At 40.7% G+C, this 273,400-nt stretch overlaps 3 protein-coding genes and 1 pseudogene across 13 annotated transcripts; 1 reads left to right on the plus strand and 3 right to left on the minus strand.

The window, feature by feature from the left end:
• Nucleotides 1-30,615: 30,615 nt before the first annotated feature.
• On the plus strand, nucleotides 30,616-92,810 carry MAP3K19 (mitogen-activated protein kinase kinase kinase 19; the record flags this gene model as incomplete). The annotated part of the gene is made up of 13 exons (XM_080668268.1): nucleotides 30,616-30,789; nucleotides 46,237-46,425; nucleotides 48,427-48,581; nucleotides 51,195-51,310; nucleotides 53,605-53,717; nucleotides 70,147-70,243; nucleotides 77,359-77,437; nucleotides 78,572-78,828; nucleotides 83,223-83,266; nucleotides 84,804-87,251; nucleotides 89,508-89,648; nucleotides 91,026-91,723; nucleotides 92,744-92,810. 13 exons carry the CDS (start codon nucleotides 30,616-30,618, stop codon nucleotides 92,808-92,810), a joined length of 4,578 nt encoding a protein of 1,525 aa, XP_080524394.1.
• A 7,314-nt stretch (nucleotides 92,811-100,124) lies between these two features.
• Nucleotides 100,125-141,332, minus strand: CCNT2 (cyclin T2). Of its 9 annotated transcripts, XM_080670334.1 has the most exons (10): nucleotides 141,104-141,328; nucleotides 140,369-140,450; nucleotides 115,858-115,986; nucleotides 113,688-113,748; nucleotides 111,231-111,293; nucleotides 108,281-108,326; nucleotides 106,486-106,649; nucleotides 104,346-104,416; nucleotides 102,758-103,910; nucleotides 100,125-102,656 (listed from the first exon to the last, which is right to left on the minus strand). In XM_080670334.1, exons 1-10 carry the CDS (start codon nucleotides 141,259-141,261, stop codon nucleotides 102,589-102,591), a joined length of 1,995 nt encoding a protein of 664 aa, XP_080526460.1. In that variant the 5' UTR covers nucleotides 141,262-141,328; the 3' UTR covers nucleotides 100,125-102,588. The 9 variants fall into 9 exon arrangements, 6 of the variants coding, with proteins under 6 accessions (XP_080526460.1, XP_080526457.1, XP_080526461.1 ...); XR_013960698.1 differs by lacking the exon at nucleotides 104,346-104,416; XM_080670331.1 differs by having other exon boundaries at nucleotides 100,125-103,910; nucleotides 141,104-141,332.
• A 15,146-nt stretch (nucleotides 141,333-156,478) lies between these two features.
• ACMSD (aminocarboxymuconate semialdehyde decarboxylase) lies at nucleotides 156,479-206,733 on the minus strand. 2 transcript variants are annotated; one of them, XM_080670337.1, is made up of 10 exons: nucleotides 206,566-206,733; nucleotides 198,985-199,029; nucleotides 193,974-194,070; nucleotides 189,893-189,942; nucleotides 188,040-188,276; nucleotides 184,674-184,767; nucleotides 180,987-181,082; nucleotides 179,468-179,640; nucleotides 160,140-160,238; nucleotides 156,479-156,650 (listed from the first exon to the last, which is right to left on the minus strand). In XM_080670337.1, exons 1-10 carry the CDS (start codon nucleotides 206,620-206,622, stop codon nucleotides 156,588-156,590), a joined length of 1,011 nt encoding a protein of 336 aa, XP_080526463.1. In that variant the 5' UTR covers nucleotides 206,623-206,733; the 3' UTR covers nucleotides 156,479-156,587. The 2 variants fall into 2 exon arrangements, with proteins under 2 accessions (XP_080526463.1, XP_080526464.1); XM_080670338.1 differs by having other exon boundaries at nucleotides 156,538-156,650; nucleotides 160,140-160,198.
• Nucleotides 206,734-228,105: 21,372 nt separating this feature from the next.
• On the minus strand, nucleotides 228,106-230,298 carry LOC308248245 (heat shock protein HSP 90-alpha-like; annotated as a pseudogene). Its single transcript has one exon. The product of its transcript is annotated as a heat shock protein HSP 90-alpha-like (transcript).
• Nucleotides 230,299-273,400: the final 43,102 nt, after the last annotated feature.

Consider the following 273,400-nt stretch of genomic DNA (forward strand, 5'->3'; position numbering starts at 1 on the left):
AATGTGGAAAGTGGAAATTTGCTGCATGAACAGAAAGAAGAGGTGTTACATGTGTCAGCATCACTATTAGCAATGTGGAGGTCAATGGTAACCTTGACAAGAATTTTAGAGAAGAACTGAAGGATAAGATGGGGGCAGCCTGGTTGGGGTGGGGAAGGCTTCTAAGCAGAAGAAATAACACATCCAGAGGCTGAAAGGTAGACAACTCTGATCTGTATAACAGACCATAGAAGGACACCTTGAATGCAGCAGTGTTTGTGGTGAAGTTGGAGAAGTTGGTATGGGCCAGACCATCGAGCCTTTCAGACTAGGGTTGAAGCACAGTGGAAGTCACTAAAATGTTTTAAGCAAGAGAGCGATGTGATCCAACTTACATTTTGTAATAGCCTGGATGTTATATGAATAGATTGGAGGGTGGCACAAAAGAAGTAGGAACAGTAGCTAGTCACGAAAGCATCCAGTGAGAGATGCTTTGGAGACTTTGACTAGGGTGGTCAGTAGACTGGGTGAACTTATTTGATATTATTTTGAATATGTGATAGGTAGGACTTGATGATGAATTACATGCAGCGATAAGAGAAAGGAAGGAATTGAAGACAATTTTCTGGTTTCTGGTGTAAGCAACTGTGGGAGGCTAATGCCATGTCCTGAGATGAGAAAGATGGGAAGGAACAAGGAAACTAGTGTTTTAGTTGGCAAGTCTAACAGGCTTGTAAAACATTCCAAGGGAGTTGTCAAGGAGAAAACTGAGTATAATAATAGGACTCAGAGGCAAGACCTGGGGTGAAAATATAAATTTGGGAGTATTTTAAATCACAAGAATAGATGAGGTAATTTAAGAAGAGAATATAGAAAGAGAAGAAAAGGAGCCTCCCAACAAGGCCTAAAGAAATTTCATATTTAGGGATGGATAGGAAAAAAGTGTCTAGTGAAAGAGGAAATAGTGGCTAGAGAATTAGGAACATAAGGAAAGAGAGATGGCACATTTCAAGATGGTAAATATTGACTGCTGCTATAAAATTAAACAAGAGAGGAATATTGGGTAAAGAGTGATTGATTGTTGTTGTTTCTTGGGGTTTTTTGTTTGTCTTTAAGGCAAGTACAGAGAATAGTACAGTTGACTCTTGACCAGCATGGGTTTGAATTTCCCGGGACAACTTAAACTCAGATTTCTTTCAACAGAGTCAGTCCTCTGTATCTGGGGATTTTGCACAGCATTCAGCAGAAAGAAAACAGTATTTTTGTATTCCCAAACACAGATTCCCACCTGTGGATGCAAAATACTGTTTTCCATCCACAGTTGGTTAAATCTGTGGATATGAAAAGCCAACTGTAGAGTCAAAAGTTATCCTGGCCCTAGCTGGTTTGACTCAGTGGATAGAGCATCAGCTTGCAGACTGAAGGGTCCCAGGTTTGATTCAGGTCAAGGGCACATGCCTGGGTTGTGGGCTTGATCCCCAGTAGGGGGCATGTAGGAGCAGCCAATCAATGATCCTCATCATTGATGTTTCTACTCCCTCTCCTTTCCTCTCTGAAATCAATAAAAAAATATATTTTTAAAAAGTTATCCTGGATTTCTGACTGTGAAGGGGAATACCTAATCCCATGTTCTCCAAAGGTTAATTGTAAGTGTGTTTGTATGCTGATGATAATAATCTAAGAGAGAGAGATTGGTGATGAAGAGGAGATGGAGCTCTTGATAAGGTGAGAGGGGAGGAAATCCACAGAGCTGCTGGTCACAAACTCGAGACTTGCAATCTGAAGTCTTACTTCATGAGGGGCCACCCACAGAGATCTCCTTGTGAATAGCCTTCCTGGAGTTGTGCAGCAAGGTGGTGCCAGGAACTCAGAGCACATGTAGCAGGAGGGTGGGAGGGAATAAAGAATATGTGAGGAGGTTGGCTTTTTTTGAGAAGGAAAGAAAAAGATGGATACAAACATAAGCATCAGGAGATTTGTACATATAAAAGGAAAAGAGTAACTTGTTCATTTAACCTTTTAAGATTCTCACCAAGTGAAATAAATCTGTAGGTTTGAAGGTTAGATGAATCCAGGTTTAGCCATTTACTAACTGTATGACTTGGAGCAAGTTACTTAATTCCTGTAAACCTCAGTTTCTTCATTAGTAAAATGGGGCTTGTAATATTTCTTCATAGAATTATAGCAAAGATTAAGTTCCATGTAGTACATATGTAAAATGGTTAGCATATGTCCTAGGATATAGTAGGTGATGGATTATGGTCATAGCATTTATAATGAATGTACTACGAAAACCATAAAATGCTACTCACATGTAACGCATTACATTCCTCTCTTAGCCTTGAAGAAGTTTCTGCTCATATCAAAATCATAAACTAAAATATCACAAAGACTTGGCTGCAAGAATTTTAGAAACTGTACGAAACAGCCTTATCAGGTTGCTAGGTAAAGTTTTTTTCCAAGATATTTTTGGCTCCTTGTCTTCTCCCTGGAGAAACTTTTAAAATAAGTTATTTGTTAAAGTGAAGCATGAAGCCAGTTGCTAATGATGTAAAATACCCAGGGGAGACACACTTTTATTAGTTTTTCACTGGTTCATGAGGCAGAAAAGATTTTTGTTTCTTCGTATCAGGAGCTATTTTGCTACACGTACAAAGGCAAGGGCCTTTCCATGCAAATGTGTTTTCTCTCCAGCATAATTTTCAGTTACTTCAAGGTGTTACCAATAATGAGGATGGGGAGAATTTTGAGGCATAGGCAATTTAAGAGATTAGAAACCTGGAAAAACCACCCTTGGTTTAGTCCTCAGAGGAATGTGGGGACATAGCGGATTAATTAGATTTTCGTGAGAGAGTAAACATTGTGGGAAGTGCAACAACAATGAGACGACACTGTGCTCATCAACCTTGATGGCCTGGAGCAGGGAGAATCAGGAATTTTCTATGATGCTGCCAAGAGAACTGCATCAGAAGGTACAGCTGGAAGAGGAAGACATGCTATGGGAACAAGAAACTCCTTAGAGAGAAATTCTCTAACTCAAAATGATCAGACAGCATTTATTCATTCATTCAGTAATATTTATTCAGTATCTACTGTCATGACAGTGTGGTCAATTCTGTGGAGGGATTCAAAGAATAATCTTGGCCCTCAAAAAGTGCTCAGTCTGAGATAAGACGTAAAGAACTATAATGGGGTTTAGAAAGGGATGCATCCTGGTTATCCAACTTCTCAAAACGCTTTGTGAAATCAGTGGTAGGAAAGTATTCAAGTGACCTTTTAGAACACACACACTTACCTTCTAAATAAGTAGTTCATTATTTCTTGAACTAGAAAGAGGTATAGTCAACAAGTCAAGGAATCTCCAGAAATTTTCAAGAGAAGTAATGTAGCTTTCATACACTCTTCATTCAGTCAGTCAGTCATTTTTTCATTCAATAAACTTTTGTTAAAACCAGCTGCTACATGCCTGGCACTGTTCTAGAAACTGGGAAATAAAAACATAAAAACAAAGTGTAGTCCAACCAGCGTGGCTCAGTGGTTGAGCGTAGACCTATGAACCAGGAGGTCACGATTTGATTCTGGTCAAGGCATATGCCCCGGTTGCAGTGTGGGGCATGCAGGAGACAGCCAATCGATGATTCTCTCTCATCATTGATGTTTTTCTCTCTCCCTCTTCCTTCCTCTCTGAAATCAATACAAAATATATTTTAAAAAATAAAAACAAAGTGCTTGCCCTCAAGAAGTTTCAAGTATCAGGTAATTGAAAAGTCCTCCTAGATAATAATGTCAAGAGCATCTAGTTCCAATTTTTAAGTTTGTAACTTATTGTCTGGTAGATTCAGAAAGGACAAATACTTGCTGGCAGGCTGATTTAGTTTGCTCAAGTTTATGTGTTTCTATATTTTTAGTATTTTAATGGTTCTCGAGCTCTGAATCTAGGAAACAAAAGAATTAATTGAAGAGTCATCAAATTTGTGTACAAGTTTACAGAATAAGCATGTTCTTCTAGCCTATTTGTGTGTATGTACAATTGATCACTATATTTTATCTAAGCATATTCTTATTTAATGGCCAATCTTTCCTTGTTAGGGAGAGTGAACTATTTCAGCCACAGATGATTAATAAATGCATAATCTTAAACCTAATCCTGGCCTTATTTTGTATTGTACTATTCTAAGTCCCACCAACTACTTTTACATGAATAATAGTTCCAAATGCTTGCTGATCTGCTTCTCAGATCTCTTTTAACATTTATGTCTAACTTCTAATTAGATTAGAAGGACAGAATTCTCTCTCAACTGCTTCTACTATATTGCTGCAGTTCATCTTCTATCTTCCAGTCATCTCTGTTCTTCCATTTGCCCATTTATGTACAGCAATACACTGCCTGGAGGGAGATACTTAAAACACTATCACCAGAGATAGAGCCTGTGGATCGTATTTTAAATGTTCAAGTACTATATAAGTAATAGAAATTTCTTCTCCTCACAAAAGGTTCAAATCGTATGCATAAAATAAATGGCCTCCTTGACTGTCTTTTCAATTCCCGTACCCCTAAGATAAAATTGCTAATATCAGTTAAATGTGAATCCTTTCAGACCCTTTCCTATGCTTTTACATTATATATATATATATATATATATATATATATATATATATATATATATAGTTTGTACTCATTTTTAAAAATTTCATATATTTTTATTGATTTCAGAGAGGGAGAGGGAGAGATAGAAACATCAATGATGAGAGAGAATCATTGCATTGATCAGCTGCCTCCTGCATACCCCACACTGGGGATTGAGCCTGCAACCCAGGCATGTGCCCTGACCAGGAATTGAACCTTGACCTCATGGTTCATAGGTTGATGCTCAACCACTGAGCCACACTGGTGGGCTAGATATGCTACTTTTTATTTAATTGTCTCCTATGGGTTGACATCTAGATACTTTACTATTTAAAGCTATTAATAACATTCTTAGATGGGTGATAAGTATATAGAGGTTCATTACTTTATACTGTTTACTTCTCATGTTTGAAATTCTTCATGATAAAAGTTTTCTTAAGAAAACCACTAGGGTAAAAATTTATTATATCAGCATTTTTGTGAGAATTACTATAAGGTGAATACTGGAAAATGGAAATACTGGGTTGAATAGTATGTGCATTTTAAAATGTACTGTAATAAATAGCACCACACTGCAATGTTCACAAACAGGATTACTATTTACACATCCACTAATCTATAATAATAAAAGCGTCATATGCTAATTAGACTGGACATCCTTCCAGATAACCTTCTGGACAAAGCTGGGGCTGCGAGGGAAGCCTGGGTCCCGAGTGCCAGAGGAAAGCCAGTGCTGGCAAACGGGGGAAGGAAGGCCTACTCTTGCATGAATTCCGTGCATCGGGCCTCTAGTACTATATAAAGGTAGCCACTTCCCCACAAATTTAATATTATCAAGCTTTTACATTTTTGCCAATATGCTGAACAAATAATGATTTAATTTGCATTTCCCTGATATTTGGTGAAGTTAGACAATTTTATGTGTATTTGTCGGCCACTCATATTTCTCTCCTATAAAGAGTGTTTTCAAATGTTTCACTTGTTTTTCTGTGAGGTTGCAAGATTCTGTTGTTTTTATAAAATCTCTCCAAAAGAGCTGACGTCAACCATGTTTGCGTGCCAAGGCTTTAAGGATTGTCACTTTTGGCTCTATTCATAGCATTGGCAATGTTCCTGCTCACATTCTCTTTGGGGTTGCAGAGCACCTATTTAATGAAACTGGTAGCCCCTGCCCCTTTCAGAGTCACAGAAATCCTTGCCTCTCTCTAGGCTACTAAGCCTCTTGGACCGCAATGATCTTTGTCTCTTCTCTCAGTCCACTAAAATGCCCAATTTATCATCCTTCCTTTCCTTCATCGCCCCTCTCCCTCCTTTACCTTCTAAGTGGAAAAGATTGGGAGCAATCTTTTTCTTGAAGATTTACCCTAGAGGTTTTTTTAAGTTCCTAGGAAGACTGTGTTCCTTAAAAGCAACCGGTCCTTTCATGATCTTTCTGGAAAAGCCTCCACCTTTTCCCTCAACTGGGCTGCAAGAGACAAACAGGTTGAGCTTAGCATGCAGGGGAGGCAGCTCACATTTCAACCACTGCTGCCTCAGCAGAAAAGCTTTTTTTTTTAGGATGTTAAAATCCTTTAATCCTGCCCTGCTCAAGACATTCGGGCTGCCCAGGCATTCCAAAATTATTCTTAGTGTATTCTGACAGCTAACATTGGATTTAAAACTTTAATTGTTGTTCCTTTCAAGCTCCTCTGTGGCATCTCATTTGCTACTATTGTTTTCTTTAACTATTTCTCCTCCTCTCTACCCAGCCAGTGTGTAGTGAAAACATAGCTCCACTGAAAACCTGAGCTTTTCCTAGAGTAAGCAAAAATGCCACTGCATAAAATTCTCCACTGTTTTTGAGCTTTCCGGGGCATATATTCAGTTCTAGAAACATTCACTGAGAACCTTCTATATGTAAAATACATAAACAGCATCAGGGAAACAAAGATAATTAAAATGCATCCCTTGTCCTCCAGAAATTAGAACCTAATGGAGAGATAAAATAACTCTACAATGAGCCTGATTCTGTTAAATGTCATAATAGAAGTATTATGGGAATAGAGGGTATGAGGGGAATATATTCCACCAGAGAGCACAGTGAAGCCTGGGGTACTGACGCCCTCAGGAGCGGCTGAATAAGGGCAAGCTTTTGAGCGTGGTGACCACCAGAGGGAGGACTTGATCACTGTTATTTCTCATTTCTTAGTTTTTCTTGCGTACTAGTACACAAAATTGTTTTTCTTACTTACTGTTGTGGAATTCATATTTAACTAAGAACAGAGTGAGAGGGAGATGGAAACGTTAGAATTTGGGTTCTGGAGCATCTTTAGTCATAATCTGTGAAAATGCTATCCCAAATCAGTTTCTTTGGGCCAAATGAGTAATGGAAACCACAGGCAAGCAGTCATATTTCAAGGCCTTTTATTTCACTATGCCTTGGTTTCCACAAAATGTTCTCATAAGAATGTCCTTCAAACAAGAGCATTCGTGCAGCCATTTATCTAATTGTTTTTTGCCTTTAAAGCTTTCCCTTATTGGTAGGTACTTATGGCAAACCAAGTACCAATTGCTTTTATATTCACCTCTGACTTCCACTGTTGCATCCTACAGTCTTTTCTCTAAAGAACCATTGATATGTCCTTTTAAAAAAAAAATCAACCCTGCTACTCCCTTGAGTAAAATGCTCTAATGGTTTCATATTGCACTTGGAATAAAATCTAACTTCTTACCATGCCTATGAGCATGCCTTCAAGATCTGGCCCCTGCATGCTTCTCCATCCTTAATTCTAACACCTTCCCCAAGCTCCTTTCTTCTGTAACTTAAACATGTTATGTTTATACTAGAGGCCCAGTGCATGAAATTCGTGCAGGGGGGGAGGGTGTCCCTCAGCCTGGCCTGCACCCTCTCCAATCCAGGACATTCCTCTCGCAATCCGGGACTGCTGGCTCCTAACCACTCGCCTGCCTGACTGCCTGATGCCCTAACTGCTCCCCTACCTGCCTGATTGCCCCTAACCACCTCTGCCTGTGGCCTGATTGCCCCTAACTGCCTCTGCCTGCCGGCCTGATCACCCCCTAACTGCTCTCCCTGCCGGCCTGATCTCCACTAACTGCCTCTGCCTCAGCTCCTGCCACCATGGCTTTGTCCAGAAGGACGCCCGAAAGATGTCTGGTCTAATTAGCATATTACTCTTTTATTAGTATAGATAGACCTGAAGATATATATACCAGCTGTCCCTACTGCCCAGAACTCTCTGCCTCCAACTGGCTACTTCTTTTCATTCAAGTAATAGGTCAAATGTTACCTATGAGGAAGATCTTATGAGAGCATACAACCTAATACAGTTCCCTCTTACCCTCAACTGTCGGTCTCTATCACTTCAATTTTCTCCATAGCCTTTATAACCATTTGATATTACTTTGATTATTTAGTTGTTATCTATCTATCTTGTTTATCTGATATTTTTTCCAGTGCTTAGAATAATGCTTTGCACAAAATAAAGATTTTCAAGATATGACGTTGAATGAATGCAGGGCGAACCACCTTTTTCCCTTCAGGTACACTTTTGTGTAATCTAACCTTATATCCATACATAGATGACCTAAAATATTTGGAACTCATATGACACACTTACAAGAAACCCAGAGATCAAAAAAGAAATCATCAGAGAAATTTGAAAATATTTTTAAGTAAATTACAATAAAAATATTGCTTCTGCTGGAGTGGCTCAGTTGGTTGGAGCATCATCCTGTGCAGCCAAGGGTTGTCAGTTCTGTTCCTCGTCAGGGAACATGCCTGGGTTGCAGAATTATCCCCAGTCAGGGCTTGTGTGGAGAGTGGTCAATCGATGTTTCTCTCTCTTTCTCTTCCTTCTTCTCTCTAAGCATGTCCTCAGGTGAGGATTAAAAAATACACACAACATATCAAAATTTGTGGTATACAGCAAAAGAGGCACCTAGAGGGAAATATATAACCTTATATTAGAAAAGAAAAAAGGGCCCAAACTATTGACCTTTAAAGGTGACCTAATGTCATCCATATATATAGATGGCCCTTGATTTTTTTTATCTCCCACCCAAAGAGCACCCCGTGAACCACAGACTTCTATATCCAGCTGCCCTTTTAGAAGACTAACAAGCATCTCAAATGTATGTCCAAAACATAACTCTTGCTTTTTTTGCCCCAAAATGTTCCTTTCCTACTATCTGCATCTCAATAAATGACACCTTCATCTTTACATTTGCTTAGGTCCCAAATTTAAATCTTCCTTGATCCTTTCCTATCTCTCACCTTCTAATTTCAATTTTCTCAGCATATTCTCTTAATTCTATATCTAAAATATGTTTCAAATTGTGCAATTTAGAATTGGAACTGACACAACCACTTACAAAGCAAACTGTTCCCTGACTCAGAAAACAGATAAATTATAGCAGACCATGATGTGCAAACCAAGTGGTGTAAGCTTAATTTATAGCCATATGTTCCAAAACAAGTGTACAGTTGTAGTAGTTTTACACAGATTCACATATTCTAAGGATAAAGCCATTGACTGTTCTAGCAAGCCACCTAGTTTGCAAATTCCCTGCCTAAACCACCCTATGCCTACTGTATCTCCTGTGGAATTTATGATTGTTATGACTTTTGATAATTAACTCCTTTATCACTATGAAACATTTCTCTTTATCTGTGGTAAAACTCTTTGTCTTAAAGTCTATTTTATCTGAGAGTAATGTAGTCACTCTGACTTTTAAAAATAGATTATTGTATGGTATATCTTTGCCATCTGTTAACTTACAACCTATCTATGTCTTTATATTTATTTATTGAATTTGTTGGGGACATTAGTTTACAAAGCCATACAGTTTTCAAGTGTACAACTTAATAAAACATCATCTGCACGCTGCATTGGGTGCCCATTGCTCAAGCAAAGTCTCTTTCTGTCCCAATTTTCTCCACCTTTGCCCACCTCCACTCAACCCACTGCCCTTTCCCTCTGGCTATCACCACACTGTTGTCTGTCTATGTGTTATGTATACCTGGTATATGTTTTTTGGTTAATCCCTTCACCTTCTTTCATCCAGTCTGACCTTTCCCCTCCTCTCTGACAGCTGTCAGTCTGTTGCATGTATCCATTCCTCTGTTTCTATTGTTTTTCAGTTTATTTTGTTCATTAAATTACACATATAAGTGAGATTATAAGGTATTAGTCTTCCTTTGACTGGCTGATTTCACTTAGCATAATAATTTCCAGTTCCATCCAGGCTATTGCAAAAGCCTTTTTTATTCCATTGTGTAAATATACCACAGCTTTTTTATTCACTCGTCTACTAATGGGTACTTGGGCTGTTGCCAGATCTTAGCCACTGTAAATAACGCTGCAATGAACATAGGGGTACATACATTCTTTCAAATGAGCATTTCTGGATTCATAGGATATAATCCCAGAATTGGTATCATTGGGTCAAAAGGCAGTGCCATTTTTACTTTTTTGAGAAAACTCCATATTGTTTTCTACAGTAGCTGTACCAGTTACATTCTCACCAATAGTGCATGAGGGTTCCCTTTTCTCCACATCCTCACCATCACTTGTTGTTTGTTGATTTACTGATGATAGGCATTCTGGCAGGTGTGAGATGATATCTCATTGTAGTTTTAATTTGCATCTTTCTGATGATTAGTGACGTTGAGCATTTTTTCATATGTCTCTTGCCATCTGTATGTCCTCTTTGGAGAACTGTCTATTCGGGTCCTTTGCCCATTTCTTAATTGGATTGTTTGTCTTCCTGCTGTTGAGTTTTATAAGCTCTTTTTAACTCCTTATCAGATGTATTATTGGCAAATATGTTCTATACAGTGGGTTTCCTTTTCATTTTGTTGATGGTTTATTTTGCTGTGCAAAAGCTTTTAGTTTGATGTAGTCCCATTTTTACTTTTTCCTTTCTTTCTTTTGACCTAGGAGATATGTTGGCAAAAATATTGCCAAAAAAGATGTCTGAGATTTTACTGCCTATATTTTCTTCTTGGATTTTTATAGTTTTGTGACTTACATTTAAGTCTTTTATCCATTTTGAGTTTATTCTTGTGATTTAAAGCATGTCTTTTATATACAGTAGATATTTTGTCTTCTTTTTTAAAAAAATTTTAAAATATATTTTTATCGATTTCAGAGAGGAAGGGAGAAGGAGAGAGCGAGAAACATCAATGATGAGAAAGAACCATTGCTCGGCTGCCTCCTGCACACCCTCTACTGGGGATCAAGCCCACAACCCAGGCATGTGCCCTTGACTGGAATCAAACCTGGGACCCTTCAATCCGCAGGCCAACGCTCTATCCACTGAGCCAAACCAGCCAGGGCTGTCTTCTTTTTAAATCCATTCTAACAACTTATACCTTTTAGCTATAGTTAATGTAATTACTTATATGATTGAATATACAGTATGTCTACCATCTTGTACTGCCACGTTATTTTGTTCCTTTTTACCTCTTTATCTTTTGGATTAAAAAATTAAAACGATCTCTTGGCTTTTTAGTTATACACCTGCATTATTAGAGGTTTACTAATTAGAGGTTTTTTAGTAGTAACTCCAGGAATGAAAATATTCATCCTTAATTTTTTACAGTTTACTTATGGCTAATATGCTGTATCACTTTTCATTAAATATTAGAGCCTTCCAACTTACATGTTCATTTACCTTGCCAGTTTCTTTTTTTATTTTACTGAGGTGTAATTGACACATAACCCCTTTAAAAAATCTTTACTCATATATTTACTGTTTCTGGTGCTCTTCACTCCTTCCTACATGTCCAATTTTCTATCTGGCATCATTTTGCTTCACACTGAAGAACGTCCTTTAGCACATTTTGTAGTGCCAGTCTGATGGTGACAAATCCTTTCTGTTTCTATTTATGTAAATATGTCTTCCATTTAATGTCCTTTAATTTAAAAACTTTATTTTTTGAGCAGGTTTAGGTTTAAGGAAAAATTGATTGAAAAATGCAGAGTTCCCACAGATGTCCCATCCCACCCAACACATACACACAGTTTCCCCTATTATTTACACTTGTATTGGTGCAGTGCATTTATTACAACTGGTGAACCAATATTAATATGTTATGAAGCCCATAATTTACATCAGGCTCCACTCTTTGTGTTGTGTAGTCCATGAGTTTTGACAAATGTACCTACCATTATGTATCATACAAACTGGTTTTACTGCCCTAAAATTTCACTGTGCTCCATTACAGTATGAAATATTTTCAGATTGACTTATTTCACATAATATTATTATGCATTTAAGGTTCCTCTAAGTGTTTTTGTGGCCTGATTTGGATTGTCAATGTTTTGGATTTTAGCTAGGTCTCAGCTTGTTTGTCTCTTCTGTAATAGTAAGAAAATTAATAAAAAGCTTTTGTTTTGTTTTACTCTTTCATAAATCAAACATTCACATATCAACCAGGTGAAATAGAACTAGAGCATTGCCAGCATTCTTATGCCCCCAACCAATTATAATCCCTCCTCAGCACAAGGTAAGTACTACCCTGACTTTTATGCAGATATTCTTGCTAACCTTTATAGTTTTACTATAACATAGTTTTACCTGTAATAAAATTCTATCCCTAAACAATATAGTTTAGTGTTGCCTGCCTTACATAGAATCATATTATATCTTTTGTGTGTATCTTATTTTATTCAACACTTGAGGCCTGGTGCACGAATTCGTGCATGGGTGGGGTCCAGCTGGCCCACCCCGATGGGGGCCAATCTGGCCGGGCTGGCAGAAGGGAGGGGCCACAGGTGGTTGGCCACCGGCCCTGCCCCCAATTGGGGTGGGGGGGCGATCAGGTGCCAGGCCGGCTGGGGGAGGGGCCATGGGAGATTGGCCAGCCAGCACCGCCCCTGATCTAGCCATGGCAGCCAGGGGGAGGGCCGCCCCCTGATCGGATCGGTTGGTGGGCCTCAGTGCATGTCATAGTGACCGGTCATTCTGGTGTTCTGGTTGCTTGGCTTTTATATATATAGACTGTGCTTGTGAGATTCCTCCATGCTACTATGTATAGTAGTAATTCATTTATTTTATTTCTATATGATGTTCCATCAGATGAATATGACATAATTCATTTATCCATTCTACTACTGATGGACATTTAGATTGTTTTCAGGTTAGGGGGGATAATGCTGCTGTAAATATTCCTGTACTTGTGTCCTGGTATATATTTGTGAAGATGGTAGGAGTGGATTTTCTACGTCATGGAATATGAGTGTCATCCATATTACTGGATAATGTTAGTGCTTCAAAGTGGTTTATCAAATTATACTTGAAATAAGTTTTTTGAGGAAAAGGATTGCAATTTGAGAGATGCAGGTTCAGATAGCAAACCAAAATGAGCTCTGGGGAGAAGAAAGAAAGGAAGGGTTTATAAAGGTAAAAACCACAAAATGCAATTCTTTTCATGCACATGAAGGATTGTGGGTTAGGTTAACAGGGATTGCAAATGAGGAAGCAAAAACTACAAGGGTGAGGTCAAGTCCATATGTGTCCATACAGGATGTTAATGGCTGGACCTTTAGCTGAGTTTAGCAACAGGTTTAGTAACTTAATAGCAGCTCTGAAAGCTAAGGCACAAAATGTGCACAGGCTGCCTAGGCCCCACTTCCTTCATAGTCTCCTTACTATTTTAAATATATATTTTATTGGTATTTTACAGAGAGGAAGGGAGAAGGATAGAGAGTTAGAAACATTGATGAGAGAGAAACATCAATCAGCTGCCTCCTGCACACCTCCTACTGGGGATGTGCCTGCAACCAAGGTACATGCCCTTGACCGGAATTGAACCTGGGACCTTTCAGTCCACAGGCCAACGCTCTATCCACTGAGCCAAACCAGTCAGGCCTCCTTACTATTTTAAATAACTCTCTTAGTAATGCTTGTTTTGCTTTATTTATTTATCTTTATTATCAACACCAACACTTGGAATTTTCAGACTTAAAAAAATAACAAGTGTCCGACCCTGGCCGGGTGTCTCAATGGTTGGGGTGTCATCGTGGGTACCAAAAAGTTGCAGGTCTGATTCCTGGTCAAGGCACACACCTAGGTTTTGGGTTCTATCCCCGGTCAGGGCATATAGGGAAGGCAACTGATCGATGTTTCTCTCTCACATCAATGTTTCTCTTTCTCTCCTCCTTCCTCTCTCTCAAAAATCAATTTAAAAACAACAATAAAAAAGTGTACATGTGTTTATGGGTGTGTTTATGGGCTCTCACTGTTATTCCATTCTAATACAGTTGTCCCCCGTTATATGTATTTTCACTTTCCATAGTTTCTGACTATAGTTAATTGCAGTTTGAAAAATATTACATGAAAATTCCAGAAATAATTGATTCATAAGTTTTAAAATGCACACCATTGTGTGTAACATGAAATATATACTCTTCTTGCCCATTAGTCACTTAGTAGCCCCTCGGTTATCAAATCTACTGTCTTAGTATCACAGAGCTTGTGTTCAAGTAACCCTTACTTTACTTAATACTGTCACCACGGCACAAAAGTAGTGATGCTGGAATTTGCATATGTCAAAGAGAAACCATGAAATGCTTCCTTTAAGTTAAAAGATGAAAGCTCTGACTTGTGGGGGGAAAAGGTGTATGCTGAGGTTGCTAAGATCTATGGTAAGAATGAACCTTTTAGCCATGAAAATTGTGAAGAAAAGATAAGAAATTTATGTTTGTTTTGCTTTCATACTTCAACTGCAAAAGTTACTACCACAGTGTGTGGTAAGTGCTTAGCTATGATGGAAAAGGCATTATACTTATGGGTGGAAGATATGAACAGAAAATGTGTTCCGACTGATGGCAACATGTTGCAGTAGAAAGCATTGAGCCTTTACAAAGACTTCAGCAAGGGATCCCCTGACACTAGTGACACCAAACCATTAACTGTAAGTAAGGGATGATTACACAGATTCAGGAATAGTTTTGAACTGAAAAATATAAAAAAATTACTGAAAAGAGACCACATTTACATAAGTTCTATTACAGTATATTCTTATAATTGTTCTATTGTATTATTAGTATTGTCAATCTCTTACTGTGCCTAATTTATAAATAAATTTTATCACAAGTATGTATATACAGTATAAGAAGAAACAGCATATATAGGGTTCAGTACTCCCATAGTTTCAGACATCCATTGGGTGTATTGAAATATATCTCCTGTGAGTAAAGGAGTACTACTATAGCAGTAAAATCTTCTCACCTTATTTTTAAGAGTATCTTCATTATTTTGGGACCTTTAAATTTTTATAAAAATTTAAATGTTAACTTGTTATTGTCTCTAAAATAACTTCTATGATTTTGATTGTGATACTTTAAAAGAATTTACATCTTTACAATATTAAGACTTCTAATCCATGAACATGGTATAACTTTCTATTCATATCTTTAGTAAGTCTATAAATAAAAATTTTAGTTTTGTCCATAAAAGCCTTGGACATATTTCATTAGATTTATTCCTAGATATGTTATATTTGTTGATAAAATTGTAAATGGTACCTTCTCAGAAATTTTATTTTCTAACTTTTTCTTGGCCAGCATATAGAAATAGAGTGTATCTTGATTTTCTATGTAATTATTTTATTATTCTTATAATTGTTTTGCATTTTCAAAACGTATTTGTATTAAACATAAATTATGTCAATTTTGTTTTTTCCTTACCAATCTTTGAATTTCTGTGTATTATTTTTTGTTTCTTTTCTTTTTCTTTGGCCTTAATGTACTTACAAAAATCTCTCACAATTTTGAAAACAAGTGGTGGTAGCAGTCATTCTTAGACAATATGGGTTCTTGTTTTCATCTACACTTTGGCCTGGTAATTATTATTATTATTATTATTATTATTATTATTATTAATCCTCACCCAAGGATATACATTTTTCCCCATTGATTTTGTTGTAGTTGTTAATCCTCACCAAGGATGTTTTTCCTATTGATTTTTAGAGAGAGTGGAAGGGAAGGAGGGAGGTGGAGAGAGAGAGAGAAACATCAATGTGTCTCAGTTGCCTCCCACATGGGCCCCAATAGGGCCCTGGGGTTGAACCTACAACCCAGGTACGTGCCCTTGACTAGGAATTGAACCCATATCCCTTAGGTGCTTGGGAAGATGCTCTAACTACTGAGCACACCAGCCAGGGTATGGCCTGGTAATTTTTTATTATCTTGTTACTTTTTCTTTACTGTTAAGAAAATCCTAAGATATTTTATCCAGCATTTTTATTTGTTATTTGTAAAGGTATTGGTCTAAATAACATGGCCTACCATGTTCCTGAAAAACCTAAAATCTTGACTCAACTCCTTCCATTTATCTTTGCTGTTGTTGATTTAAGTTGTCACTGCTATTTTTTTAACTAACCCATTATAATAATCTTCTACCTTTTCTGTCTGTCTCTCTTCTTCAATTAATTTTCTTTTTTAAAAAATATGTTTTTATTAATTTCAGAGAGAGGAAGGGAGAGAGAGAGAGAGATAGAAACATTGAGGAGATTGAGCCCGCAACCCAGGCACGTGCCCTGACTGGGAATCAAACCAGCAACCTCCTGGTGCCTGGGTCAATGCTCAATCAACTGAGCCACTGGCTGGGTTCCATTAATTTTCTTTTATTTTTTAATCTTTATTGTTGAAAGTATTACAAATGTCCCCCCTTTTCCCCCATTGACTCCTTCTAGCCTGCACCCACTCCCCACCCCAGGCCTTCACCACATTATTGTCTGTGTCCAGGGATTATCTATATATGCATACAAGTTCTTTGGTTACACTTTCCACTCACCCATTCCCGCTTTCCCTCTGAGATTCAACAGTCTATTCCATGTTTCTATGTCTCTGGATCTATCTCAAATAATTTTCAATCCTGCTGTCAGGAGGTTCTTTCTAAAATAGAGATTTAATCATGTGTCTCCTTGAATATTTCCGATATTTTGTCCTTTTATCTTTTCTCTGGAGATGCTGTTGTTTAGTCTTCCTGCAATGTCCTCTGTCTGTGGTTTACCTGTTGAGTTGTTTGTCTTTCAAGTTTCAGCTCAGATAATTGTCTTTTCTGAAGACTTCCTATGTCCTTCTTTTATGGGCTGAACTGTGTTCCTCCAAGATTCATATGTTGAAGCCCTAATCCCTAGTCCCTCAGACTGTGACTGTATTTGGAGGTACCACCTTTAAAGAGGAGATTAAGTTAAAATGGGGCCTTTAGAGTGGCCCTAATCCAATATGACTGGAATCCTTATTAGAAAAGGAGACTAGGACATGTGGAGAGACACGGGGTCTGCAAAAAAACAGAGGAGACCATGTGAGGACTCAGTGAGAAACAGCTATCTGCCAGCCCAGGAGAGAGGCCTCAGGAAATACCCAATGTGGACTTTATCTTGGACTTCATGCCTCAGAACTGTGTCAAAATGACTTTCTGTTGTTTAAGTCACTCAGTCTGTGGTATTTTGTAATGGGAGCCCTAGAAAACTAATATACACCACTCCTTCCAACCCGGAAAGTTAGACACTCCTCTTCCATGCTTCCGTGAGGCCTTTTATACTAGTACAGCTCCATAGTGGCCTTATCACCTAATATTGTTTGTTTTTGCATGCTTGACTCACCACTGTTTCTGAAAACTGGAGTTTTCTTGAAAAAAAAAACGTGATTTGAATGAATGATCAGTCCTCAAAATGAGAGACAAGAGGAGGATTACCCTGTAGGAAACCAATAGAAATATTAATGGATTGCAGATCAGCCAGAAACCAAGGGTGACCCTGCAGAGATCCTCAACATCAGAAGCCACAGTACATATAACTTTCTCTTGGCAAAAATGTTAAGAGAGTACTATTCCTGCTGGGAGGAGAAAAAAGGTAGGGTTCAGGAAGTAAAACAGAGAATGGCAGTGCTTGGATGATGTCAGACTACTTCCTACTGAATTGGGTGACGAAATAGTTACATAAACCTAGCAATCTCTGAGTGGTTTTTACCCTGAAGTCTTCACTCACTCGAGAAGTATGTGAGTTGTGCGTTAGCATAGTAAAAGTAGCAAATAGTTCAACATTGTGGTCAGACCCATTAGGTTCAATCCCTTAGCTCTACCAATAACTAGCTTAAAATTTCTAAGCCTCAATGTCCTCATCTGTAACATGGGAATGACGGTGCTTAGAGTGTTTACTCTACAGAGTTGTTTTGAGGGTTAAATGACATTATTCATGTGAAGGACTAACCTTGTAAGCATTTCATGAATATTAGCTGTTGCCAGCCAGCGTGGCTTGGTGGTTGGATGTCGAACTGTGAACCAGGAGGTCGTGGTTTGATTCTTGGTCGGGGCATGTGCCTGGGTTGTAGGCTTGATCCCTGGTGGGGGATGTGTGGGAGGCAGCAGGTCGATGATTTTCTCTCATCATTGATGTTTCTAGCTCTCTCTCCCTTCCTCTCTGAAATCAATAAAAATATATTTAATAAATAAGTAAACATTATCTATTGTTATGATAAAATGTTAGCACTCTATTCAGTTGAGTATCTATAACGTTAAGTATATCTTTAGAGGAGAACCTCTAGCGTCCTTCAGTAAGTGGCAGGAAAAACGTTAGCAGCACACAAATGCCAGGTGGCCTTACATTTAAAATGTCCTGAGTATACTTCTGCCTGAGTATGTTTTTACAGAATTTAAAGTCATATACAGATGAGTTTATCACTACTACGACTCACAAAAAATGCAGCCCATTTACAGAAGCTTGTTCTTTGAAATAACACAAGAGTAGACAAGAATTATGTTCTAGAGAGAAACCAAGATGGCGGCATAGGTAAGCACCTAAACTGCTGCCTCGCACAACAATTTCAAAACTACAACTAAAAGACAGAACGGACACCATCCAGAACCACAGGAAAGCTGGCTGAGTGAAAATTCTACAACTAGAAGGAAAGAGAAAAGCTCACAGAGAATTGGAGGTACGGCAAAGGGTCTTTGTGCGCGCAGAGGGAAGGGCGGCTGAGAGCCTGGCTGACTTTCTCTGGCGGAAGGGGGAAAGAAGCCCCCGACCGCACTGAACCCCAGTTCTGACTGCACTGAACCCCAGTCCCGGGTGAAACCCCATGGACCCAGGCTCATACAGGGGAAGTCTGGACTGTCAGGTAGAGAGAAAGGCACCCGGAGACTCGGAGACCCGGGGGAGACCTGGGGGAGCCCCAGCAGGCAGGGTTCTGGAGGCGCGCGCGCCAGTGTGCACAAAGGCTGCGGAGGTTGCCACAGGCTTTCCCTAGCAGAAGGGAGTCCAAAGCTCCTGACTGCACTGAACCCCAATTCTGACTGCACTGAACCCCAGTTCCAGGCGAGCCCCTGGGGACCCGTGCTCTTACGGGGGCAAGGGGGGGGAATCTGGACTCTCGGGCAGAGACTTGGGAGCCGGGGAAGGCAGAGGTCTGCAGGCGTGCGCATGCCAGTGCGCACAGAGGCTGCGGAAGTTGCCACAGGCTTTCCCTAGTGGAAGGGAGTCAGAAGCTCCTGACTGCACTGAACCCCAGTTCCAGGAGAGCCCCTGGGGACCCACGCTCTTGTGGGGGGAATCTGGACTCTCAGGCGGAGACACGGGAGCCGGGGAAGGCAGAGGTCTGCAGGCGCGCACACGCACAAGGGCAAGGCTGACTGGAAGCCAAGACTGTCTGCTCCGCCCTGAGACTCCACCCATCCAAGCTGAGCACAGAGGCTATTGCAATTTGGCAAGTCTAATCCTATAAGGCTGTCTCCAACACCGAACTTCTCCCAGCGTAGACACAGCTGATCCTTACAGCCAACTGGCCTGGAGGTCAATTCCTCCCAGTGATACCAACAACAATAAAGACTTAACTACAACAAGGCTGCACACACAGTCCACAAAGGGGTGCACCAAGAGTGTCCACCTCAGGTTAACTGGGGAGGCTGACCCACTGGGCCATATAGGAAACCTAGCACACAAATCTACCCTACCAACTCAGGGAAGCAGTGAAAATGCGGCGTCAAAGAAACAAATCACAAACGAAAGAAATGGAGGAAAACAAACGACTGGATATAGAATTCAAAACCACAGTTATAAGGCTTTTCAAGAATATCCTAGAAAAGGCCAATAAATATAACGAGACCCTCGAAGATATGAAAAAGGACCAACTAGAAATTAAACATACACTGACTGAAATAAAAAATATTATACAGAGACCCAACAACAGACTAGAGGAACACAAGAATCAAGTCAAAGAATTGAAATACAGCCCTAACCGGTTTGGCTCAGTGGATAGAGCGTTGGCCTGGCGACTCAAGGGTCCCAGGTTCGATTCCGATCAAGGGCATGTACCTTGGTTGCGGGCACATCCCCAGTGGGAGGCGTGCAGGAGGCAGCTGATCGATGTTTCTCTCTCATCGATGTTTCTGGCTCTCTCTCCCTCTCCCTTCCTCTCTGCAAAAAATCAATAAAATATATTAAAAAAAAAAAAAGAATTGAAATACAAAGAAGCAAAACACACTCAACCGAAAAAGCAAAAAGCAAAAAAAAAATCCAAAAAGTTGAAGATAGTGTAAGAAGACTCTGGGACAACTTCAAGCGTATCAACATCAGAATTATGGGGGTGCCAGAAGAATAGAGAGAGCAAGATACTGAAAACCTATTTGAAGAAATAATGACCGAAAACTTCCCCCACCTGGTGAAAGAAATAGACTTACAAGTCCAGGAAGCGCACAGAACCCCAAACAAAAGGAATCCAAAGAGGACCACACCAAGACACATCATAATTAAAATGCCAAGAGCAAAAGACAAAGAGAGAATATTAAAAGCAGCAAGAGAAAAACAGTTAGTTACCTACAAGGGAGTACCCATACGATTGTCAGCTGATTTCTCAACAGAAACTATGCAGGCCAGATGGGAGTGGCAAGAAATTTTCAAAGTGATGAATAGCAAGAACCTACAACCAAGATTACTCTACCCAGAAAAGCTATCATTCAGAATGGAAAGTCAGATAAAGAGTTTCACAGATAAGAAAAAGCTAAAGGCGTTCATCACCACCAAAGCAGTATTATATGAAATGCTGAAAGGTATTCTTTAAGAAGAGGAAGAAGAAAAAAGTAAAGATAAAACTTATGAACAACAAATACAAATCTATCAACAAGTAAACCTAAAAATCAAGTGAATTAAAAACCTGAGGAACAGAATAATCTGGTGAATATAATAGAATCAGGGGCATAGAAAGGGAGTGGACTGATAATTCTCAGGGGGAAAGGGGTATGGGGGGGGTTCAGGAAGAGACTGGACAAAAATCATACACCCATGGATGAGGACAATGTGGGGGAGGTAAGGGCAGAAGGTGGGGTGGGAACCAGGTGGAGGGGAGCTATGGGGGGAAAAAGGAGAAACAATTGTAATAATCTGAATAAAGATTTATTTGAAAAAAAAAGAATTATGTTCTAATGTAAGAATTTCCATTCACTGGTACTTTCTCAAGCATGACTCCAAAAATACAATCACTTTGGGGGTCATCTCACGCTTTAAGATTCACATTTGGAAAGGAGACCCTCTGGCATGTTACAGCAATTACAATGGCTTTCCTGGATAAAAATCTCTGTGGGTTGGTGCCAATCATGGAAGTGCACAGGAATCCAACTCTTTGAAGCACTTAAACAGCAACTTTGGGGAGTGTGCAATATTTGTTTTCCGTCCTGGGTGAGATTGTCCTGCTTTCAATTCTCCAAGCTAAATGCACAGTGGATGGTTACCTGGGTGACAGCTCGTAAACTAAGCAGTTGCTTTGCAGCTAGCTGAAGGATTTGTGTACTCAGAACCAACTTTAAATATATTGTAAAGGTACTTTGAGCTGTTCAACACCGGAAAATAAGCAAAGAAAACAATCTAAATCTGTGCTGCTTTTAAATGGATTCCTTGTTGAAGTGTAGTTGACAGTTATCCCAGAAATCAGTGCCACCATGAATTAGGATGATGTTGACTGCTGTTTGGCTTGATGTTTCTTCAGCTGTGTACCAACTCCCTCGGCAAAACACATCATAGGTAAGCCAAATCTCCATTTTTCATCATGTTTCAGATAACACCATATTTGTAACTTTTTTTTCTCTTCAAAGGATGTCTCAGAGGAGGAATATCAGATAAGTGGATAGAGAAAACTCAAATAATTATATCCTTAGAGTTGTTGTAATAAACTTTTCCAATGAGACAATTCCTTGAAATCTTTCATACAAATGCCTCTAATAGACCATAGGCTAAACTGATAAGAACAAGAAAAGTATATAAAATTGCTTCTACTGAATTATACCCAGGCACAATCTTTTCTTTTAATCACCAAAATATGTGTTAAATTTACATAGTATAAACCTCCTTGTAACCACTCAGTATATATAATATATGTTCTTGGCCAAATTTTCTCAAAATGAAAGAGGATTCTCATTGCTTTCAGTCTTAATTTCTTAAGATTCCAAATCAAATATACAGTGTAATAAAAAGATGTTGTTTTACAATTGGATTAACCATAAAAGAGACTGGGCTTCAATAGATGCTAAACCAGAAATCCCTGTACAATGAAATATTGCTTAAAAATCATTGTTCAAAACAACCCTAAAGGGGGAAATTGAGAAAATTTTTCTTATGAAAAAACTTAAAATGGAAATGTACAGACAGAAGATCACAGTGGAAATGGAGCTCACTAATAAAAGCAATGTGGGTCCATCCATGTTAATTGAAAGAGCAAACTATATATAGGGATACTGCTTCTTGTCTTCTTCCGGTTGCTACTGAGTGTGTGAGGTGATGGATGACCATATAATGACCACATTGTCCACTATTGTAGTGATTAGATTTAACAACTTTTGGGTTGTGGTTTGGTTGAAATTTTAATTTTTTACTTAGATGGCAGATATTACTTGTAAAATACTGTAATAAAAGTTACATTAAAAATTAAAGCACATAAAGTCCAGCATAGGGAATATGGTCAATAATATTGTAATAACTATGTATGGTGTCAGGTGGGTACTAGACTTATCAGGGTGACCACTTTGTAAGTTATATAAATGTCTAATCACTATGTTGTACACCTAAAACTAATATTGTATGTAAAATGTAATTGAGAAGTAAAAAAAAAAATTTTTTTTTAAGAATTAAGCCACATACATTGTCTTTTCATTGCTAGGGGTAATAACCTTGGAAAAAATACCTTTGGGGTCTTATTTCCAATTTATGAATAAACTGGTAATACAAATGTGTCTTTCTTGCCCAGTTGTTATTTGAATACCTGATTTTCAGCTTTATTGAAGAACAGGTTTCCATTATCCTTTATTTCTGAAAGTGTTTCTTTTACCTAAAAAGATATTGCAAATACTGTTGCATTTTCAAAAATAAGTATACAAATCCTAGTTGCAAAGCAATTTGTGGGGACAGATATGTATCCTAGTGTTTAAATTTTCTGTGGCCTGATTTTGAATGTATCATCTCTCCTTTTAGCTTTTAGTAAAGTACACGGTGCATTTAATGCTAATGACTAGGATAATGATGATGAAGGGACAGCAATCAACCAAATGTCTGCTTCCCTGACAAGAGCTTAGAGAAAGCAGTCGGGCATAATTCTGGAGAACCCGCCAGCAGTATTTGGTGAAATTAAATACACTCGGCCCATTCACCTCTGAGAAACTTGGGCATGATGTGAAACAAGGCCTGAACAAGGATATTTATCACAGTGTAGTTTGTGGAGTGGGAAGCTGGAGGCCCCTTTGCTGTCCATCTCCAAGGGAAGGGATAATAAAATAGTATGGTGTTGAACATGATACAGCCATCAGAAGCAGACAACCAGTGGTACACATGAGTACAGGCTAAAGCTTAAGAACAGTGGTAACTTAATAATAAGCAACCAGACCTGGCCAGTGTTGCTGAGTAGAGTGTCGGCCTACACACTGAAGGGTCTCAGGTTTAATTCTCTGTCAAGGGACTCTCCCTACTTTTTGTTTTAATTAAAAAAAAAAAAAGACTTCTAAAGTAGACTTTATTTTCTAGAACAGTTTTAGGTACACAACAAAATTGAGTGGAAAACACAGAGTTCCCATATATTGTCTGAGCCCTCCAAACACAGCCTCCCCACCATCGACATCCAGCACCAGAGTTGTACATTTGGTACAATTAATGAACATACATTGACACATCATTATTATCCAAAGTTCAGAATTTACATTAGCCTTCACTCTTGATGTTGCACGTTCTAAGGGTCTGGACAAATGTAGAACATGTACCCACCATTATTGTATTACACAAAGTAGTTTCACTGCCCTGGAATCCTCTGTGCTCCACCTATTCAACACCCCTCCCCCACCCTGGGCAACCACTGACCTTTTTATTGTCTCTAGGATGCACCTTCCATCCCCCATCTCCTCTATAACCCCTCCCCCTGCCTTTCCCTCTTAAGCATTCGGGTGATTTCTGTCATTAGACAACTTCTGGGAACACTTAATGATTAGAATCCAATCCATAATCTTTCTTGCAATTCATGTCATTTTCTTTTTTTTAAAATAAATCTTTATTCAGATTATTACAATTGTTTCTCCTTTTTCCCCCCATAGCTCCCCTCCACCTGGTTCCCACCCCACCTTCTGCCTTTACCTCCCCCACACTGTCCTCATCCATGGGTGTATGATTTTTGTCCAGTCTCTTCCTGAACCCCCCCATACCCCTTTCCCCCTGAGAATTATCAGTCCACTCCCTTTCTATGCCCCTGATTCTATTATATTCACCAGATTATTCTGTTCCTCAGGTTTTTAATTCACTTGATTTTTAGATTCACTTGTTGATAGATATGTATTTGTTGTTCATAATTTTTATCTTTACTTTTTTCTTCTTCCTCTTCTTTAAGAATACCTTTCAGCATTTCATATAATACTGGTTTGGTGGTGATGAACTCCTTTAGCTTTTTCTTATCTGTGAAGCTCTTTATCTGACCTTCCATTCTGAATGATAGCTTTTCTGGGTAGAGTAATCTTGGTTGTAGGTTCTTGCTATTCATCACTTTGAAAATTTCTTGCCACTCCCATCTGGCCTGCATAGTTTCTGTTGAGAAATCAGCTGACAATCGTATGGGTACTCCCTTGTAGGTAACTAACTGTTTTTCTCTTGCTGCTTTTAATATTCTCTCTTTGTCTTTTGCTCTTGGCATTTTAATTATGATGTGTCTTGGTGTGGTCCTCTTTGGATTCCTTTTGTTTGGGGTTCTGTGCGCTTCCTGGACTTGTAAGTCTATTTCTTTCACCAGGTGGGGGAAGTTTTCGGTCATTATTTCTTCAAATAGGTTTTCAGTATCTTGCTCTCTCTCTTCTTCTGGCACCCCCATAATTCTGATGTTGGTACGCTTGAAGTTGTCCCAGAGTCTTCTTACACTATCTTCAACTTTTTGGATTTTTTTTTTGCTTTTTGCTTTTTCGGTTGAGTGTGTTTTGCTTCTTTGTATTTCAATTCTTTTTTTTTTTATAATATATTTTATTGATTTTTTGCAGAGAGGAAGGGAGAGGGAGAGAGAGCCAGAAACATCGATGAGAGAGAAACATCGATCAGCTGCCTCCTGCACGCCTCCCACTGGGGATGTGCCCGCAACCAAGGTACATGCCCTTGATTGGAATCGAACCTGGGACCCTTGAGTCGCCAGGCCAACGCTCTATCCACTGAGCCAAACCGGTTAGGGCTGTATTTCAATTCTTTGACTTGATTCTTGTGTTCCTCTAGTCTGTTGTTGGGTCTCTGTATAATATTTTTTATTTCAGTCAGTGTATGTTTAATTTCTAGTTGGTCCTTTTTCATATCTTCGAGGGTCTCGTTATATTTATTGGCCTTTTCTAGGATATTCTTGAAAAGCCTTATAACTGTGGTTTTGAATTCTATATCCAGTCGTTTGTTTTCCTCCATTTCTTTCGTTTGTGATTTGTTTCTTTGACGCCGCATTTTCACTGCTTCCCTGAGTTGGTAGGGTAGATTTGTGTGCTAGGTTTCCTATATGGCCCAGTGGGTCAGCCTCCCCAGTTAACCTGAGGTGGACACTCTTGGTGCACCCCTTTGTGGACTGTGTGTGCAGCCTTGTTGTAGTTAAGTCTTTATTGTTGTTGGTATCACTGGGAGGAATTGACCTCCAGGCCAGTTGGCTGTAAGGATCAGCTGTGTCTACGCTGGGAGAAGTTCGGTGTTGGAGACAGCCTTATAGGATTAGACTTGCCAAATTGCAATAGCCTCTGTGCTCAGCTTGGATGGGTGGAGTCTCAGGGCGGAGCAGACAGTCTTGGCTTCCAGTCAGCCTTGCCCTTGTGCGCGTGCGTGCCTGCAGACCTCTGCCTTCCCTGGCTTCTGACTCCCTTCCACTAGGGAAAGCCTATGTGCACACTGGCATGCGCGCGCCTGCAGACCACTGCCTTCCCCGGCTCCCGAGTCTCAGCCTGAGAGTCCAAATTCCCCCCTGTAAGAGCGCAGGTCCCCAGGGGCTCACCTGGAACTGGGGTTCAGTGCAGTCAGAATTGGGGTTCAGTGCAGTCAGGAGCTTCGGACTCCCTTCTGCTAGGGAAAGCCTGTGGCAACCTCCGCAGCCTTTGTGCACACTGGCGCGTGCGCCTCCAGAACCCTGCCTGCTGGGGCTCTCCCGGGTCTCCCCCGGGTCTCCGAGTCTCCGGGTGCCTTTCTCTCTACCTGACAGTCCAGACTTCCCCTGTATGAGCCTGGGTCCATGGGGTTTCGCCCGGGACTGGGGTTCAGTGCAGTCAGAACTGGGGTTCAGTGCGGTCGGGGGCTTCCTTCCCCCTTCCGCCAGAGAAAGTCAGCCAGGCTCTCAGCCGCCCTTCCCTCTGCGCGCACAAAGACCCTTTGCCGTACCTCCAATTCTCTGTGAGCTTTTCTCTTTCCTTCTAGTTGTAGAATTTTCACTCAGCCAGCTTTCCTGTGGTTCTGTATGCTGTCCGTTCTGTCTTTTAGTTGTAGTTTTGAAATTGTTGTGCGAGGCAGCAGTTTAGGTGCTTACCTATGCCGCCATCTTGGTTTCTCCTCTCATGTCATTTTCTAATTGACATTTATCATTACTGCTTATTCCTTTTAAGTTTCCTAGGCTAAATACTAGTGTTCCCTCCGAATTTCTAATGGAGAATAAATTGAAATAGAGAATCAATTCCTCAAGTCTTTTCTTACTTTTGCTCAAAGTGATGTTACATAATAATAATAATAATCCTATCTAATAAAAGAGTAATATGCAGATTGACCATCACTCCAACACACAAGATGGCTGCCCCCATGTGGTCAAAGATCCTGCCCCTATGTGGACACAAGATGGCCAGCAGGGAAGGGGAGTTGGGAGGGACCAGGCCTGCAAGGGAGGGAAGTTGGGGGTGATCAAGCCTGCAGGGGAGGGCAATTAGGGGTGACCAAGCTGGCAGAGAAGGGAAGTTGGGGGCAACCAAGCCTGCAGGGAAAGGCAGTTGGGGGGGACCCAGGCCTGTAGGGGAGAGCAGTTGTGGGGGACCAGGCCTGCAGGGGAGGGCAGTTAGGGATGACCAGGCCTTCAGGGGAGGGCAGTTAGGGGTGACCAGGCCTGCAGGGGAGGGAAGTTATGGGAAAACAGGCTGGCAGGGGAGCAGTTAGGCATCAATCAGGCTGGCAGGGGAGTGGTTAGGGGGTAATCAGGAAGGCAGGCAGGCGAGCAGTTGGGAGCCAGCAGTCCTGGATTGTGAGAGGGATGTCTGACTGTCCCCACTGGCCGGTGGGATCGGGCCTAAACAGGCAGTCAGACATCCCTCAAGGGATCCCAGATTGGAGAGGGTGCAGACTGGGCTGATGGACAACCCCCCCCCCCCATGCACGAATTTCGTGCTCTGGGCCTCTAGTACTATAATAATAATAACAGCAATAATATCCAACATTGATTACATGTTTACTATGTGCCATTCACTATTCTAAAGGCTTTACACATATTTTGTGTAATTCCGAACAACACCATTAGAACATTAGTATTAGTATCTGCACTTTACAGATGAAAAAAATGAGGCACTGGCGAGGCAGGATAGTGAGAAGTTAGGAAAATCCCTGGGCAAGAGAATGGGGAAACTGAGACAAGAAAATTAAACAAGGCCAAACAATTAGAACTTTTTATAGCCACCTGGTGAATTGAAAGACCTATCTCCCTTAACCAAGGACACTCCCTAACCAGAGAATACATAGCTTAAATCATGCTGGTCAGGGAGATAGAGAACAGAGATCCTAATAATGCCATTTGTGCCAGCTAACACAAGGACAGATGAAGTCTGAGGAACACATAACAACAAAAAACACACACGAAACCATTAGAGCCAAACACACCCAAGGTAAAGTAAAACAATAAAGCAGGCCAAATAATGAATCAGCATACTAAAAATTGCACCTGGAAAGCTGATGAATATTCTGCTGAAACCTCCCCTAAAATTCTCACCTCCAGAGAGATAAAACCCCCAAACAAAAGATATCAGCCAGGTCTTGCCCTTGAGCACGCCCATGCCCCTTCCTGGGCATGAACTTTAATTTCTTCCTAAATTCTAAAGGTATCCACGAGGAGGAGGAACAACCAGAGGAGCAGTGGACAGTGGCAGCTCGATCACGCTCACCCCCTGACCCTGTCTCCAAGACCCCTTTTTTCTCTGACTTCCCAGTGAGCTCAGGCAGCCCTGCCTTGGCTCACTTCTGTCACTGTGACCTTCACTTCCCTGTGAGCTAACAGCAGCCCCACCTTGGCTCAATCATTTCCTATCACATTTCTAGGGAGCCAAAGCAGAGCCCTGCCCAGACTCTCGCCCATTGCTTCTTCAACCCTAATTGCTTCTTTGTTTCACGGTCCCCAGCATTAACAAACATGCTCTCAAACCCACCTGGACTTGTGTTGTGAAGTCTTTCCTACAGGAAGTTGAGAACCCACACACTACTTATATGCTGACTCTGTTGCTGACCTCATTCCGAAAAAGCAAATGCCTGCTTCCTCCTGCATCACATCCTTCCAGCTGCCCAATACCATCCTCTTGTCCTCATCTTTCATTATCTATGGCCAATGTGTCACAGACCCTCTTAAGCTTTATTTTCAATTGTTTTGTTTCTACCTTTCTATTCTCTATGATAATAATCTTCCTAAAGTACCAGTGTTCCTAAAAGGCAATACTCAGAACTCCCCCTGGCCTTCCCAACCTATTCAGAATTGTAAATTCCCACCCGTTCCACCCTCTCCTCATTGACCCTGGGTATTGGCCTTTGTTCATGCTCTTCCCCCAGTCAAAACTGCCCTTTCTCCTTCATTCTGAGTCTCCAGATATTATTGATACCTTTCTTTTTTATTTTATAATTTATTGATTTTTTTACAGAGAGGAAGGAAGAGGGATAGAGAGTTAGAAACATCGATGAGAGAGAAACATTGATCAGCTGCCTCCTGCACACTCCCTACTGGGTATGTGCCCGCAACCAAGGTACATGCCCTTGACCGGAATCGAACCTGGGACCCTTGAGTCTGCAGGCCGACACTCTATCCACTGAGCCAAAACAGTTAGGGCTATTGATACCTTTCTTATCATGGAGTGCTCCAGCCCACGTGGCCATCGCATTTCTCTGACATCTATAAGATTCAATATCTATTGTTTGCTTTGATAATTATGTACTTTCTTTCTTGTATTTTGTCTTAACTATTTTATATTATGTTCTATGTGACAGGTCTATGCAAGATGCTGAAGGACAATAGCATCCTCTTAAACTAATGGATGAATTTATCAAATAGTACTAACTCTGGGGTGAAGTACATGTTCTCTTTGAGAAAAAAAAGTTTTATGTAGTCTAGCCCATGAATTCTGAAGGCATTTGTGTATTTAGAAGATTAAAAGACCAATTCTAGATCTTTTCTTTTTTTTTTCTTTAGCTTTTCCCCCACGAAGTTGTACTATGAAATGGGCCTTTTGCTTTTCTGCTTTCAACCAAATGCCAGCTCACTGCAAATAAATTGCCCATTCAATGAAATAACATGGTGACTATGGTGCCAGAAGCTGGAATTGGAATATAGAATCTGACAAAGGAGTTTGTGCTTTTCCAACAGCAAGAGGATCCATAGGACAGGTGGTTTCAGAAAATGCAATTTAAGAAATATTTCAATGATTTGGAATACGGAGCTGGGATGTTTAAAATTAGGACTTCCCTGAAAAATCTAGAATGGTGGTGCCACCATGCTCATCAATGACTCACCCTGAGTTGCATTATGGAGGTTACAACAGCAGAAGGCATAGAATGTCCCTGCTATTGAGGAGTTTACAGTATTGTTGGGAAGATTGGACTTTCAAAAAGAAAATAATTATAAGGATTTTAAAAACAACGCTAAAGAAAATGAAATCCTACAAGAACTTGCACCAATAGAACAAGCCAATACTTTGTATATTGTGTCTCAGATCCTCACCAACCATTTGAAAAGGGGAATATCATTTCCATTTTCAAGTTGAGGGAATAAAGTTCAGAGAAGCTGATTGACGTGCTCACGGTTACACAGTTGATAATCTGTGGATGAAGGATTTGAGTTTGGGTCTGTCAAGCTCTAAAACTTGTGCTCTTTCCATTCTCATGTTGATCATCCTTTCTTATCCTGTACCACAGCAGATCTTGAAAAGTGATAGTAAAATTATTATTATTCCCAATTTAAAATACATGGTGGGGCAAAAGTAGGTTTACAGTTATTCATGTGGAAAATAATACAATAATTAATAAATAAAAATGCAAAAATAAACTGTTTCACGTACTCACAACTGTAAACCTACTTTTACTCCACCCAGTATGTGTGCAAAGAACCAAGATTGGTGGGATTATGGGGTTTTCTCCTTTTTAAAAATTGTCTTTAAAAACTGTTATAGTATTTTATACATAAAAGAAAGAAATGAGACCTAAAGATAGACTTTGTTACATTTGAATTACCCACTGCTTTGTTATCTCTCGTGTAATTAAATTGTTTATTTTCTCTTAAAGGCAATTATATGGAATGAACAAGATGAATAAAAATAAATTGATTCATGATTTGCTGGAAGTAGTTTCAAGAGGTGATGTGGAACTCATCTGTGACCATATTACTCAAGTCCATTCCATTCTTGGAAACCTTGATTTTCAGCATCCAAAGACTGGGAATACACCTCTCATTACTGCAGCAGAAGAAAATCTAACAGAGGTAACATGTGGTGTCCGGGGCCCATGGATACTTTTCTAACTAAGGATTCCAAGAGGAGATGTTTGGGAATAGCATTACCACCCAACTCCATAAAAGAATGTCTGAAGGCAGAAAGCAGGGGGTGGGGGATGGAGGTGGGGAAGAAGAGTGAGGGACAACTGGAAGGAGAACTGGGAGAACCTAAATAATCTAGACAGTTACCATCTTTATTTATTCCCCTACTCAGTCAACAGAATACTGGAGTTCATGTTGGATACCAAGTTGAATCAAATGCAGATGTCACCTTTGAAGAGCTTATGGTCTAGTGGGACCACGTAATGGGCCTGAGTTTTTTTCCTCCTTTCCACTCCCCACCCTCAGCTTCATCAGACCCAGAAAAGTGTACCCTATTCTAACAAATGCATATAATCCTGAAAGTAGGGAGGAAGGAGTAAATAAATAATAGTAAGATGGACAAAGACACAAGATTGTCCTCTTTATTCTAGTTATATATCCATCTAGAGTGCCTCACACATCTAGGTGCTTAATAAATGTCTATTAAATAGATAAACTAATGATTAAATAATTCATTTGGGTCTTATTGATCATTTATACCGTGTGTGGGAACTTATAAGATTCTTTTTAAGAATGCAGGTGAGGGTGAGGGCATGTGCTCGGGGGTGCGGGCAGCCGGGGAGAGGTCAATGGGGGGAAAAGTAGACTTATGTAATACTTTAAACAAGAATGAATTTAAGTTAAAAAAAAAAAAAAAAAGAATGCCGGTGAGCCCTGTCAGGGTGGCTTAGTTGGTTAAAACGTTATCCCATACACCAAAAGGTTTAGGGTTCAATCCCAGCTAGGGCACATACCTAGGTTTTGTGTTCGATCCCTGATTGAGAAGCAACCAACTGATGTTTCTTCTCTCTCTCTCTCTCTCTCAAAATTAATAAAAACATATCCTCAGATAAGGCTTAAAAAAAAAAAAAGAATGCTGGTGACAGTGAGAACAATATGAGCACTTGGAATTGGAGATGGTCAGCAAGAAGGGAGCTATAAGGAGACTTGAAAAGGGCTTAGAATGGGAAAACTACAGTGAAAAAGACAAATTTCACTTAACTGCACAGGATGGTACCTCTACAAGTTCTTGGGAATCTAAATGCAAGTAGTCCTTAACCCTGCTGGCCACTTCAATTAGCTTCTCTCTTGACTAATTCTTAGCTTTTTTTCCTCTTTTGATTCTTTTCTATTAACACCTTTTAAAAAAATTCTAAAATGTTATGTATGCTTTTTAAAAAGAAGTATGTGTGCACAACTTAAAGAAAAATGAGACTAGTGTCCATATACCCACCAGCCAAGCCAAAAATCAGACATAGCCATGCGTCAAAAGCCCTCTATCTGCTTCTCCTAAATTGCATCCCCCATACTTCATAATCATTATCTTGAATTTTGGGTTAATCATTTCCTTAGTTTTGCTACTTTTGCACATAATCCTAAATAATTCACTGTTTACTTTTCCTGTTTTTGAACTTTATAAGAACAAACTTGCACTGCATGTGAGTCTCTGTAACTTACTTCTGTTCATTATTATGTTTTTGGGATTCCCCCACTTTAACACATGTAGCTGTGGTTTTTCATTTTTACTGCTATTTAGTATTCCATTTATGCACAACTTGTCTGTCTATCTTACTTTGATGGACAGGTGGGCAGTTTCTATATTTCTATTATTGCAAACAGTGATGCTATTTCCCATTAGCATTTAATATACTGAGATAATCTCCCTTCTGATGACACATAAATTAACAAACACCTTCACTGAGCCCACATCCTCCTCCGACCACTTTCATTCCTCTTTCAGGCCTCTTCAAGTTAGCCTGATGCAATTTATTGGATTCTTGGCATAATAAACAACACAGGGTCAGAAACAATAGCATTTGCCAGAGTATTATGAGTTTTATGTCAGTTACCCAATTCCCACAGGATGATAGAAAGGGGACCAGGTAACCTCTGCTCAAACAGTGGATTGGATTGCAGGAGAGGAGCCCTAAATTTATGGAAGCCGTATCTTTTATAATGAGCATTCAGCAAACCTACTCTTTGCTCCAGAAGGAGATACTATCTTTAGCCAAGGTTATTCACTATACAAACACTACACGAATAAGCTTGAAAAGAGAGTCTGGGGGAAAGGCAGTAAGTCCTTCTGTTCATTAGGCTTGTAGGAATGTAAGAGACCCAGGGAAACTTCTCTCCTTCATTTCTACATTGTCTTGGTTTCTAGTGAATTTTCCATGAGTACACTACTCTGCTGGTCACTCTGTCTAATCTACCAACAGAGACTGGGCCCAAATCCAGCAATTTGTCTCATACAACATCTAAGTAAAGCTACTACATAGGATTCCAAGCAGCAGAATGAGGCCATACTGTAGGCTAGCCTCAACCATGCTAGTTAGGATCCTGGACTCTTCCAGATGAACAAATCCCATAAATCATCGGGATATGCCACAGAAAACCAGGTGGCTTTCTTCTTAAGTTTCTCTATTGATTGTCCCATTCAGTCTAAGGCATCAATCCAGATACAGTAGCATGTATTAGCCATGACTTCACCTTGGCCTGCAAGTAGGAAGTCTAGGGCAATTCTAACATCTATAACAACCCCTGGCCAGTGACTTGAATGCTGATCTGAAAGTCTTTCAGGGATGAGGTAGTGCTATTGGTAACTTCAACTTAGGAACAAATTTTGTCCTACTTTGTCTAATTGTATGACTTCTATCTTAGGAATACTTATCCACAGGGGGCACAAATGACAAGTCAACTATCCCTCTGGAAGCTCCCCCAAATAACCAATAGTAGCTTTATTTTAGGGAGAGCTCTGAAGTCATCTGAGGCTACATCATCTACTGATAGTATTTCCTTAAAGATCTGAGGCTCTCTTATGACCACCCCTAAAGCATAAGTCACTATGTTTTCAGGAGGAATACAAATTAATGTCAGGTTTTCACACAGTAAGTGTATTTCCTTGGGGGCAAAGGGAGGAGGTGGTGTTTACCATTCTTGGCCCCCCAAGTGGGAACTACATTAGTCAGGGGGCACAGGTTGATAGTGCCTCCATGTGGCCTCTCAGCTGGCTGGTAAGCCTGAAGATTCCCAATTCAGTCTGAATAATTGATCCTGGTCCTTGATTTGGAAGGATTATCAGTTTGTCCGTGCCAGTAGCCTAGTAGCATTCATTTGCCTCACAGAATGAGTGAGTGATGGCTACAGGAATGTGAGTGAAGTGCTGTTAAGTGTTTTACATGGAAGGTGCAAGATCTGGGGCTGTTGGCCACTGTTGTTAATAAACTTCTTGGTAAGGCTAAGGTAATTGGCAATTAAAGTTGGACTATCTGGCCGACCCAGCAGTCAGTTAAATTTGAGGTGTTTGTTACAGTTTTGGAGAGCCAGGATATTTTCTTTCATGAGGGTGTTTTGATAAGAGCCACTAGCAAGCTGATATCCACTTTTCAAAAGTGATGTACCTTTTGGACATGTCAGGGAGGCTCCCCAAGGGACACCTGTGGGTGAAAACTTCCTCCCTTTGCCAAAGGCTCCCCAATTGGCAAAATTATCAGTTACAGAGAGACTCAAAAGGGCCAGGGATTCCAAAGATACTTGTACTTCTCTACATAGTAACTCATCGTGGTTAAAAGAATCCTCCCTGACACTTAATGGGATTGGGAAGTTATACACTTATAATACATTAATTCCTATTACAGATTCAGATATAGAAGCTGCAACCATAGTTCACTGAATTGACCAAAGGGCACCACCCACAGAGCCACATTAGATTTCCTTCCCCACTGCAAACCATGCCCAAACCCCATTAGCTGAATTCATACACTCACTTGCCCCAAGGATCTGGGCAGCAAGCAATGTGACTTCAAGGGAGCCATAAAGGTCTGAGTCTCTCCCATCCCCAAAGTTCACCAACATACTCCCATAGGTGGCCATGATCTTCAGTCCCCTTTGAAGATAGGGTTCCATGCCCCACTTCTAATGCTTTTTTTCCTTAAAGCAGATGAGGTTGAGGTACAGGAGGCTGTGGAGGGGTTAGGAATGTGGAGAAAGAGTGGTTACAGGCCAATAGGCAAGGTACATTTACTTTTGGTTTCCAGAAACATGGAGGCTTCTTGTTGCTCAACTAAATGAACTCCTGATGTTTTCAGCCCACCTGAAGCCCTATATCAGGTGGCAAAGTAATTATTACTGGTGCCATCTATTTTAGCTTCATGCAAGGGCTCATTGGCAATGGCCCCATTGCTTTCTGACTGGAGCTTCAGGGTTTGAAGCCTTTGGTTGACTCAGGCTTAACTTTCACAGCAGGCCTTTTAAAATTTTTATAAGGATTCTACATTAATATAAATCATTTGCTGACTCATTTTCATGATAATATCTCTTAAAATTTCACCTGATTTTGAAATAAGGTCTAGGGGAGTGTTCCAGGGCAGTGAGGCTAATCATAAGAATTTGTCTAGAGAGGGGAAACCAAGATGGCGGAATAAGGTATACACCTGTACGTGTTGCCTCTCACAACCACACCAAAACTACAACTAAAAGACAAAACGTCTATCACCCAGAACCACGGGAAAGCTGGATGAGTAGAAGTTCTACAACTAGAAGGAAAGAGAAAAGAGCATAGAGACGTGCACAAGTGCGTAAAAGCTGAGGTACGGAGGTGTGCAAATCGGACTAGTGGCTGGCGACTGGGTGTGCTGTTTTTTCAACCCGAAGGGAGACACAAGCTCCCAATTACTCTGAACTCCAGTTTCCGGCAAGACTCTGAGGACCCAGACTCCTAGGGGGAGAAGCTGGACTGTCTGCCATCGGGTCGGAAAGTGAGGGTAGCTTTCTTGCAGAGGTGCGCACAGGAATCATTGTTTACTGCACTGGGGCATGGGACGCAGGGATGCAGAAACTTGGAGACACAGAGACGGCTGACTGGCAGCCATCACTGTTTGCCACGCCCTAGCATAGTGATTCCCTGAGACCCCGCCCCGCACAATTTACAAAACCACCCAAGCTCTGCGCAGCGGCTTTTGCATATAAAGGGCCTGCCCTATCGCAGCTTAACCTAACAAATTGCAGCTGGGTCAAACAGTTCCAAAACCTCCAAAACCCAAGCAAAGAGGAGAAATCTGCAGATCCTGCTGTAGCTCCTGCTAGGTGGCCTCAGACAGTAGCTGACCTGCACCCCATTGGAGATCCAGAAGCCAGTGTACCTAGTGGTCAGTGTGAGATGACACCAGATTTCAACTCCTCACATCCATAAGTGACACATTCAAGAGGCAGATTCAGTGAGCACCAAAGCCCCACTGAAACAAGTCCTGCTCCATAAGGATGTCTCCAGCACAGCAGTTCTTCCATTATAGACACAGCGGTTCCTCACAGCCAATTGGCCTGGAGGTCAATTCCTCCCAGTGTACCAACAGCAATCAAGGTGTAACTACAACAAGACTTAGCACTCAGCCCACAAAGGGGTGCACCAAGAGTGTCCACCTCAGGTGATAGGGCAGGCTGAACCACTGGGCCCTATAGGTCACCTACCTCAGAAAACCACCCCATCAACACAGGGAAGCAGCCAAAATGAGGAGAAAAAGAAACATGTCAAGAATGAAAGAAATGGAGGAAAGCAAACTACTAGACATAGAGTTCAAAACCACACTTATAAGGTTACTCAAGAATCTTCTACAAACCACTGAGAAACTTGATGAGACCTCTGAGGAGCTTAGTGAGACATTCAAGGACCTTAATGAGAATGCCAAAAAAAAAATGAAAAAGGACCAGTCAGAAATTAAGCATACACTGTCTGAAATAAAGAATATACAGAAATTCAACTGTAGATCAAAGGACCCCAAGAATCAAACCAAAGATCTGAATTATGAGGAAACAAAAAACACCCAACCAGAAAAACAAAAAGAAAAAAGAATCCAAAAATATGAAGATAGTGTAAGGAGCCTCTGGGACAACTTTAAGCGTACCAACATCCGAATTATTGGGGTGCCAGAAAAAGACAAAGAGCAAAATATTGAAAACCTATTAGAAGAAATAATAACAGAAAACTTTCCCTACCTGGTGAAAGAAATAGACTTATAAGTCCAGGAAGCACACAGAACCCCAAACAAGAGGAATCCAAAGAGGACCACACCAAGACACATCATAATTAAAATGCCAAGGGCAAAAGACAAAGAGAGAATCTTGAAATCAGCAAGAGAAAAACAGTTAGTTACCTACAAGGAAGTACCCATATGACTGTCAGCTGATTTCTCAACAGAAACTATGCAGGCCAGAAGGGAATGTCAAAAAATATTCAAAGTGATGAATAGCAAGAACCTACAACCAAGATTACTCTACCCAGCAAAGCTATCATTTAGAATTGAAGGTCAGATAAAGAGCTTCACAGACAAGAAAAAGCTAAAGGAGTTCATCACCACCAAATCAGTATTATATGAAATGTTGAAGGGTATTCTTTAAGAAGAGGAAGAAGAAGGAAAAGGTAAAGATAAAAATTATGGACAACAAAATGACAACAAATACATGCCTATCAAGAAGTGAATCTAAAAATCAAATGAATGAAAAATCTGATGAACAGAATAAACTATGAGTATAATAGAATCAGGGGCATAGAAAGGGAGTGGACTGACAATTCTCAGGGGGGAAGGGGTGTGAGGGGTGCGGGAAGAGATTGGACAGAAATCTTACACCTATGGATGAAGACAGTGGCGGGGGGTAAGGGCATGGAGTGGGGTGGGGAATCAGGTGGATGGGAGCTATGGGGAGAAAAAGAGGAACACCTATAATAATCTGAACAATAAAGATTTATTTTAAAAAAAAGAATTTGTCTAGATTTATTTGTGTCCATTTCTCTTTCTCCAGTGAGTCACCTTCATCAGCATTGTAACCCAATCCAGGCCAGTGAAAACCTGAACACTAGTTAATGCCTCAGCTGTAGTTTATCATGGGAATTTTTCTGTCTCAGGGAAATCCCCAAGAGAGCCATTGCTCCCTTAAAGTAGTAAACCAACTGCAAAAAATAAAAATAAAAAAATCCAAGGCTTTACCTTCATCATTAAATGGATCTAAGGTTGTCAGCAGGAAGAACCAAGCTGCAAGATAGCTATTATCATTCCTCCTTAATAAGCATCATGCATCTTACCACCCATATTCTAAGTGAACCAGCCATAGTTCAAAGTTGGTGTGTGTGTGTGTGTGTGTGTGTGTGTGTGTGTTTACCATTTTTTAAAAAATATGTTTTGTTGATTTTTTACAGAGAGGAAAGGAGAGGTATAGAGAGTTAGAAACATTGATGAGAGAGAAACATCGATTCAGCTGCATCTTGCACACTCCCTACTGGGGATGTGCCTGCAACCAAGGCACATGCCCTTGACCAGAATCGAACCTGGGACCCTTCAGTCCGCAGGCCGACGCTCTATCCACTGAGCCAAACCGGTTGGGGCTGTGTTTACAATTTTAATCATGAATTTTCCTACTTCCATCCTCAGTGAAGATATGCATCTCTGTAACTATTGTCTGAAAGGGAGTAGAATTTTCCATCTACCCAGAACAAATCTTGGCATTATTTGCTACAATGGCATGAACCTGAGGCTGACTGGCAAATTGGTGAGGAAGATACAACCCACAGAAGAATTATCCAAAATCAGGAAATAGCTGTTTTGAACTTATTTCCTGATACACAGCCTTATAACTACCTTCCTGTTTAGTTCCTTAAACAGTCATATGTTGTCAATAAAGTGGAGGATCCTTTAGTGTCCAATTTACCATACAAATTGGTTAACATATTTGCTACCATGAACTTTCCTCATTCTTCCTCTGCCATGCCTTTCTCTCTAATCATCTCACTTTTGCAAAAGTTATCAACTGTGAAGCATCTGAGATTTTCTCCTTATATGCAAGCTATAATTTCGCCTGCCACAGTTTCAGAGTCTGGAAGAAGACACAAGACTCCTGGGTCAGAGAAAAATCACAGTTTATTATTCATAACTAGAGGCCTGATGCACAAAATTCATGCAAGGGGCTTGGCCCCCAAGCCCTTGGCCTCCTCCACCCCGGCAGCTGCCTCTGCCTCGGCCCCCACCTCTGCGGCTTTGTCGAGGACATCCAGAAGGACATCTTGTCTAAATAGCATATTACGCTTTTATTATTATAGATAGTAATATCTAGCATTTGCTTCAGTTCCCTGAGCCCCAATTTCCACAGGGCAACATAGAGAGGTGATACCTACACATACAGTGGATTGGATTATAAGAGAGGAACCCTGAACTTGGGAAACCTGAGTCTTTTATAATAGCCAATAAGTAAGTCTTCCCAGTGCTCCAGCGGGAGACACTCCAGTATGTCTGTTTTCCAAGGTTGCTCACTGTACAACTATCTTTAAAAACATAGTCTAAAACAAAGGAGGTCAATGCCTCTGCCATTTCCCTTGTTCCTCACCATCATATCTCCATGATCTCATTGATCTCCCAACTTCCGCTCTTCCCCACATCAATCCATTTCAGCAGCCAGAGTGATTTTGAAAAGTACTTATCTGATCATGTTATTTCTCTGCTCAAAATTTTGACTGGCTCCTCATTTCCCTGAAGATTATAACATTAATTGCCAAAAAGGGGTTGGTAAGGCCTTTCAATTTAGCTACTGATAACTTCATCACATCTCCTACTCCTGCTTCTCCATTCTTGAGCTCCAGCCATACATTCTTCCTTCCAGAGCTTTGAATGTTCTTTGTCTTCTTGTTCACTGTGTTAGTTTGGGATCCCATAACAAACATAACATAGTCTTGGGGACTCAAACAACAGAAATGTATTGCCTCATAGTTCTGAAAGCTGGGAAGTCCAAGATCAAGGTTCTGGCTGATTCACTTTCTGATGGGAACTCTCTTCTTGGCTTTGCAGAGGAAGACAGAGAGAGAGGGAGAGGAAAGTAGTGGGAGGGAGAGGAAGAGACAAGCAAAGAGAGAGAGATGATGTCTCTTCTTACAAGGACACTAATCCTATCAGATCAGGATCCTATTCTTATAATCTTATTTAACCTTAATTACTTCTTAGAGGCCCTCTCTCCAAATACAATCACATTGCTTGTTAGGGTTTCAACATATGGATTTTTAGGAGATAATTCTGTCCATATCATTCACAGTACTTTGTTCATACTATATCCTTTGCTTGAAACAATCTTTCCCAGCAGTCTTTGCCTAGTTAACTGAGTCTGATTCCACAGTTCTCAACTTAGACATCACTTTCTCGAGAAAGTCTTCCCAGCCCTTCTAAGACAGCTGAATAGGTTTTTTCTATGTGCCCCCTCAGCTGTCTGTATTTATCCTATCATTGCATATATCACACTGTGTTGCAATTGCCTTTTTATCTGTCTCTGTTCCTCACTAGATTGTAAATGCCTTAAAGGCTGGTCATCTGTCTTGTTCATTGTTGGGGTCTCAGCACCAAGAACAGCTCTTTACACACACACTAGTCACTCAGACCATATTTGTTGAATAAATTAAGCCTCCATCATTCTATTTTATTTTTATTTTTTTATTGTTTAAACTATTACATATATTAATACATATATTTCCTTTTATTCCCCATTGACCTTCCCCCAGACTCCCCTACCCCTGTTGCGTGCCCTCATCCCACCCCCACTCCGGCCCCCCAAGTGTCTTGTGTCCATTGGTGCTTATATGCATGCATACAAGTCCTTTGGTTAATCTCTTTCCCCCCATCCCCAACACTCCCCTGACTCCCGCTGTAATTTGACACTCTGTTGGGTGCTTTACTATCTCTGTATCTATCTTTTGGTTCATCAGGTTATAATGTTCTTTATTTTCCAAAAATGAGTGAGATCATGTGGTATTTTTCTTTCATTGCCTGGCTTATTTCACTTAACACAATGCTCTCCAGGTCCATCCATGCTGCTGCAAATGGTAAGAATTACTTCTTTTTTATAGCAGCGTAGTATTCCATTGTGTAGATGAACCATCGTTTACTAATCCACTCATCTGCTGATGGGCATTTGGGCTGTTTCCAAATCTTAGCTATGGTGAATTGAGCTGCTATGAACATAAGGGTCATATATCCTTTCTGATTGGTATTTCTAGTTTCTTGGGATATATTCCTAGAAGTGGGATCACTGGGTCAAATGGGAGTTCCATTTTTAGTTTTTTGAGGAAACTCCATACTGTTCTCCACAGTGGCTGCACAAGTCTGCATTCCCACCAGCAGTGCACGAGGGTTCCTTTTTCTCCACATCCTCTCCAGCACTTGTCATTTGTTGATTTGTTGATGATTGCCATTCTTACAGGCGTGAGAAGGTACCGCATTGTCATTTTGATTTGCACCTCTGGGATAATTAGTGACTTTGAGCATGTTTTCATATGTCTCTTGTCCTTCCTTCTGTCTTCTTTTGAAAAGATTCTATTTAGGTCCGTTGCCCATTTTTTATTGGATCATTTATCTTCCTTTTATTAAATTGTATAAGTTCCCTGTAGATGTTGGAGATTAAACCTTTATCAGTGATAACATTTGCAAATACGTTCTCCCATGCAGTGGGCTTTCTTGTTGTTTTGTTGATGGTCTCTTTTGCTGTACAAAAGCTTTTTATTTTGATGTAGTTCCATTTGTTTATTTTCTCTTTAGTTTCCATTGCCCTAGGAGCGGTATCGGTGAAGAAATTGCTTCGGCATATGTCAGAGATTTCTCTGCCTGTGGATTCCTCTAGTATTTTTATGGTTTCCCATCTTATGTTTAAGTCCTTTATCCATTTTGAGTTTATTTTTGTGTATGGTGTAAGTTGGTGGTCTAGTTTCATTTTTTGGATGTATCTGTCCAATTTTCCCAACACCATTTATTGAAGAGACTGTCTTGATTCCACTGTATGTTCATGCCTCCTTTGTCAAATATTAATTGTGTATAGTGGTTTGGGTCAATATCTGGATTCTCTATTCTATTCCATTGGCCTATATGTCTGTTCTTGTGCCAGTACCAGGCTGTTTTGAGAACAGTGGCTTTGTAATACAGCTTGAAATCTGGTATTGAGATCCCACCTACTTTGTTCTTCTTTCTCAGGATTGCTGTAGCTATTCAGGGTCTTTTTTTATTCCAGATGAATTTTTGAAGAGTTCTTTCTAGGTCTGTGAAATATGCTGCTGGTATTTTAATGGGGAGTGTGTTGAATCTATAAATTGCTTTGGGTAGTATGGACATTTTAATGATGTTGATTCTCCCAATCCATGAACATGGTATATTCTTCCATCTGTTTATGTCTTCCTCTATCTCTTTTTTCAGTGTCCTGTAGTTTTCCGCGTATAGGTCTTTTACCTCCTTAGTTAAGTTTATTCCTAAGTATCTTAACTTTTTGGTGTGATGGTAAATGGGATTGCTTTTTTAGTCTCTCTTTCTGTAAGTTCACTATTGGTGTATAGAAATGCCATAGATTTCTTGGCATTAATTTTGTATCCTGCTACATTGCAGAATTCATTTATTAAGTCTATTAGTTTTTTGATGGAGTCTTTTGGGTTTTTTATGTACAATATCATGTCATCTGCAAATAAGGACAGCTTTACTTCTTCTTTTTCAAGTTGGATGCCTTTTATTTCTTCTTCTTGTATAATTGCAATGGCTAATACTTCCAGTACTATGTCGAACAGGAGTGGTGAGAGTGGGCATCCCTGTCTTGTTCCTGTTCTTAGGGGAAATGGTTTTAGTTTTTGTCCATTGAGTATGATGTTGGCTGTGGGTTTGTCATATATGGCTTTTATTATGTTGAGGTATGATCCTTCTATTCCCACCTTGTTGAGAGTTTTTATCAAAAATGGGTTTTGGATTTTGTCGAATGCATTTTCTGCATCAATTGATAGGACTATGTGATTTTTTATCTCTCAATTTGTTTATGTGATGTATCACACTTATTGATTTGCAGATATTGTACCATCCTTGCATTCCTGGGATAAATCCTACTTGGTCATGATGTATGATCTTTCTGATGTAGTGCTGGATCCGATTTGCTAGAATTTTGTTGAGGATTTTGGCATCTCTGTTCATGAGAAATAGTGGCCTGTAATTCTCGTTCATTGTGTTGTCATTATCTGGTTTTGGCATTAGGGTGATGCTGGCTTCATAGAATGAGCTTGGAAGTGTGCCTTCCTCTTGAATTTTTTGGAATAGTCCAAGGAGGATAGGCTTTAGTTCTTCCTTGAATGTTTGGTAAAACTCCCCTGGGAAGCCGTATGGCACCGGGCTTTTGTTTGCAGGAAGCTTTTTGATGACTGCTTCAATTTCTTCCATAGTTATTGGCCTATTGAGATGTTTAGATTCTTCCTGATTGAGTTTTGGAAGGTTGTATTTTTCTAGGAATATGTCCATTTCCTCCAGGTTGTCCAGTTTGTTGGAATAGAGTTGTTTATAGTATTTTTTAACAATCAATTGTATTTTGGTGGGGTCTGTTGTTATTTTTCCTCTTTCATTTCTGATTTTGTTTATTTGGGTCATCTCTCTTTGCTTCTTGGTGAGCCTGGCTAGAGGTTCATCAATCTTGTTTATCCTTTCAAAGAACCAGCTCTTGGTTTTGTTGATCTTTTGTATTGTTTTTTTGGTCTCAATGTCGTTTATCTCTGCCCTGATCTTTATTATTTCCTTCCTTCTGCTTACACTGGGATTTTCTTGTTGCTCTCTTTCTAGCTCTTTGAGTTGTAGGGTTAGGTAATTTATTACCATTGTTTCTTGTTTTTTTGCGGTAGGCTTGTAGAGCTATGAACTTCCCTCTCAAGACTGCTTTCACTGTGTCCCATAGATTTTAGATTGTTGTGTTTTCATTGTCATTTGTTGCCATGATGTTTTTTATTTCTTCCTTGATCTCTCTGGTAACCCAGTCATTGTTAAATAGCATGCTGTTTAGTCTCCATGTGTTTGATTTTTCTGAATTGTTTTTATTGTAGTTGATTTCCAGTTTTATGTCACTGTGATCTGAGAAGATGCTTGATATGATTTCTATCTTCTTGAATTTGAAGAGACTTTGCCTGTGACCCAATATATGGTCTATCTTTGAAAATGACCCATGTGCACTTGAGAAGAATGTATATTCTGTGGCTTTGGAGTGAAATGTTCTGAAGATGTCAATTAATTTCATCTGGTCTAGTGAGTCATTTAGGCTTGATGTTTCTTTGCTGATTTTTTGTTTAGAGGATTTGTCCAATGGTGATAGTGGGGTATTAAAGTCTGCTACTATGATTGTATTGCTGACAATCTCTCCTTTGATATCCTCCAGTGTGTTTATTTTTTTATTTTTATGTATTTGGGTGCTCCTGTATTGGGTGCGTATATGTTTACCAGAGTTATTTCTTCTTGTTGGATTGCTCCCTTTAGTATTATGAAGTGGCCTTCCTTATCTCTTGTTATGTCCTTCACTTTGAGATCTAATTTGTCAGATGTAAGTATTGCTACCCCAGCTTTTTTTTTATTTCCATTCTCCTGAAAAACCTTTTTCCATCCCTTCACCCTCAATCTGTGTGCGTCTTTTTTTCTGAGGTGGGTTTCTTGTAGACAGCAGATATATGGGTCATGTTTTCTTATCCAATCCGTTATCCTATGTCTTTTGATTGAGGCATTTAATCCATTTACATTTTAAGTTATTATTGATAGGTACTTGTTTGTTGCCATTTTTATTCTTTACCTCTGTGTTCCTTCTTCACTTCCTATTTCTTTTTTCTTTTTTTTCTTTTTTTCTCTTTTTAACAGCAGACTCTTTAGCATTTCTTGCATAGTTGGTTTGGTGGTAATAAACTCCTTTAGTCCTTTTTTTTCTGTTAAGTTCCGTATTTCACCTTCAATTTTGATTCATAGCCTTGCTGGGTACAGTATTCTTGTATTCAGACCCTTCCTTTGCATGACTTTGTATATTTCATTCCATTCCCTTCTGGCCTGATGTGTTTCTGTTGATAAATCAGTTGCTAGTCTGATGGGGGTTCCTTTGTAGGTAACTTTCTGTCTCTGGCCACTTTTAAGATTCTTACTTTGTCATTGGTGTTTGTCAATTTAATTATATTGTGCCTTGGCGTCGGTCTTTTGGGGTTCATTTTGCTTGGGACTCTGTGAGCTTCTTGGATTTGTGTGGGCTTTTTCTTCCCTATATCAGGGAAGTTTTCTGTCATTATTTTTCTTCAGTCAGGTTTTCTATTCCTCGCTCAGTTTCCTTTCCTTCTGGAACCCCTATTATGTGGATGTTGTTTTGTTTCATGTTGTCCCAAAGTTCCCTTAGGCTCTCCTCCTGCTTTTTAATTTTTTTTTCTAGAAGCTGCTCTGCCTAGGTATTTTTCCTACCTTGTCTTCTAGCTCACTGATGCGGTCCTCTGCTTCTTCTAGTCTACTCTTGATGCTTTCTATTGAGTTCTTTACAGCAGCGATGACATTTTTCATTTCTTCTTGGTTCTTCTTCATTTCCTCTTGGTTCTTACTCATTATTTCGAATTTGTCTTCCAGTCTTTTCAGCCACTCTATGACCATTTCTCTGAATTCTTTCTCTGACAGGTTGCTTGCCTCCATTTCATTTACTTTCTTTTCTGGTGATGCCTGCTTTTCTTTCATATGCGGGCTGTTTCTTTGTCTCTTCATGATCTCTCTTCTCTGGGTGTCTGGTTATGTAGTTCTTTCTCTCCTTTCTGTGAGGGAGTGTAGAGCTCCTCTGAATCCGGGTGCTTGCACCAATTGGGGACCGGTGTTCTCGGGTTTGCAGCTGCTTGGCGGGTGCCGTAGTTGTAGATTCCCTGGGCTTTTCAGGCTTCCAATAACTTCTACTTTCCTCTTCAAGATGGCGCAGTTTACGCGTCCGAGCTGGTTGCTCTGGGAGTGAACCCAGCAGCAGTGGGGGCTGCCTGGTTGGGGGAGACCCATCCAGCAGTCCCCCACAGTCTCCTGGAGTATAACTGTTCCTCAACTCACCAACAAACACTCCCCATGTGACCACACACTCTCCCTTTATTTTTCACTCACACACTATCTTGCAGTCTGCCCTCCTGTCGGCAGCCATCTTCTCTGCAGTCCTGAGTCAAGCCTCCATCATTTTAAACAGTTCATTCTTTCCCTAGAAATACTTGTAACATTCAATAATCTATAAGCCTGAGTTTTGGGGTTTGATATTCTAAACTACAGATTATACTAATAGGACTTGAATGTATTATGTGAATTTAACATGAAATACTCACAGACCACCAGTTTGAAAAAACTATAGTATCCCCAAACCGTCCACATCATGGAGATTTTTTAAAAAGGCAAATAGCAATCACCTGCTTCCAAGTCAATTCTACATTCTTATGCCCCTTTTATTCTTCTTTCCTATATCATGAATCAAAGCCATGTATATCTAAGTAAGTTTTCCACTCAGCCCTGAAAACACCATTGGTACTCAAAAATGCGAAATAAAAATGTTGTGGTATTGCAGGTTGTTGAGTTTCTTCTGGAAAAGGGAGCAGATATCACCCTTTGCAATTATGACAATCGAACTGCGGTCCATGTGGCTAATTGTGATGTCCAAAGACAGCTCTTGGCCACCAATGGAATCCAGGCTTCCCAAATGCAACTTCTACGGAGTTCATGGCAAGGTGATCTTGAACAACTTCAGCAATTGTTGGTCAGTCAAATCAATGTTAACTTCTACCTTTGGGTAGGTGGGTGGATGGGTGGTAAGAAGGGCACAGACTACATATGACTCCTTTTAAAGAAAAATAACTTCTTTTCAAACATAGTCCCAGGAAAATTCAGGCAGGAAATATGAGAAAGAAACAGAATCAAACAGGACACTGAGGTGAAAAACAAGATAATAAAAGAAAAAAGCAGCAGCCTTTTTTCCTTCCTGCAGCTGGAAGCTAGAAGTCAGCAGTGCCCCTGGGAAATGATGCACTCCCAGGGTGCCCCTGGAGAGCCACTGTCAACTTGCTCAGAGGTGTTCCCTTGACATCGGTGCCATTTGTACAGCTGCTGTTTAGATCCCTCTGGACTAGTTGCAGTTATTAGCTTTACCTTGAAAAGGGAACCAGAGAGCCTGTGCTTTGCATAATATTTAGCTGTGACTAAAGGAGTTAAGAGTATACATTCTTTAAGTGCTTTCTTCTTAGGGTATTGATCTTTTTGTTAGGTTTTCTACCCATTGATATTCTTTCCCAATCAAACTTGCAAAACCATATGCATAACCAAGGACACTAATTATTGGTGGCCATTGCTTACTCTTGGCATTTACCCTCAGAGATACTGTCAGATCACATGACCTTCTCACTGAAAGAAAATCAATGGCTGCTAGGAAACCAGTTTCCTCCATTCCCTTATGGTAGAGACACAAATAGATAAAGGAAAAGTGAACAATATTATCATCACCTAGAGTTCAAGAAAATATACAACAATATCCAAAGGACTCTACATTTTTTGTTGTATTACATGATCATCTAAAATTGCCATATGTCATGAATTCTGGCTTAGAATTTTTTTTGAAAGACAGTAAATTTTATTTTATTGGTATTTGCAACATACCCATAGTTGTAATCCAATGTCTGTTTTCTTGACCACATTTTTCACCCCTAAAGATTGGCAGCCGAGTTTTAAGAAACTAATGTCTATAACTGGACCCCAGAGCCTAATCCACAGATGCTGAATTAATGTGTGTTGTAAGACTACAAAATTAATGTACTGTTTTAAGGTTCAAAATGTTCGTGTTGGTTCTAACTAATAATAAACATTGATATAAGAGGTGGTTTCTCTTCAGAGACCAAAAAAAAAAAAAGTTAACTAATTAATTCCCAGAACACCACTCTGAGGTAATATCATTATCTCTAGTTTGTCCCTAGAGAAACTGAGGTAGAGACACTGACTATGTTCATATGGCATAAAGTGAAATGAAGGTGAAAGTTAGTGAGTTACTTTGGTCTATGAAATAAACAATTTTGATAATTTGGCCTTCCAGTAGCTTTTCAGTTTTGAGTTATCCAAATTAAAATTTTAATTAATTCAAAATATTAAAACAACAAATAACTTCTATATAGCCACCATTTGATTATATAAGTACAGTTAAATGAGTGGCCTTACTATTGTAACTCAGTCATCATTACACAAACATTTATTGAGCATGTGTCTGATGCTCTGCTCTCCGATCACCAAAACAACACTGCAGGGAACACACTGTTATTCCTGCATTATAGCTGAGGACTGTGAAGGCCAGTGAGGAGGGTTGCCAGGTTTTGCAAATAAAAATACAGGACATTCAGTTAAATTTGAATTTTCAATAAATATCACCCTTTTTTTTTTGGGTATAATTACATCCCAAATGAAAAGTATTCATTGTGTAACTGGTGGCATCCCTTATTTTATCAGGGTGACTTAATCAGCTTTTAACAGAGTGTCCTTAATATAACCCTATCAGGGAGGTTAAATAACCAACTTAAAAAGCTAAAATTCACTTCCCAGGTCTGTCTGCCTCTCAGGCCTGTGTTCTTTCAATTCATCAGCTCCCTCCCAATATACATATTGAGAAAGAAGGTATTGAAGTCCAAATAAGAATTTGGCCAAGCAATGAAAATACAAAGATTCATATAAATAGACATTCAGAAAAACATAACATAAATAAAGCTTCACATTTTTAAAGGCATCTGAAGAGTTCCTGGATGTAAATTTCCCAAACCAGCATGGCCTGACCCCTCTGATGCTGGCTGTGAGAGATGTGGATCTGTTTGAGAGTCTTGAAATGTCAACAGTCTACAGACCCGAGGAGGTTCTGGCTGAGCTTCTCAGGCACCATGCGTGAGTATGAGTGGTCAGTCAGCACCAGTGCAAGGGCATATATGCCATTCTTATTTACAGGAGTCATTTCGATGTTTGAATTATATACACTGAGTGGCCAGATTATTATGATCTCTGAATGCATAGTAATCTGGCCACTCAGTGTATATCCTATATAATAAAAGGCTAATATGCAAATTGTCCCCTCGACCATGTCCCCTCCTCCTGGCCAGGCTGGCCGGACCCCACCCATGCATGAATTCATGCACTGGGCCTCTAATATATATATATATATATATACACACACTGAGTGGCCAGATTATTATGTGTTCAGAGATCATAATAATATGGCCACTCAGTGTATACTAAATGCACATGCATGTTCACAAAGGGGACTTCATAGTTGCAAAGTGATGCACAGATGCTAGATGTTGCTATCTATTATTCTTATTACATTGGTCCTTTGTTTTGTTTATAAATATTCTTTTTTTGTCTACCTTCAGGATACCCAACTAACAGGTCATTAGGGCATCCTGAGGAGGTACATTTTGATGCTTTTATAAGGAAGCTTTTAAAGCATAGGACACATTTTTTTGAACACCCACAGCTAGTTAGAATAATTAGTTTAACTAACCAAAATAACAAAAGTTTTTTGGCACCAATTGGGATTACAGAGTTGGAAAGGAAAAATACAACAATATGCAATTTGGACTGCTGATTGCATTATACGTTGCTATTTGTTAAACCCTGGTTTAAAATACTTACTCTTTTGGTAGTTACTGGGAATGTCAGATAATTCTGTAGTATGTAGCTCCCTACCCTCAAGATGTTACCAATTATTTTGGAAAGCATTGTCCATTGTCTAAAGCAATTTATAGTAGTCATTTCCAGTTACCTAGAAATTACTACATGCCAACATGTTCTTTTAGGAGGGGGCAAAGAAAAAAGTCAGAGGTTAACAAACAGTCTCTCATGTTAGAATTGGTTTCCTAATGCTGTTTGTTACCTAGATATCTTGTCATCAAATAAGAACAGATGGCCCAAGCTTTTTCATATGGATTTTGTTTTGGAAAAAGTAAAGGAAAACGGGCCTTCAAAAAGAAAAGTATACTTTAGAATGTGAGCTATTTTAAAAGTATTAGTTAGTATTAGAGGTTGAAGATGGAAGTTTGACACTACCTCAGAATTTAGTGTTGAGAAACATCTGAGGAGATTGTTAAAAATGGAGGTTACCAGATACCACCCCAGAGAGGGTGTTCAATAGTCTTGAAGTGGGTCCAGAATACAGGAGATCAAAGGAGAAACACTATCAAGATAGATGAACAAACTGAGGTCCCTAGAAGTTAAGTGACTTGCTTGAGGCCATTTATCAAGGTAGTGACAGTCTCCTGACCCTTGATCTTATGCTATTTCTTTTGAATCATGACCTTGGTGGAGAAAAGGCCATAACAAAATATTGTTGTGGATCATAAAACATTACCCAGTCCCATAACAATAGATTCAAATTCAAAGGTGTTAGATCAGAGACCATGATCAACTCTCTTCTTGTCCCAGAACATGACTAATGAAGTTTTATCATTGTTTCCCTCACTATGACATGTTGATAGGGTTCTCATCATTTACCCTCTGGATCCCTCTGAGCTGATGTTAGGATTCAGTACAGCATAGAGAGGATATTAGTACTGTTTCAAGAAGCCCTAAGATCAACCAATTGGGCTTAAAAACCACAGAGCAAAGAAAGAAAAAGGAAATGACCACAAAGAGAGGGATTTTATGACAAGATCATTCCACTCAACCAAGAGCATATCAGCTTAATTTTAAAGAGAGATTATGTCATTCTACTATTTTGAATGATAAAAGGATTAGGTGTTAGCATTAGAAAAAAGAGATATCAAGAAGGTAACCAGTTAGCTAAAACATTGGAAGGAAAAAGAATCAAGTCAACTATTTGGAATGATAAGACAATGGTTTATCAATATGTTTTTATCTTTACTGAATTTATGCATCACTAAAGAATTATGAAAGTTTATGTTCAAAAATTTTCTGCAAATATTATAATGTTTTATAAAAAACTAGAGGCCCGGTGCATGAAATTCGTGCACAAGGACGGGGGGTGTCCCTTAGCCCAGCCTGCACCCTCTCCAATCTGGGACGCCTCGAGGGATGTCCGATTGCCCGTGATGGCAGCGGGGATCGGCGAGTGGGGGTGTGAGTGTCTCCCAGACGCACACCCAGTGCTGCCTCCGATGGCGGCAGGGATCGGTGCCTCGGGGCCTGGGGCCTCCCAGCCGCACACCCCATGCTGCCTCAGATCGAGGTGGGGATCGGCGGCCATGGGGGATGAGTGCCTCCCAGTCAGACTGTGGGCCTCCAGCAGGGCTGAGAACACTGGGCGCCGCCATCTTGTGGCTATGGGCGCTGCCATTTTGTAGCGGAGTGACGGCTAATTTGCATATTACTCTTTTATTAGATAGGATTATCACTATCTCATACATTTTGAAGTAATTATTTTTATCCCCAAACTATGTAAGATTGCCTTCATTTATTTGATGTCAATATTTTCCCTTCCATATTCATTTTCTTTTTTGAACAGATTTAACTAATAACCTTTGATGCTGATTCTATTTCTCCTAGAGATCCTAAGCTCTGTGATTTTAGTGGAAAATCAGCAATACATTATGTGTCACAAATAAAGAGTTTTAAGAAACAGCAGTTATTGGACATGTTGATGAATTCTATGCCAAAACCAGGTAAATATTCCTATTTCACTTTCAAATTTCCCCAAATATAAGGGCCCTACTAGAAATCTTTCTTTTTCTACATGTATTTGATGGATCCATTTTAAGAAATCTATCTGACAACTATTTATTGAGCAGTGACTGAAAGCCCATGACTAGGTTCTCTGAGGGATGCAAAGAAGTCTAAGATATGGTCCAAACTTTTGTAAGTGCTCAGTATGGTCAGGGACATATCACATAAGTCAGAGGAGAAAGAACTTATTGGGAACTTGAAAGGGGAAGGGACTTATGATGGTTCTTGGATGCTGGATGAGATATGGTAGGAAGAAAAAAAGAGGTTAGATATAGATGGGGAAAGATAGTCTGAGCAAAGACATGGTGACAGCCACAGCAAAAGGCATAATGGGGGAAAAATGCCACTGAGCAATACATGATTTTGTGTAACCTGCTTGACTTTATTGTTTAATTGACTTTTTGTTTGAAGCTTCTGGTATACCCAAAACAATGGTATACCTAAGAGGGTCTCGTGGAAGAGGTGAGACTCAGTCTGGTCCTTGAAAAATGATGGGATTTGATTTTGTGGAGCAGAGGCACCATGCTGTAAGGAAGCAGGGTTATCTCAGGGCCAAGCAGGAGTCCAGACTGAAAGTTCATGTCAGGGAAAATGAACACATAATGTCAGATGCATAAAGAAAGTGTGTCCATTGAGGACCCATTAAATGTAAAGCTAATGATATCCCTTTTTCCCCTAATAAAATAGAATCACTAAAGAATTTTGAACCAGAGAATGATGAAAGCCATGTTTTAGGAAAATTAACCTATTCTTATTGTGTAGGATGGATTCAAAGGAAGAGACTCATGGCAGGGAACTCTATTAAGAAAGTATGTGGTGGCTCTGACTGGTTTGGCTCAGTGGGTAGAGCGTCAGCCTGCGGACTGAAGGGTCCCAGGTTCAATTCCGGTCAAGGGCGTGTACCATGGTTGCGGGCACATCCCCGGTAGGGGGTGTGCAGGAGGCAGCTGATGGATGTTTTTAACTCTCTATCCCTCTCCATTCCTTTCTGTAAAAAATCAATAAAATACATTTTTTTTTTTAAAAAAAGAAAGTATATGGTGGAAAGAACTAGGAAAAGAGTCCTTGGCCAAGGTGTTATAGTGGTCTGTTAATGTGGTGCATTTAATAGATATTGTGAAAGAAGAATTCACAGAACTTTGTGATGTAAAGTTGATAGTGAAGACACAAAGACAAAAGTTGAGAAAGAGTTGAGTCAAAGATGATTTCGAAGGTTCAGCCCTGGGATGTGGGGAGATGGGAATACAATCAACAAACTAGAAGAACACTGGTTTTGTGGGGATACTGAAGGTAAAGTGTTCTAAAAAAAATTGTTCTGATCAACCTGGGCACTTTCAAGTAGCATTTTTCTGCAGGATAGGGCTTCTGGGAAAGGGTGGGTTTATACATTAGTCCTGGAGTTCTCTACACAACAGAGATCATAAGGACCTGAGAGTGGACAAGATCACTGAAGGATTGATGATGGGGAGAAAATTGCAGGGTACTGAGCTGCGGTGCACCCACAGTTAGAGAGTGGTGTGCACATAGGAGAATTGGGAGAGAGTTGCAAGAGGAATAAATGGAAACAATATCAAATTAGAAAAGAGCTTACAAAGCAGATATGGGAGGAAGTGGGAACTTTCAATGACAGGATAGAGGCAGAAGATAGATTGCAAAGAGTAAAGAAGGAAAATATGATGAAGAAATAGAGGGTCTGAGTGTAGATCACTTGTTCAATCTTGTTTCAGTTACAAGATAAATAAATGGAAGAGCCATTGGAAGAGGAAGACGTTGTCATCCAAGAGCCCATGCTTATTTGGAGAAGGCAGGCTGGCAGGAGGGGGATGAAAATGAGAACTGTGCCCCTCAGGAGCTAACAGGGAGTTCACTGATGGGTGTCTGAACCTTGTTAATTTAACGTGGCTTCAGTGCTAGACAGGATGTGTCCTCACAGTAGCTAAATGTTTTTCTCTTTGGCAACTATAAAGCAAATGTAATTTCCAGCCCATTGTTAGCGGTTTCACTTGGCAACTTTGCCTATTTTTTAAAAAACAACAACAAACAAAACCTCATTTATTCTGTGGATTCATGTTGTCCTCACATCTCTTCCTGTGAAAATTATTCCCTGAAACTTCCCAGATCACTGTCTTAGAAAAATCTTTGACAAAATGGAACTGATGTTAGAACCAAGAGCTAAATCTTCCTGTGAAATTGAGATGAGTCTTATCAAAACACATTATGTTTCTTTTGGCAGACAGACATGCTGAATCATTGCTTGACATTTGTCATGATACAAACTCTTCTCCAACCAATATGACAGTTACCCAAAACCAAAATGTACTCTTGCAAAGTGTCAGCAGCAGTGAGGTAAGATGCTCTCCGTAAAAAAAACAGCCAATGAAGAATGGATACTTCATCTACTGCTTCATTTGTGTTGCTTGAATATCTTATAACAATTACTACAATTATATTTTAATGTAATCATAGAGAAATTTAAAGCACAGTAAATAAGACAGTGTTCTTGGAGTTTAATCTCAGAGCAGTAATTAGCTAGTCAACTCTTAGTCTCATGCATTGAGTGTGTATATGTGTGTATCTAATACCACAAAATATTGTGGCATCCACACTAAATAATAAAGTGTGGCTTGTCTTTATGGATGTTAATGTGGAAAAGAAGAAGATCATGAATCTGATCGTGTCAAATTCATCACAGGGTACCACAAAGGAGATGCCTCCTCTTGTCTCTAGCTGTCACCCACTGCCTGTGATGAATGACTCCACCAAAAGTTCCTATTACTATAGTAACAGTACAAGTAGCACACATGGTGATCCATAGGAAACTGGGGAATGGTACCCAAGATTTACAACAAATTAGTAACAGTGGTTGTCTATGGGGAGAGAATTATAGATGTACTTTACACGGTATCCTTATTTGTACCTTTTGAGTTTTTATAAAAATTAACATAACCCAAAGAGTTAAAAATATTACTACTCAGTATTTTATTGATCAGAAAAAACATGTCTACAAAATTGTTTATTTTTAAAAGTTAATGAGGTATCAGAAAAAAAATGGTAGCGGAATAGACAGACGTGTCCCTAGCCTTGTGCCGGAGCAGATAGAAAGAACAGCTGAGGGTCGCACAGGGAGTGTCTGTTGGTGAGTTAAGAAGCCCTATACTCCAGGAGAAGGTGGGGGACTGCTGGACGGGGCTCCCCTGACCGGGCAGCCCCCACTGCTGCTGGGTTCCCTCCCAGAGCCACCGGCTCGGATGCGGAGACTGCGCCATCTGGAAGGGGAAAGTGGATGTTATTGGAAGCTTGAAAATCTACAACTGTGGCACCCACTGAACAGCTGCGAACCCCAGAGTACCGGTCCCCAATTGGTGCAAACACGCGGATTCGGGGGAGCTCTACACTCCACCACGGAAAGGTCAGATTTCGCCTGGGATAAGGTGAGGTGTCTGGTCCTGGCAGGACAGAGAAACGCACGCACTGTGGGAGCTGGAGGACCGGGGGAAGTCTGCGCCTAGAAAAATCCATGGCTGTTGGGGCTGGCGTGATCCGTGAATGTGGAAGGGGGTCCTCAGAGCTGCTAATAGAGGGGATCTCTAAAAAGCAACCCATTTTGATATGATGCAGAAGGACAGCCTAAAAATTTTAAAAGTGTGCCGGCTGCTTGGACATGGGGGTGCCGGGGGGGAGGGGGAAAGAAGGACTGTGCAGACTTGCACGCAGCCCTGGAGTTCGCACACTTGCGCTTTCTCCTCTTTAAATCCTTGCTTCTGATTGCTGAGCCCAGTGCATGGGATTACCCAGTTGGGGACACCCTAGGAGACTGCAGGGGAAAGTTGTTTTTCTGGAACCTGAGGATTGGAGCTGGGAGTGACGGTCGGAGAACCAGCTCTGGGGCAGCCCACTCCCACAAACCGGTATTGAGTGCCACAGGGAAAGCAGGATCTAAGCACAGGCTAGAGAAGACCTATAGACCCAGAGGTCAATCCAGAAACACTGCCACCCAGGGGTTGAATCACAAATTGACTCTTGTGTAATCACAAATAAAGGAATACAGGAAAGTAAGACACACTGCCTGCTTAAAAATCAGGACTGGCTTACAACACTGAGGACCAGTGGAATGCAGGGAACTGCAATACTCTCCTGACTGGGAAACAGCTGTGCCAAACAGAACAATAGAGGAAGTAAATGACCTTCACTACTGCACATTTTATTTTTATTTTTTTTATTTTTTTATTTTTTTCATCTTTTACTTAAGAAACTAATTTTTTTTCTTTTTTCCTCACTTGATTTTACCTTTTTAATTATTACATTTTTATTTTCAATCAGTATTATTGCTATAACTGTTTTACCTTTTTTTAAAAAAAGTGTCATTTTATTTTCTCTTTATTTGACTTTGAGATTAGTGTTCTACATTCTATTTTCATCTTTCCTTTAGCATCATTCTACTCTATCTCAACTCTACCTTTATGCCATCACTCTCTTCCTAACTTTTCCCCTTTTGTTGTCCTGTTTCTCTTACCCTTCTCCTGCTTTAGATTTTCCCTATTCTTTCTTTTTACCCCCTGTTAAAATTTCACCCTACTTATATAATTTCCAATCCCCTGCTCTGAGTTCATACACACCTCTCTCTTCTCTGTCTTCACTGTCCAAAAAATTGTTTTTCTCTCTGTCCTTTTGTTGTTGTTTGCTTGAATGTTGATTATATCGATTTTTTATGCTTGTTTGTGAGATTGGTTTGCTTATGTTTTTGTTTTGTTTGTTTTTTGCTTTGTTTTTGTTTGTTTTTTGCTTCTGTTTTTCCTCACCTTGCTTGATATTAGTGGTTGTTTGTAGTTTGTATTCATCTCCAGGTACTTGTTGCTGGCATTTGCTGGGATTAGTGGCTGTTCTATTGGAATTTTCTCCCCATATATATAGTTTGTTCCCCTTTTCTTTCTTATTCTCTTTCTTTTCTCTCTTACTTTTTTTTTTCCTTTTCCCAATTTTATTATGGCACTCCTTTCTTTTTTTTTCTTTCTCTTCTTCTTTCTCTCGTATCCCCTAACTAGCCTTTCTCTGGTGGTCAACTTTATTTGAGGTTATTAATATCGTGAATACATTTCTGTTCAGTGCCTTGTGTGTTGTACCTGGTTGTGTTGTATTTAGTGCCTTTAAATCAATGCATGAGAGAGAGAACTACATAACCAGACACCCAGAGAAGAGAGACCATGGGGAGACAAAGAAACAGCCCGCATATGAAAGAAAAGTAGGCATCACCAGAAAAGGAAGTAAACGAAATGGAGGCAAGCAACCTAGAAAAAAAAATTAAAAAGCAGGAGGAGAGCCTAAGGGAACTTTGGGACAACATGAAACAAAACAACTTCCACATAATAGGGGTTCCAGAAGGAGAGGAAACTGAGCGAGGAATAGAAAACCTGACTGAAGAAAAATAATGACAGAAAACTTCTCTGATAGAGCGAAGAAAAAACCCACACAAATCCAAGAAGCTCACAGAGTCCCAAGCAAAATGAACCCCAAAAGACTGACACCAAGGCACATTATAATTAAATTGGCAAACACCAACGACAAAGTAAGAATCTTAAAAGTGGCCAGAGAGAGACAGAAAGTTACCTACAAAGGAAACCCCATCAGACTAGCGACTGATTTCTCAATAGAAACACATCAGGCCAGAAGGGAACGGAATGAAATATACAAAGTCATGCAAAGGAAGGGTCTGAATCCAAGAATACTGTACCCAGCAAGGCTATCAATCAAAATTGAAGGTGAAATCAGGAGCTTCACAGACAAAAAAGAACTAAGGGAATTTACTACCACCAAACCTGCAATGCAAGAAATGCTAAAGGGTCTGCTGTTAAAAAGAAAAAAAAAAAAAAGAAATAGGATGTGAAGAAGGAACACAGGGGTAAAGAATAAAAATGGCGACAAATAAGTACCTATCTATACATATAAAAGCCTAAGCGACTGTTCAATCTGTAGCTATGACATGCACTGACCACCAGGGGGCAGACGCTCAATGCACAGGCATGGAAACATGGAACAGACTGATGAATCTCAGAGGGAAGGGGGGAAGAGATTAACCAAAGATCTTATATGCATACTAGAGGCCTGGTGCATGGATTTGTACTCTAGTGGGATCGCTCGGCCTTGCCTGCACGGATCAGGCTGAAACTGGCAGTCTGACATCTCCCAGATGGCGAGAGGGCACAGGCCAGCCTGAGGGACCCCACCAGTGCACAAATCCGTGTACCGGGCCTCTAGTCAATAATAACTTTAAATGTAAATGGATTAAATGCCCCAATCAAAAGACATAGGGTAACGGATTGGATAAGAAAACACAACCCATATATCTGCTGTCTACAAGAAACCCACCTCAGAAAAAAAGACGCACACAGATTGAGGGTGAAGGGATGGAAAAAGGTTTTTCAGGAGAATGGAAATAAAAAAAAAGCTGGGGTAGCAATACTTACATCTGACAAATTAGATCTCAAAGTGAAGGACATAACAAGAGATAAGGAAGGCCACTTCATAATACTAAAGGGAGCAATACAACAAGAAGAAATAACTCTGGTAAACATATATGCACCCAATACAGGAGCACCCAAATACATAAAAAAACTACTGGAGGATATCAAAGGAGAGATTGATAGCAATACAATCATGGTAGGAGACTTTAATACCCCACTATCACCATTGGACAAAACCTCTAAACAAAAATTCAGCAAAGAAACATCAATCCTAAATGACTCACTAGACCAGATGGAATTAATTGACATCTTCAGAACATTTCACTCCAAAGCCATAGAATGTACATTCTTCTCAAGTGCACATGGGTCATTTTCAAAGATAGACCATATGTTGGGTCACAGGCAAAGTCTCTTCAAATTCAAGAAGATAGAAATCATATCAAGCATCTTCTCAGATCACAGTGGCATAAAACTAGAAATCAACTACAATGAAAACAATACAAAAAAATCAAACACATAGAGACTAAACAGCATGCTATTAAACAATGAATGGGTTACCAGAGAGATCAAGGAAGAAATGAAAAACATCATGGCAACAAATGACAATGAAAACACAACAATCTAAAATCTATGGGACAAAGCGAAAGCAATCTTGAGAGGAACGCTCATAACTCTACAAGCCAACTGCAAAAAAACAAGAAACAATGGTAATAAATTACCTAATCCTACAACTCAAAGAGCTAGAAAGAGAGCAACAAGAAAATCCCAGTGTAAGCAGAAGGAAGGAAATAATAAAGATCAGGGCAGAGATAAACAACATTGAGACCAAAAAAACAATACAAAAGATCAACAAAACCAAGAGCTAGTTCTTTGAAAGGATAAACAAGATTGATGAACCTCTAGCCAGGCTCACTAAGAAGCAAAGAGAGATGACCCAAATAAACAAAATCAGAAATGAAAGAGGAGAAATAACAACAGACCCCACCAAAATACAAATGATTGTTAAAAAAATACTATAAACAACTCTATTCCAACAAACTGGACAACCTGGAGGAAATGGACATATTCCTAGAAAAATACAACCTTCCAAAACTCAATCAGGAAGAATCTAAACATCTCAATAGGCCAATAACTATGGAAGAAATTGAAGCAGTCATCAAAAAGCTTCCTGCAAACAAAAGCCCAGGGCCAGACAGCTTCACAGGGGAGTTTTACCAAACATTCAAGGAAGAACTAAAACCTATCCTCCTCAGACTATTCCAAAAAATTCAAGAGGAAGGAACGCTTCCAAGCTCATTCTATGAAGCCAGCATCACCCTAATACCAAAACCAGATAAAGACAACACAATGAAAGAGAATTACAGGCCACTATCCCTCATGAACATAGATGCCAAAATCCTCAACAAAATTCTAGCAAATCGGATCCAGCACTACATCAGAAAGATCATACACCATGACCAAGTAGGATTTATCCCAGGAATGCAAGGATGGTACAATATCCATAAATCAATAAATGTGATACATCACATAAACAAATTGAGAGATAAAAATCACATAGTCCTATCAATTGATGCAGAAAATGCATTCAACAAAATCCAAAACCCATTTTTGATAAAAACTCTCAACAAGGTGGGAATAGAAGGATCATACCTCAACATAATAAAAGCTATGTATGATAAACCCACAGCTAACATCATACTCAATGGGCAAAACCTAAAACCATTTCCCCTAAGAACAGGAACAAGACAGGGATGCCCACTCTCACCACTCCTGTTCGACATAGTACTGGAAGTATTAGCCATTGCAATTATACAAGAAGAAGAAATAAAAGGCATCCAACTTGGAAAAGAAGAAGTAAAGCTGTCCTTATTTGCAGATGACATGATATTGTACATAAAAAACCCAAAAGACTCCATCAAAAAAACTAATAGACTTAATAAATGAATTTGGCAATGTAGCAGGATACAAAATTAATGCCAAGAAATCTATGGCATTTCTATACACCAATAGTGAACTTACAGAAAGAGAGACTAAAAAAGCAATCCCATTTACCATCGCACCAAAAAAATTAAGATACCTAGGATTCAACTTAACTAAGGAGGTAAAAGACCTATACGCAGAAAACTACAGGACACTGAAAAAAGAGATAGAGGAAGATGTAAACAGATGGAAGAATATACCATGTTCATGGATTGGGAGAATCAACATCATTAGAATGTCCATACTACCCAAAGCAATCTATAGATTCAACACACTCCCCATTAAAATACCAGCAGCATATTTCACAGACCTAGAAAGAACTCTTCAAAAATTCATCTGGAATAAAAAAAGACCCCAAATAGCTACAGCAATCCTGAGAAAGAAGAACAAAGTAGGTGGGATCTCAATACCAGATTTCAAGCTGTATTACAAAGCCACTGTTCTCAAAACTGCTTGGTACTGGCACAAGAACAGACATATAGATCAATGGAATAGAATAGAGAACCCAGAAATCGACCCAAATCACTATGTTCAATTAATATTTGACAAAGGAGGCATGAACATACAGTGGAGTCATGACAGTCTCTTCAATAATGGTATTGGGGAAATTGGACAGATACATCCAAAAAATGAAACTAGACCACCAACTTACACCATACACAAAAAGAAACTAAAAATGGATCAAGGACTTAAACATATGACGAGAAACCATAAAAATACTAGAGGAATCCACAGCTAGAAAAATCTGTGGCATGCCGTACCAATTTCTTCACTGATACTGCTCCTACGGCAATGGAAACTAAAGAGAAAATAAACAAATGGGACTACATCAAAATTAAAAGCTTTTGCACAGCAAAGGAGACCATCAATAAAACAACAAGAAAGCCCACTGCCTGGGAGAACATATTTGCCAATGATATCAACGATAAGGGTTTAATCTCCAACATTTACAGGGAACTATGCAGCTTAACAAAAAGAAGATAAACAACCCTATAAAAAAATGGGGAACTGATCTAAGTAGACACTTTTCGAAAGAAGACAGAAGGAAGGCCAAGAGACATATGAAAACATACTCAAAGTCACTAATTATACGAGAGATGTAAATCAAAACGACAATGCGTTACCCTCTCACACCTGTCAGAATGGCTATTATCAACAAATCAACAAACGACAAGTGTTGGCGAGGATGCGGAGAAAAAGGAACCCTCGTGCACGGCTGGTGGGAATGCAGACTGGTGCAGCCACTCTGGAGAACAGTATGGAGTTTCCTCAAAAAACTAAAAATGGAACTCCCATTTGACCCAGTGATCCCACTTCTAGGAATATATCCCAAGAAACTAGAAACACGAATCAGAAAGGTTATGTGCACCCCTATGTTCATAGCAGCACAATTCACCATAGCTAAGATTTGGAAACAGCCCAAATGCCCATCAACAGATGAGTGGATTAAAAAACTGTGGTACATCTACACAATGGAATACTACGCTGCGGTAAAAAAGGAGTTCTTACCATTTGCAACAACATGGATGGAGATGGAGAGCATTATGCAAGTGAAATAAACCAGGCAGAGAAAGATAAATATCACATGATCTCACTCATTTGTGGAATATAATGAACAACATAAACGGATGAACAAAAATAGATCCAGAGACAGAGAAACATCAATCAGAACGTCAAACCTCAGGGAAGGTAGGGGAGGGTGGGGGTAAGGGGGAGAGATCAACCAAAGGACTTATATGTATTCATATAAGCCTAATCAATGGACACAGACAACAGGGGGGTGGGGCATGAACGGGAGGTGGTGGGTAATGGAGGAATAAGGACACTATGTAATACCTTAATCAATAAAAAAATTTTTAAAAAAGTTAATGAGGTATGGACTATATTATTTAAAAATAATAATGAGTTTTGGAGTTGCTGGAGTAAACACATTTCAGTTCCTTTCTCCTTTCAAAAATCATCCCCAAACAACAAAGAAAATGAAAAACAGAAAAAAATTTTTAACCTTTTATTTTGAAATAATTATAGATTCACAAGAACTTATACATAGTGGTCTTTCATGTCCTTCACCAACTTCCCCTAGTGAAAACTATTGTTATAACTTTAGTACATTGTCAAAACTAGGAAAATGACACTGACACAATGCAATAAACTAGATACAGACCTTACTTGGATTTCACTGGTCTTTGCATGCATGCCTTTCTCTTTTTTTCTGTTTGTGTATATCTGTGTGCAGTGTTCTATGACATTTTATCACCACAGTCAAAATATAAAACTGTTTTGTCACCATAATTAATTCCCTCTACTACCCTCTTTATAACCACACACACACATACACACACACACACACACACACACACACACACACACACCCCTCTTCTGTAACTCCTGGCAACCACTGATCTGTTCTCCATATCTATAATTTTTTTTTCATTTCAGAAATGTCATATCAATGGAATTATCATATATGTAAACTTTTGAGATTGGATTTTTCTATTCAGCTTAATGAATATATGCTGATAGATACAAGCTGTGTGTGTCAATAGCTTCTTTGGATGACTAAGTAATATTCTGTGATACAGATGTCCCCCAGTTTATTTAGTCATTTGCCCATTGAAAGATATTTGGGTTGTTTCTAGTTTGGGGCTATTACGAATAAAGCTACTATGAACATTAGTGTACAGATTTTTGTACACACATATGTTTTCATTTCTCTAAAAGTGCCCAGGAGTCCAATTATTAGATCATATATATGTAATGTATGTTTAACTTAAAAAAAAAGCCAAACAGTTTTCCAGAGTGACTCTCCTATTTTATCTTCCCACCAGCAATAAATGAGAGATCCAGTTTCTTTACACCTTTGTCAACATTTGGTACTGTCAGTGTTTTTTATTTTAACCATTCTCATAACTGTGTCTCATTGTAGTTTTAATTTGTATTTCCCTAATGACCAATGCTGAACATTTTTTCATGTGTTTCTTTGCCATCAGCATGAATCATCTAAGTCTTCTGTCCATTTTCTAATTGGATTGTTCTTTTTCTTATTTTTGGGTTTAAAGAATTCTTTATATATTCTGGATATATGATTCACAGATATTTTTCTGCTAGTTGAAAAACTTGGCTTACTTTTTCCATCCTTTTTTTTTAATATATATCCTCACCTGAGGATCTATTTTTATTGATTTTTAGAGAGTGAGGAAGGGAAAGAGGGAGAGAGAGAGAAACACTGATATGAAAGAGAAACATTGATCAGTTGCACCCCTGAGCAGGGATGGAACCTGAAATGTAGGTATGTACCTGACTGGGAATTGAACTCGCAGCCTTTTGGTATATGAGCCTATTCTCCAACCAACTGAGCCACCGGCCAGGGCACATTTTCACCATTTAAAAATTTTTTTAATTTTTCAATTAGAGTTGACGTACAATATTGTATTCGTTTCAGGTGTACAACCCAGTGATTAGACATTATATAACTTATGGAGTGATCACCCTGATAAATCTCACACTTATCTGGCACCATACAGAATTATTACAATATTACTGACTATTTCCTATATTGTACTTTACATCCCTGTGACTTTTTATAACTGGCAATTTGTATCTCTTAATCTCCTCCTCTTTTTACCCATCCCCCACAACCATCAAAATATTCTGTTTCAGGTCTGCTTGTTTGTTTATTGTTTTTTAGATTCCAATGTAAGTGAAATCAGATGGTATTTGTCTTTCTCTGTTTGACATATTTTGCTCAGCACATACACTCTAGGTCCATCCATGTTGTTGCAGATGGCAAGATTTCATTTCTTTTTATGGCTGAATCATATTTCATTGTACATATGTATCACTTCTTTAGCCATTCATCTATTGATTGACACTTAGGTTGCTTCTATATCTTGGTTTTTGTAAATAATGCTGCAGTAAACATGGAGATTCATATGTCTTTTTCATTTAGTGTTTTGCGTTTTTTTGAAAAAATACCCAGAAGTGGAATTGCTGAGTTCTTTGTTACAGCCTTTGTTTTAAAGTCTCTTTTGTCTGGTGTAAGTATTGCTACCCTAGCTACTTCTTTTTCATAAAACATGTTTTCCCACCCCTTTACTTTCAGTCTGTGTGTGTCTTTTGACCTGAAGTGAGTCTCTGTAGACAGCATATGTAAGGGTCTTGTTTTGTAATTTATTCAGCCATCATAGGTCTTTTGATTGGAGCATTTAATCCATTTGCATTTAAAGTAATTGCTGATAGATATGTATTTATTCCATTTTATTATGCATATTTTTATTGTCAACTCTGATAACAAGTCAGTAGATAATATCTCATTTTGCTTTCTCAAGAGATAGCAAAGTAATGCCAAAACCAGTTTGGCTCAGTGTATAGAGCGTCAGCCTGCGGACTGAAAGGTCCCAGGTTCGATTCCAGTCAAGGGCATGTAACTTGGTTGCGGGCTCATCCCCAGTAGGAGGTGTGCAAGAGGCAGCTGATGGATGTTTCTCTCTCATCGATGTTTCTGACTATCTATCCCTCTTCCTTCCTCTCTGTAAAAAATCAATAAAATATATTTTAAAAAAAAAAGAGATAGCAAAGTAAATGTTTTCTAGAAATATGGAAGAAAGTACCAAAAGAAAAGGTTAAAGGGCTGGGAAGGGTGGGTAAGCAAACTGATGACCTTTTTGTTATAAGTCTCTTACCATTACCTGACTTTTTAATAATGTCAACCATAAAAAAAACCCATGTCAAGCTTGATAAAAATTAAAATAAACGAAGAAAAACCCACTATGGTATATCCATATGACAGAAAACTTTGCCTTGGTTAAATTTATGTACAGAGTGTGATACCATTTGCATCAAAAAGAAAACCCCAGGCCCTGGCCAGTTTGGCTCAGTGGATAGAGCGTCGGCCTGCGGACTGAAGGGTCCTACCTTCGATTCCAGTCTAGGCCACATGCCTGGGTTGCGGGCTGGATCCCCAGTGGTGGGCGTGCAGGAGGCAGCTGATCGATGATTTTCTCTCATCATTAATGTTTCTATCTCTCCCTCTCCCTTCTTCTCTCTGAAATCAAGAAAAATATATTTTTAAAAAACACCCATAACAATGCCATGTGTTGTGTATGGGGATGTTGTTATGTAAGAAAATGCACAGGAATTTGTATGACTTAGCAAACAGACTGCTAACTGAGGCAGGGCTGGAAGGACAGGTAGGGTGGAGGCACGTAGTAGGGTGATGGTTAAAGGCTTGTAAAAGCACAGATTTCTTAGAAGAGAATGTAAAACTTGATGAAAATTAGAAGGATGAGATTAATTTGTTTGCACTGATTAAAAATTAAAATACAGAAATGGTTAAATAAGGATTTCTCTGTGACATGGGATGGGATGAGGTAAAATAGAAATTTTTAATACTACATGAATATTTTACCTTTGTTCATTTATAACTTTTCTAAACAGGTTAGAGCCGTGGTCGGCAAACTGCGGCTCGCGAGCCACATGCGGCTCTTTGGCCCCTTGAGTGTGGCTCTTCCACAAAATACCACGGCCTGGGCGAGTCTATTTTGAAGAAGTGGCGTAAGAAGAAGTTTAAGTTTAAAAAATTTGGCTCTCAAAAGAAATTTCAATCGTTGTACTGTTGCTATTTGGCTCTGTTGACTAATGAGTTTGCCGACCACTGGGTTAGAGTATTTCTTTTTAAAGTTCCTTCAGTACAGTGGTTCTCAAGAGGGAGTGATTTGTCTCCCAGGGGGCACTGGGCAATGTTTGGAGACATTTTTGATGTCACAACTGGGGTGGAGGGGCTACTGGCATCTTGTGGGTAGAGGCCAGGGATGTTGCTAAATATCTACCACGCACAGGGCAGGTCCCATGCAAGGAGCTAACCAGCCACAAATGTCAATAGCACTGAGGCTGAGAAAACCTGCTATGTGGTGGATTTTGTCACAGAACTGAAGGTTGCATTGGTTTTGGTTACTAATATAACATAGTACTTGAAATAAAATGTTAGGGTCACCCAAGGAGGAACGCTCAAGGCCAAAGTGGTAAGAGATTATGAATTTATTAGGTCATCTGGATACCCAGATGGGCTGAGCCCCCAAGTGGCGCCAGTCCCCAAAGGTGGGGAGTCAGAGGTTTTGAAAGGACTCTAGGTGGGCTTTTTCTGGGAGGAGAATTCTCTGTGCAGATCTGGATTCTGGGAAAGTCCAGAGGGGAGAGATAATGGCCATAGCAAGTGGAATGTGGTCTAAGCAAGTGGAATGCCCATTGTGAAGTGGCCTAAAGGTCAGTTCCTGGGGAGTGGTACCAATTCAATTATTTGATCAGACCTAATATAAAATACCTAGAGACCAATCTTGAAAGTGTTATGGATTAGCAATTGATAAACAAAACAGATTTACTTTTAATTTTTTAAAAAATATTTTTATTGATTTTAGAGAAGAAAGGAGAGGGAGAGAGAGATAGAAACATCAATGATGAGAGAGAATCTTTGATTAGCTGCCCCCTGCATACCCCCTACTGGGGACCCAGCCTGCAACCTAGGCATTTGCCCTGACGGGGAATTGGACCATGACCTCTTGGTTCCTAGGTTGACACTCAACTACTGAGCCACGCTGGCTGGGCTACTTTTAATTTTTTATGGTATATTTAAGCAATTTTCTTTTTGAAAAGGCCAAAAAATCCCTTCATGCTATTACCTTTTTTTGTGTGCAACTTTAAAACTTTTTGAACTTTCCTTCTATATTTTTTCTTATTATGATTAAAATAACTCTGAACTCATTTCTGAGAAACAGACTCTTTCACTGTTGAACTTGCCTTTTCTTTTCTAGCGCTTTCTCTAGAGTTTCAATTGCAAAACCAAAGGTCATCCTTCCCTTCTTTTCTTTGAGTGAAAGCTCTCTTTTCTGTTTGGCTGTCTGCCGAGGTTTTTATAGTTGACAAATAGAAGCAGCTGCCTTGCTTGTAGGATCACTCCTAGAGGCTCTTTATAGACTCTCCCAATCTTTTTTCATCTAAGAAGAATCTTCTTTCCAAATTTAATTATGTATGATTTCTATGCCTTTTTCTCTTCTGTGTGTTTAGCATTCTGCTGTTTGTAGATGAGAATGCTGTCCTATTTCTAGCCTATTGTCACCTCCTGCATTGTTGTCAATGGCTTATGAAATCCATTTGTGTCTGGGATGTGCTAGTCTAACATTTTCTCTCCTCACCTCACAATTGAATGACATTATTTCAGTTCTCTTCCTTGTGGCACCTGAGCACATCCTAAAGTCTTTCAGATTTAGCATTTTGAAAGGAATCAGAAAATTCTGAGCTCTTTCTGCAGGAGTCTTCACTTCCATGAAAGCCTTCAAAATAGGTATCATTCTCCACATCCTTTTTGTTTGCGATGCTTATGGTTTCTCAGTTTATTTTAAAAAGACATTTTTATCAGGCACTTGTAGGTAACACATCTTTTATTCTTTCCTGTGCAAAACTTATAAATTAGGTTTGAGTATCCTTTTAAAAAATTTTTGCTCACTGTTACTTTTATCTTCTTTCTGGTTTTTGTTGAGATTCTTTGTTTTGAACTTTTCATGGTAGCAAGAAAGCAGAGTTGTTAAGAGGTCTGGAACCAGACTTCTGAGTCTGGGTGTGATTCCTGGCAATACCACTGGCTAGCTATGTGACCTGGGATAAGTAACTTAACTTCTCTGGGTCTCATTTAGAAAGAAGACAATAGTTCCTGCCTTTAGAGTTGTTGTGAGGATTAAATTAGTTCATATGTGTAGGTGCATAGAACAGTGTCTGGCACTACATATGTAAATGCTAGTCATTGTTACAGATTTCGTAAGTAGGTGTTCCCACACTCTGCATCTTCCAGCTTTTCCTAAAGGACCAACTACTGATGAACTGAGCAGTTGAGGCTGATCACAGCCCATTAATTAATACAGAAACCTGGTGTGAGAACCAGGTGTATTTTTAACACTTTCAAATGTTAAAAATGTGCTATTTTCCAAAGTTTAGCACAAAAATTTCATTGAATCATTGTCATTATGTGAAATGGTAGAAAAATATTTTGAGGTCTCATAGCGTTGTAGAGTAAGGATCTGAACAAAGATTATATATACTAAAACAATTCAGTGGTCAATAAGCATCTGAAACTAACTCCAACTTTTCTACTAATCAAAGTATGCACATTCAAACAATACTAAGATAACCGATTCTACATATTGCATCACTACAAATGAAAAGTGATGATAATTGATAAGGAAGAAGATGGAATGCAACACACTCATGCACAGCTGGTGAAGTGTAAACTTTACTTTTAAAACTGTGTGTGTAAAAAAAATCTTAAAATTTTTCATACTCTTTGAATCAATAATTTCATATCTAGGAATCTACTCTAAAGAAATAATGCAAAATTAGGGTATTAATTGCACAGGTGTTCCCAGTACTTTATGTAATAAAAAGAATTAAAAACTGCCTACTGCCAAAACCGGTTTGGCTCAGTGGATAGAGCGTCGGCCTGCGGACTGAGGGGTCCCAGGTTCGATTCCAGTCAAGGGCATGTACCTTGGTTGTGGGCACATCCCCAGTGGGAGGTGTGCAGGAGGCAGCTGATCGATGTTTCTCTCTCATCGATGTTTCTAGCTCTCTATCCCTCTCCCTTCCTCTCTGTAAAATATCAATAAAATATATTAAAAAAATAAAAAATAAAAAATAAATAAAAACTGCCTACTAAGCATATAGTGCTAGTGTTATAAGACTCATGGGCTGTTATGACCCCCTGGTAGGTATTTTTTTTTGAGGGAAAGAAATTTTCAATTCCATTAAAATAACATTTGCTTAGTAAATTGCTGTGTAATTCATGCTCATCTTAAGATATAAAATTATAGGATGCAACTGTATATTTAAATTCTTAGGAAAAAAACAAAGGAAATATAATTAAATTAATGTTTTAAAATGTCAATAACAGTTGTTAACAACATTTGCTTTTTATTTGTAGGATTATAGGTGATTTTTCTTCTGCTTTTTAAAAAAGACTATTGTGTATTTCCATATATTTTACAAAGAGGATCTCCTCCCCACTTTGTAATTGGATGGGAGGAAGAAGAAATTTGCCAGATAGTGGTAGAATTTTTGAAATGCAGAGAAGCGTGAGCAGTGAAATTGACAATGGTCTAGGATCAGGGTGAGCCAGTCCAGGTCTCCCACCTGCCATTGGCAACCAGGGCGGTCTGAGTGGGGTACCTAACCTTTGCCAGAAAGTAGAAAATACTTTTAAAAGCATGACTTGCTGCATAAAAGTAAGGTATGGCAACTAAATTATTATGGTTGAATATCTAAAATATTGTTAGTGGCAGTATAAATAAGGGTTTTACTTTTATTTTTTTCTATGATAATGAAAATGAGCAAAGTGAGAAAATAAAAAGGCTCCCTTGGCAAGTAATGAATGACAGAGCTTTGCGATACTCTGCCAGCCTGTCCAACAGGCACCTGCATGCATGGCAAAGCCTTTTCATCCAACAGTCTTCTTAAATAGCTGGTCACCCAGATCAGAGAAGCCAGGGAGCTCATGATCATATCCAGCTTGTGATGGGATATTGTAACCACTACTTGCATCTGTCACTGTTCTAGGCTTTCAAAAGGGCAAAATCACCAGCAACAACTTCTATGAGGGAACCTACCCATATCAGTGAATTCCAACAAGAAAGCATTTCTTCTTTAGAGAGTTTGGAGAACTTTTTATAAGTCAAGTTGGTTCTCAGACATGTTTTTCAGCATAATGATTATGTCCTAGAGGGTAAAACGGAGACGTGCCATGATTGGATCAGAAAGCTGGCAGAGTGAAACTTGAATCAGCTTTGCTGCCTCCTTTCAGTCTAGGGTCCTTTGGGCAGCTTCCATATGGGGCAGGGATTTCCACCCTCCGCATTTGTAAACGATGCCCCAAGGAGGCAGATGGAAAAGATCATGTTCCTTTGGGGTTGCTCACTGTGACTGCGGCCAAAGGACTCTTTCCAGTTACCCACCCAGAGGGAATTTGTAGCAGCGTAGAAACCTGGATAAAATATTGAGTTTCTATGTGTCTCTGTGATTTCAGCTTTGATCTTCATTTTTGATTATGTAATTCATCACAACCATGTCTGTCTGAGCCTGGTGCTCTTGGGGCAGACACTTTCCCATTATTTTGGTCCTAAATACTTTATATAAAAGGAATCCGCAGTGTGAAACTTTAGCCTAGAAAAGTCAACATTCACTCTGCCAAAAAAAAGAAAGAAAGAAAGAAAGAAAGAAAGGAAGGAAGGAAGGAAGGAAGAAAGAGAGAAAGAAAGGAGCACACTGAATAACTGAGTTCCTATTTTATGATATTTCAGGAGTTTGACCAAGATGATGACTGCAGCCATTCCATATTGGTTAAAGAAGGAGGAGATCCGAGTGGTGATGGACGAGATTGGCAACCCAGGACGGAAGGTATCTTGGCTTCTGTCCTTGAAGTGTTTACAAAGAGAATGTGGATTATTTAGCTTTCTCCCTAATTTCAGAAGTGTTCAGTGCAGAACTTCGGAAACACAGAAAAGCACAAAGGGAATGAAAAACCACTCATAAGTCTATCCTTTGCCCACATCTGAATTAGTGAGTCTTGTCAACTTGCTCTGCCAAAACAGGTATCCCTCTGCACCCCTCTGTGTCCCTTTTCTTTATTCTACCCCACTTCATCTCAGCCAGCCATTCTCTGGCCCTTTCCTTTTTTTTTTTTTTTAATATTATCTCTCCAGACCTCCCACCCCCAGCCTCACCGCTGTGACCTTGGCAGCGGGGTTCAGGATCTGAAGGAGGGGCTGACACACAAATGAAAATGCTATACAAGAAATATGAATTTAGAAGGCATTTGGGGGCCAGGTGGAGACCTCTTCCTTAAAGAAGCACACTAATTTCTCGCCTGGTCCCCTTTTTATTTACTTGAATACACATTTGCCCTTTAGCAATGCATACAGGCAGATCAAAGGTAAAGTTTGGTAAACAATATAAGGATTATCAGGTTAGGAAATTGCCTTGAGCCATTGAGCCCACAGCAGGGCAGTATTTTGCTGATTTTCAGCCCTGCTGAATATCAGAGTCCATTGGCCTTCCAATGTTTTCTTTTTGCATTAATATGCTAACTGCTTTAGCTCCAGCACCCCACCCCCCACCCCATTTCTTTCCTCACAGAATCTTCCATCAGCAACAGGGATCTGTTCCCTTTCAGATCTAAACGTTTGTCCATCTGCTGCTGACCCAGAGCTCCTGCCTTGAGGGGAAGTTGGAGGGCTGAACAAGGCACTAAAGCTCTAAGTCCCAGTCTTTTATTCTATGAGGCCATAAGTCTGGAATTTTCCAAAACAATGACCCATTCCACATATGGTATCCTGTCATATCTATAAGAGCCCTTGCATTGAACAGACCACAAGGTATTTGCAAATTTTTGCGTCAGAAATTAGTCACCATAGCATCACATTTGTCTATCATATTCCACCTATAAACTTCTTAAATTAAATGTTTATTCAAACGGCTGCCATTTCTCTCCGCAGTTTTCTGACTTCCATGTTTAACACTACCGGGAAGCTCCCCTGTGGTTGTCCTGTTCCTCTCGTCCCTGGCAACCTTCCCTGGGTGAGGCGGTGTTAGCCATGCTGTGGTTCCTCCTGCCCCTTGTGCAATGCTGTCCTCTGCTGGCAGCCTTCTCAAGCTCACTCAGAATCTCTTCCCCAGGATGAGGGCGGAGAATAATTCAGTAACATTTGAAATGATTCACACCATGAACCCTGAAAGACCTAATTAACATAAACAAATCCTGGCCCCTTCCAAGCAGTCCGTGAAGTTGGCCTTTGATTCCCAACGAGTCAAAGCCAAGTTCTCAGATGCCCGGTTGTGTCCCAAGCACCTCCCAGGAGGTTAAATAATACATTTACTCGGCTCAGTTTGGAAATGACTTGCCACTTGAGATGCTAGTAATTCTTTTAAAATCGATCTGTAGTATTTTAGGTTTTCATATAGGAGCCATGATCCTTATGCAGCATCTCCAGGAAGCTCTTGTGGCCTTAAGCTTTTGTTACTTGGATTATAAATTTAAAAGAAACATGTATGTTTTTAACTTTTCTTCTCATAGTTGATACAGTCTTCAGTTGAGCTAGTTAGTTACTCTCTTGAGTCACAAAGTCTAAAATAAAAATGTTTGGAGCATTACTGTGCATTGCTTCCATCTTAAATATCAATATATTGCTTTAAATCCTATTTACATGTTGTTTCTAACATATGCCAAGTGGTTAATGTTGAAAGCGTTTGCATAGTTTATGAAGATCTTACGCATTTACCATAGGACTATTTATTCTGTTGTAGATATACACATGTAATCATTTGTTTTATATCTGTTTGCTCATTGTAGCCTATTTAAGAGGGAGCATCACTAAAATATATCTCTATATAATCTCCATGTTTGGATCACTCCCATAGATTTTAACAAATAAGTATTCCTGCACTATGCATTTGCTTTATTACAAACTTTTACAGATGGTAATGTGTAAAATACAATTTATAGACTCCAAAAAAGATCCCTCATCTTTTTCCCTAGTATAAAAACCTTGCATTCCTCAATCAGCTATTTTTCTAGAACATAACAGATACAAACCTTGTAGACTGGAAATAAAGCATGCACAATTGTTCTTTTCATCAGTGAATTAGAACTCATTTCCTGAAAATTACTGGACTTAAACTTTTAAAAAGAATTTTTGTTGATTTTTAGAGAGAGAGAAAGGGAGAGGGGGAGAGAGAAACACTGACACATCCATCTGCATGCCCCCTACTGAGTGTACCAGCAACCTTTTGATGCATGGATGATGCCCAACCACACCAGCCACAGCTTAATTTTTATTTATTTATTTATTTATTTATTTATTTATTTATTTATTATTTATTTATGTTACTACAGTGTATATCCATCAAGATTCTTAGTTGCAGATAACAGAATCTACTCTAGTTGGGTTAAAAAGGAAGTTTTAAAAGGTATTAGAAAGTTCATAGACCATTGAAAAGCCAAAGGAGGAGAACAGACTGTAGGTTGTATCATCAGAAAGAATTCTCATAACTACATCTCAAAACCGGCTGCTACTGACCCCCAACCAGGCTGCCTCTGCCACCAGCAGGGAGCTGCCTCCTATCAACCTAAGATTCTCTCTGCTGCACCCACATCAGCAAAAGAGATGCCCGCACCTCATCCTTTTTCATGTAACTCAAGTGAACCTGTCTCTAGTGGCAGAGGAGGCTGTAAAGTGAAGTTTTTGAAAATTCTTTGTTGAGACTTATGATTTAGGAAATTATCAAAACATGGAGTGGTTATAAAAATATTTTGAACCTAGCCCTGGTCAGTATGTTCAGTGGTTAGAGTGTCAGCCTGTGCACCCAAGAGTCGTGGGTTCAATTCCCAGTAAAGGGCATGTATCTGGGTTGCAGGTATAACCCCTGTCCCCAGTTGGGGTGCAGGTGGGAGGCAACCAATCAATGTGTCTCTCTCACATCGCTGCTTCTTTCTCTCTTTCCCTCGCTCCCCTGCTGTCCACTCTATCTGAGAAAAAAAAATCAATGGGAAAAATATCCTCACTCCTTGAGTGAGGATTTAAAAAATATTTTGAACCTTTGATACCCATCAATTTAAACAGAACAAGCAGAAAACAAAGGAAAGTGAGACTTTTCAGGAGAAAATAATTTTTGTTTATTGAATGACTTAGGGCCTAAGTCTTAGGCTAAGCCAATTTTAAGTTTTCATTTTAATAATGGCTTTAACATTACAAATAACAATCCTTTTCAGGCTTTCTGAATGTCATTTTTACCATTTTTGTGAGGAAAGTATGTTTCTGCCTATGTTTAAATGCTGCCTTTTAGTTTTTCTACTGTAACATTTTCTGGTGGGGTTAATTTACATCTTATGTGGAAAGATGCACTCAGACAAGAGCAAGTGCTTTGTTTTTATATATGACAATGCATCATCTTTCCTGGTCCACCGGGCAGGTTCAGAGGCTCCCAAACCACTCACAGCGTTCAGGAGACAAAACAGAGAACACATTTGTATGTTCCCAGCTGATTTCAGAGTCAGCACATTTTATAATTTCTTTTCCCACTTAGGGCCAACAATTTAGGATGGGCCCATTATACACACACACACACACACAAACACACACACACACACACACACACACACACTAGAGGGCCGGTGCACAAAATTCGTGCACACGGGTGGGGGGTGGGTCCCTCAGCCTGGCCTGCTCCCTCTCACAGTTCGGGAACCCTTGGGGGATGTCCGACTGACGGCTTAGGCCCGCTCCTGGGGAGCGGGCCTAAGCCGACAGCCGGACATCCTTAGTGCTGCCACGGAGGCAGGAGAGGCTCCCGCCACCACCACTGCACTCACCAGCCATGAACCCGGCTTCTGGTTGAGCGGTGCTCCCCCTGTGGGAGCACACTGACCACCAGGGGGCAGCTTCTGCATTGAGCGTCTGCCCCCTGGTGGTCAGTGCATGTCATAGTGACTAGTCATTCTGCCATCAGGCCGAAACCGGCTCTCCGACATCCCCCAAGGGGTTCTGGATTGCGAGAGGGTGCAGGCCAGGCCGAGGGACCCCACCAATGCATGATTGGAGCCGGGGAGGGACGCGGAGGTTGGCCAGCTGGAGAGGGACCGCAGGAGGGCTCCAGGGCATGTTCGGCCTGTCTCGCTCAGTCCTGATTGGCTGGACCCCAGCAGCAAGCTAACCTACTGGTTGGAGCATCTGCCCCCTGGTGGTCAGTGCACTTCATAGCAACTGGTTGATCAGTTGACTGTCTGCCCCCTGGTGGTCAGTGCACGTCATAGTGAGCGGTTGAGTGGCCTTAGCATATCATTAGCATATTATGCTTTGATTGGTGGCACAGATGACTGGACAACCAAACAGCATATTAGGCTTTTATTTAATAGGATAATTGGATAAATTTTTAATTGTTGATTATAGATTTTGATTGAGTGTTGCCAGGGCTGACCAGCAGACCCTGAGCGATGGATGAATGATTACTCTGACACACGATTGCTGTGAAAGAGAGGGCTGAGGGACTGCCTGGCTATAGAAACCAATCAGCCTCGTTCGCCTGCCTCTTCAGACTTTTATTGTACCAGCAGTTTGAGGTGGGAGGACACATGTGTCTGCAGTGTCCTTTAAGCAAGGACACCTAAAGATTAAGCATAAAGAGTCTGGTAAACACCTGAGGGTCCGCACGTGCACAGGTCAGGGAACAATTAGGAGTGGCCGCCTTCAGCCAAACTCCCCTAAGTCAGAATTCCGATAAACAAGGAGGGCCGCTTTTAGCCCACTCCTTTTTTCAGAATTTTCCTCCTTACAACCTTTCCAACCAAGTCTCCCATGCTCCCCCACCGAGTATAGATTGATTATAGATTTTTAATTATTGATTAGAGATATTTTAAATTATTGATTATAGGAAGAGAGAGAGAGACATCGATTAGTTGTTCCGCTTATTTATGCATTCATTGGTTGATTCTTGTATGTGCCCAGACTGGGTATGGAACCCAAAACCTTGGCACATTGGGATGATGCTCTAACCAACTGAGCTACCTGGCCAAGGCTGGGCCCTTTGCTTTTAACAGTTTCTTAAAAAGCGAGTATTTCTTATACTTGATTATTGTATCTTTGTTCTTTGGTATGAAAAAGAAATCAACCAATTAACAGACTTTAAAAACATTAAATTTACTTAAAAACATCTGGTTTTCTTAGTCCTCAATCATTGTAAAGATACAGTCATTCTCAAGAACATTCTTGTGAATACACTGCACAGTTTTCTAACTTCCATACAAAGTACGAACTGCACCTTGCTTTGTGCAGAACATCCTTTTCACTGACATTTAGTTATTAGGAATGTTTGCTGCATGTTTTTCTGTCTCTAATATGTCAGCTCGGTGTTTTCCCTCCAGGATGATTACAAAATGTTATGAAAGATATCCATCTTCCTTTCAGGTCCAAGAGTGGCCCCGGACACGTCCCACAGCCTCATGGGTATCTGTTGCTCCATTTCTAAAATGAAGGGTTCGGATTAGGTGACCTCTAAGCTCCGTCCAGCTCTACACAGCAATTCCAAGCCTCTCATTTTGTGCTTACAGAGTGTGGTGACAGGATCTTTGAAAAATTTTTTTAAAAATCAACCATCCCCCAAAAAACTTCATTTTTAGTGACATGTCCTTTGCTCTCATATAATATTAGAAAACTTGCAATCAAGTTGTTTTATTTGAGAAACATCAAGAAAACCAAAGCTAGGTACATTTTCATGGTACCACATAATATAATATTGAATAACAAAGCTAGTAAATACTATTATCATTGTAAACAAAACTTTTCCTTTTAGAAATATTTACTGGTTTTTAATGCTAGTCTCATAAATAACACGGGCACAAAAACTGAACAGTAAAAATGCTTTTGTTATGGTGGTTCTTGTATGTAAGACAAATTATCCAAAATCCTTTAAAAATAATAAAAACATGATTGTGTAACCACTGTGCTGTACACCTGAAACTAATATAAAATAATAATGAATATAAACTGTTAAAATAAAATTTTAAGTTATTTTTAAAAAACACCTCAATTGAGATAATGTTGATAATGCTAGCTATTAAGTAACTTTCCCAAGGTCACCAAAGAAGTGGAGGAGGGATGTAGACCCAGATTCGTGCCCTGCTCTTGTCTTCCCTGCGATACACACTCCTTCCGTAGCAATCGACCAATGGACCTGATTTAAACTGTGGCTCTTCCGGGCATATGCAAACTGAATCAATGCTCTGACAAATCTATGGATAGGGCAGGCACTGTGTCCTCCTTATCACAATGCTTCTCTTTGCTTCTCTATTTATCATCTCGGTGAGGGCCACAGCTGCACCTTGTTTATTTCTATATCTTCAGCACAAAGCCTTGGGCTTGGCATACACACTTCATACAATTTTGTTGAATAGGAGAAAAATGAATAGACAGACAAGCCTTAAAGTACAGGCTATTTTGACGTGGCTCACAGTAGTGTTTTAGGTATGTTTAACATGGTATGTGGTAAGCAAGCATCGATTCTACAAATTGGAACTTTCTATTTTAAGGGTTATACTGGGAATCGTTCCATGGAATCAGACAGGAGCTGACCAAATTTACAAATACGAGCAAGCTCCTGAGGTAATATATAAATTTTCTCGTTTAATTCTCACAGCAGTCCTCTGAAGTAGGTGTCATTGGTTACACTTTGTAGAAGGTAACTTTGTTTTTCCTATACTAGGGACAACACTTACTTGCCATAAAACTTTATTTTACATCTAGAAAGTTTTGCCATACGATTTTTGCTCTCTGAGAAAGCATTTATTTAAGACCTATCATAAAAGACAGAAAAGATACAAAGATGGCTACCTCCTGGTTAATTCCATTCTGTAATTGTGAAGAACAGATTAGCCAAGTAACCGAAAATAAAATACTTCTCTCAGTTACCACTGGACTTCATTCCTTTCTTCTTCTTTCTACTATTGTCACATGTTTCTATAGGTGTCGAGATTATTGTTACTTTTCCAAGAGACGTCCATCACGTCCATGAGATGAGCCAAGAAGATTTAAAAGAAAGCAAGTAAGGAATATTCTTTGAAGTATTAGAACGAAATTTAAATATGAAATGATAGTTGCATGGCAACCTACATTTTTAGAAATTCCACTAAAAAGAACAAAAAAAAAAATCACCTGAAATCGGGAATCATAATAAATATTACTGTGGCAGGGCCCAGGTAAATATGTGTGGGCCCTATGGTTCCTGTTGCAATGATTCATCTCTGCATTGTATCTTGACCGCAGCCAGAGACTATTTGAAAACAACTGGATGTAGCTGTGATCTAATAAAACTAGGAAAACAGATGGAAGGCCATGGTTTGCTTTCCCTGTAGCAGAGCTGCTTGAACTGTGGTCTGTGGTCCTTCTGTTACCAGTCCACAATGAAGTCAGTATAAACTAGAAAATTTAAACACTTAAAAAGTTGTATAGCAATTTCACAAAGTAATGTTATGTTCATGGATCTGATAATGAAAAAAAGGGGGGCTTTTAAAAATTTTTTTCATTTCTTTTTTATAGTAATGCACTTTTTTTGTTGTTGTTAATTCTCACCTGAGGATATTTTTTTCATTGATTTTTAGAGAGAGTGGAAGGGAAGGAGGGAAGAAGGGAGAAAAAGAGAGAGAGATTGATGTGAGAGAGACACATTGATTGGTTGCTGAGGATTGAACCTGCAACCCAGGTCCATGCCCTTGACCAGGAATCAAACCTGAGATCCTTTGGTGCACAGGCCAATGCTCTAACCACTGAGAACACCGGCCAAGGCTGTAGAAATTCACTTTTATTACATTTTACAAAAGTGTCAGTCCACAATAGGCTGGAAAGTTTAAGCACTGTTCCTTCACCAAAGACGGATTGAGAAGCACTGGCTGGTTAATGCCTTTGGAGAAGTAAAAGGGTGCCCTTGGCCATTCTGATTTCTCTGCTCAAAATAGGGACTGGGAAAACTCAAGTGTGGGGAGCAGAGGGCTGGCGGGGTGGGGAGCAAGATGAAGGGTGGAGAGGTCTTGTCCTTTCAGGAACACAGCCATCCTACTCAGCAGCACCATCTAGAAATGGTTCTCCAGAGTTTCTAGTGATGTCAGGCTGGACTGAGAACCGGAGATCCGGAAGACATGGGGAACGAGTTTTAAATCAAGCCATTTCCTCCCCCTTTTAGTCAGATAACCTCAGAGCATCAAGAATGGGCACAAGCACCTTCTGTTCCTCTTCCAAATGAAATCGAGATGATGGACTTCAGAACAAAGATGCCAACTACACAGCCTTTACTCCTGAAGACAGAAGAAAGCTCCAAGGAGCTCTGCGATGAGAACTTGATCTTCTTGTTACCAAGACCTTGCTTAGAACCCAACATCTCCAAGTCTGTAGTCAGAGATGTGCCTCCCTTTCTGAAAGGCCAGCAGAGAAAATCTGAAGGTGAGTCCATTTAAATGCACAGTGATTCCTTTATCCTTCATTTAACAAATGTCTATTTATCTTTTTCTTGAGTGTTTGAAGATCTTTCCCGTGAACTCTTGTTTGCATGATGTTTATCTGTGGGAACCTTGGGGTCCACACTGAGGATGCTTTCCTGCAGGAGCTGAGTTTGCCACTCTCTCCAGCTCAAGACCATGACTGAGATAGAGGCACGGAGGCCAGTGTTTCCCCTTAGGGCAATGCTGTCTGCTATTTGCTTTCTACTGTCTTGAGACAATCGGCCAAGAGGAGTCACCATTCCTTTCTACTCCCATAGGATCCTGGCCTGATCTGCAACACAACACTCATGGTGTTGAGTTGTCACCATTTGTTTATATGTCTGTCTTCACCAGATCACAAAGGCAAAAAACACCACACCTGGCACCAAGCCTGGTGCATAACTATTAAAAAATGTGTATTGAATCAATAACAACAATAACCATTGATTGTCTGCTATTGCAAGGCACAGATACGCACTGATGTAGGGAATATCGCATACATGTTTTAGAAATGAGGAAACTGAGCCCCAGAAGCCTAAGAGTGGGCCCAGGTCACACAGCTAGTGAATTACAAAGGCTGGGCTCCAACCTGGACCACCTGTCTCTGAAGCCAATGTGCTCAAGCGCCTTTCCATCTGTGTTCAGGCTCATCCCTTCCATCTGAGTCCCTCTTCAGTGACGAGTAAAGGAAAGGATAGACATAGTTAGTCTTGTAGTGGAGAAGGTTTAGGGAAAAGGAGGGCCAGTGAGTTGGTGCAGGTACAGACTGGCAGAGTGTGGATGGAGAGACTGAATTGGCCATCATGGACACACCCTCTTCTCCCAGCCACACCACAGGGAACCTTGAAGGTGTAACAGAAGTAACTCTACACACTAGACAAGCACACACGAGGTTAGGTCAGTATCTTAGCAGAAGCTGCTTATCTGAAAATGTCAGCTGCGGTTCCCCAGGTCAGTCCTCACCTTCAGTCTTTTTAAAATTTGTTTAAATGCAATTTAAAAAATGAGGCAATCAATATATATTGATTAAGAAAAAGGCAGGAAAGGCAGATGAGCAAATATAAACTAAAAAGCACAAATAGTATTCCAAGACTATTTCTCCTAGAATATACTTCCATACTTCAAGATAACATGTTTATCATGATACTACTTAATTGTTCCGTTTAGACCTTAGCTATTAGAATTGAACACTTTCACATTACTGTTCTCACACATGGGCAATCCTCAATCTTCTCAACCTTTGTATTGAAAAGAAATCAGCACTCGGTGTGTCCATTGTTGTGACTGGGGAAATATTGTTTACAGCTGAGCTCATTCGTGTGCTGTGATGGCGATTTCCTCCTGCTGAGACATGGAGTTTATTACAGTGTTGATGAATGCCTCCTTTCAGTATTCTCTTACTCTCTGTATACCCGTGCCTAATCCCTCCTGAGGCTGGCTGATGGACTGTTAAAATGCACCTCACTTCAGGCACCTGCGTGGCAGGTCACCGGCTGGTTGGTGTTTTTGAAGACATTGCCCCTGGAACCCTCTGCCCTCCTGTTTCATTCTGTGTTGCTTGGTCTTTGGACCCACGGACCAGCTCTTTTCCTGGGGTTCCCTCACCACCAGCCTTGGCCTCCTTGGACGCCTGAGTGCTGGATACTCAGCGTCCTCCTCCTGGGTTACTCCCTCCTTTCAGGGGGCTCATTTCCAGTAGCTCCCTGAGGACAGTGCAGTAATAATAGTTTTCATTGCCCCTGTTCCTCTGAACTCTTTACTTTCTTTCCGTCTGTTTTATGCTCTGTATTTTCACGTTAGAGGCGTTCTTCGCAAAGCCGTTGACAAGGCCGGGCGGATGGGGTGGGGGTTCCAGTGTCAGCACGCACAGGGCTCCTCCCGGTGAGTTTCCCTGGAGAGGGATTGTCCAGGCTCCTGCCCAGAGTTGTGAGGCTGCTTCACCTGTCAGTGGGCGGCTTTCATCCCATCCTCTGATTCTCACCCGAGCACCCACGTCTGCTCTCAGCTGCTCCTCGCTCCTTGGCGTCTTTGTGTCATGCTCCCACCGCCAGCCAGGCTGGAGGAGCAGCTGCTGATGGTGGGCAGGGCAGGGAGTCTGGAACCGCTTCCTACTCAGACTTACATGCAATCCCTTGTTTCAGCCTCAGCTCTCCTCACCTTGGGAGGTGCCAGTGTCTTCAGGGCCTGCTCTTTGTTCTTATTTCTCTCCCAGTTCTCCCCTCTGCAGGCAGTGAGCAGATAGAGAAAGCTGGCAAGTCATTGATTATTATTCACCCATATGGTTTTCACTGTCCGAAATTTTGTTGATGTTGCTCACCTGCTGTTTTGTCCTCAGGGTTTTTGTTGTTCTTATTCACGCCTTTTAAAATGTCTTCACTGTCGTTTTAGTGAAGTTTGTGAGGACTGTGGGGAGAAGTTTGTATGTTCAACCTTTTCACTGGAATTCTATATACATTTTTAAAAATAGATTTTTTTACAGAGAGGAAGGGAAAGGGGTAGAGAGTTAGAAACACTGATGAGAGAGAAACACCAATCAGCTGCCCCCGGCACGCCCCCTACTGGGGATCAAGCCCGCAACCAAGGTACATGCCCTTGACTGAAATTGACCCCGGGACCCTTCAGTCTGCAGGCCATTGCTCTATCCACTGAGCCAAACCGGTCAGGGCTGGAATTCTATATACATTTTAAAAGGTTTTCAAATTACCTACCAGAAAGGTCTTATGTCTGCATTCTCACCTGAGTGTTTGAGTGCCTTTCTACTTTATGCCATTCCTTACCAACACTGGATACTATTTATCTAAATATTTATAATAATACCTGAAAGGTTTTTTAATGCAGGAAGTTTTATACATATGAACCCACTATAAATTATATTCAGTTGTATTTCTGGTATTAAGTTGTAGAATCTTTTCAGTAGAAAATCTCAACCTCTAGAATATGTCCTCTATGAGAACAAGAAATTTGTCTTCGTTGTTCACAGCTATGTTGCCATCTTCTGGGACAGTGTTGTTCACTCAGTAGGCACTCGATATTTGTTGAATTAGTGCATAAAGAATTGGGGGAGGTGCCTTGGCCAACTGTGGCAAAGGGGAGTGCCTGTGCCCCTCCAATTGGGATCCTCATCTTAAGTGACCATTTTTCACCTGAGAATGGCTTCTTGACCTGCCTTACATCTTAAAGAGGTCTGTTTCTAAGTGAAATTTCAAGTGGTAGCTGTGGCTAAAAGGACCCAGAGACCTTCAAAGCATTAAAAAAAAGGGGGGGGGGCATAGGAGATGGAGATTTCACATAAAGTCTCCAGCTTTCTTGACAATGGAGATCTCGCAGAGATGGATTCCCCATCTGGCATGGACAGCATCAACTAGGACTTGGTAATGGGTGGCCCTTGAGCTGGGGCAGGCATGTGACTTCAGCCTACCACTGTCCCCACCTGTCGCACTTCACTCAGGTGAGTGAGCTGCTGTGACTCTGGACTCACTGGCACTTTCGGCTTTAGCATCAAGCTATGGCAGTGGGTGGGGTTTGGGGGACCAAGCCTAGAAGACAACAACTAGGCTTCACACTACCTAGTCCAGTGGTCGGCAAACTGCGGCTCGCGAGCCACATGTAGCTCTTTGGCCCCTTGAGTGTGGCTCTTCCACAAAATACCAGGGCCTGGGAGAGTCTATTTTGAAGAAGCGGCGTTAGAAGAAGTTTAAGTTTAAAAAATTTGGCTCTCAAAAGAAATTTCAATCGTTATACTGTTGATATTTGGCTCTGTTGACTAATGAGTTTGCGGACTACTGTTCTAGGGCAATAAAGCCCAGAGACTACATTCCCGCTTTCTCCTGGAGACAGTTGCTTACATTTCTCAGGAGGAAAAAATGAGTCGAAGTGCCAAACACTGTATATAAAATCTGAGCCGCGATTTCTGTGTTCATTCCGGTGGTGCAATGTACAGGTAAACACCTGGCTCTCAGTGCGTGGCCCTGTTGGAACTGGTGCTGTGATGCCCTGTGGGTAATAAATGCTCTGTTCTCTGATCCAGAGAGCTCATGTTTCCTGCCAGGATGTAAATATAAACATATATCAACATACATATATACAAATGTTATATATAAGACATATATATAACATGCATGTATGAGAAACAATATTATATATAAAACAACAACCCCCTCTAGTGGAAGTAGCCTAAGGTTTTGTGTAATCAAACCATACCCCCTTCCATATGGATTACAGCTGGAATAACTCTCAATTTTGACTTTTTCAAACCTCAGCACCAAGATGACTCCATACCCAAACTCTGGTGTGAGGCTGACTGTGTTCACTCTACTACTAAGAATACCTAACTTTTATTAAATTTTCTTGTTGTAGAGTTTTCTGCCTCTGATATGAAGTACAGCAGCCGAAGAATTGAGGTAAGATTAGATTTAGTGTTACTGACTTAAGGATTAACACCAAAGAACTTTAGTTGTTGGAGAAAAACTCTATCAAAGAACTCAAAACCAAAATTCTCAACAGTTATTTCTTGGAAAAACAACAATTCACATGTAGTTTATAGAGTAGCAAATAATTTCTGGGTAAATTATACCTTGCCTTGTATATTCTTTTTCTAGGGTGTTTCCTGTTCTCTAGATAATGATGCGAGGAGCTCTCATATTTAAATTTGTCTTCTTAAAACATATCTAAAAATTAGGTCATTCTTACTTCCAGTGGCAGAAAGATTTTCCTAGTTATCTAACATATCAATGAAGCATTTGGAAAGATCCTTGCAATTCTCTCAACTAACTCTTCTGTATCCAGGAGCCTTTGAGAAAATGCCTCGGTACTGCTCATTGTTGTAAAAGGGATTTATTGACACACACACACACACACAAAAAATGGCTGCTCTTAGGGAGATGTTTAAGCACTGGGAGAATCTGTCTTTATTTCCTGTTATTTTTTAGAGATGGGAGAAAATCATCAATAAAACTAGGAGATTATACTGCATCCCGCCTGGTTCTAAAGCTTAATTAAATTTGTAGTGTCAGGGTCCTTTCCTTTTCCTTTCCTCTTAAACACAGGTGGCAACAGAATGAAAATGAAACATACAGCTCTCAATTCCCACGCAATATCCAGCCCATAAATATTCTGATGTAATTAGGTATTAAATCTGTATACACAAGAGAAGGACTCAATGAAAAGAAGCATGGAGTTTAAAGAGTTTATAGCTTAATGACCTGAACGCTGAACATTATATATTGGGTTACACTGACCTCTAGAGGTTGATAATAACAAACACTAGCTTATTTTGAAACTACTTGTAGGACAAAGGAGAATTAGAAACCATCAGGGTTGCTAACTTTCAAGTATATAGTGTGGCCCATTTAAAGCCACCCTCAACAAAACAGTTCAGCAAAAACAATGAGGAGTAGGTGTGTTCTGGATACAAATTCTGAGTTAGCCTGTAATTCATTGTTAAAGTGTTAACAACAATTTTAAGCTATTCTAAGTGGAAATTAAAAAAAAAAATCTTAGATCAATTCTTTGGAAAATAAAGAGAAGGTAGGAGAGAAATAAAATGTCTCATCTTATATTTTAATGCTTACATTACAGGGCCCTTCTTTTAAGTATAGAACCATGAATCTTTATGATAACCTTGGTTTTCAGAGTATTATTTTACCTTGGTTCTAAAAAAAAAAAAAGCCCCCCCCCAAAAAAAAAACCTGGAATGAGCTTTTAGTGTTGTTGTTGTTTGTTTGTTTTTTTAACTTGGAGGAAAATAGCTAATTCTTATGTTTAATTTTTTTGTGTGATTAGCTTTTAAAGTTATTATCTCAATGATAGCTTTGTACTTCCTAAATACAAGGCCTCCCTAAAGAGAACCTTAGAATCTCTGAGGGATACTTTAAACCAGTTAGTGTGATATGCCTATATGTTTCTGCATTCATTAGCTTTTTCTCTCTTTCCTTTTAGTTCCCTCTGCCACCATTGTCATTCTTGCCCATGAGACCTGGTCTTCTTACTATCCCCCCAAATCACAAGTATCAAAAAGAGAGAGAGAGAAACATTCCAAGTCTTGCATCTTTCGTACCTAAGCTCTCAGAGCCTGTTAGTCGATCTGATGAGTTAAGACCACCAAACAAGCAACTGGAAGCCTCATTCAAGGTGTTTGTGGATCAGACTCTCAGGTCCTCCAATAGCTCTATTTGGTCCAGAAACATGTGCTCTTTTTGGAAGGCTAACCATCACAGACAACACCTGGAGATGGAGGAGAATAGGAAATTGAAGGAAACAGAACGATGTGACAAAATTCAAATCTCTCACTTTGAAAGAGGGCAGTCTTTGGTATCCTTTGAGAATTTTAAGGAAGGCAACTTTCCTGCAGACAGGGAAGTGGATATGGACTGCCTTGGCAGTGAAATGAGAAAAGCAGAAGAAGAGAACTCTCAATGTCTTCCATCAGAGAAGACAGAGGGTTCCGTAGCCAGAAACTATGAACAAAGTTCAGACGTTGGATGTACCATGCCAATCAAGTCCCAAGAAGCCCAGCATTCAGAAATAACTCTAAGCAAGGATAAAGAGACTAGAAATGATAAAGATGATTCAAAAAGTACTTCAGTGCATAAAGGTGAACTAATTGAGCCAAACCATGTTTTAGAAGAATTTACTGTACTTAAAAGTTTGTACAATGTAATTCCTGACAGCCCCATTGAAAGGCTACTGGAAGATCATAACAACATGGAGACAAATACAAAAATATCAATAGCAGAGGCAAGCAAATCAGAAATGAATGGGATAGTGCCTCTTATCCACATCACTTTCCCTGGAGATGAGACTCCCAAGGAACCAGCAGTAGCCAAGCCAAGCCTCCAAAAAAGAAAGGGCCCCCTTCATAACAATAGCTTCAACATCCATGCACACCAAGAAAATGACAGGCATATGATGAAAACCCATAGAAATAAGTTCGATCCAAAAACCAAGACCAGTAACAGGACACCTCAGAATTTCATGATTTCCATCGATGGTTCCATTAAGCCTACCAAGCATAAAACCAGCATAAAAACTCAAGTTTTCCCTTCTTTGGGGCTTGTTGAGCCCAGACCTCGGCAATCACCCAAGTTTCAAAGGAGAATGCTTCAGACAGAAAAGAAGCAATCAACTTACTGGGCTCTGAAACCTAAAAAGCAAACATTTCCTTGCATCTGTAAAAATCCAGGAATAAAAAAGTCTTTAGTTCCTATCCCTGTTCAACCAATAGAGCCAAGACTACATTACCTAGATCTTAAGTATAGTGATATGTTCAAAGAAATCAATTCAACTGCTAATGGACCTGGAATCTATGAAATGTTTGGGACCCCAGTTTATTGTCACATGAGAGAGGCTGAACGGCATGAAAACAAATATTACCAAGAGATATGCTCAGCTCCATCAGGCAGATGTATCAACGGTAAATGTCGATCTTCACACGGTGAGAGGAGCAGCAATAGCAGAACAAGGCTTTCTCAGAAAAGACCACATGTTAAACCCCCAAAGGCTTTGCTTGGAATTAAACACAGGCACAAAAGTTTAATTTCCAAAGAAAAGGGTTGCAAGGCTGTAGGTAGCAAACTACAAGACGCTGAAAATGGTGGGATTTCAGAACCTGAGTGGCAGATGAAGTCTTTGGGAAATGACTGTCTGTCTTCCAAAGACGAAGTTCAGCCCATGAACTTTGCTCAGACTCATGAACAGTCCACTGAACAGAACAAATTCCTTCCTGTCTTAGATTTGTCCATTGTTGAAGAAGTCTCTATGGAAGAGTCCACCGATGAAGGAGACATTTCTAACAATCAAATTCTTCCCACGAGCCTTCGAGATCTGCATGAACTTGAAGAGCTACATCACCAGACCCCCTTTTTCCTTTCAGAATACAGCAGGGCAGTGCCCAGTGAGAAGAGTTTCAACACACATGTACCACAAGAAAAGCAGAATATAGCATCTCTTGGTAAAATAATTGCCAACCAAATCTTAACGAATGATGTAGAGTTTGACAGTTTGATAGCTACATCTAAAACACTTACGAATCTCTCTTTCCAAGACACACAAGGAAGTGCATCTTCTCAAACATATCAACATAGGGCACATTCTTTGGATCATGATAGTTTAGCTAATAAGTCAATTACACACCAAACATTTGAAAAAACTTTAAATGATGCAAATTCAATTTCCCAAGAAATTCTCGACTCTATAAAGAATGAAGAATTGACAGATGAACTATTAGGTTGTCTAGCTGCAAAACTATTAGCTCTTGATGAGAAAGAAAACAACGCTCGTCAGATAGTGGCAAATGAAACAGATCCTGAAAATATAAATCTCATCTTCAGTAGGAGAGGAAATACCATGCAAGAGTTGGGTGGAGAGACAACAAATGTCAAAATACAGGTTGGTATAATTAGAATCAATGATTTAATTGGGGAGGGAAAGGACCCTAGAGATAATCTGGTTCAAACTCCTTATTTTCAAATGAGGAATCAGAAAGCGTAAACAATTAAATAGTTTTGTCCAGGTCTCATTGTTGCAAGTTTAGCATCCAGGTCCTCTAACTCTTGGGCTAAATTTTTTTTATTATGCTGCTTTACTTCTGGAATTTTGATAGCCCACACTACAATGGAAAATTGTTGGGAATGTTAATACTATAACAAAACTACTTATTTAAATAGTTCAATGTTTTTATACAATGATTAAGTTTTCAATCAACAAATATCAGCAGTGAGATAATTATGGGTAAAGCATCGCTCTCAGTAGTGTGTGAGTAGAAAGAAATTAATATGGTGTGCTGAAGGCCTGGGGCAGGAGCAGGTGTGGGCTAAAGGGGTCAATGGAGGAAAAAAAGGGGACATCTGTAATACTTTCAACAATAAAGATAAATTTTTTTAATTAATAAAAAACATTAAAAAAATAAATTAACATGGGCCCTGAAGGGGCTAGTTCACACTATATCAGGATCAAGAATAAATATTTTAAATAGGTGATCAGAATACTAGGTAAATAATTATACTATAACTAGTTATTGAGAACTTACCAAGTATGAGCAAGAGGCATCATATTGTCTCCTTTATATGCTTCGTAACAGCGCTATGAGATAAATACTAAAGATACTAGCAAGTCCCCATGTTGCAGATGAGGAAACTGAAGTTTATTACTCAGTCAGCCAGTGGTGGGGCCAGACATTCTGATTCCAGCCTCCCACGTTAAATTACTTAATCGCTGTGGAGATATTCCTTGTCCTGAAAGGCCAGCTCTGCCTTCATGGTGATCTTGGTCTCTGCTGGGAGGTAGATTGTGATTCAGAGAGGCCTTCAAGCTGGAGTAGGAAATGGGAGTATGTGGTGCCGGTGTGTCTGAGAGGGGTCTACCGCTCTGCCATTTCAAACTGAAAAAAAGGCTAAAAAGCTAATAAATATAATCATCCAGAGCCCCACCTGACAGTCCTAGAGTAAAACACTGACTTTTTGTGACCTTTTCTTTTTTCACAAAGCCCTTTGCTTTCAATCTGGATAGAGAAATGTGAAAGGAAGGGAAGGAGGAACCCAAAGGACATTTTGGGGCATGCATGCTCATTTGGGAGGAAGGTGACCCTGCAGGTTGTCTTGTTCGTAAAGGGCCTTCACCATGCCTCTGCATCACCATCATCATTTACTTCTAAGGACTGGTAAAAGAGATCAAAACAAAGCATTTAGTCAGGATCAACCAATTGGAAAACATGATCTGAATTCTACAAAGAGATACTTGTTTCCTCCCTTCCAGGGCAGGGCCTCTCACAGTTTACTGTGAATGCAAATCTCGTGGGGATCATGTTAAAATGCAGACACTGATTCAGTATGTCTGGGGCCTGAGATTCTGCCTAACAAGCACTCAGGTGATGTTGATACAGCTGTCTGCAGATTCTCCCTTGCGTATCAAGGGTCTACAGGGCCGTGGATCTTCAGTGTGTTGCACCTCGTCTTGACTACTACATTTGCTTGTTATGGTTGTGGGTGTGTGCATGAGAGAGGATCTTATCTGTATGTATGTTTGTGTGTAAATGTAAATATGTGTATATAAGTATATGCTTATGTAAATATGTTTGTATTTGAGTGTGTATGTGTTGTGGAAGTAAGTGAAGAACAAAGGCATTTATTCAGAGCTCACTATAGCAAAGGAGTCGGCCACCATCACTTGCATTTGGCAACAAGTCAAAAGTAGGCAGAGGAGTGGGAAAGTTTCATAGTGGAAAAAGGGAAGGCTTCAGGTATGACCTGATCGGAGGCTGTTGGCATGGGTTAACCAGGCGTCCTCAAACTACAGCCCGCGGGCCACATGCGGCCCGCCGAGGACATTTATCCGGCCTGCCGGGTGCCACTGCCTGTCCTGCTTAGCAGCCGACTCGTCCCGGACCCGCAGTGCACATAGGAATTTGTTCATAGTTGTTTTTTTAAACTATAGTTTGGCCCTCCAACGGTCTGAGGGACAGTGAACTGGCCCCCTGTTTAAAAAGTTTGAGGACCCCTGGAAGCAGAAGGGGCATCCAATGTAATTAGTTACGGGTGCATATTTGCCTTTTCCTAGTTAGCTGATCCTAAGTTAGAAGGAAGGAAGCCACCTCTTCTCTTCTCTTAGAGTTTAATGGTGAATTTTTTTTTTATCTCGTTCTCCCAGAGACATAGTAATGGGTTCGGAATATATGACGAAGAGAAATTTCTCGATGAAAAGAAGATATTTTCTGAAAATAGTTTAAAGTATGAAGAAGCCATCCTGTGGACCAAGGGTGAGATCCTTGGGAAGGGAGCCTACGGCACCGTAAGTTAAATGGGAAACAAGATGAAACCCCAAACCCCCACCCCTCCTTGACCCCTCCCTCTTCTTTAGTACTCTGAGTGAGCCCTCCCCTCCCCACCCCACCTCATACTCATTATTTAGAACTATTTCAGTTGGGAGTAACAGGAAACCCAAACAAACTGGCTTAGGGAAAAGGCGGTTCACTGCTTTATGTAACTAAAGGATCTCAAGTAGGTCTGGCTCCGGGCACAGGTGTTTCAGGGGTGAAACAATGTCATCAGGATCTGGCCTCTCTAATCGCCTTCCAGCTCTCATTCTCAGGTTCCTTGTGCTTGTACAATGGCCATCACATTTCTAGCCTCTCCTTCTCCTAAGTTCAAGTCCAGTGGGAAAGAAATCTCTTTGTTCAGCAGCTCAGAGTATGTTACCAGAAGTGGGGAGAATCATTGCTGAATGGAAGAAACAAAAGATGTTCCTTACATTTTGTGAATTGGAAAAAAGATCACTTGAAGTCCTAGCAGTATTGATAGTATTTACATAGATTGGTAAAGAGAAGACTGTCCCCCAGATAACGCATGTTACGCTTCTAGTTGGAGACATTTGTGGCATTAGTGAAAAGGAAGACTTGGCAGAGGTGACTGCTGAATTTTCGCAGGACCTGCCTTCCTCTGTCTCCTTTGAGCTTTAGTGCTGGGACTGACCAGCAAACCCTGAGTGATGGATGAATGATTATTCTGACAGCCGTTTCTGTGAAAGAGAGGGCTAAGGGACTGCCTGACTAGAGAAACCAAACCACCCTGTTCACCTGTCTCCTTAGGCTGTTATTGTAACAACAGCTTGAACTAAAATTAACCATTAGATACTATCAGTTGGGTAAGCATCCTTGAGAAGACACGTGCATCTGCAGTGTCCTTTAAGCAAGGACGTCTGAAGACTAAGCGTAAGGATTCCAGTAAACACCTGGGAGCTTGCACGTACACGGACTTGTTTGGAAAGGTCAAGGCAGGGGCGGTTGCCTTCAGTTAACTCCCCCTGGAGGTTCCAACCTTTCGGAGTTTGCTCCTTACAGACTTACAACCAAGACCCATGCTTCCCCACACTTTACCACTGAAATAGCCCTATTTTAGTTATTACACAAGGAGCTTTCCCAAACCACCATCTCAGTTAGTCATTGTAGATATCTGTGCAGTAAGAACTGTACCTCAGCTTTGTAGATGAGAAAAAACTGAAGTCACAACTGTTATACAACTTACCCAAGTTACACAGCTGGGGATGGGTGAAGCCAGGATCTAATCAATACAGGCCACTTGTGATATCCACTCACCATGCTGCTCATCCCCATCTTAGCTCTACTGAAATGCTGGTTATATTTAATCATAGGTATTGGTTTGCTTCTAGGTATATTGTGGTCTAACTAGCCAAGGAGAGCTAATAGCTGTAAAACAGGTAGCTCTGGATACCTCTGATAAATTATCTACTGAAAGAGAATACCGGAAACTGCAGGAAGAAGTGGATTTGCTCAAAGCACTGAAACATGTCAACATTGTGGCTTACTTGGGGACATGCTTGGAAAAAAACACCGTGAGCATTTTCATGGAGTTTGTTCCTGGTGGCTCAATCTCCAGTATTATCAACCGTTTTGGGCCATTGCCTGAGATGGTGTTCTGTAAATACACAGAACAAATTCTGCAAGGTGTTGCTTATCTCCACGAGAACTGCGTGGTGCATCGAGATATCAAAGGAAATAATGTTATGCTCATGCCTACTGGAATAATAAAACTGATCGACTTTGGCTGTGCCAAACGTTTGGCCTGGGCTGGCGTAAATGGCACTCACAGTGACATGCTTAAGTCCATGCATGGGACTCCCTACTGGATGGCCCCAGAGGTCATCAATGAGTCTGGCTATGGGAGGAAGTCGGACATCTGGAGTGTGGGCTGCACTGTGTTTGAGATGGCCACAGGCAAGCCTCCGCTGGCATCCATGGACCGGGTAGCAGCCATGTTCTACATTGGTGCACACCGGGGGCTGATGCCACCCTTACCTGAACACTTCTCAGAAAACGCAGCGGACTTTGTGCGCATGTGCCTAACCAGGTAAGAAACTGAAGGCAGGAAGAGGAAGATAAATGCCCAGAGATTTCAAGCAGCTCACATTTCCCCTGCAATATATGGCCCATTCAAACCTCCACTAGAATTATGAAATCAGGGAGTGATTTTTGTACTGAAAGGAATCATCATAAGTCATTTTGGATGGCTGTGTGCCTTGTTGTATCAGAGGAAGAGCCTCCTAGAAGGGGAGAAGTTTTTATTTCTAAATGATTTATATCACTTTTTTCCCAAAGTATTTCATTTTTATTTCCATTTTCACCTGGGCTATTCTTAGTGGTCATTTGCTCCAAAACTTATCCAAAGATGCCAGTTTAACCAAAAGAATGCCTTGGAATAAATCATTGCAGGTAACTATTGGCTGGTTCATTAGTTCATTGACTGGTTCATTGGCAAAAGCTTTTTGATTTCTTGAGGGGAAAAAACAAAAGCACAGTTGTACTAATTGAGCAACTGTCTCCCTTTACTTTATGCTCTTCCAAGAGTGCCCCAAATAGGATCATTTTAATTAATCAGCAACACATATTTAAATATCTCCCTAACAGCCTCCATTCTGGATTCCTGTGCCTTGAAATTTTAAAAATAAATGTAATGCTAGTTAAAAGTGCATTAAGCTTTTTTAAAATTATAATTTTACTTGTGTATAAATTATACCCTAAACAAACTGAACAAAACCACAATGTGAAAAATAGGGCCTACTTTTTAATCATAATTGCGGCTGTTTTTTGAACAATTACTTATGTGCAAGACATTGTTGAACAGCTGTATATACATTATGTATTTCTCCCAATGAGTTAGGTATTACTGTTATTTCCATGTTACTGATGAGGAAAGAGTCTGAGTCACTTGCCTAAGATCACACAGCTGAAAACTGCACACTGGGCTCAATCCATCTGTTTGACTGGCAGAGGTTGTACTTTCTTCTTAAAGTTGGCATTTTTAGTCAAGTAGATCTGGTTGGCATGCACATTTTTGGATGTTGCTTCTAATGTGGTTTTCCTCTCCTAGGGACCAGCACCAGCGCCCCTCTGCTGTTCAGCTCCTGAAGCACCCCTTCTTGAAGAGAAGTTACTGAATACGCACCAACACTTTCTTTCCAGTTCCATTACAGAGCCTGTTATTGCTTCATTGTGGGAATGATGTTAAAGGACCTTGGTTTTCCTACTGGAAAGTCGATCTAACCCAGTTTAACTAGATCCTACAGTGTCGCTACCTGAAAAGTTTGTTACATAGTCTCTCTAAGGTTCGGGCACGATTACTTATGTATATGTGAATTTTTTTTTTAAAGACAATAAAAACAAAAAACCCCACGTATTCCAGTGTTTACAGTTTTGACTATCCAGAAACTATAATCTCTATTGCTTATACAATATTTCTTTTTATTTTTGTCCTGTCCATTTTAACATTAGTTTAAAATAAATTGTGAAAACAAACAAAAAAAAATTGTACTTAATTGCTCAGTGGGTAGATACTTATTTTTTACAAAAGAGACTTGAGGAAAGTGAAAGGTTAAAAGTAGAGAGACACTAGGTTCTGTTTATTTTGGGCTACAATCTTAACCTTGCAGGTGATGGGAGCGTCAAGGTCAACAGGAAGAGCAAAAGGCCTTAGTATTTCACTATCAGAGGGCCCCAAACTCCTCTGAAGTCTCCAACTACAAGCGGGTTATACTAGGGGCCTCATAAACCTCAGACTGCTTTTCCTATAACTTATAGTATGATTTGAGGTCTTCACTTTTTTGTAGAATGAATTAAGTCATTGCCACATGTAGAACTAGCTAAACCTAGCCCACTGGTTTATAAAGCTAGACTGGATAAGGGGAGAGGATCAGCATGTATAAACTTTCAGGGCACCCCGGCCCCTTCACTCCAAGAACATCCCCACTTAGGCCACTCTTCACCTTCACATCCCAAACACTGATAAACCTCACCAAAATGAACATGGACAAGTTGTCAAAATTTTACAAGCCCTTGTTTTAAGTTGGTGGACTAAGCATATTTGATAAGGTTTCTATAGCAGGATTTTTTTTTAAACTGGCTATCATTTCAACATGTTACAACCACAAACTTGAGGTGCATTCCAACACCAGTTGTCAGACTGTTAAAGTCAGGCTGCTGCTGCAGGGTTTGAGAAATACATGTGAAATGAAGTCCAGCTGAGGTAAAACAGGTTTTACTTTGGTCAGCATGCTTAGATGGGTTTTTGTGAGAATACTTTCCTTCTTTCTCTCCAGTTTGTACAGTTTTTTTTCTCATAGTTGAGAGGAATTTAGGGATATGTTGTCTCTTATTTTACTTACAAGCATACCTCATTTTATTGTGATTTGCTCTATTGCATTTCACAGATGTTTGGTTTTTTCTTTCTTTCCTTTTTTTTTTTTTTTTTTTACAAATTGAAGGCAAGACCCTCCGCCAGCAAAAGGTTTGCAACTCGCTTTATTGCAGTGCTTTGGAACTTAACCTGCAATCTGAGTTATGCCTGTACTTGTTTATCAACATAACATGAAACATCATTTTGTTCAAGTAGGGCTTACATTTAAAATTTTTAGTTGGGATCCTAAGTATTATTTAAAATCTGAGTGGTCTTACCTTATTTTGGAGCAAGTATTTACGTTCAAGCCTATTAAACCTTATGGGGAAAGGGCAGTGATTCAGATGTTTGTACTATGTATACAAATGACAGTAATGGACACGTGTCTTTGGTGCTAACAAACCTATCCCTCCTTTATTGATATAGAATTCTGAAGTATTGGAATATGAAACAGACCCTTCAAAACTTTAAAGTTTCGCCCTAGCCAGTTTAGCTTAGTGGATAAAGCATCAGCCTGTGGACTGAAGGTTTGATTCTGGCCAAGGGCATATGCCTGGGTTTCGGGCTCGATCCCCAGTAAGGGGCGTGCAGGAGGCAGCCAACCAATGATTCTCATCGTTGATGTTTCTCTCTTTCCTCCCTTCCTCTCTACAATCAATATATATATATATATATATATATATAAAAAGAAAAAAAAAACTTTAAAGTTTCAATAGGCCAGCCTTGGTCCTAAGAAGAGCTTTCTGTTTGTTGGTCAGTTAAGACATGAGATTGGAATTAGCTCTCATCATCGCCCAAATGTTTGACGCTTTAGAGCTTACTCAGTAGGAAAAGGGTCTGGAAGGAGACTGCGAGTGCAGATAGGTGGAGTTGGGAGGGCTAGCATTCATTGAGCTCTTATTAGAAAAATGCACATCATTTACTTCTTGCTGCTGTTTGGGTTGGTAGTAATTCCATTTTATTAATGAACAGGGCTCAGAGCTACACAATCTTCTCAAGGTCATCCAAGTGGTAAGTGGGTGTTGGGACTGCCACCCAGATTTGTCTGACTTTAGAGCACTTTCCCTGCTGCCTCCCAGATTCATGGTTTAAAAATAAAATCAGTTACATCATTAAACTTTATTCAAACAAAACTTCACTGGGATGCTGATAAACCCACCAGGCCTGTTAGTGGTTTTGATTACCTGAATGTTGTGAAAAGCTTTTCACTTGGCAGTATTGCCTTCCCCTCTGACCACCTCCCTTTTTACCAATCACAATGCCCATTTTCACATTCAGAGGTGCATTTCATTATGGGGTGAATCTTCCTGTATGCTCTGGGCCCCAAGCTCAACCAAAGGAAATAAAACTCCCCAAGTAAACTTCTAAAAGCAGTTCCAGTTCTATGGCATTTGTGGCCATTTCTCAGCGGCTGAATTAGGAGTTGCCATAGTGGGAAAGAGTGATCTCGAGAGTATGGGACTGGGAACATGCTGTATTCCACTCAACTGCTCTATCGACCCTCCTGCATGACCACTACACCAGCCCTGGGACTTCCAGTGTAATGAGTTGCTCTGAGATGAAAAACTCAATCAGCTCAATGAGCAGCCAAAAGCCTCCATCACCTACTGGTTTGTCTTTATTCCTCATACTTGCTGCACTTGTATGAATTCAAAGCAGCTACATAATGTAGAAACTTGCATTTAAAAAGGCTTTCCCTGACCTGACTGGTTTGGCTCAGTGGATAGAGCGTCGGCCTGCAGACTGAAAGGTCCCAGGTTCTATTCCAGTCAAGGGCATGTACCTTGGTTGTGGGCACATCCCCAGTAGGGGGTGTGCAAGAGGCAGCTGATTGATGTTTCTAACTCTCTATCCCTCTTCCTTCATCTCTAAAAAAATCATTAAAATATACTTTAAAAAAATAAAAATAAAAAGGCTTTCCAGCTGATGAACTTTTGACAGTGTTGGTAGTCTACATCTTCACTGGTTCTCAACGAAGTTAACAAGTCTTTGCGGATGGCATTAGTGTGAGGTGGGAACAGCAAACACTCAGAGGAAAAGCTCTATTATACTGTCCTATTGCCATGGCTGCCAAACTTGTGAAAAACCACGGCTGAAGTCAACCCTAAAGCAGTTGCTACTATAGGTTATGACTTCAAAGACTGAAAACACTGAGTTCAGGTGTATCTCTGGACATTCATAAGGTTTAAATAAGCCTCTTAATTTAATGGCAAAATGATAAAAACCCTAATTAGTGAGGTCCTCCATTGCTTTAAGAGGTGATGTTGCAGGGAGGTAACAGGCAGAGCCATATAGTAGTTAAAACAAAAATGCACAATTTTTAAAAATTATATTGAAAACAAGAGGAAAAATGAGGGAAGAAACAATGGAGTAGGATGAATCACCAAATGGAATTACTACGTCTGGTTAACTGGAATTACTGACTTTATAACATTTCTAAATAAAACTCATGTAATTTATTATATGCTAACAATAATACCTTACTGGTGTTATCAACAAGATGAAGACAAACCTTTTAATGTGATTTCAAAACATTTCAATTTGGGCTTAAAATGCATTTTGGAGGAAGTAGCTTTTCTACCCTAGTTCTGTGTTATTAAAGCCATGCAAGACTTCCATTTTTTTTTTTCAGGTGGAAGGTGCAGTAAGTCAGTGGAGATGGGAGGATGGGGGAAGGGGTTGGAGAAGAGCAGCAATATTAGTTTAATTAGATTTTTATGGTTAATCCCCCTCCCATATAATGCAACTACTTACTCTTTGGTTTTTGTGGAGGTGACAAAAGAGGTTAAACAAAAAAATCGCAAAGTATGAATTAGAGTGAACAACCCGAGTTCTATAAATGGGAGGCATGCAGTGCTTAAGCACATGTTGGAAGTTTATGCATCTAGATTGGCCTTCATCATTCTCCCTAATACCCCAAACATACACCTCTATTAGGATGCTCTCCCATATCATGTTCTTTTTAGCCCTTCCAATCACCCACACCTTAAACCTCACACCCTATGATAGGTACTATCACCAACATGTTGTAGGGAAGAAAGTGGTGGGGCCGAGACTGGAATGCGGACATTCTGATCCCTGAGACCATACTCCTTGATGGTATCTGAATTTACTCAGAGTAAGTTATACTAGGAGACCTGATTTTCCACATTTCCCAGAGACTGAAACTTATTTCTGATTCACATTAACAAGACATATTAGAACCTTGGATTTATGTTGTGAATACACAAATTTTATTAATTCCTTGTAATAGATACTGAACTGAAATTCAATGACTGACTGAATTCATGCCATATACACATATTCCTGGTTTTGGATTTTCTATCAGCAAACATCTCATTCAATAGTTCTTGGGGGATTCAGAAAATGAAATACCAGTCATTGTTGACAACAAAATGAGTACATGTGCAGTTTTTCAAACCTAGTGAAACTGCTTGAAAATAGTAACGTACTCATTAACAATAGGCAAATCAAATTAAACCAACAACTGAACAGGTTTAAGTGAGGCTTCCCTCAAAAACTTTGAAATTAGTCTTCAGAATTTACTTTTGGGACTGATGGATCACAGTGAACAAGTCACCTTTATAAGAACAAAATTGTTCCTAGCCACACAACCTTCAATGTACCTTGCTTACCAACCTACCCAAAGAACCTGTTAGGCAGAACAGATACTGGAAAGTTACATAGGCCACAAAAAGTCACAGGCGCAAAAGCTAGCTCTGCCCAACTCTACATTGTGGAAAAATGGATGCATGGCATCAGACTGAAAACAATTTGAGCATCCCAGACTCACTGGCTGTAAAGATGTGTCAGAGGCAAACTTCTTTTACAAAATAAGCAACATGTCAGCTTACACTGATCAAATTTCAGATATTAACATAGCTGAACTTTAAATTCTCAAATGAACACATTTGTATAATAAGTTGGCACCCTGGGCAGCCAGGGACAGAATGTGCTGCTTTTCTAATGTAAAAATGCCTGTCTAAATCAGCCCATTATAAACAAACCAATTCGTGCACAGGTGGAGTCCCTCGGCCTGGCCGGTGACTGGGGCCAATCAGGGCCGTCTAGTCCAATTTGGGGTAGGGACTGCGGGAGGTTGGCTGTGGGAGCACATTGACCCCAGGGGCAGCTCCTGCGTTGAGCATCTGCCCCCTGGTGGTCAGTGCACATCATAGCTACCGGATGGTCAATTGGTCGACCAGTCATAATGGTTGCTTAGGCTTTTATATATATAGATGGGCACATGAGACAGCAAGATGCCTAAAGATGCCTACCATTACCTAGCAATTCAGTCATGGTACTAGGTGAGAAACTATTACTTTCTATTTAGATAAAATTTGAGAAGAGACTTCTTGAGAATACAATCTTCTTCATTTACAGATAATACCATGTTAAAAAAAAGTCCTTACTTATTTCTAAAGCCCTAAAATATCTCATCAACCAAGGGTACTTAAAGAGTATATTAACAGTCATTCACTGTCTATTTCTAAGGTTGGTTAAGAGATAAAAATCAGCAATTTAACTGATCAAATATAACAACAATGTGCTCTAAATGCTTTTAAGGCAAGGCATTCCATAACAAAAAAAAACACTTTAAATTCGTTATCTAAAATAGACCTCAACTAGTCATTTCTTTAGTTCTAAAGGGATAGACAAGCCAAAATTAAGGTGTTCAACAGACAAGAGGAAAATTCTGATGTCCTATCCTAAATTAAATTACATCAGGCTGGAGGGTGGGAGACAGGAAGTAAATCAGTTAACAGAGTCTAGGAATGAAACCAACAAAAGACTGTTTATATTCCTGAACGTATGTTGAAACTGGGAATTAACTTCCAGGTTCCTATGATTATCCAGAGAACAGCCATCACCAGATGATGCCTCATCCAGTTTACACATGAATATTCCAAACTGTTGCCCACAACCAATACAAATGCATCAAACACCTTTCCTTTACAGCCTTAGAATGGTCCCTGTTACACCTTTTCCAGCCCTTTTATCTAGAACCAATGTAAATTCTTTCATAACTTACACCTTTCTTCTCCAAACTCATTGTATGAAAGAGCCCCATTCATCCCAGGATGGTGGTCGTGTTTGTCTTCTCCATCGAGCCCTGGACTGGTGGCTTAGACTGTCCACCCCAGGACCTGACCCTTACTCTGGCTAGCCCTATTTTTCAGAAAAACTTTCGGCTTTGAAGATTTCTAACAGTACAAAGTAATGTAAATACCCCTCATGAAATTCTGTATGAAATCAGGTATCATGGTAGAAATTTTCTTGGACTCTTAAGAACTCTAACCAGAATGAATAGCAGGCTCATAGGAAGAGCCAGATGCATCTATAAATACACTCAAAGATAAAATTAGGGATGATTCATGACTTTTCAGTATTTAAAAACCTGCAGTAAGAAAGGAACCTCAGATTTAAACAAGAAAAAATAGCTAGGATTTTTGCAAGGTCTTACCAATAAAGACTACTGACAGTTTTGTAAAGTAGGCCTCCAGGAAAATTTCTGTGAAAAGATATTCCTTTGCTTTGGTTCTGAAATATTGTGTTTTAAAGTAGCTAAGGCAAATATTAGTGGGCACAGCTCAATGTTGGCAGTTGGTCGAAAGAGGTAAAGTAAAGCCTTTGTATGCAGTGTGCTTCTGCATAAAAGTAACAACCTATGACCTGGGGAGAACACAACTAAAAAATGAATCACTCTTTTATACGCTGTAAAAGATAATGCTTTTTAATATTTCAAATAGTTTTAAAAATCTCATCAAAAATGTTTCACCTTAACAGTACTTTGCACATGTGGAATTTCATACCTAAATTTGGTGATATTATTTTGGTTCATTTATGGCTAGTTACAAGAAGACTCAGTAATAATGTCCATTCACTAGAGTCTTTTTCTTTGGTTGAGCCTACTGGGACCAGGCTGATGAGATGGCTAAAGAAAATTCATGGTAATATGAATTATGTGAATTTTCACTGAATGGAATTGAAACTTAAAAGGATTTCCATATTTATCCCCATCGTGGTTTTGGAAGCTAATGTCCGTTCAGAAGTTAAAGAGTTTGAACAGCTCACACAATCCTGTAAAAATTACAACTGGCTGTCCTTTAATAAATAAAGTCATTGTAAAGATTTACATTTACAGAGTGAAAAGTGAATACATAGCATTTTAAATTCAATTTTGGAAGTACTAATAAGTACTGACCCATAACAATATACACTAGCTAACTTTTTAACTGTCCATCATTAGCACCAATAAAGATTCAACAAAATTACTTTTATTCCCACATCTCAAAACAATTCTGCAAATTCTTTGTGAAGTTTAAGTATAGTCACAGACCTTAAATATTCACATTGTTTTCTATGTCATACTGAAAATATGTTCACTAATTTTCTGGATATTCTTTACAAAATCTTATTAAAATTCCTGGTATTATCATCCCTAAGTATACAGTAGCATAACCACACTATGTAGTTTCACATGATAGCTCCTTAGAGTTTTCACATCTAAATTACCAAGAACAAAACCCTTCCCTCCCTCATTCTGTACTCAGCTTAATTCTATATACTAGTCCTTGGATTATGTACCACTGTCAAAGTATAACTGCATCAAAATTATCTTGTTTGTGGATACAATAATATGCCATACAGAACAACAAAGTTACACATAATGACAAAGATTACTAAGTTATGCAAGACGAACAAATGTTAGGACATGCTAGCTAGGCAAAGTCCCTAGAAAGAGGATCCTACTATACTAAATTCAAATAACATCGACAAAATAACAAACAATTATCTTTTAAAAAATTATACAGCTATTGGCAAATTAGGTAATTGCTAAATAAAAGTAGAGCACAAGATTAAACTCTAATATTTACAATTGCAACATACTTGGGTAAAATTACAATTGTGCACATCAGTGGCTTTTTAAAACAAAAATAAATCATATACATAGAGGAAAAATGAAGACAGCCTTCAGTTCAACAGAAGCTGAATTCAACCCATCTCAAAGATACTCAACAGCTCAAAGATTTACCACAGAATAAATAGAAGACTCACTGATAACCAGGGCCATATTACTAGTGTTTAAAACAAATTTTAAACAAATTAATGTCTATTGTTTATTCAAAGTCAGATGACTGTGCCAATGTGACCTCAACAGGAATATAATGAGACGTGCAAACAAATGTAAAACCTCCACTAGCTCTCTACCTTTTTTCCTCAGAGGTTCCTGGTAAGCTATAAATACAGGTACAATGCACAGTGATCTTTTTATTTATTGTTAGAATATAAAAGAACTGAGTAATAGTTTTAATTTTATATTTAAAAGGAAGACTGAATTTACCTGAAAAAGAAATGTGGCATCACACACAAACAAGCTTGAGGGGAGGAGTATATTTGAGAATACGCTGTCATTCCGAATGCTGAAGAAAACGCGATCCCTGTTTACTGTTAAACTATGTAGTGTTGACGTTTTTTCTTTTAAGAAAAAAACTTAATTTTTCACTATGTACGTTTTGTGAATTTAGTTTTCAAATCACAGTAATCTACATAACCATTATTAACAGCTCTGTGTTATAGTACTGCAACAAACCAACAAACATTTAACTGCACTTCACATCAAGAGTATGTAAACTTAATTTTTTCCTCTTCAAGCCTTCAGAAAACTAGGGGCTATTTCAGCAGCCAATCTGGTCAGAACCTCTGAAGGCAGTTCAGTGCCTCACAGTGTAAGTGACCATCTGTGGCACTGCATACCCATCTGGTATTGAAGTGACCCCCTTCAGAGGCTTCCAGTAAGGCCTAGAGTTTAAGGTTAACATGAAAAAGTGCCACCTTTGTTTTAGATTAGTGATGGACTCTGACAAGATAAAATAAAGTTATTCTGTATATTGTTATACTTACAAGCAGCTCCAATCCTGAGTATTTATGGTAATATCTAAACATACAAAAATGTATGTACATTTTTCTCCACTTTCCTGTAAACTGTTTTCAGTATACTGTTTTATCCCTTTAACATTGAAACATGCAAATCATACATACAAGTATAAATACACAAAAGAAAACAATTTACACTCATTCAAAAGTCAAGCAACAACAAAAATAATATAGCTACAGTATTCAAATTATAAATAACAAATGCTTGAGGCATCTTATATTCCTAGAAGCAGCCAGCCATTCATCCTAATGTTCTTAGCTGCAATTGTAGAAATACTGGGTTTTGCACCTTCCATGCTTTTACAGTATTTATAACACTATCATATGTGGAGATAAAGACTTGTTTACTATAATCTCTTCTTTTCAGAATGAAGAATAAAGCAGCACTTACAAATATTGAAACAGTGGCAGCAACGGCAGGTGTTACCACTGCTAGATCAGGAGGATTCCATTCTAACAATTTTTAAATTAAAAAAGGAAAGGAAAAATTGACCTAAACAAACGATTACATGTTCATTCCTTGGGCACTTAACAGCGAGTCCAGCATGTCGTATGTGTCTTTGTAGTCCATATGCTGGCTGGCTGTACTGTACTCGTGATGGACATCAGGACCGTTGGTCTCCACTGGCTTCTTGTCCAGTTTCACGAGGGTGCTGAGATGTCCGTAGCCCACCTGGTATGTGACAGGGGGAGGAGGGGGTAAGGGATGGTTAAAAACAGAGTTGTGAGAGGATATATACTGCTTAACAGAGGAGGAAGAACTAGATGAACTACCTGAACTTTTGGAACTTTTGCTCATTTTGGCGTGATGGTTGTGAGATGCATCATTGACATGCAGCTTCTTCCTTGAAGAGCTGGAACTAGAGGAAATGCCATCACTGCTCAGGCCAACAGGACTCCTCAGAACAGTGGGTGGTATTCCATCAGCACTGTGTTTACTGCCACCACTGCTGCCACTGTGTGAATGGGAATGCTTGTGACTGCTGGGGTGGTGGCGGTTGGAGGGATGTTCCTTGTGCTTATCTTTATGGTCTCTGCTAATATGTGGGCTGGAATGCTTGCTCTTCCCACTGCTTTCATCAGAAGAGCTGTGTCTTTCTGAAGAAACTTTTATCTTCATTTTCAGTTCTTCTTTACTGGCACTTTTATCAGTGGGTGGTAATGGGATCCGTAATTTCAGCAATCCACTTTTTTCCTTCTTATCTGCCATGTATTTTTCAGGTTTTTCTGCATTTGTGATCGGAATTTTCATTTTAATGGGAGAAGTTACAGAGCTGCTACTGGTTGCCTGCGACTGCACATGTTTGTGTTGCTGTTCTGCCTGGGCAGCTATATAATGATCCCTGACATCCAGATCAAGGGTTTCTAGCTTACGTTTTTCTCTGTATTTATCTAAAGACATCTTCTGAGGAATAACTCCTGGAGTAGCAGATATTGGTCCATGGTGCTTACTGCTCCCTGCTTTATGAGTATATTCTTGCTTAATAGAAGAATGATCAGAAATTTTGTCAGGTCTGTGATGCAATCCTGAATGTAGTGAGAGAGAAGGTCCCTGCTGGAAGTTGATGTTGTACTGGCTACCAGACAGAGATGTCTCCTGTTTCTGTGAATATATCTGCTCGGTCCTTGCTGATTCTTGATGTTGAGGCCATTCTTGGTGTGACGACAAACTGTATGAGGTACCTGGCATTCCTGTTGCTAGCACTGACAAATTATCAGACGTATGGCTGTCTTGAACAGAAATATTTCCTGAATTCAGAGGTACTGGTGCAGAGAATGCCGATGTAGATGGTTTCTGAAAACTTGGGTTTGCAGGCACACCAGCAACACTATCTACTAAAATGGAATTCTGGACCAAAGATGAACCAAGAAGTGGTGTTTCCGATACTTGTCTATCTACTTTTGGTTTCTTAGCCGCCTGATCAGCCTATTTAAATAAAACACAAAAGAAGCAATAACAACACAGGAATTTAATACACAATTCTTTGCTTATAAAAATTCTATATTTATAAAACAAGACTATAAAATGTTGAAAGCACTAATTTTGGAATTTGATATTCAATCTAGCCATCATTTGAGAAAGTAACTTAACTTGTCTAGGCTTTAACTTCCCCATTTGTAAAATGAGAAGAATATTACCATCATTGTGAGGTTTATAAAAAAATTTATAAAATACCCGGCAAAGTCCATTGGACACAGTAGTTGAATACGGTATGTGTGTATGTAGCGTCTGACACATTATAATTATTCAGGAATACTGGAAATGAAGAATATTTAACCCCCAAAATTCAAACTGGTTAGTTTTGTAATTGTTAGATAAATGACAAACTGATAATCTTTTAAACCCTGCCAATTCTCTTACCCTCCAGTTTCGAATCTTCTTCAACCTACTAGGCGTTTTCTCCAGTATCTGTAGAAATTCATGTGTTAACTCTAAAAATAAAATTTAAATTCATAACTTAGAAGGTGCCTTTATGATTTAAATTTCTCTCAAGTGAGCAGTATTAAAAAGGTTCTCAAGAGTTCATCTACTTCACTATCACCCTCCTATTCAACCTTCAGCATTTATAGTAGACAGAGCTCTGAACTAGTATTTTTAAAGAAAATAACTCTCTCACCCCAATTTTATATGCTTACTCAGAATCTCTGGAAAATTTAGTAGCATTAAAAAAATATTCTCCCAAAATATAAACCTCCACTAGGCAAAAACAATAATAATAATATTTGCTGCAGGCAAGATCCATCAATAGATTTAAAATTAGTGGGCAAAAGTTTAAGAAAAAAAAGAATATCTTCCTCAAGATATTTAATTGCAAAGAGGAAAACAGTAACTTTATAATGGAGAAACACAGTAAATACCATCTTAATCAAGTGATGATGGTTATCATTACTAGCAATAAGAGATATCAACATGATGCACCCCCAATAAGATCTATACTAATGAAAGGGTAATATGCTAATTAGACCGGACGTCCTCCTGATGACCATCCAGACGTTCTTCCTGACAAAGCCGGGCCCAGGCGAAGCCACCCGCCCACAGTCCTGGGCGCTGGTGCCTGCGGCCCAGGAGAGAGAGAAAAGCTGCCCGCCCTGCGGCTGCAGCTGGCCCAGGTCCCGGGTGCCTACGGCCAACCAGAGGGAGGGAATCCTGGGTCCCGGGTGTGGGGCCGAGGCAGAGGCGGTTAGGGGTGATCAGGCAGGCAGGCAGAGGGGTTAGGGGCGATCAGGCAGGCGAGCAGTTAGGAGCCAGAGGTCCAAGATTGCGAGAGGCAGTTGGACATCCCCCAAAGGGTCCCAGATTGGAGAGGGTGCAGGCCGGGCTGAGAGACCCTCCCCCTACCCTGGGCCTCTAGTGCATTGATAAAATGCATTTTTGTGTTTCTAGATGTCCTCAGTTGCAACAGACATAAACCCCATTTTCCATTAGCTTCAAATTTTGTGAAGGAAGTTGGGGAAAGCCCACAAAAAGAATAAGCTAAAACTCAACATACTAGTTTAGGCACATCTACTAAGTAAGAATGTTATCTATTTCCTTTCTGAAATTTTTAACAACATAGCTAAAATGTCTTAATCTCCAAGAATCTCCTACCTCTGGCGAACTTCTCTTATGTCTTAACCATGGAAATTTCTTATCAGGAGACCCTCAAATTCCAGGTTCAATTTAGAGAGCTTGTACCCCCAATTTTCCCTTGTCAACTCACATTTAATGATTCAAGACAACAATGGCACATTTCATCAGTGGAACTACAGAGCAAGAACTATTACCCAGAAAATACCATTAGTTCATTGCTTTACATCTTCTGCAATAATACCTGACTTCGAGTCCGTACATTTTAAAGTCAACAAAACTAACCTTTGAGTTTGAAAAAGTGTCAAAGTGCTTGAGATATTCAATAGTAGTTAATATATTTACACTTTATCTTTTTTAGGCTAATGAATCCTTATTTTCATCCTGTGTTCATTTGATCATGTAATTATTCTTTTAAATCTATTACCAAATTGTTAAAAAGAATTATAGTTATGTTTTTAAAGTTTATTTTCTGAAATACAAACTAAAATATTAATACATGAAATAATGATATCTGGGATTAGCATTAAAATAATTACAGGGGAGCCTTGGCCGGTGTGGCTCAGTTGGTTGGAGCATCATCCTGTACACCGAAAGATTGTTGGTTTGATTCTTAGTCAGGGCACATACCTAGGTTTCGGGTTCTCTCTCCGGTGGAGGTGTATACGAAAGACAACCAATCGATATTTCTCTCTTTCTCTCTCCCTCTCCTGTTCCCTCTCTAAAATCAATAAAGGCATGTCCTTGGGTAAGGATTAAAAATAAAAAACTGCAGGGGAGGAAGGATGCTGAATTGTCCAGAATTAGTAATTATTCAGTTTGGCATGAGTATATGGGATTCACTAGTTTTCAAACCTATACAGAATTAGATAGACTTTTTCCATAATAAAAAGAAATATTTTTAATTTTAAAAAGATTTATTTTCTCTACTTACCATCTAATAATTCTAAAGTAACTGTAGGATCCACATATTCCCACCAATGTTTTCCATCAGTTGACACAGGAATCTCCCAATTGGACCATTTGCAAGCCAAATGAATGCATACACATGCTATCACTGTTGGTTTGTACTGAAGACAGAAGGTGGTAAGATGTAGACTGTTGTGGTGCATGTTTGAAAATGAAGTCATAGAAATTCAAATATGTAAAACAAAGAAAAAACATTTACCAGTAAGATTAGAACAAAAACAGAAGTATAAAGGTTTTCTTCTGTAAGCCTAGAGTACAAAACCTTATTATGTTAAAAGCTAACACTATACTTACAAAATTCTAGTACTAAAAAAACCCTATACATTATGAACATTCCCCATACTCTTAAGGCCGAGTATTTTATTAATATTTTATTAATACTAATATATTAATATTTCTGAATTTTGCTTTTACATCTAAATTCAAAGTATTTTTATTTCTTTATAAATGGAGGTGAAGACATATACCTAATACACTTCTATTTCCAATAACCACTATATACCAGTACAATACCTTAAACTTTTTTTGGTGGCATTTTTGTTTCTTTTGTAATACCATGGCAAAAAAGTAATGAAAAACCAGAGGACTCTTGGTAAAAGTGACACATTTCAACACTGCATTATAATCAGGGATTCTACCATTTGATGTGGCTTAAACATAATTCTCAAGTAAGTTAAAGAGAATTTAACACTTTTCCTATGTAAACCTCTGTCTTCCTTTCAATAGAGCCACAGAGAAAACTTACCTTTTGCGCAACAGCTTCAAAGCCCAATGTTGCTATGTACTACAAAAATACTCTTTCTCCTTTTACTATACTGGGCATGTAACATGTTACAAGTAGGCTTTTCTAACCAAAGTTTAAATTTAAGTGTTATTTTTGCTTTTGTTGTTCAGAATTCCTCGGAATAGAGGTTAAAGCCCAACAACATATATCTGAAGATATACATGGATATTTGCCAATCCAAAATTTTAAATAAAACTTAACAGTGTCACAAAAAAATTAAGGGCCACACAAAGCTGGTTTAGTCCCTCCTCCCCAAAAACCCATTAAAAAACCCCCAACAAATTTAAATAATTAATATAATCAGTATAGAACAGAATTTTATATTAGATATTAAAGGCTTTTAAAAACTATTCTTCCACTTCAGTTTCAGAATTAATGAAAATGTTTATTGATCAATCATAAACCACACCATTTTGTATTTATATAAACTGAAAAGGAAGTAAGGTTTTTTAAAAGTAAAAGTTGTACTTATGCACATCTAGGCACTGACAGGAGTCGACTACTTCTAATTTACTACTAATGGGTATTATATAACCAAGTTATAGAAATTTTATTTATTAAAAAACTTTAATGATTAAAGTTAAGATTGGATCAATGTGAAATTTTAAAAATTGTCATTTAACTATAATTATAAACTAGAAATAGCTTTATACTTACCAAGTTGCTCGAATTTCTACGTTAAGTTTAGCTCTGTGTAATCTTTAGCTGCTATTCAGGCTACCAATTTTAGACTTATGCACTCACAAATCGAGAATATGTCATCAGAAAGCACCACTACACTTCACATTGTGCATTTAACCCCTCTGTGCCCAAAGTCCCTTGTACAATACACCGCAAAGCAGACAGGAAGGTACCACCACAGTAGGTGGTCCAGTCTCCTGTTGCAACAAGGGTAAGAGACACATTGAGGGGGCCCTGCATTAAAGGAAGCTATAGTGTGCTACAACAGTGCAACAAAGAGGGTCAGGATAACAACCTGTTGGTAGCCATGAAATAGGATGTCTGTGCCAAATCCTTGCTTGCTGTAAGGAAAAAAAAGAAAAACGAAGACAATACTATCAGCTTTAACATGCTACCATTAAAAAGTTCTCAACATAACAAAAACTTCAAAGATGTGTACACAAAAAGTAAATTTTACTTACTACTTACAAATATCACAAGAGCGCCATCATTTTCTATACTACTGAAAATCTTCAACAACATTCACTCAAATGTTTCTTGCTATCCCCCAAAGATCTGAGAAACAAGCCGATTTGCTTTTAGCTAGCCAGTTACAAGGGCTAAACTTGTTACTAAGTTAAGCATCTAGTCAGCTAAAAGTTGCAATAAAGCATTCTCCTGGATTTAAAAAAAAAAAAAGAAGAGGAAGAAGAAGAAAAGATTTTGAAGTCTAATACAAAATACAGAGTTGCCTGCCAGACTTAATCCTCAGTCATATTTAAATTGGCTTAGTACTTCCATCAAAATAAAAGAAAACCCCCACCCTCCAAAGTCAGAGAGCACAACCGCTCAGTTTTTCATCATGCTACTAAGCATCAACAAATAAACAACCTAAAACATTATAAGGACAGATATAGGAAACTCCACTATATATATATTTTTTTTAAATTATAGAATCCAATTAATAGAACTTTAGATATGAATACTGTAGAGGGAATCATGATGCTTCAACACTGTCACCCTCTTAAAGAATGGAAATTAAGACACTGAAATGGAAAACAGGCCCTCCCCTTCTGCTTCTTATTTTTCCCAACAGGGATGCCTCTGCTATAGTTCACCCTTTTCTTCCAATTACATTCATAAAACTGACATAATCTTTCCCCTTTGTTTCAACTAGGTTTAGTTCCCTTCAACTCACCCCTCTCTAAAAGGCCTCAAAATCCTTGCCCCCTCGTAGTGTTATCTGTAGCACCTGTAATCCCTGCTGTCCCATGTGAATCTTAAAAAGGGACTTGGGCTTAGCAGAGCTGTGCTAAGAGTGTCAAAGAATGTCCCGGAGACAGTTTGACTTAAGTATTGCTTTCTTTCCTTATGGGAAAGAAAGGATAAATCAGAAAAGTGAAGGACCCTGTAAAATGACATTAGCCAATTCTGCAGCAAAGGAGCATAATACCAATTTTCTCTTGTGGGGAAAGGAGGTAAAGGACTTGAAAGAAGCCAAACCATTTACTCCCTTCACAAAAGACGCAAAATATGTAGACAAGAAATTTTAAATTGCCATAGCAGTTTTCACCTCAGAAGATGTCTAAATTCAATAACCTCACTGTGCAACAGAGGAAGAATGTAGGGAAAATGTTTTTTGTTAGCTTAAAATTGTAAATAGAGCAAAGAAAAAAAGAGACCAAACATGAAAGAAAATTTATTAAATGGAGTGAGATACAAACCCTGTTACTCAAAATGTTAGTCACACAAGAGGAGTTTAAACATATATAAAATCTGTACTAAAATTTAAGTCAGTCACATTTTAAACATTAACAAAAAAATCATATTTTAATATTTTGCTTTGGATGATATATAAAATTTAGTTTATATAAATATTTTAAAATTTTCTACCTTCAATATCATTCTTCATCAGACTCAATTTAAAACAAATTATATGGCTTTCCATTAGTCTGACAAAACAGTTTACCCTTTTAAGTTTTTAGGAAAATAGAACTACTCAGATTTTTTTTCTTAATTCAACATCTATACTAGTTATCTATACAAATCTATACTATACTGTAATACTTGTGATGAGAATGTGCTATAAAATATATTCATATAATCACAAAGAACAGGAACTATAAGTATGTTCAAGTTTACAAATGATAATACGTGCTATTAGGATAAAAAGATACATAATGGCATTTTTAGAGGTCCAGTTCTTGTGGTGTCAGATAACAGGGCCTTTTTTTTTTTAATGTAGTCATAACATAATAAACTCCTACCTAGGTATAAAATGAATTCAATTTAGAATGAATAAAATGTGAGGATATTTAGGTAAACACTAAAAAACAAAACAAGGCCTTCAAAAGTCTTACCCATTTTGTTTAGAATAATCCTAAAGAAGTCTGGTGGTAAAAGAATGAAACTGCAAAATTTAATTTTCAAAAAGGAAGTAATAGAAAAAAGGCACACTAAAGGTTCTAAGGGATTGCTATTAGTACATAACATTTCTAATGGGAAACAGTAGTAGTGGCAGCAGTATAACAACATGCAACTGTGGAAAAACTATTTCTAAGCATATAACAGATATACAGGATTCATTAACAAGAGCAGAAAAATGTGTTCCACATGCTTTATGAGCAGTAAAGCAAAAAGTACAAAAGCTTCCTTATTCCTGTTTATAAAAGGTGTAACAGCCACATTACACACTATGTATCATGCTATATATTTCCTCATTATACACAAAAAACCATTTTTAGTAATACTAAAGAACTGCGAAAAATGTATTAAACCAATTTTGTTCAAATGAAGATGGGCAAAACATTTGCAAACATGACAAATCTAAGAAACAAAATTTTTTATAGAAAAAATTTGAGGTTGACCTCCAAATTCTTATACTGTAGTCTTTTCAAGAAGTCAATGAAAATTTCTGACATAAATTAAAAATTAATACTACTTTCTGTACCCATGTGTTAATGGCCTACATCTTAAATATTAATTGAAATATAGGACAGGCATGGCCCAATGGGGAGATAGAGAGCCCGAATATTTGAAGCCCTCCAAATTTTTAGTGAAATGAAACTCTCACTGAAGTGTATACAAATAGAAATAGATGAGTAGGAAGATACCTAACACTAAAAAGTAATGCTTCAAAATGACATTTCCCTTATTTTAATAAAATTCAAGAAAAGGCTATAAGAACAAAATAGCATTCAAATCAATTATAGGCAACAAAAATCATAAATACTGTATTTAATTAAAAAGTTTCAAAGATCACTTACCTCTTACTAACTGGGTACATTTCACCACATCTGTGTGTGGGTGCTCAATGGTGATCTCAAAACCTGAAATGAAAAGCACTTTTTTCCCCAATCACTTACCACTACAATACTTGCCTGAGAAATGCCATTCACCACACAACCATAAATGTGTAATATATTTTTCACTATTAAAAAAACCCAAAGACAATGTTTCTTATCACTGACATGATCACTATATACCTCTGATAAGAAATCATTTCTTTTCAAAAACAATGTTTCAATTATGAAAATTTATTATCAAAGTTATTTGAAGATTGGGGGGAATATTTATTCAAAATTCTGAATTACAATTAGTTTGAGATTATTCTCATGTTAAAAATAAACTAAAATCATGACAAATACAATTAAGTTTGCCCCACATGTTAAGCAGGGAATTCAACTAGGTAGTATATTTCTCTCCCCCTCCCCACTTTATTGAATTTACTGGGGTTCTTAGGTGTATTCCAAAACTCTTTCAGAAGATGTGAAAATAAATTTTTCATAAATATAACCTTTGGGTTACAGTGTAAGAAATGACCTTTTAAATAATACAGTGCTCTTATTTTCTTAGTATGCCTTAGATCAAAAAGTTTCAGCAAGTTAGCTTATAACTATGTTTCATTAATAATAAAATTGTTAAGGTTAAATACACCTTGTAGGCCTCATGATTCATTAAATCACTGTTTCTAAAACCAAAGATAAAGTATGGAAAAGCTTTCAATGCCCAATCAACCCTTAAGTAGGGCGAGGATACATCTAATGCCTTTAGAAGCAGTAAGTGAATAATATCCTAATAAATAGGTAATCTGGATTTATGAAGTTACTGTATGATCTATTTATATTCCTATAATAAAACTGTAATAAAACCTGCAAAATCATACTTTAACAAAAGCCAAAGAGGTGTATCTTATATATTCTTATGTTTCCCTTAAAATGCTATTATTCAGTCTCCATGCTTAAGACTCTGCCATAATGCAAATAACACAATGATTTTTTAAAAAATGTCTTTAATTATTTTAAAATATAATTTTCTTTTTTAACTTTCATTATATTTAAATTTTCATATTTAATTTTATATAATAAAACAGTAACATTTACATTACTGGATTTGGAGGGAATGAGAATATTCTCACTTATTTTTGTATCTTTTTATACTATAAAAACTTTAAACAAGTGATATACATTTCAAACAAGCTACTTTTGTAATAAAAAGAATCAGTTATTATGAGAAGCTGTGATTACCACTTGAATTCAACATTTAGGAATGGAGTAATAAATAAAATAAAAATAACTACCATAATAAATAATGATTATGACACACACTATGTGGCCATTTTTTAATACATCATCTTCACAATGTTAAGGTAGGCATTATTATTCCACCTCATATATAGAATGAAGGCATGAAAGGTAAAGAGGGGAATTTTGCCCAAGTCAGAGGCCTACAGATTTAAACCCAGCTCTCCATAAAGACAATGTTCTTCTAGGAGTAATACATGACTTTACGGAAGTCAAAACTGTCTTAAGCCCCAATTTCCTCATGGTAAAGTGAAACATCAGAATAAATGATCTTTAGAGGCCAATTAAGTTGTACGAACTTTGCAGACAACATAAATGTTGAGCATTCTTTTCTAAAAGTTAACTATTATGTCACATTAAAAATGATATACATTCATTAAATAATGACTATAAGCTCTAGGAGAACAAGAACTGCCATGTATGTATGTACACATTATAATCATATGCAACAGTTTGAGAGGAATATTTCATTCTCCAAAGCAAAGCCAGAATGAAGCACAGTATCCCAATTATCTGAAAACATTAAAATCTCACCAAAGGTTGTTTATGTGAAATGAAATGAAATTTTTAAAAATGGTTTTTTTATAACCAGGCAATAATATTCTGGCCCCAAACTTTGTTTTAAAATGAAACTTTCATCAAAGATAAAATCACTTCTGCCCAAACCGGTTTGGCTCAGTGGATAGAGCGTCAGCCTGCGGACTGAAAGGTCCCAGGTTCGATTCCGGTCAAGGGCACGTAACTTGGTTGCGGGCACATCCCCAGTAGGAGGTGTGCAAGAGGCAGCTGATCGATGTTTCTCTCTCATCGATGTTTCTAACTCTTTATCCCTCTTCCTTCCTCTCTGTAAAAAATCAATAAAATATATTAAAAAAAAAAAAAAAAAAAAGATAAAATCACTCCAGACATTTTTTCCTTTATTTAGAATACATATAGCAGGCCCTTGAATAATGTCATTTCATTCAACATCATTTGTTATACCATAGGAATTTAACTCTTGTTTGTATCAATTAGCCCATAGTAAACTGGTTTTGTTATATGTTGTTTCACTTAGTTAAAATACCAATTGATGACATTAAGTAAAGACTTATTGTACTGCATTGAAGAACACACATAAAAATATATGATGTAAGTACATACCTAGGGTTTGTAGCATTATGGTTTCAAGTAAAACCAGTTCTTGAGTTTGTTGAAGGTAAGCCTGCGAGGTAAAAATGGTAATATTAAAATACTTAAGATAAACATAACTACTAGACCAGTAGTCGGCAAACCGCAGCTCGTGAGTTTGCTGCTCTACTGACTAATGAGTTTGCCGACCACTGTACTAGACTATGGGACGGTTAAATCTCATGAGAATTATAGATTGATTACAACAGAACTAGAGTAGTTTATAAATATGAAGGAAAGAAATCAAAGGAAATAGAGAAAGCCTATATTCTGTGACAAGTCTAAATTGAATTACTTATGTAAATAAAGAAAAACCCCAAAAAACCTAATGATAATGATAATATGAAAGGGGCAGGGTTAATTGGAACAAAAGAGATCTCTAGTCTATAATATAAAACTTAACCTAGGTATTATGAGTGCTTCAAGACATATTAAGATAGGAAGCACCAACCCACATAAGAACACCAAATTCAAACGCACCTTAAAGAAAAGTCTTATTAACTTAATCTAGGATACCTTCATGTGATAATTTCTTGACAGTAACAGGAGGTTACTTTTAGAATTAACTTCCTCTCTTCAAAAAAGGCAAAATAAGAATTTTTAAAAAGCTGTATAATCTCTAGATTAAAAGGAAAAATTTTAGATATAAAATACCAAAATAATGTATCATACACCCAACCTCAATAAAGTATTCACCTCCTAGCTGGTTTTGCTCAGTGTTATAGAGTGTTAGCTCCCGGACTGAAAGGTTGTGGGTTTGATTTTGGTCAAAGGCACATACCTTGGGTGCATACCTCGGGGTGCATATGGGAGGCAACCAATTGATGTGTCTCTCTCACATCAATGTTTCGGTCTCCCCGCCTCCTTTCCACTCTCTAAAAAAAAAAAATCAATGGAAAAAAAAAATTCTCGGGGTAGGATTAACAAAATAAACAAACAAAAAATTCACCTATTGCAATTACTCTGAAAATAAACGGTATGAAAAATTTTCTGCCATCTCATTTTTAGATCATGACATAACTACTAGAAATATTGTTAATAAGAAAACAATATATCACATATAAGTATTCATTTATATAAGGACATACTGCTAAACCCAGAGAGTGAAAGCACCTTTAATTTTATTTAATGTCCCATTTTGAAAAGGTCACTGAACTGATTTTTAAAACATACATTTCGGTTATTTGAACAATATCCTAAGTAACCACAAGAAATAATTCTGAATTTGTAAAATTAGTAGACACTACTAATTTTAAATAGTTCTTATTTTTGAATAATCATACATTCTCTCTTTTTGAATGGCTATATTAATATTCTACTTCCTTAACAACATCTAGGATAACAACATCTAGATTAATAAAATCAGATATAGTTAATTGGAACTTAAACTTGATTCAAATCAAACTGAATTAATATAATCTAGTAGTCATTTAGTATTTAAAAGTTCCTGATAAAGAACTCAACTATAATAAGAGTGCTAGAAAAATGATTTTAAAGGCCCAGAATTCTTTCTTGTTATATCAGAGCATTTTAAAATGGTGCTTTCAAACAAGGTCTATTAAAATACTGATGATGAACAAGTTGTTTGGAAACTAGCATTACTCTTTAGGAAAATTAAAATATTTTAAAAAAGTGCTTGCCGCTCATGAAAGCATGGTGAAATGTATTTTTATGTATCGAAGAGATAAGTAGTAGTATATATGCATTAAATAAACAATTCTGTAAAAAAGATTAACTACTGGTCTGGAAGTAAATCCAGAGGTTTTCCTATTCCTTCATTTGCTAACAATTTTGAGTTATTTATCTCTGATCTTGAACATACCCGAATGATGGAGGTGAAATGATTTACCCTCTACACATATCACAGATAAGCTGTGAGAATAAACAACAAAATGTGAAATACTTAAAAAGTACCTTATATAATTCAGAATGACAGTATAATTCATGAACATATATGGAAATATGTCTCCGCCTGATTGCTTCCTGCCTTTACATTCCTAAGTGGTAACAGGAATAAGCAGCATTTGGAAGGCAACACTAATTAAGATATATTTTTATCACGTCTAAATAATGAAAAGGTTTCAAATTTACAAAGAAAAACCAAAACAAACAAACAAACAAAACAACCCCAATTTTTACATACATCACACTTAGTATCCAGCAGTGGCTCTAGGGGATGAAGACAAGCATGTGCTACTTTGATAACATGTTCAAGTTTTCGAGCCTGTTCTTCCACCTTTGCAGCCAAAAATAATGCAGTAGGTGATATTATCTGCAGCAAAGAAAGAAAGTTGGTGATTTAAAAACAAATTTTGGAAAAAACGTACTTTCTAAAGGGGAGAGGTGTGCAAGAAAGGAATGTAACACTGAAATTATGAATTGCTAGTTGGGCTATGAAAAGATTGATGATGAGAGTTTTAATAAAGTTATTCAATAAATAGAACTAGTTACCCTAATTGATAAAATCTGTTTTACTTGTTTTGCAAGTAGAATACTAAAGGAAAAAGACTTATACTTTATTAAACTAAGAGAAAGTTTAAATAATATTAATGCACATTGTGAAGGTAAAGGGAAAAAAACACCTCAAGACAAGGAATGAAGCCATAGTTTTAAAAAACGATGAAAAACTGGGTAAAGTATACCTAAATTTTCCTTCTTTTAGGACAGCCACCACTTTCTAGGGTTTTCTTAATCAATGACTCATTGTGTAGCTAAAAGCTACACAATCTTGCTTAAAAGACAGGAAAAGGATCTACAAGGCAAACTGAAGATTCTGCACATGAAACTGCTACCTAATATCGCTAGTACTTTACTAACATCATTAAAAGTTTCATGGAAATAAACATGTACGACAAACTAACAGAGTAGAAACACTGCCAGTTGAAGATGTAGAAATTAGCAATTTTTAAAGCATTAATGAGTTTTGTTCTTTGGATTAAAGTATAAGAACATAGCACTAAGACAGAGAATACTAATTTTGAACAAACATTTATCCCTGAACTTACTAGTAAACCAAATAACTGCTGACTCGGAAAATGGGCATACTTTAAACTCAAATAACGTTCTAAGATTACAGACAAGAAATATTTCATGGTGATGGAAGGAGATAAGACTTTGGGTGGTGAGCACACAATGGAGTATACAGATGTTATATTATAATGTTGTATACCTGAAATTTACATAAAGTTATTAACAATGCTACCCCATAAATTTAATTGAAAAAGGAAATATCTCATGGAAAGATAATGTCTAAATGTCAAGATTCAGATACATTGTTTTTCAAGAGATAAACATCTGAGTCTCACTGTATCTTGGGGTTCAATCACTATAAAGAAACAATATCAAAAGAGGGAGGGAAAGAGAGAAGGGCATAAATCAATGCTATGTGATTTGGGTAGGTAACAAAAGGAGAAAATTTCTGATACAGGGAAGGTGGAGCTTTTATTTCACTGACATGAAATTTAATTGCTAGATTTTGTATCTGAAAGGAACCTTCTCTATTCCAAATGCATTTGCAGATGAATGAGTAAAAATGACTAGAAGTCTTCTTCCTGATATATAAATCTTTAAAAAAGACCTAAAATTAAATAAGTTTGGCTTTAAATAACCAGGAATAATGTTACCTTAAAAGGACTGAATAATTTTAACTTGATCAAATAAATTTCATCTTTTAAAATTATAACAAAATATATTTTTAATTGAGAATGCTAAAAAAGCAATGTATTCTTAGTTTTCATAAATTTAGAATACACTGTTATTATTCTTACAACAGATTTAATTAAGCAATATCAAAATCAGCTAATATTCTTAAAATGCCAGTTAAATAGCAGTCACCCAGGGTGGGGGAGCAGGGATGGTGGTGATGGTATTTCTGAGATGTAAAAAGTATAAAACAACTGAGATTGGACAATTATTCCTATCTGGTACTTTTCCCCATACTTAAAATTTCCTACCACTGCTACCTATTTTGATTAATTCCTTTTCTATTTAAAGGATTAACTCAAAAGATCATCTCCTAGTGAAGTACCCTTCTTTATTCAAAGAAAAATTATGCATACCTCTATCATTATACTTATACTGTACTCTAACTTCTGGTTTATTAATCTTTCTGTCCTCCAGTCTAGAAGCAGCTTGAACACAGAGACTGAATTATTCATTCATGTTCCCATTATCTAGAATTGTGCAGCTGCTGTTCAATATATTTGAATGAATGACATGTGGATAATCTATATATAAATATAAAGGCACCAATATTAAATTCAAAGTATTCCAAATGCCACAGTAAAAACCTAAGAACCAATACCAAGGTAAGAAATGCAAGAAACACCCAATAAAATGAAGACACTCAGTTTCGAATAACTTCTTATTTATTATCTTATTCACATCTAAAAGGGGAATGGCTAAGCCAGCTTTCAAATGCTACAACTATTTATCAAGGAGTGAAGCAATAGAGGAACAAGGCAAAAGTCAAATTAGACTAAACAATATTTAAACTCCTTCCCAACTGCCAGATGATCCAGAATTTCTCTTACTTGCCTAAAGGCACTTTTCATAGTCTCTAATGAGTTTTTCTTGGTAAAATCTTTTAGGATTCCCAGTCACAGGTCCATCCTCTTCAGACTTTTTGAAAGCCTCAATACGAAGAGGTACTTTCAGACCACACAGTTGTCTCCTTAGAAGAGTGTCTCAATGTAACAAAGTATTGTACTAGTGAATGATTCTCAAATTCTACAAGTAATTTTAAAAATTAAGTATTCAGTGAGCTAAGCAATGATCATCAGGGTAGATTCCTGTGTATTTACCCACACTCCTCACAGAAGTCTTTCTGTTCCCTCTAAATAGGGCTCAATTCTCATTCTCCTCCAGTGCAACTAATACCCAACACTCTTCCAAAGTTCCTGGTGAAATCCACTAACTCCATTCACATTTCCTTCTCTACAGCCTGCAAACATTTTACTCCATCAGGGCTGTAAAAACAAAACAAAACACCTTTTTAGATAAATACTTTGTAAATATCCAAGTGAGACTTTAATTTTAAGGGTGACTAAGAAAGATAATCAAACTAGGCACTACTGCTTTTTATATGGAAAGTTGATTGTGTTGTGTGGCTTATTAAAAGGATATGAATGTCAAATGTTTTAAATATTGGCAGTACTAGTTGGTCTGTGGCTTTTGAGGGAACATTTATTAACACACATAAACTTGGCTCAAAGTCAAAGAATTCACACCAATGCTGGAGTACATACTTGGCTGGTTCAAGGACCAATTACTAACTGAGATTCAGTTCACTGGGGACAGGGACCATGCACTATCTGCCTTGTGTTCTGATCCCTAGTTTGATAAACTTTCTCCAATTACTGTAACTACAGGGAAGAAAAATTTATTTTTAAATAGTCCAGAGTTTGTTACTCTAGCACCATGGTCGGCAAACTGCGGCTCGCGAGCCACATGTAGCTCTTTGGCCCCTTGAGTGTGGCTCTTCCACAAAATACCACAGCTTGGGCGAGTCTATTTTGAAGAAGTGGCGTTAGAAGAAGTTTAAATTTAAAAAATTTGGCTCTCAAAAGAAATTTCAATCGTTGTACTGTTGATATTTGGCTCTGTTGACTAATGAGTTTGCCGACCACTGCTCTAGCAAATGTACAACTAGTTCAAGGAGGTATTATATTCTCAAAACAATATACCATACAAATCATGGAGGGGGAGGAAGAGGTGATGAAGCCAGCTGCAGCACAGTAGTCAGACTGCCTCAGTAGAATCTGACTAGCCTAGGCAAATTACTTATTCTCTTTGTGGTTCAGTTTCTGCATCTGTAAAATGGGAGAAACAGTATCTGCTATAAACTTGTGGTGAGGATTAAATGGATAAAGATATGTACAGCACTTAGAATAGTGCTCTATAGTAATATGACTCAAATGTCATTACTATGTTGAAAAATTTAAACAATTGTGTATTGTTACTGTTGAGCTTAAATTTTAAATGCAATTTAACACGCTATAAAAATTTTCTCCTTTCTTGCTCACCTCTTCCTTCCACAATTAAACTCAATTCTTTAAAGGTTCTTAGTTTTGAACTAAGCAGATTAAAACACTGAATTATGATATTTGACATTAATGGTTATACCCACATTCCTTTCTTCCTTTCTCCCTGCCGTTGTTTTCACCCCCTTCTCTTTTTCTATTCCTTTATGTTTTCATTCCTACCTCTTGGTCTCACTCCTCCTGCCCATTCCTGGCCGCTGTCTCCCCTTTCTCTGCTCATGATGATGCCCTCACTGCTGACATTCTTCACTCTCCATTGCTGGCTTCAACCTTGATAGTTGGAGGCAAGGTTTTCGAATTAACAAAAAGCCCGGGCAATTTGTAAGTCATGGAAGATGGCTGTATCAGCCAGTTTCAAGTGAATCATCTGGTCTTTGTTTTAGTAATTAACTTTATGCACACACTTTGTGTATACATTTGTATTTAAGAACCACCCACAGCTGTGTTATTACTCAACTTTAAATCTCCTAATCCAGTGGTCAGCAAACTCATTAGTCAACAGAGCGGCAAACCGCAGCTCGAGAGCCGCAATTTGCCGACCACTGTCCTAATCCCAAAAGAGCACTAAAAGAAGCAAAGTTAAGACTTATAAGTCTGCTTTCTATTTGATAATACAATACTATTAACAACAGGCTCCTATTGTTTCATCTCTTTGTCGTGCAGGCCAGTGAACCCATTCGCCCTCCCCCCACTTTTCAACTGCTTCAACACCAATCCCTCCCCTGACTAAGACTAGGATAATTATTTCTGTGCTTTGAAAAGGATTTCATTAATAAATATCTAGCTAGTTCTAGGTATCACAGCTTAAAATTTGGAAGTCACTTGCCTAAGGGTATAGGTAAGGACAAGTAGTAATGGTATCAGAGACTCATAGAAAGAAATTCCTAGAATAGAAAAAGGAAAGATAGAAACTTATATATAAGTAAAAACAAGGGAGGTAAGACCCCCACCAAAGAAGAAAATGGGAAAGTTCAAAATGTACATTTGCTAATAAGAAAGATTACCAAGCTCAAGCAAATTAAACCAAAATTCCAGCACAATATTAAGAAGTGGTTTAAATCTTTAATTCTGCTGTACTGAAAAGACTGACATTTCAATATTACAGAAAATGTCATTAACTGGGCTTGGTATTTTAGTTATTTTTTTTCTACTCATATAATTATGTGTGAATGTAATACTGTCAACAGAAGATAATTTAGCTTGAGAATTTAAAAAATCTTCAGGCTGGATGTTTTTTGGGACATCTAACTACTTTTAAAAGAGAGCTGGCTTAATAAAGACTAAAAAATACTAGTATTCAATATTGCTGAAAAGCAGTCTTCAAGAGAGTAAGGCTTGATTTCCACAATTAGATATAGATATATTAAATATGCCTAATACTAGCTGGCATTTTAACATTTATTTATTGTTACAAAAGAAAAACAACACACAAACAAAAAGCAACTTTACTTTAAAGTACACTTAGCATTTCATAGTTAGGTCTCAATTCTCAGCTACCACCACCCAAACTCATGTAGTACTTACTGTGAAACAAGAACATTAACATTGCATAGGTACTCAAATATTCTACATTAATCTTAAAAAGTCCACTTTTGCCCTGGCCAGTGTGGCTCAGTTGGGCATTGTCCCGTGCACTGAAAGGTTGCCTGTTTGATCCCTGGTAGGGGGCATGCAGAAGGCAGCCGATTAATGTTTTGCTCTCACTCTGACATTTCTCTCTCCCCCCTTATCTCTCTCTAAAAATAATGAAAAAAAAGGTCCACTTTCCTTCAGATGGCTAAACAAGTAAGAACTAATATTATAGAAAAGTTAATATTGTGAATATGGCGGTATTCCTCAAATTGATCTATAGATTCACAGAATGCCTGTCAAAATCCCAGCTTCTGTTTTACAGAAACTAACAAGCTGATCTTAAAATTCTTATGGAGATGCAAGGGACCCAGACAGCCAAAACAATCTTGAAAGAGAATAACAAAGTTGGAAGACTCATACTTCCTGAATTCAAAATTTTCTATAAAATTATAGTAATCAAAATTATGTGGTACTGCACCAGAGCACCACTCAACCACCTCCACAAATGACACACCCAAAGAACAGGCAGCAGAGCCCCACTATAGCAAATCCTGCTCTGTGGGGTCAGCCCCTGCACAATAGCTCCTTCCCTGTAGTGACAGCCAGTCCTCACACCAATCAGCTGGAGGGTCAATCCCTCCCACTGAGGTGCCAATAGCAATCAAGTCTCAACTACACACAACCCATACAATGGACACTCCTGGAGCACCTTGCTCAGGTGAACAGGGAGATGATGTGACTGGGCCCTACAAGACACCTACTACATCAGGCCACTCTACTAAGACTGAGAGATGTAGTGGCCCTACCTAATATATAGAAACAAAAACAGGGAGACAGAAAAAATGAGGAGACAAAGAAACATGTCCCAAATGAAAGAATAGTACAAAACTCTAGAAAAAGAACCAAACAAAATGGAGATAAGCAATCGATCGGATGCACAGTTCAAAACACTGGCTGAATGAATAAGAAAACAATACCCTACATATGCTGCCCACAAGAAACCTACTTCAGATCAAAAGACACACAGACTGCCCTGGCCAGAGCATCGTTCTACACACCTAAAGGGCACCATTTCGATTCCTGGTCAGGGCACATACCTAGATGTTTCTCTCTCACATAGATGTCATAGATGTTTCTTCCCCTCCTCCCTAAAAACACACCACACAAACTGAAAGTAAAGAATGGGAAAAGAAAGTTCATGCAAATAGAAATGGAAAAAAAAAAAGAAAAGCCGGGTAGCAATATTTACATTGGACAAAATACTTTAAAACAAAGGCTAGTCACAAGAGACGATTCTACTTCTGGTATTTAGCTGAAGAAACTCAAAACATTAATTCGAAAAGACAGAGATCCCTAGGTTCATTATAGCATTATTTATAACTAGAGGCCCGGTGCACGAAATTCAGGCACTCGAGGTGGAGGGGGGAATCCCTCAGCCTGGCCTGCACCCTCTCGCAGTCTGGGAGACCTCAGGGGATGTCCGACTGACGGCTTAGGCCCACTCCCCATGGCAGTTGGACATCTTTAGCGCTGCCACGGAGGCAAGAGAGGCTCCCGCCACCGCCGTTGGACTCACCAGCCGTGAGTCTGGCTTCTGGCTGAGCGGCACTCTCCCTGTGTGTGTCATAGCAACTGGTCATTCTGCCATTGGGTCAATTTGCTTATTAGCCTTTTATTATATAGGATAGCTAAGATATGGAAAAAACCTAAATGTTCAATAATGGACAAATCAATAAAGAAGCAGTAGAACATATATACAAGGGAATATTACTCAGCCATAAAAAATAAAATCCTGCCATTTGTGACAGCATGAATAGACCTAGAGGGTATTATGCTAAGTGAAATAACTCATACAGAAAAAGACAAATACCATATGATTTCACTTATATATGGAATCTAAAAAATAAAATAAAGAACAAGCAGAACAGAAACAGACTCAGACACAGAGAACATTTTGATGGTTGCCAGGTGGGACAGAGCTTGTGAGAATGGGTGAAAAGATAAAGGGACTAAGATGTACAAATTGCCAGTTATAAAAACAGCCAAGGAGAAGTAAAGCACAGCATAGGAAATATAGTCAATAACATTGTAATAACTACGCTAGGTGTACCAGTTAATAATGCAGGTTTTTTTAATAGATGGAGTTACACATGTTGATATATATGCGATTTGATATGTATGCTATTTTGTTGTATTGACAGCAAGCTTCAAAACTTCATGTCAAATTTGCTTAAGGTGTTAACATCATAGCTATTTGTATGCTTAAAAATGTTGAATTTCGTGCCAAAAAAAGAGCATTTGCGGGAAGTTTTAATTCATTGCTTTATTTTGAAGAAAAAGTTATCGTATACTTCGGGAAGCTAATGGTGAACGCCGGTTTAAACACTTTAAAAATGATGATTTTGATGTGAAAGACAAAGAATGTCCAGGTCAACAGAAAAAGTTTGAAGCCAACAATTACAAGCATTATTGGATGAAGATGCGTGTCAAACTCAAAAACAACTTGCAAAAAATTAAACGTTGCTCAGCAAACAATTTCTGATCATTTACAAGCAATGGGAAAGATTTTAAAGGAAGGAAAATGGGTGCCACATCAACTGAACAAAGACAAATGGAAAACCGAAAAGTCATCAGTAAAATGTTTCAACGGCATTCAAAAGACTTTTTTGCATTGAATTGTGACTGGCGATGAAAAGTGGATTTCTTTTGAGAATCTCAAATGCACAAAATCATGGGTTAATCCAGGTCAACCATCAACATCGACTGCAAAGCCAAATTGCTTCAGAAAGAAGACAATGCTCTGCGTTTGGTGGGATTAGGAAGGTGTGGTGTATTATGAGCTTCTAAAACCAGGTGAAACTGTTAATACTAATCGCTACCGACAACAAATAATCAATTGAACCATGCTTTGATCGTGAAACGGCCAGAATGGTCCAGAAGACACAGCAAAGTAATTTTGCTTCATGATGACGCACCATCACACACCTCAAAACCAGTTGAAGACACGTTAAAAGATCTTGCCTGGGAAGTATTAACCCACCCGCTGTATTCACCAGACCTTGCTCCTTCAGATTACCACTTGTTCCGATCAATGGCACACGCACTTTCTGAGCAGCACTTCAAAACGTACAAAGAAGTGGAAAATTGGGTCTCTGAATGGTTTGCCTCAAAACAAGCAAAGTTCTATTGGGACAGTATCCACAAATTACATGAAAGATGGGGGAAATGTAGAGCTAGCAATGGCCATTACTTTGAATAAAGCACTCTTGATGTTTCTCTTGAAATTATCGTGTTTTCTTTGATTACAAAATCCACCATTATTAACCGGTACACCTAGTATATATGTATGGTGTCAGATGAATACCAGGCTTATTGGAGTGATCACTGTGTATGTTAATGTCTCATCACTACGTTGTATACCTAAATTAATGTAATACCGAATGTCAACTATAACTGAAAAATAAAAGTTAAAACACAAAACACACACACACACACACACACACACACACACACACACTATGTGGTATTAGCATAAGGAAAGACATATAGATCATGGAACAGAACAGAGAGACCAAAATAAACATATTTATGGTAGATTGATTTTTCAACAAGAATACCAAGATAATTCAATGGGGGAAGAATAATCTTTTCAACAAATGGCGACAGGACTACTGTATATCCACATGCAAAAATGTGAAGATGGCGGTTTCCTTCTTTACACCATAAACAAAAACTAACTCAAAATGGATCAAAGACCTAAATGTGACAGCTAAAACTATAAAACTTATTAGAAAAAAAACAAATATATTTTCATGCCCCTGAATAAGACAATGCTTTCTTAGGTATAACAGCAAAGCACAAGTGACAGATGAAAAATATAAACTGAATACATGTGCTACAAATGATAACATCAAGAAAATGCAAAAGATAGTCCATAGCAGGGAGGAGTTACTTGAAAATCCTATCTATAATAATAAAAGCATAATGTGCTAATTAGACCAGAAGTCCTTCCGGACGAAGCTGCGGTGTCAGGGGCTGAGGCAGAGGCGGCTGCTGCGGTGGTGGGGGCCGAGCCCCTTGCACGAATTTCGTGCATAGGGCCTCTAGTATCTGATAATAGACTATTACTCAGGATATATAAAGAACTCTTACAACTTAATAATAAAAAGACAACACAATTTAAAAAATGGCGAAAGGATCTAAGCAGACATTTCTCCAGAGAAGATACACAAAAAGATGTTCAATACCATAAGGTATTATGGAAACGCAAATCAAAACCACAATGAAATACATTACACTCACTAGGATGGCCACAATAAGATGGCTTTGATTAAAAAAGAAAAAAGACAACACTAAGTGTTGACAAAGAGGTAGAGAAATAGGAACCCTTACACATTGCTTGTGGAAGGTAAAATTGTTGGCTTCTTTGGAAAACAGTTTGGCAGTTTTTCTAAATGGTTTTAAAAGAACTCTCCAAGATTACTGATGTCTAGAGTTACCATACAACCCAGCAATTTCACTTCCAGGTATATATACCCAAGAGAAATGAAAACATGTGTCTACACAAAAACTTGTACACGAATGTTCACAATAGCATTATTCACAATAGACCCCAAATAGAAACAATCCCAATGTCCATCAATGAGGTATTATTCCCACGATGTATGGAATGTTTGTTACTCATCCGTTAAAAGGAATGAAGTACTGATACATGCCACCCTATGGATGGATCTTGGAAACATTATACTATGACCATATTGCATAATTCCAGCCATATGCAATGTTCAGAATAAGCAAAGCTATAGAGATAGAGAATGGTATATCCCAGGGTTGAGAGGGAGAAATTGTGAACCGCTGAGTGCCATGGTCGATGCTCAACCACTGAGCCACAGGAGCTGGGCTATATCCATTTCTTAAACAATGATTAACTTTGACTTACACAATTATTTCAGAAAATCATTAATTTTCTTGTTTAGTTAAAAATAATTTGAACTATGTTCAAGTCTACATAAATGAACCATATTAATTTAAATAGCTACTCCTATTAGGCATTCAAAACAACAATCACTGAACTATAGCGATAGAAACTACAGGATATGGGGAATGTGTAAAAATCTGGAATCCTCTCTGAATCAATGCACCATTTAAAGACTGCTCCCAAATCCTCAGAACTTTTTCCTGCTCTCTCAGCTATTTTTTAAACCCTCACCCGAGGATATGTTTTTATTGATTTTAGAGAGAGGAAGTGGGAGGGGGAGACAGAGACAGAGAGAGAGAGAGAAAAGAGAGAAACAAACATTGATTGGTTGCCTGCACCCCAACTGGGGATCAAACCCTAAACCTTTTGGTGTACAAGATGATGTTTCAACCAACTAAGCCATCCCACCAGGGCTCAGCTATTTTTTCCCAAGCTTGGAACTATATCAGTTTTCATGATCTTAAGATTCTTGACTAGAAAAGAATTATCATTTTTACTTTTTCAACTTCTAAATGAGACCTCAATTTCAAATTAGTTTGAATGTGCACTCTTTCTTACAGAACAAATTCCACTGTCAATTCCACTATAATGTATTTGTTGATAGATACAAACATCTATACAGTACTTTCCATTAGTAGTTACCTGGTGTTACTTTTAAGAGTTTATAGTCCAAACCAGCATTGTCAAATATAAATGTAATGTTATTATGATTTTTCAAGTAACCACATTAACACAGTAAGTAGGAAATTAACTCCTAGCTAATGTTTATATAGACATATATATTAGCACAGGTTTAAACCTATAATTAGCATTCTGAATATAAAATTCATTAAAATTATATTAAAACAGATTTAAATGTATTAAATGCTTCACATTGCATGTATTTCCTTAAATGCGATCACATAGGTACTTAATATATCAGCTTTAAAACTAGAACCGTAACTTATTTAAGTATAAAATATTAAGTTTAATACCCCCAAATATTATAGGGTAGTAAGGCATAGTGATGGAATTTGTTTACTTAAAAAAATTACCCAATTTTCTATACTAAAAACATCTTCAGAATTCCTGTTCTAGCCGCCTTCAAAATCAATTTATAAATGACAAAAAGTCAGTATACAGAGACCTTTGTGTGTCTTGGCCAATGCAAACATTCAAAACGCTGTTAGTTCTGGGACAAGTGAGCTAATGCCACCATAGAAGCATTTGAACCATTAGTACTAACAGACACATGTATGTATGCGTGTGCATGTGTATATGGAAAATCTTTGAATATTTTACAATCATCTAATTTTTTAAAAAGAAAAACCTGCTTCAAGGAGACTTTATAAAGACTCATGTAATATGTAGTCAAAATGCTCCATAAGTCAATATCCCTGTAATTAGGCACTTGGAGCACCATGTTTGAGAACAACCTTAAAGCTTTTTGGAAAACTTTTTATAGGTATTCTTTTCAGATTCAATTTGAAAAAAAAAAACAAAAACAAAAAAAACAATAGAAAATATCACATGCTTTTTTTATGTTATCAATAAACTCTCCCAGATAGATTCTTCTCCTTGTTTAATAACAGAATAAACTTCAAGTATATTAATTATTCCTAGAAGGACTAACCCTACCTAATGAAGTATATTTAAATGATAGTCTATTGTAGTGATTAGAAATTAGTGTATCAACTCCTAAAGTGCCTAAAGATAACCTTTTAATGTCTTACCTGAGGAGTTAATATCCAAATATAAAAAGCTTCTGCAACTTAACAAAAAACACCTAATTAAAAAATGGACAAATGTCTACTTGAATGGACACTTGCCAAAAAAAGACATAGTGGCCAAATAAGCACATTAAAAGATGCTTAACATCAATAGCCGTAAAAGAAATGATAATCAAAACTACTATGAGATACCACTTCACAGCCATTAGGATGGTTATCAGAAAATAGACTTCAAGAAATCAAGAAACCAAGATGGCAGCATAGGTAAGCACCTAAACTGCTGCCTCGCACAACAATTTCAAAACTACAACTAAAAGACAGAACGGACACCATCCAGAACCACAGGAAAGCTGGCTGAGTGAAAATTCTACAACTAGAAGGAAAGAGAAAAGCTCACAGAGAATTGGAGGTACAGCAAAGGGTCTTTGTGCGCGCAGAGGGAAGGGCGGCTGAGAGCCTGGCTGACTTTCTCTGGCGGAAGGGGGAAGGAAGCCCCCGACCGCACAGAACCCCAGTTCTAACTGCACTGAACCCCAGTCCCGGGCGAAACCCTGTGGACCCAGGCTCATACAGGGGGAGTCTGGACTGTCAGGTAGAGAGAAAGGCACCCGGAGACTCGGAGACCCGGGGGAGCCCCGGCAGGGAGGGTTCTGGAGGCGCGCGTGCCAGTGTGCACAAAGGCTGCGGAGGTTGCCACAGGCTTTCCCTAGCAGAAGGGAGTCCGAAGCTCCTGACTGCACTGAACCCCAGTTCCAGGCGAGCCCCTGGGGACCTGCACTCTTACGGGGGGGGGGGGGGGGGGGGAATCTGGACTCTCGGGCGAGACTCGGGAGCCGGGGAAGGCAGAGGTCTGCAGGCGCGCACAAGCCAGTGCGCACAAAGGCTGCGGAGGTTGCCACAGGCTTTCCCTAGTGGAAGGGAGTCAGAAGCTCCTGACTGCACTGAGCCCCAGTTCTGACTGCACTGAACCCCAGTTCCAGGCAAGCCCCTGGGGACCCACGCTTTTGTGGGGGGAATCTGTACTCTCGGGTGGAGACTTGGGAGCCAAGGAAGGCAGAGGTCTGCAGGCGCGCACGCGCGCAAGGGCAAGGCTGACTGGAAGCCAAGACTGTCTGCTCCGCCCTGAGACTCCACCCCATCCAAGCTGAGCACAGAGGCTATTGCAATTTGGCAAGTCTAATCCTATAAGGCTGTCTCCAACACCGAACTTCTCCCAGCGTAGACACAGCTGATCCTTACAGCCAACTGGCCTGGAGGTCAATTCCTCCCAGTGATACCAACAACAATCAAGACTTAACTACAACAAGGCTGTACACACAGTCCACAAAGGGGTGCACCAAGAGTGTCCACCTCAGGTTAACTGGGGAGGCCGACCCACTGGGCCATATAGGAAACCTAGCACACAAATCTACCCTACCAACTCAGGGAAGCAGTGAAAATGTGGCATCAAAGAAACAGATCACAAACGAAAGAAATGGAGGAAAACAAACAACTGGATATAGAATTCAAAACCACGGTTATAAGGCTTTTCAAGAATATCCTAGAAAAGGCCGATAGATATAACGAGACCCTCGAAGATATGAAAAAGGACCAACTAGAAATTAAACATACACTGACTGAAATAAAAATATTATACAGAGACCCAACAACAGACTAGAGGAACACAAGAATCAAGTCAAAGAATTGAAATACAAAGAAGCAAAAAACACTCAACCGAAAAAGCAAAAAGAAAAAATAATCCAAAAAGTTGAAGATAGTGTAAGAAGACTCTGGGACAACTTCAAGCGCACCAACATCAGAATTATGGGGGTGCCAGAAGAAGAGAGAGAGCAAGATACTGAAAACCTATTTGAAGAAATAATGACCGAAAACTTCCCCCACCTGGTGAAAGAAATAGACTTACAAGTCCAGGAAGCGCACAGAACCCCAAACAAAAGGAATCCAAAGAGGACCACACCAAGACACATCATAATTAAAATGCCAAGAGCAAAAGACAAAGAGAGAATATTAAAAGCAGCAAGAGCAAAACAGTTAATTACCTACAAGGGAGCACCCATACGATTGTCAGCTGATTTCTCAACAGAAACTATGCAGGCCAGACGGGAGTGGCAAGAAATTTTCAAAGTGATGAATAGCAAGAACCTACAACCAAGATTACTCTACCCAGCAAAGCTATCATTCAGAATTGAAGGGCATATAAAGAGCTTCACAGATAAGAAAAAGCTAAAGGAGTTTATCACCACCAAACCAGTATTATATGAAATGCTGAAAGGTATTCTTAAAGAAGAGGAAGAAGAAAAAAGTAAAGATAAAAATTATGAACAACAAATACATATCTATCAACAAGTGAATCTAAAAATCAAGTGAATTAAAAACCTGAGGAACAGAATAATCTGGTGAATATAATAGAATCAGGGGCATAGAAAGGGAGTGGACTGATAATTCTCAGGGGGGAAGGGGTATGGGGGGTTCAGGAAGAGAATGGACAAAAATCATACACCCATGGATGAGGACAGTGGGGGGGGAGGTAAGGGCAGAAGGTGGGAACCGGGTGGAGAAGAGCTATGGGGGGAAAAGGGAGAAAATTGTAATAATCTGAATAAAGATTTATTTAAAAAAGAAAAAGAAAATAGACTTCAACATAAGCACTGGTAATGAACAATAATACGTGCAGAACCAAGATTAAATGAGGATTGAAAGAGTTTTGTAATGGTTGTTTAAGATAATGTAGCCATATGAATTAAAACCAGGGATGAAAAACAAGAGCAAAGCAAAAACATTTAATTGTTCTCAGTAAGTATGGTGGTGGTGGTAGTACTGTTATTCTGAGACTTAACTAAGATTTTTGGTGTGAAAGAAAGGCCATAACTTTTATAAAGGTAATACAAAAGAGGTTAACTAAAAAATAATGTTGTCTTGAATCAGAATTAATTCCTGAGATATTTTAAATATATATTAAAATAAAAATATGTAGAAATCCCAGTTAATGTATATTTCACATGTTAATGCGTAAACAAAATTTAGTACATTGATGTGCACAGTGAATATATATTTAATGTACTATGTATTTTCTCACTTTTCATTAAAGATGCCTAGAAATAAGACCAACATAATACGATCCCTAGTGTCCAAGTTGGAATCTTGAAATACCACTTGCTACTAAAAGAAAGCAAGTTTTTTTTTAAAAATATATTTTATTGATATTTTACAGAGAGGAAGGGAGACGGATAGACAGTTGGAAACATCGATGAGAGAGAAACATCGATCAGCTGCCTCCTGCACGCCCCCTACGGGGGACGTGCCCGCAACCAAGGTACATGCCCTCGACCGGAATCGAACCTGGGACCTTTCAGTCCGCAGGCTGACGCTCTATCCACTGAGCCAAACCGGTTTCGGCAGAAAGCAAGTTTTTTAAAGAAATGGCCATTCCAGCTGTGGAACAGAAAATGTACAAATGAGCCTGGAATACCTTGCTATAGCAGATAATGAGGAAGCTATCCAAGATTATTGGAGTACAGAGTTACCATATGGTCCAGCAATTCTACTCCTGGGTATATACCCAAGAGAAAGCAAAACATACATTAACACAGAAAGTTATACATAAATGTTCATAGCAGCAATATAATAGCCAAAAGGTGGAAACAACCCAAATGTTAATTAACTGATGAATGTATATAAAATGTGGTATGATGATAGTTCAAGAAAAATAAAGTACTGATACATGCTATACCACAGGCAAACCTTGAAAATGCACACTAAGTGAAAGAGGCCAGTCACAAAGGACCACATTACTGTATGATTCCACTTATAAGAAATGTCCAGAATAGGTTGGAGGGACTTGGGACAGAGGGCCAAAGGGTGTGGAGTTTCTTCTTTGGGTAATGAAAATTTCTAAAACTGATGTACAACTCTGTGAGTACACTAAAATAACATTCAGTTGTATACTTTTAATAGGTGAAATGTGTGGTATGTGAATTACACCTCAATAAGGTAGTAAATATAGGGTAAGAAACAAGTATTTATCTTGCCTTTTCAATATGAACTGTACCACTGGGTGTCCAAATAGTATATGAATCACAGCATTTCATTATAAAAATATTCTAATTAATAAAGAAGAAATGTAGAATTAGAGTATCAAAATGAATGAAAAGGATCTAGCAATAGCTAACACCACAAAAAGAGAGACAACCAGACATTAGGTGCCTCCTGTTGAAAGAACACAAAACCACCTGTACTTTTGCCAAAGGGATCTAATACGAATCTGATCAAATTTCAGGATCCAAATGGCAATTTGCAGGGAATACAAGAACAAAGAAACATGATAAACCACACCATGAGTATAAAATGAACAAATTCCAGACAACTGGAAATTCTTCAGATCTAATGCCCTAGGTCCTTCAACAGATTAAAACTTAGGTGAAAGAAAGGGACAGAGGGGAAACCTGAATATTGAGACTTAAAAGACTCATCAAACCTTCGTCTTGCCTAAACTATGGTATTTAGGAATGCAGAGTTGGGTGATAAAAGTATAAATGAACTGGAAAAAGTGATTACTTTAACATAAGAATACTGGTACTTTGTGGAGGGGAGGGTTTGATAGCAAAATGGGGCACATAGAAGCACTTCTGGGGGTAGTTAGCAAAGTTTCTTAACTTGAGTGGGGATAAAAAGGTTATTTGCCTTATAATTCACTAAGCTATATATTTGGTGGTTTTATGTTAGTTGTACTTTATAATCATAAACACTTCACCTTATATATGCATGGTTTTCCCTCAGCACTAAAGGACACCAAACAGATGGGGATACAATGGAATGTGAATAGGACCTACATGATAAAATCAGAGATAAACATTTAGAAGTGAAAGAGTGGAGTTATCTGGGAAATACTTTATGAAGCGTTGTAATTTCCGCTCAGTCATAAAACCTGACAGACCATAATCACATGAAATGCAGAAAGCACCACATGGGGGAGGGGCGGAAACAAAGAGGAGGAGGGGAATATGGCTGAAAGAAGAATTAGGGGCCTAATTCAAAAAAGGACGTTATTGGATTTTGTCCAAAGAGGTAAAAGCAAATCAAAATCAGAGAGTATTTTCATTATTTACTTGTCTACTCATCTCCTTAGAAATCACTGGCATCAATTATTAGTGTGCCCTATTTCTTAAACATGTATTAGGGTAGGACAAAATTGAGAAAAATACAGCATGGGGATGAGGCAACAGATCTGAGTTCGAATGCCAACTACATAATGGCTGCTAGATTTGGGCAAGTCACTCAGTAACTGCATCTGTTTTCTCAGGAGAATACTTTAGCTGAGATAAAGTGACTGTTACATAGTGGTTCTTAAATTTTCATCCATGCAATTTATGTTAAAAAAGAATTTAGAAATCATCTAGTCTAATAATCTCAAATGTATAATCAAGGAAACATGTGTTTGGTTAGTATGTACTGTTTTAAACAGCAAAGATACAGAGTATTTCCCTTACTGTAGAAAGTTCTACTGGTCAGCACTACAGTATTTCCCAGTTGTAGTAATAGACAGTATGTATGTGTGTGTGTGTATGTGTATATATATATATATATATATATATATATATATATATATATATATATATATATATATATATGCCTCAGCGACCGTTAGGACCGAACAACCGGTCCCTATGATGCGCACTGATCACCAGGGGGCAGACGCTCAACGCAGGAGCTGCTCAGCCAGAAGCTGGGCTCATGGCTGGAGAGCACAGCTGTGGCGATGGGAGCCTCTTCCGCCTCCCCAGCAGCACTACCGGACGGTGGCAGGTGCAGCGAGGCTGGGATGAGTGGCTGTGGAGCTGCACCCAGCCCCGAAAGGGGCTTCTCCCCAGCCACCTGCCACTTCAGCACTGCTATATCACTTGGGGGGATATCGGACTGCCGGTTTTGGCCTGATCCCTGTAGGCAGGCAGGAATCGGGCTGAAACCGGCAATCTGACATCCCCCAAGGGGTTCTGGATTGTGAGAGGGCGCAGGCCGGGCTGAGGGACCTCACCTGTGCACCGGGCCTCTAGTTTTAACATAAGATTATTCTTGGACTAATTTGCTTTTATTAAATTAAAAGGCAGAGTAGAAGTGAGCTATAATAGAAACCACCACTCAGATTTCACAAAACCAGAGCATTAACAATGGATTATGAGACACACAGGGAAAAAAGCAAAATTTAAATGGGTCTTCAAGTTGAGCAGCCATCAGTATTCACCTAGGAAGCTTGTTAAAGAATCCCAAGTCCCACCACAAATATTCTGATTACACAGTTCTAAAGCACAGTCCAGTATTTTTAAAAAGATTTAGATTTATTTTATTATTATTCTTTAATCCTCACCAGAGGTCACTGAGAGAGAAAGAGAAGAAGGGGAGAGGGAGAAGAAGGGGAGAGGGAGAGGGAGAGGGGGAGGGGGAGGAGGAGGGGGAGGGGGAGGGGGAGAGGGAGAGGAGAAGAGGAGAGAAGAGAAGAAGAGAAGAGAAGAAGAAGAGAAGAAGAGTAGAAGAGAAGCATCAATCAGCTGCCCTTCATAGTGCCCCAACCAGGGATCAAATGTGCCCTGACCAGGAATCAAACCGGCAACCTTTCAGTGCACAGGACAATGCACAAACCAACTGAGCAACTCCAGCCGGGCCAGTAAAGCATATTTTTAATGAACATCCTGATAATTCTGATGCAGGTAGTTGGTGAATCACAAAAGCTTTATACATATTGCTTTCAGTGAGAAATTTCAGGGCTATGACTAGCTTTCTAGAAATAGATTCTGGAGGTAGACATAGTGCTAACGGCATAAACTATGGAGTCTAGATCTGGCTGTTATTTTTGCTTTTGTCACTCTGTTGGTGTGTGAGTTTAGATAAAGTATTTAGCTTTTATGATTATCTTCCTTATCTGAATTAAGAAAGCGCATATTGCTTGGCCCGTGTGACTCAGGGGTTGAGCTTTGACCCATGAACCAAGAGGTCATTGGTTCAATTCCTGGTCAGGGCACAGGCCCGGGTTGTGGGTTTGATCCCCAGTAGAAGGTGTACAGGAGGCAGCTGATAGATAATGCTTCCCATCGATGTTTCTATCTCCCTCTCCCATCCTCTCTCTCTAAAAAAAAAAAAAATCAATAAAAACATATGTAAAAAAAAAAAAAAGAGTACATCAACTTCAAATAAACATGTAGGAATCACATACTAATGTAAACCTAAGAAGAAAAAAAAAAATCAATAAAAACCCAAGAACTGTTTCCATATCAGTAAATAAATATGGGGAACATTTATCTCCAGATAAGCATAAAGGTAATAAAATAAAGCAAAAGGCTGGTAGATTTAACAAAATTAGAACATAATGAAAATTAGAATAACAGTATTAGAAGACAAATTAGAAAAAATAAATTTTGTAAATAGATGTCAAATTCATAACAAACTCAAACAAGAGGCTAAGAACAGTATTTCACAGAAAGGCAACATTTATTAACCAACTAAATATAAACTTTAAATTTTATCAAAGTTTCCCTAAAACCCTCAATTAAAAAAATTACAAATGTGATCTTTGTTCTTAAGGTCCTTGAGGAATTACAGATGAATAGGCAATTTCTTACTGAACAGATGAAATTCACCAAACATTCAAAATTAATTTAGTGAAAATAACATAGTTTCAGTCTCCTTCATTCAACTTAACTCTGTAGGACTGGTTAATGTGGGGTTTTTGCAACCTCACTACTACTGACATTTTGGACCAGGTAACTTTTTGTTATGGGGTTCTGTCCTATGCACTGTGGGTTATTTAGCAGCATTCAGCTTCTATCCATGAAATGCCAATAGTACCCCTTTCACCTATTGTGAAAACGAAAATACGTCTCTAGACATTGTCAACTGTCCCTTGGTTGGCTAAACTACTGCCAGTTTAGATCCACTGAGTCAATCTACACTATACACTACCCTTTCTGGTGCCATCTTAAAAATTACTTTCCCAGAAGTAGCCACACCTAACCCCAACCAGGATGAATCCAATTCTATATGAGGCTGTGTGCTGGTTCTAAGAACTGGGGTATGGGAGGGACCTTTTTCTGTGCTGAAAAATAAATATACATATATGCCTGCCCAAACAAAATGTACTTCTGAAAGGGCACACAAATACTTTAACAGCCAATGCTGTAGGGCAGGGGGGCCTAGACACTAGGATTGAAAGGTTTATAATATCTCTTTTTGTACCTATTTCATTTACCACATGCCTACATTAGTTTTTAATAATAAAAGAAAACATTGTAAGTGTGTCTTTGGGGAGGATATATATAGAGGAAAATGTGTAAGGATTCATTAATAAAGCTGTGGGCAACAAGATTAGACCCATTCACCCTAGCCAGTTTGGTTCAGTGGACAGAGCGTCAGTCTCTCTGTTCCACTCTCTAAAAAAAATCAATGGAAAATTATCCTCAGATGAGGATTAAAAAAAAAAGAAAGATTAGATCCATTCTATTGACAAATAGTTGCTGAATATCTGTTCTGAGAGGTACTGGTAATACAACAGTAAGCAAAGCTAAAGAGAAAGAAAACAAAAAAAAACCCCTGCCCTTTACATTGCTTACTTTCTAGTTTTAGAGAATGTGTGTTAGGGAGGCGTTTTTATATTTAACTTTATCTATGTTCTTATCTTTGAGAAAAATTAGGGCTCTCACAATAAAAATTTAAACAAGACCCTTTAGCTAATCAATTTCCCCCAAATGTTTTCTTTCACAAAAGGCAATGGTATAAACTGGTTAATATTAACTTTAAAAAAGTCATAAATAAATTTCTACTGTAAGGACTGTTATTAAAATTATGGGAGAATGTTATCAGACAAAGAACAGAGATAGTGAGCATTTTTCTAGATAAAGAACCTCCAATTTTCAAATGTTATCTACTAGTCCCGTGGTCGGCAAACTGCGGCTCACGAGCCACATGCGGCTCTTCGGCCCCTTGTCTGTGGCTCTTCCACAAAATACCACGGCCTGGGCGAGTCTATTTTGAAGAAGTGGCGTTAGAAGAAGTTTAAAAAATTTGGCTCTCAAAAGAAATTTCAATCGTTGTACTGTTGATATTTGGCTCTGTTGACTAATGAGTTTGCCAACCACTATACTAGTCAAGAGCCAAATCAATTAAGAAAGATTATATATATTGTAAGCAAAAAGTGGTAATCAAATTTTAGCACAAGCAAATACAAATTTGCTTATGTGTAGAAGCTGACCAACCAACCAAACTTAGATGTGTAAAATCAAACTCAGCCCTAACCTGTTTGGCTCAGTGGATAGAGCGTCGGCCTGTGGACTCAAGGGTCCCAGGTTCGAGTCCAGTCAGGGGCATGTACCTTGGTTGCGGGCACATACCCAGTAGGGAGTGTGCAGGAGGCAGCTGATCGATGTTTCTCTCTCATCGATGTTTCTAACTCTCTATCCCTCTCCCTTCCTCTCTGTAAAAAAATCAATAAAATATATTTAAAAAATAAATAAAAAATAAAATCAAACTCAGACATGAGATAAATGATGCAGTCATTTTTTTAAGTCATTCATTAAAATCACTAGTCTTGAATACTGTCCTTAACCAACAACCATGTACTCTTGGGACCTTAAAGAAAATTACAGTACACCTAAATTTGGCATATTATATACAGTTTTGATTGTTGCAGCTCAAAAAAGGCAAAGGAACTAAGGGAAGCAGAGGGTGGGTGCTATGACAACAGACCATCACCAACAATATACTCAGAAGAGTGTGCTTTTTACTACAACCTCATCTTAAGAGTACTCATTAGATTTGGAATATAAGAAACAAATGCATCGTAAACTTGTCTAACCAAATTAATGAGCAGGGTTTCTAAGAGAAGCTAGGTCAACATCTATTCTTAAGATTGACCTTGGGGAGGATGCTCTGCTATAGTATACACCTTGGAGGCACTGTTGGTGCCAGGGCTTTTATACTTTACTAGATTTATCTTGAGCTTGATCCAGCAAAGACATTCTTTAATTACTAAACCCAATTACATAAACCTCACTGTGTCCTGTGAGCAAAGGGTAGATTTATCTACCTAGGTTATACATAAAAGTAATTTACTGCTGATAGTGATCCAACTCTACAAGGCAAAATGACAATAGAATTCAATGATAAATCAGTTCTGGATCACAAACATGTTGAAACTAATTTTATTCTTCAATACAATAGCACTTGAGTTTTATAGGATTTTTTACTTTTTTAAATTTGTCAATGTGGGAAAATAAAGCCACAAAAACAGTAAAAATATAATTAATGCATAATATTGATTATAAAATTAAATACACTTATCTCCAGCATCTTAAAATTTAAGCCTGTTAGGGCTTAATTTACTGACTGGTGTTCAGTTTACTTTGTGAGGACTCATGCTTTTTGTAAGTTTACTCTACTATACCATTCCATTACAACCCTAAAAAAATTTTTCCCCCAATGATGAGGGGGAGTATGAATTTAAAAGTGACTCACATTCAATTTGAGACCACCCCCTTCACCCTAAAAGAATAGGGAAAAAAAGATAAAAGAGTGAGGCTGTGCAATTGATGTAAGTGTACGTACACAGATATTAAAACCACTTTTGATTTAATAGCAAAGGTAAAAAGACAATAATTACATATGAACGGTGCAAAATTACTTTTCAAAATAGAAATTAACACCAGATTTCAATTATCCTGCTAATAACAAGTCAATGCAAAATGCTGAAGTTCACCTCCATACACATATAAAGACATTAAATAGTGAAAGTTAGAGTGCAAATGACCTGGAGTTCACCAGTCAAGTTAAAGCTGTGAATTTTAGCTGTAAGCAAGATGGTTGTTTTAAAGCACACCAACCATGTTATAGGGACAAATTATGAAAGAGGGAGGATTCAAAATGATAAGTGTAGTCTTGTGCAGAGATATTTACTGGATGTAGAAAAGTAAGCCTGATTCAGGACATCTGTAGCCACATAAAGAATTTCCAAACTATTTTGACCTGTGATTTCTACAAGCATTTTCCAGGACTACTTAAGGAAAGCCACATTTATATTAGTATTCATTAGTTCACTACTGCCATTGCAGACAATTTAAATATAAATTTAATTCTCTCAATGTAAATGTTATTACCAAAAAGACTTCCTCTCTCTTCCATAACACCATCATTGACCTAAGTTCTGTGCACAAGAAATACTAGGAAAATGGAAACAGATAAAAAAATCACACAAATTTAAAAGAGAAAAAGTAGAAGCAACGAAGGATGCGAGACCAAAATGTATACAAATACATACTGTTCAAGACAAACCTATATGCCAATCTAATAAACCAAATCAGACATGATCAGAAGAGATGAAAATAAGAATCAATCTAAATTATGAAGCTTTTCTTTCCAATTCAAAACAAAATTTTAAGGACCTTTTCAAAGGCTTTTCTTAGCAAAAAGATCCTAATGACAATCCACAAATATAGTCTTCCATGGTCCATTTTTCTATACACACCTTTCAGAATAGCATTCTAAAAATAGCTGTGATAAAAAAAAAGACCAAAAAATACAGTGAGAATTAAGGTAGAGTTAAATATTTCTAAACAATATGCAAGTTTTTAAACATATGCAACACAATATGCATGCTACTCTGAAAAGAACAGACACCAAATTCACATCTTTCAAAACTTAAAATAAAAATTTCAACTAAATGCCATTACTAAATGTGCCAAGATTTACAGGTAATGTTCAAAATCAGTGCCTTAGTATTGTAGGGTAAGTTTTACTTCAAACTTACACACACACACACACCCCTGACATGGTATGCTTGCAGCAAGATTGGACGTTTGAATCACCAAAAATTTAAGTAGACAACTAATGCTAATGTGTGATAAACAGGAATTATTGTGTTAGCAAGTGAAATATTTCTGTAAACATTTAATTCTTTCAAAAGGTCATTTCAAACTAATGTTACAATGAAGCCCTATTCACAACATTTGAAACAATGAGTCCAAATACAATTAAGATGTACAACAGAATGACTAGACTTGCCCAAATTACACATTACATTACTATCTAAAATTATTTAAATTTTAAACATAAAATTTAAATGAATACCGAGTTAATAATCCTTTGAGTAAAGAAATGTTTCTTTTTATCTTTTAGCTCAAACGACCTGGTAGAGCCCGACACAATCTTGGAAGCTTGTCATCACAAATGAAGCAAAATGTTCACCAGGAGATTTACCTTTACTGTTCACTTAGAACACTAAATCCAAAAGTCAAGTCAATAACCATTTTTTTTCCCTGCGTATCGACTTAGTTAAAATTTGGTTGTAGTAAGAACAGACAATAAAATAGTACTTACATTTTTATTGAATTTGGTGAAAGAATGGTACATATAAAACCTGTGCATATAAACAATCGCAGTGTTTATCGTAAGCTGTGAGCTGAAACGTAACATTGAGGAAATGTCTGAGGAAAACAAGATCTCACTTCCAAAACAATTCTGATGGAAAATTCCCCATCTACGGTTCTTTTCCAATCCCTCCGTTCACACAAAAACTAACTAAAAGCAGTAAGAAAATAAACAAACGAGCCCAGAAAGGATTTATCACTAGCTACGACTGACTAAGCTCAAAATCAAACAGTTGAAACGCGCGCGCACACTTGTACAAAACCACGCCGGGAACATAAGGACCCCGGTGCGCCCCCGAGGAACAGAGAACCGCATGGAACAGCGAGGACGCGGGGAAAGGCTGCGAACACTCGCCTTCCAGCATCGCTAACCCTACCTCCCAACCCCTTCTCGGACCAGAGCCCGAGCAGCCGCCTCTTTCCTGTCCTAACCCCTACGATTCTCCTCTCGCCTGGCGGCACTCCCACCCGCCAACACCACGCGCGGCCCCCAGCCCGCATTCCCGGCTCCTCTCTTCCTCCGGCTCGGGCCGCTCGCGGCCGCCCGAGCCCGAGCCTTCCCTTAGGGCGCGGCCGAGGCGCACGGGAGGACCGGCGCCATGTTCGCGGGGCACCAGGCCTGGAGACCCGGCGAGTAGTGGGGACAGGGCGTGAGCAGTGGAGGGCCAAGCACAGGAAAGGATACACATTGAGACGCTGTCCCATCTCCTGGATAAGGTTAGCCGCCTGCTGGCGGTACGAGAGCTCTATATCCGCCTCCACTCCGCAGCGGCGGCTCGGCGTGTTCTCCAGCTGTTCCCGAGTAAAGAACCAGCGAGAAGAAGCTCCACGGCCCGACGCCATGACACTTCCTCCTCCGCCCGCTCCCTCAGCCGCCCCCCTCCCCTCCCGGCTCGCGGACTCCTCGCCCCACTCCGCTCGCCCTAGGCCACGCACCGCCTCTTTTCACCCCCTGCCGCCGCCGTGCGCGTGCGCAGGGGCCGCCCTACCAGCTCGCGCTAGTAGTTTGCTTTCTTTTTTCTGCCCCCGCCACGCTTTGCGTACGGACCCACAATGCTCCGCGCCGCTTGTCATTTGGAGACACCGGAAGGTGGGGGTCGGCTGAAGGGAAAGGTCGGCGCGGTGCATGCCGGGTCTAGGGTTGGTGGGGTAAAGGGGCGGGAGGAGGGTACGGAAGAGGGTGCCCTGGGGTCGGGTGGCGAGAGGCGGGCGGGCGGCTGGGCGGGTCCGTTGTGGGGCCTGGCGGTGGACTCTGAAATCCGAGCGGGTTCGTGGACCGGGAGCGTGGCGGCGCTTTAAAAGAGAGAAAACTTCCTCTGTCGCCGTGACCCGCCACAACCTCCACTTTTCTCTAACGTTGGTCCGCGTAGGCTCTCGACTACCGTGTGCGGAAGAGAATCTGCCCAACCGGCAGTCCTGGGAAGGACCTACATGGGGAAGAGCACAAGAAAAAACCCTCCACGTGTGCGTCGCGCTCGAGTGCTTTTTCCCCAACGTTACCTTGTTTGAATCCCACAACTACGTGGTCAGCTGTTTTGTTTTGTTCTTTACTTGCCGAATGTTATGCACTTATTAACTATAGAGGAGCTGACTTTCTAGACTAGGTTTCGAGTCCTTTCAAGAGTGTGCTTTTAAACCCCGCTGTGATTTAAGAGCGGTTAGGAGAAGCAGATAGTGCAGGAGAGACTGCGTAAAAATGTTTCAAGTTTTTAATACAGTAACATTGCTCAGATCTGTTAACTTCATCGCTAAGTCCCTGTAAGAAAATACCGCAGAGGTCCACTGGCATGAGTAGGTCTGTAGCTCTGAGCCAACACCTACTGTATGTCTGCCTATATTGTGCATGAAAATTTTAAATTTAAAATGTTAATACTGCACAGTATAGGCAGAGCTACTTCTAAAAGGCAACTGATATGATTTCTGAGTTCCTGATTAAGACTCCAGGCTTTTGTCATTATTTGGGGGCTCCGATGTTCAGCGAGCTGCTCCATCCTGACCCTGTCTGTCCCCATTACACTATCCAGCTATTGATATGGTTGCAGTAGGCAGTTATGAATAGTTGTCTAAATAGCTATTTCTTACCTACCTCGCTAGCCTTCAGCAGAGTTTATGAAGTGCCAACTCCAACACATTCATGAGAAAAACTAAACAAATAAGCAATAGAAGGGAATTTTCTCAACTTGCTCAAGAGCATTTCTAAGAACCCTACTGCTAGCATTATACTTGGTGAGAAACTAGAAGCTTTCCTGGTAAGTGGAGGATATCTCCTCTCCCTATTCCTTTCAACATTGCATTGGGAGTCCTAGATAATACAATAAGAAAAAGAAAGGAAACCAAAGGTAAACAGATCAGGAAGGAAAAAGTAAAATTGACTTTATTCACAGATGACAATTGTTTATGTAGAAATTCTCAGTTAAAAAAGTTGGAACTATTAAGTGATTATAGCAAGATTATAAAGTATAAGCTTAAGAAAAAACCCAAAATACAAGCTTAATATACATTATCAGCAATGTGCAACTGAAATTTGAAACACTGTGTTTACAAAAAGTAATACTTAGGTATGAATCCAAAATATGTATAGAAAACTACAGAATTGTAAGGAAATGAAAGAAGATATAAATGGGAGGCTATTCTGGGTTCATGGATTAGAAAACAATATATTTAGATATCAATTCTTTCCAACTTGATCTGTAGAGTCAATGCAATCCCAATCAAAATTTTAGCAAGTTATTTTATATATAACAAATTGATTGTAAAGTTTATATGGGAAGACAAAAGACCCAAAATAGCCAAAATAATACCAAAGAAAAAGTTGGGACTACTACCCAATGTCAAAGATCCTATATATATAAAGAGGTAATATGCAAGTTGACTTTCACGCGCTCACAAAATATGGCTGCCCCCATGTGGTCACAAGATGGCCGCCACAAGATGGCCAGCAGTGGAGGGCAGTTAGGGGTGACTAGGCCGGCAGGGGAGGGCAGTTGGGGGCGACCAGGCCAGCAGGGGAGGGCAGTAGTGGGAGAACCAGGCCTGCAAAAGAGGGCAGTTGGGGGCGATCGGGCCAGAAGGGGAGGGAAGTTCAGCGCAATTGGGCTGGCAGGGGAGGGCAGTTGGGAGTGATCGGGCCGGCAGGGGAGCTGTTAGGGGACGATCAGGCTGGCAGGCAGAAGTGGTTAGGGGCAATCAGGCAGGCAGGCAGGTGAGCGGTTAGGAACCAGCAGTCCCGGATTGTGAGAGGGATGTCTGACTTCTGGTTTAGGGCCGAATCCGGTTTAGGGGTTGGCCCTAAACTGGCAGTCAGACATCCCCCAAGGGGTTCCAGATTGGAGAGTGTGCAGGCCGGGCTGAGGGACACTGCCCTCCCCGTGCACGAATTTCGTGCACCGGGCCTGTAGTGGTCAATAATATTGTAATAACTAGAGGCCTGGTGAACGGATTCATGCACTGGTGGCGTCCCTCAACCTGGCCTGCAGGGATTGGGCTGAAACCAGCAGTCCTACATCCCCCGATGGATGTAGTGCGCGAAACAGCAGGTGACCGAGGAGGAGCCCAAGCCTGGGCATGCGCCACACGGCTCCCACTCAACCCAGCCCCGCTGTGCCTGCTGCTCTGCTGCGGTCTCCACACGCCTGTCCTAGGGCGATACTGGCGTGCCCATGACCGAGAAGCAGCCATGGGCTTGCGCCCAGTCAGTCCCGATGCTGGTCCTGATCTCAGTCCTGGTCTGGATTGGGGAGGGGCGCGCAGGGAGAGTGTCTGCCGGAGAGGCTTGTGCCACCACAGCTGTGCTTGCCAGCCATGAGCCTGGCATCTGCCGCCCGTTGGTCAGCTGAGCGACGCTCCTGCTATGGGAGCACACTGACCACCAGGAAGCAGCTCCTGGATTGAGCATCTGCCCCCTGGTGGTCAGTGTGTGTCATAACTATCGGTTGAATGGTCGGAGGGACACTTAGCATATTAGGCTTTTATATATATAGATTATGTATGGTGACAGGTGGGTACTAGAATTATCAGGGGGATCATTTCGTAAGTTATATAAATATTTAACCACTATGCTGTATATCTGAAACAAATATAAAAAATATTGAATGTCAACAGTAATTAAGAAATAATAAATAAAAGAGGCTTAAAAAATAAAAATGAAGGCAGCTTATATGTGGAATGAGCACCAACATATTTTGTAGGAGGGGAAAAAGCAAGATGTTACTGTTTAGGTAAAATGAGCAAAGGAATATGTACATGTATAACTGTAGACTATCTTTGCAAGAACACACACACACACACACAAAATTGGTTCCTTCTGGGAAACAGTTTGAATTTGATCTTGAACTCTTCTAATGTGTTTATATATTGACTTTTCAAAAATAAACTACATTTTTTAAAGTTAGGTTGTGAGCAGTGTTCTATATTCAGAAATGGAAACTTCAACCCACTTTTGTTCTATTTTGATTGAGGAAAAAGCCTCAGAATTGTCTTTTTAAGTTAAATATAAAGTGGGTATTTATTTAAATTAAGCTATTCTTAAGTAATTGTTTTGAATATAGGCTCAAGTTTTCTGGTTGGATAATATAAATTGAGTTGAGTCAGAGCTGGTTTCCTTTTTAGGAGAGATTGAAAAGATGGGGAAGGGTTGTGTGAAAGGAAGAGGAATGCTTGGATGGTTAGGAATGGTTGTCCTTTGGAATCTGATGGTGCTGGGATTTTTTTGTCAGGGGCTTATTTTGAAGAAGTACTTACACTAGATAACAAAGGAGAGAAAGGGCTGAAAAAGTTACTTTCCTTGAGAGACTTTCGAGATCCTGGGTATAAGCAGTGTTGTTTCAGGGCCAGAAGGTTCTTTTAAAAATTCAACTCTAGTTATGTCACCCCTTCCTTAAAAACCTCATTGCTTTCTGATAGATAAATTCCTTGACTGACTTGTGACCCCACATGATCTTGCCACTTTATACCACGAACATCTTGCTTTATTATCTCTAGCCTTAATGTTCTTATTTCTTGCCATGTTCTCTCCTGCCATAAGGGTTTCATTTATGCTATTCTCTCTGTCCAATACTCTTCCCTTTCTTCTTTTAGCTCTTGTCTGCTCTTCCCAATTCCATTTTAAGCAACACTTCTTCTGAAAAGTCTCTCCCCAATTCTGACTAGGCCAGATCCCTATTATAAGCTCTTTACACACTCTATGTTCCTTCATAGCTCTTGTCTTGGTAGCAATTTTATGTTTATTTGTTGCTTACTTGATACGTGTCTCCCTTACTAGATTATAAGCACCAGGAGAGCAGGAACTGTTTTTATTTTTACTTACATTATCCCAGCACCTAACTTGGTTTTTGGTACATAACAGGCCCTCAGAAAGTATTGTTGAATGCATGCGAATGAGTGAATGAAGGCTTGTTCCTGGTTTCAAGGAAGTCTCAGTTTAGTGGGAGGGTAGCAATTACAATTTAAAATGAGAGGTGTGCTTTATTAGTGATAACAGTATAATTTTTAAAAGGGGGAGTTATTGATCAAAGAAATCCCCAAAACTAGAAACCACTACTTTAGTTCATGAGAAATTTTGAGAGAGGGAGTAATATGATCAGACTAGAGGCCTGGTGCACAAAATTTGTGCACTGGGGTTGGGGGGGGCGGTGTCCCTCAGCCCAGCCTGCACCCTCTCCAATCTGGGATCCCTCTCACAATCCAGGACTGCTGGCTCCCAACTGCTCGCCTGCCTGCCTGATCGCCCCTAACTGCTTCTGCCTGCCAGCCTGATCACCCCCTAACCACTCCCCTGCCAGTCTGATTGATGCCTAACTGCTCTCCTGCCGGCCCGATTGCCCCCAACTGCCCTCCTCTGCCGGCCTGGTCCCCTCCAACTGCCCTTCTCTGCAGCCCTGGTCCCCCCAACTACCCTCCCCTGCTGGCCTGGTCACACACAACTGCCCTCTCCTGCCGGCCATCTTGTGACCACATGGGAGCGGCCATCTTGTGCGAGGGCATGATGGTCAATTTGCATATTACATCTTTATTATATAGGCTATGTACTTTGGAAATTTTCCTCTGGCAACAGGGTGGCAGATGGATTTTATCAGACTAAGCCCAGAGTCAGGGGTATAAATAAGAGATTATTTTAATAGTTCTGGTGAGAGATGAGGACCGGAATTTATTTAGAAGCCATAAAGAAGAAAGGATAGATAAGAAATAAAAGATATAAAAGTGGTAGAATTTATTGGATTTACAACAGATTTGATATGGGTGAAGGAGAGGATTTAGGTGACTGGTGATGCCATTAACCAGAGTTGGTACTTTAGGAAGTGGAACTAACTTTTGGGATAAAGAGATTAAGTTACATTTGGGCATATGAATCTGTAAAGTACCATAGTATTATAGCTTTGATTTTTTTTTTTATGCCTAAAGCTGTGAGGACTTCTTGAAACATTGTCTTCCCTTGACTTCAGAATACTGCTCTTGTTTTGTTTTCCTCCTATTTCACTGGCTGCTACCCAATGCTGGTTCCTCCATCTGACTTTAGCCCTGGGTTCTTCTGGTTCTCTCCTTTACTTTTTCTCCAGGAGATTTCACCCAGTCTTATTTCTTTAAATACCTTTATATACTGATGACCTCTTTCCAACCTCTCTCCTGAACTCTCCAGACTAGTATACCCAACTGCTTATTGGATATTCCTACTTAAGTGTCCAAGAGGCATCTGAAATATAAGAAGTCCAACAGTGGAACTGTTGATTCTCTTCCCTCCCAAGCCTGCTTATCCCAGTGTTCCTTATCATGGTAAACAGTAGTAAATCTACCCAGCTCCTCAAATAAATATGTCTAAAGCATGGATGTGTTTAATACCATTAACTATATCTCAGAGGCTGAATTATGTGCACAGAAAAGTCAGAGTTAGTTTCATTGCTCTTTTCTAGTGTCTTTTTTAAAAAGAATTTTTTATTTTTCAATTATAGTTGACATACAATATTATATTGGTTTCAGGTGTACAACTTAGTGATTAGACATTTATATAACCTACTAAGTGATCAGCCTAGTCACCATCTGTTTCCTATTGTCTTTTTAGTTTCTATTTCATTTATTTCTACTTTGACCTTTGTTATTTCCTTCCTTCTACTCACTTTGAGCTTCATTGTTCTTTTTCTTATTCCTTGATGTGTAAAGTTGGGTTGTTTATTTAAGACTTTTCTTGTTTATTAATGCAGGCATTTATCACCAAGAACTTTCCTCTTAAAAGTGCTTTTGCTGCACCCCATAAGTTTTAGTGTGTTGTATTTCCATTTTCCTATGTCTCAAAGTATTTTTTGAGTTCTATTTTTTATTTCTTTGACCTAATGGTTGTTCAGTGGTATTTTGTTTAACCTCCACATATTTGTGAATTTGCCAGTTTTCTTCTTGTAATTGATTTCTATTTTCATACTATTTTGTTTGGAAAAGATGCTTGATCTGACTTAAATCTTATTAAATTTATTAAGACTTGTTTCGTGGCCTAACATATGATCTTTCCTGGAGAATGTTCCATGTGCACTTGAGAAGAATGAACATTCTTTTGCTTTTGGATGGAATGTTCTGGTCTAACGTGCTGTTTAAAGCTGATGTTTCCTTATTGATTTTATGCAGAAAAGAGCTTGTGGCAGAGTTTGTGAACAAGGGGGGAAGAGGTAGGAGATGAAGACAGAAAGTTGGCCAGATAAGTAGGCCATGATCAAGAGTTTAGATTTTTATAAGTTTCATAGGAAGCCAATGGACTTTTTATTTTTTTATTTTATTTTGTTTGCCATTGGACTTTTGAAAATAAATCTGTTATATGGTCTGATTTATGTTTTTCTTTTAAAGGAAAAGCCACATTAACAGTTGTGTAGAGAATTACTTAAGGAGTCAAGAATGACAGTAAGGAGACTAGGCAAGAAATGATGGTGACTTGGGCAAGAATAATAGAATGAGGTTGTGAGATGTCATAGGTAGAACCAGCAGCACTTGATAATGGACTGAATGTAAGGAAAAGGGAGGACAGGAAAGAAATAAATCAAGGTTGACTCCTAGGTATCTGTACGTGTGTGTACTATAGTTTGTTCAGTCTCCTACATTTGGGCAATATATAATTTTCAATATTTTACAATAACAAATAATGCTGCAATAAAATTAGATTCATTCCCCACATCATATATAAGGATAACTCCAACATTGATTGGCTCAAAGATTTAACCATAAGACAATGAAACTATGCAGGCACTAGAAGAAAGATGAGTAAATTCCTCTTTAATCTGGGTATAGAGAAGGGCTTTCTAACTATTACTGTCCTATCACTCAAGTCTTAGGGCAAAGTTTTCTTTAAAGAGACTTTCTCTGATCCCACAACTTAATGTCTTATTCCCCATCCTTCCCATAGTCACATTATACATTTCCCCATTTTAACTACTTCATCATATTTATCAGAAAAATTTCCTTCCTTCATTCCTTTTTCCCTCCAGTTCACTCCTCCTTTCTCCCTCCTTTATGTTTCTTATCCTCCAGACTGTAGACTTCATTAGAGAAGGACTTTTATCTTTTATCCCTTTTATTCTATATCTCCAGTGCTACAGCTTGGCAGATCACATAAACATTCTGTGAATATGAATATGAATATCCTCATTATTTATCAATCTATCTACGATATTGATATTTACTAAAATGATCAGGTTACTTTTCATGATAAAACAGTAATTAAACATTATGTTAAAAAGTGCTCAAATATAGAATATTTGAGGAGGAATGTTGCTCTTTTGTTCAACCTTGTTTTTAGGCAGATTGGCGTAATAAGCAGAGTGGTGGGTGGGTAAAGTAGTAGAAAGCAATAGGAGGAGCAACAAAAAGGTGGAGTAATGTACTAAATAAAGTAAAAATAATGGGATAGATGTAGTTTAGCAAAGATTATATTAGCATAAATTACATGCCAATACTCTTGATTTTTCTGAGCTAATGGGAGGGTATAGGAGTATTAATCAGTCAAAGCAAGAGGGTAATTTTGAAAAATGATATTTGATTTTGGAATTCAGCCAGAGGTACACAAAACACAGATGTTTATCACCCTTCCTAAAATGAAGTTCATTATAGCCCAGGTAGGACCATAAATGAAGTGAGTAGAATGAGGCTACCCTGGTGTTGCTCTGCTCTCAATCTCCACAGCTAGCTTTACACACTCTACTCAGTATTTTAAATTAAAATAGCTTCTGGTAAAAGTAAATTATAGCCTGGAATTTTTCTCCAGAATAAATTGTCATTTAGTCTGAAACCTCTATTCCCATAGTTTTGCCTTCCTATCTGTTTACCACCTCCAACTCTCCATAAGCCTTTTCCATCCTTCTAGACCAGGGGTGGGCAAACTTTTTGACTCGAGGGCCACAATGGGTTCTTAAACTGGACCGGAGGGCCGGAACAAAAGCATGGATGGAGTGTTTGTGTGAACTAATATAAATTCAAAGTAAAGGAGCGGAGGGGAGAGCAAGAGAACCGGATAGAACAGCCAGATCCGGCCCGCAGGCCGTAGTTTGCCCACGGCTGTTGTAGACTCACTCCAAGTTCCAACTTCTGTGAAGATTCTCCCAAAAGTTTGAGTCCAGATGAATTTTACTGAAACTTCTTTGACACTCATGTTGCATTGCTTAGTAATTATTTCATGACCATGTAACTTGCCTCCTTATCCTATATAATAAAAGGGTAATATGCAAATTGACCTTAATGGCCGAACAACTGGTCGCTATGACACACACTGAGCATCAGGGGCAGATGCTCAATGCAGGAGCTGCCTCCTGGTGGTCAGTGCGCTTCCACAGGTGGAGCACTGCTCCACCATAAGCCAGCTCATGGCTGGCCAGTGCAGTGGCTGTGGTGGGAGCCTCTCCTGCTTCCCCGGCAGCGCTAAGGATGTCTGACTGCTGGCTTAGGCCCGCTCCTGAGGGCTCTCGGGCTGCCAGAGGATATCTGACTGCCAGTTTAGGCCTGATTCCTCCGGGGAGCAGGCCTAAGCCATCAGTCAGACATCCCCCGAGGGCTCCCGGACTGCGAGAGGGATGTCTGACAGGTGGACATCCCCCGAGGGGCCCCAGACTGCGAGAGGGATGTCTGACAGGTGGACATCCCCCGAGGGGTCCCGGGCCGTGTGAGGACACAGGCCGGGCTGAGGGACCCCCCCTGAATGCATGAATTTTCATACACTGAGCCTCTAGTTTGAACTATAAGCTCCTACAGGTTATGAAATATTTACAGCATTTAGTTTGTGGAATCTAAAGCATTCCCAGACCAGTTATGGGCCAATGGAAGGTGTTTAAACTGAATAAAAATAGGTTATTTGGGCCCTCAGCACATATACTTGCTCAAAGTGGAGAACCTACTTGAGTCCTCTAGGGTGAATCTAGTTTTGGTCTTTTTCCATATAAAGCATTAGTGACATTTTGCATTTTTTTTTTCTTTTCAAATTTTTATTAAGGTATTATATGTGTACATATCTTACCATTGCCCCCCACCCCCACCCCACTCCCATACATGCCCTCACCCCCCAATGTTTTGCATCCGTTGGTTACTCTTATATACATGCATATAAGTCCTTCAGTTGATCTCTTATTTCCCCCACCTCTCCCTAACCTTACCCCTGTAATTTGACAGTCTGTTTGATGCTTTACTGCCTCTGTAACTATCTTTTTGTTCATCAGTTTATAATGTTTTTCATTATCCCCAAATGAGTGGGATCATGTGGTATTTTTCTTTCATTGACTGGCTTATTTCACTTAGCATAATGTTCTCTAATTCCATCCAAGTGCCTACAAATGGTAGTAATTCCTTCTTTTTTATGGCAGCATAGTATTCCATTGTGTAGATGTACCATAGTTTTCTGATCCAGTCATCTGCTGATGGGCACCTAGGCTGTTTCCAAATCTTAGCTATTGTAAATTGTGCTGCTATGAACATTGGGGTGCATATATCCTTTCTGATTGGTGTTTCTGGTTTCTTAGGATATATTCCTAGGAGTGGGATTACTGGGTCAAATGGGAGTTCCATTTTCAGTTTTTTGAGGAAACTCCATACTGTTCTCCACAGTGGCTGCACCAGTCTGCATTCCCACCAGCAGTGCACGAGGGATCCTTTTTCTCCGCATCCTCGCCAACACTTGTCGTTTGTTGATTTGTTGATGATAGCCATTCTGACAGGTGTGAGATGGTATCGCATTGTTGTTTTGATTTGCATCTCTCGGATAATTAGTGACTTTGAGCATGTTTTCATGTGTCTCTTGGCCTTCCTTCTGTCTTCTTTCGAAAAGATTCTATTTAGGTCCGTTGCCCATTTTTTTATTGGATCCTTTATCTTCCTTTTATTAAGTTGTATAAGCTGCCTGTAGATGTTGGAAATTAAACCTTTATCAGTGATACCATTTGCAAATATGTTCTCCCATACAGTGGGGTTTCTTGTTGTTTTGTTGATGGTTTCTTTTGCTGTGCAAAAGCTTTTTATTTTGATGTAGTCCCATTTGTTTATTTTCTGTTTGGCTTCCATTGCCCTAGGGGCAGTATCACTGAAAAAGTTCTTTTGGCATATGTCTGAGATTTTGCTGCCTGTGGATTCCTCTAGTATTTTTATGGTTTCCCGTCTTATATTTAAGTCCTGTACCCATTTTGAGTTTATTTTTGTGTATGGTGTAAGTTGGTGATCTAGTTTCATTTTTTTGCATGTATCTGTCCAATTTTCCCAACACCATTTATTAAAGAGACTGTCTTGACTCCATTGTATGCTCATGCCTCCTTTGTCAAATATTAAATGCGCATATTGGTTTGGGTCGATATCTGGATTCTCTATTCTGTTCCATTGATCTATATGTCTGTTCTTGTGCCAGTACCAGGCTGTTTTGAGGACAGTGGCTTTGTAATACAGCTTGAAATCTGGTATTGAGATCCCTCCTACTTTATTCTTCTTTCTCAGGATTGCTGTGGCTATTCGGGGTCTTTTTTTATTCCAGATGAATTTTTGGAGAGTTCTTTCTAGGTCTGTGAAATATGCCGTTGGTATTTTAATGGGGAGTGCATTGAATCTATAGATTGCTTTGGGTAGTATGGACATTTTAATGATGTTGATTCTACCAATCCATGAACATGGTATGTTCTTCCATCTGTTTACATCTTCCTCTATCTCTTTTTTCAGTGTCCTGTAGTTTTCCGCATATAGGTCTTTTACCTCCTTGGTTAGGTTTATTCCTAAGTATTTTAATTTTTTTGGTGCGATGGAAAATGGGATTGCTTTTTTAGTCTCTCTTTCTGTAAGTTCATTGTTGGTGTATAGAAATGCCATAGATTTCTTGGTGTTAATTTTGTATCCTGCTACATTGCCGAATTCATTTATTAAGTCTGTTAGTTTTTTGATGGAGTCTTTCGGGTTTTTTATGTACAATATCATGTCATCTGCAAATAAGGACAGCTTTACTTCTTCTTTTCCAATTTGGATGCCTTTTATTTCTTCTTCTTGTCTAATTGCAGTGGCTAATACTTCCAGTACTATGTCAAACAGGAGTGGTGAGAGTGGGCATCCCTGTCTTGTTCCTGTTCTTAGGGGAAATGGTTTTAGTTTTTGCCCATTGAGTATGATGTTAGCTGTGGGTTTATCATATATAGCTTTTATTATGTTGAGGTATGATCCTTCTATTCCCACCTTGTTGAGAGTTTTTATCAAGAAAGGGTGTTGGATCTTGTCAAATGCTTTTTCTGCATCAATTGATATGACTATGTGATTTTTATCTCTCAATTTGTTTATGTGATGTATCACATTTATTGATTTGCGGATATTGAACCATCCTTGCATTCCTGGGATAAATCCTACTTGGTCATGGTGTATGATCTTTCTGATGTACTGCTGGATCCTATTTGCTAGAATTTTATTGAGGATTTTGGCATCTACATTCATGAGGGATATTGGCCTGTAATTCTCCTTCATTGTGTTGTCTTTATCTGGTTTTGGTATTAGGGTGATGCTGGCTTCATAGAAGGAGCTTGGAAGTGTTCCTTCCTCTTGAATTTTTTGGAATAGTCTGAGGAGGATAGGTTTTAGTTCTTCCTTGAATGTTTGGTAGAACTCTCCTGTGAAGCCGTCTGGCCCCGGGCTTTTGTTTGCTGGAAGCTCTTTGATGACTGCTTCAATTTCTTCCATAGTTACTGGCATGTTGAGATGTTTAGATTCTTCCTGATTGAGTTTTGGAAGGTTATATTTTTCTAGGAATATGTCCATTTCCTCCAGGTTGTCCAGTTTGTTGGAATAGAGTTGTTCGTAGTATTTTTTAACAATCCTTTGTATTTCGGCGGGATCTGTTGTTATTTCACCTCTTTCATTTCTGATCTTGTTTATTTGGGTCCTCTCTCTTTGCTTCTTGGTGAGCCTGGCTAGAGGTTCATCAATCTTGTTTATCCTTTCAAAGAACCAGCTCTTGGTTTTGTTGATCTTTTGTATTGTTTCTTTGGTCTCTATGTCGTTTATCTGTGCTCTGATCTTTATTATTTCCTTCCTTCTGCTTACACTGGGCTTTTCTTGTTGCTCTTTTTCTAACTCTTTGAGTTGTTGGGTTAGGTAATTTATTACCCCTGTTTCTTGTTTTTTGCAGTAGGCTTGTAGAGCTATGAACTTCCCTCTCAGGACTGCTTTCGCTGTGTCCCATAGATTTTGGATTGTAGTGTTTTCATTGTCATTTGTTGTCATGATGTTTTTTATTTCTTCTTTGATCTCTCTGGTAACCCAGTCATGGTTTAATAGCATGCTGTTTAGTCTCCATGTGTTTGATTTCTTTGGGCTGTTTTTATTGTAGTTGATTTCCAGTTTTATGCCACTGTGGTCTGAGAAGATGCTTGATATGATTTCTATCTTCTTGAATTTGAAGAGACTTTGCCTATGTCCCAACATATGGTCTATCTTTGAAAATGACCCATGTGCACTTGAGAAGAATGTATATTCTGTGGCTTTGGGGTGAAATGTTCTGAAGATGTCAATTAATTCCATCTGGTCTAGTGAGTCATTTAGGATTGATGTTTCTTTGCTGATTTTTTGTTTAGAGGATTTGTCCAGTGGTGATAGTGGGGTATTAAAGTCCCCTACTATGATTGTATTGCTGTCAATCTCTCCCTTGATATCCTCCAGGAGTTTTTTTATGTATTTGGGTGCTCCTGCATTGGGTGCATATATGTTTACCAGAGTTATTTCTTCTTGTTGGATTGCTCCCTTTAGTATTATGAAATGGCCTTCCTTATCTCTTGTTATGTCCTTCAGTTTGAGATCTACTTTGTCAGAAATAAGTATTGCTACCCCAGCTTTTTTTTCAGTTCCATTTGCCTGGAAAACCTTTTTCCATCCCTTCACCCTCAGTTTGTGTGCGTCTTTTTTTCTGAGGTGGGTTTCTTGTAGACAGCAGATATATGGGTCGTGTTTTCTTATCCAATCCGTTACCCTATGTCTTTTGATTGGGGCATTTAATCCATTTACATTTAAAGTTATTATTGATAGGTACTTATTTGTCGCCATTCCTATTCTTTACCCCTGTGTTACTTCTTCGCTTCCTGTTTCTTTCTTTCTTTCTTTTTTTTTTTTTTTTTACAGCAGACCCTTTAGCATTTCTTGCATTGCTGGTTTGGTGGTAATAAATTCCCTTAGTCCTTTTTTGTCTGTGAAGCTCCTGATTTCACCTTCAATTTTGATTGACAGCCTTGCTGGGTACAGTATTCTTGGATTCAGACCCTTCCTTTGCATGACTTTGTATATTTCATTCCATTCCCTTCTGGCCTGATGAGTTTCTGTTGAGAAATCAGTTGCTAGTCTGATGGGGGTTCCTTTGTATGTAACTTTCTGTCTCTCTCTTGCTGCTTTTAAGATTCTTACTTTGTCATTGGTGTTTGCCAATTTAATTATAATGTGCCTTGGTGTCAGTCTTTTGGGGTTCATTTTGCTTGGGACTCTGTGAGCTTCTTGGATTTGTGTGTGTTTTTTCTTCCCTATATCTGGGAAATTTTCTGTCATTATTTCTTCAAAGAGGTTTTCTATTCCTTGCTCAGCTTCCTTTCCTTCTGGAACCCCTATTATGCGGATGTTGTTTTGTTTCGTGTTGTCCCAAAGTTCCCTTATACTCTCCTCCTGCCTTTTAATTTTTTTTTCTAGAAGTTGCTTTTCTTGGGTATTTTTTTCCATCTTGTCTTCTAGCTCACTGATGCGGTCCTCTGCTTCTTCTAGTCTACTCTTGATGCTTTCTATTGAGTTCTTTACGGCAGCGATGTCATTTTTCATTTCTTCTTGGTTCTTCTTCATTTCCTCTTGGTTCTTGCTCATATTGTCGAATTTGTCTTCCATTCTTTTCAGCCACCTTATGACCATTTCTCTGAATTCTTTTTCTGGAAGGTTGCTTGCCTCCATTTCGTTTACTTCCTTTTCTGGTGATGCCTGCTTTTCTTTCATATGCGGGCTGCTTCTTTGTCTCCCCATGGTCTCTCTTCTCTGGGTGTCTGGTTATGTAGTTCTCTCTCTCCTTTCCGTGGTGGAGTGTAGAGCTCCTCTGAACCCGTGTGCTTGCGCCAGTTGGGGAGCGTTGTTCTGGGGCTCGCAGCTGTTCCTGGGGTGCCGCCGTTGTGGATTCTCAGGCTTAAGATAAGCTCCACTTTCCGTATCAAGATGGCGCAGACTCCGCGTCCAACCCCGCAGCTCCGGGAGGGGACCCAGCCACAGTTGGTGCTGCCAGGTCAGGGGAACCCCGTTCAGCAGTCCCCCACCTCCTTCTGGAATTCAGCTGTCTCCCAACCAGCCAACAAACACTCCTTGTGCGACCCTCAGCTGTTCTTTCTTTCTGCTCCGGGACAAGGCTCGGAACACGTCTGTCTATTCCGCCGCCATTATTCCCTCCGACATTTTGCATTTTATTTCTGCTATTAATTTTTAAAGTGCTGGGGAAATAATTTTTGATTTGCATGTGAAATAATGTACTGCTTTTCAGAGTGAAAAACACATGTGAGTCATTTTGTGTATAATTTAGGATACTCAGGGATATTCTATTTCTGGATAAAATAGTTCAAAATAGGATTTTGGTATGCATGTGTGATACATATTTATTTATTTATTTATTTTTTAATTTTTTTTTTTTTTAAACAAGAATAAAATATCTTCTTGAAAGATTGCCTTTGTAGGGAATTCAGTCATTCAAATTGTTTTCTCTCAAGACCCAAAAATGCTAGGGCATTGCCAGCTTTGAGTTTGTCCTGAAAAAAAAAAAAGAGAAAAAGAAGATTTTATTTTAAAGCATTATTTAGTTGTTGTTCTTAAGTCCTTTATTGAATATCTTTATCAGCTTTAAAAAAAAAATCAATTCCCCAACGTGAGAGAAAAATATTAGCAGGTTAAACAATGAATCTCTTACCCAAATCCTCTTGCCTCATGTTTAAAACTTGGTTGTAGGAGGAAAGGAAAAAATTATAAGGGGGAGAGAGAACCTTCTTAGGAAAATGCTCTTTGGGAACTTCAACAGGACTCTTCAATGGGTTTTAAGGACTATTTGGAGGCAAAACAGAGAAAAGGTACAGTTTAGGACTGTGGAACAGCAGAGCTAGAAGTCATGTAGCCACCCCCCACCCCCCAGCTTCCAGGCATGTGTTGTCCTTTTGCACGGTTCCAAATAAAAGGGAACTCTTTCAGAGCAAGAAAAGTGATATAGATGAAGCATCTCAGAATATTGTACAAATGTGTACATTTATCAATTTCACATGAGAAAAGGACTGCCAAATTTTTTTCACCTTCTCCCCAGCTATAAACTAAATCAACTTCACAGAAAGAACTACTGCAATTTGAGAGGTAACTTTGTGATGCACTAACTGAAAATTGTCCAGTTTGCAAAGGTCAGGCATGTAGCTGAGGGTGGGAGGAAACATGTATGGAGTTGTATAATATCCATACCATATATACATCTAGATATTATGATCAATTTTTGAGCTTTAGAGCTCAAACTTATAAAATGGATGCTATCTTCCCAGACATAGTTATCCTTTTTTTCTGTAATGGAATATATTTTTATTTATATACTTTGCAACAGCTTTATTGAGATATAGTAAACTTGCCATACAATTTACCCATTAAAGTAATGATTTTTAGTGTGTTCACAGAGTTGTGAAGCCATCAGTTTCTTGTCTGTTATTCTAGAGATATTTTATACACATATAAGCAAATACTTATATTTAGGTATATAGAAATCCTTTTCCACAAATGGATAGTATACCATACACAAATGGAAATATACTACATATATTGTTTGGCATCTTGCTTTTTTAACTTAATATATCTTGTAAATTGATTTTTAGTGTGTTTTTTTTAAGGTTGTATAGATTTTATTATTACTTATGTAACTATTCTCCTATAGATTGTTTTCAGTCTTTTATTACAGGAAATGTTGCACTGATTAACCTTGTACAAAATGTCATTTTTATTTGTGACAGTATAAAATTTTTATACAAGATATTTTAAAACTTGAAAGTGATAAGGACATAAAATCCTAATATATAAAATCCCAGGGTCCATAACATCCAAAACGACTGAAGGCTCAACTGACCGGAAGTCAGTGCTGGGTTGGCAACCCAGCACTGACTGCTGCCGCTGCAGGCACCCTGACCCAGCACTGACTGCCGAGGGGGCTACGGATCAGGCCCGAAGAGAGGCCTGGAAAGAGAAGCAGGTTCTGATCTGTAGCCTCCATGGCAGCTGTTGATTAGCACTTGTCTCTCTCTTTTGCTCCAGCCTGGCAAGCAGCTGCGCCTCTCTTTCTCTCGGGCCTCTGCTGGGGCTGCTGATCAGCCCTGCCTCTCTGATCAGGCCCGTTGATAGGCCCAGAGACATTGACTGGCATAGAAACCGACCAGTCAGAACCAAATCTGGGTGAAGTGCAAGGAGCCAATGGCTGCCTAGGAGGCGGAGCGTTTGATACTGACTGGCATAGAAACCGACCAATCAGAACCTAATCTGGGTGAACTGCGAAGGCACAACCTAAGGTGGGGCCTGGGGAGGAGTTTTAAGGCCAACAGCTGTTTGGTGTAAGGTGTAAGAAAGCAGTTCAATTTTTTAATGACCGATTTGGCAGTGTAGTGTATCCAGATATAGGGATTATGTATTTTTGTCTGCCAAGAGCATCTCCACCTGATAAAAAAGGCTCCCCCCCCATTTAAGCAATTGTATTCTATATAATCTATACTATTAAGAGGGTAATATGCTAATTAGACCAGGTCAACCGGCCATCTTCCGGATGTCCGACTTCCATCTGTACAAAGCCATGGTGGGGGGGGGGGGCCAAGGCAGAGGCCATTAGGAGCGATCAGGCCAGCAGGGGAGGGCAGTTGGGGGCTATCAGGCAGGCAGACAGAGGGGGTAGGGGCAATCAGGCAGGCAGGCAGAGGCAGTTAGGGGTGATCAGGCAGGCAGGCAGGTGAGCGGTTAGGAGCCAGTGGTCCCAGATTGTGAGAGGGATGTTTGGGCCTAAACCGGTGGTCAGACATCCCCCAAGGGGTCCTCGATTGGAGAGGGTGCAGGCTGGGCTGAGGGAACGCCCCACAACCCCCGTACATGAATTTTGTGTACTGGGCCACTAGTTAAATAATAAAAGACAAAGTAATTATTATTCCATTAAACTCTTAATCAGGGTGCTTGGGGTAATCTGGTTTCAGTTTAATTTTTATTAATTTTATAGATAGTTTTTCATTTTCAACCTCTGTTGTAAAAAGAAAAAGTGAAAAAAATCTTATTATGGCTTCCTACTTTAATAAGAAAATATTTAACAATTCAAGACTTTAAGTGCCTTAAGGTGGGTCAGTGCCAGGGAAATCTTCCTATATAAAATAGTCTCAGGTTTCCCACTTAATAACTTGCAACCAGTAAGCAGAGTGGATTCTTCTTGGCATCTGTTAATGTGCTTCACTAAATCCTTAACAATTAGAGCAGAGAATTAGAGACCAAGAGAACTTATGGATTCTAATTTAGACAAAAGCCAAGTATTATACAAAAGGATTGACTAAAACTTGTAAGATTTGTTAAGAGTCTATATATCCACACGTTTTTATTTTTGGCCATCCCCGACCCTGTGTAGTGATTGGTGGTGAAGACCTCAGGAAGAACTTGTTTTGTTGGGGGGCGTGGTGGAGGAGATGTCAAGGATTGCAAGGGAGAGAGAATCCAGGGACAATGCATCTCATTTTAACTCTACTTGGTTCAGGAGCCTAAGGGGTAGAACAGGCAGTGGCAGCATTATGGCACATTTACCCACCTTAAAAGTCAAATGCCGAAAGAAAAACACCCAATTATTTGAGGGTTCTCGTCCTTGGGTCCTTGTTAATGAAGACTTTAGTCTCAATATTCAAGTTACTAGAATCATTACAATTTTTGAGATTGGTAGATTGTAAGAGAAACATTAAATTAAAAATTTAGACATTTTTCTTCTAACGTGCAAACATAAATATATTATTATATGCTTCTTTGTATTTTTCTTTCTCACCTTTATAAATTTAGTTGTACTAGGTTGACTTTCAGCTTTTAAACTTTTTTTGGTCCTTTAATAGTTCATCTACTAGTATTTCTGGTGATCTAGTAACAATTCTAAGAATATTAAGTGTAAAAATTCCCTGTTCTTTGATATCACATATCAAAGTGCTCTGAAACCAAACATAATTAGAGGAGCAAAACATGAAGAAGTCCATGAAATAAAAGGCATGCACCTTTGTTTCTGCATCAAATTCTTCCATGGATTCTATCAATTTTCCAGGTTCCAGCTCACCTAGTGGAAAGGGGTAATCAGTTCCCAAAATGACTTTATCCTGAAAAAAGAAAAATTATTTTTATTTGTAATTTTTTAGAACATCAAAGAACCTCCTGTAAACTTAATTATATATAATTATTACAAGCACTCCTATGGTAAAATATCAAATTTCTTCCTGATTAATAGAAACAAACGGATCTAAAATTTTTAAAAGTCAAAGGATTAAAATCTTATTCTGGCCCAGCTGGTGTGTTTCAGTGGTTGTGTGAACCAGAAGGTCAGAGTTCGATTCAGTCAGGGCACATGCCTGGGTTTCGAGCTCCATCCCCAATAGGGGGCTTGCAGGAGGCAGCCTATCAGTGATTCTCTCTCATCATTGATGTTTGTATCTCTTTCTCCCTCTCCCTTCCTCTCTGAAATCAAGAAAACGTATTTATAAAAACAAAAAAACAACAGATCCTCCAACTTATTCTGACATTTTCTCCAGCAGGTGTCGCTATTAGGTCTCCTAAAGTTGCAAATCAACTCCCATCTCCCCTTTCAGGCCCCCCTTTTCCTCCAATAATTGAAAGAATACTCAAATATAAGAATCAGGCATTTATTTAATAAAACATGCTGATGTATTCCAATGAAATGAAGGATTCTGTATTTCTTACAACGATACATTGCAATTGATCCCACAATTTTTGAAAACATACTACAGCCGAAAAAGAAAAACTATACAAACAATTGGATGGAAAGAAAACAAACCCCCAAACAATTCCTGTCTCTATAAACTGTATCATTGTCTGCTTTTTGAATGATGTACCAAATTTTCATTTGACATTTTGTACATCAAAGCACACAGGCTTGACTATCTACAAATATATAAAGCCCTAGTATGTCAGGCAATGTTCTGGAATCTAGATTACCCTGGTCAACAAAAGAGAAATGGTCCATGTCCTCAGAGAACCCACATTCTAGTAAGAAGGACATTAAGTCAATAATGACAGTTTATCGAAATAAAATACAGAAATTTAACTTCTAGAAACATATCCTACTCATATGCATGTCATGGAAATGTACACAAGAAAATTAATTGCAACATTATTTGTAGTAGAATACTAGCAAACCAAATTATAGCATATCCAGAACCAAATGCTGAAATGGAATAACCGCCAAGTTATATTGTAAAGAGGAATGTACTTGAAGTTATATTGTAAAGAGAGAAAAAATGTCTAGGACAATGTATCTGCTTTATACTCGTATTTCTGTTTTTAACAAGGACCTGTACATACACAAATACATGTTTGTACGTCTAGAGTCTATTTCAGGAATGGTACCCAAGAAATAAATAACATTAGTTGCTTCCAGGAAAAAAAGATTGAATTTGGGGTCAGGAGATCTCTCTTCTTTTTTAAGATGTAATTTACATATCATAAAATTAATCTTTTAAAGGTGTACAATTCAGTAGGCATTAGTATATTCATGAATTTTTGTAATCATTCCCACTACCTGATTTCAGAACATTTTTATTTTAGATTCTTTCTTTTTTTTATTATCTAAAGTTTTACATTTGTCTTCTTTTTCTCCAATTGACAGCCCCCCTCCCCCACCCCAGCCATTCCCACCCCAGGCAAGCCCCCACCACCTCAGTGCCTGTGTCCATGGGATATGCTAATATGCATGCATACAAGTCCTTTGGTTGCTCTCTAACCACCCCCTCCCCTGCCATTTGTTTCTGGATCTATTCTTGTTCATCAAATTATGTTGATCAGAACATTTTTATTAACCCCAAAGTAAATCCCATTCCCATTAGCAGGCACTCCCCATTACCTCCTTCCTTCAGCCTCAAGAAAACACGAATGCCCTCTGTGTCTATGAAACTGCCTATTCTGGAAATTTCATAAACATGAAATATAATATGTTGCCTTCTTTCATTCAGTATAATGATTTCAAGGTTCATTCATAATATAGCCCAGATCAGTTCTTTTTAGGCTGAATAACATCCATCATATAGATATCCCAAATTTTGTAGACCCACTTATCCGATGATGGACTTTTGGGTTGTTTCTATCTACTTTTTGGCTATTATGATAATGCTGCTCTGAACATTTGTGTACAAGTTTTTGAGTGAACATATGCTCATTTCTCCTAGGTATACTATATCTAGCAGTGGAATTGCTGTGTCACATGGTAAATCCATGTTTGATATTTTGAGGAACTACTCTACACAGTGGCAGCAGCGTTCTACCTTTCCACCAGCAGTGTCAGGGTTCTAATTTCTCCAAATACTTACCGACACTTGCTATTTTGTCCATCTTTTTTATTATAGCCACCACAGTGGATGTAAAGTGATACCTCATTGTAGTTTTGATTTGCATTTCTCTAGTGAAGATGAACATCTTCTATTCATATGCTCATTGGTCATTAATATGTCTTTGGAAAAATATCTATTCAGATCCTTTGTGTTTTTGTTGTTGATGTTATTTAGTTGTAATAGTTTATATTTTTTGAATATAAAATCATACTTATTGGATATATGATTTACAAATATTTTCTTCATTCTGTGGGTTGTCCTTTCATTCTCAGTCGTGCCTTTTGAGGCACAAAAATTTGAATTTTGATAAAGTCTAATTTACCTATTTTTTTCTTTGCTTGTGGTTTTGGTGTGATATTTAATAAATTATTGCCTAATTCAAGGTCACAAAGATTTACAACGATGTTTTCTAAGAATTTGTAGTTTTAGTTCTTCCACTTAGATCTTTGATCAATATTGAGTTAATTTTTGTGTATGGTATAAAGAAGGTGCCCAATTTTATTTTATTTTTTTGCATGTGGATATCCAGTTGTCCCACTATACTATATTGAAAAGATTATTCTCTCCTCATTGACTTGTATTGACACCTTTGTTCAAAATCAGCTGATCTTTTTAAAATATATATATTTGTATTGATAGCAAAGAGGAAGGGAGAGGGAGAGAGGGATAGAAACATCAATGATGAGAGAGATTCATTGATCAGCTGCCTCCTGGCCACCCTACACTGGGGATCGAGCCTGCAACCTGGGCATGTGCCCTAAAAGGAAATCGAACCTTGACCTCCTGGTTCACAGTTGACGCTCATTCGCTGAGCCATGTCGGCCAGGCTAGAGCAGTTGATCTTTATGTCTGTCCTTATGCCAGTACCAGACTATTTTGATTACTGTATCTATATAGAAAATGTTAAAATTGGGAGTTTGAATCCTCTTTGTTCTTTTTTTTAAATATTGTTTTGGCTATTCTGAGTCCCTTGCATTTCTGTATGGATTTTAGGATCAGCTTGTCAATGCCTGCAAAGAAAAAAAAAAAGCACGTCTGTTTTTTTGATAGGGATTACATTGAATCTGTAGATCAATGTCAGAATGTTGCCATTTAACAATATAGCTTTCCAATCAATGGGATGACTTTTCATTTATTTAGGTCTTCTTTAATTTTCTTCAATAATGGTTCATAGTTTAGTATCCAACTCTTATACTTTAATTGAATTTATTCCTCAGCATTTTATTCTTTTTAATGCTACTGTAAATGAAATGTTTTCTCAATTTCATTTATGGATTATTCATTGCTAGTAAATATAAATACAGTTTATTTCATATATTTATTTTGTATCCTACAACCTTGCTGAATCCATTTATTAGCCTTGATAGTTTATTTGTGGATTCCTTAGAATTTTCTATATGTCATCCCCAAATAATTTTATTTCTTCTTTTCCAATCTGTATGCCTTTCATGTAATTTCCTTTCTAATTGCCATGGCTAAAATCTTCAGTACAATGTTGAATCTAAGTGGTGAGGGAAGAACCTTTCAATCTTTTGCCAGTAAGTATGATACCATTATTTTGAGTACTTTCTTACTCTCAGGCACTGGAAGTCCTTCTAGTTCATTTTGTACTTTATCTGTATTTAAATCAGCCTTTTCTGCGAGCAGCTTAGCTTCCTTACAGTGGAAAACGGTATTTAGAAACCAAGCTCTGGTAATTATTGTGATAATTATTGTTGATATGGAACTCTGTGTGTGTACATAGACACACCCATATTTCTATATCTACTTATCTATATTTGTAACTACCTTTTCCAACAGGGAGACACTTTTACTAAATTAATTTACTCATTTTGCTTAAGCTTAGAATGCACAGAAAGTATTTGCAAGATTGCTAAAACATACTGCTGCAAAAAGCAAACTTACTAGCTAGAATTCAATATTTTAAAGATATTAATTACAGAGTAAACTGCAAAATTCTTAAGTATTTAGTTGGATAAGTTTTTACGAATGTATACACCTGTGTTACTCATACCCCTATCAAGATACAGAACATTTCCATCACCCCAGAAAGTTCTCTCATGTCCCTTCACTTAAAATTGTTTCCAGTTTTTGGCTATTTTGAATAAAGCTGCTATGAACTTTCTTATAAAGCCCTTTTGTGGACATGTGTGTTTGTTTCTCTTGAGTAAATACCTAGGAGTACAACTTTGGGGTCATAGGGTAGGAGTGTGTTCTACCAGCAGTGTATGAAAGTTCTGGTTGCTCCACCACATTCCCAACAGAGTTTTCTATCTTTTTGTTTTTAGCCACTCTAGTGATGGGTGGTGGTTCCTCATTGTGGTTTAAATTGCTTTTCTCTGATGAACTAATGATGTGGGGCATCTTTGCTTATTTATTTTTTATCATTTTAGAGAACATATTTTAGTTTCTTTTCTTTTTTTTCAAGTTTTAGTGAGATATAATTGACATATAACATTGTATTAGTTTTAGGTGTGACACAATGAATTGATATGTGCAGCAGTCCCCCCTTAATCACAGGGAATATGTTCCAAGACCCCCATTGGGTGCCTAAAGCTATAGATAGTACCAAACCATATAAATATACTAGAGGCCCGGTGCACAAAATGCTTGTGTGTCCCTCAGCCCAGCCTGCACCCTCTCCAATCTGGGACCCCTCGAGGGATGTCTGACTGACCATTTAGGCCCGATTCCGGAAGGATCGGGCCTAAATGGTCAGTCGGCCATCCCTCTCACAATAGAGGACTGCTGGCTCCCAACTGCTCACCTGCCTGCCTTCCTGATTGCCCCTAACCGCTTCTGCCTGCCAGCCTGATCACCCCCTAACCACTCCCCTGCCAGCCTGATTGATGCCTAACTGTTCCCCTGCTAGCCTGATCGCCTACAACTGCCCTCCCTTGCAGGCCTGGTCCCTCCCAACTGCCCTCCCCTGCTGGCCATCTTGTGGTGGCCATCTTGTGTCACATGGGGGCAGGATCTTTGACCACATGGGAGCAGCCATCTTGTATGTTGGAGTGATGGTCAATTTGCATATTACTCTTTTATTAGATAGGATATGTATATATCTGTGTTTTTTCATAAATATATATATTCTAAAGTTCAATTTATAAATTAGGCACAGTAAGAGATGAGCAACAATAACTGGTAACAAAATAGAATAATTATAAAAATATGCTGTAATGACACTTATGTGAATGTGATCTCTCTCTCTCTTATTGTGCTGTACATACACCATGGGTACTCAGAACAAAGGGATGTTTCACTTCCCAGAAGGGATGGAGCAGGATGGCACGAGATTTCATCTCGTTTCTCTGAACTGTGTTAAGTTTAAACTTAAGAATTGCTTATTTTGTTTAATATTTTTGGACTGCAGTTGACCATGGGCAACTGACACTGGGGAATGTGAATCTGATGATAAGGGGGACTACTGTGTGTATATTGAGAAATGATTACCACAATAAGTTTAGTTGACATGCATCACCTCACATAGTAATAGATTTTTTTCATGTGATGAGAACTTTCGAGATTTATTCTCAACAACTTTCAAATATACAACATAGTATTGTTAACTACAGTAACCATGCTGTACATTACATCCTCAGAGCTTATTTACCTTATAATTGGAAGTTTGTATCTTTTGGCTACATTCACTCATATCTCCCTGCTTCTGTAAACATGTTTACTGCTAGTTGTACGTCTTTTGGAAAGTGGCTATTTAAATCTTTTGTTCATTTTTAAATGGGGTTGCCTTTTTATTATTGAGTTATAGTACTTTATTTTGGATATAAGTCCTTTATCATAAAAATATGTTTTGTATCATTATGTGACTTACCTATTCACTTAGTTAATTTTTCTTATGATGAATTGAAGTATTTAACTTGATGAATTGTAATTTGATCATTTAAAAAATGTTTATTTCTTTCTGTGTCCTGTCTGAAATATTTTTGCTGGATTTCAAGTTGAGAAGATATTCTCTTATACTTTCTTCTTGAAATTTTATAGTGTCAGCTTTTATTTTATGTGTATGATCCTCAAATTAACTATTTTGGTACATTAAAATGGATAATTTTAATGAATTGAAAACATTAAATCTATTAGTCTACAGAAAAAGAAAATGTGTTTTTGACATAATTTACAATGGTTTTAAATCAACTTCTTACTTTGAAAACTGGTTAAATCTTGTCCTGCCTTCTCACAACTGATGATTTTAAAGAATTTTTAATTTTATTACATGTGGTAAGATCTTAGCTAAGTAGGTAAATCCTGTTTTTGAGATGTATCCTGCAGGACCTGATCTCTTGCTCCTCCTGTTTGGGGTTTCCTGTGGCTGGATGAAGCATGGCTCTTTCCCTTGCTCAGGCTGAGAGATCAGAGCTGGTTTGGAAGTGGATGATGTTAGGAAAGCCCTGGCCCCATAGTTCTCTAGCATCCCATTCTGTACATGAAGATCTGAGCAGGCACCAGGCTTGCCATTCCTTTTCAGTGCAATACACATCCGTGTTCTCAAAAGTCACTGATTGCTTAGGCCTGCCTGTTAAGAACACTGCTGCCATCATCTGACCTCTTTTACTCTCTTCTTGTGGAAAGGGAAAAGTCTCAGGAATGTGGGCTCTCAGTAGCCTCGACAGTGTGCCAACAAACAGGAATTTTGGGCACTATTCACTGGTCCTTGCAAACCAAACCTGCATGCATTAAAGACACCCTCAGAGTCAAGGTTCATTTTTTAACCTCAGATGGATATCTACTTGTTCCAGCACCATTTATGAAAAGGCTTTCCAATCCTTATTTAAATGCTTCTGTATCTTTGTCATAAATTAACTGACCAGACAAGAGTGAGTTTATTTCTGCACTTTATAGTCTACTCCATCAACCTCCTGGCTGTCCTATGCTGATGCCACGTTGTGTTGTCCACCTTAGCTTTATAGCAGCCCTTGAAACTCTCCAACTTTATTTTTCTTTTTCAAAGTTATTTTGCCTCTCTGATTCTTTGCATATGCCTATAAATTTTAGCCTCAGCTTGGATTATGTTGAACCTATAATTTGGAGAGAACTGATATCTTAACAATATGGAGTTTTGTTTTTTTAAATCCATAAATATAGATATGTCTGGATGTCATGGGTCACTAAGCTTTCAATTTTTCCTCTATTTATTTCTTGCATCTATCATTTGTACTTCCCTTCCCTAGTTTCTCCCTTAACTCAGGCTCTTACCATCTCTTAGCTCAGCCAAGTGTGACCTCTCTATTCCTGAAGCACCCTATACACACTTGTATTCATAGCACTTCTTACATTTCTATGAGTTACTCTCTTATAACAATAACTAGAGGCCCGATGCATGAAAATTCGTGCAAGAGTAGGCCTTCCTTCCTCCGGCTGCCAGCACCGGCTTCCTTCTGGCACCTGGGACCCGGGCTTCCCTCCTGCGGCTGTCCGTAGGCACCTGGGACCCGGGCTGGCTTCCCTGTGGCCTGGGCTTGGTCAGGAAGGACGTCTGGAAGATGTCCAATCTAATTAGCATATTACCCTTTTATTATAGATAGTAATAATATCTAGCATTTATTGATTGTTTACTAAGTGTAGGATGTTGTTCTAAGCCATTTACATTCATTAACTCATTTAATCCTCACGACCTTCCTATGAGATAGGTTTTATTATTATTATTCCTATTCAACAGATAAAGAAACAGAGATGACAACTAACTTACTTAGAGTTGCACAGCTAATAATGTGGTGGAGCCAGGCTTGTGTCTCTATCTCCTCCACTCAGCTAAGAAATGGGACATATACAGTGTCTCCATCTCTGAGCCAAAGGCCTGGTATAGAGTCAATGTTTATTGAATTAAACTGGGCCACTACTATAATTTTCTAACTGGTGTCTTTGATTTCAATTTCATACATTTCAATCAATATTTAACACTGGAGAGAATGCTACAGTATTTTAAAAATGCAAATCCAATCATGCCCCATCCCTACTTAAATTCTTCAATAATTTCCCACTATCCAGAAAGTAAAGCCCAAATTCCTTACATGGCATTTCCCTCTCCACCCCCCCCCCCCCCCGCCACATAAATGTGAGAAAGAAAGTTGTCCCAAACCTGAGCTGAAGCAACACTTTGTGGTCCGATGTGACTAGCTGCTCTTCCTAGAAAATAGTTAGCCTTCTAGATATAACTTTTCTTCTCCCTCTACTCCTCCTCTTTTCCCCCCAGTCTAACAGAACTATTGAACCCGTTTCCCCCTATAAAATGTCTCTGCCAAGATAGAATCTTTGAACTGTACTATTCAGAAAGCCTCTTCTTTTGAAACAACTTGGAAATAAAACTCTGACATGCACCTATAATCAATCTGAGAGTTGCTTTAACAAATGTGTGCATTGGGAAACCAAGATGGCGGCATAGGTAAACACCTAAACTGCTGCCTCGCACAACAATTTCAAAACTACAACTAAAAGACAGAACGGACACCATCCAGAACCACAGGAAAGCTAGCTGAGTGAAAATTCTACAACTAGAAGGAAAGAGAAAAGCTCACAGAGAATTGGAGGTACGGCAAAGGGTCTTTGTGCACGCAGAGAGGAAGGGCGGCTGAGAGCCTGGCTGACTTTCTCTGGCGGAAGGGGGAAGGAAGCCTCCGACTGCACTGAACCCCAGTTCTGACTGCATTGAACCCCAGTTCCGGGCAAACCCCTGGGGACCCACGCTCTTACGGGGGGAGTCTGGACTCTCGGGCGGAGACTCGAGCTGGGAAAGGCAGAAGTCTGAAGGCGCACGCGGGCCAGTGCGCACAAAGGCTGCGGAGGTTGCCACAGGCTTTCCCTAGTGGAAGGGAGTCAGAGGATCCTGACTGCACTGAGCCCCAGTTCTGACTGCAGTGAACCCCAGTTCCAGGCGAGCCCCTGGGGACCCACTCTCTTGTGGGGGGAGTCTGGACTCTCTGGCGGAGACTCGGGAGCCAGGGAAGGCGGAGGACTGAAAGCGCGCGCGCGTGCCAGTGCGCACAAAGGCTGAGGAGGTTGCCACAGGCTTTCCCTAGTGGAAGGGAGTCAGAGGCTCCTGACTGCACTGAGCCCCAGTTCTGACTGCAGTGAACCCCATTTCCAGGCGAGCCCCTGGGGACCCTCGCTCTTGTGGGGGGAGTCTGGACTCTCAGGCGGAGACTCGAGCTGGGGAAGGCGGAGGACTGAAAGTGCACATGCGTGCAAGGGCAAGGCTGACAGGAAGCCAAGACTGAGACTCCACCCCATCCAAGCTGAGCACAGAGGCTATTGCAATTTGGCAAGTCTAATCCTATAAGGCTGTCTCCAGCACCGAACTTCTCCCAGCATAGACACAGCTGATCCTTACAGCCAACTGGCCCAGAGGTCAATTCTTCCCAGTGATACCAACAACAATAAAGACTTAATTACAACAAGGCTGTACACACAGTCCACAAAGGGGTGCACCAAGAGTGTCCACCTCAGGTTAACTGGGGAAGCAGACCCACTGGGCCATATTGGAAACCTAGCACAAATATCTACCTTACCAACTCAGGGAATCAGTGAAAATGTGGGGTCAAAGAATCAGATCACAAACGAAAGAAATGGAGGAAAACAAATGACTGGATATAGAATTCAAAACCACGGTTATAAGACTTTTTAAGAATATCCTAGAAAAGGCCGATAAATATAACGAGACCCTCGAAGATATGAAAAAGGACCAACTAGAAATTAAACATACACTGACTGAAATAAAAAATATTATACAGAGACCCAGAAACAGAATAGAGGAACACAAGAATCAAGTCAAAGAATTGAAATACAAAGAAGCAAAAAACACTCAACCGAAAAAGCAAAAAGCAAAAAAAAAAAAAATCCAAAAAGTTGAAGATAATGTAAGAAGACTCTGGGACAACTTCAAGCGTACCAACATCAGAATTATGGGGGTGCCAGAAGAAGAGAGAGAGCAAGATACTGAAAACCTATTTGAAGAAATAATGACTGAAAACTTCCCCCACCTGGTGAAAGAAATAGACTTACAAGTCCAGGAAGCGCACAGAACCCCAAACAAAAGGAATCCAAAGAAGACCACACCAAGACACATCATAATTAAAATGCCAAGAGCAAAAGACAAAGAGAATATTAAAAGCAGCAAGAGAAAAACAGTTAATTACCTACAAGGGAGCACCCATACGACTGTCAGCTGACTTCTCAACAGAAACTATGCAGGCCAGACGGGAGTGGCAAGAAATTTTCAATGTGATGAATAGCAAGAACCTACAACCAAGATTACTCTACCCAGCAAAGCTATCATTCAGAATTGAAGGGCAGATAAAGAGCTTCACAGATAAGAAAAAGCTAAAGGAGTTTATCACCACCAAACCAGTATTATATGAAATGCTGAAAGGTATTCTTAAAGAAGAGGAAGAAGAAAAAAGTAAAGATAAAAATTATGAACAACAAATACATATCTATCAACAAGCGAAACTAAAAATCAAGTGAATTAAAAACCTGAGGAACAGAATAATCTGGTGAATATAATAGAATCAGGGGCATAGAAAGGGAGTGGACTGATAATTCTCAGGGGGAAAGGGGTATGGGGGGTTCATGAAGAGAATGGACAAAAATCATACACCTATGGATGAGGACAGTGGGGGGGAGGTAAGGGGAGAAGGTGGGGTGGGAAATGGGTGGAGGGGAGCTATGGGGGGAAAAAGGAGAAATAATTGTAATAATCTGAATAAAGATTTATTTAAAAAACAAAACAAAAACAAATGTGTGCATTGAAGGAATGAATACTTGCTTGTAGGAAAAAGGGAAGTCTCATTATTACTAAGCCTTAAATATTTAATGTATTTTAAACTCTAAATTCAAACTGTTGTGAGGATGTGACACTTGGATTTCTACACAAATTTTCCCCCTATGTTTTATGAAAATATTTACATGAAATGATATGGTAAAGTACCTAATAAAATTTAGAGAAAGGCCACAATAGACTTAACAATTATTTCTAGATTCCTATATTCACTACTGTATAAAACTGAGTAACTACACCTGCTGATGGAAGCCCCAAAGACCCAAAGTTATGTGTACTGACATCTGTCCAACAGCTGATTTTGTTCTTAACTGTCTGCTGGTATCCACCGGAGTTTCATTTGTCCATATTGCTACTCCTTTTGCTAAAGCTGTTTACAATGCCAAAACACAACATAATTTTTAAAAGTCCCATGCTTATATTACATTTGTCAACTACATTGGCATGAAATTAAAATCTAGAAATTATTTTTTCTTACTTTTCCAGAATTCTTCCACTCCCAGTATTATGGCCTAGGACAGAAATACATTTTAAGAAGGGGTGTGTGTGTGTCTGTTCTGTTTTAATGTGGAGAAAGCAAATGGCTTTAAAGCAGAAATGAAAACCATTCCTCAGCAATTTATCCTTCCTGGTTAAGATGTGTCCTTGCTCCCCTTCCTAACTAGGTTTTGGATGCCTGTGGCAGAACACCAAACTTAGGATTTGGCAGCATTTAATTATTATTTATAGCTATTGTTTACGACTCCTCTCCATACGAGGTTAATTATCCTCTTGTAACAATCTGGTTTGTGAATTTTCCATACCCTGATATGTCTGTACACCTTTTGTTGATACCTCCTGGTAAACTTTTGACCATTTTTTAATTTGTTAGTAATTTCATAAAGGAGAGGGAAGTAGGCATAAAAGAACTGAAAGTGAAGTTCTTGATAATTGCTTTTCTTGTTCTGAGAGAAAAGAGATAGTAGCAGGGAAAAGGTGGGAGAAGAGATTCCTCACACGTCGTATGTCCTGCAGGGTGAAGGTTGCATGCTCCATGGCTTAGTATCAGTCTCTACTCGATTGGTGCTAAAGAATACTTCTTGAGTTAAAAGTTCTTTTTGTATTGCTTTTTCTACTACTATTATCTTGTAACTGCAAATTGATTGAGTTTTAAGTGGATTACATGCAGAATCCCAAGTAACATACCTGATCCTGACCTCCCAAAAGCTGGAACTTTCTTCTGTCTTCTTGTCTGTGATTTAGGAGTCTATTCCCTTGGATCGATCATGAACCAATTTTTAAGGATATCTGTGCTAATGGAATCTTTGACAACATCTACATTTTGTTGGACCTTTCTGAAAACCATGAACTCCAAAGGAATAATTCTAATGGTGGGCATTCTGGGTACCATGGTGGCCTCTTCTGGGATCCTGACACTATACCTTCTAGAGGGACACTGGTTTTCTTTATCAGGCAGTAAAGCAGGGAATGATCTTGATTGATTTCTCAGTACCAACAAGACTGCCTAGTATATATTTCCCTTCCCAAAGCCGGCAGCACACATAGCCTATGAGGCCAAAGACTTACTGAGCTGATGATACTAGTGATTAATATTCCTGCCAGGGAAGAGAAATAAAGTGCTCACCTGCTGGGCTGCATTAGCTCTCTCACATTTTCAGGGAATGCTGTGCACACTGAATGATGTGGCTTACTAAATAAATTCAAATAGCGGAGGAGCGTTCATTTGTCTTCTGGAAAAGGAACAATTAACTATCCTCTCATTAGCATATTCATTAATAGCATTGCAGTAAATACGACATAACTCTGTTATAACATAGCTCACTACAAACATTCTAGTATACCAAGGATTCAGTTTGTTCCCTGAGACATAATTTTCTAGAGAAAGAGCCAGATTTAACTCAATCAATGCTAAGTAAGATTAGCCTTATATCCACAACTCAATTAAACAAACATTAACTTAACACATACTACCTGTAAAGCACTGGGTAATATAAATCACTGACATTTGTATTGTCCTTTGGCATAGTATTATTTAGCTCCTCACATCAACTTTACCTGGTTATTATCTCCATTTTACAATTGAGGAAACAGGCTGAGAAGGTGACTTGCTATTGAAGATCACCCAGCTAGCAGGAAGTAGAGCCAAGACTTGACCTTCTCATTTATCACAATTTCTTGAAAAGGTAGTAAGTTACACTCTTGTTCTCAGGAAGCTTAGGTACAAAAAAGGTCCCACTTTATTGAGGACAACAGTGCACAGGAAAACATCCTTTCACCAGAATACAGGTTGGAGGGGTTGTTAAGGATAGACATATTAAAATACATTTAAATTTAAATCAGATGGAAATATTCCAAACACATATGATATGCTCCACTGCCTAAAACCTCATAAAGTCTTTCTTTGGTGATAAAAGAGCTTTTCATTGCTTCCAGATCATCCTAACCTTTAGAGCTCCTGAGCAGAGTGGTCTGGAATGGTAAAGAAGGCATGGAAAAGGGGTGAAGAAGCTTTGGCCTTTGAGCCCGACTGGTTTCCAGCTTAGGTTCAACATTTTATTTTTATTTTTTGTTGATAGTATTACAGATGTCTCCCATTTGCTCCCTCCCCCCCCCCCCCCAGGTATTCACAACCCTATTGCCAGTGTCCATGGGCTATGTATATCCTATATAATAAAAGGGTAATATGCAAATCAACCGAACGGGGGAACAACTGGTCGCTATGATGCGTACTGATCACCAGGGGGCAGACGCTCAATGCAGGAGCTGCCCCCTGGTGGTCAGTGCTCTCCCACAGGGGAAGTGCTGCTCAGCCAGAAGCTGGGCTAATGGCCGGCAAGCACAGTGGCAGTGGCTGGAGCCTCTCCCGCCTCCATGGCAGTCAGACTGACATCCCCCGAGGGCTCCCGGACTGCTAAAGGGCGCAGGCTGGGCTGAGGAACCCTCTTCACTTTTTAAAAAAATTGAGGTGCAATTCATATCACATCACTGGTCATTAGGGAAATGCCAATCAAAACTACAATTAGATATCAATTCACACTCACAAAGATAACTGTAATTTAAAAAATGCAAAATTTTTAACCATTTTTAAAGTGTACTAGTACACTTTGGTGGCATTTAGTACATTGGCTATGTTGTGCAACCATCACCTTTATCTAGTTCTAAAACATTTCACAACCCCAAATAAGAGCTCATACACATAAAGCAGTCACTCCCCATTCCCTCCTCCCCCTGCCCTCTCCATCCACCCTAACCCCCAGCCCCTGGCAACCACTATTCTGCTTTCTGTCTCTGTGGATCCACCTATACTGGATACTTCATGCAAATAGCCTCATACCACATGTGACTGATGTGTCTGCCTTCTTTCACTTAGCATATTTTCAAGGTCCATTCACTTGGAGCTTGTATCAGTGTTTCATTTCTTTTTATGGCTGATTATGATATCCCTTTGTATGGATATACCACATTTTGCCTAATTCATTTGTTGATGAACACTTGGGTTGTTTCTACCTTTTGGCTATTGCAAGTAATGCTATTATAAACATTTGTGTTCAAGCATTTGTCTGAATACTTGTTTTCAATTTCTTTGGGTATATACCTAGGAGTGGCTTTATTGGAACATATGCTAATTCTGTGGTTAACTTTTTTTTTAACATTTTATTAATTAATTTATTTAAAATATATTTTTATTGATTTCAGAGAGGAAGGGAGAGGGAGAGAGAGATAGAAACATCAATGATGAGAGAGAATCATTGATCGGCTGCCTCCTGCACACCCCACACTTGGGACTGAGCACACAACCTGGGCATGTGCCCTTGACTTGAATCAAACCCAGGACCCTTCAGTCTGCAGGCCAACCGACACTCTATCCACTGATTTAAACCAGTTAGGGCTATGGTTAACTTGTAGACCCACCAAACTGGTTTCCAAAGTGGCTGCATCACTTTATATTTCAACCAGCAATGTATAAGAATTCAATTTACTCACATCTTTCAAAGTCCATGGCTAAGTCGAGTTACTCTATAGAGAAGACCACACTTGATAGGCCGCCTCCATATGCAGAGACTTCTGGTCACCTTTTCAGTTACTGCTCTTAAATATGAGCAGACAGCCAAGGATTATAGACATTTAAGGAAAACATTTAATATGAAAGACTGAGACTTTTTTAAAAAGAGAAAAAACCTATTGGATGAAGATTTGCAGGGAGAAGTAAATTTCCCAAAATTATTAGTATATTCAGAGAGATAAGAAAAGATATTGTATCCAGTCAACACGAAGATGTTAACAAAAGTTTAGAGAGCAAAAACAATAATAACAGCTTTTGAAATTTAAATAAGCAATCAAAGTTAATTAAATATAAGGTCTTATCAATGAACTTCAGGAAATCTCCCAGAACATAAAGCAAAAACTCAAAGAAGGGGGATGCAAGACAAAAAAATAAATAAATAAAAATAAGGTTCCACTTTAGAATAATAGAAACTCCAGAAAGAGAAAACAGAGGAAAGGGAGTCATGAAAGAAATAAATTAAGAAAATTTACAGAATATAGGGGCCCACCAAGTAGCTAGTATAATGGCTGAAAATGTTACACATCAAGTAACATTATTGTGAAACTTCAGGACAAAAAGAAAATCTTAGTCTTTGAGATTGGGGCGAGGAGGGAGAGGAACAGGTTTTATATGAAGATTCAAAGATTAGAATGGCATTACATTACTGAACAGTAACTGTGGAAGTCAGAATACAATAGAAAATGTCTTTAAAATTAATAGGGAAAACAGTTTCCAAGCTAGAATTATATACCTAGCCAAACAACTCATTATAAAGGAAGAATAAAGACATTTATAGTTAACTAGGGTTTCAAAAATTTCATCTGTCATATGCCCTTTCTCAGAAAGTTATTGGAGGATGTTCTCCACCAAGCAACATAGGAAAATCATAGGATTCAGGAAACAGGGAGTTCAGTGTGTGTGTGTGTGTGTGTGTGTTGGGAGGGTGGGTGGTGAGCAAAGGGAGATTTCAAGATGACAGCTGTGCAGCAGGTCTAAATACCAACCCAATCCAGATTGGAGCAAATCAGAAGACTCCTGAAGGTATTTCCTCAAGAAGATAGAATTAATAGACGATGGTACACAATGTGTTTATATGTACCAAAAGGAGAATTACAAAATTGGTAGTTTGGGGTTAAATCAAGCATGTCAAACTCAAAGGCTAACATGGGCCAAATAAACAAGGTTTAAGTTTATGTGGGCCGCAAGAAAACAAAAGCTTCAGTTTTCTTAGAAACATAGATTTATTTCGATAGAGACATGCTGAATACAAAATAAAGGGCTGAAATAAATGAGTAATTGTTAAACATAAAATAATAGAACATTTTAATAAAAATTAATATTTTTTCTTGAACATTAACTTACCAGACACTGAATAACTGCACAAATTAATAAGCATAACACAAATAAACCTATTTTTCTTGTTCTCTGAAAGCAAATATTTCCTGTTGCGCAGATCAAACAAGTCAGTCCAATACTAATGTTGTGGCAATCGGCTGCTAAAATATTCACTACTGGTATTAGTGGAGAGAAATGGTGTGCCTGCGTGTAAGGTGCGTAGGGAAATGAATGCAACACGATTATAGTAATCAGTCATTAGTGAACGTTGTAGTTCGTTATTAATAATTATGTATAACAGGATATTGTAAAAATTAAGTTACAAAATTTTTATTAAAACATTTCTTTCTTACATACCATTATATTGGCTGGGCCACAAAAGTATTTGTTGTGGGCCACATGCAGCCCATGGGCCGTGAGTTTGACATGCTTGCTCTAGAGTATTTACTGACTTCCTGTTATAATCATAGAGATTTTCTTTCTTACTCAACTTTTTTTTCTCCATTTTCCTGATTGAATTACAATTTTTAGTTAAACCAGTACTTAGTACTTACACTATTATGACTGTAAGTATTGTTCACTGCTGATTAAGCAATGTACAATGGTTATTTGCTGTGATATGGATGTTTGTTTTCTTGGAGTTATTTCCTTTTCTTTCATTTGCTTAATTTTCTGTGCACGTACTATTTGTTTGTCCCTAATGCATCAATAGATCTGTTGCATGCCTGGTAATCATTGTTTCAACTTCTCAAACACATCAAATATCCCATCAGTTCCTTTTCCCCTGGCCTGGAGGCCTCCCTCCACAGCATTAGTCCTCTCAATCTAATCTGGACAGTGGCTTTCTAGCCCAGCCGCCATGCTAGGACTTTGCTCAGCCATTTTGGTTTGGGGATTGTTTTTGAGAGATTTGCTGATGTGAATATAACTAGAATGAGGAAGCATTAGTCTTTTAAAGAGAATCCTAAATTATTAATATATTAGAGGCCTGATGCACGAAATTCATGCAAGAGTAGGCCTTCCTCCCCCCAGCTGCCAGCACCGGCTTCCCTCTGGTACCTGGGACCCGGGCTTCCCTCGCAGCCCCAGCTTCATCCAGAAGGATGTCCGGAAGGACATCTGGTCTAATTAGCATATTACCCTTTTATCATTATAGATACTGCTTACATGTCCTGGTTCACCAGACTGTGAGGCCACATAAAACGAGGTTATATTTGTTTTGGATGCCCAAATTATAATGGCTCCAGTCTTCACAATTTGAATGTAAGCTCTCTAACTTTGCAAAGTGCCGTCTGAGTTTTTCTGTGGGTCCCTAAGAGGGACTCCCATGTACTCACTGTCTCATCTATCCAAAGGCTTTTGCATGTTCTTCCACTTCTGCTCTGACCCCTGGCCAATACGTATTGCCCTGGATTCTGTTTGAAGTATCCCTCATGTTGAGAGTATGCCTCACTGTGGATGGTATCCCTCATAAGGTCAGTGCTGTATTTTCCAAGGGTGTTTTCCCCTGATTTTGCCATTTCCAAGAAAACCAGGGGGTACTAGGTTTGATAGGAGGAAGTAGAAATGACCCTTTCCCAAATTCCACACCATATCCCATCCCCCCTCCTCCGTTGCTCAAAGGTTAGAGCTCACAGTCTCTCAGCTTCTCCTCTTTGCAGTTTCCTGTGTGCACACCTGCCCCTAACCCCTCTGTCCAAACCAAAAATAATTCACAGTCACAACCAGCTGCTAAGCATCCATTTTGCTAGGGACAACACAAAAGCTTGAAGGCTCAGACATACATCTCAGAATTTATTACCAAGCCAGAATGTGTAACGTTTATGTTCTAGCCAGTTTCTCCAGCAGAGAGGCAGTCAGCTCCACAGCGAGTTGAAGCCTCCATGCTGGAGATAGAACACTACTTGCACCTTTCAGATGGGCCTCTTTTTCTGCTAAACAAGATTTAAATGCTTGCCTTTGCATCTCCTCTAAAGCCAAGTATCATGATGCAAATCAATAAGTATGTCCATGTTCTTTTAGAAAACCCCTAATATTTGTTTTCCTTGGGAAAATCTGGAAACCTCCTACAGATATCTGTCAGTAATACAGCAGAATTGAAAAACTATTTCAGACTTTTCACTAATCAGACTGGTGTTTGCTCTAAAATTGTAATAATTTGCCAACTTAGCATTTTCAAAGAACACTTAAGGGTGGAGATGCTGCCAACAGAGAGAGCAGCTAGCAGATTATAAGGGAGGAAAGATTTTTTTCTTGTGAAATTTAAAGTACTACTGTGCTGGTCTTTTTCCAAATGAGAGAATCCTTTTCAAAACATAGGCCATGCTGTTTCAGGAAGAAATTTCAGGTGGTCCATTTCTCCCTCTTTAGTGTTCCAGTTTTCTTTACTTAGTGAATGAGGACAGTTAGGCTCACAATTTACCCTATCAGTAAGAGGGAGAGCCAGGATCTTAACCCAGGTCAATTTGACTTCAAAACTGTTGGTTCTCTTCTGCATACTACATCGTGATGTGTCATTTTGAATGGGTACAGAGATGACCCTAAAAAAGAGAAGCTGATCTGGGGAATTCCTGGCCATATGGATTATCTGGGATTTCCCTGGCATTTACAATGGTTCCCTGGAGATACATACTCTCTGGTGAAGGATGATTTGCGTAGCACCCCCTGTGCAAACAAGCCTAATCCCAAATTTCTCTGTCCCTGTTCTTTCTTCAGTTGCCTTTTCTTCCACCCCCCTTTTTTTGGAGAGATACCAAGTAATTGGTTGCTGATCCTGCACTCTGCTCTGTATAAGCCATCCAGATGGTAGACCCAGCTTACCTTTCCTATGACATCTGTTAACAGCTTGAGGGCCAGGGGATCATGAACCAAGGAGTCTGTGTAAAAGGAACCCAGGTATTTCCTTGGGTTGATTGGATTGTCCTGGGCACACAGATCTGGACGCACACTGAATCCATGGGAGATTCTTCCTACTGTAAAGGGGAAGGCTCCACCTGCAAGTAAAACCCATTACTGAGGGCTTGCTTCGGTTGAAAGGGATTCCTTTTTATTTCTTTTTATTGATTTTAGAGAGAGAGGGAGGGAGAAGAAAGATAGAGAAACATAGATGTGAGAGCAAAACATCAACTGGTTGCCTCCCACATGGGGATTGAACCTGCAGCTTGGGCATGTGTCCTGACTCGGATTCAAACCCATGACCTTTTGGTGTATGGGACAATGCTCCAACCAACCGGCCAGAGCTGAAAAGGATTCCTTTTAATCCTCATGTTCTATGCAAAGAAAAGTTACTATAACCCAGCTGGTTAGCAAAGGACCTACTGGGTTCCAAATGCTGAGAGATGACTCAGAAGAACCCACAGGAACTCATCTAGAAATTCAGATTTGAGGAATTTATCCTAAAGAGAGAAGACAAGTGTGTAAAGATATGTGGTCAAAGTTTTCAAATGGTGTGGTCATATGAGCAAAATATTGAGGCAACTTATCAGTTAGGGAATATCTAAATAATAATTATAATATCTAAAAATGTATTGCCATGCTTGCAATGATCAAAAATGATGAATTTCTATACTTATTGACCTGGAAGATGTCTATATGCTGGTGAGAAGGAAAAAAAATTAGAAAGCAGCACGAAGAGTTTGATTGTGTGTGTCTGTGTGTCCAAGAGTCACAAACTCAATTACTTATAGAGTCCAAGCAGAAAATGTAAATGAATAAAATAGGTCTATTTTAAACAGTAGTGAATGGTAGGGATTATTGCAAACTGGACAGCTTGTAGTCTGACAGAGATTTAAATAAAAACAAAATAAAGCAAAAACTGTGCCAATCAAACGAAACTTGTCTGCAAAAATGGAATTTGGTCCCTTGAACCATCATATACTTTATGACTAGAATGATTACTGGAAGGATGTTAGGGACTGAATTGTGTCCCTCCAAAATTCATATGTTGAAACCCTAACCCCCAATGTGACTGTATTAGGAGATAGGGCCTTTAAGGAGATAATTAATGCTAAATGAGGTTATAAAGTAGGACCTTAATCTGATAGGGCTGGTGTCCTAATAAGAAGAGGAAGAGACAGCAGAATGATCTCCCTCTCTCCCTCCCTCTCTCCCTCCCTTCCCTCCCTCTCTGTGCATCCACAGAGTAAAGGCCATGTAAGAACACAGTGAGAAGGTGGCCTTCTACAGTCCAAGAAGAGGGGTCTCACTGGAAACCAAGCCTGCCAGCACCTTGGTCTTGGAACTCTAGAACTGTGAAAACATTAATTTCTGTTGTTTACGCCACCTAGTCTGTGGTGTTTTGTTATGGCAGCTGAGCTGACCAAAACAGATAGGGTCTTACCTCCATGTGCAAAACATACTTTCAGTTTAGGAAACTTCTCGAACACTCCACCCATGATCATGGAGCAAATGGCTGTGGTGGTCTCTGCTGGCATTCCTGAAAGAGGAAACAGTCACAAGGTACAGGGCTTGTCCCCTCTCGCACGAAGTTCAGTGATGCTCACGGTGGGGATCAGCGGCTTGCTGTAATTGTCAGTGCCGAGAAACATGGGGTCCTTGCGCCCTAGCATGGCTTGCTTATATACAGGCTATTACCTTGGTGAGCAGAACCATCTGATGCTTCCTATTTGACACTTGCAGGTAGAGTCACCTAATGGCTAGAATAGCCAAAGAGCCAGAGGACCTGATTTTGTCCTGATTTCCCAGCTTCAGTTCTGGATGCAGTGGGGCAAGACCAGCCGTGGGCAAACTACGGCCCGCGGGCCGGGTCCGGCCCATTCGGCTGTTCTATCCGGCCCGCAGAGCCGAAAGACCGGAGGGTTCTCTTGCTCTCCCCTCCGCTCCTTCACCAGCAGCAGTGTTAACATGGCAACGTCGGGAAACACGGCCGCAGCTCCTTCTTCTGAGTGGGCGGATTTATATCCACCCATTCAGCAGAAGGAACAACCTCTCAATCTTCCAGAGGCTCCTTGTAATGCCCCCGGAAGTGTCCCCCGACATCACCCTGGGAATGCGTAGACACGTTATCGTGGTGATGTAGGGAGACACGCCCCTGGAGAGCACAGTATCAGAGCATTAGCTAAAAAGGAGACCAACAACACTGTTCCCACTGAAGGTGATGTTTTAAAGACCAAAAACCTTTCAACCCAGTCTACATTGCCATCTACATCTACGTCCCGGGCATAATTTGGAAGTTGCACTAAAGAAAATGTTTAATTTACTGTTTACACATTTTGTTCTTTTCTATTTGTTTTAGTTTTAAATTATTTTATTATATTTAAGTTTAATTTGAAAGGCTTTTGTACCTTTCCTTTGTTAGGCAATTTTATTTTGCCTTTGCCGTCTTCACTATAAGGTATGTATTGTGCTATGATTCCTCCATTTTTTGAAGTTTCAAATTATAATAATTAGTGTTTATATTCTTCTTGTTAAAATGTTTGAAATGAATAAAACTATTGAAATAAAAAAAAAAGACCGTACCATTTTATGTAATGATGTTTACTTTGAATTTATATTAGTTCACACAAACACTCCATCCATGCTTTTGTTCTGGCCCTACGGTCCAATTTAAGAATCCATTGTGGCCCTCGAGTCAAAAAGTTTGCCCACCCCTGGGCAAGACATTACAATGAATCTGGGCTGAACCCTAACTCCTCCCATTTTTGCTTTCCAGCCTTTGGCAAGGTATTTAAAGCCCCGGAGCCTGCGCTTCACCTGTGAGACAGGGACAGTATTGCCCATCTTGCAAGGCTGTTGTGGAGCCTTGAAAATGATGTCAGGAAAGTTCTTGGCCAGAACTTCACATTAGAGATACTCAAGAAATATTAATTGCCTCCATGTGCCTCAATTTCCTCATCTGTAAATGGGTTGGGATGATCATTGTTAATTCTTGCCACTTAGTAAGTGTTCAATAAATATTGACTTATATTATTATTCTTCCCAAATTTTTGCTGCTTCTTAGAGCTGAGGTTGAAAATAACTGGATTAAGCCCTGGCCAGGTAGCTCAGTTGGTCAGAGCATCATCTTAGTTGTGGGTTTGATCCTTGGTCAGGGCACATACAAGAATCAACCAATGATTGCATAAATAAATGGAACAACAAATTGATGGTTCTCCCCCCACACCCCAAATAATAAAGAAAAGAACTGGATTAAAGTGAATTATTTCAAGCTCCTAGAAGTGGTTGTTTCATGCCTGGTGTCTTTACTTCCTTGGACTCAGTCTGGGTTTCATTTTCAGATGACTGCTTTTCAGACTGTGATTAAAGAATCTCTGCAGGCTCCACAGCTGAGCCTGGCACCTTCTGGGGAAGCCTGCTTCTCTAGCTGCCTAATGGGGCTTAGTGGGTGCTCATTCTGCCCCATTGCTCTGTGGACAGCGACACCTTGGCTCCCTGGCCTCTTGGGAATTCTGGAAGCATGATAGACTAATGTCCATCTGAAATGGGCAGAGCTTTATGAAGGCAGGAGATGAACAGCATCACTTCCTTTTGGTCCTATGATTCTGCTTCCCATTAATCACTTGGACCATAACTCCACAATCTGTTCTCCATACAGGAGCCAAAGCAGAATATTTGCAGTGTAAATTGGAGTATGGCCCACCCCTGCTTGGAATCCTCCAAGCACTAATGACCACCTTTGCATCAGAATAGAATTCTGAAATTAGCCTGTTTGTTTATGATCTGTGTGCCTCTTTTGTCTTTTTCCTCCAACCAGAACATAGACTTCAGGAAGGCAGAGGTTTTGTCCACGTCTGTATACTTGGTGCCTAGCATAGGGCCTGACATGCTGCAGGACATCAATGTATATGTGTTGCATAAATTAATGATGAAGTGGCCCTTTGTTCTCTCCTCTGTTTTTCATGTGGGAAGTTGCCATGTATATAAGTTTGTGGGATTTGTCAAAGTGCTGTGTGAATTAGAATGAGATTTTCTTTGAAGCTGGAAAACACTGGGGCTTCTTAGGTGATCTCTTTCTACTAATTCCTGCTCAAAATTTGGTGGGGGAGTAGATAGGAAGCTGCCTTACTAAATTCTCAGGTCTCCAAAAGCAATGCCAGGGGCATAAAATATCAGAGTAGAAGGAGAATCCAAACCAGCTCTCTCACTTTACAGATGAGGAACTGGGGTGTCAGGAGGTGAAATGACTTGCCACGGGTTATACAGAAATCTAGATGAGCTGGAACTGAAATTCAGTTTTACTTTCAATATACTGTTCCATTTAATGCTTTATGGTGGTTACTTCATAATTACCTGTACCAACGAGGCTGAGAAGGGAATGGGTAATGGCCTCCCAAAGGAAACCCAGCCCTGCTCTGCGGGGACCACTCCTTGGGTTTGTAGACAAGCTGCACTCTTCCCACGTGGCCCCAGGATTCTAACCTGTTTTCATGTCTTTTTCTTATCAGGATGCTAATGAGAGAGTGGACAGGCTAAAGGGAGGCCTCTCCTCTTTCCCTGTCCCTCATCTGAAACCACGAATGAATGGAGGAGGCAAAGAGCTGGAGAGAGGAGCAGGTAACGGAAACTGAAAGTCTGGGTCACCCGTAATCGAGAGCCTCTGATCCTTGGGCGGTGTGAGGTGACCTTCCTCTCCTAATTCCAGGACTCTCATTTGAAAGAGCTGATGCTATTATTGGCTTCTAGAAAAATCGGTTAGACAGGCAAGGGTACTTATCTCTGGAGCCATTTTGGGAGTCTGTGTGGTGAGGTGGTTTTGGAGTCAGACTGATCTGTGTAAATTTCATGTTCACTTATTAACTGTGTGACTTAAACAAGCTTCCTAACCCCTCTGAGATTCAGTTTCTCCATCCATGAAATGGTTATTATAATGTCAGCCTCATAGTGTTTTGTGTGAATATGATTAAAATTAAATGAGATAATATATTTAGCAATAATCGGAGTAAGAGCTCGATAATGCACAATCCTGTTAATAAACACTTTCTCTCTTTGACATAATAGTGTTTCACAGATAATTGGGGAAAAATACAAAAATTAGATCTCTTTTCTAGACCCCCAAGCTGACACAAACCTACGAGCCAAGGGAGCCAGTATTTGGCCATCCGTCCGTCCATCTGCATGTCCCAGGGGTGCACGAATAAGGAACAGTTCAGCTTCTCAGCTGCCTTCAAAGAAGGAATGAGAGAGAGGGTTATTTGGGTGAGCCAGCAGATATGGGGTACTCTTTTAGGGAAATTGTTTTTCCCTAGGTCTATATTGATCTGAATACACAAACCAAAATATTTTTGAAGTTGTTTCCTGATCTTTATAAAAGAGTCATTGATAAACTGTGCTCCTGCTTGGAAAATAAAAAGGACACTTAGATTTAATGAAGGGGGGGGGGGTGGTGGATTTACCATTGAGGTTGATGAATTTAATATATTGTTTGGCAAAACAAGTCACAGGAAACATCCATCACTCAAATGTTTTGGCTGAAAGCAAAATGCTTAAGGACTGATCTTGTACCTCAAATGCCAGGGAAATTTCCCTTGCTGGTTCCTCCTTGGTCTACTCTTTCGGAAGGACTGCTCAGGTTCTATCTTTGGAGTCAGGACTGAAGTGTTCCCTCCTTTCCTCCACTTGGAAACTGAGGATATGGAGAGTGAGGAAGTGATAGGCTGAGAGTCAGGGGTTCAGGACTGGGCTGGGGCAGGCTGGCCTGACCCAAGCCTCTGGTCACTTAGAGCCTGATAGAGGGTGGGAATTTCTGGGGTCTGCAGGAGCTCAGCCCCAGGACAAAGCCCCAGGAGCTCAGCCCCAGGAGTCCCTAAAAAGCCTGGTGTGAATGAAATCACTTTAAAGAAAGGAAGAGATCTCAATGCCTCCATCAGGCATGTGTTGTGATGAAGGTTATGAGCAAACTTGTTCCAGGACCTTCTGGAAAATGGAAATACCATCTGGATGGAATGACCTTTATTCAGCAAAATGTTTCATTTAAAAAAGTCCCCTCAACAGGCATTGAGTATTAGTGCTTAGCAAGGTTCAAAACATATTTTTCTTAGCACATTTCCAAATATATTGGGGGCTGGAGTGACTCATCTGACCCTTACATATTAATATGTGGACTCACTAGTTTGATATAATGGGACTTCTGTACAGAAACGTTTATTAAAAATGGAGAAACAATTCTGGGACAACATGGGATTCTGGATTTGGCAGGCAAAGGGTAGATTGGAGAAAGGACTTCTAATTCAACAGGTTCTGGGGAGCAGAAGAGATAGAAACCTTTTGATATAAACCTGATAATGGATGCAGGCTGGAAAGAGAATACCAGCTTCTTGGGTAGTTTGGGCTTGACAAAGACACATGACCATGATATCTCAGTGGGATTTGACTCCTCATTAGTACAAAAGTTGATTCCATGGCCTACAATGGTTCTTTTCTATTCAATTCAAATTAACAAATATTTTTGGTCACTTTTTGTATGTGAAGTGTTGTAGAGAACACAAACAGAAGTCACTTATACTCTCAAAATTGTAACTCACATTAACAGAGAACTTACCATGTGCCAAAGCTATCATAAGAATTTTACAATTATTAACTAGTTTTATTCTTTATAAAATGAGCACTTGTGTTACTCCCATCTTACAGAGAAGAGCGCTACGGCAGACAGAGGCTAAGTAACTTTCTCAGGTCTTGTGGCTGGTAAGTGATAGAGGCAGGTAGCCTGCCACTACCATTCTGTCTGCCTCATACTTGTCACAAAGTCATTTTAGTGCCTGAAAATGGTGCTGAAAGTGTAATGTTGGGTTCACTCACTAAGAAAGAAGGTCTAGGAACCAAGGTGGACAGTTAGATGTCCTGGAGCTCCAGGCTGACCTTGACATGACACAGCCAACTTGGCTCATGGAAACCCCTCTTATTTGTTTCAGCTCATGTTACTGACGCAAGTTACAGAGTAGTGAGGCTCGCAAGTCTTGCCAACCAAATAAACGTGCTGTCAACCCCAGGACATGGTAAGTCGGCTAGGCCAGGGAGCTCTCCTGAACCCTCTCAGGGACTGCAAGCCCCCAAGCCTCGTTAGAATGATGGGTGGGTCAAGCTAGTCACACAAATAAAAAGACTATACCCAACAGGCTGCTGCTGCTTTCTGAGCCCAGTTCCAATGAATAATAAAATGACTTGCAGCTGAAGGTTTGATAACACTGTGCTGAAACAACTTAGATACACAGATAAATAAATCCTCTTTCAAAGCTCATTAAAGTTTTTAGAAAACATGCACTGCATCAGCTCAGCCACTGCAGCCAATAATCTTCAGGGAGCTCAATATTTAGAGGAACATTAAAGCCTTCAGGTCACCAGGAGGCAATTTAACAGGCATCTCCCAACTGGTGGGCAGTGTCCATAGGTACAAAAATGGGAATTTTCCCTCATGTATCAGAGCTCACCAGATAATAAAAGAACAAATGATCAGTGAGTATAGTGCCTGGTGAGTTCACCAATATCTATTAATTCATTATGAAAGATTTTATATTTACAATGAAAATAATAGAAAACAATACTATCCTAATTCTAGGAGGAAAGTAAACCATTCTGAAATGCAACTGAATATAGAATCATGCATCTTGACTCCTGGTATAAGGAAAGCAGGTTCAGTTGCAGAAACAGGAGGCAAAGGAAGATTTTCAAAATATATGGCTTACAAAGTGTTTTACTTGAGGAATGATTAAATAAATCAAAACATATGCATATATTGGATTATTATGCAGTTATTTAAAAATCATGCATTAAGAGACTTTTCATTTAGGGTGGAAATTCTCAATTAGGATATGAAGTCACGCATATAATAGAATATAGATACATGTAAAAAAAAACAAATGAAATACACTATAGCAGAAGTTACTTATCTTTGGGTGGTGGAATTAGGGATTACATTGGACTATGGAATATGTTTTCCTTTTTACACTTTTCTTTATTTCCCATAATTTATTCAAAATTATGTTATATAATTTTGAAAAATAATGATTTTTTCCCCCAAAGCAAAAATAACTATTGTTTTGTATATCATTAACACAGTTCTTTGCACAGTGGCTGTGATAAGGATAACATTTTGGCTTCTGAATGAAAGATTAAAAGGAGAGCATAGGTGATAGAAAAGAGATTTCACTCAACTAACTCAGGGTGCATTTCCACTCACCCCTCTCCCAATGGAATGGCCACTCCTTATGGGAGCTCTTCTCATGTTGCCTCCTATGTCCTAGCATGTCAGCGGCATCTCTCTCTCCCCCTGCCAGTGAAGTGGCGCATTTATCTTCTTCCCGCCAGCACCCAGCACGGCGCCCAGCCTTAGCACCCAGCCAGTGCCCAGTCTCAGCACCCAGCCAGTGCCCAGTCCCAGCACCCAGCCAGTGCCCAGCTCCAGCGCCCAGCGCAGTGCCCGGTCCCGCCGCGCACTCACTGCATAGACAGGGAAGAGTTCCTGTGCATTCAGGTCCCACGTGTTGATGTGGGAGCCGATCTGGACCCCCGGGAAGCCCAGCTCCTTCACACAGCGCTCCATCTCCTTGACGGCCAGCTCGGGGGCCTGCATGGGCAACGTCCCCAGGCCCACGAACCTCCTGGGGTGCGTCGCTACAGTGGCAGCTAAGTCGTTGTTTAAAAACTGGCACAGGTCTAACGTGTCTTGAGGTTTGGCCTGGTGGAGACAGATGAGGGAACACCACATCATTCAGAACCTCCTTTAGTGCTGTACTCTGGACAACACCTCCCCAGGCGAAATCACCTGTCATTCTCAGTGGCTTTCCCTGCAGAAAGCTGAGGCACAGGCTGGGACAGGCACTTGCTGCAGAAAACCCAGAAGCCAGGCATTACAAATGCAAAGACAACTGCTAGTGTTGCTGATTAATTACAAATAGGCTGTAATCTGAAGGGGCGGACACAGTTACTGGGCCTGGCATCCCCACCCCTGCAGACAGGAGCCCGCAGGCTGCACACCTAGGTACCCCCTCTACCCACCACACAGGAGGCTGGGCCCGGGTGCCTGACGTCACCAGGGCCTCTCCTTGTCATGCCTCATTGTGTGACGTCAGGATGTTGTACACCTCTCCTGTCCCTGCTTCTCCCCCTCCCTGTCCCTCCTTAGGCAGTGACACTCACAGTTACCCTAGCAAAATGCTGATGCAGATGAAGTTTGCTTTCTGTTCCCCTAACTCTTCCTTCTTCATTCTTTTCTTTCCTTTCTTTGTTTTTTTAAATAATATATTTTATTGATTTTTTTTTTTTTTTTACAGAGATGAAGGGATAGGGATAGAGAGTCAGAAACATCGATGAGAGAGAAACATCGATCAGTTGCCTCCTGCACACTCCCTACTGGGTATGTGCCCGCAACCAAGGTACATGCCCTTGACCGGAACCGAACCTGGGACCTTTGAGTCCGCAGGCCGACACTCTATCCACTGAGCCAAACCGGTAGGGCCTTTTTTTTCCTTTCAATATCATCTCACCCCACTGCCAGGAATTTGGTGTTCTGCAATCCCACTTGTCTAGTCAGAATGATACCCAGTCTGATAAATTTAGACATATTGAAATCATAAATTTAAATATATTTAAATCATGACTCTAATTACAGAAACAGATCAAGACTGACTCACTAGCACTGGAATTATGAGCCCTGGTGGGGAAGTATCTGTGAGCAGGTGGTATTTCCATTGCTCCGTAAACCACAACATGAGTGACTATTCGCACGTGTGAGCAGATTGCCGGTGCACCTCCAGCTGTGTACAAAGGTGTCCTTCCACATGCTCGCAGTCATGCCTGAAGCTTTAGCACTAGACACTTAATCCCTCGGGGAAAAGCATCCAACTCCAGGAATCCCATTTTGAATTGTACATTTCCCTGGGAGAGGCAACATATTAGGCCATTATTATTGTTCCCACCTCAAAATCATTGTCACTTCAGAATACACTGCCTTGTTGATTACTGAGTAAGGCACTGTGGGGATGAGGCATCAGACAGGTAAGTTCTGATGGAAATTTAGGTTGGGTCTAGAACTGTGCATCCAGTGAAAATACAATGCGAGTCACATAGTGCAACTGTTGGCGACTATACTGGACCATGTGGGTCTAGAGCAAGGACAGGACTAAGAAGACAGGCCCAGAAGGGCACACTGCAGTGTGAGAAGCTGAGGGACCCCACTGATCTCTATAGGGGAGACACAGAGGGGAGGTGGGGCAATGTCAAGACGAGTCATCTACCTACTTGCCAGACATACCCTTTGCCCACCAAGGAGATGGTTTGAAGTTTCACACTCACCCAGTAGCTAAACATGACGGGAACCGTGGAAAGAGCTTGCACAGTCACTCCTAGACACAGACACAAAGAAAGGCAAAGCCGATGAGAATAGCCCAGACACTCCTGTATTTCCTATGCCCAAGTAGCCCAGCAGTTCTCCACCCCACCTCGTCCTCACTCTCCCTTCCCTGGCTGCTCCTCCCTGTCCACTTTCTCTCAGGATCTCTGTCCCAGACCTCCCTCGTCCCTCAGTGTTGGGTTCTCAGAGGAGGGGTAAAAGCTGGACAAAAATGAAATCATTTAAGAACTAATTGGCACTCTTTTCTAGGGTTATTTCTACCCCCCTTTTTTGTGAAGGTCTATGTAAGCAAGAATTTCCCCAGCAATTTATTTCAGGGCTTTTTATCTTAGCTCATGAATGACCGTGTATTTCTCAACCACCTTCTCCCCCTCTTTAATTAGCTACTAAGTGGTTCTGGGTCCCACTGTTTGGAATGCTCAGAATGGGACCTGGGATTTGGCTCCAGAATCCAGCCTCCAGGAGGCCTGAAATCTCTATCTTCAAGCTGTTGGAGCTCAGGTGTCAGGAGAGAGGCTGCCAAATGGAGGGTGGCTCTCTTTTCCTCATGTTCACATCCGACCCATTAACAAGACCTGTTAGCTCTACTTCAATTCCTTTTATCCACCCAAGCATCCCCATCCCCTGCCTACTAACCAGGCTACCAGCATTTCCTACGTGGACCATTGCGGAAGCCTCCACCCTGATCCCATACCACCATTCTTGTCCTCCTATGGTTTGTTCTCCACTCAGAAATCAGAGTAAGGTGTTAAAACTTAGATTAAGTCATTCCCTTGCTCAAAACTTTCCATCATATTAGGGTAAAATCCAGACTTGAGCATCGTCTACAAGGCTCCATACAGTCTCTCTTGGGGTTACATAATCTTCCTTGGTTTCTTGTCTGTTCTTTGTAACTGCTTTCTGCCTCAGGACCTTTGTATTGCTGTTCCTCCTGCCTGAATGTGTTTGTTTTTTTTTTCTCATTACAAGATGGGCATTTTTTACCCGAAGGTCTCAGTTCACATGTCACCTCCTCAGAGTGGTCTCCCTGCTACTCCAGCCATGATCTATACCATTGTTCTATTCTTTTCCTTTTCTAATACTTATTACAGTCTGTCATTTCTGTATTTATGTTTTTACTAGAGGCCTGATGCACGAAATTCACGCAAGGGACTCGGCCTCTGTCGCTGCAGCAGCTGTGGGCCTCTGCCTCGGCTCCTGCCTGCCGCGGTTGCCGCCCTATGCCTCTCTCCAACCCACCGCGGCTTTGTCTGGAAGGAAGGATGTCCAGTCTAGTTAGCATATTACTCTTTTATTATTATAGATTCTGTGCCTTCCCCTACTTGAATACAAACACCACTTGAGCCTGTCTCTCCATGCCATAACAACAGCAGCCTGAATGGTGCCTGAACATACCCAATAAATGAAAGACTGCAGGTTTGATAAGAGAGTATTGTTAATCATTGTCACAGATATTATTTACATTCATTGATTAGTATCAAACAGATGAGTACCTTTCAATTGTAAAATCTTTTACATTTTACATAAATACTTTCACTTACATTACTTGATTTCATTTCTCTATTTTATAGATTAGATCTAAAGTCACATGTTTTGAAAGTGGTGCCATGAGGCTCCTGTCTAGCTTTTTTCATTCCCTATATCCCAGTGACCATTACTTGTCACAATATTTCATATTGACATAGTAATTGTATCATTTGTATATTGGTTGATTTTTGATACATATTCTTTGGCCTCTCAGAACTAAAGGGGGAAAACAAGTCTAATACAGTTAGAATTTATATATTTTTTAAAGGAGAGGGTTCGCAGTATGACATAGCACAACCTTTATACAACTTATTTGTTGATCAAAATTGGGGTGGGGCAGACATTTTAAAAACAAATTCCTAGGCCCTCCTTTGGAAATTCTGATTTAGTGGATGGGGCCTGAAAAATTTTTTAACCAGCATCCCAGGTGATCCTTACCCTGAGGGAGATTTGGGAAAAGCTTTTGTGGTGGAATGAAAAGACAGCACTAAGCACAATCTTGGCTCTGCTTGTTACAAGCTGTGTGATCTTGAGCAAATCCATTAACTTACTTGCCCCCTTAGGTAACAATAGATACAACAATGCCTGCCACTTAGAGGCGTTGAGCTTCCACCCCAGCCCTTTGGGTCTGTTCCAGAACCAGCTTCATTAGGAACCCAACCCAGGTGAGGACTTAGGAAATGCTTCTATGTGCATCATCTCATTGTTATTATTTTGGCCTTTGTTCTGTGTTGGATCTTGTGATGAAGTGACCTAGGGCTGCCAGTTACATTTCGCTCCCTGTGAAGATGGCATGGATTGCTGGAATATTCTGTGTTGGGCCTTTGTCATTTATTTTCTTATCTCCACAGAGGTGGTAGGATGTAGTTGTTAAGCCTTTGGGGGGCAGACTGCCCGGGTTCAAATCCTGTTTCTGACTCCTACAAACTGTGTGATCTTGGGCAAGTTGTTTAATCTCTGTTTCTTAGTTTCTTCATCTGTAAAATGGGTATAATAATAAATGATACCCCCTAGGGTTGTTATAGGGATTAAATGAGTTGATACATGTTAGGTGCTAAGAAAAGTGCCTGGTACAAAGTAAATGCTCAGCAAGGAATAGTCATGATTGTGCTCTCAAAGACAGCCAATGAATGAAACACACAGCAAAACCCAAAACCCAAAGGGGACACCCTTTATCTAATCCAACACCAGTCATCCAAGTCTCATTTCCTCTAGTTTTCTCCTTGAAGCGGTGAGGATCCTTGCTCAGGGTTACATTTAGAGCAAAGCCTTGCTCTTTGCTGTAGATCTGAGCAGCATGCTCTTTCTCTAGCTCCCCTTCCACCACATACTTCTAGACCAGGGGCATGTACGCCGTGTTCTGTGGAATGGTCTGCAGCAGTCTTCAGGCTTTCTGCCAAGTTCACTTTGAATGCCATTTAAATATACTTTTAATTATTTATAAAAACTATAAAGCAATTCCTGACCCAAAGTATCCTGGACCAAATTCTAACATTCCATCGAGCACCTCCTCATTTGGGGCTGACAGGTTAACTCATTTTGTGTAGACTTTGGAATAAAATGTCTCCTGCCATCTCTGTGTATATATTTTAACTTCTTATACATTTATCTTTGATTAAGTAGGTGGTAGTTCTGAGCTGCTCTTTCATTTGTGGGTATGAAGTGTTTGTTTTCTGGTTTACATCTAGACTACCAACGTCGAAGCTTAGGCCTGGCAGTGTTGTACGGCAGTTCCCCCTGGCATGGCCCACGCATGCCCACAGGCTCATCCCATCTTCTGGAGTGTGTGTACTTGGGTGGCACAGTAATAAGTGAAAGCACAGTGTGGCCATCATACCATATTTTAAATGGTCTTTTAAATTCTTTTAAATTGTGGGACTTGTTTGCTTTATGAATATAAGATAAGGAATGCAAAGCAGTTCTCAGAAATTGTTAGTGATTCAGCTTTGAAATAAGAATGTCCCAATTCTCCTCTTTCAAGTTTTAGAATTAACTTCATTATAGACGATTCTGAGATTACACCATTAACTTGCTTTCTAACTGCTCTCATTTCCACCCCTTATGTGTCAGTGGGGACTTTCTGTGTCCTGTGTACCAAGACAAAGTGTGGGAAGAAACTGGATCCTGAATCTGACTAAGCAGGAAACTGGCATCCTTACTCTGTGAATTCTAATTTCTATTTTTTTAATCAACTCTAATAATAAATACATACTATATATTTGAACTCAAAAAGCTTTAAAATAGTAAAATGCCACATTTATGTTTTTTTATGATATAGCATTCTAATTTAAACAGGTATACTTAATTAAAAAAATGTTTAATCCACACTAAAACAATTATAGTAGAAGGCCCACCCCTCCCCCATCAGGCCCCATGGATAAAAGGCGATCGGAAGTTACCATCACATAAATCCTGTAAAGTGGTCAACAGACTTCAGGGAGAGATGTGGCTTTTCTATCAGATGTGATCACTGGTAACATTTATCAGAGTAAGTACCTGTTTGGTCCATTTCTCTAATACGGACGTCTGGATCCCAGCAGTTCTCTTGGACCACCCTGAAAACCTTCCCGTCCTTTAGCATCTTCGCCTCTCCCTAGGGAAGAAGAGGCACATCAGTAACGTTAACCTAAGTTTAATTAGATGAAGCCTTTCTTCTATGCTTTGGAACACGGTTCTCCCCTAATAGTAGAAATCTGTTCATTCAGCAGAACTCAGCTTTTCATCCTCCTGCCTTCATATTGGCCTAAAGTTAAAGGAGTGTGCTGGTAGGCATCAGCAGTTGGGCACAGAGGGAAACAAGGCCATGGTCATGGTCTTTTGGAGCTTCATAACTGAGGATGGCTGGTCACCTTGTCTACCTTAACCACTGGCTACAAGCCCCGAGAGGAAGGCTCACTGTCTGGAAAACTCCAGATAAAACACAACATCTTAGAATTGAAAAGGACCTCGGAGATAGACTGTGTAGTCCAGCCCTCTGGTTTTATAGAGAAGCCACAGTTGGATAGTCAGAAGAAGTGATTTGTCTGGCAGAGCAGGGCCCACTGATGTCAACACCTGCAGGAGGAGATGGGCAATGAAGTGAATCGGTCTTGCAGCATACAAGACCTTGGGGCTGAGCTGCTGACCTCCACCAGGCCTGGTGCAGCCTGTGTACACTATTTCTTATTCCTCAGGGCTGGGGGCCAAGGTAAATGGCTGTACAGAAGCATGGCAGTGGCTTCCAAATTCAGCCTCCAGTTTGTCATCCCTAAAGAAAAGGGAAAAGTTCTGACCCAGGTCCCTGAAATCAGACTGCTCAGGTTCAAATCCCCATTTTACTATTTACTGTGTGGTCTTGAGCAAGTTAAACATCTCTGAGCCTCAGTTTGCTCATCTTTAAGGTAGGGATAATAAAGACGACTTACCTTAAAAAATAATATGACTTACCTTAGAAAATAATATAACTTACCTTAAAGGGATCGTGTGAGCATAAAATGGGAGAATCCATATAAAGCACACGAGTATCTGACACATGTTAAGTGTTGGTTATTCTAAGTATTAGTTATTAATGGTGTGTGGCTAACTAGGGACTAGGCTGTCTCCTGCTGTTCCCCTGCTGTGAGGGCACACCACCTCTGGCAGTGCTTTAGGGCTCAGCATTGCCCTTGGCCCCTGCGTGATGGCCGAGTGGGCATATGGTGATCAAAGGCCTTGAGCTCTGCTTGCTGGAGTCCCTGCCCTCCCGCTCTCCCCCTTGTTTTGATTGCGAGTTGCACACAGGTCTTGCCACAGCTTCCTTCTCGATCCGTCTATCCCATGGACAAAACCTCCCCCGATTTCTGCTTGGAGAAAGCCAACCACTTTTCTGCTGCAGGTGTGGCAACCCCTTCACATCTGGCTTGCATGAGGAAGCCCTAAGATCCATGTTTTCATTTCTCATGGACTGGAGGGAAGAAGTCAGTGAGCAAGTGACTTGTGTAACCATGACAGGTGTCTGTGTCCAAGCAGAACCCAGTCTCTGAAATCAGGGTTGACTTGCTTCAGTCCTCATCTTTTGCTGACCCTGCCAGCATCTGAACACCTTTTCTAGGTTGGGGAGTCTCCTATAAGAGTCTTAGTGGAGGCAGAGCCCAGCTTTCCTCTAATAAAGTTCAAAAGCCCAAATGCTTGCTTTCCTTGCCCTGAGCTTGGCCAATCAATGCTTGGTTTTTAATCAAGAGCAAGTGATGCAAAAAGGCAGAACAGTGAACTATCCTGCCAATGATTCTGGCAGTGGCCACACGCTGTGTCTGTTGACAGGGGTACTGGTGGCAGAGAATTTAGTGAAACGATACTTTATGTAATGAAAAGTTAACCTTCAAAATGAAAACAGAAATGACAGCATTGGACTCGAATAATGGCTTTCAGTTCATTTTGGCTGTGACCTCACATTCAGAAAGATATTTTCCATTGTGACCCAGTAGACCCATATAAATCTATTTAAACAGATACAAACTGGGACAAAAGTTCCATGAAACAGCATTTACTCTTACTATGAACAGTGCATCCTGCTGTTTTCTTTTGTAATCTATTTCATTTTTAAAGCTGTCCTACCTAACCCCCTGACTTATTATTATGATTCACTATTAGGTTGCAACCCTTATTTTTAAACTCTGGAGTCGATGATTACTGGTCTATGAATCTTTATCTTTATGGAAACTGCCCTTTGCCGTGGGCTTTCCACTTTCCCCGACTCCCTTGCTTTTTATTGTCTCTTTTGTTCAGTTAGCTCAAAATTATCGTCATTGAATAAATAACTTTATCCATTTGGGTTTCTTCTTGGCTTCCCAGTGAGGCTAAAACATTCAGATCAGAAACCTAATGATCAGAATTACACAGAATAGTGTGTGTTTAATGCTTGGTGTGATGGAAATGGTGTGTGTGTGTGTGTGTGTGTGTGTGTGTAGTCCCAAAGGCCTGGAAAACACTCAGTGGGGATCTGTAGATGCTGCTGACCCACGGTTTTGAAGGAGGCCCTATGTCCATCCTTTGAAATGCTCCCAGGTTCTTGCCATCAGGACTCAGTTCTATCCTCACCCCGTGCAGCTCCTGAGAGGAGGCCATACAAACTGTCTTGCCACCTACACTTTCCTAAATATTCAACCAAAAGACAAGTGGTATTTTTTTCAATTCTGAACAAGGGTTTACCATGGCACACAAGCACCCCACCATTTATTCCAAAAGCATTGAAAGTCATTAAGAAAAGAAACTAGATTTTCTCATTGCTGTTAGTCTAACTTGAATATTTGTATACATTCACATGTTGTTTTCCAGTGACTGTAATCCTGACCACTGTAATGATAAAAAATACAGATTTGGTTTTGTTTTGTTTTACTTTGTTTTGAGGGAGAAGGAAGGAGTCACTGTTTTGTTCTATTACACTTCCATTATATCCAAGTTTGCTGGAAATATGTAGGACTGGATATGACTGGAAATATTTTCCTTCTTGGGTTTGGTTTTTTTTTTTTGAGATCTGCTGTTAAGTTTATGCAATCTCTTGACATGAAAACAAAATGAAACGAAGGCCATTCAAATCCATTATCAAGGTTACGGAATGCAGCCTGGGATATGGAGTAAAATAAAAATCACAGCGGCCTGTCCCTGCGTTTGAGGCTTCCTCGCAGCCTTGTAATCAGCTCTGCTCAGCTTGTTTTCCTCCTCGGGGAGACCGGAGGCCAGTTTAGATCACTGCTCCAGGTTCAGAACTGGCACTGCTCAGCACAGAAGTGCGGCTCAGTGCCTAAATCAGCACTTAGTGGATGCCCCACAGATTCTGGTGCTGAAAACTCTGTAATGGTTCCCCACTGCCTTCAGGATCAAGTTCAAAGGCCTAAACCCATTCTCCAAGGCTCCATCTGATGAGGCTTCTGCCCACCTCTTCAGCTTCTTCCCACCACTTTGCTCCTAAAACCCTTGCTTCATCAATCCATTCTCTGCTGCTGACGTGGTCTTTTTAAGCCATTAACACCCTCCAAAGACTTTGCATTGTGTTGAAAATAAAATCCAGACTCCTTAGCATGTGCCACATGCCCCTCTATGATCTGGCCCCTGCCTACCTCACTAGCCTCATTTCCTACCACCTCCCTGTTTCATCACGTCTCAGCCACAATGCCCTCCTTCTTTGTTTCTTGAGCACAGATCTTCCTCATGCGATAGCCTTTGTAACTGCTGTTCCCTGAGCCAGGGATGCTATTCCACGTTTTCCTTCCTTTCCTCCAAGTCTTCACTAAGTTCTTGTGCAGCCAGCCCTAAGTAACCTCCCTATTATAGCACCATTTGTCATTCCATTCTCCAAAGTGATCAGGTTTGCTCCCTCTAGAAGTTTATCACCACGAGGGCAGTGAACAGGCCTGTCTTGTTCACCAGTATATTTCCCAGGCCTAGCCTGTGATGTTAATAAAAACCAGTGAGTGAATGAATATGGGCAGTGGTTTTCAAACTTGAGTAAGCGTCCGAATCACTTGGAGGCTTGTCAAAGCAGACTGCCGGCTGGTTCCTCAGAGTTCCTGTTTTGGTAGGGCTGAGTTGAAGCCCATCAATTTGAATTTCTTCTATCTTCTCAAGTGATGCTGCACTTGCTGGTCTGGGGATCACACTTGGAGAAATGCTGGTCTCAGCCATAGTAAGTGCTCGAGTTGTGGGCTTAGATAAGTTTAATATTTCCATGCCTGTGTTCCCTGTCTTCTCTTCCTGGAAATCTGTTTCCTTTATTCCTGCTTCAAGCCTCAGGCTGGGCGTCACTTCCTCCAGGAGGTCTTCTCCAGGATTAGTGCCCAAATCTTTGTCCTCCAGCACTTGGTGAAAAGCAGTCCGCCCAACATTATCACATGGCATGCGTTCCCCCGCACAGGGTAACCGCGTCTCCCCAGACCGCAGGTCTCCCAGGTCTGCTTTAGGCACGCGTGTGTTCCAGCTGGACACTCAGGCATGTTCCCTCCCAGCTCCATGCAGGCACGTGCTGCCTCTGAAAATGAAGTCAGGGCTGACCTCTCTGTAGCCCTAGACTCTGAGCTCTTTCTCAGTCCTCCTTGCACCTTTTCCTCTTACCAAACAGTGGCTTCTTCCGGGTCTCCAGTGTTTAACTTCTCTAGCTTGTGCTCAAACCTAAACTGTTCCATTTATTTGGTTGGCCTTAATCTACATAATGACCTGTGGAGGGGGCCAGGTTAGTGCCCAAATATATGTCCTCCAGCATCTATTCCTTAAGGCAGAGCAATAAATGCTTAAATTGGTTAGAGAGCAAAAAAAAAAAAAAAAAAAAAAAAAAGAGAGAGAGAGGTTTCTTAATGGTTTCTCAAATTCCAATTTATCTTCCTGAATGCTGCTCTTTGCAGTGACCCACATTTTTCTAATAATTTAGAGAAAACTCAGTGCTGCTCCCTTGCCTACTGCAAAGTCCACAGGAGGGCAGAAGGGTGGAGAGCCCCTGGAGGTCTCAGGCTCAGGGTGTCCCTGGGTCCGAGGCGGGCTCACTTTGGGAGAAACTCACCTTGCTGTGGTGTTGGAGCTGCACCCAGCCTCCATAGCCAAATCTCTGCAGGGGGAGAGGCACAGTTAGACTGAAAGAGCAAAGTGGACAGGACTGCAATAAAGGGCATTTCTGAGACAAAGAATCCTGAACTCCATCCTTTCATGTACCACCTTCCCATCTTCCCCTCATATCCATGCACCACTTATTCAATATTTATAGTTAAATCAATTTATTTTCTTTCCTTAAATGCATTTATTCAGGAATAAAATTCTATATCATAGAAATGCTAGTTTTACCTTTTATCTTCATGCAGATTGCAATTTTAAAGTGAGGATTTATGTTAAAAAATATTTGTTTCTGTATCAACTAAACTATTTCATCAGGAGAACATAGACAGTAAGAACCACTCTTTAGGAAATGCCTTATTGGAACACTGCTCTTTAAACTGTGTGTTGTGATCCATGAAATCAATTTAGTGAACAGTGAGTGACCCAGATGTTCTAAAAATACCAAGCAGTATATGGAGCAGATGGTGTTGGTGTTCCACCCATATTCCCTCCCCTTAACACTTCTGTTCACACCAGCCCTTTTGCCACAGAAGCTAACTTTGGTCAGGCCCTGACTAGTGTCCACCTCCCCTCAGCGGTCCTCAACCAATGACTGAGGATGCTTGTCTGTGAATACACTGAATACACTAGATCAAAGGTCTGGCTGGGGTGAGGTATACATTCTACACTTTCTTTGGATGCCTTGCTTTCCCTGTCTTTCTTCCTCACTCTACTGGTGTTTTCTAAGGTCACCTCCAAAGTAAACTTGCATTTGAATCTTTATCTCGGGGTCTGGTTCTTGAAAAACTCAAGCCTAGATAGTAGAGGAATGGAATAGAGTGGAATGGAGTGGAGTGGAGTGGAGTGGAGAGGAGTGGAATGTAGTGGAGTGGAATGTAGTGGAGTGGAATGGAATGGAGTGGAGTGGAGTGGAGTGGAGTGGAGCAAAATGGAGTGGAGAGGAATGAAATGGAGTGGAGTGGAATGGAGTGGAGTGGAGTGGAATGGAGTGAATGGAGTGAATGGAATGGAATGGAATGGAGTGGAATGGAGTGGAGTGAAATGGAATGGAGAGGAATGGAATGGAGTGTAGTGGAATGGAGTGGAGTGGAATGGAGTGAAGTGGAGTGGAGAGGAGTGGAATGTAGTGGAGTGGAATGGAGTGGAGTGAAATGGAGTGGAAAGAAGTGGAATGGAATGGAGTGGAATGGAATGGAGTGGAGCGAAATGGAGTGGAGAGGAATGGAATGGAGTGGAGTGGAATGGAGTGGAGTGGAGTGGAATGGAGTGAATGGAATGGAGTGGAGTGGAATGGAATGGAGTGAATGGAATGGAGTGGAGTGGAGTTGAAAGGAATAGAGTGAATGGAATGGAGTGGAGTGGAGTGAAATGGAGTGGAGAGGAGTGGAATGGAGTGGAGTGGAATGGAGTGGAGTGGAATGGAGTGAAGTGGAGTGGAGAGGAGTGGAATGTAGTGGAGTGGAGTGAAATGGAATGGAAAGAAGTGGAATGGAGTGGAGTGGAATGGAATGGAGTGGAGCGAAATGGAGTGGAGAGGAATGGAATGGAGTGAAGTGGAATGGAGTGGAGTGGAATGGAGTGAATGGAATGGAATGGAGTGGAGTGGAGTGGAATGGAGTGGAGTGGAGTGGAATGGAGTGAAGTGGAGTGGAGAGGAGTGGGATGGAGAGGATTAGAATGGAATGGAGTGGAGCGGAGTGCAGTGGAGTAGACTGGAATGGAGTGGAGTGGAGAGGAATGGATTGATCAGAATGCCTCCCATGTGTAATTTTTCATTTCATGAAACTCTTGTTTCCATTATATATGTGGATGTTTGTGCCGAGTCACAATATAAAATATATTTCTCCTTGACAGTTATGACTAAAAAATTTTGTAAGCCTCTGCCTAAGAACATAGATATATGTGACCCGTGTAACTATAGGTTTTTAAATCTCATTTGTTCATTCATTCATTCACTCTTCATTCATTCATTTCACAAACACTCATGGAATCCCACCTATGACTGGCCTTACTAGGGCAGAGAGAATAAAAGTGAAGAGCAATTCCAGCCTGTGTGGAGCACAGTCTTGAGAGGGTGGGGCTGGGTTGGGCAAGTACTTGAAAAGCCATAATCACATGTGAGATGTGCTGTGATTGAGTGATGCACAAATTCTCTGGGAGCCTGGAGGAGGGTTCTGACCCACAACTTGGGTCAGGTGATGCCAGGGAATGGAGATTGAAAAGGGCGTTTGGGGTCAGATTGGAGAGGAACTTCCAGTGGTCAACATTTCCATGCTCCAAAGCAGTGGCTCTCAGATTGTGATGTAAGAGGGGAGGGTATGGCAGCCAGAGACAGTGATGTGAAGAGCTCTTCAACAGCTCCAGGCATCACTGATGGATAGATGAGTTAAGGAAGCTGAAGGTCAGTACAGTTTCTCCCGTGTTTTAGTTGGATGAGACCAGCTAACAGTGGTTGGTTCTTATGTCATGACAGCGAGTTTGTCTTGAGGAAGTCAGGTCTTGGCAGATCCCTCGTCCTAGCTCTGCTCTCCCCTCCAGACTGAGAGGGGAGGTCTGGGCCTGCAGCACAGGAGTGTTTGTGTGACTGTGTGTTTGTGACTTCGGCCAGCTCCAAAAGACTTAAGATTTTGGTCAATTTTATACCACCTGTATTCTACCTGCGCATAAGTTTTGTTCTTGAGTTATAGCTCCAAGTAATCATCTTAGCCCTGGCTGGCATTGCTTAGTGGTTAGTGCATCAGCCTCGGGACTGAAGGGTTTCAGGTTCGATTCCCAGTCAAGTGCATGTACCTGGGTTGCAGGTTCGATCCCTGGCCCCAGTGGGGGTACATGCTCAAGGCAACCAATCGAGGAATTTCCAGTGGTCAACATTTGATGTGTCTTTCTCATCAGATGGGTGGGATTCCATGAGGGTTTATTTTATTTAAAAATAAAATAATGGAAAAATATCTTCGGATGAGGATTACAAAAACAAAACAACCCCCCCCCCCCCACACACACAAAAAACAAATAATCAACTTAGCTCTGGATGTACCTGCTTCTCCCTAAGGGACATCAGAGGACCTGGCTCAGTGGGTTGGACATGCAAGGGAAATTGTGGACCAGGGGCCCACATTCCTCCTCCCTGTACCCAGTTTCTCTATTGCCTGTGTCCCCACACTCTCCTCCTTTCATGCATTCAATACCCTTGTGCTTTCCTCCTCTCTGCCCCTGGATAAAGCTGCCCAGAGATAAAGTATACTGGAGGAGGGGCTGGAATATGGCTTCCTTAAGTTATACTTCAGAATGAACTCTCAAACTGGAAATTTGCCATTGAAATCTTACTTTAATGTAGAAAAAAAATTTTATTTTTCTTCTTTCCCTCCCTCCCTCTTTTGTCTTTCATTCCTTCCTCATTCTCTTTCTTACTTTTTCTGAATTCCCTTTGGAAATTTAACCCATACATAAATTAGTAGGTTATAAAGTATCCCATCTGGGGAAGGGCAGAGAGGCAGAGGGAGGCAGAACAGAGGGCTCTTGTCACACACAACAAACCACTTAGAAGATACTTGACTTTGCTGGAATAACTTAACATCTTGAAGTCACTGCTTCCTTATGTGTAATTGATGTTAACACATAACCTCAGCTGTGACATAGGGTTTTGTAGGGATTAATGAGATAATTTTAGAAAACTATTGACACCAGACCTGGTTTATAGAAAGGCTCTCATGGGTGCTAACAGTGATGATGGCGATGGTGGATATGGTGGCGACAACAGTGGTGATGGCGATGGTGGAGGTTTTGCTGGGGATAATAGTGGTGGTAGTGGCAATGGTGGAGGGTGTGAGCGGGTAGTGGTGATGGTTGTGGTAATGAGTCTGGTGGCAGTGGTGGTACCAGTGATGGTAGTGGTACTGGTGGCAGGCAGTGATGGCAGTGGGGGTGGCACAGTGGTGACAGTCTATTCTATCCTTAGGTGGTAAAATAAGGCACACCCTAGGGTCAGACACTAAGCAGCACTATGAAGGAAGGAGCCCTTTGACACTGTGTTCCTCCCTCCCTTTCTTGCAAAGCACAAAATTTGAATACTTAGTGCTTCTTCTAGGCCCCTTGCAAATACCTAACTTATTTGGGTCAACTTAATTCTGCTCCAAGTCTGGGATCCATTTAGCCCCCCAGCTCTTGTCCTAGGTTGAAACAAGCCTGGGGTTGGAAATTTATGACCTTGGTGGTAATTTTGGTCCAAGCACTTGCCAGGAGGCACTTACAGTCTGAAGATATTTGGCTGACAAGGACCAATGTCCCATAGGAATTGATGGGCATGACAAATACAAAACAAATTTAAAAGTTCAAGGGCATTCAGTTCTCTATATAAAAGATGTGCTTCTGAATTGGGAACTTATGAATCAGGTTGAGGAACTGAGTGACATTTTTAATGTCTTGGGCACCTCACACTTTCATAGGGTAAATAATGAACCTCCGGGTGATGAAACCAAATATGTATTTCTTCACAGAGGTTGTTCAGAAGTTGAATTATGTCTGGGATTTTGTCTCCTAAAATCTTACAGTGATCAAGTGTAATTAAGTTATTGCTAATGAAAGAAGATGTACGTATATGTTTTTTTACTAAAGGCCAGAATTTTTCAACTCTGTTTGAAATTAGAAGAATCTTTGCAAGCCCTACTATTGGACACATCATTGGTGGTCAATAGAGTCCTGCTGAAGGAAAAAGCCAAAACCTTATTATCATCATTGTCTTGAGGAAAAATCTCATGTGGATAACCTGAAACCACTTCCACTGTGGTTTCTTAGCCACTGTGCTCCTATTTGTGACAGAGTGTGGGGACTGATTCATCAGAAACAATTTAATCAAGTGCCCTCTGATTCTGCTCTCTTTTTGCCTCACAGATCTTAATTGTAACTCTGACTTATTAGCAAGTGAAAATGAAAAGCTTTCTCAAATCCTAGTCTTTTGTAATGATTAGTTAATCATCAAGCCGGCATGTTGATTCTGCTTTTCTGTTTCTTTGTTGCATAAGGAGAGCAAGGTTTTTGAGGTGTGTCTATTAATATTTAATTTTTTAAAAGGTCAGGTTTGAAAAGAGATGTTAGTTCTTCCAAACAGGCTTCATCTTCTAACATAAAACTAGTACTGGTTTATCCTTTTCATTCTTTGATTGGAAAGTTTGAAAAAATGGCGAGAAAAGATCAGAGATTGATGCTTTGAAATATTTTGCCCCCTAAGAAACAATTGGAAGGCAAAGGAAAATCTGCTGGAACTATTGAACTATATGAACACCAAAGAAGATCTGCTCTTAACTACTGTCACTTCAATACTCACTCTGACCACATAGACTGAAAATGCGGAGAGAGGGAGATGGGTCCCAGCACCATTTCATGTATTTTTATTTACCTCACTCCTCCCAATTTCAAAACACAGAACCATTTTCTGCTAGTTGTTTTGTCACTGGCTTGCCTGCACTCAAATGCAAAACTCTACTATTTAACAGATCTGATTGCTTGACCTGCAGGTTGGAAGCCAGGTTCCAATACCCCATGATGAACCTCGTAGGTGGGTTTGTGGAGTTTTTGGGAGCGGGCTGGTGTCGAGGGAGGCACTTGGGGTGGGGGCAGCAAAAGGAAGCAGGGGCATCCCTTATAGCAGTGCCATTCTCTTAGGCCAACTCTCTCAGCTGCGTGTGGTGGTAGTGCTGGGGAGGGGCCGCATGATCCCACATAGCTCTGGGATTCTAGGCTTATTTCTGAGTCTCCAGGACTTTATCAATCCAGCAGGGTTAATAATATAAATCCTATAAATTTTGCAGTTAGCAAGATTTTATGTGGATCAAATTACATATTGCTCCCTGGAAGTATAAGAGTATTATGATTATTATTACCACTATCATCATCATCATCATCATCATCATCATCATCATCATCATCATCATGTGTATGTTATCTGCTTGCAGCTTGTGAGACTGCTAGATGGAAGCCTGGTTTATGAGGACAAAAAGCCCCTCCCTCTTTGAGGCAATAGCTGGAAGATAGGAACGGGAGGTGGGCTAAAGAGCCAGTAGAATAGGTGTTTGCCGAGTCTCCAGGCACCCATTTATGGCTATAGCCTCCCCATGCTCTGCATCCCTCAGCTTCCTAAACAGTTTTCACAATACCTTTAGGGCCCTGCATTAGGGGGGCACTTAGAAGCGATCAGCTTTTGGTGACCAGTTCTCTGCTCACACTAGAGGCAGGCTTCTGGGTGGGAGACAAGTCCTGGGAGGCGGCTTGTGGTACAGGATACAGTTCCCCCCACTTAGCAGAGGAGGAACCTTTTTAGGCTGTGCTGGGTCATCATCACAAACATTGTGAAGCTTTGTTTACGCTTTAATAGAATATGGCGAGGAAAACAGCATTCAGAACAGCAAGTTCCCATGTAGGTACTCACACTCCTTTTGGAGGGGTGAGTTTGATGGGGTTAGCTTTTAGCATTGGCTGTAACAGGACAGCCTTTCAAAGATGATTCAGCATCATTTGTATTTTTCAATCCACAATGTCTACCATCCATCTTACCTACAATACCAATGAACAAAGAAACACTTAAGGTTGACATCCTTCCAGGAGACAACTATGAGAAGAAAATTGTCTCCACTACTTGCACAATGTGCCACTATTTAATCAGAGTTTAGGTTAATCCATTTTTCCTCACTTGGGATAAAAAGGTGAAACATAATCAATGGTGTGAAAGTTCTAAGGCTTAAGATTGGGTAAAACCTGATAATTAGCCTGAACAAAACTCAAGCCAATTTTAGATATCTTTCATGTCTCCCACCTTCCTAGTCGTTTTATTCAGTTACAGTTATTCATTCAAAAGTTCTTAATGCCAAGAGGAAATAACCATCTTTGGAGAAGCACAGAGCAGAGTCTTTAAGAGACACTCATTGTATGAAGGCCTCATGTCATTTCCTCTGGGGTTTTTGATGTTCCTTCTCTCTTGTTCATAACAAGGATTTACAGCTTAAAGAACATCAAAAAGGAAAGGTTTCAGGCAGCAACCTAAAATAGACTACAAAAAAAAAAAAATCCGTAAGTTATCTCTTGGTGCTTCTAAACCTTATTTTAAACATTTTGGAAAGGAGATATGTTGTAGAAATCCCGGAAGCCTGTCACATTCCATTTTTTAATAGTCTCTTACTTGAAACTGTAACTTTCAATTCTGTAGTTGGCATGTATCTTCCCTTCCTAGCAGCTGAATATGTTATTCAAATGGAAGTGAAACTGCCTGACTTAAATTGTCCAGAAATTTTAAAGAATGCTTCATTTAAGGGGAGAAAGGAATTTTGAGAAAGACTTACATCTTTGATCAATGTTCTTTCAAAATTAATATAAAAGTTATTTTTTAAAACTAAGAAATCAGAGCAACCAAATAATTTTAAAGCATTCATAAAGCAGAGAAACTTAACATCTAATTCCTCAAAGAAAAGCTAGCTTTGTAATAGAGGCACTGAGAAACCCTGGAGAAGTTCCAAAAATAATTCGGCAAATTAATCACCATTACCTTTTTTAGATCTGGCCATTCTTTTGGTAGAATATGATTATGGATGTCAATTTTCATCTCCACAGGATCAGAGGAGAAGCGTGTAAAGAAAGAAGTTTTGATATCAAGAGATGAACACCTTGGAGTTAATTGATCTACTTTGCCCCTTCACAGCTATCTTTAGGCACTGGCCAGCAGGCCTGCTCAGCCAAGCCTGGGTTCACTGGAGCTGCCTTATTAAAGTTCAAAGTTCTGTTTGTCAACTTAGCTGTTGGTCAATAATTCTTTGGTAGCCAGGCTGTGTAGCACAAAATTATTTTTGAGAAGGACTGTACTAAACCTATGAATATAGCAGGTCCAAAATGGACTAATCTTTGTTTTTAAATATTTCAATTTTATCAACATATACACAGTAAAAAAATCAAGTAGCACCTGGTTAAAAGGAAAGAAATAGTTTTCTTTGGGAATTTCTTTGGGAAGTACTGGTCAAAGACCTACTGAAATTTTTAGTTAAGGTACCAGGTTGGTAATGCTCAAGTACTCCCTTCCCATCAATACCCAGAAAAATAAAATGCAAATACTTTCTGGAGAAAATAATTCCAACTGATTCCCTCAGTATGCCACAGATTAAGGTCAACAAAATATTGACTCATAATAAAAAATTCTATACACATGAGGAAAAAAGCCATCAAGAGTGAGCGTCCACAGAAATAATAATAAATTTAAACCTCCAAGGACAAATATATTGGAGATATCAAACATAGAATATGCCTTTATTATCCTATCTAATAAAAAGGTAATATGCAAATTGACCATCACTCCAACACACAAGATGGCCACCCCCATGTGGTCAAGGATGGCCGCCCCCATGTGGACACAAGATAGCTGCCACAAGATGGCCAGCAGGGGAGGGCAGTTGTGGGCAATCAGGCCAGCAGGGGAGGGCAGTTGGGAGGGACTCAAGCCTGCAGGGGAGGGCCAGTTGGGAGGGACCAGGCCTGCAGGGGAGGGCAGTTAGGGGTGACCGGGTCAGCAGAGGAGGGCAGTTGGGGGCAACCAGGCCAGCAGGGGAGGGCCATTGGGGGGGACCAAGCCTGAAGGGGAGGGCCGTTGGGGGGGGATCAAGCCTGAAGGGGAGGGCCTTTGGGGGGGGACCAGGCCTGCAGGGGAGGGCAGTTGGGGGTGACCGGGCCAGCAGGGAAGGGCAGTTGGGGGTGACCAGGCCTGCAATGGAGGGCAGTTGGGGGCAACCAGGCCAGCAGGGGAGGGCAATTAGGGGCTACCAGGCTGGCAAGAGAGGGCAGTTAGGGGTGACCAGGCCAGCAGGGGAGGGCAGTTAGGGACAATCGGGCCGGCAGGGGAGCAGTTAGGCGTCGATCAGGCTGGCAGGGGAGTGGTTAGGCGTCGATCAGGCTGGCAGACAAAAGTGGTTAGGGGCAATCAAGCAGGCAGGCAGGCAAGCAGTTGAGAGCCAGCAGTCCTGGATTGTGTGAGAGATGTCCAACTGCCTGTTTAGGCCCGATCCTGGTGAGGCAGTTGGACATCCCTTGAGGTTTCCCAGATTGGAGAGGGTGCAAGCTGGGCTGAGGGACACATACACTCCCCTCCCCCATGCACGAATTTTGTGCACCGGGCCTCTAGTATATATATATTTAAAATAAATGTTTAAAAATCAACCAAGAGACTATCAAATGATTGGCCAAGTTTGAAAAACAACAGTACCAAAATAGAACTTTCATAAAAGAAACCATAGTAATTTAAATTAAAAACTCAGTGGATGGGTTAAACAACAGAGTAGACATAGTTGAAAAGAGAATTAACAAACTGGAAGAGAGACTTGCACAGAGAGATGAAGAGATTGCCTATATATAAAAGTGCCATAAAGTACAAAGGATAGAATAAGAAAGTCTGAAAGGAGTTTAATCGAAGTTCTAAAAGAGAGGAGAGAGATATTCCAAAAGATAAGAGTTGAGATTTTTTAAGATCAGAGGAGCCAAGAGATCCAAGACTCAACCTAAATCAAGGAAGATTAACAAAAAGAACTCCATTTCTGGAAACCTTGCAATGAAACTGCAGAACACCAATAATAAAGATTAGATCTTATAAACTGTTAGAGAGAAAGAGAATACCTTCAAAACTCAGTAATGAGACCGACAGCCAACTTCTCACAGCAATAATAGGAGCCATAGAACATTAGAAAATACATTCAAAAGGCTGAGAGACATTGTCATGCTCAACTATGCCCTCCCCACCCATACTCAGAAAAAGAAAATGCAAATCCTTCCTGGAGGAAAGCATTCCAGTTGAGCCCTCTCCGTATGCCACCAATTAACCTGGAATTGTATACCTTGTAAACTTCTATTTTAACAGTGAGGGAGAAGTAAAGATATTTTCAAATAAAAACTGAGATTGCTACCAACACACCCTACCCTCACTTAAGGAATTTCTAATAATATACAGGCATACCTCAGAGATATTGTGAGTTTGGCTCCAGATCACTGCAATAAATGATCACAAAAAGTGAGTTGCACAAATTTTTTGGTTTCCCAGTGCATATAAAAGTTATTCTTACAGTATACTGTAGTCTATTAAGTGTGCAATAGCATTATGCCAAAAATAAACGTACCTACACAATTAGATCCAGAAACTTAGAAGTATGGAACAGATTGTCGAATCTCAGAGGGAAGGCGGGGGAGGGTGGGTGGGTGGGAAAAGTTCAACCAAAGAACTTGTATGCATATATGTATAACCCATGGACACAGACAATAGGGTGGTGAAGGCCTGAGGTGGGGGGGCAGGGGCTGGCTAGAAGAGGTGAATGGGGGGGGGGCGAGGGGGAGAGTCATATGTAATATTTTCAACAATAAATATATATTTTTAAATATATTTTATTGATATTTTACAGAGAGGAAGGGAGAGGGATAGAGAGCTAGAAACATCGATGAGAGAGAAACATCGATCAGCTGCCTCCTGCACATCCCCCACTGGGGATGTGCCCGCAACCAATGTACGTGCCCTTGACCGAAATCGAACCCGGGACCCCTCAGTCCACAGGCCGACGCTCTATCCACTGAGCCAAACCGGTTTTGGCAACAATAAATATTTTTTTTAAAAAAGTAAAGATATTTTATTGCTTAAACAATAATGATGTTAAACATCATCTGAGTATTCAGTGAGTCATCATCTTTTTGCTGGAGGAGGGTGTTAGTTAACCTTCAATTTGTATAAAACACAATATCTGCGAAGCACAATGAAGTGAAGCTCAGTAAAACGAGGTCTGCCTGTACACCACAAAGGAGGATAATCACTCCAGACACAAGGTCTGAACTATAAGATTGAGTGGGGAGCAAAGAAACTGGTAATCATATAATTAAATCTAAATAATGAATATTTAAAACAGTAAGAATAATGCCTGGCTTAAGGATTTAAGGCACTAGCCAAAGGTTGTCCAGCCATACTCTTGGCTCTTTTCTCCAAGGAATGCTCCCCTGACTGTGAATCTCATAATTTTAGCATCTTTTGCAATCTGGTTAAGCAAAGAATTTCCTAAATCTTCAAGTCCTCTTCTTTTTCTTATCAGCTTTTGAGCTATCTTTTTCCTCTTGCATTTTACCGTGAGCAGCAAGAATGGATCAGGATGAACCTTCAACATTTAGCTTGGAAATCTCTTCAGCTAGTTATCAGACTTCATCACTTTTACATTCTGATTTCCACACAACTATAGGACACACCATTGAGCTAAGTTTTATGCCATGACATAATCAGGATCTCTTTTCCCCCCCTTTCTTTCATGTTCCTCATTTCCTTCTGTGCCCTTATCAACAGTGCCTTAAAAATGTTTTCTTGATTTGAGAGAGAGAGGGAGAGAGGGAGAGAGGGAGAGAGGAGAACAGAGTGATAGAAACATTATCGATGGGCTGCCTTTTGCACGCTCCCTACGAGGGTAAAGCCTGCAACCTCAATAGTGCCTTTAGCATGCATATTTCTACCTACAGTCTGATCAAGGCAACCTAGCATTTTTCTCCCATGTACCTCAAAGTTCCTCCAATCTCTGCCACTGCCCAATTCCAAAGCCACTTTCACAGGTACAGCAGCATGTCACTTTCAGGTTCCAAAATCTGTGTTCGTTTCCAAGTGCTGCTGTCACAAACTACCACAAACTTAGTGGCTTAAACCAACACACATTTATTCTCTTACTAGAGGCCCGGTGCATGAAATTCGTGCACGGGGGAGGGGGGTTGTCGCTCAGCCCAGCCTGCACCCTCTCCAATCTGGGACCCCTCAAGGGATGTCCGACTGCCTGTTTAAGCCCAATCCCAGTGGGATCGGGCCTAAACGGGCAGTCGGACATCCCTCTCACAACCCAGGACTTCTGGCTCCCAACTGCTCACCTGCCTGCCTTCCTGATTGCCCCTAACCGCTTCTGCCTGCCAGCCTGATCACCCCCTAACCACTCCCCTGCCAGCCTGATTGATGCCTAACTGCTCCCCTGCCAGCCTGTTTGCCCCTAACTGCACTCCCCTGCAGGCCTGGTCACCCCTAACTGCCCTCCCCTGCAGGCCTGGTCACCCCCAACTGCACTCCCCTGCAGGCCTGGTCACCCCCAACTTCCCTCTTCTGCCGACTTGGTCACCCCTAACTGCCCTCCCCTGCAGGCTTGATCTCCCCCAACTGCCCTCCCTTGCAGGCCTGGTCCCTCCCAACTGCCCTCCCTTGCTGGCCATCTTGTGGTGTCCATCTTGTGTCCACATGGGGGCAGGATCTTTGACCACATGGGGGCAGCCATCTTGTGTGTTGGAGCGATGGTCAATCTGCATATTACTCTTTTATTAGATAGGATAGAGGCCTGGTGCATGGGTGGGGGCCAGCTGGTTTGCCCTGAAGGGTGTCTCAGATCAGGGTGGGGGTTCCCTTGGGGCGTGAGGCGGCATGGGCGAGGGGCCTGTGGTGGTTTGCAGGCCGGCCACGCCCCCTGGTGACCCAAGTGGAGGCCCTGATATCTGGGGTTTATTTATCTTCTACAATTGAAACTTTGTAGCCTGGAGCGGAGCCAAGCCTTCTGCTTGCTCTGAGGTGGCAGCCATTTTTTTTTGGATTTATGTGTCTTCTATAATTGAAACTTTGTAGCCTTAAGCGAGGCCTGGGCCAGCCAGAGTGTGCGGAAAGCTTGGCTTCCTCCATCATCGGGGACAACCCTAGCCTCCTGCTCTTTCCAGCTCTGTGGCTGCCCCCATTTCTGTTGGGGTTTATGTATCTTGTATCATTGAAACTTGTAGCCTTGAGTGGAGGCTTAGGCCGGCAAGGGCAGGCGGAAAGCTTGGCTTCCTCCATCGCTGGGGAAACCCAAGCCTCCCTCCTGCTCTCTGTGGCTGTAGCCATCTTGGTTGGGTTTATTTGCATATTCGCTCTTGATTGGCTGGTGGGCGTGGCTTGTGGGTGTAGTGGAGTGATGGTTAATTTGCATATTACTCTTTTATTAGATAGGATGGTTCTGGAAGAAGTCTATATTGGTTCAGTCGTGCTGCATTCCCGAGATTGGTTCTAGAAAAGCATCTCTTTCCTTGCCTTTTCTAGCTTAAGGCTCAGACCTCATCCTCTGCCTTCGAAGCCAGCAGTGTAGCATATTACAGACCTTCTCTCTGCTTCTGTCATCATACCACCTTCTTGGACTCTAGCCATCCTGTCTTTCTCTTCTAAGGACTTTGTAATGAAAATGGCCCACCCAGAAACTCAGGATAATTTCCCATCTCAAGATTCTTAACATAATCACATTTCAAAGTCCTTTTTGCCTGTGAGGTAGCATTCTTACAAGTTCTGGAGATTAGGACACGGACACCTTTGAGTCAGGGGTTTCAGTCCACCTGCCACCGTTAGGCATGGTGAAATTTCCAAAGCAACTACAAAAGAATACACAGGAAGTATATCATTCCCAAGGCAGCTAGGTGGAAATGGAATAAGAGAGAAAGTCAATTTAAAGAAGGCAAGTAAAGTAAAAACCACACCAAACATAAAATGTAGGCAAATGGCAAGCACAAAACAAAACATCAGAAATAAAAAAAAAAATCCTGCTATATGTTGTTTATAAGAAACATATTTCAACTATAAGGACAGAGAACGTTTGAAAGTAAAAAGGTATGAGAAAAGGAAAAGAAATGTATACTACTCAAAAGCTGAGGCAGTCATGGCTTCAGGGAATCCAAGTAAAGAGACTGCAAAGCACAAGCATTGTTAGGGAAAGAGGATCCCTGTATAATAGTACATGGTTCAACCAAGTACAAATCCCCACTAATTCTAAATTTGGCACACCGCATTGCCTCAGAATATATAATGCACACACATATTGCAAATCTATATTCAACATATTTCTCCCAATTACTGGTAGGTCAATCAAATAACAATCACCTGCAGGAGCTGCAGAGGGGGCCCCAATGCTGGGGAGCCCCTCAAGGACCTCAAACACATTCTGAAAGAGAACATTTAAGCTCCAGCTGCCCACAGAGCTCTAAGCCGTTTACCACGGGGTCATTCAAGTGACAACAGTCCTATCGCCCTAAAGTTTTTCCCTCTCCCTGCCTGGACCCTCCCAGGAAGCAGATCCAGCTCAGGGAGAAGGAGACATGCCAGATGGGAGAGAAGGTAGGTTTACGTGCCCACCGCCAGGGAGAGAAGCCTTACCTTTCAGTGAGGATTGAAGAGATTGTTAATGTATTGTGTTGGGCATTTTTACTTTTGTGACTAAGACTCGGTTTGCAATTTAAAGCGGACTTACAGATTTTTATTTATTTGAAAGGACCAATCCTAGGGGCTCTCATTTCAAAATAATGGAATTCTTTTCCCTCCATCTGCTTCTCTTCCAGTGGATGACAAGTCAAACTTCTCTCTCTCTCTCTCTCTCTCTCTCTCTCTCTCTCTCTCTCTCTCTCTCTCTCTCATACACACACACACACACACACACACACACACACACACACACACACACACACAATAAATCACCAAGTCTTCTTATTCTAATCCCATTGCATCTCTCAACCTTGTTCCTCTCCAGTCTCACTTTTAGGCCTTCATCATCTCTCCTCAGACTGTTTAATCTGCCCACTAATGGTCTCTGACTACAGTCTTGTCCCACTATAATCAATCTCCAGGACTCTTAGCCAGTGTAGTCTCTCTAAACCACAAAATGATCACGTCTCTGACCAGCTTAACCTTTTTCATGGTTTCTCATTGCCAAGTCCAAGCAAGCATGCATGAGAAACAAGGCCCCATTTATACTTGTGTACCTCTTTTGTCTCTGTGCTTTCACTGTGCCCTGTACCCCAGTCCAGGGAATATTTTGTATCTCCCCAAATGTAATGTATTTCCCTTTCATCTGTATTTATGGATTCTAATGCTTGAAAGGACCTTTTTCTGCCAAGTGTACACCTATCCATTACTGAGCATTTAGCTTAAACATCAGCCTCTTCTGACTATACCCACCTCAAAATGGTAAAAGGGGACTACCCCATCCTGGAAGAGTCAGTTGGGGGCATGAGTGAGTAGGGATGACCTTGGCAAAGCTGTGACTGATTTCAAGTTCATCTTTGAAAGTAACAGAGTTCCTTTCTGCTACTTTTCTCCAGCCTCCAGCTTTTGTATCCAGAGACGTCTTTATCTCTCTTCCTCCTTTTCAATGTTTGCTATTTAGAGAGCAGCAGGTTTCAGCCTTTTGCACTTGAGCTTGAAGTTATGTAAACTGGGGCACCTGTTGAATCAATGAATTTTTTCGGAAAATAGCATGGGGCCAGGGACTGTGTTTGTCTTGTCTGTTATATCCTCAGTGAAAAGCAACTGGGTAGGTGCTCATGGTGGTTAATTTTATGTGTTAACTTGGCTGGGCAACAGTATCCTGGTATTTGGATAAACGCTATTCTAGATGTTATTATGAAGGGTGTTGTGTGTATGTGTGTGTGTGTGGGGGTTAATATTTGAGTCAACAGATTTTGAGAAAAGCAAATTACCCTCCATCATGTTGGAGGGCTGGCTTGTCTTCTTTAATCTTTATTATGTAATCTTTATATGTAATATGTCCCTTTTCTCCCCCAGTTGTCCTGTCCCAGCCTGTCCCTGCACCCCAGCCCTGGCCTTCACCTCCCCCCTCATTATCTGTGTCCATTGGTTATGCTTATATGCATACAAGTTCTTTGGTTGATCTCCCCCCGCCCACTCCCACCCCCACCACAGTTTTTTAATCCACTCATCTGCTGATGGGCACTTAGGCTGTTTCCAAATCTTAGCTATTATAAATTGTGCTGCTATGAACATAGGGGTACATATATTCTTTCTGATTGGTGTTTCTGATTTCTTAGGATATATTCCTAGAAGTGGGATCACTGGGTCAAATGGAAGTTCCATTTTTAATTTTTTGAGGAAACTCTATAATGTTTTCCACAATGGCTGCACCAGTCTACATTCCCACGAGCAGTGTACGAGGGTTCTCTTTTCTCTACAATCTCATCAACACTTGTCGTTTGTTGATTTGTTGATGATAGCCATTCTGACAGGTATGAGGTGTTACGTCATTGTTGTTTTGATTTGCATTTCTCAGATGAGTAGTGACTTTGAGCATTCTTTCATATGCCTCTTGGCCTTCTGTATGTCCACTTTGTAGGTCCTATGCCCATTTTTAAATTGAATTATTTATCTTCCTTTTATTAAGTTGTATGAGTTTCCTATAAATTTTGGAGATTAACCCCTTATTGGATGTACCATTGGCAAATATGTTCTCCCATGCAGTGGGCTCTCTTGTTATTGTGCTATGGTTTCTTTGCTGTGCAGAAGTTTTTTATTTTGATGTAGTCCCATTTGTTTATTTTTTCCTTAGTTTCCATTGTCCTAGGAGATGTATCGGTAAACATATTGCTATGAGAGATATCTGAGATTTTGCTGCCTATGGTTTCTTCTAAAATTTTTATGGTTTCATGTCTTACATTTAAGTCCTTTATTCATTTTGAGTTTATTTTTGTGTGTGGTGTAAGTTAGTGGTCTAGTTTCATTTTTTTGCACGGATCTGTCCAATTTTCCCAACACCATTTATTGAAGAGACTGTCTTGACTCCATTGTATGCTCTTGCTGGAGGAATGGCTTCTTCTAATCATTTGAGACCTTAATATAAAAATCATTGGCTCCCCGAATAAAGGGGAATTCTGCTAGCCTTCAGACTTTGACTGCAGCATCCACTCTTTCCTAGACCTCTAACCTGTTGGCCTACCTTGCAGATTTTGAACTTGTCCACTTCCACAATCACATGAGCTAATTCCTTAAAATTATATATATGGAGAGAGAGAGATTTTTACACACACACACACACACACACACACACACACACACACACACATATATACAGTATATCCTATATAATAAAGAGGTAATATGCAAATTGACTCTCACACTGTCACACAAGATGGCCGCCCCCATGTGGTCAAAGATGGCCGCCACAGGATGGCAAGCAGGGGAGGGAAGTTGGGGGTGATCAGGTTGGCAGGGGAGGGCAGTTGGGGGTACCAGGCCTGCAGGGGAGGGCAGTTGGGTGCAACCAGGCCAGCAGGAGAGGGCAGTTGGGGGCAATCGGGCCGGCAGGGGAGCAGTTAGGCGTCGATCAGGCTGGCAGGGGAGTGGTTAGGGGGTGATCAGGTGGGCAGGCAGGCAGGCAGGTGAGCGGTTGGGAACCAGCAGTCTCGGATTGTGAGAGGGATGTCCGAAGGGTCCCATATTGGAGAGGGTGCAGGATGGAAGTGCTTCATGAATACTTGATGACCTAATTAATAAGTAAATAAACATGAATAAGTGTATAAAATGTCTTTAGGAGCATTTCCATCTAAGCCTCATGTGGAACTTCTGTATGAATGATTTCAGCCCTTATTCAATATCATGCAGCAACAAGTGCTATTCCCAGTATTTCCATGAATCCTGTGGCTCTTTTTATATTTGGAAAATTAGGTGTTCAAGGGTAAAAAGAGAAGCCAGCTTTTGAATTTTGAAAAGTGGTTGATGGAAAGACTTTGAGCCATAGACCTAGGAGGATTTAGGGCTGAGACCAAATTTCCCCACTGCTGACGAAATAAAGACCTCTCAGGCCAGGCAGAGGCGAGTCAGAGAAGGAGGGGGCGTGTGTTGATACTGTGGGTCCCTGAGGAGGGCATCCCTATGCCTGCCTTCCACAGGCAATCCTGGGGGTAAGGCAGAGGAAGACACCTCAGATAGCTCTCAAGATCTTGATTTGGTAGTAGAGGGGACCTATGCCTTGATTCCTAAGCAGTGCCTGAGAAGGTGGCAAGGAAATGTGGTTAAAGTTGTACCAGGACAGGGAAGCTTTAGATATGTAGGCAGAGTGCTCGAGGCTGAGCAAGGCAGGAGAGCTACAGAGTGATCCCCAAAGTAGGATAGAAGCAGCTGAAAGCAAGCCAGTCATGAAGGAGTCTTGGGGTGAGGGATGAGGGACGAGGAAGCAGACATCCACATGTGTTGGTGATGGAAAGAAGATATTTCCGCATATGCCAATATAGACAGGGACCCAAACCAGATGCTACTTCTACCTTTTAATGCTTCGGGCTACAAAAGAGTGATGGGGAAGGAGGGAAGTGTGGGATATTGATTTAGAGCATGGACTATAGCATAGACTTACAAACTTTGTTACCTTGAGCAAATTACTTAATTCTCTATGTATTTATTTGTAAAATAGGACAACAATAGAACCTACCTTGGGCTGTTGTAAGGATCAAATGAATTAAGACATGGAAGGCATATAAAACAATGCCTACCTTAGAATAAGTGGTAGGGGCTCATCATTATTTTTCATAATATTATTGTCATACTAGTGGCCCGGGGCACGAAATTCGTGCATGGGGGCGGGGGCGGGGGTGTCCCTCAGCCCGGCCTGCACCCTCTCCAATCTGGGACCCTTCAGGGGATAACCGGCAGTTGGACATCCCTCTCACAATTTGGAACTGCTGGCTCCTAACCACTCGCCTGCCTGCCTGATTGCCCCTAACTTCTTCTGCCTGCCAGCCTGATTGTCCCTAACTGCTTCCCTGCTGGCTTGATTGCCCCTAGCCACCTCTGCCTCGGCCCCGCATCCGGGACCCAGGATTCCTTCCTCCAGCTGACCACAGGCACCCGGGATCCGGGCTTCCTTCCTTCTGGTCAGCCATAGGCACCTAGGCCAGCTGCAGCCGCAGGGGATGGTGGGCAGGTGGCTTCGCCTGGGCTGCAGCCGCAAGTGCTGGTGCCCGGGACCGCAGGGTGGGCGGCTTCTCCGTCTCCCAGGCCACAGCCAGCTGCAGGTACTGGTGCCCGGGACTGCGGGGTGGGCGGCTTCTCCGTCTACCAGGCTGTAGCCAGCCGCAGGTGCTGGCGCCTGGACCACAGGCGGGCGGCTTCTCCGTCTTCCCTGGGATGCAGTGTGGGTGAGTTCTCCGGCTGACTGCGGCCTGGAATCATGGGGCAGGAGGCTTCTTCATCTCCCGGGCCACACCCAGCCTCAGGTGCTGGGGCCCGGTTTCTCTATCTCCCCCAGGACGTGGGGCAGGCGGACGTGAGGCTTCTGCGGCTGGCTGCGGCCTGGGATCATGGGACAGGTGGCTTCTTTGTCTCCTGGGCTGCAACCAGCCTCAGGCACTGGCGCCCAACTTCTCAGACCCCCACAGGCCCGGAGCGGCAGGGGGGGGCGGGGCTGCCGCTATGTTTTCAGGTTAATTTGCATACTCACTCTGATTGGCTGGTAGTATAGCGGAGTGACAGTAATTTGCATGTTTCTCTTATATTAGTGTAGATAGGCCCACCAGAGTTTAGATAAAACCTCAAGGAAAATGGATGGGTAAGAGAAATCCTGAAATAACTGAGATTAAGTTTCTGCCATCTGATAGCATAAAGACTTTGTATTAATAATTGAGAGGTATTACAGAAAAGTAGAGTAACTTACATTTTTTCATACATTTATACAAAGACACACCTAAAATTTTGCAAACTCAACTAGGAATCCCAGGTGTTATTATATGGGTAGGGAGTTTTGGGGGAGTTTTGGATTGATAATTCCATCCTGTATATTATCGATGGACATGAACCACCTGAGGAGGCACGGAGACCAGAGTATATATGGAGAGTTAGCTTACTAGGGGGGAAGGAGCTTTGAATAATGGGGACCAGGGAACAGGTGGGAAGTTGCTCAGGGGACAGGAAGTGATGGAAATCAGAGTAAAGGTAGAAGGTTAGTTTTATAGAAGAGGATCCTCTGTCATTTTAAGAGTGAAGGGAAGGATAAAAGGATAGGATGAGGCCAAGAAGTGTTGACTCAAAGGCAATCAACCATCAGGAACTACTAGTATCTATGTTTTTTTTTTAAGGTAGGAAGTTAGATCATCCACAGAGACAGGGTTAGAGATTTTAAATGAAAGGAACAGCTTTAAAATCGCATTTGAGTGGCTTGCTAGGTGATGAACAGCAGCAGAGGGGCTACAGTGAGTAGACTTTAAGAATGTTTCATGGACAACCACCTGAGGAAAATGCAGCCAAAATGCACACTATATTTCTATTAGAGGAGTGGGATTCTGAATGAGTTTTTATCTCTGCATTTTAAAAATATTTTATAATGAAGTTGTAATATTCTGATATTTGGAAAGGTTTAAAAATACTTTTTAAAAAAAATTTGTGATGTGTTACATTGTCAGTTCTCAAAAGTCACCATAACTAATGTCATCTTTGACCATGAAACACAATGGTCTGTCTTCTCTGAGCAGTTTAAGTTAATCTAATGTTTCGTCTCACTCTGATAGACACAGTATAGCTTACCTATTTGCTTCAATGATTGAGACAATAATTTCACAGCAACACACATTCTATTCCAGTAAAAATATATTTTTTAATCATTTTCAGGAATTGAGAATTAAGATTCAATCCAAGATCTCCTTTGATTACATTAGCATATGCCAGATCAGAGTAATTTAATAATATCCTACACTGGTAGAAAGAACTATGCCTACTGGAACTCAGGAAAAAGGATTGACTCACTCTAAATTAGATTTATGAGTGTCAGCCTAAAAGCTAGTACACTTGAATTTTATTCATCTTTTTTTTTGTTTTCACTCTAACTTGACCGAGAGAACAGCTCTCCTTTTTGAGTAAGCCTCTTCACTCACTATTGCCATAATTAATACTTAATTCAGAAATGAGGTGGTAGGCATTTACATAATGGGATTATGTGCTATTCACTCATAATGGCAATGTGAGGGTTGTCAATCACTGCACATTCTCACCGTGCTGTGGGAGGAGGAGCAGAAATGAATGAATGTGAAATCCATCACCTGAAGTGTGTTAAAAAAAGAATGAATTCCACTCTGGACTTATTCAGAGCTCTAGTGATAGAAAATAATAATAACTTATCCTGTGGGGTTGCAGATGGTTTGAGCAAAACCAGAGATTCTCAATCTTAAACCCCAATTAGTAATCACTTGGGGAAATTTAAAAATACTGATCTGCCACCCTCCCTGCTCCTGCCCCTGCTCCTGCCCCTGTTCAGGGACGCCTACTAGTAATTAAATTTGAATTCATAAATAATGAATAATATTTTTAGTATAAATATATCCCAAATATTGCATGGGACATACTTATACTTAAAAAATAATGATTCCTCTGAAATTCAAAGTGAACTGTGAGTCCTGCAGTTTTCCTTGCTAAATCTGACAGCTTTCCCTGCCCCGATTTAGATTCAGAATTGACAGGTCTGGATTTTTTAAAGCCCTCAGGTGATTTTAATGTACACCCAAATTCCGTAACACTGGGCTAAACCTTAAAAGGCCTCCTCTAGCCCTGGCCGGTTTGGCTCAGTGGATAGAGTGTCAGTCTGAGGACTGAAAGGTCCCGGGTTCGATTCCTGTCAAGGGGCACATGTGGCAGGAGGCAGCTGATCAATGATTCTCTCTCATCATTGATATTTCTATCTTTCTCTCCCTCTCCCTTCCTTTCTGAAATCAATAAAAATATATTTGAAAAAAACAGGCCTCCTCTACAGACAGGTTGGCAGAAGGCAAACTAAGAACAGGAGGGAGAAGGATCGGAAATGATTGTTACAACAGGTCAGTAGAACCATCACAACTCCTTTAAAGTCTTCTAGTTTGCTGTCCTATCTTCTATTTATTTTTCTATATTTGTTATAACTTACTGAGAGCAATCATGGTGCCTGCAGCATCCACAGCCTCTTCTGAACCATACCCTCATGCGAGTGGGCGGTTCTGGGTGGCTCTGCAGGCCTGTGCCATCACCCTCCCAAACTGTGGCCTCTGGGCCAGGGATGAATCTGAGGGAGACAGTGGCCTGTGAGGTGGTATGGTACAGAGTTCTGCCCAGTAGGGTGATGATGATTAAATTAGACCAGACACAGTCCCTTGGTGCATTTTATTTCTGGGTACAGAGCATCAGATGTTTGGTAATAGAAGCAGAATCCATTGAAATAGGTTAGGTCAGTGGCTCTCAAACATTTTGAGCTGAATATTAACTAAATATTATCAGTACTATTAATTAAATATTATTAAAACACAGGATTCTGGGCTCCACCCCAGAGTTTCTGGTTCAGTAGGTCTTGGCTGCAACCCATGAGTTTGCATTTCTAACATATTTCCAGGCGATGCTGCTGCTTTAGATTCAGGGCCAAACTTTGAGGATTCTGGGTTAGCTTATGCTACAGTAACAAGCAAGCTCCAGATCTCAGTGGATGAAGGAAACAGAGGTTTATTTCTTGTCCGGGCCAGCTGTTCAGCCAATGTGTCTGTGCGCCATGCTGCACAATGTCAGTTTCCTCAGTCTGAGACCCAGATGCAGTAGCCACTCTCTGAAACATTCTGGCCACCACAGCAGAAAGAAGGGTGAAGCACACCCTGACTCTTAGAGGTTCCCCTGCAAGTGGATGTGTCACTTCCACTCACTTTCTCTGGCTAAAGAAAATCATACATCCATGTATAACTTTTAGTGGAGCATGTAACATAATCTCATCCTTTGCTTAGAAGGAGAGAAAAAAATATTTGCTCAAATGACAATACAGATACTGAAACTAAAAACAACACACAGAAACAGAACAGCAGGCAGGTGGCATGAGAGCCCTGGAATCATGAGTGAGGAAAACCCTGGCTGGTTGGTTGGTAGAGGCAAGAGTAATTAGAGGCAGAGCTGTATATGAACAATCGTATGATGCTGATGATGGTTGCTGAAGATGTTGCTGATGATGGCTGATGATTGTCAAAGCTACTATTGGTTCTGAACTATGTCTAAGTTTGTTGCATTATGTCCTGGTCACCATGGATGTGTTAATATGACTGCTGACATGTCCCTATGAGATTCCCAAGATCCTTACTCCACATACAGCTACAAGCTCATGAAGCCTTCACCCAGGACATCACATTACCAAGTCACCACCAACAAAGCATATCCCAGCAATTAAATGTAATTTCAGAGTAACTTGAGTCTCCCATGTATATTTCTCAAACTCTATGAAGGGGACCATAGACCAAAATAAAATATCTTCAAATTTCTTTAAATATTTTTTTCCATATAAAGACCCCAATTCTTCCCTAGCTCCCACCTTTGGATTTCTAGGTTTTCTCCTCCTCTTCCTTCTATTCCAGTTGTGCATCACAAAATCCCAAAGGTCTGATTTAGCAAAACAGGGGTGAGGACCAGCCTGAGCAGGACCAGCCTGAGCAGGCCCAGCCTGAATCCGTGATGGTGGTGGGAGAGGAGAATGTCTGGGTGTAACAACCTGGTCCACCGCAACCTCACTATAAGCCCACATTACTTTAGGTGCCTGAGGAACATTCAATTCCTTGTGATCAACAGAGTTCAAACAACTTGGACATGGACTTTTATACCAGGACCGAATGATTTCTAAGGTACAAAGTGTGTGAGCAGGACTTAAATATTCTGACAACATTAACAACAAAAAGGAAAATGGTGTGTTTTTATTATTGCTCAACTGCTCATCTTTTAAATTTGAGCTTAGATAGATCCAAACATCCCAAGTACACTGAAATTCTGTGTGTAATCTAGTTGCTTACCCCACCCACTGTGTGCTTGAATTTACCATGAACCATGTGATTCTTTCTCTTTACTATTTTCTCCTGGTCACTAAGTGATGGATTGGCCTGACCCCTGAATTTTGTCCATCTCCTAGGATCACTTTTGTGAACACATCTAGGGGCAGGCAGTGTTTCTCTTGTCCTTGAGAAAGAGGCTCCTTTCCCTGTGCCCCATGCGTTAATAGACTGATACTGCCTCCCTCTGGGTGAGGAGTCCCAAAGACCAAGGGACCATGCCTACATGTAGCCCTCCCTCTCACCATTTAGACCACAGCCCGGGAATTCCCAATGGCCCTGGGCTTGCTTCTAGGATCTGTGTGAGCCTTGTCCTGCTTCATCCTCCCAAGGACAGAATGTACCATGGAATGCATATCCCCAGGCCCAAAGAGTGGCCAAGGGGTGGCTGTTTGGGGGTGTGTAGGGCTTGGACATGTGAGCTGGGAGTTTGAGGTCCATTGTGGATGGAAGGGAACTAGAAGTGAGGAGAGAAAGGGCATAGTTTGCAGGCCAGAGACCAGAACTGTCTACAGTATCATGTTTGGACACAGACAGAACTTCTATGAGTCCAAGAAATTTAACTTCAAACTTCTTGGCCTTTCACATAGTTCTGAAGGGGTGTATTTGTCAAGGTAGGTAGACAGAATATATTTTATTTGACAACTTGGCTTACAACTTACAGTCATAAATATAGCAGATAGGCCTCCATTTATGTCCTTGCCCCAGGCCCTGACCTGGCCTGGCAGGCAGATGGAGAACTCAAGGGGCTGGGACCCAGATCTTGGCCTGGAATAAAAGGAGGAACCTGTCAATTTAATTCTATGGTGCAAACACTGATGAGACAATTTGACTACCTAATTTTACAAACTTAGAAACAATGGATTGCCCTGATCAGTGTGGCTCAGTTGGTTGGGCATTGTCCTGTGCACCAAAAGGTTGCTTATTCGATTCCTGGTCAAGGCACATCCTTGGGTTGCTGGCTCCATCGCTGGTGGAGGCATGCAGGGGGCGGCCAATGGATGTTGCATTCTCACATCAATGTTTCCCTCTCTACCTTTCCCTCTCTCTCTAAAAATCAACAAACTATTAAATAATAAATAAATAAATACATAAGGATTATCCTGAAATCAAGTTCTTCAAAGCATCACAGACAAGACTGCCTGCCCCCGCCCCCCCTCAAAAAAAAAATCAAAAACCAAAACCAAAAACCAAAACTTCATACTCCACTTAGCCAGCGTGGGTTTCACTTTTGTCTGTCAACAACTTGTTTGTGATATACTGTGTTGTGGTATTAAGAGCGCTAATGCTAGATATTGACAACATGGTTTCTAGGCTCCAGGAGGTCAATTTTTCTGCTTACAAGCTGAGTGACCTCAAGCAAGTTTCAACCTCTCTGAGCTTCAGCTTCTTCATCTGTTAATAGAATAAGGATCTATACCTTACATGGGTGTTTAATGGTTTAATAAGAAAGGCCTGGAAGGGCTGGGCACATAACATGTGTTCAATAAGGGGTAGCTGCTGCCACTACTGCTGTTTTCACTTTTATTGCTACTGTTGTCATTAATTGTGCTACCTTAGGCCCATAAGCAACTTAAACTCATTTTAAAATTAATTAGAAAAATAGGGTAGCATATTCACATTGTGAAAAAATAAGACATAAAAAGATGTATATTGAACAATCTTTCTCCTACCTCTCTGACCATTCACCTCATTCCATACAGTTCTGTATTCTGTAGGTTTTTGTCTACTTTCACAGTATTTCTTCATTCAAATATAAGCAAATATGAAATATATTCTCCTTTTTCCATCTTCATACATAAAAGGTAGCACAGCATATATACTTTTGTGGACTGTGCTTTTGCTTACTTAATATATCTTGGAGATCTTTTCATGTCAGTATGTAGAGAGTCTCCTCATACTTTTCCACAGTTGCATAGTATTCCATTATGCCCCTAGAGATAAACAATTGGATTGTTTCCAATGTTTTGCTCCAATGAACAATGCTACTCTGAATGAACTTGAACGTGTGTGATTTAATGCAAGTAGGTCAATCTGTAGGATTGGGGTAAGTGGAGTAAATGTATCGTGATTTTGATTGGTAATGCCAATGTGTCCTTCAGGGAGGTTGTACCATTTTACACTCCTTCCAGAATGTGAGGTTTAAGTCATGTGAACTTTTCACTCATTATACATCAGTTAAATAGGACCAATAATGATGCCCATTTATATTTGTTTCAGGCTGCTGCTATAATACTTACCATAAACTTAGTTGCTTTAAACAGCAAAAATTTATTATCTTGTAACTCTGGACATCAGGCATCCAGGATGGGCCTTGGTGGGCTAAAATGGAGGCATTGGCAGTGTAGGCATGGGAGAGAATTTGCTCCTTTGCCTCTTCTGCATCTCGAGGTTCCCACATTCCTTGGTCTGTGCCCTGCATCACTCCAATCTCTGCTTCCATTGCACATCTTCTCCTCTGACTCTCTTGTCTCCCCTTTATATGGACTTTGTGATCACATTGAGCTCACCCTGATTATTCAGGATGATTTCCTCATCACAATATTCTTAATCAAATCAATGAAGTCCCTTTTGCCATGTAAGGTAACATTCACAGGTTGGGGATTAGGATGTAGACTTCTTCGGGGGTCATTATTCTTCCTACACAACCACCTACTGCACAGGGTGTCAGGAGAGACAAGGTAGAGAAGTCACCTGTGAAAAGCTGTCTCCTTGTCTGTCTCCCCCACTAGAATATAAGAAAAGACATGCAGTGTTTGGTTCAGCAATTTATTATCTATTAGGTCAGAGTAAACCTTCTGTATAATTGTTTTATATTTTATACTAGAGGCCCAATGCATGAAATTTGCCCTCGCTGCTGCTGCGGTGGCCGGGGGCCTCTGCCGCCTCTGCCTCCTCTGCCTCGGCCCCCGGCCCACTGCGGCTTTGCCTGGAAGGACGTCTGGTCTAATTAGCAAATTATGCTTTTATTATTATAGATATCTTATACTTATATTTACATTTTAATGTATGAAAGAATGAATGAGATTCTTTGAAAAAAATGTAAAGCATTATGTAAAACAGCTTTTTTTCATTAAAAAAGGGGTCTAGAAAGCTTGTCTCATTAGATAAAGATTAGTATTAAAGATAACTGTGAACTCTAGAGCTGTTATTTTGTCAAATTTTGTGAAACAGTAATACGATCTGTTCTTATTCAAAACATATGTTTTATCTGTAAGTGAAGAAAATGCATCTGCCCATATCTTATATTTTTTTCAGTTTCAAATTAATATGCAAATAGTCTGTCCCTCTTTTCCAGGCTCCTGTCACTGAGTCACATGTCCATGGACCAAGGAACAAACAGGAATAAAGCTGAGAATACACAAGCAGGGAAGGACTCAGTTTCTGTGAATTGGATGGAAGCAACTATTACAGGAGAAAGTGCAAGTGATGGCACCTCTAGGAAAAATGTCAGATGTGTCCACCTCTTACCTACCTGTCTAAGTTTTCACCATGGTGTTTTCTTCTCATCACTTCACTCATACATTGCTCTTTCTTTATAAAGGCAAAGGCTGACCAAGCCTGACTTCCAAATACCTTGACTTGGTTGGGGATAGGAAACTATCGGGTAGTGATGAAATAGATGGGCCCTGGGGACTGCAACCTGGGTTTGGAGCCCAATTCCAGTACAAAATGATCTCGAGTCAAGTATTCAACCTTCCTAAACCCACCATTTTTTAAATCCAGTGGAAAAATGATAATGGATAATGATAGTACTTCTCTCACAGAATTGACATAAAGATCAAATGACATAACATTTGTGATGTGCTTAGCTTAGTGCCTTAGTAAGTGCCAGCTACTGTTCTTATTATTATCAGTCACTCTTATTATCTGTCATACAGTCAAAACAGGTTTGATATCATCAGTAAACTACAGTACCTCTGACGTCTCAATGGCAACCATCCCACTTGGACCAAACCATTCTTTCATTGACCAAACCACTTTCTCATTATCCTTTGCAATCTCTCTTGGTTCTCACCTTTTTTTTTCCTTCTCAGTTGAGATTCCAAATACATACTGTGTACCTCCCCTTTAAAACACCTTTGACTCCCTTGGTCCTCTCTGTCTCTTGTACCTGACTGGCAGAACCTCAGCCTTGGTTATATCCAACTACTTGCCTCCCCAGCAGCCGACATTAACTGGAGAAAGATCACACAGCAGTGCACATCAAAACTATTTAAATAATTGTTTCAAAATATTGTTTGCCTTTTTCATTGTGCTGACATTTGCGTTGGTAGTGTCAAAGCAATGATGGGTAAAACTTCTGATGCCTTAGCAGGATTCAAGGCAATGGCACAGAACCTGTTACACATTTGCAGTTAAAAAAAAGCGGGGGTGGGCGGGGGGGAAAGCCAGTGCCCTGGCCAGTGTGGCTCAGTTGGTTGGCATTGTTCAGTGCACCAAAGGGATGCTGGTTCAATTCCTGGTCAGGGCACATGCTTGGATTGCGGGCTCGATCCCCAGTAGGGGGTGTGCAGAAGCAGCCAATCAATGTTTCTCACATAGATGTTTCTCTCTCTCTCCCTTCCTCTCTCTCTAAAAATAAATTAAAAATCTTTTTAAAAACAAAACAAAACAAAACAAAAAATACCAGTTTAACATAAGAATATCCTTGAAGAAGCAGTAGAAATTATTGATTTAATTAATCTTAATGCTTGACTCTATCTTTTTAATGTTCTGTGTCAAAATGGGATGTCTGCATAAAGAACTTCTGCATACTGAAGGATGCATATCTTTTTTTTTCTTTTTAATTTGTCTGTATTTGCCATGACCTTTTAAAGCAGAATGTGACTACAGCACTACACATCTATTCACAAAACTTGCTCTGAGTTACTTTCAAGCAGCTTTACAACATGCCTAGGTAGCTTATATTTCTGCTATGCTAAACAATCCTTTTCTTTGGAGACAAACTCTATGGATAGTTACTACCATCGTGTTGGTCAGCTTAGAATACTAACTTCTGGAGGCCGAACATGCAGTTGATAACTACAGGGGATGTTAGGCTCAAAAAGTAGATCTTAGGAGATGAAGGTTGTTTTAACCACACATCTCAGAACACTTTAGCAACAAAAGATTTGGTCTACTTGGGAATCTGCTTGAGAGATAAACACTTCAGACTACAAAGCTAACTAACATTAGGCTACACGTATCTTACAACAAACATAACCCCATTCTGTTAAAACAGGCCAACATGGAACGAGGAAAGAAAAAGGAGCTCGGCTGCAGTGCCTGAAGTATCACAGTCTCATACAGGTAGAGGGGAAAGGAACCCGGTCTTCCCTTTAAGTAGTTGCCATGCCAAACATATTTTAAAAATGTTAACAAAAATAAAGAAAAAAGTCCTTGAAAATATGTTATCCAAGAGAATAAAGGTAAAGTATTGAACATGTGTGCAGGTATTCTCCAGGTGAGCTTAGTCTACTTCCTCCATGCGTGAGGTGTCATTGTCTTCTTCCAGGGGTGGCATCTCTTTGGTCACAGCAGCACTGCTCTCGTCAGCAGGGGGATCATCTTCATCGATACCAAGACCAAGTTTGATCATCCTGTAGATCCTGTTAGCGTGTGTCTGGGGGTCTTCCCGACTGAAGCCAGAGGACAGGAGCGTGGTCTCATAGAGCAGGATGACCAGATCCTTCACAGAATTATCATTCTTGTCTGCCTTCGCCTTCTGCCTTAAGGTCTCGATGATGGAATGGTCTGGGTTTATCTCCAGGTGTTTCTTTGCTGCCATGTAACCCATTGTTGAGTTGTCTCTCAGGGCTTGAGCCTTCATGATTCTCTCCATGTTTGCTGTCCAGCCATATGTGCTTGTGACAATGCAGCATGGGAATGTCACCAATCAGTTTGATACGACTACCTTTTCTACTTTTTTCTCTAAGATGTCCTTCATGATTTTGCACGGGTTTTCAAACTTGGTTTTATTCTCTTCCTGTTTCTTTTTCTCTTCTTCGTCTTCTGAAAGTTCCAAGCCCTCTTTGGGGACTAACACCAAAGTCTTCCCCTCAAACTCCTTTAGCTACTGTACACAGTACCCATCAACAGGGTCAATCATATAGATCACTTCTAGGCCGTGCTTCGGAAAATACTCTATGAAGGTTGAGCTAGCGACCTGGTCCTTGGTCTCACCTGTGATGTAGTAGATATTCTTCTGGTTCTCCTTCATTCTGGTGCAGTAGTCCTTGAGGGAGGCCATCTCATTACCAGAAGCAGATGTGTAGTATCTTAACAGCTCTGAGAGCTTCTTCCAATTTTGAGAATCTTCGTGAATTCCAAGCTTAATATTTTTAGAGAACTGCTCACAAAATTTTTTGTAGTTCTCCTTATCTTCTGCCAGTTCAGTGAAGAGTTCTAAGCATTTTTTGACTAAATTCTTTCTGTTAACTTTCATAATTTTGCTTTGTTGCAACAACTCCTGGGAAATATTTAGAGGGAGATCCTCAGAGTCCACCACACCTCTAATGAAGTTCAGGTATTCAGGGATCAGCTCCTCACAGTTATCCATGATGAAACTCTGCAAACATACAACTTAATGTTGTTCTTTTTCTTTCTGTTTTCAAACAGGTCGAAGGGAGCGCATCTTGGGACAAAAAGAAGGGCTCTGAATTTCAACTGTCCTTCAACTGAAAAGTGCTTCACTGCCAAGTGATCCTCCCAGTCATTAGTCAGACTCCTGTAGAATTCCCCATATTATTTATTAGTAATGTCATCAGGATTTCTTGTCCAATTTGGCTTTGTTTTGTTCAGTTCTTCTCGATCGATGTACTTCTCCTTGATCTTTTTCTTCTTTTTGTCACCATCCTTCTTTTCGTCTTCCCCTTTGTCAGAACCTACATCTTCGAATTCAGGCTTGTCTTTGGACTCCTTTTCTTCTTTTTCTTTCTCTTCCTTTTCTTCAGCCTCATCATCACAGGCTTCTTTATCATGTTTCTTTTCCACAAAAAGAGTAATGAGATAGCCAATAAATTTAGAGTGTTTCTTCACAATCTTTTTGATCCATCTCTCCTCCAAGTACTCCATCTGGTCCTCTTTCAGGTGCAGGATAACCTTTGTTCCACAACCTGTGGGTTCCCCTATGTCAGTCCTAACTGTGAAGGGTCCTCCTGCAGACGACTCCCAGGCATACTGCTCATCATCATTATGTTTGGTGACCATAGTCATTTTCTCAGCAACCAAATAGGCTGAATAGAACCCGACACCAAATTGGCCAATCAGAGAGATATCAACACCAGCCTGCAAAGCTTCCATGAATGCTTTGGTCCCGGACTTGACTTTAGTACCCAGGTTATTGATCAAATCAGCCTTGGTCATTCCAATTTCAGTATCCACAATAGTGAGGTTTCGCTCTTGCTTCTTTGGAATGAGATTAATGTGCAGCTCTTTCCCAGAGTCTAGTTTCCTGGGAACTGTCAAACTTTCATATCTGATCTTGTCCAGAGCATCGAATGAGTTTGAAATAAGCTCTCCAGAAAGATCTCTTTATTTGAGTAGAAAGTATTGATGATCAGTGACATCAACTGGGCAATTCTGCCTGGAAGGCAAATGTCTCCACTTCCTCTTCCTCCACGGGTCTGAAAAGGCTCTGCAGCAACGTAGCATGAGGATGCATATCTTTTTAAAAATTGATTTTAAAGAAAGAGGAATGGGGTGGGGGAGATAGATAGATAGAGAGAGACAGAGACATCAATTTGTTGTTCCACTTATTTATGCAATTATTGGTTGATTCCTGTATGTGCACTGGTGGGGATCGAACCCATAGCCTTGGTGTATCTGGACCACGCTCTAGCCATTATGATCAGTCACTCCAGAAATGCAGTCAGAGCATAGGAAGGAGCTCTTTCCTTTTCATCTTTCCTTATGGCATTTTATCTCTCTTTAGATTTATGGACATGAGATTACAAGTCCTAGATGTGTATACAACAAGCATTCCTTCTTTGTTAAAAAGGAAAAAAGAACACAAAAGAGCACTTACATATTCATCACATTTCACATGACATCAGACTTACTGGGAAGTTTTCAAAAAATGGGAATTTCTGGTCCTCACTCCAGGACTACTGAATCAGAATTTCTGAGTCAGAGCCTGGACATATGAATTTTTAATAAACTGGAAATAATTTTGATGATATCTCTTTTTATTCTTGAAAATATATTTTATTGATTTACGAGAGGAAGGAAGAGGGAGAGAGAGAAAGAAACATCAATGATGAGAGAGAATCATTGATCAGCTGCCTCCTGCATGCCCCACTCTGGGAATCGAGCTCACAACCCAGGCATGTGCTCTGACTGGGAATCAAACCTGCAACCTTTTAGTGTACAGTACAATGCTCCAACCAACTGAACCACCTGGCCAGGTTGAAATATTGTACTTTTAAGGGTTCAAAGTTTATTTCTGCGCCGAAACCGGTTTGGCTCAGTGGATAGAGCGTCGGCCTGCGGACTGAAGGGTCCCGGGTTCGATTCCGGTCAAGGGCATGTACCTTGGTTGCAGGCATATCCCCAGTGGGGAGTGTGCAGGAGGCAGCTGATCGATGTTTCTCTCTCATCGATGTTTCTAGCTCTCTATCCCTCTCCCTTCCTCTCTGTAAAATATCAATAAAATATATTTAAAAAAAAAGTTTATTTCTGCTTCCAGAAGTGTCTCACTGAAGCTGTGAGAGAATAAAAAAGAATGATGGCAGCTATAGGGCAAGATCATAGACCACATAAGGAGGTCTCTGAGCAAAGGAAGGTTAGAAGGTTCTTTTCTCTCTGCCAGATTAGCTAATCAAGGGTTGCACCCCACTCTCAGAAACCTAGACTTCCACAGAAAGAAGATGGATTAGGAAGTAACGGCATGTTGCCATGGCAGGGAGATAGGGAGGTGGCTCTTCTATCTCCTGGCAACCGTTTGACAAGAGCTGCACTAGACTTTGAATTACAGGCAAGAAAGCTGCCACTCGGGGATCATTTGAAAGAGAACGTTAATCAAGCTTACCTTGGTGCCTCGAGAGAAATCCAGATTTAATAACAGAAAATCAATACAATGTCAGGTGCCCCTAACATATACTTCAATGGACTATTTCCTCAGTCTGACCAGTCATGAACACAGTGAAAGTGTCCTAAGAAAGAGCTTTCCACTTTAGTTTTCTGAAAGCAAATGCCCCATGCCAAGGAAGGATTGCCAATGCCAGGGGCCAAACTAGAGGGTGATGGATCTGGGATGCTTTTGGAATAGACTTGCCAATAATCTTCTTTTTCTCTTTAACCACTACGTCTTCTAGATATTTCCAAGCTACATATCTATGTCTACTTCATTCCTTTTAATTGCTGTCTGGTGTTTTGTAAGATGATGTTCTATTCTTTATTTCACCATTTCCTCATACATGGGCACTTAGGCTGTTTCCAGAGTTTTCTTTTAACACTGCTGTCTTCAATGGGTTGATGTGCCCACATGCAAGTAGTTTCTCTATGATGGAAACCTGAAAGAGGTTTACTGGGTTGAAAAGTATGAACATTGAACATTCTTACACCAACTGCCAAATTGCCTCTCAAAAAACTATTATTTCACACTAGAGGCCCATTGCATGAAGAGATTCGTGCAATAGGCCTTCCTTCCCTTGGCTTCCAGCACCGGTTTTCCTCTGGCACCCGGGACACAGGCCTTCACTCTGGCCCGAGTCTGCCTTTTTCATCTTTGCTGCAGGCTCCAGCCAGAGTCTGCTGTCTCTGGGCAGCCGCCATCTTTGTCCTTCTAATTTGCATATTCCCTCCTGATTGGCTGATGGGCATAGCGGAGTGATGGTCAATTTGCATGGTTCTCTTTTATTAGTGTAGGTTCTTACCAACAGCTCCCTGCAAGCATCCTGCCCCCTTCCTTCCGACGGCTTTGTGCATGCTATTCCCTCTCACAGTGATGCGTGTCCCTTCCTCATTTTTCAGATCTCTGTCCAAGCTTTCCTTTTGGAGAGCCTCCCCTCACTGTCATCAAGTTCCATTGCTCCATTCCACTAAGATCATGAGTGTCGGTCTATTCTTACCACTGCCTTGATCCAGATTCTGGTTTCTGACATTCCAGTCTCCACATTCTCATGCTCTCGCCAAAAGCCCAATAGGATCATGTCCCCTCCGCCTTGCACATCACCAACAAGAAAAGCCCAATAGGATCATGTCCCCTCCCCCTTGTGCATCACCAAGAAGAGCGGATTTTATCAGCCTGGCATGTGCAGCCCACCTTGATTGTGCCTGCGAGAACATGCTGGTCATCAGCTTGGGCTCCTCTCCACTCTCTCCAGCGTGCTTGGCAGTTCCCAAACAGATGGTAGAGCTAGAAAGATTTAGTTCTGAATCCCAGAATTTCAACTCTGTGACCCCAGGCAAATTACTTAACATTTCTAAGACTCATTTTTCCCATATGTAAAATGGCAATAATAATATTTAGCTTCAAAATTCATCCCAAATACTGGAGATTATATCAGGTGAAGTATAAAAAAATGACACTTTGCACAGTTTTTAATTGTTGGCATCTTTAGTAAGAATATGCAATACTTTTGCCAATATAAATATTCAAGGGATGAAGAAATAGTCTGGTAGAGTTGGCATAATGTGGTGGTTATGAGCACAGACTCTGGAGCTAGACTGCCTGGTTTAAATCCAGTTACTGTGTGACTGTGGAAAAGTTACTTAACCTTTCTGTGCTTACTCTACTGATTTGTAAAATAAGGACAATCCTATTACTCACCCTGAAAGGTTGTTGCAACCATTAAAGTAACATAAGTGAAGTATTTGGAATAGCGCCAGCACATAAGAAGTACTGTATAGGAGTTTGTTGGTGTTCATAGTGGATGGCGAAGCAGTAAATGGATTATAACTATCTGCTATCCTCTGCCCTCCCCACATCTTTGCTAGGGTTGCTGGGAGGATTGAACGAGGTGATACCTGAGTGACACCTGGCTCATGGCGAATTCCCCCTTCCTCTGCTTTTCTCGCCTTTCAGTCTCAGTTGGAGGATTTTTCCTTTGGAGAGACCTTCCTGACCCCAGGCTGCCTGACCCCCCTGCATTGTCCTGCATTCGGACACTTTTCACACTGAGGTGTCATTGTGGTATACTTCTCTGTTCTGTCTGCACCCGACTAAGAATTTTAAGGGTAGGGATTATCTTAATTTACCCTTCCATTTTTATCACTTGACACAGTACCTGGCAAAGAGTAAGAGCTCAATATATGTTTGCTGTATTTTGCATGAAGAAATATGATCACCTTCAAGCAGTTTATAATGTCTAGGATGGAAAGATACAAATATTTGAAAGGGTAATCCCATTATCACATTAAAAGACCTGCTTTGGGCAATATGATGACACAAGAGGCAGCCTGGGGCGGGGACTCAGGCACTGGGAAAGGGTCTGGAGACTTGGCTGGAGTGTCCAGTCGCTCCTGAGTGTCCTGTGTGACTCTGGGACAGTGGCCTAACCTCTCCGAGCTGAGGCCCCCTTAGGCGTAAAAGATGAGTAAAATAACACCAGCCTACATGAAAATGCTTGGCAAGAACATTGGTGATTAAGTGTCAGACTTGGGGTAGCTCATCAAGTCTGGAGAAACTCAGAGCAGGGAGAGTCGGCCTTGGCCTGTGTGGCTCCCCAAGGCTGCCGGGAAGAGGCAGTGATGAAGCTGAGCTTTGAGGGGATGGGCAGAAATTTAGCAAATGGGGCGGAAGCTGGACTATTTCAGGCAGGATAATATCTTGAGAAGAAAAAGCCGAAAGGAAATGAAGAGACAGACGGAAAAGAATCAGATTTCTTTACTTTATTGTCCACAATGAGGAATTAGGTGAAAAGGCTCATGAATGCTGGCATTTTATTTCATCAGCTTTGAAGGAAGGTGGGGAAACACGGGAGGCTACAGAAGCAAAGCTGCGGGGGGAGCGGCCTGGAGAAAACTGCGACTCCAAATTAATTAATTCAGTGAAATTAATCTTTTAAAAATAGCACACTATTGAGTTTAAGCAAATAAACCCAAACAGAAGGTGTGAGGATCGTTAAATAACCAAATGTTCTTACTGCTTTGAAGTTTAATTTAGTTGTTTAAGTGAATTTTAATTTTCTAAATCCACACTCTGTAAAAGGGCTTTCAAAAATAAAACGGACCCTTAGTTGTTTCATATTCAGCTTTGAATGTGACATAAAAACAATATTTTTATCATAGCTTTTTAATTAACTCTATTTTCTAATTTTTTTCAATGTGGCATTACTGTAGGAATTTTTAAAGTTCTAAAATAAAAAAAAAGCAAGTTAGAATAATCTCTGATTTTTAAAAAAATTTTCACAGCAAATTCGTGCATAGCTAAAAAGGTTTTCATTATTGTTGTTAACCTCTGAATTTTTTGAGCTCATGATCTCTCTTCTTTGGCTCATTTGCCTTCAACATAACAATCGCCTAGGCGACCAGCATAGAAAGGAGTCGTGATGGCAACCGCTGGTCCTCTAGCATCTACTTGGGGCTGTGTTTGCACCTTGTGTGCAGGTTGTGATGCTGTAGAAGCTAGGAACCATCTCTTCCGTTGGCGAACCTTTGGCCAGCACCAACCACTGAGTTACAGACCCTGTTACTAATGGATGTTGCCCCCTAGTGGAAAATCAGGGGTCTGTACACATTCGGGAGGGCTAACTGGCACTGCAGTTTCAGACCACTCTGTATGCAAGAGAGATGCTCCCAGTTTCAGGCTGTTCTGTCAAACCTGGTGGTGGTAGAATAAGGGTCCCTCTAAAGATATCCGTGTCCTAATCCCCAGAACCTGTGACTATGTTACTTATATGGCAAAGGGACTTTCAGATGCTATTATGTTAAGGACATTGAGGTAGAGCACTACCCTGGATCATCTGGGTGGGCCCACTGTAATCACAAGGATACTTACGAAGACAGAGGCAGGAGAGTCAGACAAGAGAAGGTGATGTGAGAACGGAAGCAGAGAGAGGGTTGAAGATGCTAAGCTGCTGGTTTTGAAGACAGAGAAAGGGGCCATGAATACAGCGGCTTCGAGAAGCTGGAAAAGGCAAAGTAACAGTCTCCTCTAGAATGTCCAGCTGGATCTCAGGCCAGGTGATGCTTTGATATTTGGCCCAGAGAGAACCATCTTGGATTCCTGACCTCCAGAACTGTGAGATAATAAGTCTGAGTTGTTTTAAGCCACCAGGTTATGGTGATTTGCTATCTCAGGATAGGAAACTAAGATGCTGCTCTTGAGAAAACCAATGATACCCATGGGCATGCTGCCTGAGAGACAAGACACCCTGACCCAGGTGCTGTTGCTTTTGTGCTAATCATCCAGGAAGAATGCGACACAGAATCTTGAAGGTCATTTTACACCATGAAAATGCATTTAAAGAAGGGGAATGTTACTGTCTCTGGGCCAACAGGGTGGGGGTGGGGTCACCTGAGGTGGAGTCCTTATAAAAAAGCAAATGATGACATTGTTAACTCACTGATGAGAAAGTACACTGACTCTCCTGGGGAGAGGAAACTGTTTTTTGAAAGAAACACCTTTCCCCCCCAGACAATAGATATGTCACACATGTACTATAGAAAACTTGAAAAATATAGAGAAGCAGAGAATGAAAATAATCCATAACTCAGACACTCAGAAAACCAATATTTTAACATTTTTTATTCTAGTAAGTTTTTACCACTCTTAAGATTATAGAGTACTAGAGGCCCGGTGCACGAAATTCATGCACGGGGGAAGGGGGTGTCCCTCAGCCCAGCCTTCACCCTCTCCAATCTGGGATCCCTCTCACAATCCAGGACTGCTGGCTCCCAACTGCTCACCTGCCTGCCTTCCTGATTGCCCCTAACCGCTTCTGCCTGCCAGCCTGATCACCCCCTAACCACTCCCCTGCCAGCCTGATTGATGCCTAACTGCTCCCCTGCCAGCCTGTTTGCTCCTAACTGCCCTCCCCTGCAGGCCTGGTCACCCCTAACTGCTCTCCCCTGAAGGCCTGGGTTCCTCCCAACTGCCTTTCCCTGCAGGCCTGGTCGCCCCCAACTTCCCTCCTCTGCCGGCTTGGTCACCCCTAACTGCCCTCCCCTGCTGGCCATCTTGTGGTGGCCATCTTGTGTCCACATTGTGGCAGGATCTTTGACCACATGGGGGCAGCCATCTTGTGTGTTGGAGTGATGGTCAATCTGCATATTACTCTTTTATTAGATAGGATAGAGGCCTGGTGCACGGGTGGGGGCCAGCTGGTTTGCCCTGAAGGGTGTCCTGGATCAGGGTGGGGGTTCCCTTGGGGCGTGGGGTGGCCTGGGCTAGGGGCCTGTGGTGGTTTGCAGGCCAGCCACGCCCCTTGGCAACCCAAGTGGAGGCCCTGGTATCTGGGGTTTATTTATCTTCTACAATTGAAACTTTGTAGCCTGGAGCAGAGCCAAGCCTTCTGCTTGCTCAGTGGTGGCAGCCATTTCTGTTTGGGTTTATGTATCTTTTATCATTGAAACTTTGTAGCCTTGAGTGGAGGCCTAGGCCGGCAAGGGCAGGCCGAAAGCTTGGCTTCCTCCATTGCTGGGGAAACCCAAGCCTCCCTCCTGCTCTCTGTGGCCGTAGCCATTTTGGTTGGGTTTATTTGCATATTTGCTCCTGATTGGCTGGTGGGTGTGGCTTGTGGGTGTAGCGTAGTGATGGTTCATTTGCATATTACTCTTTTATTATATAGGATAGGGAATCTTTTTAAATTTAATATTATATCATAAACATTACCCACATCATTATAAATCCTCTGAAAATGTGCTATTAATGATGATACAATACTCACTCAGTTTTCATATTCTAAAATTGAGATACTATTTCCATGTTATTAAGCATTTAAGCTGTTTTAGGTTTCAGTGAAATGAATAACAGTATAGTGAACATTTTTATGTAAAAAAAAAATCTTTGTCTGGATTTTGGATTATTTCCTTAAGGTAGATATCCAAAGATGAAATAACTGGTTTAGAGGTTGTGAATAATTTCAAGGTGTATGAAACTTACTGAAAATTATTTTCCATTAGGTTTGTATTAATTTTCTCTCTTATTAAAAGCATATATTGGGTGGGAAATCTGCATATAGTAATCTAGCGTAGTAGCCTTCAAATCTATTTCATTGACTTACCCTAAAAAATACATTTTGTATCATAATCCAAAACACACACACACACACACACACATTGAAAAAGCTTCCTCTTTCAACATACAATGCACGACTATAATGTTACGTATTTTATTCTCTTCTATTATTTTAAATTCAGGTGTGTGTTTTTTTTCTGACCTGTCACACAATAGGTTCATTTATTATCAGGATAGCCTTTGGGAAATACCTCAGATATATTGCTGTGGAAAAGCATGGCTATAGAACAATATTTTATGGGACTATGGGCTTGGTAACAATTCAAGATGTTAAATTCAGTTTTGATTCACAAGGTGATTTTGGGGCCTAGGAATAGGCCAGGACCCAGTTTGAAACACTGTTTTAGACCATGGGAGTGGACCCAGCTTCGTGTAATTCATATGTGCATCTACATATAGGAACTACCTCTTCTAAAAATATCCCAAGCCTCAAGTTTGCTGCCTCTTCAAGAAACATGATTGTATGATGAAATGATTTGAGCACTAGATAAAAACAACATCTGCATGGAACAGCTGACTAACCTTTTAAAAACCTGAATTTAGCCCTGCCTCAAAGCCTAAATGTCACCCCCATTAGTTCTGCATTTTGGATGTTTGTTAATTCACAAAATTCTCACAGTATACACCTTGTGATTTCTACGCATTTAATAATGGAAGACAAAGTGGCAACAACAGATCCTTAAAATTTTGAGTTCTGTGATATTTTGACGTAAGTTGCACCTTTGGTGTTATTAGCACCTTTGTATATCTGTGAGCTTTTCCAGCTAGGCTTTATAAAAAGATTTCAGTTTCCCAGATCACATCTGGGGAAGGCAAAAGAACAAGTAGTGAGCTTTTAAAAATAGAGAAAGGGACATAAAAGGAAGAAACCATCTCTACTTTTAGATAGATGTCAGATTAATTTTTTTGGATTCAGGTCTAAGAAATTTTTCCTCATGTGTTGAATACTACCACCATTGTGACAAAATACATATTTAAAAAAAATCTACCATCAAATATATCAAAAGCATTTGTAGGCCAATCAGCTCTAAATTTTATGAGATATTTAAAGGTCAAACATTTCATCAAACATATTGCATTGTTGAACACTAGAAAAAACACAATAATGATGACATAGTTGAATGTTGAAGATTGTGAAAAAGTGCTCAAAAATGATATGACCTTTAATTTATGATTTATTTTTTCATTCAAGGAAGTCAAAGCACTTCACAGTCTTACTCATTAATTTTCACAGTTCTTTAGAGTAAGAAACAGACAAAATAATCTTATCTGCACTGTGTAGACAGAGATTTAGGGGAGAGAAGGGTCTCTAGGGCCAAAGGACCTGTCCAGATTCAGAAGTCTGAACAAAAAGTTTACAGTTTTTACTCCAAATCACCACGTCACATGTGACCCTCCCTTCCATCATAAGTCCCTCAGGCATTTGAGACCAAAGTTTGATTGTTAAACACTTCTGTGGCAACACTTGTATGCCAGGAGCTGTTCCAAGGACTTTCCAGATATGAACTCAGTATTCATAACAAGCCTACGAAGTGAGTATTACTCCCATTTCACTGATGGGGAAACTGATATGTAAATGACTTCTTCCCAAGGTCACAGCTAGTCTGTGGTGGAACCAAAGTGTAAGACAATGTTGGCCTCCAAGGTCATAACTGTTACACTCTGTTGCCTCCCCTTTGCTAGAAGTTGAGTCCTCAGCCTTTTCTTTCGAAAGCCAACCTTTCCAAGGATCTTATGATGTCTGCTATTTTGGAGCTTAATTTTTGATATGATGACTTTGGTCAGAGAAGGACTTCAAAAGCGTGTGTGTGTGTGTGTGTGTGCATGTGTGTGTGTGTGTGTGTGTATCACACACATTGATGAAGCAGGAGAGAAGTTTACCCACTATAACTCAGATGCCCCCCAAAAGTAACCTTATATCCTTATATTCACAAACTGCCCCATCCACTTAAGACCATCCCCCTTCTTTCCCATGAGGAAGACACTTCAAATTGTTTATTAAATTGAACTTAGTCTCTTCCAGTTTAAAACTGTCAATTATGGGTAAATAGTGATTCAAATTCACATTCTATCTCAGGGCTGTCCCTCCCTGCCCCTTGGGCACCTGGGCTCAGATGTAGGGCCTTTGGGTTTTCCCTGGCTTCCGTCAGATGGCCCTCAGCCTATAGGGTCTCTGGCAAGCTCTCTATGTGATACAGAGGAGAAATGTGTCCTGGATGGAATTATAGATGTCACTGCTAAAGTTGAGGGTCCCTGCTACAGCCTTTATATATATTTTAAAAATATATTTTTATTGATTTCAGAAAGGAAGGGAGAGGAATGGAGAGATGGAAACATCAATGATGAGAGAATCATCGATCAGCTGCCTACTGCACACCCCACACTAGGCAGCAAGCCTGCAACTCAGCCATGTGCCCTGACTGGAATCAAACCATGACCTCCTGGTTCCTAAGCCAATGCTCAACCACTGAGCCACACCAGCCAGGCCCTACTACAGCCTTTATAAACAGGTCCTGTGCTCTGTGGCCTCCCTCTTGGATGCCCAGACTTCTTCTGGTCTACCAGTTTTCTTCGCACTCCCTTATCCCCCGCTGGTCCTTGTGGGTCCTCCTGGAGCCCTGGATGTGGCATGGAGGCTGGGGTCCACTTGAATGAAGCTGCCCTACCACTCCCTCCAGGCATCCAATGCAGGGCCAATGCCCAGCAGTCTCCTCTGACACAGAGCCCAGTGTCTTCAAGTTTCTCAAAACATAAAGCGGGCTCCTTATACCCCTTCTGGAAGTTTCCACCCACAAGATAAGCCAGGACATTTGCATCAGACCTTTAGCCCTCTCTCCCTTTCCTCTTTCAAATGTTTTGCTCTTATCCAAGTTCTTCCCATCTCTCTGCTTATTTAAAAGGAAAGTTTCAGTTTGTTGTTGCTCAACAAAACCCAGCTTTCAAGATTATTATCTTCACCATGGACTTCAAATCAATTTGAAACTTAAAGCTGAGCTATGATGTCTTCGATCCCAGTGTTGTCGCCTTCTCTCTGAAACAAAGAGCCATTGAGGAGCTGTTGAAGCAATAGGTGGGGAGTAAAGCAACATGATTTACTAAGATGATAAACAGCATTCCTGGATGCAGGTACCAGTACTAGGGAAAAAAGAGAACACAACTTAAAAATCTTAATTATAGAAGACTTATTGGAGTACACTGATATTATGGCAAGTACACCTGAATGGTCTTTTTTTTTTTTTTTAGAATTACACCCTAAACCACTGTCATGGCCCTGTCTTTGTCTTTTCTACTGCAGTCTGTCCTTGACCTCCTCTAACAAAGATATTTTCTGTTCCTTCTCTATTTTAAATCCTTTGGTCTTCTATCACCTTTAGAATTAAGTTCAGTTTCTCCTGTGATCTGGGCTCAGCCTCAAGTTTCAGTTTCCTCTGATTCCACCTCCCACCCCACATCCCCTTGTCCCAGTGCATCCCGTGCCCCAGCTGCCAAACCGAATTCCCTGGAGACCCCCTCAGCATTCTGCAGTCACAACAGCCCTTGCACATGCTGCCCACTTCCTTGAATGCCTTTTATCCTCATCCTTCACCCTGGCCACTTGGCTTGTCCTTCAAGACTCAGATCAAGTGGCATCAACCTAGGGAGCTTGTCCTTATACCCCCGACATGCTTTCTGAGTTTGATGTGTCTCCTCTCAGCTACATGAGGCTTTGCTATCCTACTGTTTATCAAGTGGTTTTAATTGTCTGTTTATATCTCTTTATCAACACACACACACACACACACACACGGGATCATGAATTCTGAAAGGCCATAACTTGTGTTTTCATCTCCGTATTCTCAGAATCTAACACAAGTGTCTGGAACATATTAGATGCTAAAATTTGTTTCATTACTGAGAAAAAGGAAGGGAGGAAGAGGGAATTTAGGGTACATCAAGGCTCAGGCGGAGCAAGCATCACGCCTGAAGCTGCTTTACTTGTTGGGATTAACAGATTGGCTAGAAGAGCAGATGCTGCCTCCGAAAGGCCTGGGATTTTGCCCCCCACTTGCTTTATAAGGACTAGCATGTGTGATTTTGCCTTTGCTCTTAACAAGACTGGCTCACAGTGCCTGGCACAGTGCTTGGCACTTCACAAGGGCTCAGTGCCAATTTGCTGATTGACTTGTCCAGCTTTCCACTTTGCCTCCGAAGACACAGCCTAGGAGGGTCCTCCTGTTGGCCTGTGGCAGGAGGTCCCCAGCTTAGAGCCCCATGTGATTTTCTTTTTCCCTGGGGTGGCTGTGCTCCTGAGCAGTCACCCCATCAAAATGGCCTCTTGAGGTGAAATGGGAATCCAACCCCCCCCATCCCCTCCAGTCTTCTCAGTAATTGGTGTTTGACACCACTACTCAGGCGTCCCCCTGGCATAACGAGCTTTATCACCCCACTCCACTCCTCTGCCTTCCGGGAATGTAGCGCATGAAATCAGCAGAAGTCATAGAGAAACTTTCTTATACCAGTAAGTCTGGTAGAGGAAAAGGAACCATGTCCCCATTACATCTTACAGAAGCCATAACTTGGATCAAGACTTCTGCTCTTGGTTGTCTCAACTGCCCCCCCCCCCCCCCCCCCCCCCCGCCAAGGATAGCTTATAACAGAAACCATTGTATATTTAAAATGATTTTTTAAATTATTGTATATAACTGTACTTAATTTCCTTGGACGTAACTAACATTTCAGGCCTCCCTGGCATGTAGGTAGGAAATGAAGTTACATTTGCTTTTGATGCCCAAACTGAAATTGTTTGGGCCTGAGCCAGCTTTGCTGTGAGATCTCACCAGCCTCTTACCGAGTATCTTCTATTTATTTCTAGAGGTCTCTAAAGGGTGCTCAGAAACGTGTCCATAGTTACCACACAGCATCACTGTGTTCTTTCTGTCCCCCCCACACATCTGCCGGTCATGTCCTGACTCCCCCATGCCCGTATCCATGCGCTGGAAACCTCTTAAAGGCACCTTACTGTGTATTGCCATTGTGATGGTGCCCCTTTGCAAATTAAGCTCAGAGATGATTTGGGGAGATTTCAGTAGACTCCACAGTCTTGGTGTAATAAAAGAAGTCTCATTAAAAAAATGTTTAATCCAAAAATAAAAAAAGTTTCAGACCAAACTCTGCCACTCTTGCAGACACCTTATTACGTTAGCAAGCAGCAGGGACAAAAATGGTCTAGATTCGAAAAACCTCTTCTGGAAGCGAGTCCAGCTCCCTGCCTGTTCAGCTTCTCACCTCGTCCCACTCGTGGCAGTCACTGCTTCATGCCAGAGGCTGCATTATATTGGGGGTGGGGTTGGCGCTGGCAACCAGAAGGCCTCTGAAACAATGGCCGGATGTGGGGGCCTGGGAACACCCCTTCCTCGGGGCAGGATTCTTATTTCCTGATTATAAAAGGTGGGAAATGTCTCCATTTTATCCAGCCCACGTGTCTTACATACTATTATTTTTACAAATGAGAATGCATTTTTAACTAGAATCATGTTAATCAGCAAGTGGGTAATTTCATTATTGAAGAGCCATTTCTGGCATCCGCTATTCTATTAGCAAGGCATCGGTGGAAATACTGATAGCAGAAGCACCTGACCAGGCTTTCTTGATGTAAGGTCAACTGATGGATCCTATACAGTTCTGGGAGGCTTCGGGGAGCGTGCAAAGGAGGGAGGCAGGGAGACAGCAGACCCTGTGCAGGAGTGGCCTTATCCCACCTGTCACACCTGGGCATTCAGTACTCGGTTGTAGAGATTATCTTGAAACTAAAATCTTTACTTTAAATCAGAAATTTTATTCACCACCGCTCTCCTGGTGTATCTTCTAACAATGCCGAAGTAGAAAAGAATAAGATCGTTTATCTTAGGCTTTCCCGTTTTTTCGGGGGACGACTCTGTGAGGGGTCAGTGAGATGATCTGATGAAGCCATTCAGAATAGCAGAGCTCGACCTTCCTCCTGGGACCCTGTGCATTCTCTGGAGCCCCGATCTGGGCCAGAGCAGGAGTCCTAACCCTAGGAGACCTCTCATACCACAGGACCGGGACCTCTTTTCTATGCCAGGCCCCCACATGCCTCCCTCCCCACTGGTGTGGCTGTTGGAGCAATTCCAGAGAGAATGTACATTTCCCCCAAACAGAGTTACTCCCATTTTCCCAATTAAACTTCTACCACAGGTCATTTTTTATTTTGAACCCTCCCTAAGTCCTACACTGTGACTTGGAGACTTTGCATTCAATATCACGTCTATTTCAGTATCAACTGCAAATGTGGAGGGAATGGCCTGGGATTCTTTCTCTGGAGCACTCCTGAAGACAGTAAAGGAGAAGTGTGTCGCCAGATGACCTTCTGAGGACCCCAAAAGGAATACAGGGAGAGGGAACCCGCGTCGACAGGGCTGGCCTCAGAGGAGGACAATAATGTTTGCTGTGACCCCACTACGAGCCGGGGCGTTGCAGACATTTTATAGCCTCCAGACCTGACTGGTGGTATTATCATCCCCATTTTGCAAGTGTGGAAACTGAGTCTGATAGATTAAGTAACTTGCTCAAGGTGGGATCTGAGCCCAGGTGAGCTGCCTTTTACCAGAGCATCTTGCTGAGCTCTCGCAGGAGTGAGTGACGCTGAGGTCATTGTGCTAAGAGATGCCTGGCCTCCATAGCGGTGAAAACGCTGACCCTGGGGCTCAGTGGCCCCAATTTCACCTTGTCCTGACAGGAGCAGCTGGAAGGATGGGGTGGAGAGTGGGGAAGGCATGGGGGCTGGAGAGAGGTCAGCAGATTTTGCCCCGCACCCTCTGCTCCTTTTGCTAATCAGTATTTGAAGCAGATGCTCCCTGGGGAGCCCCTTTGGGCCTCAGATTTTCAAAGAAATTCAGGCAAAAGGCAGGCAGGCATTAGTTCTGAGCCTCCTATCAGGCAGGAATACAAAGGTGACAGTTACCCTCTGAATGAGATGTTCTGGGAGCTCAAAAGACAAAATGAATTCCCAAGGTTTTTTTCTTTCTCCCTTTGTCTGAGACTATTTTCTCTTTCCACTGTGAAACCGCTGCTGAGTAACCTTTCCTGAACCTCACAGTTTGGTAAAGGAAGTACGTTTCCTGCTGCCCAGAAACAGCCTCTCATTATCCAGCTATGGGTAGGGCGGAAGCCCGAGGTAAGGAGGCATAGTATCACAAGGCGGTGACACCAGCCAAGTGCCCACTTGTGTGTTTATGCGCCAGGTGCCAGAGGTGCACATCGGAAAGCCAGTCTCCTTGTCTGCTCAGCAGATGACAGAGCCGAGTGCTGCACAGCCCAGGACGAGGCACTGACCCTCCTTATGCAAAACAAAGCATCGGTGGGCAGAAAGCCTGCATTATGATGATATTTTCATGGATGGATCTTCACCAGGTGAGCCTTCCAAAGTGGCCCCATTTTCCTTCTCATATTTCTTTATAAAATAGAAAAGCAAAAGCAACATACTTTGTAGGCATTGTGTGACTTTAAATTGGCAAGAATCTGAAAAAATATCACATGGTTATAAGTGATTATTTATGGTTGATGAGATTATAAGTTATTTAAATTTTTGATGTTTATTATCTGGTTTTCATGAACATGAAACACTTTCCTATTAAAAAAAGAAAACCAGAAATTAATTCTTTTACAAACCAAATAATAAGGAAGACAGTCAGTGATCCCTCTCAAATCTCCAGTGTGGAAGGGCAGGGGAGGGAGAGCTGGGCTCAAGCTGCGCCTTTGCCAGCCGGTGACCCACTGTTCACTCTCATGCTTCTAAATGCCGCTTCTCTGACTCCCAGTTTTTATTTCTCATCGGTCCTCTTCCCTGAACTCGAGATCTGGGTTTACAGCTGTCTATTGGGCAGCTCCACTGGGATGTCCAACAGAATCACAACTGAACTAACTATCCCTCTCAAACCCACTGCTCTTGCAAACCTCCTTCTCCAATAATGGCAGTCCTATATTTTCAAAGTCGTTCTTGGACTTGTCAGTTTCTCTCACATCCTACAAACAATGTGTGTGTAAATCTGGCCGGCATGCATGTCATATCCTGCCACCTCATGAAATCAAATCTCTCCTCTTCATCTCCACCGCTGGTCCTCTGAGCCACTCTCTCACTCTGTAATGCCTAGATTACTGGGATGGCCTCCTGACTTCCTCCTTTGCATTTATTTATCTTTAAAATATTATTAAATTTCCTTGGTTGACATTGATTAATACAAATATATAGGTTTCAAGTGTACAGTTCTAAGACACAGCATTTGAATATTGCATTGTGTGTTTACCACCCAAATCAATGGGCAACTAATGCATCACTCAAAAACATCTTCTGGAGGAATAAATGAATGGGTGGGACTTCCTTCACTTCCTTATTTGTAAAATGGGAGGACTGGACTTAGTTGATGCTGTATATTAAAGTACATTTTGTCCATTTAACTGAAAAATGAATGCATGCACTTGGTAAACAATTCAAATAAACTGAATAAAGTGTGTAGTGACAATAGGTTTCTCTTCTATCCCAAACTCAGAGTCCTTGGTCTCCCTGTTCAGATGCAGGCACCATACCAGTTTCTTATGCAAGTTTCCAGACATTCTGCAAATAGAGGTATCATGTCCTCCTTTGTCCACAAATTGCAGTGTACTACACACACTGCTTTGCTCGCTGCCTTTTCCCTAAAAAAAATGTAGCATGAAGATTGTTCTATACCAGCATACATAAAATTACCTCATACTTTCCTATAGCTGCGGGATCCTTCATCCCCTGACTTAAATGTTCAGTCTGTTCGGTTGGCTCCCTAGTGATAGTCAGTTGTGTATAGTCTTTACTGTTACAAACTTTGAGTACACTTCTTTGTATATGTGCACAGCTAAAGGATGAACTCTTAGAAGTATAATGCAGGGTCAAGGGATAGGTACACATTTTACTCTTGTAATGCCAAATACCCTTCCAAAGAGGTTGTACCTACTCTCATCGACAGTGTAGGGGTCTCTGCTTCTTCTGCCTTACTAAGATTTTATTATTAAACTTAAAAAAAAATTTATCAAGCTGATAGATGAAAAATGATACCATCCTGTTTCATGTGAGTTTGACCATTTTTTATATGGCCACTAGAAGCCCAGTGCACAAATTTGTGCACCTTGAAAGGAACTGACATTTATTATGTGGGCATTTTTCCAGTTAGTAGTCTTTCTGTTTTACTTTGTTCACAATATTTGTTGCCATGCCAAAAACTTTTAGCTTCATCAAGTCAAATACATCAGTGACTTCTTTTATTGCTTTTGGGCTTTGCATATTGCTTAGAAATGCATTCTTCATTCCTGTAGTATCAAATGTTCTCATATCCTCTCATACTTTAGTCTAATACTTTTATAGCTTTTATCTTATTGTTAATACCTAGAGACACCTGGAATTTATTAAGTGTAGGGATCAAATGAGCAATTCAGTTCTTTTTTCTCCCATGCTGGCAACCCAGTTGTCCCAATTCCATTTATTAAAGGATTTGTTGGTTCCTACTGGTTTAAAGAGCTATCTTTATCCAATAAGAAATTTTCATAAGCATTTGTGCTTATTTCTGGCCTCTTTTCCATTGAATCGATGTGCTTATCTGTTCATGGCTCACTACCCACATAATTCCATTACTTATTGTGGTTTTGACAGTGCATTTTAATACCTGCTAGGATTTGTGTCCTCTCATTTCTCTTCCTTTTCAGAAAATTTCTGGTTATACTAGTATGTTTATTTTTTCCAGATGAACCTTAATTGGATTGTTTGGTTTTTGGGGGTGTTGAGCTATATGAGTACTTTTTAAATTTTGGATATTAACCCCTTACTGAATGTATGTAGCCATTCTGACAAGTGTGAGGTGATGTCTCATGGTTTTAATTTGCATTTCTCTGATGATTAATAATGTTGAGCATCTTTTCACATGTCTTCCATATGAACTTTAGAATCAACTTGTTACATTCCCCATAAAGTCCCTTTTACATTTTTATTGGGATAGCATTCTGTTTATAGATTAATTTGTGCTACACTGACATATTTACAATGCCTAATATCCTTTAAAATTAGTTCACACTTGTGTTTTTATTATAGAAACTAGAGGCCTGGTGCATAAATTTGTGTACAGCCTGGCTGGTGAATGGGGCCAGTTGAGGCCGATTGGGGGTGGCTGGCCAGGGGGAGGGACCACGGGAGGTTAGCTGTGGGAGCACTGACCACCAGGGGACAGCTCCTGCTTTGAGCATCTGCCCCTTGGTGGTCAGTGAGCATCATAGCCACCGGCCGGTCATCTGGTCGTCTGTTCATCAGGGCTGCTTAGGCTTTTATATATATAGATAGATAATACAGGCTCATTGTAAAAAAGTTCTAACAATTCTGTAATGTATGAAGTAGAGCATGAAATCCTGTTTCTCCTCCCCCAATCCTTCCCATCGAGGCAACCACAGTTAATAATTAGGTGTTCATCCTAGAAGGTGTTTTTAAATAAGAACATTTGTAATCATGTTTGCACATATACTTTTTAACATGTGTGTATTTGTTATAGAGCTGTATCTAACTTCATATCACATATACTATTTCTAGCCCATTTTTCATCAATTATATATCATGGATATAGCAATCAGATACATGTTAATACCTGTATATCTGTCTTATCCTTTCAAAGATCACATGGTGGCCCACTGAATGGGAGGACAAGGATACTATAATGAATTTACCCTCTCCCCCGTTGATGAATATTTGCATTGTTCTGAGTTTTTCTTAATTACAAATAATGCTACAGTGGACTGCTCTGAGCACTACCTTTGCACTTTTGTGAAGATGTTTCAACCAGGTAAATTCCTAGAAATAGAACTACTGGGTCAATGTTTAAAGGCCCCTTTCATAACACTTCAATGGAAAAGTGTATGGCATAGAAAAGACCTCTCCCTCAAAGGGAGACTTAACCTGAGAACATGCCCTTTCCTAGCACTGCCCTGGGTTTAGAATCTCTTTACAATGCATACAGGTCCAGTAGCTGGTTAGATGAGTACAACTAACAGCTCTGGGAGCACAGAGTCCCTGTCCCACCGAAGGAGCTGGCTTTGAAGGCTGACCAAGGCTCTCAGCACACCTTGGGCAGGGATGCTGGGGGAGAGTCTCAGAGATGCATGGCGGTGGTCCGAGGTGTTCCTGGGTGACTGACCTGTAACTTAGAATACAATTTTTCCACAAAAAGTTATAGTTAGTAATAGTGGGAGGTGACATTGAAGGACTAATACAGTATTAGCTCATGAGTGCAGGGCCTTTGAAGAATAAGTGAGCTTTGCTGGGTTGCTGGCTGGAAAATTGAACCACTGCAAACAATTGTTCCAATAGGACAAGGCTTTCTGAGTCTAGACAACTTTCTTAAAAGTAAAGTTTGTAACCATTTAGGAATTGGAGGCTGTGCGTGGAAGACGCGTTTCCCAGCCTCTGCTCCTTCTCTTTGATGATCCCAAGTTTCCCAGAGGCTCCTGTTGGTGCCAGAACAGGTCTGTAATCCCTACAACTTCCCATGTAGTTTAGTTACATCCTTTCAGTTGTCTTTAGTCAACTCTCTCTTTCCAAACCCTCATCACTTTTCTTAATCCCTTCACGCAGCTCAGCTCTCTCATCTTCTAGATGACCCAGATCATATAAACTCATCTCCTATATGACCCCAAAATTAGGCCATTGAGCAAACACTGCTCTAATTTCCTATTTTTCACGTTACCCTTAATATATTCATCTGTCCAGTCTCAAAGGATGAATGCCCAGTTAAGGCCACCCTATGCTCCAGATCCCTGCCCTGGGCCACTGCAGTGCACAGCCATATAAATTCTCCTTCTCTACCACCTTTTTCACCCCAGTCTCCATATTAACAACAACCATCTCCTTCTTTAATTATCACTTACTCTCTCTCCTCTCAGTCAATCTTCAAATAGTTATTTACACTTGTCTCCACTTCCTTACCTTCCTTTCCCTCTCCATTGTACTGCAACCCATTTATTCTTCCCATATATATTTATTAAATACCTATTAAAGGCCAGGCATTATGCTAGATTCTCAGACTACAATAGCAAGTAAAAAAAAAATGTAAGTCCCCTCACATTTAAAGAGCTTATGGACTATTTAGAAAGACAAACAGATTATAACAAATGACATTTTAAAAGTACATAAGTGGAAGCAACATATAAGTGTTTCATGTACAGCAAGAAAGCTGATCTGCTATCCCTATTTGTTTTGTAAAAGGCACCATCTGGAACTACCATTATATTCCCTAGGACTGACTAAGGGTAGGAATTTCTCACCCTGGAGGAGGTCAATGGGAGAGATTTTTGAAGGTGGCCAAACCTTTGGCATCCTGCAGATCTATTTGTAGACCAGTCTACTGGGGTGCATGATTAGGCCAGGAGTAGGGAGCGGGGACATAACAACCCCTCCAGCCCTCTGAGTCCAGTACAGAAATGAGTGGCTTGATTTCTCAGGTCTCCTAATGAGAATGTTCAGGTTTGCGGGGAGAATCTACCTGTTGAGCCCAACCCCAGAAAACAGGCTAACTGAGGTTAATCAATCTCCAGATGTAATCACGGTGAAACGAAGGGGGTACCATGAAGACGGATAAGTGATAAGGCTGGTGCCTTCCGAGGGGGTCTATTGTTTATTATGATGACCCTGACAAGTTTCTGTCATTCCAAGAGGGATCCTGGCTCACACGGGGCCAACATTCAGGAAGGTTCTGGCCAGAGTGGTGTATTTAGATCTGGGTCCAGGATCAGTTATGGCTGGGAGCCCTTGAATGCTGGTTTAAGCCCATTCTATTCCAGAGCTGGAATTAAACTAGGGGTGGGGCAGAGGCAAGAGCCTGTGCACTCTGGCTTTGCGACAGACAGACAGACATGGCTTTGCAGCCTGGTGCTGCCACTTCCTAGCTGTATCAGGATGCTTTGGGTTCCAGGATACTCAACTAACCTGGCTGAATTCATAAGGACATTTATGGTTTACTTAAAAAGAAGCCCAGAGGTAGATAGTCAGCACCAGGCTCAATGAGAACATCAAGGACCACACTTTTCTCATCTTTTCTTTCTCCATCCTCAGGCACATCCCATCCTTCAACGTCATGCCTGCGCAAGACTGACAAAGCTGCCAGCTTCACCCCCTCTCTTGATAACATTCAAAGCATGAAGCAACAGGAACAAGGCCCAAAGGGCTTTCTGTTATGCTGCTTTTATTCTCATCAAGGAGAAGACACTTTCCCAGGAGTCCCCAACAGGCTTCCCCTTATCTCTCTCATGCCCACACCTGTACCAACCATGGGTTAAGCACAGCCTGGTTACCAAAACTGGCTTTGACTAACCTCGACTCATGAGGAGCTGGACTCATTGCCACTCAACTCCCCCTCTACCCCCCCCCCCCCAAAAAAAAATCAGGCTTTATGAACAAGGAGGCAAAAGAGAGTGGGCCTGAGGTAGCTGCCGGCAGTGTCTGAGTCTCAGTTGCCTCATCTCTTTAGAGGGGGAAGAGTAGTAACTTCCTGATTGGGTTGGTATGAAGATGAAACAAAGCAACAAAAGTAGAGCACCTGGTACATAGTGAGCACTCAATAAATGCCTGTTCACTTATATGAGTTAGACTATCTGGACTCTTAGGACTAGCAGGGACCTCAGAGGTTAGCTAAGCCAACTCCCTCCTCTCACGGGTCACAGAGCAAATGGGTGTTAGTGCCAGACCCAGGAAAGAGATGACAGTGGCTTAGAAAAGAGTGGTGAAAAAAGGTCAGACTAGGGATATATTATGAAGGTCTTACCACCATGATTTGCTGATGGCTTCGGCATGTAGGTGTGAAAGATCCTAGCCGGAGATGTGACAGGGGTTTTAGATGGGGGGGTTAAAATTACTGTGGCTAAAATGGGAAGAAGGTAATTTGAAACTTTCAAACATTCTTGTCTCCACATTCTTTGGGATGATTTGTACATATTGAATACTAGGCAATTTCTAAATCCATAGGAAAATAAGACGTCTAGAGATTTCCATACGATTTAGCTTCTGACAAATTTCCCAGGATTCTGTTGTCTAATGTTGACATCCGATCAATCCAAGAAGCCAGATTAATGTTTGAACACAGTCTCTGCTTTGTGAAGCCAGCATGCCCTCTCCTTAACTCACTCCCTTTGGCAGAAACAAAAGATGAAAAAACAACTCATCTTTTGGCCTTTTTGTGGGCCCTGGAGGCTTCTGGGTAGTGTCTTTAAGAGATACAACCTCTGCTTCCCATAAAGTGGTAGTTTTCCAAAGGCAAGGTCTCTAATGCAACTCTTGGTTTTGCTTACCTGCTCAAAAACACACCTTCAAATGCTTACTGGTTCTTCAGCAGCTGGCCAGATATGGTCCTTGTCAGGCTGCGGAGGTACACCCTCTGGGCACTGGCCAGCCACCAGGCTGCAATACAGTCTCCACACTCACCTTGCCTTGTAGTGTGGTCATGGGTGAAGTTTTGGGAGCCAAGGAAAATAATAGATCAGAGAAAGAGTTTCGAGAATCCTTAATGATACTAAGATCAATAGCTTTGAGCATTGGCTACAAATGGAATCATCTTGCAGATCTTGATGGCTTCATCCCAGAGATTCTGATGCAATTGTTGGGGGTTTGGCCAGGACATCAGCAATTTTTAAACCCTCCTCCAGTGATTCTAACATGCAGCCCAGATTAAGAAGCACGACTTCATTCCATTCTCCCGTTACAGATAAGCTCACTGAGTCCCAGAACTAAGACAAGGCCACATGGCTCATTTAGGTGGTCTATGGGGATTCGAACACATGATTCACTCATGACAAATGGAATTTAAGTGTAAAAGAACTGAGTTCACCAGGATTCTGGACTTCTGATCTTGGTGTTCTCAGGGCTGCAGAACTGTGAATGGAAACAGGACACCTATGCTTAGGACCTTGAAGAGGGATATCAGACAAGTTTATGGGAGCCAATTAGCAAAAGTCAAGTGTTATTGCACTTTTAAAATGATGCCTGCAACAGATTAGTTTACAAACCTTGCAGTGCTTCTAAAGCACCCGAGGGAATTTGTACAAATGAAGATTACAGGGACCAACCTTTACCAACACTGTTTCAATAGAATCAGACCACAGAAATCTGCACTTTTAAAAAGTGCCCCGCCCACCACACACACACCTCCTCTCCTCACACACAGGCCAGAGCCCTTAGCAAGGGTGCTAGGGACCCCTTGGAATTTAACTGCAAAAGACTGTCACCACTGCCACAGTGCCTCTCTGTCCTCCTCTTTCCTCACTGCATGTCTAAGTCGTCAGCAATCCTGTCACTCCACTAGCGGAACGTAGCTAGAGTCCCCCAGTTCTTTCCGTCTCCACTGCTACCAGGTTGGTTTAAGGTGCCATCACCTGCCTCTTGGGCCAAAGCAATAGCCTCTAACTGATCTCCTTTCTTTCACTCTGATCCCCTGTAATATGTTCTCCACATCATTACCCAGATTTTTCTAAACAGATTTATTGAGGTATATGTTACATCAATAAATTTCACCCATTGTAAATGTACAATTCAATTGTTTTTAATAAATTTATAGCGTTGTACAACTTTCACCCCAATCTCGTTTTTGAACATCTCCATCTCCCCACAAACAGAATGACTCCTGTTTTGTGGTCAGTCTCAGCTCTCACCCGCTCCCAAGCCTGAGGCAACTGCCAATCTATTTTGTCTCTATACATTTGTCTTGTCTGGAAATTTCACACAAATGGAATCATAGTATATGTGGTTGATTATATCTAACTTTCTTCACTTGGTAAAATGTTTTTGAGATTCTTTTATCTTGTAGCATGTATCCATAGTATAATTGCTCAGTTGTATCCTATATAATAAAAGCCTAATATGCAAATTGACCTCTGGACCGGGAGTTCAACCGGGAGTTTGACCACTTGCTATGACATGTGCTGACCACCAGGGGGGCAGCGTGGAACATGGCGGGCATCGGCGACCCGCAGCGGCAGGGGGCAGGATCGCTGTCCGGCTCCCAGGTGCTGAGAGAGCCGGGCGGTGGGGCCTGATGACTCAAGCAGAGGGCCACTCGTGGGGGTCCTGGGGGCCAGGTGCTGCCCAGGGTCCAGAGGTCAGCTGGGACCTGCACTTCCATGCCAGATGCTCATGCTTCCATCACTGGCCAGGCCTAGGGATTGCACCCATGCACGAATTTCGTGCACTGGGTCTCTAGTTTTATATAATAAAAGCATAATATGCAAATCAACTAAATGGCAGAACAACCAGTCGGCGGGGGCGGGGCTGGTGAGCAGGTGGCACCAGGCCAGCCAAGGCACATAATAGCAGGCAGAGGGAGGGAACAGTGATGGGGGGGGGGCAGCAACCAGTGGTGGCAGAGGGGCGATGTGGGGGTGGTGGCACCATCCTCTGATCGGCCCATCTGGTTGCCTCTTGCAGAGGGAGGCTGGGCAACAATGGTGGGGTGATGAGGACGGCACCGTCCCCTGATTGGCTGGCCTGGTCGCTTCCTGCAGAGGGAGGCCATACTGCAGCTTAGGCCCGCTCCCCCTGGGACATCCCCTGAGGACTCCCGGACTGTGAGATGGTGCAGGCCGGGCTAAAGGACCCCCCACCCCTCTCCAGTACAGTAATTTTCGTGCACCGGGCCTCTAGTTCTATTATATTGATACATGAAATTTTGATTATCTATTCAGTAGTTGATAAACATTGATTAGTTCCAGTTTTGGGCTATTATAAAAAGCTAGATGCCTGGTGCATGAAATTTGTGCACAGGTGGGGTCCTTAGGTGTGGTTGGCGATCAACCAGGGGAGGTTAGCTGGCCGAGGGAGGTTGGCTGTGGGAATGCACTGACCACCAGAGGGCAGCTCCTGTGTTGAGCATCTGCTGCCTGGTGGTCAGTGCCTGTCATAGCAACCAGTCATTCTGGTCGCTCTGGTCGATCTGGCGTTCTGGTCACTTAGGCTTTTATATATATAGATACTACTAAGAAAATTTGCATACTAGTCTTTGGGTGGACGTCTTTTCCTTTCTCATGGGTAGATACCTACCAGTAGAATTGCTGTATCATCTGGTAAGTACGATTAACTTTTAAAAGTATATATATGTTTTTATTGCCTTGGCTGGTGTGGCTCAGTGGTAGAGTGTTGGCCCTCACACCAAAGGGTCACAGGTTCAATTCCCAGTCAAGAGCACATAGCTAAGTTGCAGGTTTGATCTCTGGCCCCAGGTCGGGGCGCGTGCAGGAGGCAACCAATTGATGTGTCTCTCTCACATCGATGTTTCTCTCTCTCTCTCTCTCTCTCTCTCTCTCTCTCTCTCTCTCCCCCTCTCTCTCTCCCCCCTCACTTCTATTCTAAAAATCAATGGGAAAGTATCTTCCAGTGAGGATTAACAAATATATAACAAATATATATATATATATATATATATATATATATATATATATATATATATATATATACATATACACATATAATCTAAGAAACTGAACAACTGAATGACCAAACAACTGGTCGACTGGTTGCTATGATGCGCACTGACCACCAGGAGGCAAGTGCTCAATGCAGGACTGCCCCCTGGTGGTCAGTGTGCTCCCACAGCCAACCTCCTGCAGTCCCTCCCCCCACCCTGCCGGCCAACCTCCCGCAGTCCCTCCCTCTGGCCTGCCAACCTCCCGCAGTCCCTCCCCCTGGCCGGCCAACCTCCCACTGTCCTCCCGCTTTCCTCCCTCTGGCCGGCCAATCCTGCCCCCTCCAATTGGCCCCAATGGAGGGCCAGGCCAAGGGACCCCACCTGTGCATGAATTCATGCACCGGGCCTCTAGTATGTGTGTGTGTGTGTGTGTGTGTGTGTGTGTGTGTGTGTGTATACCGTGTTTCCCCGAAAATAAAACATCCTCTGAAAATAAGACCTACTTACAGGTTTCCTTCTGAGTGAAATATAAGGCATCCCCCGAAAATAAGGCCCCCAGGCTCTGTCTCAGAATGAAAATTAATTTACTGTAAACTGGTCGCTAGGGCCGCCCCGACTGGCGTCTAGCAACCAGTGACGTTATGCGGAGTCCTGACGTCACTGCTGTGTGGAGGCGGAGCGGAGGTCGGAGTGAGCAGTGAGTGCGGGGCGGTTGAGAGGAGGAGACTTTCGCAGATGCGTCTAGAAGAACAGGAGGATTAGAGCGGACGGGACGCGGCGAAGGTGGTGAGTGCTGGTCTGTCTCTGGTGACACTACCTGATGCTCTCGGCCGCCTTCATGATGACTGAAGGTTCTCAGTCAGTGGCAGACCCTGCTCCAGCCCAGATCCAGGCCCCAGCAAGCCCAGTGACAGTCCCCAGGCAGGCCCCAGGGAGTAAATGTCTGATAAAGGGGTAGGGGGGATGTCTGGTGAAGGTGTTCAGTGGCACAGGGGTGGGGGGAGGGGGATCACTTAAAATGATCATGGTGTATGATCATTACAGGAGCACCAAATACATAAAAAGCGAGCACTTGCATTCAAGTTCTTTATTGATGATGCTGACTTCTCTAAATACAATCTTTCCAACATGATTGCTATGGATGAAACTGCAGTGTTTATGGGCCAATCATCTCAAACAACAATTGAACAGCGGGGTGCCTCCTTAGCATACATTCCCTCCACTCCTTACGAAAGTGCACGTGTTTCCTGTATTTTGGCAATTCGTCTGGATGGCACTAAAATCCCACTTTTAATCATTTCTAAGAGCAAGAAGGAAAAGATTGAACGTGTTTTGGGCGTTTTTATTCTTGAAACTGAAAAAGCCTGGGCCACACAAGCAGTTATAAGGAAGTGGGTTGATTTAATGCTGCCGCTTATTATGCGAGGGAGCCAAAGAGGTCTGCTAGTCTGGGATGCAGCCAGCACTCACCACGCTAAAGACATGAAGACATTTCTTCACGAAAGAAAAATAGATCTGATAATGATTCCCGCTGGAATGACGGCCTATCTCCAGACTCTTGATATTGCAATAAACAAGCCATTCAAAGACAATTTGCGCATGGAAATTAATGACTACATTGAAAATAGAATGGAGAGAAATCAGCGTGGAAACTTTGTGAAACCTAAACTGCAAGAAGTTGTGACTTGGGTGAAGAATTCATGGGAGAAAATCACTGACAGTTGCATTGCAAATGCACTGCGAGCAGGCTACCTTGACAAGAAGTACTCATTTAAAGACAGTGCTATTGCTAAACATGAGAGATTTGGTCCACTGATTCTGAAAGAAATGGAGTCACAAGAAATTCACCAGGAAATTCAGGAATTGGATTGTTATGATGATGTTCCAGAAGATGATGACATGATTGTCATTGAATAAATGAGTAAATTCTTGATACTGTAGGATTCACAGTTTGTCTGGTTTGTGTTGACAACTACCGTACTACCGTACCGTATACAGGTAATAAATTTCCTTTATTTTCATTTAACAATAAATGTGTACCGTATTCTTCTTCATGGAAAAATAAGACATCCCCTGAAAATAAGACCTAGCGTGTCTTTGGGGGCAAAAATTAATATAAGACACTGTCTTATTTTCGGGGAAACACAGTATATACATATACATATATATATATATATATATATATATATATATAATCTAAGTCTTATTTTCGGGGAAACACGGTATATACATACATACATATATATATATATATATATATATATATATATATATATATATATATGAGAGAGAGAGAGAGAGAGAGAGAGAGAGAGAGAGAGAGGAAGGGAGAGGGAGAGGAAGAGGGAGAGAGAGAGACATCATTGTGAGAGTGTAACATTCATCTGCTGCCTCCTGCACACACCTGACCTGGGATTGAACCCAAAACTGGGTGTGTGCCCTGACCGGGAATCAAACCAGTGACCTTTCAGTGCATGAGATGATGTTCAACCAATTAACCCACATTGGTCAGGGCTTATTAGTTTTTTTATGAAACTGCTAAAATATTTTCCAAAGCGGCTGTACTGTTTTATGTTCCCACCAGCAATGTGTGAGGGTTCCAGTTTCTCCACATCTTTACCAATACTTGGTATTGTCAGTGTTTTTGGAAGTTCTAGTACGTGTGTAGGGTTAATTTTGGTTTTAATATTCATTTCTCCAATGACTTATGATGATAAGCTTCTTTTTGTGTGCTTACTTGTCATTCAAATATCTTTTTCTGATGGAATGTCTATTCAAAACGCTTGCTCATTTAAAAATTGGTTTGTTTGTCTTATTATTGAATTTATTAGCGCTAGTAGTTTGGGTTTGTTTGTTTGGGGGCAGAATGATTAGGTTTTCCACATATAGAATCATATCATCTGTAAATAAAGACAGTTTTACTTCATTTTACCCCAATCTAGAAGTATTTTATGTATTTTTGTTACCTTATTATGGCAACTAGAACCTCTAGTGCAATGTTAAATAGGAGTGTGAGAGGGGACATTCTTGCCTTGTTCCCATTCCTGATCTCAGGGGTAATCAGTGTTCCATATCAAGTATGGAGTTAACTACAGTCTTTTCACAGATACTCTTTGTCAGACTGAGGAAATTCCCTTCTTTTCCTATTTTGTTGAAAGTTTTTATCTGGAATGGGTGTTGCACTTTGTCAAATGCATTTTTTTTTTTTTTACAAGTATGGGAGATGTAATAGGTTAATATTGGAATTAGCCTGTGGGCGGAGCTGGAAGGAGGACTGGAGGCTGCAGCTGAAGAGTCAGAGGAAAAGTCACTAAAGGCCTGTCGCTGGGTTCAGGTTGCCAATATCTCATAAGGATTTCTGCATCTGTGTTCGCGTGTATATGCAACTTTCCTTTCCTTTCCTTTCCTTTCCTTTCCTTTCCTTTCCTTTCCTTTCCTTTCCTTTCCTTTCCTTTCCTTTCCTTTCCTTTCCTTTCCTTTCCTTTCCTTTCCTTTCTTTTCCTTCCTTTCCTTTCCTTTCCTTTCCTTTCCTTTCCTTTCCTTTCCTTTCCTTTCCTTTCCTTTCCTTTCCTTTCCTTTCCTTTTAAAGTCTTTTTAAAAATATACTTTTATTGATTTCAGATAGAAAGGGAGAGAGAGATAGAAACATTAATGACGAGAGGGAATCATTGATTGGCTTCCTCCTGCACGCCCTCTACTAGGGATTAAGCTCGCAACCCGAGCATGTGCCCTTGACCGGAATCAAACATGGGACCCTTCAGTCTGCAGGCCAATGCTCTAGCCACTGAACTAAACTGGCTAGGGCTAGTTTTCTTTTCTTATGATGTCTCTTATTTGCTAACTATCTCTTCTCATCCTATATAATAAAACCCCAGCGACCATAATGGCAGAACGACCAGAACGACTGCTTGACCAGTCACTATGAGGTGCACTGATCACCTCTCCATCCCTCACCCCAGGCCACAGGTTCTGATCGCTGATGGTGAACAGGGACCTGGGGTGGGTGGCGAGGGATGCGGGCAGCGCCAGTCACCCCACACACAGAGGGCAACCTACAGCGGGGGTGGGGCCAGTGAGCGGGTGGGAATGGCTGACCTCTTGGTTCCTCCCCAGCCATCAGGCTCCCATCGCTGGATGGGGAACAGGGAACCTGGGTGGGTGGCAGGAGTGGGGGGGCGGGGCTGGCTGCTGGCAGCTGGTAAAGATGGCCCTGACTGCAGGCTATGCCTGGGGACTGTACCCACGCATGATTTCCTGTGCCAGGCCTCTAGTTTGAATATAAGCTCCTTAAGAGCAGGGACCTCATGTTTTTCTCTTGCCAATGTCTCCCCACTACCAGTAAGAGTGCTGACACATAGTAGGTGATCAATTGGTTGAACAAATGAACATCGATAACAATAATAGCTGCCCTTTGGGAGCAGGTACTGCTTTAAGTATTTACAAATATCATTTAATTTAATTCTCTATACGAACCCTAAAGACAGTTATTATTTCCTCCAATTAACTGAGAAGGAAATGAAACTTAGAGACACTAAATAATGTATTTGTGGCCACACAGCTGTTAGAGCCAGGGTACAGCCCAGGTTTCTCATACATCAGAGCCTGAGCTAATCGGTACCTGGATATACATCCTCTTTGGTTACAGGCAGGAGAAGCTGATCCACCAGATTGGAGGTAGTGACCTCAGGCTGACAGATCTGTGTGAAAGCCCAGGTGAGGCCCCTTGTTCTGAGCAGTGACCTGGGTGGACCCTTGGATCTGCCGCAGAGGCCCCCGCACCCAGCACCGCCTCACTGAATAACGTGCTTGGCTCAGGCAGAGCTTTCACATCCTCTTTTGAAAAGGGATTTACTCCCTGAAACACAGTTGGCTCCATCTTTTACATAATGCAAATTCTTACTCCTGTCTTTGTGAAACCAATCAGTGTCCTTGTGATCCCCAGGTGTCTGTGAGCTAAAGCGCTGGCAGTTTTAGCAGTCCAGCCACAGAGCTGACAGTGAGGATGGGTCACGTGAGAGCTTCCTCTGCTCCAAGCGCTGCGACAAGAACATCTCAGGGGCGATCTTATGTCATCCCCATGACAGCCTCAGCAGGCAGCTCTGGTTACTGGCCCATTTTATGGATTAGAACTCTGAGGCTCAATGGGGTTAAATTACCCGCCCCCCCCCCATGACATAAATAGTCTATGGCAGGGCTGGCACAGGATATAAACTAGGTCTGCTTAGTTAGACTCCTGCTGCCTATGCATGCCCACCTTATTGAGTGCTGTATCTGGCCGAGAATCATGTGTTTGGTGATGTTTGCTATTACTTTTGTACAACAGGGATAAGATAATAATACTCATGATGCCTAGAAATGACTGCTTTCCCTCTGGAGGTGACCCCCCACCCCTCCCAGACAACGACTGATAAGTATGGGTGTAAAAGGCTAGTCCTTTGTCACGGGCTGAATAACTCTGTGGTGCCATTGGTGCCATGGAGCTCCCTGCAGGAACAGGCTGGGATTCGAGTTCCGCTGAACTGTTCTGGTCTGCTTCCCTCCTTCATCCTCTCCTGATAGATTGCACCAAGAGCACCACCTCAGGTCTCCTAAAGTACCTAGGACAAGCCCCTTGACTCCAGAACTACTTTCTGTATTTCGCAGGAGAACATGAGGCTGGAGGAGCTGTCCCCACTAAAGGTATTCCACGTGGCTCCTCGGGTGTGACATGATTCTGGGCTCCCTGCCCATGGAGGGATGTTTTTTCTCAGTTTCTATCTTTGAAACAACTGCTTCCCAAGGATAAGAGGTGTGATTTCCCCTTCGCATCCTCTACTCCCTCTGACTTCACTCTTTCTTTTCTTCATTCTTTCCCTGACTTAGGTCTCCTCATCATGGACTGCGGCTATCAAATACATGCAGTTAAGCTGGGGGCTGGATGTGGGCTGCCCAGCACTATTTCCTCCTGTCCCTTCCACTAATAGCACATCCTGCAAACCATGAAGTGGGGGGGCACATGCCCCAGGCTGGACCAGTGCACCACCCCTGCTGGTTTAGAGATGGAGTCAGAAGTGAGCACATGATCAAGCAAGGCCAACCAGAAGCTGACTTTGAGACTTTTTTTTTTAAAACCAAGGGGAAAGATAGTCGCCTGCCTCCAAAATGCTGGAAGGAGTCCCATCAGGACAGTCAGTGGCCATTTTCCCTGCTACATGGCAAAAAAAACCCTTCTGAGGTCAGGGAGAATAAGGAGCAACAGCACCCAGAGGTGGAGAGAGAGAAAACATGATATTGACAACTGCTACAGCTCTGGGTCTGTCACACCTGATGCATTCTGTCCTTCCCACGTACACAAGCCAGGGCTATTGATTCCTATCTGTTGCACCTGAAAAGGTTCTGATCAACACTGAGCACAGCTCCATGTCACTCCCAGGGGAAGGAATCCCAGGGGGCGGCTATATTCTTCAAGGGCTAGCAGCAGCCCAGTCATCAGAAGGTGAGATTAGGTAGGACCAGACTCAGGCTCCCTGACTCCAGTTCCTGTTCTCTTTATTCGAACCTCGAGGGGTTTCCAGGGAGATAATTTCCAGGCCTCACACCTGATTAGGATATGGATCAGCTGGAAGGGAGCCGAAGTAGGGGAAGTGGGCTGATACAAGTCAGGTCTCAGAGATATTTTGCTCAACCCCATCAAGGTAGTGTACTCACAGCCCCTCTGTCCTGTTCTGGTTTTCCCTGCACTACTTATTCCTCCAGGGAAATTTTAGGAATCTGCTCAGGGTGAGGATGGGCTTTCTGATGGAAGAGTTTGTGCTGATGGGAGCCGGTCACAGTGCTGGCTCTGGGGGGAGCAAGGACGTGCTGGCTCACATTACCCTCTCTGTTCGCCTTCTCCTGCATCATGGGCCCTGTATCTCAGGTGCCCACCCTCCTCTCTGCATTCAAGTCTCTTCTCAGGAGAGGGTCAGATAGCAGTTAACTACACCTTACTGTGATTTTGAGGTAGTGCACGCTCTTCTCTGGGAGAATTTGGAAGCTAGATGTATATCGGGTAATAAGATACTGTTCCCCATTAAAAGAGATCACAGCATAGTGGACGTCTTGGTGGGAGTGTGTGTGTGTTTGTGGGGGGAATGCATCCTTTCAGAACCTCCCGTTTTTAAATGTAAGGATATCCCTGGCTAACTGTGCCTTGGGGTCCTTATCTCCTTCTGGAAGTCTAAGTGCATGATATCACAGGTGCTTTTGGCACTCTGTCCTCACTGAGGTTGCTAATTCTAGTGGACTGATTTTGTCTATTGCCTTGGTTTGAGTTACCTCAGAGGCAAATCCTGAGATAAGAATTTGGGTACAAATCATTAATTTAGGAAGTAATCTCAAGAATGCTGATAATGGGGTTAGGAAGTGAGACAGAGAAAAGATGAAAACAGATAGGAGTGTTTTATCAAGTCAGTCACCCCTGTGGGCAACTAGGACTCAGGCCCCTTGGAGAACTCTAAATGAATGAATAAATGAATGAACATACACATGAATGACAGTAATTGCCTCTTTGAATGGTTTGAAGCAAATCAAGGAAAGGAACTGAGTCCCATGTCTGGATCAGCACAGAATAGGAGAGGACAAGGAGCCAAGAGAACATTTGTGGTACTTGAGATGCGAGTGAAATTAGGAATTCAGTGGTGTAGGGTAGAGGTGACCTTGACAAGATATGGCAGAGGAGATAGCCCAAGCTTGCAGAACACATTAAACTTCTCAACAGAACCTGGGGTGGGAGCTTAATCTTGAATGACAGAGAGGCCTCAGCTGAGACCCAGGTGGTAGATAAACAGGAGCAGCTGAAAGACCTCAGTCGTAGGCCTGGCTCCTTCCTCTTACACCATGTAGTAGGCTGGATAATGGCCCAAAGCAATGTCCATGTCCTAATCTCCAGAACCCTTATATAGCAAAAGAGACTTTGCTGATGTGATTAAATTAAGGGTTTGAGATGGGGAAATTATCCTGGAGTATTCAGTGGGTTTAAAGTTATAGCAAATGTATTTCTAAGAGGGAGGCACAAGGATGAGTCATAAAGAAGAAGGTGATCTAACAATGAAAACAGAGATTGAAGTGATGTGTCCAGAAGCAAAGGAGTGCCAGCAACTCGAAGAAGCTGGATGAGGCAAGGAATGGATTCTCCCCTGGAGCCTCTAGAAGGAAGCAGCAGACAACTGGACTTCAGCCCAGTAACACTCATTTCAGACATCTCACTCCCAGGACTGGACAAGAATACACATGTGTTGTTTTAAGCCACTAAGTTTGTGGGAATGTGTTATGGCAGCAATAGGAAACTGATGTCCCTACTGTGCCTCAAGTTCCTCATCTGTAAAGTGAAGTCTTGGCCTCAGAGGCCCCATCTAACTCTCCTGTATTTGTATTCCACAATTATTATCCTGGCTTTCTTTTGGGCTACAGAGAATAGGTATTTGTCTTTCTTCAGACATTAAGAATTCAAGGTCCAGTGAGACATAATAAGGACACACTGCTGTGGCCCAGGTGAACCAGAGCCCAGTAACTTGTATTTCCTTTAGATTAAAAAGTCATAGGAGGGGTCTTTTTTGTTCATATTTTGTTTGCATGTGGAACAATTTGAGCCTCTTTCAATGGTGTTGACATAATGAGATGAGAACTCAAGGTCGAACTCAGAAAGGACTTGAAAGTCAGAGTCAAGGTGATGAGCAACAGCTCTTGGTGATGAATAAGAACCAATTTTCAAGTTTATAAACAGCTACAAAGCCACGCAGTCTCAGGAGGTAGCACTACAAGAAGATGACTATTTTGGAGTTAAAGTAACATTAGGACTTTTTTTTTTCACCAGATCTTAATGTGCATTTCTACCCAATGAGTATTTATAACTTTTAGTATCCACATAAAAAAAGGGAGAGAATATATCACAGAGAAGAGAGAACAAAAATTTCAACCCTTACCTGTGGGTTCATTGGAGAACTGGGTTCTAAAAGTCTACACAGTGCTGAGGAGGACATTGAGTATTTTTAATAATGAATGTTGTCAACTCACTCCTCCTTTCATTAAACCAACAAATATTTATTGAACATCTACCTTATACCAGACACTGTTCTAGGCACTTGGGATACATCAATGAACAGAATAGGCAAAAGCTCTTTTGTGTGGATTGTACATTCTAAAACTAATGGATGGAGGGTGGCACTATGGACAGGTCACTTGGGTACACCATGGCCTGTGGCAGAAATGCTGACGGCTATAGAATTGGGGTACTGCACCAGAGCTCATTCATGGGAACTGAGTCACTCTGTCAGCTTGAATCTGGGCAGCCATCCCTCCTTCCTACCTACCCAGCCACATCTCTTTTCAGTGGATTGTCATCTGGCCAGGAAGAAAGGGCTGGAGTGTGTAGAGCCCAATTCTGAGGTTCTAGTTCTGGCTCAGCCACCCCCGCTGTGTGACCCTGGGAAAGTTGCTTTCACTCTGAGCCTCAGTGTCCTCAGCTGCAAAATGGAGATGATAATAATTACTCTGTATTGCTGTTGTGAATATTAAAGAATGGAAAGTGCCTGGCCCAGAGTAGCTCTGATTCCATTAGCTATTCTCAGTGCTAGTTGTGGGCTGATGAGTCCTGGTGTAACTAGTTACTTGGGATTTAAGTAGGCGTGGAACATAACAGTAAGGAAGAATGTCAGAACTGAGGGACCAAGCCCATTTGTGGATGGTAATGAGACAGCAGGCATCGAGTAATGCGCACAACTGGAAAAGAGCAAGGTATTCACTTATCCATCCATCCATCCATCCATCCATCCATCCATCCATCCATCCATCCATCCATTCATCCATCTGTTCATTCATTCATTCATTCATCCATTGAACAAATGTCCATCAAGCCCTCCTGTGTTTATAAGCACTGGGTTGGGACCCAGAAAGGTGGAGAAGGGAGCTGGGTGCAGTCCGGAAAAAGAGACAGACATGTAATAACTACAAACGGTGCCATTTGTGCTCTGGCAGAGGCGTGCATTGTTGGCTTCTGGAAAAGGAGGGAAGCTCACCTGCTACTCTGAGCATGGGGATGGTGTCAGAGAAGGTTGCCCAGACCATGTCATCACTGAACTAAAGGTATTAGCCAGGCTTTCCAGGCAGGGAAAAGCAAGGGCGAAGCAGAGGTGGAAGAGTGCTTGGAGATTCAGGGGAACCAGGATGTGAGCGTGGCTGGAGCTTAGGGACCAAGGTGGGGAGATGGTGTAAAGGTGCAGAGGCCATCAGAGGCCAGAGCATGGAGGACTTTGGATGTGAGGCTAATGAGCTTGTAACATAAACCTGAATTAACGAGGAGATATTGATGGATTTTTAGGTGGAGAAAGACATGACTCTTGTTTTAAAACTGGTGACTGTGTGTTGGAAAATGAATGGGTTGGGAGGAACAGTAGAGGTGGAAGCAGACTGAGATGTGAGGAGGCTCTTGCTAAGTGTCGGTGAGTATGAGGACAGCCTGACTTTTGGAAAATGGCAGGGGCTGGACCAGTGGTTCTCCCTTTGCCTGCATGTAGGAATTCACTTGGACAAATTAAAAATAATTGATGTGCAGGCCCCATTCCAGAATAATTAATTCAGAATGTCTTGGAAGGACTTGACTAATATGCAGTCAAGAGGGAAGATCACTGGGTTAGAGAGACAGGAAAGAGGAAATACCTCTCGACCACCAGAGTCTGAGAGGACACAGGGGAGAAGGGACCCAGGTGACACCCAGACAGGGCTGGAAGGTCAAGGGGCTCCATTGGTCCCAGTCAGGAGTCTTCATCGCAGGCTTCGGTTTGGGCATTGCATTAGTGTGCTAGGGTCACCATAAGAAAGTACTCACAGACTTGGTGGCTTAAACAACAGGCATTTATTTTCTCTCAATTCTGGAGGCTGGAAGTCCAAGATCAAGGTGTCAGCAGGGTTAGTTTCCTCTGAGACTTCTCTCCTTAGTTTGCAGATGTCACCCTTTCCCTGCATCTTTACATGGTCTTTCCTCTGTGTGTCTGTGTCCCAAACTCCTGCTCTCATAACACCAGTCATAATGGATTAGGGCCCACTCCTGCTGTAAACAATAGCAGACAGAGGAGCACCATGGTGAGAGCTGGACCAAAGGAAGTTATTGGCCAGGAGACCACTGCAATAATACAGGTGAGAGATGGAAAGAGGGTCCACAATTAAACAACAGGAGCATGGTTGAAAAGGTGGGAATGATATAAGGAGTGCTAAAAAGGTGGAATCAACACAGATTAGTCACCTGCTGCTTTTGAGAATGAGGACGAATAAAGTTAAGAGGGGGTAATTTTAGGATCGGGCTCAAGATAACTGTGGATTGTGCTGCACTTTGTCAGTGAAAGGAGGTTGAAGATGCACAGGTTGTTTTGGGGGGAGATAATGAAGTTCTGCTTTTGGTTGCTTTGAGTTTTCCTGGTTTACTCAGCTGGAGATGTCCAGAGGCAGTTGGCTTCCTGGGCTTGGGGTTCTGGGGAGGGCAGAGGGGGTAGGAGGAGAATCAGGGGAGAGTGGATGCCATAAACTTTTATTTATATGAGCAGAAGAAAATGAAAGTTTTTGAGCTTAATTCCCTTATTTAATTCAACTACCTTTGTACTTTATTCTTCTCAGTGCCCTCTTCCGTACCTTTGCTGTGCCATCGAGCGGATGAGTGTCCTGCAGATGCAGTTTCCCCTGGCAAACTGGTGGGTTCAGTCCAAATGCTTTAGCCAAGGCTGACCCAGCCTTCTCAATAGATATGGTTATTCTGGATAGAGTTTTTATAAATATTTGTATTGTAAATTAAAACACAGACACTGAAAACCACACAAATCAAATGTATGGCTTAATAAGTTATTACAAAGCAAGTGCTACTTAAGTCCAGGCCTAGAACTTCCCAGCCACCCCAGAAGCCCCTTCAATAGGCTCCATCCAATCCCAATCCCAACCACCTTCTTTCCCAAAGGTAACCATTATTTGGAGAGAACTGTGGATATGTACATTCAGACCAAGTTTTAGCTAATTTTATCACAGAACCTTCATATCCACCACGGCCCTTTCCCAGGATGCCCTCTTACCCTTGCAAATCACTATCAGTCCTCATACATGTAGCATTTCCAGTGGCCTTTTTCTGTGTGTTGTGCCCACTGTGTCTGTTGAGTATTGAGGAATCCAAAGAGTAATATGACTGCTCCCCCTCTGCACTGCATTACTAGTTATTTATAGTTTATTTTATTTTTTCTTTTTGTTAATTTTGTGTCCATGCTCCCCCTTTCTGACCATACCATGGTTTCTTTCAAAGTAGAAAAAAACCAACTGCTTCTGCATTCCATACCCTTCCACCCAGAGAGTGGTGTCTACACCAGCAGCACGGGTGTCACCTGGGAGCTTGCTAGAAATGCAGAAAACTGGGCCCCATCCCAGGCCTACTGAACTGAAACTTGCATTTTACCAAGATCCCCAGGTGGTTTTGAACACATTCTAGTTGAGAAACACGGTCCTCAAGCAGTCCCGTCTTGTGCTTGGCTGCACATTGGAAAGGGGTGGGGGTCTTCCCAAAACACTCCTGGCCGTGGTGGCTGCAGCCATAAAAAGCAGGCATCACTGCCTGGTGGTGGTCTCCACAGTGACCCTGCTGTTATCATCGCGCGTGTGTGTATACACTGCTGCCAGGTCCGAAACACGGTGGGGGTGCCGGGCCCTTATCTGCTGTGGGAGAAGCCCAGTGCCCTCCCGAAGGAAAGGACTGCTGTGCCACTCAGAAACAGCAGTCAGGAGAGCGCTGAGGAGGAGCCGGGCTGGGGGACCGCAGCAGCCAGATAAAGAAAGGACTTCAGGATTGCACATCGAGGGCTGCCTGGGCCAGGGCAGTAGATCTTTCTTACTGGGCCTGCCACCACCTGTGCAGCCTGATGCAATTGATCAGGGGGTTTGGTTTGGGCATCAGGATTTGTAAAAGCATCAGGTAGGGTGACCAACTGTCCCAACTTTCCTGCAACCCAGGAAGTTTCCCAGGACTTGGAATGTTCCATGCTAGAGCCAGGAGCATCTCCACGAACCAGCACAACATGGTCACTCAGTCCCAGCGACTGTAATGTGCAAACTGAGCTGAGACACAGTGCTCAAGAGAGCACGTGGCAAAGGCAGGCAATGCGGGACTATACCAGCCTGTTAGAGTGTCAGTCCCTTAAAGGCAGAGCAGGCATTGAGCGATTCTTTTTGCATATCTTAATACTATGATATCTTGCACTCACAGCCTCTAATGATGCTTATCATTAGTATGGTGTTTCTCTGAATGGTCCATAGTCATGCCCTCATTTATAACTTTTTTTAATGGGAAAGGGAGCTTGTAATTTAACATTCACCCCTTCAGGCATACACACATACACTCCCACTCGCCAAGTACAGCTCTTCCGGCTCTTCCTATAAATGCTGTTCTGAGCTGACTGGGGCAGCCTGTTTGGACGCTTCTTCCAGGGACAGTTCCTCACTCCACCCTCAGCCAGGGGTCACGCTGCAAGGGTCACACTAGCTCTGAATGTCATTTACGTTTCTTCAAGACTTGCACAAGATGATAACATACTTCTATTTGGTTTCTAAAGCCCACACATGTAACAAAGTAAGACAAGTATACTTGAGTGTCCAATCTGATGCAGGGAAATCAGGTGCGGAAGCCACATTCCTGGTCACCTTTACCTCCGGATATGCAGTACAGAGGTTCATTTCAAGGCCCCGGGAACGCCCATCCTATACTTATTAGAATGCCACTGACTCCGAGCTTCAGCTTCCTTGTCTTTAGGATGGGGATACTGCTAATGCCTGCTTTATGGGGGTCTGAGGTGGTGAGGACTAAGTGGCTCCTACCTGAAGTATCCTTAGAACTCAGGACCCTTAGCAGGCAGGTCACTGTGACCTTTATTCCAGCAGAGGCCCTCACTCTGTTTTCTTTGGCATTTTGGCCTTTCTTCCCATTCCTGTGTATATTCCACCACTCAACTTCCTGTCATATTTCAATAGTCAGGTTTTATGTCCACATGCTCTTACCCAAGTGTGACTTTCTAAAATGTCCTGGTGGGAGCCCAGTGATGTAAAAATTTCAGATTTCACAAAATTCGAAAAACTTAAATCCTTAAATATACTAAAAATAAATCTTAGTAAAAGTCAGTAGAATAGGCCTAAAATTACAAATATTTGTTTAATTTTTGTCATATCCTTTGTTTCTCACCATTGTTCATGAACACTGCAATCCCAGTGACCCTGTTAAAGTTTTGTAAGACCTCATGTCCTGTCCATGGTTTTTCTTTCTGTAGTGGGCAGTAGAATTCAAGGTTAGAATGTCTGTGTCTCAGATTCAAGCCTTTCCAACTTCCCTCACCTTTATTTTACTTTCTCTCTCTTTTTTTAAATCCTCACCTGAGGATATTTTCCCATTGATTTTTAGAGAGAGTGGAAGGGACAGGGAGAGACAGAGAGAAACATCAATGTGAGAGAAACACATGGATTGGTTGCCTCCTGCACACACCCAGACCAGGGCCTGGGCCAGGAAGGAGCCTGCAACTGAGGTACGTGCCCTTGACCGGAATCGAATCTGGGACCCTTTGGTCTGCAGGCTGACGCTCTATCCACTGTGCCAAACCGGTGAGGGCTACTCTTTCTTTTTTTTAAGTAGACTTTGTTTTTTAGGACAGTTTTAGATTTGCAGAGAAATGGAAAGATGGTACAGAGAGTTCCCATATACATAGCATTCAGTCTTCCTATAATTGACATCTTACATTAGTGTGGTGCATTGCTATAATTAGCGAGCTATAATTAATACATTATTAAAATCCATGCTTTATTCACATGTCCTTAATTTTTATCTAATATCCTTTTCTGTTCCAGGATCCAACCCATGATACATTACACTTAGTTGCCATGTTTCCTGAGACTACTCTTGGCTGTGACAGTTAAGGTTCCCTTTTATTACAATTATTTTTTAATATTTATTATTGTGATCATGAAATAGAGTCATAGATTGTATCTACACACATAGTTTAAACATCAATATAAAGACCTAATTAGCCCTAACTGGTCTGGCTCAGTGGATAGAGCGTCGACCTGCAGACTGAAGGGTCCCAGGTTTGATTCCGGTCAAGGGCGTGTACCTTGGTTCCAGGCACATCCCCAGTAGGGGTGCAGGAGGCAGCTGATTGATGTTTCTCTCTCATCGATGTTTCTAACTCTCTATCCCTCTCCCTTCCTCTCTGTAAAAAAATCAATAAAATATATATTAAAAAAAGACCTAATTATAACAAAGGAGTTAAAGTAAAACATCAATATTTAATATGTATTTGCTTTTATAAATGCTCAGTCCGAACTGCACTGAAAGTCTTAAAGAAGTATAGCTGACCCTTGAACAACATAGATTTGAACAATGAGGGTCCACTTACATGCAGAACTTTTCAGTAAATATGGTAAATGTATTTCCCTTATGATTTTCTTAATAACATTTTCTTTTCCCTAGTTTACTTTACTGTAAGAATACATATAAACTATAATACATATGACATATAAAGTATGTGTTAAACAACTACATATGTAATCAGTAAGGCTTCCCATCAACAGTAGGTTAGTAGTTAAGTTTTGAGAAAGTAAAAAATTGTATGTGGTTTTTCTACTGCCCAAGGGGACAGTGCCCCTAACTATAACTGATTATAGTTGTTCAAGGGTGAACTATAATCAGGTATTTGCATCTATAGTACTTAGAATCTAAAAGCAGTAGGGCAAGACTGGAATATTATTGACACTTCTTAATTTTTGACATTTTGAAATAAGAGCTTGTGAAAAATAATATAAACAAAGCCACTTTAAAATGGAGTTGGAGCTGCCACCTCAGAGGAACTTCTTTGTACTTCTTAATCCTTTAACCTTTGGAAATTAAAACTGGGCAAATAACTAGACTGAGCCTAAAGCAGCTCTGTATTCCAAATAATTGTTTGCTGTGACTCCAGACTCGAAATTAAAGATATTCTTTAGAATTAGCATCACCTTGTTAGCTTATCTACAGCCATAGAAATTCCTTCCTTCGATTCCTGTAATCATTCCCCTTCCCTTTCTCATCAACACCTCTTGTCCTCACCTCCTCATCAGAGCACTAGCGGGTTTCTGCCTGAATCAGTGCTTTCAGAATAGCTATTCCTTGGGGTCTCAAACAAATGTTTGTTGCCTCTCACTTTGGCCTTTTATTTTTAGCTACAAGCTCAATAAAAATCTTCACATACACACATGAAATGACAGGCCTGTGTCAGTTATACAGTTGGCAGGTGCAGACGTGTTGGCTGCTGTGTCCCGATTTCCCAAAATGGTGAACAACTTAAAATATTTCCTAGACTCATACCGTAAAGTCATAGAGGGATACATTCTGAGAAATGCGTCATTAGGAGATTTCATCATTGTGTCAACATCATAGAGTGCACTTAAATCTACATGGTATAGCCTACTACAGCCCTAGACTTATCTGGAATTTTGCTCTTGTGGATGAAAATGGGGTTCTACAGAAAGTAACCTCACAGAGTGATCTGATCATAAATTCCTAAATGGGCAGGCCCTGGTGAGTGGTCACACCCCAGGCCTATAACTTCTAGAGTAAAAGGTTTATCTTTGCCTTAAGCAAGCCCTGTCCATTGTTCTTGTGCATCTATGTTAACGTACCTTTGAAATAAGCATAACCCCCTTCAAGAGAGCATATCATCTTGTTAACTACCCTGAATCTAATCCCCAGTTGCTTTCTCCCATCTTCATAAAATCTTCCTTATATTCCCTCCTTAATTTCTAGTGCATAAAAAAACCTGCAAATTTGCCATTCTCAGGATCATTTGAGATCAGTATATGTCATTAGTTTGGCTCAAATAAAAATTTGTAACAATTCTTTACAGGGTTGGATGTTCCTATATTGACATTCTGTAGTGGAGGAAACATAATTTTTCCTATAACCTTATGAGTTCTTGGCTGAGACATCCCTGTAATAAGGACAGATTAACAGGAGAAAAACAAACAAAAGTTTAATAACACGTATACCTCCTGTACACCTGGGAGAGCTCTGGGAACAGCGAGTAACTTGCCAAAATGAGTGAAGTCACAATCTGTAGCTGAAGACAAAAGAAGATGTTGGGGGAGTCAGCTATGGAGAGTACCAGGAAAAGCAAAGGAAACAAGGGTAAGATTGTTGAATAAGGGTAAGGTTGCAGATTTATGTCATGGCCTTTTGCATTGAGTTTCTAGGATGGGTCATTCCCCTCTTGCTGGTACAGGATGATTTACCTTGAAGATTTACTTACACATGTAAACATCTTTTAAGGGTTTATAGAGCTTCTCTGATGTCTGCTGTTTCTTAAAGTCAACCAGCCTGAAATAAGCCTTATGCCAAGTAGGCATATTTTGGGGTGACAAATTCTGTTCCCCTAGGCTAAAAACCTGTACAGCATGTCACTGTACAGAATCCTGTGGGCAATTGTAATACAATGATAAATATTTGTGTGATGCATTACAAGGGCTAAGATGTCTGGGATATCACTAGGTGATATCAAATTTTCAGCTGCACTATAATATTATGAGACCACTGGTATATAGGAAGTCCTTCATTGTTATGAGGCATAGGATTGTAGTTGCATTTACAGAAAATCCAGTAAAGAAATAAAATGGAGTTACTATCAGTCAGGTGTAAGAACTTGAAAATATTTTGGGAAACTCAAGAAGAGAGGAACTCACCCAAATTTATAGGTATTACAGGCAAAGTCTGATGGCAAGTCCTTGCCTTGGCTTTTCTGGTTTTGGGAGACCTTTTAAAGTTCAACCTGATGATTCATTATGAAAACACAAAACAAAACAAAACAAAACAAAACACACAGATAAGCCGATTTAAAAGAGCTATATAATTAATTACTATTCTTGTGGCTCCTATGTAAACAACAGGCCAAGTTTATTGAAACAAGACTTGTTTTGTAAGCAGAGTACTCTTAATCTGGCTATATTTGATAAAAATGAGAGCGATTTTAGAGGAAGATTGTGTGTCAGTAATACCCCTTTGTGGATATTAGATTCTAGTACTGTTCATTGTCTTTTGAGGTTTTGTTCCTACCTGTGAGCTGGATAGGATCCTGAAT

This window comes from Plecotus auritus (genome assembly GCF_963455305.1).
Source record: "Plecotus auritus genome assembly, chromosome: 5".
Taxonomy (NCBI): Eukaryota; Metazoa; Chordata; class Mammalia; order Chiroptera; family Vespertilionidae; genus Plecotus; species Plecotus auritus.

Excerpts from the sequence above, each read along its gene's own strand:
- CCNT2 (XM_080670331.1), bottom strand. The coding sequence starts at position 141,261 with ATGGCGTCGGGCCGTGGAGCTTCTTCTCGCTGGTTCTTTACTCGGGAA. Across the intron at positions 106,650-108,280 it reads TATTTCATGGCTACCAACAG|TCTACATCTTACCACCTTCT; the intron begins GTTGTTATCCTG and ends GCACCACAACAG. Across the intron at positions 104,417-106,485 it reads TACTTTAGAATTATTAGATG|AGTTAACACATGAATTTCTA; the intron begins GTAAGTAGAGAA and ends TTTTATTTTTAG.
- ACMSD (XM_080670337.1), bottom strand. The coding sequence starts at position 206,622 with ATGAAAATTGACATCCATAATCATATTCTACCAAAAGAATGGCCAGAT. Across the intron at positions 189,943-193,973 it reads TAGAGAAATGGACCAAACAG|GAGTGACTGTGCAAGCTCTT; the intron begins GTACTTACTCTG and ends GTCTGTGTCTAG. Across the intron at positions 160,239-179,467 it reads TAACAGATGTCATAGGAAAG|GATAAAGTCATTTTGGGAAC; the intron begins GTAAGCTGGGTC and ends TTCTTTTTTCAG.